This window comes from Takifugu rubripes, chromosome 6 (genome assembly GCF_901000725.2).
Source record: "Takifugu rubripes chromosome 6, fTakRub1.2, whole genome shotgun sequence".
In the NCBI taxonomy this organism is placed as follows: domain Eukaryota; kingdom Metazoa; phylum Chordata; class Actinopteri; order Tetraodontiformes; family Tetraodontidae; genus Takifugu; species Takifugu rubripes.
Genome location: NC_042290.1, coordinates 9,083,366 through 9,359,763, shown reverse-complemented (window position 1 = coordinate 9,359,763; position 276,398 = coordinate 9,083,366). Strand labels below are relative to the sequence as shown.

Here is a 276,398-nt window from a genome sequence, read left to right as displayed (position 1 = left end):
TAACCGAGGGATCACCTGTGTTTTGGGACGCAAACCTTTGTTGAACATTTCCATTCAGTTGCAGTTTACCTTGACATGTACTGTACAAAAAAACACTCGGTCCACTTAACTCCTAGAATTGAGCTAATAAATCTTTGCTGTGGATGTACCTAATTTGTCTCATTTACTTCTCCTTTAATGTTGTCACATTAGTCCTGCGTGAGGGTGAATAGTTGACTGGTGCGTTCAGGAGCTGCTGGCCATTAAACATATCTGCCACAAGGGGGCGCCATTTCACACGTTCGAGTCTTTCTCAGGAATCTAAAATGATTTTATTCACCACGCGGCTGTGAGCTCAGAAGTCTCGGGTTTAATATTCATACAAAATTGAATTTACTTTATTTGTTTAACAAGTTAATGTAAAAAAAAAAAAACTGCAGCGTGGGTGGGGCTTATTTTGAGGTATTCAGTCATAACAGGCTACTGGATGAGTCGAGATTTTCTGGCCATTCGCGAATTAATTGGTTTGTAATTTCATGAATCTGAGTGATCGTGTGAGGAGGTTTAAGATCTGGGACCTTTGCTGCTGTCAGACTGCAGTTGGAGCACAACCGCTCAGCGCTGAGCCCTTTGACCTTTACACGCTGCAGAAGATCCACCAGCAACAACCGTTCAGTGTCGCCGCCTCGGCACGCATCGCTTCACTGCTGTTTTCCTTCATCAGCAATTCAGAGTTTAAAACTTTGCATTTAATCTTCAGGCCTAAACTGGGTAACAAAAAGAGCAACTTTTGCCTTTTAATTCTCGACCAATCATGCGTGGAATCACGGATCTACATATATATTGTCTTTAGCTCCCTAATGACACGTAATTACACCTTGTCACTTGCTGAGCCCCCGGGGCTGAAAGAGTCTTTGTTTCCTCTTAAAATAACTTCTTTTATTGCTGTCAGTGAGTTTGAGTCTGATCTCTTGGCTTCACCAGTGTGGAGCACACCAGGGAAACGGAACAAACGGTCCCCTCAATCCTTCAGTGAAGACTGAGAATAACTCAGTCACTCAGGTGAAACAGAGATTTGGAAAACATTTTTCCGACCATCACTAGCGAGATGATCCAGAAGAAAAGGCAACATCTGAAGAGATCTTCTCAGGAGCAGTGGAGCAGCCAGAGCTGCAGTTCAAGGTTAAATGACAGAAGCAGGTGGGAAAAACCCAAACTTATTGTTTATTCACCTCCATTTCCACAATGAAAAGATGCATCCAGCTATAATTTGAACTCATATAGACAACGCGGGACAATAAAGCAAAACGGTAAGAAATAATAATCAGATGGAGGATATTAAAGGACCTGGAAGGACTGATTTCGGACTAATTTGGAGATGACAACGCCGATGTCTTCCGTTGCCCTGGTGACCATCTGATTGGTGGACAGCAGTTTCCTCAATTTCTGGCCACAGTCAAAATTTGGATATAGCCCTTTAAAAATAAATGAATAAAACCTGTGTGTTTTGTGGATCTGATTGAAATATTGCATCGAAATAAAGGAAAACGCAGCCCAACTGCAGTTTCCCTTCTGGCAAAGCCAGAGCTGCCAGAAGCAGGATTAGATCTTTAACAGGTCGACCCCTGTCGCTGCTTCTTCTCGTCTCATTTCCACCTCATCAGCACCATCAGTGTCTCCACTGTATTTTTCCTCACGCTTACCTCCTCATTAGAGACACTGGACTGTGGAAAACCTGACAGTCACTTTCTTCAGTGGGCGTCACGGCTGCCCTCCAGCTGCCGTTTTTGTCTTCTCCAGCACTTTGATCCCGGCTGTCACAGACGTGTCGCCGCCCCCCACCTCCCATTATGAGGGTGACAGCTATGATGAAGCTTTGGTGGCTTCACCTGAACTGGCTCACACGCTTCTCCTGCTCTTTTTCACCTGGTCAACTGCCATTTTTTGCTCTTCCAGGTCACGTTAAAGCCATTGAAATTCTCTCTCTCTAGTCCCTGTTTTCTGGGCGATCAGGGCTTTTTTCTGCCATCCTGAGTGAATACGTGGATTTAAAACCAGCCTCAGTGTTCAAATGGCATCAAAAACACGTCTGATGTGAGCCAGTAAATTACACGAAGCGCCTAATGAATTATTCAGAAGCAAAAGAATAGATTGACTTTGAAGAATTTGTGTAATTACAGTCCCAGTTCAGTATTTATTTATGCTTATTCTCCCATATATTACAGGCATTCTAAACCCTTTACATGACCTTCATAGAGTCACAACTATTTAATTACCGGTTTCTTTTCACAACCACCATAATCAGTTTTGAAAATATACATGTCCGTGTAGATAGATATGATAAATAGATCTCAGCAAGTATGCAATAGAATAACTTTGATTTATTAAATATTAAAACACTTAATTTTAGTTAAAGCTTCTTCATCACTTTTTTTTTTTTATTCTTTTTGTAGTTGTACTTCATTTCCTTTGAAGTGGAGCTCATTTTTGATCTTATTCCAGCAGCCCGAAGTGTGGGTCACACCGATCATTAGCTTTGGTTGTCATAGAAACCCCCATCTTATTGTTCGGAATCGTTCAGAAGTTCCAGCAGCTCGCTGGAATTGTTTTTTTTTACTCTACTATGATAAAAACAGTCACAGTGGATTTAATTCAGTTCATAAGTTCAGGTATCGGTCGTAAGCGTAGTCTGTTATTACAAATGGGAGATTTTAAGAGCAAAAAATGTTAAAGTGTCAAACTACTGCACGTGCTGACACACAAATGTCATCACATTTCTGGTGAAAGTACTCACACATTCTCGCATTTATTGAAGTTATCAGGTTTAAAAGTGCCTAAAAATAAATGCCAGGTTGTTTCATTCGGAGCAGATTCCTCACCAGGCTCACAAACTAAAGGAAAAATGGACCTTTAAAGACGAGACACCTGTCAACATCCGAGGTTTTATGTCGATTCTATGTGAGATCGTCTGTGTCAGTCTGCTCTGCGAACCCAGCAGCCCCCTGAGGAACCTCGCAGCATCACGTCGCTCCTGTCAGAGCGATTCATGAGCATTTATCACAGGCTTGGGCAGACATTACCTCACAGTTTATAGAACACAAATCAAATAACGCGTTTCATTTCATTTCTTCACGCAGACCTTTGAGTGGTGCCAGGGCCAATCGCCCCCGCTTTGCTCTCCTCGGTTGCAAATATGAGCGTTTGAAAGCGTTTCTAAAGTGCAAATATCCAGGCTGCGAGTCAGCAAACAACACTTCTGCTGAATTATGGCAGACAGGCTTCGCACGGCGTTCCGAATTGGCAGATGTGAAACAAGCCTTCGGATGGAGGGGATGCCAATGCACAAAGCATAGTCATGTGTGTAATGATCCCCTTTTATGTATGTCTGTGGATATTCAGTGCTCAGAGCTCCAACTCTGACTGCTTGATAAGTCTTTGAACAATTGCACGTCTCCCCCAGCAGAGCAGCTCAAAGATCTTCTCATGATGTCGCCGCTCATGTGGAACAGATCAGCCGCACACATGCGTCCCTGTTGAAGATAATTACACTAATCTAAATCCATTATTTCGAGTTGTGCAGTCAGACGAATCATATAAATTATAGCGATTGAACAGGGGAAAATCGAAAATTGTGAACAAAAAATGTCAATAAAATGGTGTGAAAGTGAGATTTCGGGACGGTGAGTTTTTGGTTTTCATGTGGAAATACACCCTCAGCTACTTTTGATTTCATTTAAATAGAGCTTTTAAAGTCCATGCATCCTTTAAATGTGTGTATATTCGGCTCCAGCCTCTCCTCCATCACGTCTGGTGCAGAAACCGTCTGGTGGGTGAAGATTGTCCGAGGCAAACGGGGCTCTTTCTTCACATGAAAGGTTGGAGGTGCTACTTCATCTTTACCAGGCTCAAATCCGTGACCGGCCCCAGCCTTGTCTCTGTCTCGTCTGCTTAATGGGGTGTGAGTCCTCATCCCTGTGGGCTGCAGCCGCTGACACGACCGTCTGGACATCCAGATCCGTTTCATTTGGATTCTCTTCTGGGTCAAAGCGCGGGAGCTGGACAGTTTGATGAATGTTGTCCCACCCTTATGTCCCCACAGAGACATAAGGACAGAGAGGATCCCGGGGCCGCGCACCTCTGTGTTGTTATTGTTTAAGCAAAGGAAATCTTTTGCATCTCTGTTGTCTCCTCCTGAGACGAGACGCGGGAAGGTCAAAGGTCGGTGGCCTTTCTCCATTGTCAAATTATCCTTGAATACAGGGAACGGAGTCACAACACTGAATATTGCCAAAAACACGAGTAAAAAGTACATTCGTGCGTCTTTGATGTCCCCAACTACACTTACAAGAACAAAAATGGCCAAAATAAGGACAACTCATTAGCAGCTATTCCACAGAGTCATTCTTAATTTAGAAGAGAGGTAATAAAAGTCAAACACGGCAGCATCGGCGCCACGTTTCATGTAAGACAGCAACAGTTTGAAAGAGTTGAAGGCTGCGTCTGAGTGAAGAGCTGATTATCTCCAAAGTGCAGATATTTGTGACTGACAGACACAAATAACTACAGAGAGCCAGAGATTAAAGTGTACAGTGTCTCACAGGAGTTCATGACTGGAAGGAAGAAGCCGGGTCTCCGCTCCTGTAATCTCCATACAAATCTTTTTTTTTTTGCGTGAGCAGAGATGGGGAGAACAGAGGGAGTCAGATATAATGACCCTCACAAGGGTGAACGCCATAACACGCTGCAGCTAATGTGACTTATTTGTAACTTTTTTTGTCCCCCCCCCTCCATGTTTGAGATGAACATGAAGGGCTGGAGATGAAAGGCTGAGGGGATTTTTGACTCCTAATCGGCTCTATCATTTCTAGTTATTACCGACTCCCATTCCGATGGAGTTGCTCCGCGAATGCCTTTCATAATTTTAAACTGTATACATCTTTCCTGCTCCTATTTGTTGACGCTGGAATTCTCTTCCCATTCCTGCTTGCACGTCTTTGTTAGTTCAACAGTTTGAAATTAGTCACGCAGCTTTACGATGAACTGTCTTGCTGGAGTAAGCTGGGGAAAGATGGCAGCATATGTTGCTCTAACACCTCTGTGTATCTTTGGGGCATCACCGGCGCCTTCACATGTGTGTACGGAACCACGTGTCCTTGGCTCTAACACACCCCTATAGCGTCAGAGCTGCTGGCTTTTGAACCTACTGCCAGTAACAATTCATATGAGGGACAGGACAGATGAAGATGGATGTCGGTGCTGAGCGAGTGTACATAAACAACACCTGTAGCAGGCCTTCCTGCATTAATGAAAGAAATCAGATGGGAGTAAACACTGTAGGGAGATGAATTACAGGGCATATGAGGGGGTGTTTATTGTCCCTGATTATGGGCAGTGAAGTAATTAATGACGTGCCCTGGTGATTAGAGGAGTGGTTGAAGCAGATTGATTGATTTTCCTATGAACAACAAGTATCTGATGTCTCACAACTTGACCATGCAGTTATAAGATGACCCAAGTTTAGCTAAACTAAGCTAAGCTGAGCTAGATGACCCTCTGCTAACACGTGCAGGCTTCAGTATGTAATAAGCCCCTCCCCCTTTGCTATTTTAAACCAAAGGTAGAAGTAATCTAAATAATTTGACGCATGCTTTGATTAGACAATAGTTTTGTTGCGATTGGCTATCTGAGACTTTCAAACTAGGCTGCCTTTAGCAGCTTAAGCCTGAGAGCTGGGCCAGCATCTGAGGGCTTGCTGGGCTTGAAGCATTATGAAAGGCAGAAGACAAAAAGAAATTAGGAGGACGGGAGCCAGGAAGTTAAAGCAAACTAGAAAGGCAGCAGATTTTAGCCATATGTTGCCACTGTGCACAGCAGACCACAGAATGGAGCTAAAATGCCCAGATGAGGACTAGGCTAGGCTAAGCAAGAAGGATAGAAAACACAAGGAAACACGCAAACACCAGCAAACCCTGTTAGCGTCACACCCTGCTGTGTCAAATCAGGTTATCTCCTGCTTTTTTTCTAGGGTAAATACATTCGTTAATAAAGTTTTTATTAAGAACTGACACGGCCAAAAAAATTCCCTTTCAAGCTGCTTTTGAAAGTTTTCGAGCTCTGAGTCGGGGGGCTGCTGCCAAGTGCTTCATGGATTTCATCTGCCGTCTCTGCCGCCCTCTCACAGGTGGAACGACAGCATATTACACTTTAATAGCGCTCATCCAGATGGTGGAGGGGCGACAAAGCTGCGACAGAAACCTCATGCATATCATTATTAGATGATTATTGTCGGTTTTCTTGAAAACGCAATTCATGTTCTTGTGCCGCGTCTGAAAACCTTTGATGGTAATAGAGCTTCAAACAGGTGGAAAATGGAAGCCTGGAAAACAGATCGATCGCCAAAACTGGCAACGCCTCTGGTTTCGGAGGACTTCTGACCAGATAATGGGTGGTTGAACGCTGCCAAATTACACCAGTGAATGATTTGTCGGGGTTTAGGTCACGTTTGAAAGCTTTTTGGTGTATTAGTAGTACCTTGAGAGGGGGAAAATACATTAGTGAGGTGTCGAGGTTAGCATGGCAGCCTCATAGCAAAATAAAATGCTTATGGGTTCAGTTCTCTGGGGTTTTGGAGAATTCTGCAAGTCTTTGTTGGTCCCGGCACTCTGCCTAAAATCCAAAATTAAGTGGCGGATGGAAGCGTCTTGTGATGGACTGGAGACGAGTCCAGGATGTCTTCCCGCCCCTCCCCCAGTGACTGCTGGGATCGACTCCAGCCCTGCCTGGGGTTTATCATGCACTGTATGTACGTGATGAGACGGACCTCCAGTTCCCCTTTCACCCAATAAAATCCATGACGTATTCTGTTGTATCCAAACCCACAACAAAGAACTCACACATACACACATTAGAGCTGTAGGGCCCCACAGGGAGCCTTAATCATTCATTCACTCTGAGTCATCAGAGGAACTTCAGCAAAGGCTGCAGTATTTCCAGGTCCCCGTGGATTCTTCTAAATGGTTTTTTATTTAGCATGGACCTTGTCTTGACAGTCTTCCTCTGGACGTCTGCCGCAGCGCTAATATTGTCCTGGGTGTTCCTGCAGTTCTTCCACAAATTTGATTTCACAGATTTAATTCTCCCCTGGAACTTTTCAGCACTAATATTGGGCCTAGAGTGTTGACTCTCCACCGAGCAGAGTTTATCGGAACCATTGGGCTTCAAAGTGTGACTGCTCTAATGTAGCCTGCGGGAAATCTGCAGCTTTTTCCCCTTTATGAAAGAACATTCTACCAACTATGGAATAAACCCCAGACCTTTCAATGAAATGTCGGATTCTAATGATTCTCTGTGTTTTAGGTATCCGACTAATCGATTTTCTATACATTTGGTCGACCTCGACGCTCAAGGTTCTGGTCTGCTAAGTTCATTTTTCATCTTCATGTGTCCTTTTATTTAACATTCTTATAACTAACGTCAGGCCAATTCTGAATGCTCCGGGTCTTTTAAATGTTCCTCTGTGCTATAAGGACTTTCTGATTAACTTTATTTTGGCAGCCATCCGCTCTAATAGGAGGAATCCTGAAAAGAAAGTCCCACCGAGGCAAACAAAAGTTTGTCTTGACAGCCTGTTATCCTGAAAATTAAAGCCCACACCCTCCACAAACGCACACTTCAGCTGTCAGCCTAATGAACGCCACTTCCATGGCGCTGGCCCCTCATGTGTAGTCATTCTCTGAATATTTAAGATCATTTCCAACATTGTTTTTAATAAAATGCTCCGACTAATTAGCTGAATCGCCACATATAAACTAAAATGGGTGTCTGATTTCAATCCGGGGTGTGAAATATGTTTTGGAATGTGCCGTAATGATAATGATGAATATATGAGGCCATTTCTTCTAAAATCACAATTCTAAAGCACAATAATCACAGTTTTTTACCACACACATGCGTCTCTTGAGGGTGATACCAGGTCAGACCCCAATTTCCATAAATATAATCAGTCTCCATGACAACAACTTTTTTTTTTCTGTTGGTTTTTGATTATTCATGCTGTGATCACGGAGCTCTGTCTGTGTGTGTGTGTGTGTGTGTGTGTGTGCGTGCGTGTGCGCGTGTGTGTGTGTAAATGCTTGTTCTCTTAGCATCGCTTTGTTCACTTGGGAGAGACTTTGGGATTGACTATGGGTGTGAATTTTTGTGTGTGTAACCAAGGAAACAGGGAGTGGAGGGCGTGCTTGTGTGAAGTGTCAGTAAGACTTGTGTGGAGCCTTTTTGGTTTTGTTCTTTTGTAGCGACAGAACAATTCTATCTTTCAGTTTATCAAATGTGTCTTTTTAAAAATCAAAGCGATGCTAATGTAGGCAAAGTGTGTCACTCTCATCAGTTCTGTATCCCCACACCCCCCCAACCCCACCTACCTACCCCTACCCATCCCCGACAGCCTGAGCACAACTGATTGGGTACATCTTACTCATCAAACTCATCACGTTAAATTATAGGGATTTTTAGAGCGTCCTCATGCAAGCCGTAACTATTACTGCCAAAAGACGGCACTCAGACATGGCCCTCCTCATCAGAGCACTTAAATGTGCACACACACACACACACACACACACACACACACACACACACACACACACACACACACACACACACACAAACAAAGTGCAAAAATCTGGTTCTGTGGGATTTCTTGGTGATCAGGCTGCTGCAGGACATCCTAAGCATCCTAAGCTTCTCTCAGTGAGGTTTAGAAAGACAAGGACCAGTGAGAATGAGTTTGGTCACTGCAGGACAAATCTGTCTTTACCCCCCCAAAGCCTCCACCTCTCACGGGAAATCAGACGGAAGCTGTGTTTCAGGTCTTTGTCCTTACAATCATCTGTGCATTCGAGAGTCTGAAACAAATGCTGCTGCCATCTGATTGGGTGCTGGGCGAGGCTGGAGCAGCGGTCAGAGGTGTTAGAGTACAAAACGAGCGAAAGCCAAAGGCATTAACGAAACACGAGTTCTGTGAGCCAGGCTGTCCCCGCTGAGGGTTACAGAACAAATTGGGAAACAGAAGACTGGAGGCAGGTGTGGATGATTGAGCAAAGATGAGCTGCAGGTGTGTAGAGAATCCGATGGTTGGTGAACCTCCGTCCAGCCTGGAAGGAGACAAACAAGACGGGGAAAGACTGACGAGACGCAGGAGGGAGGGGGACAAGGAAACACTGGGGAGAACTCTCAACACTGCACTGGAAAAGTGGAATGTTTGAACTGTAATTGGAGCACTCTACACTTCTGAGATCCTTTTGCATTCTGAATAGTGGCAACTTGCAAAGATCAACTTGCAAATTTACAATTATGTAAAATAAAATCAACAGACTAATTAAATGTTCTTTTTTTATTCCTAATTTTATTGACGGTTTAATGGAGAAAACGTTGGTTGGTATAACTACTAATTATTTGGTCTTTTCGCTACTGTTTCTAAGAAGACTTTAATACCACCTTTTCCAGATTATTTACCCCCCCCCCCCTTTTTTTTTTACAACTTTATATTTGTGTTCAGATAGATTTTATGTATTTCAATAATCTATACATTTTTGGGTGTTTTCCTGTTTTATATATAATTATTATAAATATTAGAATTTTGAATAAAAATGAATTTTTACTACAGTTAATAGTAAAAATTCAAACCACACTAAAAGGCATTGGTCCTTTTATCGGCCACAGCAGCAGGGATACAAAGTGTAATAAATCTCCCGTTGACCTCAGAGGGACCAAGGTCAGGTGGAGCTCTGTGCCCAGCAGAGAAGAAACCCAGCACGGACACCACCCCAGGATGGTTACATAACTGAGACACCTTCAAGTGTATCAAAACCCACGTTTAGGACGCGCACCGAGTTAATCAGATACCAGGACAGCTAATTTAATCATCTGGTGATGATGGAGGGGGAAGCAGGTTTGAACCCGGTGACTCCGTGACCAGGTCCCTTCACAATCAGTGTGAGGTTGATAATGACAGAGTGTCCACGGAGGACGTTTGGCACATACATCCATACTGACTGGATGGGGATTATGTACAACAGAGACCCATTGGGTTTTATCCTGCTTTAAATTGTAATCACAGGAGTTCCATTCAGTCCCAGCATGACTTCATGGAAGTGGGTGGTTCTAACATCGGGGATTTAATCTTCAGAGAAGCTCATGAGTTGGGAGAGCCTGATTTGAATTGCAAAATTCAAGAAGTTAACAAGCTTCCTCTCTGGCTGTCAAGCATTTTTATTGCTTGAGTGACAGAACTGGTGACTTCTCCACGCATTCAAAATCAGGCGTTCCCTGACACGCGAAAGGTTCGGCGTCCGTGCCGTGACGAGGTGGTTAAAGACAACAAAACCTCATAAGGAGGACGATTTCTGTGCAGATCCGTGTTGGGATGAAATGAGATTGACGGTGCAAACATTTCTCACACGACCCTGGGGAACTTTAACCAGCTTCCGGGCTGCAGGCCGCCGCCCCAGGACTGCAGAAGGTCACAGACGTTTGACAGTTGGTGGCGGCTGCGGCGCAGCGCCGCGGTGATCCAAAACAAAGGGCTCGCAGCTCATGACTCAGGATCAAACCCCAGCGTGATGCACAGCAATCCCTTTAGAAGGTATCGAGCGTGTCACAAAGCAGATGGTTCAGCACGTTGCAACAGCTGACACGCTGGCGGTTTGGTTACGTAAATGGTGACTGTGTTCTGCTGACGCACGAGGGCTGATTCCACCGAGCCGTAATGCGCTTTTAAGGAGCAGCTCCCAATCACACCGTAATTTAAACTCTTCAGTTGCTGGACCATGCTGATCAGGAGAGATAAACAGTGACGCACAAAAAAATATAGATGTGATTTTTTTTTCTTTGTTATTCATTTTTCTCCACTGAATTGTGCTCTGGGTTGACATTAACGCCGGGAAAGAAGGGTTTAGGATAACGCTAACATCTTCGACTTACCGTTGGATTCAGCGATTTACTACAAAACGTTTTTAATCTCTCAAGGAAAAAGGCTTATTTTGACACCGGGGAGACATTCGGTGCACGTCACCGTGCGTATTGTTGCCAGCGATAAGTAATTTGTCAGATGAGTTTGCAAACTCCCGGCTTGAAACAACTCCCTTAATAAATGAGACATATGAAAAAGCCACTTTTCCCCCCACACACACACAAGTTTAATTACACGGCTACAGTAAAGTCATAAATTCAGGGAAGGAAAAAAGTCAAAACTCATCAGCTCTTACAATAAATAGATACACTGGATGGTGGCCACTGTCTGGGGCTCATGCCTGGTCCCAGCACAGTCATAGCAACCAAAAGAAGAACACACCAAAGCCACCACGGATGTTTCAATCACGACGTGTGAGGCAAAGAGAAACAAAAGTAAAGTTACGATATAAACTTCATTTGGTGTGAAAACTGCTACAAAATATGCTCAGTATCTGCAACATTCTTGAGAATTTCATTCAGAAAAGTAAGGCTGAGCGGCGACAACTGTAACAGCATCTTTCACAGACTTAGCACGAATGCAGCTACGCATGAATAACTCAGCCACGGGGAACTAGAGAAACCCACTCAAGTTTCTTAATGCACATTATTCGACTTATCCATCACTGGTTCAGGGGACGTTAATGAAGCCTTCATGAGTTATATGCTAATATACGGAAATGAGGCAGCCTCGTCGTTCCACTGAAGTCAAGCACTTGTAATTTCTACCACACTTTTGGAATGCTTACTACGACATGCTCTTGTCAACAGTATTCACTAGTAATAATGGAATTTACACTTTACTTCACATAGAAAATGATCTGAGGTCGTCTGTGAAACCCACCAAAAACAGCAAACGACAATTTTGAGTAATACAATCTGTCATTTTGGTGGAAAACAAGCAAGAATGATCAAAGTTTTGGGAATCGACTGGTGGGTACTGATGTAAAACGCCAATTTGCCCATGATGCACTGCAGTGACCCTGTCACCTCCATGGCTACAAACATAATTACACGCTGCTGCGTGGACCCAGATCAGCAAACTTCATTTTCCCAACTCCTTTTGGAACATGCTCACATGATCAGCCTAAAGTCAGCTAAGAAATGATAATTTACAAGCACATTTTGTCTAATAACATTGATACCGTTCCTTTTTTGACCACAACCAATGAAATCAAATACATTAGATGAGGACTTTGCCAGTATGTGTCGCAGTTCTCGCCCATATTTGTCTCTGTTTAAATCTGACAGTCTGCGTGTCTGTATGGATAAAATATAGATTTCTTTTGCTTATATGGTCAAACACAACTTGTAAATACAGGCAGCAGACGTGTGAAGATGTCACGTGAGGCCCAACAGGTCGAAACACTGTACAGTCCCGGGGCAGGTGTGCTGCCTCGTACATCCATGTGATCGTTAAGGTTCGAGTTTTTGCAATCTGGATCTGATGTTGTCTCGACAACGATGCCCGAATGGGTTTGAAGAACAATCGGTGCATCCACGCCGACACACAGCTGTGGGAAGTTGATTTAAATCTGACCTTAATGCACCTCTGTGTAGTGTGATTGGCAGGAATCAGATACATTTTTATCTCAACTGAGAAAGAAAGAAATTCAAAATAATAAATCCAACGCAGATGTGCCGGAAATGTGGCAGATCCGCTGTGGGCTGGCTGTTGGAACATCATCATTTGGTATGTCTCACTTTTTGAATCTTAAAACAGGTGCTTGTTGAGATATCTCTGATTAAACATATGTCTAACTGTACATGTGCAGGCTGTTGTGCTGTTTTCCGGTGTAACAGGTTTGGGTCCATTTTAATATCCCAGTCCTTTGATACTTCTCGTCTCTACCGTCATTCTTTCCTGTCTCTGAACATTCCACTTAGGAGAAAAAGCTCTTCTGAAACTCTGGCAATAGAACTGCAGAACTGAAGTAAAGTGTTTTGGACATAAAAGAGCTTTTCTGATAAACACTGGCCCTACAGCCACCCACTCACGGGCCATTTACCTGCCAGTCGCTTGTTACAGAAGAATTTTTCACCGCTCCTCAGTGTTGCCTGGAATTGTTTTCACGGGTATTGCCGTGCTGACCTCAGGCCGGGCTGAGAGGACGCAGACTGATCCCATCCTGTTGATGGAAGTGGCTTTTGTCAGCCCCTCGCTGCCCACGGTGGAGAGAGGGAAGCTCTCGTAGCTCTCGGTGGTGCGGTTGCTGCACTGGCAGCGCTGCAGGGTGGCCTTCAGCTCCTTCTGGAAGTTGCTGTTGAGGAAGCCGTACACCACGGGGTTGATGCAGGTGGAGGCCATCGCTGTCAAGTGACAGGCGGAAAAGATGGCGTCGTGCTGGCAGTCGGGGAGCACCTGGTGGTGCCAGTCAAACAGCGTATTGAAGACATTCAGCGGCAGCCAGCACAGAGCGAAGGCTACGACAATGGCTAGCAGCATCACGTTAATCCTCTGGGCTCCCCGGGTTCGTCTGCTGCGCTCCAGCATGTCCCTGTGTGACACAGCATGAGGCCCATTGTCAGGCGATTCACTGTGAAATACCGCTGCAGACCTCAGGCAAAGAAACTTAATAAAGAGGACTGCGCCGCGGAACAAAAGGGAAAACAGGAGCTGCGACAAATTTGTTGTGATAGCAACTTGCGAGGAACAAAATATAGCTTTGTGACCTGCGTCGTTTCAGGCGAAGGAAGATCCTGAGGTAGCAGAGCAGCACTAGCACGAGCGGCAGGCAGTACTGGAAAACTAGCAGCGACGTCATGTAGGCAAGGCGATGCTTGTTCGAGGGCCACTTCTCCATACAGATCAAATGATCCCTGACACAAAACATAGTAGAGATTAAGGTGTTTATTAGGGATGCACGATACGATGTCTTCAGCCACCACCAACAGTTGGCTGTTGCCAGTGAGATAAGATATACTGCACTAAATGGTCTTTTTTAGTTCAGTTTCATCAAAAACTATCAATGCTCACAGGCTACAAATGTCTTCTTGTGTCTTCCTCGAATGTTACTGCGCCACTGTAGAAACTTGTTGAATAAATAGAAGCCATCGCTATTGTTTGCCTTTATGGGCTTAATATGGATTAGCTGATAATTAAAAATGACCAAAAAAAAATTTTTTGGAGGATAACTTGCCAGATGGAGAAATATCGTGCATCCTTAATACAGCTCCAGTGATTTCAAACTCATTTCTTTTATTGTTCTTTCTTAAAAAATATATTTTTTTTTTGATTTTGTTTCAAACTGTGCTGAGAGCCCATGGAGAAGAAAGAACATCTTGGTTGGACTTGTTTGTTAGCAGGTGGGAGGCATCTTTTTGAATGATGGAACAGTTTGATTCTAGTGCACAGCCAAGAGCTCCTGAAAGCATTTTGTCCTCAAGAACGAACAAAAGGACAGAACGGCGAAGAAGGTGCCACTGCACAGTTTAACCCTCAGAGATGGGCCTAAATGGAACCCAAGAATATGAAAGTTCACAGTCATAGATCGTGTAATTTGCATTAATTACACTAATATCAGTGCAGCTATGAGTCCTGTATTTATGAGCGATGACAGATTCTGATTTTTGTGAACCTCCTTTGATCCAATTTTAAACACATGACCCAATTTTGGAAACAGACAAACAAACTCTACAATAGGAAACTCCTCGGAGCTCCAAAAACGTTTGAAAGGCTTTATAATGCAGTTACAGGTCCCAAGATCAACTGTTCAAACGCTTATTTAAGAACACAGTGTTTGTGTCTGCTGCGGAAAACAGAACAGCTCAAAATGGTGAAGAGTCAACAGGAACCTCAGGCTTGACTAAACATTTACACAAATTCTGATTATTGCAAATAATCCGTTGTCGCTGATAGTTGCACCTTAATTAATGATAAAGAAAATGAAAAAAACCCAACATTTTCTCACTTTTAATCACATTGTGTTTTCAGGACTAAGTAACAAAAATGGAGCTGATGAGGCTAAAAACCCAACATGACGAAGCCAGGACTTCATTGGATATTTGCTTCGACCATCCTGGGAGAGCTTTTCATTTGACTCTCATACACCATCCCATAGTTAACAGTCAGGACTCGGGAGCTGCATTCCACTGAGTGCATTCTTTTATAAATGGCTTTTGACTCGATCTACTGTAGATTAAGATTAAGATTAAGATTTTTTTTTGCATCCCTCTGTTCTCTAATGTTACACTTCAGCTGTGCAGCTGAGGAGGGAGCAGTTCTACAGACAGAGAGAGCAGTTATATTTTATTCTCCATATCTGACGCGGTCCTCAGACTAATGGGGATTTTTCATCTTCCGTGTCAGCTTCAATCTCGTTAAGCCTCCTGTGGCTCCTTGCGTCACAGCAGCATGTGCCAGATGTCAAAGCAGTCAACATTTCTAGACAGAAAGCACTTAAAAATATGGCATTGCTACCTGGATCCTGCAGGACAAGAGTCACTAAAATTACTTTTTAGGGTACTGACGCGCAGCAAGCTTTGCTGCTTAGGTTTGGTGAAGCCACCCTGAATCCAACCTTTTGGTCCATTATCCACCGAAACCTGATGGCGAAGGGTGGACGAAGCTGATTAAAGGCAATTTCATGCCAAAATGAGTGCTCCGAATCAGCATAATGTAAATGGGATCCTCAGCCAGCAAAATAAACCAAACATTCCAGGCGGTCTGTATGGAAATTTGCAGAGGACGGCTCCGCTCTGCGGCTGCTGGCAGGCTGGAATCGGCCTCGGCAGGTCCGTTGACACAGGCGGAATCATTTAAATTTGATTTACAGTTCTGCCTGTTGACTCCGAATCCAAATGTCTCACCTACGAAATGGTGCACTTGCACAGGGAGCTCTGATTATGTCACAAACTGTGAAATCGCTTTTGAAATGACATCAATTGTTTATTATCCTTCCACAGTCCCAAAACACGCACATTAGGTTGACTGCAGAAATGTGAGTGTGTGAGAGAACAGTGTGTGTCCTGTGGTGGACTGGTGACCTGTCCGGGGTGTGTTCCTGCCTCTCGCTTGCTGACTGCTGGGCTCCAGCAACCCCCGTGACCCTGATTAGGAATAGGGAATAAGAGAAAATGGATGGATTTGATCTTTTCTGCTGATCCACCCAAGATTCCTTCTGTTTTTCAAGGCTGTTCTCTAAAGCACAGAGGAAATACTGTTCCTATTACAAACATTTGATCAATTAAGATGAAAAAGTGACATGGAACTGGCTCACGGTTGGAGCAGCTCCCACTACAACAACATCAGCGCACCTGAAAGGGTTGGCGGGAAGGCTGATGTTCTGGAAGGGGTCATTGGTCAGGACGTTGAAGGAAAGAAACGGCAAGGAGATGAAACAAGCCACCAGCCACGTCAGCCCCACCGCCAGGTAGGAGTGTCCCGCAGCGGGGGACCAGCCAGTGGGATGAAGGATCAGCTGGTGGCGCTCCAGAGCGATCAGCACCAAGGAGAAGATGGAGACGGTTACTGACATGCACTGGACGAAGGGGGTCACCTGGTTGAGGAAGAAAAGAGGTTTATGCATTGTTAGGAAGTGTGTGTGGGTGTTTAATTGTATGCGGGTGTCTAAGTGTGTGTGAGTTGGGGGGGTCCTGACCTTACACAGGGCCTCTCCCAGCACCCAGCGGTCCATCAGCGTGTATATGACGGTGACAGGGAGACACACCACGCACATGAGGATGTCCGAACACGACAGGTTGGCGATCAGGATGTTGGTGACGTTGCGCAGCTCCTGTTGCCGGGCAATGATGAATACCAGGCCTGCGTTCCCTAGCAACCCAATTGCTATGATAGCGCTGTATGCGACGATCCAAAAAGTGGCCCCGCCTATGGAAGGTGGGCACTGGGAAGTTTCTGCCCAGTCAGAGCCCTCCCACGTGCCGAGGAAGCTGCTGTCGTTGGCCATGGCAGAATGGGGGGTGAGGCAGCGTGTCAGGGGTCGGGGTTGGATAGGACGAAAGCCCTCCGGCTGTGAGTGAACTTCACTTTCCCTAAAAGGGCCAGGTAACAGCAGAGGTGACAGGTTGGGAGGGGAGGAGGGACTGTCAGGTTCACTATTGCCTCATATGATGCAGATATGGGATGGTGACCGTGGGGAGGAACGACTCAAATATAGATGTTGTCCTCCTTTTTCTTCATTGCCCGTGCTCCCCCCGGATTAGTAAAGCATCTGTGTTTCCCTGCGAAGAAGAAAAGCAAGATGAAGAACTCTCAGCAGAGGTTTGAGACTGAGGTGAAGAAGACAAAAGGAGCTCAAGTGCGGAGGGAGAACAAAAGTGGGCTGAGACAGAGGAAAACAGAGCACCGGCGCTTCCTTTTCCTTCTCTTTCACCTCTCTGAGTCTCAGTTTGCCACGCAGCCGCACACATTAACATAATCCATTGTTGCTTAATGTTATATTATGTAGTCCCGGATCAACAAGGACAGGCTGAACATTTGAGAATGTTGTGTTCATTTACAGTGTGTAATTTAGAGCGCTGCGTGTCAAATAGGAGTTCCAAGGTCAGAGCGGGACACAAAGATTATTCACATTTTCTGCTGTCTTGATCTGAAAGACTGAAGAATGTCGAGACTCAGCGTTTTGAAAAGTCCAAACCATTTTCTCAGGCTTGAGGTCCATATTTAAGAGCATTATAAAGAAACTTTGGTGCTAAAAATAACGGTATCGGCCTGTTAACCACGCAGCAGTGGGACTATAAATCAACCCAATTATAAAAACTGCATCTAAACAACTTGAAAATGATTTGACTACTGCTCACAAGGGACAAAACTATAAAACTATAATTATTACATTATGTTTGAAGTATATTCAGGATGGGTTTGCCCTAAATTTGGAAAATGTTTATTTCGTTAGTCCTCAGATATGAAATGAATATCCATGCAAGTGGATTTTAGTGTGCGGCCATAAATCACAAAGAAAATGACCTTTTTTGTTGTATAATCTGCAGCCTCTGATTAAATTTTACACTGCACCAGGAATTAACAAGAACACTATTAAATCAGAATACTTCCAAATTAGCTTATATGAATGTGGGGGAAAACGATAGTGAAAGCGGAAGATAAGCTCCATTATTAATCCAATCTCGAGAACACGCGGCATGTTGTTGTCGTTAGTGCAGCCACGCATCCCTTTTGAAACCTAATCTTTCTTTTAAAAGGCCGATAAAAGCTTCTGGACACACGGAGAGCATGCGCCCGGCTCGTTTCTGGCATTTATCCGAGAGGTCTTCGTTGATGAAGTCGCTGCTCATTAAAAATCTTTCATATGTGGCTGGCACACATCCACTGTACTGCTGTCATTAAATCCTCACTCTCATTAGCATACACGCAACACACATACACTTAATATGTGCATAGATTCAATCAGCGGATGGTCTCTCTGCCAGCCTCCCTCGGGCGAGCTCTGTCTGTTTCTCCCACTCACATTGCTGTTCTCCTTCTTCCATGGACACCTTTTTTATGGGACCTACTGCATGGAGCTGCCAACGAACGAGGCGCACTTGCAGGGGCTAAACTGATCCACGGTGAGTCACGTTCAGCCACCACCTCCCTGTAATAACGCGCTCGCTCTCATTGTGGCAGAAGCACACAAACACTCGGAAGCCTTATGAGGATGTTTGTCTCGAGCTGCACTTGAGCCGTGAAAGCCCAGCAAGACAAAACTAAATTACCACTTCTTTTTCTGCATGTTGCCGCCATGATCCCACCATAGCAAGGAGCCAATCATTGTCCGCTCCAGTGATATTCCTCGAGCTTATATATGTGAAAGTGAGGGAGGAACAGCAGTGTAATGGCGGTTATTATTATAGTATGTTTGTTTAAATCTCCATCAAGGGATCCTCAATGGGCAGGCGTGGACTCCAAAGGGTTTGAAGAATACAGTTAAAGAATTTAAAAGGTTTTTAATAGTCGACAACAGTGGGACAAACGAGGCTGCAGTGACCTTGGTGTCTGACCTCTGAAGCAAATTGCATCCCAGAGATGGAGCCGAGCGCACTTTGATGGAAACATCCCACAAATAGGTGGTATCTGACACATCTAATTCCGCTGCCTTCGTCCTGTCCAGATAATGCTACAAACTCATGTACAAGCCTTTAATGGATGGACATACACATTATTATCTATGAATAAATTACCAGAAAGTGTTTTATTTTCCCAGAACATCAGCAGCAAATCTAAATGTGACCACAGTCATTACATTCTGCTAAGTGCAGTGTTGTGATAACTTCTCTGTACAAAATGGTGCATTATTAATAAGCAGATTTACAGTACTATTTCTTGTCTTTAGCTTTAATTTATTATTAAATGGACTTCTGAAACTGTTCATGATGTTGTGTTATCTGCTTTTCTAGTATTCTAATACTAACAAATTAAATACACAACAGCACAAATGTAAAAACTGGCTGATTATACTGGTAAATTCCTTCCTTTCACTTGAATTATTTGGATTGGATCAGGTGTCCCCCAAAATACCTGTTCAAAAAGAAAGAGGAACAGAGAAACAGCCTTCACGGGTTCATCGCTAAAAGGTCATAGCCTGCAGAGCGGAGATAATTGCAAATTTATTTTCATAAATCTCCATTCAAAGCTTACGAAGAGGATGAACAAAAGGGTATTTCCGCTTCGTCCGTCTGCTCTGAAATTTATAACCCGTCATCGAGCCTTCTTCTTCTTGCTTTCGGAATTATTTAGCCAAATATAATTCTGTATCTCATGCCCCAGTTTTCTCAGCGGATCAGAGAGGATGTACAGTATATATGGGCTCTATTGCCATGTAATCTGTTTATATAATAACCTTTCTTAAAGGCCATGTATCATTTTCCTTTTTTTTGCTGTTGCTATGATCTAAACAGCCAAACCCCCCTCCCCCCGCCCCCAAGGACACATAACACAACAGGGTGATGATAGCAGCATCCTGGAGACAATGATAGTCGATTTGAGATACACTTGTGTTTATCTGGATACTTTGCTTGAAATATCTTCAAACACAAGGGGTCTTAAACGATACCGATGCAGTGTGGCGCCCCCTGTCGGCAAGATGCGGTATTAGCCATAAATTACATCCACAAAAAACTGTGGTGACAGTATTTATTTGTTTGATTCTGCATTGCTATTTTAAAAAGAATTGTATAAATGCGCCCAAGAAATTCCAATTTTTCTCCATTCACAGTGGAATAAATGGAAAAATAAACAGAGTGTACATTTTGATGAAGCTGAAGCCTTGACTCCAGCATGCCCGCTGAGATGGTGCTTCAAGCCTGTGGTGCTGATCTTAGGCAAGAAGCACTCCCTGCAGTCTGTGCAGATCACTACATGTTTATTACTGCTCCCCTCTTTGTTTTCTTCATAATCAGACCCACTAAGCTGGTCAGCAGGTTCTTCCTGTTGTTTTTATACTGCTCTGCCCATCTACGCTTCCCGGTGATTCCAATAATGATCCATCCTGCACTAACCTGTTAATTTTAAAAGCCTACAATAAGAAAAAACTAAAATAAAATATCCAACACAAACATGATGCTTTATTATGAACTTGCAGCCCAGCCCAACACACCCTTAATTACTATTTTTCTGAGCCTGTAATTTCGAAACCTCTTATAAATGGGATCAATATTTGTTGATTAGCCTGTGACTACAAAAGTGTTGGGTGTGTGAAGACTAAAGCAGAACCAGGGACACAATTCCGGTGTTGCAGCTTCACCACAGGATGTTCTACCAGTTCTGGTAAAGATGATTAAAAAAACAACAACTCTGAGAATCTTTCTATCGCCCTCTTCCACCTGCAGATCTGCTGGGCTCCACCAAAATAGGATCATCCTTTGGGGACGACTATCGAGCATCATCTCTGCCCGTAAAAAAATGCCCCGACAGATCTTAATGCTGCCTTGAGACTTTTATGGAGGTAAAGAGCATTTAAACGCTGTCATCACCTTGCAGATTACAGGCAGACTCGGATGAGGACGCCGCAATGATGTTTTCTGCTTGCTGTTGGTCTTCGGGCTGTGGAGATATAAATAACTACAATCTGACTGTAGAATTGGGGCAGCCAGAGTAGCTAGTTAATCCATTCGGTTTAAACTAAATCATGATTTGCTTCTTGCTGACGAACACAGATAAGTGTTTAGGACCATTGTCTGTTTAGATTCCAAGCATTTCCTTGAGGGAGGATAGCGAAGCACAGCGGCTCTCCGATGCGGCAGGGAGGGGAGGCAAGACTGGCAGGAGCGAAAGTGGAAAGAAAAAAAAACAACAAACAGAAGAAATTGGCAGCAGAGGATGAATTCAAGGACAAAATGGTTTAGAGGACAAACAGAAATGCACCTTCGGATATAACTGCAGCACATTTGGACACGTGCCATTCAGATTTGCTAAAAAAAGACCGAAAAAAAAAAAAAAAAACCCAACCAAACATGTACAAATTCTCAATCTCGGTTCCCACTTCCTCCCCCGACTTTGTCGTCATTATTTATCACACGCCGACCCACAGACTTGCACGTGCGCGGTTGCACACACGGACTTATGCAAGCCCACACAGCGACACGCTGCTGGAGATCAAACAAGATCCTCGTCAACAACCTCGTCCTCTCAAGTTGCAGTAATCCCCACCTCCTCTCGTGCCACTTCAAAGTTTCCTGAGTCACAGTCGGAATAACGCTGGCAGCCTCACACGGACCGTTAATTCCTCCAAAACACTGGACCAATTTGAAAGAATCACCACAATGAACTGCATTTCACCACTGATCGATCAAATGTGATAATCTTTTCAAATCCGGCTGGACAGTAAAGGGCTCTGGATCATCAACATCCTGGGAAATATCTGCAGAATTTCCCAAATCAGACTTTTAAAAATTCTCCTCACCCACTTCAGGCACTTCATTTCAAATTAAAGTGCGATGATGCCCTGATGAATGAGTGGCAATCACCTCCCGGTTGTGGGAGAGATGATGAATTACATCCCCATCAAACGCTGTGCCATGTTTCATCAACTTGTATTGTGCCGCCGACTCATCCAGCAGCCTTGTGGTGAACTAATTCCCCTGATCTTCCCATCAAATTTAACCCTGAAGGCGCAGCCCTGCCAATATATTTAACAGATCAGAGCCTGAGGGTGCAATGAACTGATGCCAGTGGGGCAGGGATTGGGCAAATCTATTAAATGATTCATCCAGAAGACATAAAGGTCAGCTCAGATGGGCCAGACAGCTGTCAGCCAGTCCTGCTGGGGGGGCAATACTAGCCTGTGCATACCCGCATGTTTACAGTTAACTCCACTTCAAACATCTGCATCAGCATATTGAGCGATGGGGAGATGAAACAGGGGAGAGAGGATGATGTTCATTAGCACAAAAAAGAGCGCAAGAGGTTTGAATCTATATAAACTGTGTGTTGTCTTTCATCTAAATGAGCATTCAGACTCGATAAAGCAACCAAACGACGACGAATAAAATGAAGCATTTAACACATCCGCTACTAAATTATTAGTTATCAATATTACCATGCAGCAAAAACAAATGACTTCAGCACGTTTGGCAGCATCGTTTGTGCATCTGCCACAAAAGCAAAGTGGAAATGAGCAGCTCAGCAATGATCTGAGATCTGAGAGATCCAAGATTCGCTCATTAAACAGGTCCAAGGAGTTCTCATGTGTTCCACTCTTTCCCTCTTTTGTCTTATTTTAAAAAGGTTTGGACATCTCGGTGACACGGGAAACTAAGAAGATGACACATTTTTATTTTGCCTTTTAATTGTGATAATTAAAAATCCAAAAAGCAAGGGGGGGGGGGGTGTCTCTAAAATGCAAATATGCTTACAGAACATGAACAGTTGGCTGTTCATGCACAGCTGGATGATTCCTTCCGGACACAACAGGCTTTTCTGACTGAATCGTGCTCTAATGGTGGACTCCTAACAAGCTCATTAGCAGCACAGACAGGGTTGTGAAATTTTTAGCTATTTTAACACTTGGGTTATGTAAATCTACCACTTGGAGCCTAAATGCATCTTCTCTGAACCTTCACCCAACCTGCTCCACCACTTCCGCACCTAATGGCCAATTTCACACTCCGGAGCAACTCCGTCTTGTTTTACACGGACTTGGACTTCAAAGAAGAAGAGCTCTATTTGAAAAAACAGGCTTCAGGAAGCTCAGAGACACTGTGTAGAACAACAACGTCACTGATTCCAAATGCAGTGGAAAGAAAGATGGATGTACCTTTTGAACCGGATTCATTAACCGCCCCGTATTTAGTGAATGGACCTCCTGCTGGATTCTCCAAACACTCACCCTGATATAGCTAAAAACTGTGGTTGCGCAGCCTTTAACTCCTGGAACGGAAGCTACCTGGAAACCCAACTCTGACATTTCCTATGCAGGGAGCTGTGGGAAAGCACTCGGCATATAGCGAGTGAGATTCAGAGGCAGAGAAATCTACTGATGTCAAGTCTGAGGGGAATTTCTCCTCTCCTCACCTGGCCTGCATGTCATTATGAATGAGGGAGAGGACGCCGTCGGATGCCTGGGAAATCCATCCAGACCCTCAGCCTGCCATCAAATAGTCACTGCAAACTTTTCTATATGTGCATTTCAGTGTGCCTGTGTTTAATGAGCAGCCATGAGCTGCAGCTATAATTACAGCCCGACGCACAGATTGGTGGAATGCAAAGTCAGACCAAGCAGAAATGAATGTTAGCTGACACAATTTATTTTCTTTTTCCGAGAGGGTTCACCACTGTTCCAGCGTGGCTTAAACCACGCTGTGATGAAGCCATTTGGAGGCTGCTTTAGTGAATACCTGCAGTAAATGACACAATGCAAATGCATCATTTGTGTCAAAGGAGGAATTTATTGGGTTTAAGCTACAGTTTCCTGAAATGATGGTGTGTAGAATTTGGATAAAACTCAGTTTTATTGTGTCACTCCCTTCAGGCACAATTAAACACAACCTCCCACTTGTCAACCCGCATCACAAACGTCCAGGCTTGATTCAAACCCATGTGATGCCGTTCTGGCTCCTGGTCATCGCCGAGCGCTGAGAAATGCAGGATAACATCTGCACGTTATTGGAATGAACGCAAGCAGGGATGGATGAACCTGCAGAACGGACGTCAGATTCATGGACAAAAGAAACATTGATGACGCAGAATATTCTATACACGGGTGATTATACTTGCTTTTTGTTTCCCAGGGACATCATTTGTTACACAAGCTACGCTAACGTCATTATATTTAGCCCTTAAAGAGATGTGCTGTGAAAGTTAATTACTCTTGTTGAAGATCCAAATACCACAAGAACTGACCTTTCTGCTTTATAGTCACCTGGTTTCATTGATATGACATCTACACTAATTATTTTTTTAATCGCCATGTCTGTGCCAAAGACAAAGAAGGGCTTTGATTAAGTGTACTACTTTAATAACTGCAATAACTTTTCCTTCCTTGAACACCTGCTTTAACATCCAACCACAAATAAACTTTGATTTGGCTACTTCAGGCTACCCCTTCAACCCCCCTACCCCCATGTGATTTTTAAGTTTGATTTTGCTTTGTTTTTCTCTTTTTCTCATTTTCGTGATAGAAAACAAATCCTTTCCAAAGCCGCGGTCCTCTTACATCATCCCCCAGTATTTCTGATTCACTGAGTTTGTCCTCTGCAAAGCTCCCGGATCCACCACACAGAACCATCCATGATTCCTGGTGATGTTCAAAAGGCTGTTGCGGACCCTCCCCCCAGACCCCCCAGACCAATGACTCTGTCTCATCACCCTCACTGGTGTTTTGATAACCTTCCTCGCTAATCTTGATTGGTCATCCATTTGAAAACACGCCAAACTTTCCTTTTTTTGTCAGAATATCTGTTGTTTTTTTTATGATTTCCCTCATAAATAAATAAAACAGACACAGGAACCATCAAACGGAGGGACTTTTGATCTTCCCTGTAAGAGCGCGCAACACGTGAGCCCGGCTTCTGTCCTCTCGCATTGTGCAGAGTTTATCAGTCAAAGACTGGCGTGTTCAGAGTCATACAACAGCTTGTAGCGAGCTTGATTTATTCCTCTCTGCTGGTTCCTGTGCACTCACCATCTGAATGTTATGTGAAGCAGAACACGGCCATCCAAGAGAATCAATTTACTCTGTGTTCTTTTGGGACCCCGGGGACTCTTATTAGCTCATTTTTTTCAACTTGGCTGCATGTACAGCACACCATGAAATTAGCTATTAAAACATTTTTAAATTTAAAAGCAATCTTGTCTCCAGCTGTGTTAGAAGGTTTGCTGGGGTCAGGCCAGGGCCTCGAAGTAAACGGACACGGCTGATAGGTAAACACTCATCATCAAGGCGGTGTAAATACCAATGGTTCCTGTCGGCGAACCAGCATGACAGCGCTCCAGTTATAGATGCATCCTCACCGGCATCATCAATCCTGCCATGTCTGTTCGTCAGCTTCCGTAATCTGCCTCACATTACGGCTGCCAGCTCCCTCGACATCATCTCCACTCCAGGTGCTGGGAGCAACAGCAGCTCCACCAGAAAAATAAATCTTTTTGAGGCAATTTGCTGCAGTGGGACTTCTGTTCCCCAGTCTACTTTCGACAGAACTTTGCTCGTGTTTCACTACATGTTTTTTGATGCTGCTAGCATCAAGGCTGTGAAGGAAAAGCTGGCTATATAAGGACGCACGCTGCTTTTAGACCCTAAAATGGCAAGTGGCCACGAAACCCAATGTGCCAATCAGGTCAATCGATGAATATTTAGCTGGCCGTTCATTTATTTATTTGCTGTTAAATGGCCCCGGGACTTATTGACCCAACTGTCCTTCAGCCCAACTCTCAGTGGATCTGACTGACATTCTTCCCTTTCGATGTTTGACTGATGTGCGGTTGCTCTTTTAAACAATCCGTTCTAATGATTTGCGCGGACGCATGCGAGCCTGAAGTATTTCCAGTGCAGCTGCCCCCCCCCCCAGGCCTCAGTAATCAACAAACAGGGCGAGATCTACTGGGCCCACCCTTTAAATGTGAGGACATCTAACTGTAATAGTGGCTTCAGTGGTTCCCAATAACAGAAGTGCCGAAATGGTGTCATTCTGGGCTGGCGTGAGCGGCGCGATCACCCGGCAGGTGGATGAGTCACGCCGCCCGTCTGGTTCTCACACAGAGCTGTTGGACACCATGAAATTAAATCTAAGTATCCAACTCGCCTGGTTCCCTTTCTGTCCTGGTGGCTTTTACCTCCGTCTCCTTCTCGGATCCTCGCGCACGCCGTCAGGCTTTCACGTTCACAGCGTGTTGATGTTTGAGTGGTCGTTTTGAAGAGAGTCAAAGACCTTTTTTATCGGTTAATATCCAATTGTAATACTGAGGGTTTGGGTCTGTTCCTGGATCTGGGTCCCACAAAGGCAATAAAAGACTGCCGGTATCATCCCACCTAAAACATTCCAAATATTCCTCTCTGTCAGGAAACCGGCTCAGAGCTGACGCAGAAGGAGGATCCTGGAAGTGCTTTTACATCAAATGAAGCGCTGGTTTTTGTTTTTGGGTGCTCCATACAGAGGCTTAATTCAGTGATGTGGATAAAAGGGGCCATCGAAATGTCACGTTTATTCTACTGTATACAAGGATCTATGCCCTAACGCAGTCTTGGGTTATATTGGAAACACTGAATTAGAGTGATTATATGTGTAGGAACAATCAGAATTATTCAAACACTGAATATTGCAGAAGATTGTTACAAGCTCAGCCGTAACAATCCAATGAATCATGATGCATATACATCAAAATTATTTGGCTGCTCTGTTCTCGCAAGTCTTGCCACGCAAACATTTTTAATCTCCCGTAGTGAACGTGCACAGACTCTGAGGCTCAATCGCAGATCTATATGAGCCGGAGCTCCTCACACGAGCGCAGCGATTGTTTGCCCCGGCTTGTAAAGAACTGGCTGCACCAGTTAGGCTCCACTTAATTCAGATTGTGAATGTCAGTAATGCAAAAACAGCTTTCTCGGCCTTGGGAAAATTCCGGAAAACCAGAACACCTGCAGATTACAAATGAAGTAGAGCGATTCCCAACTGGCCTTGTTTTGCTTTTGGAGGTTGTGTCCCTGAGCGAAGCGTCCGAAGAATGTCAGATCGCACCTTTAAAGCCTTCACCTTTTCGATGGAAGGAGGGGAAACATCATTTCACACACACCAGAAAAAGGGGTCGATACGCCGAAGGTCCGATCAATGATTGATATGGTGTCACCACTTCCTCCTATTGGAAAATGCAGATGATTAGCATATAATTATGGCTCGTGCCATTGGTCTGCATGGGAGATTACCGAAGGGAGCGATATGTCAGTAACAACGGTGACAATATAGCAACTTGTCAATGAAGAGAATGAAATAGGAAGCTTAAAAGAATGAGAAATAATCTTCCAAAGGATAAGACACTTTCCCAATGATCCAGGCGCGCAGTGCAGCCTTTGTTTATTTGCCAAATTAAGAGGCTCGCCATTATCGCTGTCAAGACGAATCATTATTCTTTGTGAACCTGCGGTTAGCAAAATGCCTGGAAAGAATTATAAAAATAATGTTTATTGCGTCAACAGTCGATGTTCGCCTGGGGAGTCCTCTCAAGGGGAAGGTGGAATGTAGTCATTATTGGCTCGTACTGTCAATAGATGTTAATGTTCGACAAAAAGAAATCAAATTACACATTTTATGAAGATGAAGGAGCATGTCCACAGGATGCACGCTTGGATCCCGCTGAGCTGAATCCTACCGCATTAGAGCGGAGAAATAGGACAATGTGCCTGACGGCGAAGCCTCATCCATCTTATCTGCCAAGCCTGAAGTCTCAGTTTTCTTCATGTGAACTTTTCAATATTTACGCAACACGTCTAAGGACAAAGACGTAGGCGTTGCCACAAACAAGCCCACAACCACCCCCGAGTAGTTCAGTTCAAGCCATTTTTGTTGAGCTGAAATGATCGTGACTGATCACATGACTTCCCAGGCTTATTTTGATATTTTGAAAGCAAAATCATTGCAACAAGCAAACACTCATTAGCATTCATTTAACACAGTGTTATCAGAGATAAACAGCAGCTTTTCTGTCAGCTGTAAAATGAATAATCTTTGAGAATACTTCAGTCCTAAAGGGAGCACTCTTCATGAAACTGCAATTTGATTCCCACTGCAAGTACAATACAAACAGAGGAATAATCATTTTTAGAAGTAAGATCACGCCATTAAAAGCCCTCCAAGCTTGTTCATGTGCACAAAGTGGACGCTGCTCCCACTCAGAGGGAGCTGCGTTGTCACGCCTCTCCCGTATGTTCTGCTATCATCGTCAAGCTGGTCGCCATCGTGTGGCTGAGACACGCTACAGAGGTCTCGTAGCATCTCCGAGTACCTCGCTGAAACAAATGTGCATCCCCCAAAAAGGAGGTGCCACAGGCTTCACAGACTTCCTTTAATGTAGCCAATTCATCTAGTGAGGGCATGAAAGTGAGGCACATTAAAATCCAGTTTAATGGACTGCTGCAAGCTGAAATTTGAGGACAGAAGAGCCAAATAAACAGGTACATGAATCTCTTTAACTCGAATGAAACAAAATAGAGCAGCTGCTGTGGACTTATTAATGGCTTGTGTCTTTACTGAGAAAGATCTGTTTACATTTAATTACCCTGCGCATTAGTGCAGCCGTAGAGATGCTATTCTTCTTGCCCCTGTGAGCACGGGTGTGTTAACTATCGTGTTTAATTAAGAGTAAAACCTTGCAGACTTGAGACTGTGCTCGAATGAAATGTCTAATGAGGCTGCAGAAGGTCCAAAAATTTAAAAAAAAAACACCCTTAAACTACAGCCATTCCATCTGATTAGAGGGGTCAACCGTCAGCTTCTACGAATCTCTGCTAATGTTCCGGGGCCCCTGCTGACTCCTATCATCTGGTGATTTAATGTTGGGAATCAACCATCATTACCCCCAATTTGAGTCTGAGATTCTTCAGAAACCTTACAGTTGATGATGACTTGATGGATTATTTCTTTTAATGCCACAGTGAAAGTCGGTTCGGCTTTGTCGATGTTTAATCAAACCTTAAAATGATGGTCTGTGCTGCTAGCGTGCCGCTCACTGGAAACCCCTTTAAGTGAAATTCAGACTGTTTGGCCACAGGCCCTTGAAACTTGTCAGATATCCCTGTCTGAGCTGACAGCACTGCACTGGTAAGAGAAGCTGGGCACACCACACCTCGTTTAGGACCCAGAGCAGGAGCTTAAATATAGTCGGACCCGAGGCTGCCGTCTCACTCGCTGCGCTCTTGTCACCTTTGATTTCTACTAAAGCTACAAAAAACATTTGTGACAACTGCGGACATCTGAGACGTCACTGTTTCAACCCCACAAGATGTCCTTCGTGTCTGTCACAGCAGAACATGCCCCGTGCTGACAACACCTCCGTTTCAGTGAAAAAACAAAACGAAGGGTGACAGTGTGTCCTGTGATCCCCAGATAAGGATTTTAGAATGTAACGGTCACCTTCTGCGTTGCAGCTGCTGGACTGTTTAGGAAATAGTGAAATATAAAAGAAAACATGCATTATGGATCTTGTTGCTGATGCTGAATTGAAAAAAAAACAACATTATTGCAAATCTTGACGTTTCACATTGCTGGAACTCACAACTGATGTATTTGCACTAAAATAAATGAATTGTTTTTGCCATTCCTTCAGGGCAGCCGATTCATTTTATGGTACAAACAACACAGATACGACCTATTTTGGTGGAGAAAGACAAAAGCAAAACGTGAGGACCAAGAATTTACGCGAGAGATGCAGAAAATAAGTTTCGGTCGCAGTCAATTAATCCACGATGGCCCAATTAGACTCGTTACGCCGCACACACGAAGTTATGGCCGTTTGATTTTCTTTTTAGTCTGACAGAAATCTAAGTTACTGCTCGGATCCAAATTTGAGCCTCTTTAAACAGCCTCTGTCAGCGGCAACCCTGCGTGCATGTGCCATTTTCTCCAACATCTGCACGCTGGCGCAGCAGAGAATTTAAAAAATAAAAATGCAAATGTGACCCGTTTTAACAATTGAATAACACAATGAAACACATGCGCGCGGAGGTGGAGGAAGAAAAGGAGGAGGAGGAGGAGGAGGAGGTGGAGGAGGAGGAAGCGGCAGATGCGCACTCACCTGTCCGGGCTGTCGGTGCCGCCGTCTGCATCCACAGACTGCTGCTGGAGTCCATCTGACGATGTCGTTCCCTCACAGTGAGGCGTGGGTGCGCGCAGGCGTACACGCGCCTGTGCGTGTGATTGGGCGCGTGCAAGAGCGGCGAACGCGGGTCAGTGTGGAGTTTGGAGTAGGATCAACTGCGGAGAGCGGATTTTCTCCGCTTCCAGGGATGTGCACAACCTTAATCGTTCAGGGGTTTGTCAAGTCTGCAGACGCACGCTTGAGTGAAGCTGCAGGGCAGGAGGAAAACCGTCTCTCATTAGGCTGAAAAACTGGCGTGATTTAACATGCAAATGGTGGAACTTTCACATTTAATCACCGTGAGCCCAATAAAACAGACAGTTACTTCAATATTGGGAAAAGTGTAGAGCATTATTATTAAAATGGGATGATAATCAGATCAGGCCTTCACCAATTTTATTCTGGTTAGTCATCGAATTGCTTTGCTTTAGTGACCTTTTCCGTGTTGTGCAGTTAATTAATTCTTGGTCAACACTGACAATTGCTTCTGTTATGGCCAGACAGCACCTTTGTTGACCTGGCAGACACAGTGACAGTCGCTATATATGTAGCGCAGACAGTTACTAAGAAGTATGTCAGCACAATGTCACAGTTAAATTGAAAACTTCACATCAGACGGTGCTTGTGTCACGCCTTGTCTATCAGCAGAGAGGCGTAATTACAACCTTTATTTAATTATTATTTCTCATTCTGACCTTCCTGACTGCAAAAGTTCAACCAATCTGGAAAACAATACAGACATCATGTGATAACCCAGTGTGTGGTTCCCTTCTCCCTCCCTTCTGTTCTAAGTTTGCTGTAGGATTTATCTCATTGTTGTTCTCTGGAGGTGTCAGTGTTTGGGTCCCGGCCCTGCATCCACTGTCAAACATGCAGATCAAATACAGCAATAATCTCCTAATTCTGTCAGACAAATACACTGTAGCACCTCCGGGGTTTATTTTGCGATTTAGCCCGCAATCACAACGTTATTAACACAAATACAATTCCTGCATGATGAGCCGCAGAGCCTCAAATCCTGTTTGCAGCGACCAAAACACCCAAGTTCCAAAGGCCATGATTAAAGAGAAGCGGCGGCATCGCACGTCTTGCATAACAGCTGCGACAAATACCTAAAATGACTCGCACATCGCCACAGCGTGCAGCGACTGCTCTCGCCTCTAGGTGCTGTGTCGCTTGCGTAATGATGTTCGCTCATAGCTACCGACTCGCCTGAGCAGATGGAGCTTCTGGGCCAGCGGAGGTCAGTTTGGTGATGGGAGACAACACTGTTGTTATTAAACAGTGTGTGCAGAAAAGGGTGCATGCAGACGCATCCCATGATGGGTTTATAAATAATAGACTGTGCAAACAGGATGCACATAGGCGCTCTTTTGGGCAAAAAAGAAGAGCTTGGATTCTGTCGCAGTGTTGCAGCCCTGTAAACCCAATAGTTACCTTTATTTTTCAGCCCGGTTTGCACATTACCACATTTAACCCAGCGAGAGCTCATATCCAAGCTGTTTTCCCCCATAGCTGTCAACATATATGCCCTCATTATCCTATGAAGAAATATATCGGACAGCTGCTGACTGTGTTTAAAAGTTACAGTTAAGACTGGCGTTGGGACTCATTTTTCTTTCATCCAGGGTGCTAAATCTTCATTTAGAATCCAGCAGAGCGTGTGTGACAGTGACGGGAAGACATCGTGCAGCACCTGCACAGACATTTAGCTGTCTTTTTCCTGAAACCGGAGGGAGAAAAATCCAGATGAGAGGCACCCCAGACCTCACGGATCTGGACTGTAGGTGTGAAGAGGTGTTTTCCTGTTGAGTTTCCTTTCCTGGAGCTGGATCTGCAGATGGCGAGATGATAGAGGAGGCGACGCTGGCCGCCGCTGTGCGGGGAGAATCACAATCATCTGACGAGGCGGGTGGGGGGGGGGCTAGACTGCCTCCACCATTGCTGCGACTTGAGCTGCAGCTTCACTTTGTCTCAGACACAAAGCCACAGCGTGGCCATTAGGAACCCTCCCACATACGCACGCGGGAATAGCGGCATCCATTACGAGGTGTCTCACGGGTCGGTTTCTGTCCAGACAAAATTAATTAGCTCTGCTGTTTCATTTCACATTCGTTTCAAATGAGTAGAATCCATTATGGACTCACATTTCTTCCCTTCCAAAGTTTCCCTTTTCATCCAACTGCTGGTACATGGGGAAATTTTGTCCCTGTGGTCATCAATAACTAATTTAATTCGTCATAAAAGCCTTAAATATAAATTAAAGGTTTGCGTTGTGACTTCACAACGTGACATTATTTTTAGGCAGATTTTCTTATGATATTTACAATCTCTGCATTTTCCTTCTCTTCTCCTTCACTCTCCACTTGTCTTTTCATCGAACCTTTTTTAATTGACATTTGTGAAGGAAAGACATCAGGCAAGATCGATGGAAACTTGAAAATGTGGTGTCAAAGGCATTTTAGCCAAACAAAGGTTCTGGTCCTAGTTCTGCTCAGTTTGATAAGAACATTCTGCTGTATGTGAAAGTGCAAATGTGCTTACTGAAGGAAGAAAAGCTTTTAAAAATTTCCTTAGCCTAAATAGTGTGTTATCTTTATTTTATTCTTTTTCAAGGCTACTTTACCTCTTCTAGGTCACATTTTCAAAAACAAAAGGAAATTGTTCATTTTTCCTACTAAACCTCATCAGTATTCTCAAAAGCCATGGTAATTATCTGTTTATGAACCAAGAATTCCGCATTCAGGAAGATATTGCTCCACCTCTGTTTTGTTTTGAGCAATTTTCTCAAAGAACGAGTCCTAAATTAGACCATGGAGAGAGAGAACTGGGTGGATTATGATTAAAAAAACAACCCTCCACCAAATCCGTCTCACCTACGCTCCCCCCACGCAGGAACTAAATGTTCCATCCTGACCTCTGGACCCCTGTGGATGCCTGAGCTTCCTTTTCATGAGTGCATTCCAAGGACAGTCTTTCCTGAAGAATTACCCATAACACTTTTAAACCCTCCACAGTTCTGTTAGCACAACAACAGCCCAGGTGAATATTCCCGGTAGTAAGAGCCCATTCACACGAAAACACAAAAGGATCGCTGGTTTCATCCTCCGTGAGGGAGATAGTGTCTCTTATCTCGACCTTCTGAAGAGAAGCAACTGCCCTGTTCTTTTTATTCAAGGCTGTGCAAGTTTGTAACACTGTGTGTCGGTTGCTTTTATAGAACTACTAAAAGGATTTGGAGTAATTGCTGTCAGGGCGTTATTTTATGTCATTAAGGTCAGGATCAAAGACGGGTTTTAAAGTAGCAGATCTGGGACCAACACAGTTCAGCTGCAGTTTTGCTTCACTTATTTCTGAACTGTAGCACGAGAAATATTTCCACGTTTTTTTCTTTCTTGGTCCTTTTCTTTATAATCTAACTCGAGTGTTATTTCTTGGGGTGAGGGTCCTTCTTTGTCATTTCTCCACCAACATTCATAGCTGTGAGGCAGAGCCACCGTCTAACAAATCTGTTTTCTTTTTTTTAAATTTTCACTGGTGTAGCCTACAGCTGTCATTACAGTGGGAATATTAAAATCACTGTTTAAACTGGAATATTGAAAATCCAAAAGTCATCAGTCCAAAGTATTTTTGTGGTGCCTTTTTTGTATTTCAGTCTGTGGGCAGAGGTTCAATGTGCTCCTGTCAGGTTGGACCTCGGCACAGTCGACTGACCACTCATCCGTGACATCTGAACTAAAGTGCTACGATCAAGCTCATCAGTCTCTTTGCTGCTACATTTATCTACATTTAGAACAGGTGGGAAGAGCACGAACATCGATCTACATCCATTTGGATCAACTGTTGGACCTACTTTATTGGAACCAAGCCAGTAGTGTTGCTTTTGTTTTTAAAATCTGTTGAAATTATGACCTTAAGTTGGCTCCTTGGAAGTACAGTCTTAACTAGGTTTCCAGTTATTGATTCTCAGTGCTTTTTCAGAAGAAAAATAACTCAAAATTCATTCGAATACTTCCATATTTTGAAGTGCAGAAGCGATGCAGCGCTTCGTGACCTGGCCCTGGATCCATAGCTGCCATCCAGCATTGTTAAAAGCTGGCGGCGAGCGCCGATCGCGACAACACACTCGCTAACCGCACTCCCACATCAATCTGCCTCAACCCCAGGGGCTGTTCCCAAAGACAGCTGTTTCTGGGTGGGAGCCAATTTTTCACACCACATTTTGGCTTCGGTGGTTGGCCGACATGCTCATCAGAGACGGTCAGTGATTTCAAAGTCCGGCGCTCGCGCTCAGATTTCAAATAACAACACCTGCATTTGTCTCCAGCTGCTTTCACTGGCAGTGCTGCTGGCGGCGTTTAAAACTAATTACACCTGGAGCGTTGTGGGGTTTTTTTCAAAGGATTACCAGAGACTTTGTGTGCAAGTAGTGAAAATGTCAAACTCAAATTTAGCAGACAATTGGTGTGATCAGAATACAGAGTGACAAGTCGAAGCCAAAAAGCAGAATAGAATCTGAGAATCCAAAAACAAATGTCCAAACACAAAAATCCACAGGCGAGATTGGGGAAATGCACGACACCAGAGCGCCTGGCGCCTGAGAGGCAGGAATAAATACACTGGGAAGGAGTGGGAGAATTGGGAGCAGGTGCAGCATATGAGGGCAATCAGGACCAAGGGACGGCGCGACTAGATTAAGGCTGCACAGGCGGCAGAAGGATCTTGATACAAAGACCACAGTCCCTGGCTGGGAAAGGGTGGAGTGTCCTCTCGGGTGGGGAATGAGATCGTGAGGAAGAGTTCAAATACCTCAGGGTGTTGTTCAGGAGTGAGGGACACCGTGCATTGGTGACCTTTGGTCACAAGCTGTGGGGAGTGACAGAACGAACGAGATCAGAGATACAAGCAGAAACCAGTTAGGCTGTCAGGGCTGTCCCTCAGAGACACAGTGAGAAGGCCAAGATGGGGGCTCTCCACATTGAGACGGGGTGGCTCAGGCAACTGGTCAAGATCCCTCCAGAAAGGCCTCCCTGGTGATGTTTTCGGGGCACGTCCCACTGAGAGGAGGCCCCACGGAGACCCACTGGCCTGGGAGCACCTCAGGAATGCCAGAGGGTTCTTGTGTCTCTGTGGCACCAGGGACCGAGACAGAATGCTGATATCGTATGATTGCGCAACACTGGCTGTCAAACATCCTTGTCTGAGAAAACTGTAGCATAATGCATACAATATTCATGAGAGGCATCAGCTGCTGTGTAATATTGACAAAGCAACTCAACAGAGGCCTGCTTTTGCAGGGGAACGACTCGTGTGTAGGCACAAAATAACAGAGATAATTTGATTGCAAATCAAAACAGAAACACTGGAGGCATTTCATGGTAATGTGTCAAAAGCTAACACTGAGGTGGGACATCTGGAAACCAGTGGGACGACAAGAGGAAGACAACTACCAGAGGTTGTTTTAGGAGTCCAATTTCTCCGGTCACAACAAACCTTTATTTTACAAGTCATTCCTGCCTTTCAACAGCCCTTCCAATCCCACTGGTGGTTAAATATGCTTTTATTTTGAGCTTTTACACTGTGGAGGACAAAATAAAGAGCTGTTTATTGAAGATCCGTCTGAGATCCTGAAGTCATTTGTAGAGTGGAAACGCTTTCCTGCAACAGCCCAAAAATCTTTTCTTTCTTCACCTCAGTGGAATGCCAAGTGAAGTGTATATTTAGACACATGTGCTACCTCTAGATGTGATAGCTTAAGGAATATACCTATGTATCAGGCATTATTAAGAAGTATGTTCTATATATTCTCTGTTATTTGTCACATTCCTCCCACCCTTTCACCTCTTTATCTAGCTCTCCTCAGCTCAGCTTACATCCTGATGGTGATGGAGTGGCACATTTCCAATGTTTTCACCTGTCTTCTGCACCTTCCGCCTCACCGAGGACATTATAGCCCTTTGAAGCTCTAATCTAACCACAAAGAGGGGCTGACACAGTGACACAGGGGTCCAGTTCAGCTGAAACAGAGGGCTGCAGTTCCCATGGTTTTATGTCGTGTTTAACAAGTTAGTTGTTGGAGAGGTGACATTCATCATGTCTGATCAACTGTTCTGGTTTGTTTACCATTGGTATTTCTGGATGCTTTGCTTCTGTGATATGCAGCTAATTTGCTCACAAAAGCTGTTTGTTACTCTGTAAAAAAAAAAAGAAAAAGATCTTGCAGAGTAAACTAATTAGGTTTTTATCCAGAAGAAATCATGTCAACATCACATTCAATCCCATCTGGAAAAACAGGCTCTAACGAGAGATTTACGATAGAATTCACCGACCTAGCCAGCCTGATCTCCTCAGGGGAGGTGATTCAAGTTGAGAGGTTCTGGCCGTCAAAGCTCGGTCACCATTAGTCATCATCCTCCACTGAGGAACAACCAGAAAGGCTCCACCCGAGGATCTTAGGCCGCCGGATGAGTCACATGGGGTCTACAATTCACTCAACTGAGGGATAGCTGGGGACCAGACCTCAACTTGCTTTAAAAGTGATCGGTGAAACAAAGAAATTGAGGCTGCACTTTGTCCTAAAAGGACTAAAATTGAACTTTGTCCCTATTTGCCAATAACAAAACATGTGGACTTTAGGAAGTGCTGTTTTAGTGTGTTTAGAATGTTCCGAAACCAGGCTGAAATCAGATTACATCTCATTTTAATCTGAGTCATTATCTCTGCTGTGCGTTCGTTTGTTCTACTCCTACAATGTGTCTGCCAGTCTGCTCGCAATAGTAAAGGTCTACAGAAGCTCACTGGCAGCACATGTCTGACCTTCAGCCCTCTAGAAAAAGGTCTGACGGCATCAGCGCAGCACCGCTGATCTCCCCCTGAAAAGGTCCCATCCTGATGTCACACGCCCTCAATAACCGGTCAGCCTCAACCCTCCAACATGGCTTACATTCAGAGCGTGCGCACACACACACACACACACACACACACACACACACACACACACACACACACACACACACACACAAACCATGAACCTGACAGTCATCACATGGGCTCTGACATTTACCTTTTCCCCTTCGGGTCTCTTTTATTTTATACAGTAACTAACATTTTTACATTTACCAGCTCACTCCTGCCGCTCTCTCAGCGCAGAAACCAAAATATACCACACAGAAACAACAATTCATATATCGATTCAACGCTTTATTTTTAGGTTTTGCAAATATCAGTTTTAAAAAAAACAACCCAAAAACAACTTTCTGTCTGGTTATATTCTTCTTCCTGATTGAACTCATTGACAAGCTCGACACGGTCACTGTTTTCTGATTGAGTACTGCTTGAAGTAGCTGTTTGTATCCTGCCCCCACCCCCACAGTGGAAACCAGTTTTAAACACCCTTTCTGCTTTGTCCTGAACTGCCCTGCTGAGCGGAGACACGGCTTCACTCTCACGTACGGGTGGCCTCTCGGGAGCTGTTTCTCTACATGCGTACTTGCGCTTGTACTTGTGTTCTTGTTTACTTGTGAAACACCATCACAGTTCTGTTATAATTCTAAGCACAGAAGAACTTCCAAGCATGGCCTAAGTGTATAGATGTGTCCTTGCTCCCCCGATCCTATCAAGTATGCATCGGGCATGACTTGTGTGGACGTGGGACCACTAGCATGATGCATTTCAGCTGGGCCAGCATCGGCAGACACATGTGTCACAGGACAGACAGACATGCAGCAAATGCATGTAATCCAGAAGTTCACAAGTCCGTGCTGGTGACCTCAGTATTGAGAAATGCAGCAGACTGCACCTGACAGGTTGCTGTCAGCAAGGGTTTAAATGGGCCAATCACAGTTTCAACTGGAATATGGCTGCAACAACATGATAATAAAATGTACCAAATGACCCTAAATGTGTGGCCATGCCTTTAAATGTTGTTTAGTCCAGAGTGCACCTGCATGGTGAAGCTTTTAAGATTCCTATGACGTTCAGGGACTTGCCTCCGAGGTATTAAACCTAGAGGTCAAAGCCTGGGATCCCAATCCATTTATTTGAAAAAGCCATTGAGACGACAGATAAAATGTCAGCTGCTGTTGAGTGGAGGACTTTAATTGTCGTCTGCTACCCCTCCCACTTTGACCGCCATTAGGCTGATGGCAGTCACAGCTTTGTGTTGTCCTGAGCTCAAATTACACCTACTAACAACAAATATCACAGTTCACAATGTCACTGATAATAATAACACCAGTGCAGGATGCTGGGATTTTACCTCCTCACCTTAGTCATTTCTGTCAACACTCAGGGAGAGCTGTGGGCATTATTATCATTTCATTCATCTGTGACTAAAATATTGGGGCCAACAGAGACAAAACAGGGATCAGCAGCCAGGATCGAGGGTACGGTGAAAGGCTACGGGTTTGAAGCTGTTTGACGACTGCAGATTCTCAGTGGGACTGCTGAGTATTGAAGTGGAATCAATCCTTGATTTGGGTCCAATTAAAAACCACCAGCAGTTTTGCACCAACAACGTGCAAAACGTTTATGTTTTGTAATAGAACCCAAATCAACTCATCTAACTCAAAATCATCCACACAAGCAAAACAGGAGCATCTTTTTATTGTCACAAAGACATCCAAAGAGCACTGTAACCATCCAATTACATAAGCCAATCAGAAGGGAATGAATATGGGGGGGGTCCTTCTGTAGTAATATCACCATGAACCAAGTTTGCATGGCCTGTGCTATAAAGTCCCCTGCAAACTCCCTGTGAATATATTTGATTCTGAGTTGTGTGTTCATATCGTGTGTTCATATTTTTGGAGTGTAGGTCTCCACCACTACACGGCCAATTTGATCACAGTGCTCGTTATGTAAAGATGATGATAAAGTATTAAAATGCAGGCAATTTCTTTCTTTTTTTTAATCTAAACGATTACTTGATCCAAAAAGCACTGGCAGAAAGCCAATACTGTTCTTATTATTCTCTTTTAACCAGGAGAAAATGCAGTCCAAACAGTGTACTTTGGAAAAAAGTCTTTGCAAACACTGAATACAAAGAACCTGATCAATAATGGCAGAGCTTTGTACCCAGACAGAAGAGAGCAGGCAGATTGGAGCCTTTAAAGTTTTTAGCCGATCGTTCAGTCAACACATGAGGTTCAGCTCAGACTTTCTTCTTTTCGTGACATTAGCTCAATTATTTTTCCTCAAGTTTGGGCTTGAAGATCAGAATGCCAGGCCTATCCATGTTTTTTATACTTTTCCAATACCAAGAACGTGCACCTTGGTTGGTTTGAGAACTTTAAATTGCTTCTTGGTAAATAAATAAATCTGGCACATGTTCTTATCCCAAAGAACATAATTTTCATATTCAGATAAGTAGCAAAAATGCTCCATTGTAATACATTATTGTCAGGTTTATAATTCACACCACTTAAAGCCTGATTAAGAACTTTATTAGTGCTGAAAATGTTGCATATCATGAATATGGAAATTATCGACAGCTGCATAAAGACCTGGGGTCCATCATGCATAATACATCAGGGTTGTGTTTGTTTGTGTGGTGTTGCTATGTTTTTGTACTACTTTGCTCTTATATATAATTCTTCTTCTGAGTTCTATCCACGTTGTGTTCTTGTGCTGTCATTACTTTGAATCTAATTAGTTGTATATTACAATAAGGGTAAAGGACTCTTCCAATAATTATATTCTCACATGCATAAAGCTGCGTGGGTGTCTCGGGAATAGTACATCCATGTCAGTCTTCCCTCTGTAGTCCATGAGGCTCCCACTTCTTATCAGGAGACTTAATAGGAGTAATCATGCCATATGCTCACTCCATGTAATTATGGTCTTCAACCTCTGGAGGACAAACTCTACATACATCAATATCTCCTTACTACAGAAACTATTCTGTGGATGCTGGGTTAGGGTTAGGCAGCAGTCGTTCTGATTCTGAAGTATTCTAATATTCTAACTAATCATCATTTCATCTGTTTCTTTGATGCTGGTTAATCGCCTGAGTTAGGCCACACCCATGTTTTGTGAGGGTGATCCCTGTGTGGTGAATGAGAGTTAAAAATACTTCCGCCAATGACCTTCTCCGGCTGTATTCTGATTATTCTTATAAAATGAGTGTCACTCTGAAGGGCTAATTCTAATTCCTCAAGGTTAAAAACATTAAATTGCATTTTACCCTATTTGCCCAGCCCAGAGCTTGTTAATCCTCCCGAATAACTCCTGCGGTGGTAGAAAAAAAAATCCAAACCATGCATTTTCATATATTTTATATACTTGATATAACTAAATGTGTATTTAATCCGTGTGCTGAAACCTTATACAGCTGACAGGAACAAATACATATTCTAAAATGTATAATATAGTCCATGTAATTGCACATTGTTGCTGCTGGCAGTAAAAATCTACTCAATTTTCTGATCAAGAGCTGTATACATGAAGGGCAATCTCCAATATGAGCACCAAAGATTGAGCCTGACTGAAACTCATAACGCCGTCATCCTGAAATGTCAATTTAAAACAGCCCCTATGGGTGCGGACTATGAGAGATTTACAAAAAACAAGCATGAATGACATTAGCATTAAAGCAATTTTCTTATTTTAGAAATCCTCATAAGTATTGTCCCGTTCCATTAGAGAGTTGAGTGACACCACAACAAATGAATGTCTATAATAAGGCTCACACTCGGCGCAGAAGGACCTTCAATTTATGCCAGAGGGGTGCAGCTATTATAAGCTGAGACAGACCTGAGAATTATTTTTCTAAAACCAATATGAGGCCTGGAGCGATGGACGCTCTTTACCTTCCCAGAACTGAAGCATCTTCCCAGGTTTTACACAGTTCACCTCTGTGGGATCAACCCTGTAAAGAGCCCAGTAGGTATTGAAAAGATTGAAAATAAGTTAATTAAGTTCAGTCCATCCATCCATCCGACCATCTGTTAACCACCACTGGTCCCAGTCGTCGACTGGCGCTGGAGGCTGTTCCAGCAGTCACTGGTTGAGAGGCACATGCATTATTCACTCACACACTCCCACCTTGGGACGATTAAGAGCCTCCAATCCACCCGATGAGCATGTTTAGGGACTGTGAGCGGAAACCAGGGAGCCATGAGAGAAAAGCCACGCTCGCTCGCCATGAGGCGACTGCACATCTTCCTTTGTGTGCACCCCACACACACTCCTACCACCGTGCCAACCGCTGCAAATCATATTATCCTGCGCTCTAATTAGTGCACAGAAAACCGCTGGCACCTTTTACAGCCATGCTAAAGCCAAGGTAGGGGGATTAAGGAATTAAGAGAGCTGGTTACTTGTGGGGAACAGCAGCGAAATGTCAGGAGTCTGATGTAACCAGTGGATAACTCAAATGTAATAAATTCATTTTAATTCATTCGTTAAGAGAAAAACCCCAAGACATTGCATGTAAGCTGTCATTGATCTTGGACTTTAAGACGACGTGAGCAGGAGCTCTCAGCTCTTTTTAGATTACCGGTAGTGCCTTTGAAAATGTCACAATTGTTTAATATAACGATGTAAGCATTTAGATGTTTCACAGCTTAGCAGAATGACAAAAACCATCAAGATTTCACGTGTTTTGGGCTTCTGCTCACATGTGAGTTTATTCTAAATGTAAAAATGCATTTTAAATTTACAGTTCAGGTTCATGCATGAGGCTTTTTTGGAAATGCTGAAAAATTGTGACGATTGTTACTTTAGTGGCAGCCAGACGGTACTAAATTATGGAAACTGATGGCCAGATGGATGGACAGACATCCTCTTTCCATCACAAGACCAACAACAGGCGGCAAGAATGCAAGGCCTTTGTTTTTTTTGTTTACGCCTCTCTGATGTGCCAGTAGCACATGTGTGCATTTATTGTCACAGACTGGTGAACTCCTGCTGCTCCCATCATTACACACGGTTTCAAAGTGGACGTTCATTAGAAATGGCAGCTGTTTGTGAGAGTGGGCACGGTGCTGCACACACACCAATTGGCAAATTTTGCATCCTGCACTCCAACTGGCGCCAATTACTGCAGACACAACCTGCAGCAGTTGGAACTGTCTCCAATTTATGGCTACAAAGTACCGTGAAGCACAGAGAAGAAAACACACAGAGAGAGAGAGAGTGACTGTTGCCATTTTGTCATGCACCAGCACCATAGTGCAACAGTTCAAGCTGTTAATTAGTGTTTGTTTGTGGAACAGGTCATAGGAAGATTGTCTGTCTTCACTTTATAATCACATAAGTTGGGTCCCAAATCAAGACCATGACCAACACTCCTGAAGCAGAGGGTCCTCCCCCTAAATCACTTTAGTCACCGTTACCGGCTTTGGAATGTTGATCTGATACTACATTATCTTTCTTTTTGTTAAATGTGGACACTCGTTAAGCTTGGTACAGCGGCACTTTACTGATGAAGATAAAAGATTTGGAAAATGACATTTAAGCCAGTGGGGATGGGAAATAAAAGTTCCAGTGGACTAAAGGACCTCTGAGTGTGTGACTGAAGAGAGACACGCGCCCACGGATGTGGTGATGAAAAGGTGGCAAAGTACAGTAGCACTTTGATGACAAGTCCCTGTCAGCAATGACTGAAAGTACTTTCAGTGTTGACAACATATGTGTGTGATTGGCTTCATACGCTGCGGCTGGATGAAAGGAAACCTGGAGAGATATGGCAGTCTGTCAGTTGGCTCTATCCTCCATCAAGGATTTGCTCCATCATCAGTGCTGCAATCGCCTGGGAACCAATGGACCTAAATCTGTCATGCACCTGGGAGTGCATGTAAATAACGTGTGATTTGGTGTGTATCATGAGACAACAGTGTGATGATGAGCTACTAAGAGTTTTAGTATTTTATTTCATTTGAATGGTAGCCATTAAAGACACACAATTGCAGGCGAACAGGTGAAAGGGCCAACTTATGTACCACAGTAAACATAAAAACAAGCTTGCACACTTGTAAATGCTTTATACACTCACAATTGCAGGTATGAATACATCTGCACCAGTGTCTGTGAAAAGATGCTTTGTTCCATTAGTCAACATGCACTTAACACTCCTCAGACCAGCTATCTCTCTGGTTGATTTTTACCCTCCAGACAAGCTCACAGTGACTGTTTAACCCCCTTTACACATCAATGTTTCACCAGAAAATGAAAAAGTGTTTCCTTTGCCTTGTTTGATTTTGTCAACAACAGAATACATCTGAATCCCGTAAGGACCAAAACCGTTGCAATTTCCACTCCGGACCACTAGTCGGCAGTGTGGTCTGTGTGTTGTGACAGTACTATTCACATCAGTACTATTACCTGATCAGAAAAAGTATTTCCTGAACAGAAGTTTGTCATTTCCAAGCAATAACTTCCTTTAAATGGGGTTCCATTCTAAACCATCTCTGTGCAAAGCCCCCAAACGGACACACCATATTTGTTTCGCTTCATATGTCATAATATTTATCTGCAAATATTTCATCTGCTGTCTGCTGCAGTTCTGAACAATATACCGGTACGAGAGATCATTTGTCTGAATGCACGCTTCTGTTTTCAGCACCGACTCCCAAGGAACGAGACCTTCAACCTGCTAAATGTTCCATGACTTTCAGCAGCTCCCCTGTGAAAGTGGTTCCACTAAAATACCGATGAGAAAGAACCAACCGATTGAAGCCGTAGCTGTGGAACAAAGTCCACTCTTAATGTCCATCAAAGGAAGCAGAGCTGCAGGCAACGAGTTGATGCGAGTTCCTGTGCTATCAAAGACATTTTTGATGCTAAATCTAAATCACTGCTGCTACAAACCGACCGAGTCGGTTTGTATGTAGAATCTAAATATCAAGGGAGTGAAAAAGGAAGTGATGTAATGTTTCCTTGTGTTTCCTGCTGTCAGACGTCTCCTCTCTTTCTGTCACACCCCACGGCTACACAAACACTGAGAGAAACAGAATGTCATCACCATTAAAGAAAATGTCATGGTCAATCAATGGCAGCCGCCGGTGTACCAGGGAGAGCAGAGTAGCATTAAACACTTCCACTTAGATCAGCGTGTGTCCGCGCTGATGAACCGACTCTTTCACGTAATGAAGCGATGGAGCCTGTAACACCACACTCAGGTGGCAAATTGAAATTGTGAGATCAAAAGGAGTAAAAGACAAAAGCCTGAATGATACCGAGAAAAAAGTAGACATTTTATTTGTTGCTGTTTTCTTGTGTTTTCGTCAGTTTTTTGTCTGCTTTTGTCTCTCATGTCTTCCCTCCAGCTTTCTGCTTATTGTCCTTCTGCTCTGTCAATGGGAGCACTGGGAATACTTTAGAAGGTGGAAACTTCGCCACGCCCTGAAGGCCGGCGTTATTCAGATTTGTGAGGGGCAGAAACAATGAGGCCCAGAGTTATCAGGCCATTCAGCCAGAAAATTGCATTCAGCTTCATTTATAAAGTGTCTGTTGCAGCTAGGAGTTTAGAGATGGTTTAAATAAACCCAGAGCCTGACTCCCTGAGCAACAGTGAGGAAGAAAGAAAAGTTCTGCCTTTAACAGGGAGAAACCTTGTACAGGACCATATGGTTCGTCCTGGTGATGCCCAACCAGATGAGAGGAGGTCTGATATTATGGAACCTAAACAAAGAAGCAACTAAACCAAAGTAATAAAACAAATACAATACCAAAGCGACTCCATATCAACCAAACTGAGCTTGGATCCTTCCGCCTTTTAGCTTCACAAACTAGTTCCTCACAGTTGCTTTCAAGTCCCATCATCTGCTAGCAGGTGCCTCTTTCCCTCTTAGACAGATTTTAATGCGACACTGGATGAGAATCCCCAGTCGGCCCCGGTAGGACCACAGGCACTGAACCGCTGAACACAAACCAAACAGGGTCTACACGGATGTTGTCAGGGGCTTACAGGGACAAGAAATCGCTGCAAGACAACTTGTTTTTCTCCTCTCAACAGTCTTTCCAAAATGAAAAGCATTCATGGCTGATACTTAGATGCAATGTTGAGGTTTTAATGAATTTGAACCCACTTCTTGCACCAACAATGTTTGTTTGAAGAGCAATCGCATCCTAGAGGTCAAAAAAAGCTGTTTCACCTCAGCATTTATTATTCCTCACATTCTCTTTCTATATCACATTAAAAAGCTCTCCATCTTTTTATTTATTTTTATTTTTTTGTGAAAATTGAGTTTCATTTTGACAGATAGGGCCGCTGACCGGGCTGATATTTTTGACACGCTGAAAATGAGTCGGTCACCACAACAACTATCTGATATATTTCTGTCAACAGAGCCATTACTCTGACAGCAACGCAGGCGCCTCTAATGAAGGACTGAGCACTCCAGCGGTAATGCAGTGCACAAAGCCTCTGAATGTCAGAGATCTCCCTCGTCCCTGTCGTGAGGATGTGCCTCTTCGCTGAGGTTCTTTGTTTGCCCATCTTCCACGGTTGAGGGAAGTGCACGCTGACATTAAAATGTAGCTCCTCTAATGCGCACCCCTTTTTTCCCTCTGGTTGAATAAAATATTTTCATTACTGAGCTGAAGACCGCCGTGCGCACACACATGTGTGCACAGAAAACACGGAGAGTCTTAGAAAGCCAATTTAGGATGGAGGAGCAGAAAGTAATGATGAGTGATAATCAGAAGCAGGTCCCAGAAGGCCGAATATCTCACCAGGAACTGAACCCTCTGAAGAGCCTCAAGAGATCCTTGTAGAACTCTATTCCTAATATATTTCAAGTAGAATTAATTCAATGTTGAATTATGATGATAATTAGAACAATTTTTATGCAATGTTATTTTCGATGGAAACAGGTTGTTCTCCTTTTAAGCAATGAAGCTCACAGCAGCACCCAGCACATCGTGTCCGTTAGCCTCCCACAGCTACAAGTCATTCTTTCCCCTTCGTAAAGTTGTATCTCTTGTTGAGTTTGCACCATTGAATGTTCCGGTACATCCTGAAACTGCACAATTTAATGAGGGGTTAGTTGTCTCACAAAGTGCAACAATGGGAATGATTTCTTTTTTGGTGTTTGACAGTGTGTTTTATTTTTCTTAAAGAACTTGAACTGGAGGTTAAATTTTGCAAATCCACTTAAACCAAAGGTTCTATTATCTTACGATAATCCCTGTTCTAGACTACAGATGGAGCCTGACAACGGTGGCCTTGAAGTACACAAACCACTTAAGCCTTTCAGAAGGAGACTGCTGTGGGGCATCTCACCTTTGGAATCCATCAAACCGAGCCTGGAAGCTGTTGAATACCTCATAAATGCACAAATGCAGGATAAATAAAAGCCAGCAAACTGAAAGCATGGCTCGAATTGATCATGTGTAATCTGCACATCATTTCCCTTTATTCTACTATTTCAAGCAGGATGAGGTATATAGTTCGAAGAGATCTGAGGGATAATGAGGAACAGGATCGCGACCTTTGTGGGAGGAGTTTGCAGGAGACGGGATTTGACTGGGAGCCAGCGAGTGATGATGATGGTCAGGGTTGATGTGCTGCAGGCTTTGGATGAGAACTCTCGCTTCAGAATTCTTGGCTTTGCTGGAACTGCCAGGCAGGATTCAGCTGCAGTGTTCGAGGTCAGAGGTGGAAGCCATCTGAGATGCACAACTGGAGTCTGGAGATGTTCTCGAGGTGAAAGAAGGCACTTGTTCTTGATGTGAGGCCAGCAAATGTGGGCGGAATCATCTTCAATCTTCAATCGACTTTAAGGGATGGGGTAATTGAACAGCCATTGACATCTAATGATGGCCGGCTCCATATTATTATCTTTTTTTATTCTACTTTCCTTTTAATTTTCAGTTTATGGTGCACTCAATCTTGCTCACTCTTATCACCCTCACATATCATCATGCACAAGGTCAATTTATGCCATTACATTTGTCCAGGAAAGGGGATTTTTCTTCAGAGAACGACATCTCAATTCCACAAAATGACAGAGCAAATTTGCTAAATGCATTAAAAAACACATATTGAGCTCCTTTATCCTGCAGTCGCAGCACCTTTGGCAGCACTTGCAGCCTCCAGTCTGCTGGGATGTGATGCCATGAGCTCAGATTGGGGAATATTTTCTTCTCTGCGGAGCCTGAGTCTGTCAGGTTGGACGGTTAGGGTTTGAGGCTGAAACTGTAGCAAACGGGGAAATGGTGAAGTTGTCTCTACTCTTTCTGCACTTATACACGCTGTAAAATCAATTCTCAGGGAGCATGAAGAAGCATCAGCTTAACCTTTAACCTTCACCTTTTATATGCTTTCAAAACAGCACTTTACAAATGACTTTGTCCTTCCTGAAAACATGCGTGATTATTCTGAAAAGGGTTTTTATCATGCGGCTTTGGTCCATTTCAGTCTTTTCTGACCTCAATTTGTGTCAATAAGCCACTCAGGCTGCTTAGAAAACCTTTGTCGTCCTCCTTTTCTCTCTTTTTTACCGCTCAGTCAGTGCCGTCTCTCTCTCTTTTCCACGAACTGAATGGCCCATGACGGAGACACTCTCAGTCCTCTTCATTCGGCTCAGGCTTAACAGAGCAACAGCGTTGTTTGCCTTCTATTGGAAACGAGACGCTCAGTTAATTGCTAATGCCACAACTGGGGATGAATGTGTACGTGCTGATGAGTGCACTCTCGTTTACGTTACAGACACACACACACACGCACACACAGCTATTACTTTAACCTCTGTGAGGAATTCCATTGGCATAATGCGTTAACCAGCTCTTTACCCTAACCCCAACCATCCCAACGACATCTTAACCCTAACTTGACCTTGACTTGGTGCTCATTTTTTAACAAAAACACACACACACACTCCTAATGCCTAATTTGGGTCCTCTGTAAGGGAGCATTCTAGTCACAGAGGATTTTAGTGAACACCATGACTGAGTGTTTTTAAAGCTCTGCAGAAGTATTTGCCTAGAAGCCCTTTGCTGCCTGCACTACCTGTGGCACAGCGAAGCATCCGTGGCTTGTGCCTGTGTGGTTCGTTTAGGGTTTTCAAGGCCGTAACGCATTGCATCTTTGCACTACTTTATCTTCAGTGGCTGCGTGGGACTTTGGGAATCCATTTGAGGATATATTTATCAGTTATCATTTATCTGCAGAGCTGCCAGGTTTCAAGGGCGCGCCTCCAGGTGTGATAAGACAGCCGCGTCATGGTCAACATGCCAACCCATATCCGATCAAGTCAACACACTGTATGATAAAATATTGACACAGTGGAACTTATTAAACATCTATCTCTGGGCATGTGTGTGCTGACCTGCTGACCTTCTGAGCTCACCTGTCTTTCTCACCAGCCCTCATGTGTTACCTGGAGCCTGTGGTTATTCCTTACAGATTCGACTATTCATCTCTGCACATATCCATAATTCATCTCATTGTTTTACCCTGTAAAATAGCAGCAGTAAATGTACTTAATATTCCACCAGAAAAACTAAGACAGAATCTGAAATCAGCCTGTGGTGACATTCTTTAATCAATGACCTCAGAATTTCTTTGTTGAATATAAGCAGTCGGTTCACTGATGCAGCATCGTCCTTAAATACACTCAGAGTTCAACTCTTGGGAGAAAATCATGCAGAAATATTTCTGAGGGATGAGGAAGAATCCCCACAGATTTGGAATTTCATGGAAGCTGTTGTCAGGTCACATAGGATAACACTGGTTTATTCCCTCACAAAATACAGAGATTAGACTGTAACATTTTGACAGCCATTTTTGTGTTTTTGTTTTGTATTTATGGGAAACATGTTCACGGCTCAATTAGCCTAATTTAGCACCCGTGAGGTGAAAAGCCAAACCAAAAAGGGCCGACGTGTCACCCAGTTTGCTTTATACGTAAAGGATGAGGGCATAAGTGTCAAATCAAAAGTGGAGGCAGAGCATTAGATGTACACATAGAAATCAGAGGATTAATGGAGTTACTGTCAAAGTGATTCTGGATTAACGCTGAGGAGCCTCGAACAAATGTGGGAGCTTATTCTCAGTTTTTGTTCTGTCATGACTTTTTTTTGGTCACACTTGACAGAGATCCCAATACACTGTAAGTTTTGATGTCAAATTAAGGTCAACTCGACAATAACAGCCAGTTAATATGGCCCGGCTTCTGTACTGGTCGGCTGCTCTTATACCCTTGGAGCGATGTCTCAGTTTAACAAGACTCACAACATCATACATTGAGTCTCAGTAAAGTCAGAGATTATACATGGCATGCTGTGTGTTTCTACTGAGTCATATGGTTGTAATCATAAATCTGATTATTAGAAGAGACACTGTGGGTTGGGCTGCCTAAAAACGTTGATTAGACTGACATCTAGCGGCCGACGTGCATATCGCAGCCTATTAAAGGATCTGTTTAACTGACTGCGGCCTGTTGGGATTTGCTATCACGCGCTATCACAAATAACATTAGAGATTGCTTTCAAATTATCTGCCTTCTGTATGTTTAAATTGTTTTCCCAAGCCATGGGTCAAAGGTTTTTTCTCACCACAGCTTCATTCCCACCCTTTGCTTATGAATGCAGTACCTCAGAAGCATTTATACATTTTAAAAAGTCCCCCCAACCCATGAACGTCACTCATTTCAGTGTACAAGCTTCCCAAAACAGCACCTTATGGAAACCATGAATACAATAGTTTCTATCATAGCTCTTCTTGAATTCACTCAAACTCAGCAGTGATCAATGATTCAAATGCCTTCAAGGGTTAGATAATTAAATTAAATAACAAAATTAAGGTTAACAATTGATAATAGATGTTTTTTTGTTTGTTTTTTTTTTTAAAAGGAGAGACCCCAGCACAGCAGCCATTAACTTATTTATTATACTGAATTTACGAAAAGTAAAAGCAAACACTTGATAAACAATATAGTACAGTTTTTTTTTAGTCTGTTATTCTGTTGTAACGTGGTGGTTGTTTCTTGAAAAGCATTCCACTGTACACAAGGCTGATGACATTTTACAACTTGTTTCCTTCAACAACAACAAAAAAAAGAGCAGACAGGGACGCCCCAGCGCTGACGCTCTGGAGTAAGGCTGCAACGAGTGTGGACACGACCCTTCACTGTCAGTGAGAAGCAGGAAAATTAGAAGATTTGCTATGAAAGAGAGGAGGAGGGGATGCAGAGAAGATCATCTGAAATCAGCCTCCGTGGAGGGTGGAGATCTCTGCAGGGAGCTGACTGACATGCGTCTGGGTCAGGAGTGGGGCTATTTTATTATGACGTGTGAATATATTCAATAAAAAAGTTCTATTTTCAAAGAATTTTATATTCGCATGACTGAATAGAGCATAACTCACAGATCTTTTTAAACTTTGTACAACTCTAAATCTCTAAATTTGACAGTGATCAACCACTTCCTTTTGGCTTTGTGTGCAATTTCATTACCTAACAGTAGAATTTAGAAGCACATTTCAGTATATCTGGAATAACAACATCTGGGAGTAGCTTTTTTTTATCCCCATTTAACTGTTTAAAAGCCAATGGAGAGAATTTCTTAGCTGATGTGGAAATGAGAAAGCAGTTATTGGAGCTTATTTTAAAACTGGCATCTTATTTTGAAAAGGTTTTGGAGCCGGTTTCCTGTGATGTATGCCGCTGTGGGTGATGCCAATCACACAATGGCAGAAATCACACATTTCCAATCAAATGCAGAAAAAGGGGTTCATAAAAACAGAAAGAAAAAAAAAATTCAAGGCATTTCTTCTTACTTTAATGAATGTCTACTGACACAGAGCTGATGGGCGTAAAAGCATTGGTGACAACAGGTCAATCAGCTGGAGGATAAATAAATTTACTCTTACAGTAAATGTGCAGTTTGGGCCAGATATATAACACAGTGGTTAAATTAACCTTTGCACCTGCTAAAAGATGCTAGCAGTGTGCGTTAACCCTCTGTCCTGTACGGGATGATTCCCGCCAGAAACAGCAAAGAAATCAACAAGTGGACATTAAATAAAAACTATTCGGTCTGGAATGGAAACGGTGACAGTATCAAAAGAAAAAAAAAACTTTTTACACCTTGCAGGGCTTTTGTAGGCAAGAGAGCAAAACCAATACTTCACTGTGGACTAATTAAAGACGCGTCGTTGTCCACGGTGCCAACCACTGCCCTCTCACACGTCCTGACGGCCCCCTGCATGTGTTTTTGGAGTCGGTTGGGTGGGTGATGTCCTACATCGGTGGGGGGAGGGGATAAAAAGGAGGCTATCATGGAAACTGACACACACGTTAAGTGTGAGTTTCTGAAGTGTGAGAAGAAAAGCAGAAGGCTGACAGGAAGTTGATGACGCAGAGGTACCCGGACATGACAGGGGCAGGAGTCTCCGACAACGGTGGGGGCGGGGGCGTTTGAGGACAGTCCTGGGGGAGTTCTGTCCCCGACTAGAAGGTCTTCCTGTGGATGGCACGTGCTCTGTCTTCTTCATATTCCCGCTTTGACACCCACATCTTCTTAAAGGTGTCCAGTGACGCCAGGATGGAGCCGCTGCAGAGAGGACAGTCGGGTCAATCACACCTTTCTTCACATATTCTGCTCAAACAAGCCAGGACAAATGAATTCTTACCCGATCCATGTGGAGTAGACCCTCTCTTGGGGAGCAGAAATCTAAGTGACAGAAGAAAAAAAAGGAACAAAATAAAGTAAAACCATTCTCCACATTTAAAATTTCAAGATTCACTGTGTTGTGTTTGGATCACATCTACAGTCTGTTGCCTGTTTCGAATGGAGTAAATAATTTTAGACATCGGCAGAGTGAACGATGGACGGACAGATCTCCTAACTCAACCTACCTTGATCTTCACGTCTTTGGGTGCCAGCTTCTTGACTTCTGTTAGTAGTCTTTCCCCAAAACCTAGAAGAAAGAGGGTAAATTGAGCAGATTGACACCAGAGATAAAGTCCCTAGAGGATAAAAAAAAAAACTCGTATCCGAAAAAACCTATAAAAAGATGCAGAGCCACCGACCTTTGATAAGGGTCGATCCCCCACATAATACAATGGTCGAGAAGAGTGTGCGGCGAAGGTCCATGTCTGACTTCTGGATGGCGTAAGCTAGAACCTCGTGGATGCCCGAGCTTTCGTCTCCTATCAGGTCAGGTCTGAACAGCAGCTCCGGAGCCCGGAATCTGGCTGGACCGATCTGAAAATGGAAAAAAAATCGGAATTTGTGCCAGGAGAACAACAGGAAAACACAGAGCATGTGTCCAATCCCTCCTTTGACCTTACATTTAAAGTGCTTCCATCTGGGAGGACATACTGAGCCTTCTCAGTTTCTAAAGTCTCATCCTTTTGTGGGTTGAGAGAGAGGTAACAGGCTCTCTGCAATGAGAGACAGACTTATTATTTATTAGGTAAAGGAACGACTGTTGTAACAAACAGTCCTTCAGCACTCTCACCTCTTTGATGGTACGAACGACCTCAAACTCAGCTGAGGTGTTGAAGTTGTAACCTTCCTTACGCAGCAGCAGACGCAGGTACCGCGAGACGTCTCGTCCCGCAATGTCCACGCGCATGATGGAGTGTGGGATGGCAAAACCTTCGTAGATGGGCACGATGTGGGTCACGCCGTCCCCGGAGTCCAACACCACGCCGGTGGTGCGACCTGTGGCGTACCTGCAGAAAACAGAGGCCGGGGAAATTTCATCTACAGGCCAGCATCCAGCTTTTCTGGATTTTGTCGCTAATCTTCTGTGTATAAAAATATATCAAAATAAATATGTCCCACTCCTAAGGGATGGCCGTAAAGCACATAAACTTCTATTAGGTTTTAAAAGCTAAAGGAGAACAGAAAGGCCTCTTAGATGGCTGCTGTGTCCAAGTTACAAGGATAATTCATTAGAATATTTGCACTTTTATGCTATGATGCTTTGTCATCTGTCTTTTTCGAACCTCACACACTTTGCCAACAACCACAGAACCTCCTGACATCTGATTGCAACTGTAAATAAGTGGATCACTGTGTCTGAACCGGGGATACAACATCTCTCCTTTATACTCGAGCACCAGAACAGACAGCAACAGAAACATACAAAACAAAGACATGGAATACAGTGCTAAGGAGGACCCCCGGGGAGGCCCCCGGGAAGACCCAGGACACGTTGAAGAGACTATGTCTCTCGACTGGTCTGGGAACGCCAGGGGATCCCTCCGGATGAGCTGGAAGAAGTAGCTGGGGAGAGGGAAGTCTGGGTTTCTCTCCTTAGGCTGCTGCCCCCGCGACCCAACCCCGGATAAGCGGTAGAGGAAGGAAGGAAGGAAGGAAGGAAGGAAGGAAGGAAGGAAGGAAGGAAGGAAGGAAGGAAGGAAGGAAGGAAGGAGGAAGGAAGGAATGGATGGATGGATGGATGGATGGATGGATGGATGGATGGATGGATGGAATCAGTGCTAAACTATATCTCCTCGCGGTAATAAACACCCAGATCTTAAAATCCAAAGCAGAAACTCTTGCTTTCTTCTTGGTGCATGTCCCACATTGCAGCTATTTCTGGCACTGTCACAATAATAACCAGCTAACAAGAAGAGGAATTTCACTATTTGGAGCAGAAAAAGCCACCAGCTGATATCAAAGAGGAGCAGGGAGAGAGGATCAATTACTCAACACAGATTGAGATGTACTTACAAGCTTAGGACAGCCTGCATGGAGATGAAGAGAGCAGGAACGTTGAAGGTCTCAAAGAAAATCTCAGCAGCCTTTTCCCTGTTCTTGCTGGGGTTCAGCGGCGCTTCAGTCAGCAGCACGGGATGCTACCAAAGGAGGAGCAGGGTTCATAGGAGTAGTGCTGATCAAAACGTCTAATGCCAACATCATGAGGGCGGATGAAAGGAGCTCACCTCCTCTGAGAACGTCTGCAGTTGCTCTTTGGAGTAAACGTACTGCCAAATTCTCTCCATGTCGTTCCAGTCGTTCACAATCCCGTGCTCCATCGGGTAGCGAACCGACAACAAGCCCCTGTGCTCCTAATCACCAGAGGTTGAGTTAGAGATGATAGGATTTCGATGTTTTAGCGTCTACATAAAGCTGAGATGGCTGCCAGTTTCTGCTTCATCGCTCAATAAGGTCACATGTTAACAAGACTGCTGTCTTAGTGTAAAAAAAACTGTAAAGCAAACCTCAATTGTCTGTGTGTAACAGCTGTCTATGCCAGAAAAAGTGGCAAAAACAGCTACTACTTAAAAAAAAAAACTTCACATGACACATCAGCTACTTATTTGCCTGTTTCAAAAGAGCAGTCTACACACGACACACTCTGAGACACCGTGAACACAGGTCAGAGCAGTGGCACATGGGGGAGCTGCATTTCTCTAACTTTATGTGTAATAAACCCCTGTATACCAACCTGGAATAAAGATCTCAAGAGCTTCCAGGAGACCAAGAAATGTGTCTCACCTCTGCCTTAGGTCCAATGAAGAGGTCTCCCTCTAGAGCACCAGCCATCACACGGACATGTTTGGGACGACCGACGCTGTAACGAAAGCAAAGGAATATCTTCATACAAGTGAAGGACCAAAAATGTAATAAAACCTGGATTTTTTTCTGCAAGTTTCAGAAGTCTCATTCAACTGATTCAGTCCTTGATCAAAATATTGAAAAAATACTTCCTAAGCTGCATTTTTAGTGAATAGATGTGCATACATGATTGTTCCAAATTCCTAATAGGTTATTCTTCTGTTCGTAAATGCAAGGTGAAAACAGCCTTAATAAGTGGTCAAGGATGACCAGAAAAGTATGCTATAAATCCAGTACATAAAAATCCCCTTTATTCAAACACTAGAGGATAAGGTTATGGGAATACTTACTAGTTAGGGAAGCAATATTTTGGGATCTGGTCACCTGCAAATCCAGCCTTGATAACCCCTGAACCCTGGAGAAAAGAGATAAAGTATTTAGACCCAACACTATGTTGTTGATGAATTACTGTCTGCAACCTTTAAGCAATGTGCGTTTAAAAGGGAAAGGGTGATCATGAGACACAGCCTGGAGCCACCAGCAGTCATCTGCTAATAAACCAGTCCATAAATGCCATAATCCAGTCCATTTTCTGCCTGAAAAACTACTGTCCAAAACTGAGACAGCTGGGAAGCCAATAAAAGTCCCCAAAGTACTTATTATTTCATATTTCCCCCGATGTGTGAAATATATATATTTATATATGCAGGCTTGTATATACTTTGTGAATGGATTACAATTCATCATTTGGATCTTACAAGATATGAATTAACTGCAACAGCGGAATGGCATACAATTGTAATACGTGTTTATAACGAATCAAAACCGTTATTATCCTAAAACTCAGTTATTCGAATTCGGCACTGACAAAGTCGGTGATGTCCTGTTTGTATGCAATGCTAAGGCTAAAGCACCGGCGCCGTTTGTGATATAAAGGAGGCAAATACTGCAGATATAATCGCTCCTTATCTTACTAAAGCCGACAGCTCAATCCACTGCGTTAGCTACTTAGCATTGCGACCTACATGCTGAAGTGAAATGATACAGCTACAGTCTCAAAGACAGTTCATGAATAAGATCGTGCAAGACACAGCTAGCCGGTTAGCTCCGTAGCTAGCTAGATGTAGCTAGCATTTGCCTGGGTTTTAATAAAAGAGAGAGTGTGGATATAGTAACTAGTACAATACAATTAAGCATATGCAGTAACCCGTGCCAATTTAATATCAGCGACCATGTTCTGAAAACATTATCTGTGACACAAGTGTTAACCAAGCTAGGAATTAGCAAACGTTCTCGACAGCGGCCTTGGTTTGGGTGTGGATGAATGACATCATCATACTCACATTATCAATCACAACGGGCTGATTAGCTAAAATGTCATAGGACTCCATGACGGACTGAGTATCTAAAGATTGCTTCTATAAAACCGTATATGTTTTCCTCACGGTGTAGTGTTTTAATCATGAAAAAGATAACGCCCTGTCACTGTGCACCCTGCCGACTCGACGCCGCCACCGCTCCGTCCGTGTTGCTGCCGCTGCAGACGGTTGGCCCGCCTCCCAGCAATAACAACAATGCGGAATTGGTTTGACAAGCAGAAGAATCAACCAATCACGATGGCTAATTTTAACAGACAGATCACCTGACCATTCACTGTCCACCGAGTAGCCACGCGTTTTAGGACACTGCTTCTGTCATGTGAAAAAGCAGCGGCTCATAAACCCATTGTAAGAGCAATGATTCGTTTATGGGTTTTCGTGTGCTTAAAAATAAACAAAATCAAAACATAAATAAAACACATGTGTAGGATGGTGTAAATGACCAAAATAACGAACGATCGACGTGAAATCGTCGTCTTTATATGTTTTCCAGCTGGTGCTCTGGTTTCCTGCAACTCCAAACACAGCAAATAGCGTCACACTTATTAACCAATCACGGTGCCGTTAGCCTCTTCTCCTAGCCATAATGACAACTACATAAGTGAAACGAAACATTTTAAGGCGAGTAGAGGAGTAAAAACAATCTTTTCATCGGTATATAACCATTCTAGGTAAGTTAACGTATTAAAGCGCCACTTTATGGTGTCTTTTGTCTGACTGACACTTAACCAAATGACATATTGTTCCTTATATTGTTGCCTTTGCTGCTGTTACTAGCTTGACGTGAGGTAGATTTCCAAGTGCATAGACGCTCAAATACACATGTGCACGAACGACCTCAGTATTGGCTCTTAATTATTAAATTAAGAGCCATTATTCTAATCCCAATTGTGACATTTCGTAGCCTTTACCAGTAGATATCAATACGAGGCAGGTGGATCTGTGGGAAATGTAAAGGCAGTAAACATTTTGGGGGTAAACTTATAACGTCCGTCTTCAAGGCCCAGATGGTGATACTCTTTAGTTACAGCTTTAGCCCATGACAAAATAAGTCAAAAGTTGTAGAACTATGAATGATACAGATGATATAGGGTATAATGTTTTTATTTAGTGTATAGGTGAAAGCACTCTGTTGTCAAGCTCATATGTTCGAATTTCTCTGTTGACTCAGTTGATCATTAAATGCTAATTTTAGGTCCCCCGCACGGTTCTGATGTCCACATGAGAGGTTTCAGCAGAAAATAGCCTTTTCATCACAATGGCACTTGTAGAAGAGCAGCCTGAGAAGTAAGAACACACCTGACTTCCTCCATGTCTTCTGTTATTATTAAAATTCTAAATCAGAGTTATTTGTATAACTACCTCCTGTTATATTTCAATTTTTTTAGCATCTATGTTGCCACAGAGTCTGGGTAAAGGAGTAAACTCCTTAATTACCCATCACACCGCACCTTCCTGCTGTCCCCAGGCACATACTTTTACATAGAATCAGAACTTCTCCTGTTCTCTTTGTGCCAACACACCGTTTTTCTAGTCAGGTGTCCAACAACCATGGTGTGATTGGTCACAAATTGGAAGTGGGTATGGTTATTGCAGAAAAGCTGAAATGTTAATATCAATCCGGCTTTGCACGGGTATGAACATTGTATGTCAGTGGATAGTTTAGGGAAACACCTGGCCAAGGTAGTAAGGAAGTACAATATTTCTGTACAGTACAGTGGAAGTCGACTGTTAATCCTTTGTACATATACACTCTTTAGACACTGTTGGGTATGCTTTGCTACTGAGAGAGATGACTACAGCGCAGAATGGGTGAGTCCATGCAGGTGTAAAGGTTGCACTAAATGGATCCACCAGTCCTGTCTACAGCGCTGGCTGGATGAGAAGCAGAAGGGAAACAGCGAAGGTGCAGTCAGTTGTCCACAGTGTGGCACTGAATATCAAATCACCTTCCCCAAGATGGGTAATAATTTTAGATTATTAATACAATGAGTGAAATCAGTCAAACGTAGATGTGAATGTAACCTTTAGTCTTTTTGTTCCTCAGGCCCATTGGTGCATTTTCTCCAGCAGGTAGACGGAGCCCTATCACGAGCCAGTCCCTTCGCTGCTGTGGGAGTGGTGGTTGGGACTGTCTACTGGTCCGCAGTCACATACGGAGCTGTAACTGTCATGCAGGTCTGGTTATCTACGGACAATAGTTGTTAAAATGGAGTCAGCAAGACCCAGACCTTTAGCTCTGTCTGTCTTCGTTTTTAGGTTGTAGGACATAAGAAGGGTCTGTATGTGATGGAGCGAGCGGACCCTCTGTTTCTGCTGATGGGTCTCCCTGCCATTCCTGTTGTTTTGGTCCTTGGAAAGATGATCCACTGGGAGGATTATATTGTGAGACTGTGGCAGAAACTCTACTACAGAGGAAAGTTCCCTCTCGTTGCCCATTGGTTTTCTCCCTCTCTGCATCTCTTATCCCTCCATCCACTTCTAAATGTATAGAACTTATTATATAATGTTGTGGCTGTATTGAACACACAAGTATCAGTGATAAACTTCTGTGTAAATAATATCAAATTGCCCACTGTTTGCAGAACATTTATGTATTTAAATGACTTATTTACATACACAAGTTTTATATAGGTTTATAGTAGTGAGAGCTACCTGATTTGTACATTTGATATAATCATATCTTTGTTTTACAGATTTTGATGGATATTATTAAATTATTTTTCCATTCTATACTTTCCTGCAGGTAGTGGTGGTTATCTGCCACGCGTAGCTGGAGATGGGCGTATCGCAAGGGATCACTTCCCTGTGTCCAGGACCCTGTGCGGCGCTCTCATCTTCCCCTCCATCGCCAGCCTGGTAGGGCGTCTGCTCTTTAGACAGATGCCCTCGAATCTTCAGCGCACTATACTGGTGAGTGTACGTTACAGCCCCATTTAAATGTAGAGTACCGGATTCTCATATTGGCTGATAACGGGACCAGGTTCATAAAAATAAGGAATTTCCTTGTTTGTTGTTATCATTACTGCCATTCTGTTGGTTAAAAACACGTATTTACAGTAGTTAGATGGCACACTTGTAACTCTTACGTCTGTGCAGCTCGAACTAGAGCTTATTTCATTTGATGATATCACAAATACATGAAATAGTTTGAGCTTCTTCTGCAGGATTTCTGATGTCAGGTTAAGAGGCCAGCGCACCTCTAACTGCATCTCGTTCCCTTCTGTCTCTACAGGGTGGCATCGCATTTGTTTTGATGAAAGGAGCACTGAAGGTGTATTTCAAACAGCAGCAGTACATCAGTCAGGTCAACCGGCAGATTCTAAACTACCCAGAGAGAAGGGGAGATGGCGAGAGTGATGATGGAGAGATGGATATGGAGGACAGTGGGAATGAATACGATAGATTTATTAACTTGAACTGAGGCAACAAAAAAGAGAATGTGAGCGGAGGTGCTGGTGTGACAAATGTTAACCTTACTCTGCTGCAGTGTGGGTGTTTGACATGAGATGAGTGCCTAACAGTGTTCAAATGTTGGAATGATCTGTCCTTAACATGAACAATATTAATTGAGGATTTCCAGAACACGGTATGTTTCATCTTGACTTAAACAATGCTGGGATGGTGAACCTCTGCAGTCACATTTTGTTGATAAAGTTCTCGGGGTATCCTGGAGTCAAAGAGCCTGTTAAAGCAAAGAGTCAATGAAATCTCTCCAGCACTCTTAAATATGAAGCCTTAACTTGGTGAAAATCACTGTCTTCCTCGTCATGTGCCTTATTTAAATCACCTCTGCAAAATCATTAACACGTTTTGGTTCATGCGCAGGTCAAATGTTTCCTCTTTCAATTCTCCAGTTATGATCCCTCCAAAATGATCAATTATGATTTGATACACAGACTGTTTCCCATTGCTTAAATTCACCTGCTGTCTTTTTCATGCAAATCATTTTCACATATTAATTCTAATGGATGGGGAACAGGTTTCTTATTTACGTTGTTGGCGGTTTCATTTTTGTTTTGTGTTTTATTCTGCCATTACTTCAACACTTTTGAGATGCAGCGTCCTCCAGATAACAATCAAGGCATTTCGATGATGGTTTTCACCTGTTGTACAGTAAAATTATATTTGTGAGTATATTTGAAAAAGATTATATGTTGAGATTATCTGTTTCTTTTAAAAAATGTAAAGGAGCTGAATAGATTGTTTAAATGTCGGCATTAAAATAGAGATTAGATTAAAATTTTGCTTTTGAAACCTGTTTCTTTGGAATTGTAATGTTTGTTAAGGATTGTTTTTAATTTTTGGTGAAAATTAGTAAAATAAATGTCTTTATGAAACAAGTACCGATTCTTTATTCTATTTATTTAAATATTTTTACAGTAGTAATTATTTGCTGTGCTCCGAGCATGCAGAAATTGGAAAATAAATTCAAATAAATTATTATTTGCATCATGCAGATACTTGTACAACAACAGACGACATAGGAATGACTGAAATTAACCAGAAAATTAACCTGAAATACCAAATAAACCAACATAAATCTATTTCTTTAAATTGTAAGTTGTAGTGTGACGTCGTAGCCCCGCCTTTCCTTGTCGTTGATTGGCCACTGTCTTTCTTCCGACCAGCTGATTGGCTGATTTCGCCTCCCCCGGGTTTCAGCGGTGTCAGGAAAAAGAAAGGAAATGGGTTGTAGCCAAAGACCTTAATGTCATTTTATGATATTAAACTCGACAAAAGACGTGACTGAGGGCGTTTTATCATGCGAAGAGTTACGCTGTTTGTCAACGGAACCACCACGAACGGAAGGGTAGGAGGAGATGCGACTGACTGTGTGTCTGGAAACATGTTGTGTTGGTGCTAAGATAAAGGGCTAATTAAGGTTGCTCACCTTCGCTATTGTTCCGAGGTCATGTCCTATTTATTATTTATGTATAGAAGTTAATCTCTTACACTGTGAGCTGGTGTGTTTTGATGTGTTATCATACAGGTGGTGGCTGTGTACGGTTCTCTAGACGATTTACTGTCTGTGGCCAGTTCCAAACTGGGAATAAGAGCCTCTAGTGTTTATAACGGGAATGGCGGCCTCATCGACGACATTTCATTAATCAGGTGAAAAACGAGAGATTTTTACTTTTTATCTGCGGAATTTTATGGGCTGATGTGCAATTGCATGTACTTAGAAGAGCAGGAGCTCCCCTTCGAGTTTAGCATCTTTACTGGTAAATTTCTCATGTGATTTACTTGAATTCTTAAAATATAGACTATCAGTAGTTCACTATCAGCTATTAAGGGGTCTGGAAATATTTTAAGCCCATTTAGCTTTATAAATAAAGTTATTCTTTTGCACCATCAGACATGAATCATGAAATCTGAATTTTTACCTGCAGGGATGATGATGTGCTGTTCATATCAGAAGGAGAGTTATGTGAGGGTAAGTTTGAGGCATTAGTGGAGATACAGTATTACGATTGTCAAAAAATAAAGCATTTATGGTCTGGTAGTCATGTGTGAATGTGGCTGGAACGAAACCTGTGGTGGGTGCTGTTTTTAGTCACAGCAGTAGAGGATTTATCTGTTGTACAGTCCGATTATTTTCCTCATTACCTAAAATCCATAAGTAGAGATGAACAATCAGTTGACAATCCAAATGTAAAGTCATTTTAAAACTGTATCATCTTTGTTCAGAGCCCCAGGAAGACCTCAGTGGCCCTGAGAAGAGCCAGACACACACTGATTGGCTGACGCTTAATGTTGGCGGCCGTTGCTTCACCACCACAAGGTACACCTGACACGTCGTAGCTCACAAAATTGCACAAATAAGCAGCCGAGGACTGAATTTGCAAGATTTTTATTTTTTTGTAGGAGCACGCTGGTCAGTCAAGAGCCTGAAAGTATGCTGGCTCACATGTTCAAAGAAAAAGGTGACAAAACTCCAAACCAAAATTCTCATGAATGCAGTAGGTTGTTCCTGACCGCTAATTCGTATCATATTTAACTCAGATGTTTGGGGGAACAAGCAGGACTCTCAGGGGGCTTATCTGATCGACCGGAGTCCAGATTACTTTGAACCCATTCTGAATTATCTGAGACACGGTCAGCTGATCATCAACGAAGGGATCAACCCTCTGGGTGAGATAAAAACCTTCAAGGGTGTGTACAGCAAAACCAGCCTCACACATTGTCCTGACAGTCGGTCTCCTCTGTAGGCGTGCTGGAAGAGGCTCGTTTCTTCGGTATAGAACAACTCGCCGAACAACTGGAGACTCTCATAAAGGTGTTTAATCAGTGCACAAGAAACAGACTGTATTGGTCTGGTCCCATCATGAGTTTTTTGTGTCTATCATATATATTGTCATATTTATTTGCATTGTTCAGTCCTCTCAGCCCCCCGATGATCATTCCCCTTTGACTCGAAAGGAGTTTATTCGATTTCTGTTGGCCACCACAACCAAGTCAGAGCTGCGTTGTCAGGTATGAAACACAAACTCATTAACCCACTAAATATGCTTTAGATTTAGTGGACAATGCAATAACAGTCAGCCATTATTATTTTGAAATAATTACTTATATACTGCAAAAGAAATGAGATTATGAAATAAAGACTTCATCTCAATATAGAAACTTCTTCTACCACATGCATAGAATATGACATAATAAATGTCTTTTACATGGAATTTGGTGTTTTTCAGGGTCTCAACTTTACTGGTGCAGATTTGTCTCGCCTGGATCTGCGCTACATCAACTTTAAGATGGCCAACCTGAGAGGAGCGAACCTGAGCCACGCTAACCTGAGTGGGGCCAACCTGGAGAGGGCAGACCTGTCCATGGCGTGTCTGGATGTCAGCTCGGTTTTTAGTCATCTCCAAATTTCTGAACGCATAGAAAGACGATTCAAGTAACCTTTTCCCGCTCGTCTCTCAGGCAGCTAACCTGCAGGGTGTGAAGATGCTGTGCACCAATGCAGAAGGAGCCTCCCTGAGAGGTTGTAATTTTGAAGATCCTGCTGGAATCAAAGCCAATTTGGAGGGTGAAAAGCTGATCTTATTACTTTAAACCAGCCTTTAATGGTGTGGTTATTGTAAAAACTCATATTAAAGTGTGTGTGTGTGTGTGTGTGTAGGAGCCAATCTTAAGGGTGTGGACATGGAGGGAAGTCAGATGACAGGAATCAACCTGAGAGTGGCCACGTTGAAAAACGCCAAACTGAAGAACTGCAACCTGAGAGGGGCCACGCTCGCTGGCACAGACCTGGAGGTGCGTCCACACCGAGTCGTGCAGACCTACCTTAGTCAGCCTGCAAACCTGTGATACATTCCCGTGTTGTTTGTTTTTCCCAGAACTGTGACCTTTCAGGATGCGACCTTCAGGAGGCCAACCTGAGGGGCTCCAATGTGAAGGGGGCCATATTTGAGGAGATGCTGACTCCCCTGCACATGTCTCAGAGCGTGCGGTAAAAAAACAAACTAGCATCCTCCATCTATTTTTTCCGCTGTATTGACCAGTGCAGCAGTGAAATAATCCACAGGACAAATCCCTCACTTGCTCTGCTGCTCTTGTGACTTGTGCATGACTGATGCCTCATAATGGCCCAGTTCTGTTCCGGGCTGGGTCGAGTGTTTCATTCCTGGCCTTCTCCGCATGCCTCCAGCTCTTTAATTATAATAGAACAAACACGTAACAGTAATTTTATAATGAACCTTTTGCAGAGTGATCATTTCAGTTGGTGAACAGTTTGTCTTTCTAAATATGTGTGATATTTATACGCCTTATCTTAAAACAGATTTTTCATCAGTATTGTGACCTAGTCTCTGTCATAATGACAAATGCCAAACTTTTTTTCAACCAAATGTAAGAACTACCTTTTTTCAAACCCGTGTCATTGGGAGTAAACAAGCAACAAATTGATTGTGCAGAAAGGGTTTTTTCTATTTAGGATGAACACTTTATTGACATTCATAAGTTATTTTTGGTTACTTTTCAAATAGACTGCAGGAAAATAATGAGCGCAAACTGCTGAGGAGAAGGGAAACTATATTATCAGAGATTGAAATGCACGCAGTTAGGAGGACATAGGAGGATATAATAACAGACCCCTAAAGTGTCCGTGGGCAAATAAAGGTTGGTTAGAAGCACTTTCAGCTTTTGTTTTGTTTGAGTTCAACATGGTTAAAAAATATATTTTTAAAATTTCAGTTGATTTCCTTCAACGAGATTAATCAAATGGATGTAAATACGTACTAAACCAATAACTTGAACATGTACATTTGTGGTCTTTGGCACAAGTTCCACCTCAGTCGTATTACCTCTGGTCAGAGTTTTACTGATGTTCTACCTGAGTAACGGTCTCAGATCCATCGCTCACAGACAAAAGGGAACTGCATCTTTACAGTATAGAAGTAAAAATGCCTGTACTCCTGTTTTACTGCTGTAATCTTTGGGCTTTGTAATGTATTAGCAGCAGGGAAATGTATTTTTCGTGAATGTGGTGAATATCATGTTGCATGCAAACTGATGTGACGTGAAGTCTCTGGTGCTGAATCTGATCTGTCTCTTCTGCTGTGTAGACCGATTTTATGATGTAAAATAAATGTCTTTTTAATATATATACATATATATATATATGAGTGTACGGTAGTATTTATTATGTAACAATTCATATTACTTCATTTTCTACTTTATTGCTTGAGTTTCAGGATTTTCACTCCACCGTGAAAACATTGTAGGTTAATACCCTGATATGGTAATTATCATTAATATCATAATATGATTTAGTGGTGTTTAGTAACAACTGAATGTGACGTTTTTGAAATTTTGAAAAGCGCTGTTCTGTTAATTATTCACTAGGGGGCGATGTTGGCTTAAATTGAGTTAATGTCCTGCCATGAGATTTCACTATTTAACGTGTCAATATTTAAACTCTATTTAAATTCTGATCACTGCAGCGATTTCCCCTGTAGCTGTATCCCTGGCAGCCAGCTCTGTGGTTGTGAGGAGCAGGCATAAACATACTGGTTTGGAGTCCACAAATGGTCCCACTCTTTTCCGCTCTAGTGTTGATAGAAAAGACCACAGTGGATTTACATCCAAACCTCCAGATCCAAAAGCTGATATCAAGACCATCATTTCATTTGTAACTTGGGAGATGGACATCCTCCTGCGGGCTGTACTTGCACACACACACCCTGGACTGTAAACACCAGAACATAAAATAGCCAACCCCCCCCCCCCCCCCAAAACACACCAACATATGTCAACAGTCAGCCTGAGCTCCTCAGTTAAAGGTCATGATGGATCTGTTTGCATTGTTCAGCCATATCTGTTATCTTTTAGGTGGCGACAATGCCATAATGGTGTGGTGTGTTTAACGAGGCTGTGGGTGGAGGGGCTTGATTGGTGGCTTGCGGTTAAGCAGCAACATTATTTTTGAAACAGTCATCATCCTGTTCCTCCTGTGGAAGTGGGCTCATCAGCACTGTCCCATGTGAACGACCCCTATTTTGGACTATCCCATCATGCTAATCGACTGTGAGCTGTGCTGTGACTTGGCCGATGTTCACGTCCCAGCAGCAGCCAATTACAACACTTCCGTGCTTTACTCACTAATAGGAAACCGGTGGGTGTATGTTCCAACACGCTTCACTTCTTCAGTGGTCAGGCTGAGGTCTGGTCTCCAAAGGAGGGAAAAAATACACGACTGTGGGCTGTAAGTGTTTATGCTGAAGCGGCCGGTCTCTGCACACCTTACGGCTGTGTGTTTCAACACTGCAGGGTTTTCAGGCGCTCTGGTGTTTGCAGAGACCAGTTTGTATTACCGGCAGAGACGAATTTGTGGCCCAGAAAAATACACATCCTGTTATAAAAAATAGTTTAGAGTTTCAAACCAGTATGCTTCCCACTTCTAACAAACGAGCTCTGAAAGCACGACATTATATACTGTATGTGTTGCCCACTTGAGAAGAGAGTCCACGACAGCTGTTATCATGAGGCATTAAAGATACGGAAAGACAATTCCCGCAAACTCCGAGTGAACCAAAACCACACTCAGGTGTCCATCTTGCCTGGTTCTGTAACTGATACAGCCTCCACACTGACTCAGTGTTCACATCTGCTCTCCTGACGTCACAGGAACTGATACTAAAACTGCGTCAACAAGAATAATCTGATCATATTTAACTCACAAGAGTAACACAGCTGAAGCCGTCTGCCCCCTGTATTACTGAACATTAAAATATTTAATAGTGACCCGAAGATTCGCCTTTTCTTTGTCTTTTCTTTGTCTTCACAGACACATGCATGACTCTACCACATGCATCCATGTGAGGAAGACCCCCATTAATGATCTCTGCAGATCTCCCAGAAAACTTTGCTTCATCCTGCACATCCACTGTAAAATAATACATCTTAATTACAGCCGGTTTTAATTTAGACGTATGATTTGTGAGTGGGTGTTTTACGAGTTGTACTCTTTAAGTGGGTGTGTGTCTGTGTGTGAGTGTGGGACGTGGCTTTCTGAAGTCAATGGGGAGGCGTTTTTCTTCATGCCGAATAAAACGGCCTATGTAAAGGCCGCATTCCTGAGTTTGTGGTGTTGCTGTCTCAGACTCGCTCTTTCTTTTATGGAGGGAGGAGACGGAGACAGTGGAGGACCAGGGATCGACAGTGAGGTTCACACACACGCACAAACACACACTCTGCTTACTTCTTCTTCTTCTGTTTTGAGCATCATTGACAGTCACGTGCACTAACCATGACACGCAACAAAACTGTCGGATTTGTGAAAATACAGCATTCCCCTGCTCTTTGTTCCGCCCAGGAACCCTGAAAACCGCTGACCGGCTCCACAAGTGTCCCTGTGGCTGCAACCTCTTTGACCCCGTCAGTGATGCGTTCATCACGCACACTATAAAGACACGGTGCGCGTGCATGCAGATGTGCAAGAGCAGGCATGTGTGCACCAAAAGGCTCCACAGGATGTTGTAGCCCTTTAGAGTATTGATTAGAAGCAGGTCTTTCGCACACATGCGGCATCAGACTGTATTATCGTATCACCCAGACTGGTGCATTAGAGAGCAGCTTAGGTCCCTAAATTACACACTTTCCTTGCTGAAAGCCTTCAGGATGTTCCTGTGCAGTGGGGTGTAACCCTGGTGAGGAAACAGAAAAGGACACAAAGGGAGGAGACGCAGAGGGTCATGGCCTTCAGGTCATGTCAGCTTCAGTTTGCTTCAAGGTTTTCTGCTGTTTAAGTAGCGTCAAAAGGCTACAAAAAGGCCAAAAGGGTCAGACTGACGGTTATTTATTCCGGTTGTTAAATGTATGTCGAATCCAGTCCGTGATGGATCTACTTGTTTGCCTGCTGCCAGGACCTTGATGAGAAGACAAAGAATGTGCTCTTCTCTGACTCCAGCTCTCTGTTTGTTCTGCTCTTCTCTACCATCTGTCCAGAATATGGGGTTTGGCTGTGGCTCCAGGTTTGGGTGGTTCCAGACTGGTCTGACTGTGCGGTTGAACTGGGTCAATAGTTAGTTGGGCTGGGGCTGGGGCCCTCTGTGGCTCACCAAGTCACAGAGACCTCTGCTTTTAAAAAGGAACCCTCAAAATGACAAACTAGGACTTGAAATCACGTCCGTATATGCTGTAAATTGGTAAATAAGCAGGCCAGGCTTTCATGTCAATAACATGTGTGTCAAAGATGTTTTTGAGATGTTTTCTATGTTATGCTTTCTGCTTTTCATCTAAAGTTGCACCACTTTTTTATGCACATACTTATACATGTAGTAACAATTTTTCGACCTTTCTTTTATAATTGGCATCTTAAGATCACTAGAGCAGGGCCGCTCTGTGCTGTTGATTGCTTTATATGGTTTCACTGAATGTGCTATATTTACTTTTGCGTTACATTTATTGTGGATTTTTGCTAATAACAGGACAAATACCAGCATAAAACATGTTATTTAAACATGCTATCAACCTTGTGTTGAAGAATAACTTACCGGTAAGTCATTTGCAGTCCTAATTAAAGGGCAGCCACTGCTGTCTAACTACAATGTCTTCACAAGTAGAAGAGAAGCATAAAACATGTCTCTGCCTTCTTATTGAGGAAAGTGGAGATGCCTTCAGCTGCACAAGACCGAAAGCTGTTGAAAAATAACACAGAGCAACGCCAGAAGCCAGAGTTAACAGGAAACGAGCCCACATCCTCGTGGACAACAGCATGTTTTTTATCATCCACTGATTCACCACAGTGATGAAATAATATTCCCAGTATTAAATACAGCCTTTACTTCAGAGTGACGGAACAATCGCTGACTTTGACCTTTTCGTGGCGTCTCTCAGTGCCCTTTCCGGCATGTAACATTTACAGATTCCTAAAAGTTCCTAAAACCTCGCTTACAGTTGTCGACAGCAGAATTATAATTTTGTATAAAACAGTGGGGGGGCGGCAATTAACGCTTCAATTTGTATTATTAGAGTTCCCCATAAGTTTGCTGTGTTTCAACATTTGGCTAAATGAAAGATTAACAAGACAAAAGCGTCTGTTTGATGCCACTAAAGCGAACAATAGGCGTCTTGTCTCAGCCCTCTGAGGACAACCACATACCCCAGATCCAGATAGGAACATTCAGATGCATTGTTCACACTATGCTAATGTCTCTCTCTACGTGCATGTTACGTATTGAGGGCCAGAATATGCGCTTCTTCTGTGAGGAAAAAGACATTTTTGGGAAGTGAGGACACTTTGGTCCTCACACTGTCGATGAGGCTTTTGAGGATTAAGACTTAATATTTTAGGATTGGAAGGTTTTAAGATTAATGTTGTGTTTGTGTTTTAGTTAAAGATAGGGTACGAGTCAGGGTGAGGGGTAGTTGTAAGACGAAGAAGTGGAGACTGATGAGGTTTTTGGTCAAAAAAGGACAAATAAGGGTGAGGACATCCAGATCAAACTCGGTACTCAGCTCTAATATAAGCTTTATATTTCAGGAAATGTAGTGGCTCTTTATTGTAACTATTGTATGTCTCATTAGACCATTGTGATATAATCTGAAGACCAAAATGTTAACTATTCCAAATGTTTATCCGCTCCATCTTTGCACTTAAGGACCTGCACATCCAATACTGATGTATGAATGTGTGAAGAACATTGGAGCAGAATTAAAAAGACTTTCTGGTGATCTTCACCAGGGTGAAAGTTCTGAAGATCGAAACTGCTGAAAAAGTACCAGAGTGTGGAGGAGAAGCAAGTGGAGGTGGTACATGCGGATCAGCTTCAGAGTGAGTATCACGCATCAATTGCGAGTTGGGGGTTTACTGAGTCCCACGGCCGGTTAGCTCAGTTGGTTAGAGCGTGGTGCTAATAACGCCAAGGTCGCGGGTTCGATCCCCGTACGGGCCAGGTCAAGTTTTTGGCAGCATTTTATCCAAATGACACCTTTATCTTTAAATATCTATCCAAGATAAAGGTTTCTCGCTCCTTCTCTCTAATCATTGAAGAGCTTTAACTGCCCATAAACTAACTTTTAATGTGCCTTGACGACAAGAATTTTAACCTGTTGAAGAAGCGTTTTTCGGATGCTTGACGTCGACAGAACGGAAAAAACCAAGTGGCCCGTACGGGGATCGAACCCGCGACCTTGGCGTTATTAGCACCACGCTCTAACCAACTGAGCTAACCGGCCACGAGTGCCCTGTCGCCGTACTTAGCCACTTCCGGTTTGTGGACCCATCGCTAATGGGTTATTTTGTATGATTCAGTACCAACTCTTTTAGAGATAATTAATGTTTTGACTGCAACGTGAAATGATGAACGCGATCCGACTGGACAAAATGTACCGTCATGAAACACAAAATCTTTCATTCTCAGTGTTGAGCTTTAATAATTCATGGTGTAAAAACCTGAGGGAACAGATCTTTATTTTGATCTTTGATTTTGAGTACATGTCCACTGTAGAGATTTAACGTAAATAGCTCAGCTGGTTAAAAAACCAAATCTATTTTTTGATGATTGTGGATCACATTGATGGAAAAGATAGTTTTCGAAAAACAATTTGGAACAGTTAAGTTCATCAGACCATGAAGATCCTGCACAGAGAGGAAATCGGTGAGATAAAGAGGGGGAGGTGAATACACACACACACACACACACACACACACACACACACACACACACACACACACACACACACACACACACACACACACACACACGCTCCTGGGGGAGGTCCTGGCATGCAGCTTGATTGCTCTAACTGGGGAAACTGGAGTGATTGTCGGCGCAGAGAGACGGGGGTATTAATGGAAAGGGGGGGCACTTTTCCCAAGTTTTTTCTGAGATTCTTGTTGGAGTCCTGCAGGAGTGCAGTAGTTTCGGGAACCCGAGCGAGTTTAAAAGGCTGACTCCTAAATGGTAAATGTCTGGGGGCTGGTGCAGTTGTTGAGACAGGAGGAGAGAAGAAAAGTTTCCCTCAGTCTGGGAGTCTGAACCCAGCCAGCAGCAGAACCGCTAACGCTGTTAGCCAACCTTAGATTCCTGGATAAAAGAGCCAGACTGAGGTATGGACACACTTACCTTCAGATTCACCTCCAATGTCATGTTTGTACTACAGTTGCATGACTTTTGCTGGTGTTTTAACCTGCAAGGATGTGCGTGTTTGCGGCAGGGACTGCTTTATGTCTTGGATTGCTGTGTCTTTTGTTGCCTACAATTTACAAGTATTCTTCCAGGCTAGGCTAACTTACTGAGAGCTAAGAGGCTAAGCGAGGAAATTAAACCATATATTTGATTACGAGTCAATACCGCAAGTTTATTTAATGTCAAAGTACAGAAAGCGACATGTTCTTCGGAATTTGGAAGGTAATTAACTTTAAAACATAAACAGGTTTTATTATTTTGTATTTAATGCACATTATCTAAGTTTCTACAATATATTATTGTATCAGTAAGATAAGTATATAATCTTTAATGTTTATATCATGTTACCAAAGCAGCATGTGTCCATCAAATGTACAGTTGGAAAAACTGCATTGAACGTTTGGTTAAAGCCCAAGAACTACTGAAGCGTTTTGATTTTATTTCTTGCTACAAAAAACAATGTAAAGCACATTTTAACAGTGTAGAACACCTGTCATATGGTCTAATGTAAACAGGTTTGGGCAGTTTAAAACCACACTCTTCAAAATCAGCACTGAGCAATTGAATAGTCAATTCAAAATACACAGTTTCATAATATCAACCCCCCATAATAACCACCCACTGATCATCGTTTGTCCCTCTTATTTGCTGCACCTTTTGCTTGCAGGATTCCTTAATAAGCAATAAAACAATAACCAGTAATAGATTGCTTTGGAGTTAATTAACAGTTTATGGCTGCTGTGACTGCAGGATGATTCTCTAAGTTCAGTTAATATGTGCTTACTCAGACATCACAGCACTGCAGTCCCTTTAGCCCTTACTTCACATTTATTTTCCTCGCGCTTACCTCCGAATCAGCACGGTACCTTCCTGTTTGGAACTGGCTGAATGTTGTTTTCCAGCTCAGATGGGAGACTGGTTGCTGAATCAGGCCTGTAGTTGCTGTGTCGGTATAACAGCTATTTGGAGTTTGCAGAATCTGGTGTGTAGGTAGCTCGGGATGTTCAAGAGCAGGAGGGGAATTAGATTTTCCAACGGCGGTGGTTGATCTTCAGAAATAATAGAAAATAATTTCCACAACGTTCCAACGCATCTCCCGAGTGGTCAGAGCGACGCTGTGAGCTGACATGATTCATGGAAATGGAAACACTGGATCATTGTTGCTCGAGTGATGGGTCCCTGTCAACCAGTCCGGGCTCACTGTGACATGCCAACAGTCCTGGTACACACAGAAGTGTGTGTGTTAAACTAAAACTGCTACTTAGTTAAAAATCTGAACACTTGACAGACTGCAGCGAGTACATTAGCATGCAAAATCTACTGTCTTCAAAGTACATGTTGATGAATTATGGGAGATTTTACATTCAAATCTCAGCAGAGTCCCAAAAAAGTATAAGAAAGTGCAAGTTAGTGTCGTCACCGCACCACAAATGTCAACATTGTGTGTTTGTGTGTTAATGTGTGGGAGGGAAGAGAATTTTCCACCTTTCCCTTTCAATGTGCTCTTCACTTTTGAGCCCGAGCGGAAAACGTTTTCAAGGTTTGGAGTGGAGCGTTTCACTGCAATCCATCGAGCCATCAAACGCTCGTATAAAAGCTAATAAAAAAGCTGCCTGAGTAATAAACACATATTAATCACGATATCATAAAAAGGTTTTACATGCATCATTTGTATGCAGTGGTGCCGCCTCCTGCGTCCTCCTCACGTGCTTAAATGTGCAGAGTGAAGCTGAAGGACAGACTGGTGTCGATGGTTGATGATTTCAGGGTTTTAGTGGCAGCTCACCGAGTCCTTGACTTAATGAAGCTGGTGTATATCTCCTTTATGAAGTTAGCATGATGAGGAGTGACCTGCTGGAATGAATGTCCTTACGGCTCCCCCGTGACTAAGTTAACCATCTATGAATGCGATCGTTATATTTATATGCATGGCAATTGCCAAAAATTCCTCATCCCCCCGACCAGAGATAATGCGTTTACCAGTCAGAGTAGTTTAACAGTGCTGTGGGGACACATGCAGCAAATGGTGTTTGGTTTAGGGTGTGTGTGCGTGTGTGTGAGACCGAGAGAGGGATTTAATAGATGTGCTGCTTTGTTTGGCACTTGACAGATATTTAGCAGGCACAGGTGAACTGGGGGGTGGAGGTCAGGAGGTGCTAAAAGCTGATGGATGGTTCTTCAGCCCCACATTCTCACCTACGCTGACAAACAGCTGCACGAGTGTGTGAGAGAGTGTTGGCCTCCAACTGCTGCTCTTCTTCATCCACACCGCATTTGAATATGCTGACGGAGGCGAATTCAGGGTGACAAAACTGGGAATATTTGTGTTGTGATTGTCACAAGAGGGAGAAATCTAAAAAGGATTGATGGAATCCCCCACGTCTGATTTTCTTCTTCATTTCCAGGGTGATCTAAGTCGAAGTTGCCGTGAATTTTCCAGCCAGGACGCCATGTTTCCCTTCCGCCGCTCCCAGCTGCTGCTGTCGTGCATCCTGCTGGTTGCGCTGGTCCAGCTTCCTCGGTCTGAGTCCAGGCCGGCCACAGAGAGGACAGACACTGGTGAGACACTTCACAGATGTCGGCCAATAAAACCGGCCGGCGAAAATATTAAAATGTGGTTTTTGGTCACCGCCACAGTCCTGATTTAAAAAAGAAAAGCCCTCTGAACAAAACCAGATGTCTACAGATTCTGGAGCATCTGATGGGGCTTAGTTCACTTCAGGATTTAATATATGTGAGCTCTGGGTTGCTGTTTAGATGAGTCAGGAATCCAAAGACGTCACCTGGGCTTGTGTGTGTACACAGATGTCACCACGCTTGCTCGAAGCCGTGTTTCCTGTGTACTCGTACAAATGGCAGACCAGGACTGTGGTCACAGCAGGACACCGTTGGAGGATGTCTTACTGAAACGGATCGATTTTCAGTCAAAAATGTGCATGTTTACGGAGTGAATCTCACCGGTGCATGGTTTTGAACCATTCCATCACGACCGTTTGGCTAACGGAAACACTGTATTTGCCTGAAATGAGTAAATCGGGTTATATTTATATTTGAATTTCTTCACCTAAACGGCGTTGAGGCAGAGATGGGGTCTCTAATCCAACTGTAGACATTTTAGATAATTGCGCTACACAATGGTTGATTAGGTGACTTCCCGCTAGAACCAAAAGAAAAAAATTTAGTAGCTTTCAGTTGAGTTTTCTTACAAAACCGTGAAAAATCAGTAGCTCAATATTTTCAAGCGAAAGCGTCTTTCTGTCCTTTCTGTTCCGTTTGTCCCTCTGCCTCTGTAGACAGTTAAATACAGTTCCAAGCGTTTTGGGCTCTTTTTTTTCAAATTGGCACGTCTGGGTCAGGCTTTTCTTCTGCTCTTTTGTTTCAGAACACTTTCATGTCTGTGGTTATGATGTTTCAGGCCCCTGAGCTATATAAAAACGCTTATAAAAGCGTCCAATTACTAAATGTCTTTAATAGGAAAGTGACTTTTTCGAGGCTTGATGCTTTTCAAACATCTGAAACTGGTTAAAGCGAGTTTCATGGCGTAACCAAAGCGTTGGCTCCGAGGGCGCTGGTTACAGTCTGTGTATCCTGTCCAGACGCTGCAACACAGTCTGCAGTGTTACAGCGGCAGCTCAAGAAAGCAACGCATTCACACTCATTCCTGTTTATCTTTACATGCACAGGTGTGTATATATTCCATAGCTGCTTGTGCCAGACACTCGTCTATACGCTGTGGTTATTTCCAGCCATCTGGACAGCAGCTGAGCATATGTGATACTGCTGTATTGGAGCCCATAAATTCTTCTTGTTTTTTTTTTCCCTCAACAAAGAGCACATTAAAATTAGCCTTTCTTTTCATAAACAAAGGCTGCTTTCAATTTCCCACCAGGCCGTTGTATTCTTTCAAGCGATGGTCTTTGGGAAGCAAACCGCTCCCTTCTTGTAGGCTCTCGCCGTCTGAGGAGAAAACCAGTTAAATACTCCTGTGAGTGCCAGTTCTTGTAAAAACCCTGCCCTGTCTAACGAGACAACATAGTCTGTCCACAAATGTAGAAGAATATTAAACTTTCATTTGTTACTTAAAACTTAGAGCTATATTTATGTAGAGAAATACTCAGAATTCCTCCGCCAGGCCTTGTAGATACCATTTAATAATGAATGGTGTTTTTTTTAGGATAGAAGATATTCTAATGATGAATTATTATGTAGCTTGTTACTCCGAGTCTATAATAAAAGGGATTATTTTGGTAGTAGCTGGGATTTTTCCTTTCACAATTGTTCAAAGGAAAAGCAGCCCGCTTGTCAGAAACTAAAGGGGGGGGGGGGGGGGGGGGGGGGTACGCGTGTGGTGTTTGCATGCTGTTAATAACTGCGGCAGAGAGGGAGGAGGTCTCTGAAGTTCAGGAAGTGGTTGCATGGCGCAGCGCTGTGGCGACGGCTCCTCTCTGCCTGGCAGCAGAGTCGGACTCAACGGCAGAGCCGGGGTCAGGCGTCAGAGGTTAATCCACTAACCGGTTAAATGTCTGCCAAAGGGGAAGCTGAGACTCCCATTAAGAAGATCTGACATCCTGTGTGCACACAACTGGGTTTGCGCCACAGCTTTAAAACATCTGACTTCTTTCGCAGCTGATGTAGTTAAATCCTCGGAAGATGAAGACGACGATGAGTCATCCTCGGAGGAAAATAAATTATCCAGCGAGCTGTCGACCAGCAATGAAAAGCTCAACTGTAAGCCTCCGTTGCCTTTTCGGCATGTTTATTTCTTTTGCTGCTGCCTTGATTAAAGGCCCTGCAGGAAGAACATACACTAACTCTGATCTTCGCCTCATTCACCAGCTCCGGCGCTGCAGTGGGTGATGCCGGAAAAGATGGAAAAGCAACTCCACGCCGTTCCTGTCGGTAAGACCGTAAAATTAAGATGCCAGGCCATCGGAAGCCCCGTCCCCTCTCTGCGCTGGTACAAGAATGGAAAAGAGTTCAGGAAGGACCAGAGAATTGGAGGTTTCAAGGTGCGATTTTATCTAAACCAAGAGACCCCCCCCATCAAACTAGATGTTTTAATTTAATTTTGTGCCTTTCAGGTCAGAGGCCAAACTTGGACTCTAATAATGGAGTCAGTGATTCCTTCTGATAAAGGGAACTACACCTGCGTGGTGGAGAATGAGTACGGGAGACTGCAGCACACCTACGTGCTGGACGTAGTCGGTAAGAAAACGACCTCGTTAATAAAAGCAAACACGGCTTCCACGCAGACGTGGACCTCAGGTGTTTATTCTTGGTCTTCCAGAGCGCTCTCCTCACAGGCCGTTCCTGCAGTTCGGTCTGCCCGCCAACCAAACCGCAGTCATTGGCAGCGATGTGGCGTTTGTGTGCCGCGTGTTCAGCGACGCGCAGCCGCACATCCAGTGGCTCAAACACATCACGGTCAACGGCAGCACAGTGGGACCAGACGGACTCCCACATATCCGTGTTCTCAAGGTTTGTGCACGTGAATCTTTGCACTAGTTATAACATAAGTTGGTCACTTTTACACTTAACAGCCGGCTGTGGATCAACAGCTGCTAGATTTTCTTCATTTATTAGCTTTCTTAGTCGCAGTTCCATGGACATGTTATTATTGGACCCCACAGAATTCTTAAATTGGCAAAGTGTGCGTACTTCATCCTTGTTCTCATTAGCATGCATCCATGTGTTTTAATGGCAACTCTGTGCCATATAAAATCTGTTTTTATTCAGCGAGCGCACTGATCTTCCTGTTTGAAGCAGTCCCTGTTTGTTCCCTGTCCGACAGAGGAAAAACACATCTGTGATGTATTATTGCACCATGATGAAAGACACGGGCTCTGCGCTCCGTCGTGTCTGGAGTGGCGCCACGAGCCATTCATCTATTACCTGAATACAGTTCAGTGTACTTGAATCTCAGTTATTCACCAACATAGATATTGGACGGTCTAGATATGAGTTTACGTGACATAGAACACAGTTGCCTACAGACATTAATGAATCTCTCTACAAATGGACTCCTGTATTTGGTTGGTCATTTTAACGTTTATGTCCTCGCTAGAAACCAAAGAACCAGACCACAGAAATGTGACCGGAAAGAGTGTTTCTGATTTCTCCTCCTCATTCTCTGTTCAGACGGCAGGCTTGAACACCACAGACAAAGACATGGAAGTATTGACGCTGAGGAACGTGTCTCTGAACGATTCCGGGGAGTACACCTGCCTGGCTGGGAACTCCATCGGAGTCTCTCATCATTCTGCCTGGCTCACCGTGGTCGACGGTGCGTTACATTTTCGTCCTCTCCAGTATGAGAGCGAGACCAAGAGCGTGACCCTGTCCTGGTCCTAACTGTGCTCTCATGTCTTGCCCCAGATGCTCCGCCCTCTGTGCTGCCCTCTCAGACATACTTGGAGATCTTCATCTACTGCCTTGGCTTTTTCCTTGTGATGATCCTCACAGCCACAGCTGTCCTCTGCAGACTCTGTTGTGCCCCAAAGAAGAGTGACTTTAGCAGTCAGATCGCTGTGCAGAAGCTAGCTAAGAGTATTCCTCTAAAGAGACAGGTAACCAGTTACTGATCAGATGATGCTCTATAATGACCCTATAAAGAAACACAGCTTATATGGTTGTTCTTCGTTTGTAGGTGTCAGTTGAGTCCTCTTCCTCTCTTCAGTCTGGGGCGTGTTTGATTCGCCAGTCTCGTCTTCCCAGTGCAGCCACCACCATCCTGATGGGAGTGTCTGAGTGCGAACTTCCCTACGATCCGATTTGGGAGCTGCCACGTGAAAGGTAGCCATTTTGAGACAGAGCTCTGTTGCTCAGCATACTTGTAGTGGTGTAGCTAAGAGTGCAAACGCTGTTGGTAATTGTGACCGTCTGCTGCTTGTGCAAACGTCAGGCTGACGCTGGGGAAGCCTCTCGGGGAAGGGTGCTTCGGCCAGGTGGTTCTGGCCGAGGCTGTTGGGCTCGACAAAAACAAACCCACACGTCTCACAAAGGTGGCTGTAAAAATGCTCAAAGGTGAGAAACAAAGAACCCCCCCCCCCTCCAACTTATTTTTCCTGCTAATGTACCACAATAAAACATTCGTATGAAGCTGATGTCATGTGACCTTGTTGTGCAGCGGATGCCACAGAGAAGGACCGGGCTGACCTCATCTCTGAAATGGAAATGATGAAGATGATCGGCAAACATAAGAACATCATTAACCTGCTGGGAGCGTGCACACAGGATGGTGAGCCGGTCACGTGCGTGTGCGGCAGCAGCCGTGCGGGATGAGCAGACGCTAACCCTCACCTGTGTTTCCAGGGCCCCTGTATGTGCTTGTGGAGTACGCCTCAAAGGGGAACCTGCGGGATTACCTCCGCGCTCGTAGACCAGCCGGGCTGGAGTACTGGAGCAGCTCCAGGCCAGTTTCTCTGGCCAGTTTGGAGATCATGGAGCTGGTTTCTGCTGCTTACCAGGTGGCCAGAGGAATGGCTTACCTAGCATCAAAGAAGGTCCGCTTCCATGTCTGATTCTGCCGCAGCCGGTCGTTCAGCATCACTGATGCATGTTGCAAGTTGACGTGCACCTTCTTTGTTGTGCAGTGCATCCACAGAGACCTGGCAGCCAGGAACGTGCTGGTCACAGAAGATAATGTGATGAAGATCGCCGACTTCGGTCTGGCCCGGGATGTCCACCACATCGACTACTACAAGAAGACCACAAATGTGAAATATGGGCTTATACAAAAAAGATTATAAATTCCAAACATGGACTCGGGCATGTTGTTGGTCTGACTGACATTTCCATGCTGCCGCAGGGTCGTCTGCCTGTGAAGTGGATGGCACCAGAAGCTTTATTCGACCGCATCTACACCCACCAGAGTGATGTGTGAGTGTTCAGCATTGGTGTACAGCCATTTTGTGATTTATCACTAATCTGAGAATGCTGATCATGTTGCAGATGGTCATTTGGGGTTTTGCTGTGGGAGATCTTTACCCTTGGGGGGTCCCCATACCCCGGAGTCCCTGTGGAGGAACTGTTCAAGCTGCTAAAAGAGGGACATCGCATGGAAAAACCTGCCACCTCCACTCAGGAATTGTGAGTAAATCAACACACTCCAATTTAATCTACCGGTAATCTCCCATCCAATCAGAATCTTGATGATGATGTTCTGTACTGAATAACTTATCTTGCTTAACCTCTAACGTTGTGTCTGATCAGGTACCTGATGATGAGGGACTGCTGGCATGCTGTTCCATCCCGCAGACCAACGTTCCAGCAGCTGGTTGAAGATTTAGACCGCATGCTTTCTCTCATGGCTAACCAGGTAAAGGCATTTTAGAATTTAGATTCAATTGTTTGTTATATTTGAATGGCTTCTCTGAGCCTCTGTCGTCCTTTTCAGGAGTACCTGGACCTGGCCGTTCCCATGGTTCAGTACTCGGAGGTCAACCCCTCTGCTTCGGTTGGTTTTTTCAACACCACATAGACGGGCCCAGGACCTGTTCTGTCACTTTCTTCCTCTTTCCTCTCCCGATGGCGGTCGCAGATGCAGCCGGGCTCTCGGAGACGAGCAGCTTTACCCTCGTCTGTCAGCAACGGCCTGATGTTAGAAACAGCTGGACTGGGCTGGACTCCGCAGCAAGGCTTCGTTCAGCAAGCTGCTTATCTAGCGTTGCGCCCATTTAGGGCGTGAAGATTGAGTTCACCCACTGACAGAGACTGTGAGAGGGATTCACTTCTTTTGGAATGTTAATATGTGAATATTGTAAATAAGATACATACTGAATACAAAGCTGGACTTAAGAGGGAAATATGGAACGAACAACAAAGGAAAAATCGACAACAATCTCTAAATACAACGATAAACGTGCGAAAGACACCACATTCGTGTTAATGTTACCCGCAGTCTTTTATTGCTCCGAGGGAAACATATTTATAGATATTTTTTTTTGCATTTTATTCATGTATTTATTTTCATTACCCATCCTTGATTTGTATATTTGTATATTTCTCAGTCCACTTATGTCCTTAGTCCTTTAGTAATGTTTTGCTGCCAAAAACTCTACCAGTGTACAGTTTTAACATTGCACTTATTCTGCTGCTTACAGCCAACCGGTTGCAAAAAAAGCTTTCAGTTGAATGTGTAAAACAACTGTTTAACAGTATTAAATCTCTTTTTTCATACTTTTAATCTAGTATTTGACGTTTTGTGAGGTTTAATTATTGTTTACCATCACTTTTACTAACTCCTGGCAGCGCCCTCTAGCGGCGATTTGAAATAATCGGAGGTGGAATTTGGGCCATAAAGTCCACTGAGAGAAAAAGTTGAGTCAACAAAACATGAGGCCGAAGTATGTCTTGTATTTCCAACCACATCAGCCTTCACAGCATATAAAACTAAGAAAAAAGAGTGGTTAAAGAGGTATAAATAGAGAAGTCTCCAAACTAAACAGAAATCACATGTTCACGATCCTGTGTATTAATTATGTGGATTAATGTCACAGTTTATTCATGCGCCACAGGTTTCGCTCAAATGCATCATCCTGAACCAAAGATGGAGAAATAAGCCTTAGAAACATGTCAACTTTTAATATTGCTCCTCGATGGTGGCATGTCTCCAGCAGGAAACATCCGCTTGTTGCATCGTCCTGAATGAAAAATGGTGGGAAGAGAAATCCCAATGCACCATTTATAACACACACACACAGACACACACAGGCTGGTGTTTTTCTACAACACTTTCTTCCCACAGAGAGGAAATGTTGCATTAAGTCTGATGTTCCATACCCCATGTGTTTCTGTCCTGGACATTTTATTCCCCGTGTAGCCGCTGGCTGACTTTACATCACCGGGGCTTTGGTGTATTTCGTTGCTCAGTAATACCATCTGTTTCCCCCAGAGAGATCTCTGACATTCCGTGAGCTCTTTTTTTTTTCTTTCCAGGAAATCTTCCTCCTGCAGATACACTCTGAACAGGCTGGGTAAAAGTCCCCAGAAACTTTTCCGACAGCAGCAATAATGATGTGAGCTCGCTGGTCTGTTGACATTTGCTCTAAAACTGCTCGTTGAGCTTTTTCTGTGAGCTGCAGAGTCAGAACACCTCGTTGTTTTTTGCAGATTCGGATGCGCTCACAGAAAACAGCTGTAATTCATTGGGGATGGGGGTCTTTCACACCTGCCCACTCAGCTGTCAGCAGGGACACCCCCGGTGCCTGCTGGAGATAAACAACCCTGAAGCGGGGGAAGCTGAGCATCCCTCTGTCAGTGCCTGATGGGAGTTAATGGGTCATAACGCAGAGGTGAGGAGCCGTTGTGGGTCAGTCTACGTGGTGACAGATGGCCGGGTGAGGAGTTATTGTGGTGTCACCTATCACCTCCACCTCAGAGCCAACAAGCCCGGACAAACACAGGACAAACACAGGACAAACACAGGACAGTGATGAAGTGTTCTGCTTTTCTTTCCAGCTCTGCACAGTGAGGGAGAAGTTCCCCAGCAGAAATATGTGATGTACCGTGGCCACACTGTGCTCTCCTTGTTGCCTAAACATGTGATTTCTTTTCCTAAATCTAAGCAATTTGTTAGTGTCGTATCATTAATATTTATGATAGATGGATGAATGATGGATGACGTAAACAAAAAGAAAATGTGAAGCAGTTATGACTGTAGCAATACAGTAATAAATGAGAAAATTAGTATTTAACATATTCAAAGAGGAAAACTTAAGTAGAATCAAACTTCTTGATGCGATCTGCACAAAAGCTCCATTGATGTTTCCCATACTGGCATTTTTAAGGAGGGGCTCCTCAGTGATGTCAATAAAACAAACAGTATGTGCAGCTCCGTGCACACACTGAATTTGCACGATAAACCATAAGTGCACAGATATGCAAACTCTGTACCAGTGTTAATAACATATGAATGACTGAAATGTAATAACGAGGATACAATCTGGACTTTGTGTGTGCCAAACCCTCAGATTTTAACTTTAGTTGGTTCTTTATCGCCACCTGGTGGCATTTTATATTTTATTGCGTGTAAGTATTATTTACTGCACTATTTACTATTAATTTTAGTGGAAGAGAGTAATATTACATTACATCAGTGCTATATGATCTAAGGCTACCAAAGGGTTATTTCAATGTTATATCATTAACAGAATTGTTTCATTTGCAGTTTATTTTTAACATTTCAGTTCCATCGATTAAACTTTAGCCATTTTACTTGAACGATTCTCATTGCGGACTTTATTGAAAAAAGAAATACACCAAACCCCAAATCAGCCATGTAACATTTATTCTTTACAGCATATTTAAATTTAAGACTCCCTCTAATAAAGTGATTTCAAACCAGCAACATGGCCCTGAACAGGAGTCACAAAATGCTCCATGACCAGCATAGAAGCACCTTGGGTCCTCCACAATCTGCTCTTCATACACTATATTAAATATAGCAGCATGTCTGCTGCATAAATTAACTAATTTCTTTCATCACTAAATAAATATATCATATTGTTTTTAACAGGTTTCTACATAAATATTGTTGGAGTTTCAGGCTGATCAAATGATTATTATAACAAGCCTAAATTTCAGAACTTAAAATCATCTAAAGCTTTTGCTGCCAGTGTTCATTTGTGGAAAAGTGATAAAAGGTTGCGTGTCTCCATCTATACGTGTCTAGTTCTCAGATTTGAACCCTTTCTCCACGTCATCCACGGACCTCCTGGCAAACAGGTGGGTGGGGTCTCGGCCTCTGAAGCCGGGCTGGATGTTAAACACGGGCATGTTTCTCCAGCTGGCTGGGTTGTCGTACGCGTTGGAGCCGGAGTCGGCATTGCAGGGTTTGTTCTGGACGAGCTGGAGGAAGGTCTCCATGTCAGGCCCCAGCCTGGCGACCAGGCCAGCCCTCACAGCCGCCACCGTCTGCTCATCGCAGCCCTGAAGGGTCTGCAGCAGGGTGCTGTAATACCTTCAGAGACAGGATACAGGTGTTTTAAAAGGCTGCGTCTGTTTCCCTTCGGTCTGAGCTAAGATTATGCTTGTGCTAATTAGCAACGGTTAGCACAGCATCAATACAGTGGTATCATGATGCTCAGGATGTTCCTGACCTGTTGGGGAAGTGTGTGGGCACCTGCACCACATCTCCGATGGTGTCGGGGTTGGTCCGTGCCACGTTGCAGATGTCGAGGCTGGTGTAACACTCTTCCTGCACCTTTAAACGGGGCAGAGAGCCGTGAGTACGAGAACGTCAACGGAGCAACCTGCTGCGGGTCGGTCTCCGATACTGACCTCCGCGATCATCCTCTGGAAGATGTTGCAGCGGCGGATGGTCTGGAAAACCTTCGAGGAGATTCCCTGCGAGATGCACTGCAGGCTTCTCTTCACAAAGGTCTTTCCCTGCAGAGGAACAGCACAGTGGGACGCCGAAGGGGGGAAAGAGATGGGCCGTTTGGGCCGATGGACAGAACGCGGCACTCACCTCAGTGTTGAAAGTAGCAGCCGTGTGCAGGAAGAGTTCGCAGATTTCGTGCATTCCGTCGGTGTCGCAGGTTGAGTTTTCCAGGCAGGAGAAAAATCCGCAGCCCACGGCCACGGCGCCATTCAAACATCTGGCCACATCAGCTGCACACAAACACAAAACATTTGCAAATGTGGAGCCAGGAAGTGCGTTTATTAGCTCCTCCATCCCTGCAATAATTGATTAAGTGATAAATCTTTTTAACCCGGAGCAAAATTCAATATTTGTGGGTTTTAGGGGAGGCCCAAGAGGGAACAAATGTACAGTTCTACAGAGTAACTCCTCAAGAACAGATGTGTTGGTCTGGAGTCAAAAATCTAATCCTGCACAACTCGTGTCAGATTGATTTCACAGTAGGGGATATTACTTGCAGAACTCATTCTACATTTTACTTAACGGACTCAGAATGTTCCTTGTATCCAGCGACATCTGTTGCATTGAATAGTAAAAAACAAAAAAACCAATCGTTTTTATACATGAATATAAATCCTGGCTGGTATTTTGAAAATGATAGTATGAGTTTGCTAAGCAGCATTTTATTTTTTTTAAAGAATAAAAAAAAATCTCAGAGTCAGTTGAATACAGAAGCTTGCTGTAAATTAATAATACTAGTGCACAGTGTGAAATATAACATATCTTCAAATTAATTGTAAACAACTATTTGATACAATTCATTACTTTTCACAGTGAACAGTAAAAGAAAGCAAGTAAAGTTTAAAATACTAAGAGATTTTGATGACCTGGAACCAGAACTCACTCGGGCTGTTGGCAGAGAATCGTGCCCGGCGGGGGGCGCCTTCCTCCGGCGGCAGCTCGAAGCAGGCGGCGGTGCTGAGGCCGAGGAGCAGGAGGAGCGGAGCGGAGCCTGGCAGCATGACGTCTCTCTGGGCTGGAGGTGGATGGATGGATGAGGTGGCTCTGGTTCGGGAGGTCACGGCTCGGGTCTGTCCTTCCGCCCAGTCCTCACCTGCTATTTCAATCAATCCTGGCCAATCAGAGGGCGCCTCGCGCTCATGGGTTATTCATGATGTCATTAAGGTGCGCGGCTAATTAAATGTTTCCACGCGCACTTGCACGCGTGGAATTTCCGACTTTTCATCAGACCGTATCTTTTTGGTTGTTAAGTCACGAAGATTCCAGAATACCGTAACCTAAAGTTGTATTTAATATGCGGTGAGTCACGAAGAACATATGTTACTTTTATTTTGTTTCCTTTCTTTTCTTGCCTTGATAATGCTGTTTTCTTGTTACCATGACCAGTTTTCTAAAAATAGTCAAACAATGAAAACGAGATGAACTCATTTACAATTCTAGTCACGACTGATGTTTGAAGTGGTTCAGTAGATGACAAAGAAGGTGGTGAGAAACACACACGCGCACACACAGGAAATAAAGGTAGCATGTTTTCTTCGCGATTCACTGGATATTAATTAGTTCTTATTTTCTCTGAGAAGAAAAATCTGAAGCAACTGTTTAATTAAACATGAATCTATATTTAAAGAACAGTCTTCAGAGATTTATCTGGCAGAAATTGCAGAATTATAACTGATAAGAAGCACTTTGGAGCCAGTTTTCATTGATTTATTCACATTATTTACAGCAGTAATCAGGTTTACACAGGAAGAGTGATGACCTTGCAAATAAAATGCTGTTAACGTACAAATCACTACAACTACTAACACATCATCAATATCCTATTAATTAACCAATAAAGCATTTAACACAGCAAGATTGATTCAATAATAAATATCATTAGTAATTATTGTACATGAACCAGATAAGCATTCCCATCAACCCACTGAATAATTAGGCTAATGTTAGCTCAGATCCTTCCGCCCTCTGGTATTTTTGCAGGAAGTGTGGGAAGAATCTGTGTTTCTTATCTGGACGTCAGTCAGCAGAGGCAATGGACAGCGGAGGCAGCCGTGTTTCCATCACGGACTGGTTTACCGTAGGAACCAGTGCAGCCCACACCACTCTGCTGACTTTAATAGCCTGCAGGTCACCAGTGGCTGATAAACATCTGTGAGCTTTAGCTCGTGTTAACTTCACCCTCCAGCACCCACTCAAGTCTCCGAAACCAGTAATAGTGGGGTGGGAACCAGTTCACAGTGGGAGGAAAAGTGTTTAAGTCTGTCCCTGATAAACCAATAAATAAATAAATACATACACACACACACACAAAAAGCGCATCGGTTATTACACTTAAGACGTTGCAAATTACACAATCACTGGTGTGATTTTACACCTTTTTTACCCTGGGATTATATATTTTAACGGTAATGTGAAGATTTATATATATTTTCTTAAATCTAAAAGTTTGATTTTAGTTGTAGATTAGATGTTTAGTCACTAATTTCATGATCATCCACATTATGGTGGTTGGACTACTGGACCTGCTGAAACTTTTACTCAAGATTTAGGGAATGCAAGAGAAGTTTTTCTGAAACTGTAAATGTCTAAAAGCATCACAGCACTGTTTTATTCAGTGTTGATCTCATAATTTCATTACAAATACACTGTAAACAATTCTTTTAAAGATTTATAAAGACTGCTGTGAAATAAATCTGCTTTCTTTTTGGAATTGAGGCAAAAATCCCACATAAAATGACACTTTTCCTTCTTGAGATGTGAATATTATTTGTTTTTTTTCCCTTTTTTCCAGCTTTGAGGTCCACAGTCCTACCCGCTAAAACTCAAGGTCCCAGCCAGACTCTTCGTCAGGAGGAGGGCCGTCTGTGTCCAACGGGAAGTAGTCAAAGTTGCTGTTGTCCTGTGGTCCGTCCACCTGACAGAACAGAGGGCGTAAACACGCTGATGCGGCAGACAGACGGACACTGAGGAATACTCACGGTCGGCGTGTACGGAGGGTCTATGTTCCCCTGACGGAGGCCTTCCCAGTTGAAGCCCTCGAACCACCTGCGGGACAAATAGACGGTTGCCATGACTACCATGTAAGCTCTCAGAATGAGCGTGAAGCGCCGCTCTTACTTGTGCTTTTGAATATCCTTCACTCCGTTTTTCTGATTTCCAATCCTCTCCGAAGGATTGTCCCTGAGAATCGCCCACAAGGAAAGGGTTGTGAAAAGAGCCACAATTTCAATTGAGATGTCGAATATGGACGATGGACAACCTGCAGAGTCTTTTGATGAGGGTCGCGGCGCTCTTGGTGATCTTCTTGGGGAACTCGATCATGTCGATGCCTCTGAGGATGATGTTGTAGGTCATCATGGGATCGGAGCCGGAAAATGGAGGGCTGCAGACAGGAAGTGGAAAAGTTGTTTCACACAGAGTCCTAAAGCAGACTGATCTGGCACAATAGTCCTGCTGTACCTGCCACTGAGCAGCTCAAAGATCAATATTCCCAGAGACCAGCAGTCAGCTGAACTGTCGTGACCTTTGTTCAGGATGATCTCGGGAGCAACGTACTCAGGGGTTCCACAAAAGGTCCACGTCTTCTTACCCAGACCCACCTTTTTGGCAAATCCAAAGTCCACCTGCAGGAACACACATGCCATATGTTCAGATTTTCTCCCTGAAACCCCCGAGTCTTTAGGATTAATATGTCTACCAGCTTGGCGTAGCCTCGGTTGTCCAGTATGATGTTCTCAGGTTTGAGGTCTCTGTAGATGATTCCTCTGGTGTGCAGGAAGGCCAGAGCTTCGATGACGCAGCCGGTGTAGAAGCGAGTGGTGCTGTCATCAAACGACCCCCTGAAAATAAGAATAACAGCGACAGTGGCTATTTTCATACTTTTATTCATAAACATGCTTTGACTCACTTGTCCCGCAGCAGCGTCCATAATTCTCCTCCCAGGCAGGCCTCCAGTAGCATGTAGAGAAATTTGGAGTCTTTGAAGGTCCGATACAACCTGCAGAAACACAGGATCCAATACATCATCTAAGTCCTGATCCTGGTGCAACCTGGGGTCACAGGGAAAGCATTTTCTGTCTGGTAGGACAGAAAACCCGGATGGACGGACCGGTTCTCTCGTCGCTTTTTATCTGCTGTTTGTACAAAGCTTGGTTAAACGCCACATGTCACCATTTGGGGCACAATTTATTGCCCTCCGCCACCTGTCCGCCTGACCTGACGATGAACGGGCTGTGAGCCTCCATCATGATGTGGCGCTCCGACAGGATGTGACCCTGCTGGCTGGTGTCCACAATGTGGCGCTTCTTCAGCACTTTGAGGGCGAAGGATCGATTGGTCTCGTTCTTCAGCTGCACCTGAACGCAACGCATGTAAAACCCCTCAGTAGTGGAGGCTTCAGCGCCGTCACGCCTAAAGTCCACTCACCAGCTCCACTCGACTGAAGCCCCCCATCCCCAGGGTGCAGATGGTGTTGAAATCGTTCAGGGACACACTGGAGAAGAAATCTGCCTCTGCCTGCAGCCTGGATGAGGTCAGAGCAATATTAATAATCGAGTTTTATCTCAATTGATAGGGAAATGTGATTCGGTTCAAAGCAACCAATTGACTCACTTTTCCTTGACCTCGTTGTTTTCGCACTGCTTTTTTTTTACCTCATCCAGTCCCCCAATCAGCTGTTTGAAAGATCTGGGTCGACATGAATGCACGTAAGACAACAGACAGGGAGCACAAAAGTGCCTTCATAGAGCAAAGCTAAGACTTTCACCACCATGTTAAACCTGATATTTATGGTTAACGAAGCTAACAAAGATTCCCTTCTCACTCTCTGTCGATGACCAGGCATGTGACGTCTCCCACGGCCGTGTAACTGGCTGTGCGCACGTCCTCCCTGCCAGAGATACAAAAGCTAAGTGGAGGTGCCAAAAGCGTGAGAGAAACCCCTGAATTGGTGCTCAAGCGTCACCCTTTTAGAGCCTGTTCGCCAAACCAGTCGCCCTTGGACAGAGTGGTCACGGTCACCTGCTCGTCACTGGGAGAGTTCTGCTGTGAGACTTTTACCTGCGGACATCACAGGAAACAGCTTTTCAGATTTTCCATTTATGAAGTGGATGTACCGGTAAGGAAGCACCCTCGCCCTGTCATTTTGGGATTATCTTCCATCACGCTCATTTTTCCCCACCGTAGTTAGCCACCCCCTTCCAATATGACTGAAAGTAACACTTGCCGGTAAAATGAACCTGAGTATTTGTTTACACTGATTACATCACGAGGACAGTTAAAAACAAGATCTTTTGGTTAGCCACGTCGAAGCTAAAGCTAACGGTCGCCTCAAGAAAAAAAACACATCGCGGAGGAGGCTGAAAGTGAAATGATGATCCATTTATGGTGCATTTATAACTCGTCTATTCTCTTTATTAAGCAGCTGCGAGGCAAAAGGGATCTGTTCAAGGCTGTTGCAGGCCGAGACAAGCCACGTGTCCGCCGGGTTTTGCAAACCATTGTGCCCAAAGAAATTGTTTCAGCAAGTGCATTTGAGCAGAGGTTCGTGCCGGAGTATTAACTAACACGTTTGTGAATCCTGCTGCTGAAGATGTAGCAACATGAGGCCTATTTTCATCCCTACGTGGCATTTAAATTATGCGCTTGTCTCTGGGAGACATGCAGCCCCCGTTTGAGGACTTCGGCACATTAACAAAGAAGAAAACATTCAGAATCAAACTGAAAAAATGTACCATTGAAAACATTTCCACAAAATTGATGTTTTCTTTTCTTTTTGACAGTTACAAGCTGAGCATGTTTTCCTATTATTGCTGGCCTTCAGTTTCTGTGAAGGGAGCTTTGATTGAGTTCTGGCGGAGCACACGCGTTATTGTTCAGCCCTGAACTCAGTCCTCCAATGAGACCACTTTATTTTTTTATGAAACCGAAAAACATATTTGAGCTCAAGTTTGTTGGGTCAATAAGTAACGGTCAAAGCACTGAAAACAGGCGAATATTATCTCTGAAAAATACTCAAACTCATAAAATACACAAGAAATGACTCATAAACTCAAGGGAACCAGTGAAAATGAGGAGCTTCATATGGATTTAAGGGCTGCTGCAGATTTCAGTCCAATTATCACCCCCCTCTTCTCTGCTAATTCTGATCTTTACACCTCTTGCTAAGCCTTTCACTCCTACGTCATCCTTCTTCCTCACCTGCCCTTCGCTGATGATGAAGAATGTGTCTCCGGTGGCGCCCTGACGAATAATGTAATCAGAGTCACCATAATGAGTCTGAAGGGGAGAGAGAGCAGAGGCGAGATGTGAACCATCTGATAGGATGCGTCACATCACTGAGCAGAATGTTTCTCGCCGTTCACATGGATGAACAGATGGGAGGGTCCGATATAGCGCGACAGCCAGGGTTCATAATGGAAGAGGTGTGAAGGAAAACGTCACCTCCTCCAAAACATCTGCTAGTTTGCTGAGGCCGTCCTCAGGTAGCGACTGGAAGGAGGGAATGCTGGGAGGAGAGAGGTCACAGTGAGCGGGACGAGTCGGGGGTCAGAGCTCGAGGCGGCGAGCCAAGCTGTACCTGCGGAGGAAGTCCATGTACTGGGAATGCTTGATCACGCCGCTTCTCATCATGATGGTCTGGAAATTCTGCCGGTCAATGGCCCACAGCTTGATGTCAGTCAGCGCTGGAAGACACATGAGAACTGAACAAAACAGCCCAAACAACACAACAAATGGGGCAACTCATTGGAACGATGTCAGTTAAGGCTATTTGGGGTAATTGGAACTCATGGGGAGAGAGCACTGCGGTAGCTTAGGGTCCAGATTTTATATATATGTTCCTTATTTTACTTTTTCTAAAGGATACCTCTGCTGCTGAAAACTGCCATCGTTCATTCCGATCCGTGCTCCCATTCAGATGGTGTCAGAAACGGCATGAAAAGCTGCCAATAAAAGGCCGCCGATAAAGAAGCAGAAGGAGAAGCAGCAGCCTTTGGCTGAATAACGTATCGAAGGGCTGACCTCGACCGCCTGGGCCCCGGCAGAGGGCGAAAACAGAAATGATGGAAGCTGACCTCGACCAGCTCAAATGTGGACTGCGCTTTCAGACTTTGCTAAAGCTGAAGAAACAAACAGTGACCTCCAGACCATCAGCAAGCCTGGGCTGGATCCAGTCCAGAGGGAGTTTTAGTACGTAACAGCAATTAGTACATAGTTCTCAGGAGAGGGTCCTTGGGGGGCTGTGGAGGCGAGATATAGATTAGTTTTAGATGCACATCCATCCTAACAAACCGGAATTAAAAGACCGCGATTAAATGTCTTTGTAATTGTGATAATTCAAATATACAATCTTAAATGAAATAGTTTAGCCTTCTGACATTGAACTGAAGCTCGGAAGGGGTCATTTTATTGTCCATATAGAGGCAAATTCAAACTAATAGCAATACGTTTGTATAACTGTCCGATATAGCGGACCAGCAAATAGGTGTGGGCAGAAATGATCAATAAAATGGCCAAAACTGAAACACACTCACACTTACACACGTGCACTCACTCCTAACTGTTATCTCCTTTACTTTCCAGCCTTTTCTCATCCATCTGCTTTGTTTCCTGGTGGAAACCAGGACACGCTGTTACATAACACTCATCTGAAGTGTTTAGAACTGCAGCAGCAAAATGATTTGCTCTGACTCTCAAATTGTGTCTCCCTAGCAAATATTTATTGTATCGCCCCCCCACCGCCACTTCGTGCACTTTCATTATCATCTGTACGGTCAAGCGTACAGATGATGTCAAGGGTACAGCATGGAGCTTTTCATCTGCGGCGAATCTCGAATCTGGAGTGTTTTTCAAGCTGCGCGTTCGAAAATAAGCGGTTGGTCAAGACCTCTCTGGCGTTTTTGCAGTCGGAAACTCGCAGAGCGCCGATGCCCATGTGAACCTTTGGATGGATTCACACTCGGAGTGATTATTTTTGAAAAACAGCTTAGCACGACTCATTTTGTATTCATGATTTAGGTCGTCCTCGGGTCTGTTATGACAACGATGCTTGTTCAAGCAAGTTCAGGTGAAGTTTTAAATATGTGCATTAAATTTGCTCAAGGTGGCACCGGAATTGACGGAACAGCGACGGAAAGAAGAGCCAAAATGACAAATGGAAGGAACTTGCTGCGGGTTCGAGGCTGATTCTCAGACCTCTTACGGAGGAGCGTTGGTGTGCCGGGAAGAAAACAAAACACGTTTTGTCAGTCATGAGCGGCAGAACGGTTCGCCGTTACGTTTAAAACCCACTCCATCATCTGGCGTCAGGCCAGCAGAAGATGAAGGATTGATGGAGGCTTTGTTCTTCTCCTGCCAGCACACTGGCACAGCTGGTTTGACATGCAGGGAATCATGAGGGAATCAGAACTTGCTTGTCAGTGTCCTTGAACATTATGTTCTGTGCAGATCCAGGCCCGTCGATGCCGCAAATGAAAACACGCCAGGTTTAAGCTGTAACCTCTGTTTTTAAATAAGCATGAAAATGAAAAAACAACCCAAATCAAACAACCCAGTAATAATTCCCGGAATCAGAGCAGAAACATTTATCCCACCGCAGCTGATGCAAGCAGACCCCCTTATTCCCCCCCCCCCCCCCCCCCCCCCCCCCCCCCCCCCCCCGCCCCCTGACAGATGTCAGCCTTTTAAGGGGAAGGTCAAACATCTGTCGCCCAGCAACGAAATTGCCTTTTCTCCGAACCCTGCATTGCGAGATAATCACGGCTCGTTCCTGGAAGTGCTCTCGCTTCCATCATTTCCAAACTCCCCGAGCGGGTTTGTTTACCTGTGACGGATGCCGTGCGAGTGCAGTTGTACAGGATCGCCAGCTCTCCAAAGACCTTTCCCGGACCGATGGTGCATAATGTCTTGCCCTGTTTGGTGACCTCGACCATCCCCTCTGTGGACAAACACCAGAAACATTCAACCGAGTCGCCTAAATTATGGCTGGAGGAAGAAGCCGTAAAATAGGATGAGACAGAGGTTTGTGTTTGGGAAGGGAAGGGAAGCGGACGATCATCAGGGGCTCTTTTAACGCTTCTTCTGCAGACAGTTTGCAGGCAGCAGCGTGACGACGCAGTGCAGACTTTCAGTCAAAGCGTGTGAAAGACTGACTGTCCTTGAGACCGAGCAACAGGCAGACGGACGAGAGAGGAGCGAAGGTGTCGGGAGCATATGAGCTGAACTCACACAGGTTTCTGTCTCTAAATCTACGCTTCCAGACAATGACTTCACCATGATGTCACTTTAGAACCCAGCAGCACCATGTTTCATCTTAATGTCTCTTCCAATTATTTCCCCCTCAACACACACCCGTCTCTAATGGAGCCTCTCTTTACTTTGGCATGTGTTGGTACAAGAGTCCAAAGGACAAAAAAAATGTTGTTCATTCATGTTTATGGAAATTTCTGCATGTTCTCAGAAATAATCTACATAAACTCTGTCTGCAACCACCCCAGCTGCCAGCTTTCCCCACTGTGTGTGACAGGCGGAAGCCTATATTCAGGCTTGACCCAGTTACTTCTTGAAGACATGACCCAACTTACTTATTCCACTTGCAACCTAGAAAAAATATAGCGTTTAGTATTCTAGTGGTGGCTGCTGAGTTACCATGTCGACCAAACTACACTATATATACAGACGTGTAAACTACACATGTAGTGTAATTAATGGGACACTACCACCTGTTTGGTTACCAACCTGTTTGCGTGATAACTTCCCACCTTTACCCCTAGTCTAGGCCAGCCTTACCCTCAAGGACGTAGACGGTGGAGCCATCGTCTCCCTCCTGGATGACGCAGCAGCCTTTAGACAGGGTGGTGGGATACATGCAGTCCATGATGGTGAGAATCTGCAAGCAGGAGCGGATCAATGAGCAGCTTCGAAGCGTGAGCAGGACGAGCGTCGCGGTTGTGTCATCACCTGCCCGTGTTCCAGATGTTTCATGAAGTCGTTGTTCATTAAAGCCTTCTGGATCAGCTCACCAGACCTGCAAATACACTCCAATGTCACCACCTTCCCTGTGTGTGTGTGTGTGTGTGTGTGAATGTCTGTGTGTTTTGTTTTCTTACTCCTTTGTCTTGAGATAGCTGGTCAGCGTGACGTCAGTGAGCTTGGCGGGGTCCAGACCTGACGGTTCGGCCGAGATGGCCTGTCTCTTGATGCGCAGGGGTTCGTCGGAGGCGAACGCCGTCTGGACGGCCGCTCCTTCAAGACACACCCAGAGAGATGTGTCATGTGATGTGTGAGATGTGTTGAACTCTATCCCTTAGCTATCTCGCAGCCATGTTCCTCACATCCTGGCTGGATCTCAACCAACATCCGGATAGACGTTTGAGTAAAAAAGTAGAAATCATGATCATCTAGTTGTCACAAATAGAGTAAAATTCTCATGTTTGCACCAAAATAGTGAAGTAATGGTCTTTCCAGCCAGAACACAAAGCTGCTCCTTAACTCAAAGTTGCCCAGAGGGGAGGGAATAGAGAATGTTCTCCATTATCTTTGCAGCCAGTGACTGTTAAATAAGCTCATTTAAGTCAGCGTCCCAATAGTTAATGTGGAAAATGGAGCCTCTTAAAGAGCACTGTGGACCTTGGAGGTGATGCTAGTGCAACTAGTGGATGCAAGGTGTAACTTCACTGACATACCTGTGTTTGCTGTCTCCTGGGAGCTGAGAGCTTGCTGGGACGAGCTGCGGTACCGGTCCAGCTCTATCTGCAGCTGCCTGATTAGATCATCCTTGGTGTCGAGCTCCAGTTCCAGCTCATCGATAAGCGCGTCTCTCTGTCGCAGCTCCTCGATCTTCAACTGCAGGGCCAGCTGAAGGTCTCTGAGGGTGCCGGTGCACTTAGACACCGTCGCCATGGAACAAAACTGGAGGAGGAAGAAACAAACTCAGTAGACTGAGATACAGTCGACAGTGGAATGTTGCTTCTACACATGTACGATCCTTTACAGCGATTGCTCAGCTGGTTTTGGATGCTTGGTTATGCCTTCAAAATACACAGGAATCAAGGAGCCTGATTCAACAATAAAGCTTATTAATCCGAAACTAAATAGTAGTACGGGTTACAAAATATGTCTCCTTCTGTTCTTCCTGCAGCTTCCAGGAAAACGTAAGTATTTCTGCTTTTATGTTGGAATAGTTATCCCGTCTCCGATATGTCCCACTTCAACGTGCACTCACTTGAGTGAAAGCCGCAGCAATGAAAAGAGAAGTCAGTCGTCGCTCCCCGAAAACCCGAACTGGCTACATAAAAGACAGTCTTCACTCGATTCTTAACACAGGCGCTTTCATGGTCCTTGATGCAACGACATCGACGGAGACAGCGATGAAGCGGTTGGACAGGCAGACAGACAGACAGATAGACAGAGACCTTTTCGGTGAAGCGACGCACAGCTGAGTTTGACAGCGCTACTACAAAATAAAAGTCTAGCGGTGCGGGGCGGAGATTAAAGTACAAAGTCTGACATTAAATTGTTCTTTAGAAATATTCAAGAGTTCGAAAAAAATTCGCGTATCCGTGAATGTTTGCTTTTGATGCTGAAATGACACTTTTAAAATAAATATGTAATTTAAATAGTGATTTGTTAGGATTTAAGAAGAATGTTGTTCAAAAACCTGCATTTTTTTCAGTACGGTGGAAAACGAGAGAATCGTCAACTCATAATATAAAGATTTATTTAAGAATAATCCTAAATAACACTTTGTTATTTGACATTGTTAGCTATTGTGTATTACCCTTTATCAATGTCAAAAAAGATATCAAGACATTGTAATAGTTTTAATTAATTTCCTTAAAAAAAAAGATTGACAGTTAACGTTATGTTGTCGATAACAATTGCTTTACTACTTCCCTCCACAGGGGGGCAGGAGCGCAACCTCACAGTGGCACAGACAACCGGAAGCTCTTCTTCTTCTTCTCCGGAAACATCATATTCTTTAAACATCAATTGCGATGGCGGCGATAGAGGGAGAAGTAAAGAATGAATCCGGAAAACTGGAATTGTATCCTTAAATAAGAGCTCAGGCGATGTATCATTGAGAGTTATTTGCGTTTTTATGAACTTGTAGTTTAGTTCTCATGTATGACAAACACCATAAAAGGAAAAAAGCGTTGTCAAATCTGAGGCTTCTCACTTCTCATATTCAACTGAAAGATAAAGATTTGTGGACTTATTGCAGTTGTTAGTCTAGTCTTCAGTGGCAATCTTACACACAGACGCATATCTACATACATACACATATGCTCTCAGTTGAGCTTCATGCAATTTAAAGATAGACACAGAATAGACAAAATAAAAATAATAAAAACCCCACACAACAACCACTCTATGGGTGGGTAAGCCACACAAAAAGCTACTGTTTTGAAATGGAAGATTTGTCCTTGACCCTTTTTACAGCTCTCTGGACGTTCCCTTCCCATCCTCCCGTGAGGCCGTCATCGCCCTGCGTTCGCTGTCACCAGACAGGGAGCCAAGGAAAGGTGGCATAGAAAAGGAGCTGACACTGTCTGGCAGCACCCTTTCTGTGTAAGGAACCCATTTTTGTTCCTCCTTGAACTATAAACACGCCAGTGACCTTTGCTACGCTGCTGCTCTGTGCGTTTCAGGAGGTGGCGAGCAGATGAAGCGCGGATCCTCCGAGTGTCAGTCAACTCATTCCTGGATCATCTTTCTCTAGTTCTGGAAACCATGGAGATGTTTGGACCCCCTGTTTCTCAGTGAAACTTGACATGGCTCAGGACGTGTTTGAAAGTCGGCTTGGTTGATTCAAACTTTCCCATAAGCGTAACATCAAATCCAGATGAGTTGATCTGAGATGAAAATGTCAGCATATTTTATGTGGTGTTTATGTGTTGTTTATGTTACTTTTCCTCATGAAGGTAAAAAAAAATCAAAACAGAAAAGTTATTGATTTTTACTTCAAGGTGTTAAACACCTAATTTCAAAATTCTATGTATAGGTATATGCAATATCTGCATTTTCTATTATTTTTTTCTATATATTTCAAGGATTGTTATTACTAAAACTGAAAAAAACAGTGCTGGAAGTATTTTCTTTATTTACGACTGAGTACAGACATTCAATAAATACTGAATTCACCGTTAAAACAAATTTGTAGAGACAAAAAGTAAAAGTCGACAGATTAAGGCATAGTCTCCTTTAAAGAAATTCAGAGTACAGAGTTAGAAAAAGAAATGTAAAACAACAAAAAAACCTTTCTGTAAAAAAAATTCATATATTATAATATCAACAGGAAACTTGACAGAAAAGTAAAACCACAGAAACAAAACATAAATCCAAAAATGCTGTGTTGTTTTAACTAGTGAAGATTAGCAAAAGGAATCAGAAGAGTTCTGATCAGTTGAGACTTTACAGGACGTTAAAGTGTGACTAAACAGTTTCACCAAAACATAAAGTCAATATTATTTTGGAATGTTGCGGAGAATGTCTCTGTTATCTCTGACGCTCTGACTCAGAGCGGTTTTCTGAATGACTGCTTGGTCCCAAAGCCAGCTTAAATGCAACAGTTAAAGCACAATAGTAACAGTTAAGAGTTATAAATCATACGATGGGTGTTGACTGTGCACAACACCACAGACGGTATAAAAGAAATCGAGGGGACATAGTTGCTTTCACTCTCTTCAGTCAATGTTCAGGACAGACTGCTGCTATTTTTGTTTACCCAGAATCCATTGCTGTGTTTACATTTCGACGGTTTCCGGTTTTGGCCCCCATCTAGCGGCAGAGGTGAGAAATGCAGCTCGTTTTCAATCCAATCCTTTAATAATTCCCATTACGTAAGTGACACCTTCTTGAAATTGTCTGCTATTATTACAAAATAGGATAATCCAAAATTTTCAAAACCTGCTTAAATTAATCTTTTGGCTGCCAAATAGCTAAAATAAAGTGTCCTTGTTAAATGTCATAGTTTGACATGAGACTGCAACAATACAATGACTCCTGAAAATCCCTGAAAGTGACAGAGCAAACCTTAGCTTTTAATTTACGTTCTTTTTAATATAAGTTATAAGTTCAGGTCTCACCCTATTCACAAGTATATCACGGTGGCGGCATTAAAACTGCACAGACACAGAACACAAAAAATACACAATACTTGAGGTAATCATCGATACACAGGATTTTTTTGTTGTTTTTTTTAAGGAAAAAAATGGTTTTAAATCTCAGCATCTGATCCTGTATCATTTGTCACTTGAGAAAAATAGCACAGACTGTAAGATCCGTGCACAGCACTGCTCATGCTCTCCTGAAACCCAGGCAGTTTGTAGCTTTTGCAACGGCACATTTGTGGTATTTTCTCCCACTGCTGAACTGAACTGAAGAGCTCTGGTGCTGGTATACTGGATTATTAGAGTTCTACTCTAAATAGCTAACAGTCACTGCAACATTGACATGATATACCAGACTGGAAGTTGTTTAAATGCCTTAAAGGACGACTCTAAAGAACCTCTGAATATAAAATGCATAACTTATACAGTTATGTTTTGACATTTGCTAAGATATAACTCGGAGGAGTGTAGCTCCAGCTCAGATCTACCTCAGTTTTTGCATCTGGAACAAAGACACAGGGAGTCTTTTAGCCTCCCTTTGTTATGCTAATCCCGTCCAAATGGTCTTCAGAACAGCTGCATCTACAGGCTGAATTTCACATGATCACAAACGATACCTATTACAAAAAAAAGGTTTAAAAAAATCCAATACTCAATATATTTGATCACGAAGCATCCAGTTCAGGCGCCGCAGAACTGAGGAAACAGTAGTTGGGATTTTACTGGTAGTCGTCTAGGGCAGTGGGAAAACTGTAGGAAGACCCGTCCAGCCTGTTGGTCCTTAAACCCAGTTTTAGAAAAGACATTTTACACAAATCATCCACTTAAAAAACTGGAGTGTTGTGAGTGCACCGAGTGTGCACGCACGCTTGCAGGGGGCCTGAGGAGCCAAATGTGGAGAGAGTCAATCCTTCGCTGTTTGGGAAGCTTGAATGTAAATGAGGAGACGTTTGTTTTAAAGGGGATCGGGAGATCAAACCGATGACCCGAAGACAAAAACCTCGTTCAAGTGACGACAAGAGGAAGAGTTTTGCTTCTAAAAGAGAAGAGAGTCCTGAAGAAGATCCACAACATCTTCTGAGGATCTTGAAGTTAATCTGACTCCAGTTTTAAAATGGCATACTTTCAGGTATCAAATATAACATCGATATTCCTTTGGTTATGTGCAATAACCGTAATAATGACTGTTTTCATTCATCTGGGAGGTGAGATTTATATAACACTACCAATGCAGACGCCCCCATATTTGTGCTATATTGATGCTCTTCCAGAAAAAAGATGATATTCTCAATAAACACTAATAATCTCCCATGAATGTCTGCATGGATAATAATGCATTCATCAGCTAACAAGTTCACTGGTGAAGTGGTTATTAGATACCTTGTGGCTGCTGAGCTAGCCTGCAGTGGCTAACTCGATTAGCTCAGAATCACAGGAAATACTTCTGTTGTCGGACGCTGAGGAGGATAAAAGGCTTGATAAGCTGTCCAAGCTTGCTACAAAGTATTTGATCACCATTTGTATCATAATAAAAAACCACCTGAATACTGGATCTGCTAACTTGTGTCTAATAAACTCTTCTTTTACTGGCAGTTTAGGCTCTGACACTAAAAAAATGTTGCAATAAAGCGAAACAACCATAAATATGCATGTTGTCAAGTTGGATTTAGGGTCATTTAAATGAGCAAACCCATCGACCGCGGTGCCTCAACTGATGTAAATAGGTTTTTTGCAACATTCTGTAATTTAGCTCCACCTACAGTGTTAAAAACAGACCCCTAAACTGACCCCAGAATGTTACAAGGTACCACCGGGGGGGGGGGGGGGGGTTGTGTTGTTTTTTTTGTTTTTTTCTTAGCTCTGCTGTGACATCTTACGGCTCTCTCTCAGGATGCCGTCCAGGCCGTTGAGCTGGCGGAGGAAACCCCGGTTGGGGATGACGCCTCTGTGGTCCTTCACAGTTTTGATGGCCTCCACCAGGGTCAGGTTTTGCCTGATCATCAGGTAGGCCAGCACCAGCGTTGCTGAACGGCTCACTCCGACTGTGCAGTGGACCAACACTTTCCCTGGACACACACACCAAATATGCTGCTTCAGTCTTTACATAATATTTATTATGCTTCTGCTAACTAGCTTTCATTCTATGAAATGAGGCTGGTTTCACGAGATCCAGCTCCCAGTGGTGTCGTTTAAGGTCTAACCTCCGCTAGTGAGAGCTTTGTGGATGAACTCAGCGGCAGGATAGAAGTTGACACTCATGTCAAAGGTGGGGGAGTCGTGGGCCTCGATGCCGTGATAGGTGATGTTCATCCCCGCGTAATGCTCCGCTCCGCCGCGCCATTTGCTCTGGGCGCAGTTGAGGATATGCGTGATGCCGAGTTTGGTCAGCTCACGTCGGTCTGAGGCGATGTCTCTGCAGAGATTTTAATCGGATCACACACAAGCAGACGCTCAATCTTTCAAATTAGGCTTAAACTTTGGAATCTGCACTGTCGTCTCAGGCCAAACACGTAAAATGACAGTAGCAACTTTACGCACGCGTAAAAGATGCCTGCCAGGGGAAAGAATTGGGTTTTGTTTTCAATCAATATCTGAGGAAAGTCATTAGCTAATAGGTTTGGGGCGTTGGCTCCTTTATTGCAAGACGAATCTGAGATAAAGTTCTGCTTTCTGTTAAAACTTTCATAGTTTTTTCTACGTCTATAATCGATGTTAATGCACACTCACTGATCTCCGATATAGAGCCTCGGCCACACTTCATCTGCGTGGTTACAGGCGGTTTTTCCCGTGCACAGCAGCCGCTCCAGTTCGGACACGGTCAGGGTCGGCGAGGCGCGCTCGTTGTCCTTTCGGTTCGGAGACCTGGAGCTGCTCCGGGACCGAGAGAACCGGGACATAAACGCCATTTCTACTGAAAACAGAGACCCAAATAAAACGCCAATGAACAAAACGGGAGAAAAATATGTAGTATCACTAGTAAAAATTTACCTGTGGCTTTGTTTTGGTTAACAGTATAACATGTTTTTTGTTTTTTTTAATACAGGCAAATATAGGCAATAATATTAAAATCGCAGACGTGCAGAATTGTATCCGAATGTGTTTTTTTATTTACCTGTGATTTTTTAATTTTTTTCTGTGTCTCGGTGATGTTACAAGGCGAGTAGCTCCGCGGCCATGTTGATTCTTTTATTCGCTATAGGAGGATGGATGAGAGGGTGAGGAGCATCCACCGTGCAGACGCGTTCATCTCCACCCGCCGCTCAACAAGTCCTCAACGAGACGCATGGTTCCGCAAACTGGGCTTTATATATAGAAAAAATAATAAAGTTTAACTCGTGTGGCTTTTGTCTAGGCAGCACCAAGAGGTCGATCGCCTACAATAACCCCCTTGATTATTTTTATATTTAATCACGGTTTGTGTGACGTTGGGGTTTGAACATTTGAGCGCTTTGTCGCCATCTCGTGGAAGACTTTGGTTAGTACCATATGCGATCTAAACTCATTATCATTATTGTTATTTTTATTGTCGCTTCTAGTGGACAGTTTATTATTTTGTTCGGTAAATTAAGTAATGTTCTAAACTACTATTTTAAACCCCAGTTATGCTGTAATATAGCCGAGCTAGAATCATGAGAATTAGTTTAAATGCTTTAAATACATGCAAATCTTTGAACGGTAAATACTTTTAAAAATATGGATTAATGTCAGTCATCAAAATGTCTGAAATTATTTAAAATTATTTCTGTTAATGTTGCAAACACTCGAATGGAACTGTGAAGTAAAATAACAGAGCGCCTCATTCGTGGTCCGTGAACTCACCATGACGCAAAAATTGTGCGACACACGTGTGCGTGTGGACTGAGAGATGGCTTCCGAGAGGCTACAGTTTCACGAAATGGGCATAGATGACCGTCTTTTAAAGGTAACCGACTGTTATACGTTGACAATTGATCTTAAATAAACCTGTGGGGGCATGATAAAACAGCATCCGAAGACTGAACAGCAAAGATAAATGAGAAGAGTTCGACAGAATTATAGACTACGTCAGTGCGTGTTTACAGTGTGACAAAAGTCTCGGAATATTATAAACGTTGTTTATCAAACGAGTCCATGTTTTTCTCTAACTTTTAATTGCCATTGGAAATGGAATTCAGATTTATTGGAAGTAATGGAAATTATCATTATTATGCAGAAACTAATAATAACAATTACAAAGTAACCGCTGTCAAATGTCATTTCACCCATTGACTCTCAAATAACATAAAATTTGGAAATGCTGGATGCTTTTGAATTAAAAGACTTTGTGATACTGAAGAAAGGTTTAAGAAATCGGCTTCTTGACCTTGTTCCCACTGAAGGCGGTTGCGGATCTTGGTTGGTCCCAGCCCACTCTGATCCAGGAGAAAGCCATCCCTTTAGCCCTGGAAGGGAAAGACCTGTTGGCCCGTGCCAGGACCGGATCTGGAAAGACAGCGGCTTATGCTGTACCTGTCATACAGCGCATCCTGGCCTCCAAACAGGTGAGCAAACCAACAACACTGATTAGAAAAGTGAATTTCTATTCTTCAGGTATCAGAATATGAATCAGAGGGTTGGGGTCTGTCTGGTGTGCATACTGCAGCCAGCTGATTATTTTCTTTACCACTTTCTTTGTGTTTGGGGTCTTCAGAGTGTCCGTGAGCAGGATGTTAAAGCACTGATCCTGGTACCAACCAAAGAACTGGGTCAGCAGGTTCAGACCATGATCAGACAGTTAACGGCATTCTGCTCCAGGGATGTCCGAGTGGCCGACGTCTCTGGAAAAGCTGATGTTTCAACACAGAGGTAATTTAAAAAAAAACAACTAGTTAATGCAATTACAGTTTTTGCATGCTTTTTTTTTGTTGATTCTCTCTATTGTATCAAACCAGGCCAATCTTAATGGAGAAGCCTGACATCGTGGTGGGGACCCCATCCCGGATCCTGGCCCACCTGAATGCTCAGAACCTCCTCCTACATTCATCCCTGGAGATGCTGGTAGTGGATGAGGCTGACCTTCTCTTTTCTTTTGGCTTTGAGGCAGATTTGAAGAACCTGCTGTGGTGAGAACGTAACCACCGATTTAGAACACTTTTATTTACGTCCAAGCTGCACCATTGAACACCACATAAATTCTTTTGTCCTAATATTTTTGTGCCGTTCATTGCTGACGTCATGACATCACCATTTTGATACACAGACTGAGTTTGATTGAAGGACTCTTGTTTTTATTTCTTTCTCTTTAACGTCCATCTGTTGTCTTTAAACAGCCATTTGCCAAAGATCTACCAGTCCTTCCTGATGTCGGCTACTCTGTCTGAGGACGTTCAATCCTTAAAGGAGCTGCTGCTACACAATCCTGTAATTTAATTTTCCACATTTATAGCCTTCCAGACCTTCACGTCTTTAATTTTAACTGGTTTCGCTATTCTTTAAGTAACCATAAATGGGCCTTTCTAAATATAAATGCATCAGGTTGAACATCAGTGAGTGCAAAACTGTTTTTATGCTTCAGCCTTCTTGTTGAAAATTCTTGGGTCTGGCTCCATTTTCACTCAGATAATCCTCAAGCTGCAGGGCTCTCAGCTGCCTGACAGCAGCCAGCTGCAGCAGTACAGCATCAACTGCGAGGAGGAGGACAAGTTCCTGCTCATCTACACGCTGCTGAAGCTGCGGCTGGTTCAGGGTAAGACCCTGCTGTTTGTGGGAGCCGTGGACAGGAGCTACCGGCTCAAGCTCTTCCTGGAGCAGTTCGGCATTCCCACCTGCGTTTTAAACTCTGAGCTGCCAGTGGGGTCCAGGTGAGGCCAACCTCTAGGTATATATGTGAGGTATTTCCATTGTGTACGTGTGTTTCATGAGCGAACAGGTTAGTTGAGCTTTTTCACGCCTGTCTGCAGGTGTCACATCATCTCGCAGTTCAATCAGGGATTTTACGATTACATCATCGCGGCAGACGAGGAGAGTTTGGCCGTTCCGGCTGAGGGCGCTGCTTCTGCTGAGGCGGCTGCAGGCAAAGGGAAGAAAAAGAAGAATTCGGCAGGAAAGTGAGTGGACTGGGATCTGGAAAATGGGGTCATTTTCAGAACAGTATAAAATTGTTCAGTCAGTAGCATAGAAAAGGTGCATTTTAACACATAATGTAGCCTAGTTGAACCCTTTAGGTATGAAAAACAATAATAGTTAATGTGTCAACTAAGTCAACTCACAATGTTGTTATTTAAGGAGCAAGGACAAAGAGTTTGGAGTCTCCAGAGGCGTCGATTTCCAAAACGTCTCCAATGTCATCAACTTTGATTTCCCCACAACTGTAGAATCGTACATTCATCGAGTTGGAAGGTAAGTTATTCAGCCCTGTCCTCGGCCCGTCTGCTCTTGGCTGTGTTGCTGCCTCAGTCTGGCTCTGATCCTCCGGGTGGTTTGTCTGTGGGGTTCTGCAGAACGGCGCGAGCGGACAACCCCGGCACGGCTCTGTCCTTCATATCTCACAAAGAGGTCGCTTTGCTGTCAGACGTGGAGGAAGCTCTCACTGGAGGTAAGGCTGAAAGTTGAGCATGTGTTTTTTAGTGAGGAAACTGGGTTTTGTGTTTTGTTTTTAAATCAAAGCATGTCTTTCATCACTCTGGGTTCTTTGTAGATCACTCTGGCAGCGTGCTGAAACCTTATAAGTTCAAGATGGAAGAGATTGAAGGCTTCAGGTACAGGTGCAGGGTGAGTGTTCCCCATCAGGAGCTGTCTGTCCTCAGTCAGAATGTGGTCAAATGAGCATTGATTTCCTGGCACTGGTTTTGTTAAGCTGACAGGGCTGTGAAGCTGAACGTGTGCTCTGTCTGTGTCCAGGACGCCATGCGCTCGGTGACCAAGCAGGCAGTGAGGGAGGCCAGGCTGAAGGAGATCAAGCAGGAGCTGCTAAACTCCGAAAAACTCAAAGTAAGTGACGGCTGCTCGTCTGCCGAGACCTTCCGGGAGACGCAAACCTTTCCTGATCGAATGTCGCTGCTGTCACTCAGACGTATTTTGAGGACAATCCCAGAGATCTGCAGCTACTCCGACATGACAAAGACCTCCATCCCGCTGTGGTCAAACCGCACCTGAGGAACCTGCCTGATTACCTGAGTGAGACGGGCTCACAAACGCACCACTTATACACCAAATCTGAGTCACCAAGCAATAACTCTGACATCCATTTGCTGCAGTTCCAGACACGCTGAGGAATGTGATAAACCCACTATCATGCAAAAATAGAAGGAAAAGGAAAGAAAAACCAAAACTAGGAGTCGTGAAGACAAGTTTCAAGGTGAGACTTTGATGGTGTGTTCACTAAAATGTGAAGAAATAAAAGACCTGCTAGCCTACATATTGTTTGGAGTGACTGATTATTTATTTTGATGCCTAAAGTAATTAAAATTTCAGTTGAACGATCAGCGATCGGACTGTTTGAGTGTTGTCTTGATCTTCCAGAACACCCGGGGGAAGGACCCACTCAAGAGTTTCCGTTACACCAGAGGAAAGAACAGAAAAGGCAAAGCAGCCCAGTCGTAGCTGCTGCCGCTGCTGCGGCGTGCACGGCGCGTGCCTCAGCCCTCGCTGGTCTCACCCTGCCAAGGACTTCGAGCAGGACTTCATCTTTGGTGCCGACCTGCACCAGCGAATATGTATGGACTCTATGGGATGGATGGAATGGAATGAGAATGTATACTGAAGGATTCAGTTGACTTTCCCTCAGAGTTGTCTTATTTTTAATAAATCTGTTTTGACAAATGTACATATTTGTTGCAGTTCTGTTTTTTTTAATATCTCTGTTAAGTGCAACACAATGTTCCACATTCAGCCACAAAATAACAGTCTAATGGACATTCAGAAAATAATCTTTTATTCAGATGCATCGTGAACATTCACTGACAGCAGTAACTATTGTAAAGCCATTAAAATCATCCATACATAATTAAGGATGTATCTCGTTTGCATTGTGGCCTAAAGGATCAGTACAGGTATCGATGTATCTGCTCAGCAGATCAGTCCTCTGCAAATTTATCAAAAACAACACACACTTTCCTTTATAACTGCATTTGTGGTCAGAATTTACCCAACAAGTTGCAACTATGTGTCTAATAACCTTTGTGTTATGAAGTTTAATCACTGTTGTAACTATTTGTTATAATGTACATGTGTTTGTAATAATCAGTCAATAGTGTATTCAAAAGGATAATCCTGTGTGGGCTCCGAGTTCAGGTCGATGCTGTCAAATGGGTTTTCGGTGAACCAGCTGTCTACTGGGAACCAGGAGTCGTACCAGGAAGTTGTCCTCTCTGTTTCCGGTGGTGTTGTTGGGGCCATCGTGGTGGTGGTGGTGGTGGTTGTCGTGGTAGTGGGAGTGGTGCTCTGTCTGGCTCGGAGCCGCTGCTGACGCACCCTCCGTAGGCGGAGGATCCGGAGCCGCCTGAGCCGCTCGGCCCGCTGCATGCTGGCGTGGCTCTCCGTGGTGGTGGCGACCGCGCTGCTGGCAGGGGTTGTTCTTACCACGTTCGCCTTCGTGACGATTCGGATCGGCCTCTTACCATTGAGAGCCATGATCTGCTTGATGCGGTCCCAGTTGGACTTCGCTAAGGTGAAGCTGCACGACGTGGCCCCTGAGTCGTAGCCCACCATGCAGAGTCGGGTCTGCGAGGTGTGGCCATCGGCCTTCGCTGTCACCTTGTACTCTCCGGGATTCAACAGCCGCCAGTAATCTCCCCCAGCGGCTAGATTGAATTAAACAGTTTGGGAGAATGCAAAGTTTCAATGGATCAGCCATTCATAAAGAAGTGATGATACATTATTAGCTTATCTAAAACACACGCGATGAGCCTTTATACGCTGTACCCAACATACCAGTTTTGACATCGTGCCATATTCCCTCCACAGATATGGTGGCATTAGCCAGCGGGTTTCCCTCCACGTCCCTCACTACTCCCTTGATCCCTCGATGTACCTCGGTTTCAAAAAGACAACGTGGATGCTTTAGGATGACACTCTCAGTCCCGAAGTCAGTTCAGCACAAAAAGAAGCTCCCAGAATGATTCAAACCACCAAACCGCCTGATTGGCAAGGATCATTTATATGTTTGCCCAGTATCCACGATGCAGGAGCGAATAAGCCGTCCTGTCTAACTCTAAATGGGGTTCTGTGCCTCAGTTCTCCTACTTGGAGCTCAGTTCGTACTTGCTCAATGAAAGCCAGCAGGGACTCCTTGTTGTTCTCCCACTCGAGAGGAAGTTCACTTTCATGGGGAAACTTGTCACAGCCCAGGAAGATGGACAGCTCGAAGCAGTTGGTGTGCAGGTAGCTGAAATCGTTCATACCTGTGGAGAGCTTTTCACTGATCAGTTGTTCCTGGTTTAATAGTTTCATACTGACAGATCTGTGTCACTCCTTGTTGAGCTCTTTAACGTGGATTGTTTCTGACACTTACTGCCCACTACTGGTTTCCAGCTGGCTCTGTTGACGATACCCTGGCCCGTCGTCACATCGTCGCCGTGGCAGGAGCCTCGGTAGGTCTCCGTCATGGTCAGGTGGCTGTGGGCGTATGCCATGGCCAACCACCGGAACATGGCGTCATCGGGCGTCTCCCGGAGGGCTCCCTCGTTCTGGCGCTGAATGCGAGCCCAAGTCTCCTCGTTCATGTCATTATTGCCTCTCCAACGCCGGGTATCAGCGAACTTAAACATCACGGGTTGAGAGGATAGTTGGTTAATGGTGCTATTATTGATGGGCAGTTTATCTTTGTAACACACACCCACCGATTGTGGTTGGCGCTGCATGTCAAAAGGGTACGCAACCAGTTTTTCTCCCCCTTGTAAATTGGCTCCCAGCACAAATGGGGTGCGCTCCATCCAGGAAATGATAGCTTTTGTCTCCACAGCGAGCTGTGTGAGCGAGAAGCACACAAATGCTTTTGTGCCACGGTGGAGGGATGACCACACGGTAAATGTGCAACACACTCACGGAGGTGTTGAAGATGTTTTCCGGCAGGGGGATGTGGTGATTGGGCACGATGCGTGGGACCCATCCTCTGTCCTGAGCTCCCCACAAGACGCTGTTGAGGTCTGGAAAGTTCAGGAAGATGTCATAACCTTCCTCTGTCCAGTGGCCCAGTTCCCAGTTTCCCATCTCTGAGCCCTGTGGGCAAAATGGGACAGCTATCTCCTCTGAATCCAATAATTTCAAACTGCTGATATAATGAAGGCCGAAGTGTCTTGAGTTCTTTTATCTCACAAATCTCTTCTCCATCTCCTGTTTGTAATATTAGTTGTTAAAATTTTGATTTGGTCTGATTGGAAACACCTCATAGCTTTATGACAAAGGCCTTTCATACCATCTCAAACGCCATCTCGTAGGCATCAGGATTCAGAGACGGCACCAGGTGTATTCTCACTCCGTCCACCAGGCGGCGCACTCTGGGATTTCCATCATTGTACTCCTTGCACAGAAATTGCATCAGCAGCAGAAGAAGCTCTCGGCCCAGTGCTTCATTACCATGGAGACCGGCGGTGTAACGGAATTCCGGCTCACCTGTTGACAGGTAAACACAGGTAGCATCAGAAACGTGGTAAAAACCAGATTTCTGCTCTGTGGTGAACTGTTTGGGAACCAGGTTGAGGAAGAGGAGCTTGGAGCTCATTGACCATAAAAATGTTGTTATTATATGGTCCATCTCTGTTGTCATGGTAACACACAGGCCACCGTGTACCTGTCTCATGCTCTCCAGGGTTGTCAGAGATTTCCATGGCATACATCTTCAGGCCTTGGTAGCTTTTTCCAATGTTGTAGATCCTGGTGATGTTGGGGCACTCTTCATTTATCACCTTCATCATCTGGACGGCAGAAAGGAGGAAAACACTTGGATGATGGATAACATTTATTTTTCATCTTGCTGCAGATGAAATGCAGACCTGTCTCATGTCTTTATAGTTGTGGTGTCTGAAGTCCAATTCATCTGTTGGAGTCACTTCATTCTCACTGTGGTAGGTGCCTGGAAGATGGGAAAAAAATAGTTAATTAAATAATTACAAGCCATAAATTGGTGTAACATAATGTTAACTGTATAACTGACTGGGGAGTTGGCAGGCCAGGACTTCAGCTCTCAGGCACAAGCTGCCGTTCCAGCTCTGGGGAAGGATGCGGAGGTAACGCGCCACCATGGGCGTGAAAAACTGGTTCATTACTGGGGTGTTCCTGTCCACGTTGCCGTAGAACAACTGGAAGGGACGATTGCACGGAGTTAAACTAAAATGTTTGGCAGACTGACGTGCGCTGCATTTTAAACACCACTCACCCATTCGGCATAACCATCGTGCAGCGTCGTCCAGTCACGACTGTCGTTACTGAAGGCCACAAAGTAGGAGGACATGAAGTCATCCCTGGGAAGAAAGTCATTTTCACTTTTTTGGATTAAAACTTTACGAGATAATGCCAATGACCCTCTTTTTAAACGAACTGGTCCAAGTCTGAACAGAATAGCTGGTAGAAAAAACCCACCAGTTTTCCAAAAAAACAGACACTGACATTACTGCCATAAAGGATTAAGGGTTAAGGATGGACTCACTGCGTCTCTGAGTTTCTTCCTTGAGTTATGACCCCGGTAAACTCCACCTCTCTGCGGGCGTCCACCTGGAACCAGTGGTTAGTCTCCTCTGGCTCTGCGCACCACGCACCACCGTACAGGTCATCGTCGTTTTCAGAACCCTGCAGTTGACCACAGCTCTTTTTAGAACCAGTTTGTCATCCTGACTTGAGAACAAATTTGGACCACAACCCCGCCATTATCCCAATTTTCCAAACCAGTGCTGGGCGAGGTGGAAGGTTATGTTTACCTGCATGTTGAGTCGCCCCCGCTGAGCTGAAAATCCATGACGGGACTGAGAGGAAGCCAGCAGCTGGTCCTCCTCCAACCGATGGGACTCCAGGCCAAGCGGAGGACAGTCTTGGAAGAACAAAATGTGCTTTGACCTTAATATACTAAACAAATATTTTGACTACTGTTGATGTCATTCTTTTACCTTTCGGTTTAGCAGGCACAGATGTCTGCTTCAGCCTCTCCTCTTCCTCCTCCTCCCACTGCTTCTTCAACCGCTCGGCTTCCCGGCATAATGAGAAAACAACATGGGTAAAAGTCTATGTTTCAGACAGGCAGTAAATATTTCCATATGGAGCCTTCACACTCACTCGTGTGTGTTTTGTGTTTGCTCAAACATCCGTCAGTGTTAAATCATGTGACACACAGACCGTTTCAGTAACAACCCTCACTGCCAGCTGACGTCATCATTACTGAATCAGCCAGAAGTCTTTTAGGCAGCTCTCAGTCTTGGTCAGATCCAAGCGATTCAATAAAAAACAGCAATAAAAACCCCTAAAAATTCAAACACCTTTTTCTGCCTTTTCTTTGCGAGCTCTCTCCTCCTCTTCCTCCTTTTTCTTTGCAGCCACTGGGAATAAATCAGACAGAAAACACTCAGATGGGATAGTCAGCATCTGTAGCACAGGTGCCACATGAGGCTCCTCTGATGGGAAAAGATCTAATGGTGACGTACGGTCGGAGTAATCGTATTCTTCATACCAGGGGACGAGAAATGGGACGGGTGTGGTTTCCTCTGAAACACAAGTAGATATAACATATTATAATCATGATTTACAATCTATATCAAGCAATAAACCTTAGAAACCTATAGGTTTGACCGAAATACCTGGTATATACATGACCTCAGGGGTCGTGACCTCTTTCTTATCAGCCCAGACATCTGTCAAAAACACAGACCAGAAGGCTCAATGAAACAGCCAAGATGATTTTATACCGATTCAGTTGTTCTTTTCATGAAAGTCGCAACATTTATTGCTTTGTTCCTCATTGCTTTGTTCAGTTCCAGTCTCAGGGTTCACTGACCTATGGAAGGCTCGGGCAGGCCGGGCTCAACAGGTTCCTCAAACGGCTTTAGAGTCACTGGTTGAACTGATAAAAAGATCAGAGTAAGGATCGAGTTTCTGGATAAAAATGGCAACTTTTGCCAATACTTCTGCAGACGTAATGATTGCATTTGATTAAATCTGCAATATTCAACAATGCAAATGCCTGTTTGTGGCATCACTGCGCCAACTGAAGACCTACATGTATCCAGTTCTGTCAAAATCTTCTCCTCTTCCTTAATTACAGTGGGGGGCTGGGTGTGCGGCAGCGAGGTGGTCGTTGCCTTTGGTTTCTTGGTGGGTTTGGGTGCCTTCGGCTTCTTTGTTGGTTTGGGTGGTTTGGGTTTTTTGGTGGGTTTCGGGGGCTTTGGCTTCTTTGTGGGCTTCGGGGCGCTCTGTTTTTTTGCTTTGGCCTCTTTCTCTGCTGCTTTCTTAGCTTTAGCTTCAGAGAGAGATAGAGAGAGAGAGAAAGAAAGAGAGAGAAAAGTATTAGAGACAGGATAACAAATTGGAACAGTTTTCTCAGGTTGTTTTCATTTTGTGATCTATAGAATCTGTTTCGATGAAGCAATCAGAAGCTCCAGGTGAAGTCCTCCCAACCAATGTTAACATCCAGAAAATTATTTTTCATTTACTGATTTGCTTTACTGTGGACCCAGAGGAGGAAAAAGACCGTATTATTATTGTATTTAACTGGTGTCGAGGCAACATTAGAGTGAAATTTATCAGGAAGGATGCTTAAAAACTCTCTGAAGTGTATTAACGAACTGGTTATTTCTTCTTGCCACCAAATAAAGGCAGCTTTATTTAAATTTTGTGAAACAAAAATGTCCTGCATGTCCAGTAACACCGACGGATGGACGGTTCCGTGGTGAACTGCGTGGAATATTACAGAGAGAAGCAGCTTCATTATGTCAGCGTTTTAAAAAAAATAATAAAATCTACCATTATGTAACCATCATCAAACTCCTCTGTAGAAACACGGCGGCTTGTTTTTGTTAGCTGGACGCGTTCCACCCTGACTAAACATAACATTTCCTCACATCCAGCCAGTCCGTAACTCAGCTTCGATGCTCCAGGGAGCCACTTTTCACCGTCTCTCACCTCTGCTGTGACCATGCAAAGGCGATCCGAGCCGTGGAACGCTCTGGAATTCTCTTGCTTCAGATCTGGTGTTGGGAATTGTTGTGCTTTTTATTCAGATGCAATTGTGGTTTCATGAAATGCGATTTCTCCTGAGGATGAGTGCCTGCACTCTCACAGCTCTTTCAGAAGCAGAATTTCACAGGCTGATTTTTCTAGTGTGTTATTGGCTGGAGAACATGAAAATAGTTATGTGTCAATGACCTAATTAGTGCATACTTGGTTATCAGTGCAAATATTTGAGCCTCTCACAGGCAAAGTACTTCAGACATTTCAAAAAGTTATTTTTTCTTTTAAAAAGTACATGAATGAATGCAGAAATAATATATTATTTTGTATTGAGGTTGTTCAGTACTGAGTTCCCAGGAACACACATCTCATGGACAATTTGTGGGAGAAATGAGTCCATCATGACAACAATAACTGAAAGAGGATTCTATGGATAAACACTGCTTGAAAGTATTTGAAAAGAATTTGGTTTCTTAATCATGGCCTCCTTTTGTAACCTAAATCCAAACCTTTGGCCGCCATCTCTGTGGTTTTCCCTTACACAGCGGAAAGTTACCGTTCCAAACATCAGTGAAATGGCAGTGGCGCTACTGAAAATGGGTCTCCATAAAAATCTGTCTCCCCACTTCATGGAAATAGTAGTGGAAACATTTCTGCTGGTGCCCAGACTGTGTTTTTTATCTGTGTATCACCTGAGGCGCCTCCGTCATGGTAAAGCCTTGTTCTATCTGCAAAACAACAGCTTTTACAGTCTCAAACCAGACCCTGATTCCTGGCAGCGAGAGCGGGTCATGTAAGCAGTGGTGCGGACACGCTGCCAAGAAACCGTCAACCACCAGCTGAACCAGTGCGAGCGTGTGCTCCGCCATCTCTGAATCACTGAGAGGTTTTAATCAAAACAAAATTCCCAGGCTCCTCTGCTGCGCTGATTAGAAAAACACACTTGGTTTGGGTAACACGCGGGGGCTTGTGCGAGCACATGAATGCAGACGCAAGGAATTCTCTGGATGGCATTAGAGGCAGGACTAGATAACAGCTGAAACCCGCTAATCTCCTGCAGCCTGGCTGACATCTCCAGTGGCCGCGCTTTCCGATTGAAAGTTGAGATGAGAAAAGGTTTTAAATGTGTTCCCATGAAAAGTTCAAATCCACGCGGAGCATCTACATACCTGCTTCTATTTCTTCAGGTGTTTTCTTCTTCTTTGGTTTTGGCTTGTCAATTTCCACATCTCTAGCAGGATCATCAGACATTTCAACATCCCGTTGGTCCACCTGTCTCCCGTCCTCTAGTCCTTGCCTTCGCCCCACCTGAACTTCCCCCTCTGCATCTTCTCGTGCGCAGACCACGACCCAACACAGGGTCAAACCCAGCCAAATGACCAGCACCTCTGCCCTCATGCCTCCTGAAGGGAACACTGACAAAGATGAAGCAGAGTAGGTGTGAGTCTCAAGCTAGCAGCAGAAGTAGCAATTATCCAACATCTGACCTGCAGATGCAAAGATTCAGCTGTCTGGAGTCGCTCTGACACCCTTGTGGGGTCTCAGTAGAACATGAAAGGACTCTGGAGAGAAAAAAGGATGGGCTTGTGGAGGTCTGGAGTTCTTCCTCTTCTGTGAAAGCGAGACAGTCTGGAGAGAGGAAAAGCAACAAAAAAGAGAAAAAAAAACCTGAGCTGGAAGATTTAAAGCAGCCTCCCAGTCATGCTGGAGTGGAGGAAGTGCATCTGTCTGGAGTGGATTTTCTCCAGCAGGAGCAGCAGAGCAGCACGCCTCCTCCTCTTCCTGCTATCCCACATTCTCCTCAGTCACATCTCTCCCTTATGGCCCTTCACCCCCTTTACCCCTCACCCATCTCTGTGCAGAGGGGAGGAGCATCTCCACATGTGACATTCCTACTCAGGAGAGAGGGAGAGCGAGAGAGAGAGAGAGAGGAAGAAAGAAAGAAAGAGAAAAAGAGACAGATTGAAAGTTCACACAGACGAAACAAAATGCAGAAACTTCTGCAGCGTTGCTCAGTTTGGACAGAACATCAGTTCACATATGTTTTTCGTTTGTGGAGGTGATAAGGTCGCGATGGGAAATGCGTTTTGAGAAGTCTGGCGGGAATTCTTGTTCTAAGTCAAATTGTGTTTTGTTTTTTGTGAAGGTCACAATAAAATGTTGGGTCATTTACAACAGATCTGATTCAAATGCTTTGCTCCTTAAAATGCATAAATGATCTGAGTTCTGCTGATGTAATTTACAGCTAACCTGATTCCCCCGATGCCATCAAACTTGTTTACATCTGTATATCTACGTATATTGCAATTATCCTGGTAAAATCTCTATAATTAGGATTCTCATGTGTGGGTAATAACTGTGTGTATCTGGACAAGACCAAGAATTATTAACCATCCAGTCAACCTCATTGTGCTTTCTTTGGATTAAAATAAAGAAAAAAGACCAGGGTCTCTGGGAGCACCAGACGGTCGACCTTCTGGAAATAGTTATCTTCCTGGAACGGTCGGTATTCTCGGTCCTATTGAAGTCACATCCCATTGAATAAACCCTCACTCTGACCTTCTTGTTTCATCAACCTTTTTGAAAAAAAAAAAAAAAAAAATCTGGTTTCAATAAGTTTTAAATATCCCATAATTCCCCCTTATTTACTGGAAGCAATTCATAATTTTCCCGCTCTCTCCTTCCTCTCAGCATCATTAATTCTCACGTTTGAGCCACATGGGCATCCTTGACCTTGACCCTTATTAATGGAGTTAAAAAAAATAGAATAGAACTTACCGAGCATGGCTTTGGTGACTTTTAATGTCAAAGAGTTGCCTAAGATGTGACAGAAAGTTAATGTTTGTGCTTAATCATTGCATTAGAATAAGCTTTATTGATATAAAGTCTTTATGTAAGTACAACTATGACCTGAAACTCTTTTGACCCACAATAAGCAAATCAAAGGTTTTGTGTTTGGCTGATGAGAAATAACAACCCGTTAGGATGGGTCTCAAACCTCTGACCTCACTGGGAGGCCATGGTGCGAACCAACCTGCTTTGCAGTGATCCGTGCTTGAACGTAGTTTGGTTGTGTTCTGCAGACCGAGACAGGGACAGAGAGCGTGGAAGGAGGATGTTCCTGTCAGCAGTACCAGAACAGTCCAAAAGAACTGTTCCTTTTAAAAAATCTCCAGCCACTAAATGAGTAATACAGTGATGCATAGAGGAGGAATTTCTTTCTTATTCTGTTCTGAGTCTTAACAGATGCAGGCTTGTGTGTGCGTGTGTGTGGGTGTAATTACCTTCTTTATTTAAATTTGGATGCTGCAGGCTTTACTTTTTAAGATTATACGGTAAATGTATTTTTGAGTAAATGCCTTATTATTTAACCGAAACTATTGGATGAACTATTGGAAATAGTTATTTAAAAAACAACTAACGGCAGGTCATTAATCACAGGAGACATCTGTGTATTTACACTATTTTGTAGTTTGATTTTTGCTTACATTTTAATGAGACAGCAATGTCACATCAACTAGGTTATTTCAGCACTATCATATTATTTTATTAACATGTGTCTTGAGCTTCAGTTTGTTTTTAGAAATGTGATAAAAGTGATCAAATCCCAGCTGAGTTGTGTCTGTGCAGCAGATCGACAGCATCCGCTCCCTAAACTCTGCTCAGATTAGTTGTGAGTTTCATCCTTCCACTCATCAATCTCAGCCTGTTATTGTTGATGAACAAACCTTCCACAGTGAAATTTCAATATTGGCCAGGCTTCAGGGGTCTAACAACAGCCTCCATTAACTCCACTAGCTTTGTTTTGCTGCCATCTGTTCCTAATATACTTCAGTGGATTCAGCTGGGTTTTGCTACAAGCAGTCAGCAAACAATAGCTGATGACTACATGTCAGCTCTTTTTCATCATTATCATAATTCAACTTATACGTGTTGCAAAAAGAATAATAATTCAATGATTAAAGTGTTTTAAAGTGTACACAACACTGTATTTTGCACTGACTTTGTGGTCTCCTTAACTATAACAGATGGAGTTCAGAGTTGTGAAGGCTGAGGATAAGATATGCTCTTTATTACATACAGCTGTGCTCAAGGGGGGAGGGGGTGTACGAAGCTGAGAGAGGTTCTTATGTTATCTGTCCAGCTCTGAGGTCATTACATGATGCTTCCTTTCTCTCTCTCTCTTTTTTAGGCAATGAAACCCTTGATTCAGGGGATAACTATGCAGGCTCGTGCCATTATATAATATTTCGTCACAGAATCCAGAGAAGTGTGGAAAAAGTCTGAAGAAGCTGGTAAATTCTCTGGCCAGCCACAACTTTCCTTTTCAAATTCTTCAAATCAAGCAGCGTCACCTCAGTGATAAAATCGCAGTTGAACAAATATATTGCTTAAATGTAATCTTTTGTTTGTCGCCGTGTTAAAATGTTTTAAGCACTAAGTTTCCTTTTTTAAAATCTATTTTTTTTAGCTTTCTAAAAAATGTTTGAGAAATGCATTTAGTACTCCACCACCAATCTTTATGCTTTGTTTTACTAAGATGCGTTTAAGAGGTAAATTTAGTAATATGTCTTGTTTTAGCTCGATTTCTTGCTTAATATAATTTGGAAAGTAGACTGAAGATAAACTTGAAGATAGTGAATAACTCGAAGCGCCTTTCTATAAAGTGTTTTAATTCAAAATAAGTTATAATATAATTACATTACAAACAATTAAAAACGCTTTGTCCCTTGAAAGAGGGTCATATTCCACACAAAAACAGCGCATCTTTCTCCATTTGTGCGTAGTCACTCTGTGCGCTTTTACGCATTACGTAATGGTGATAAGGCGCCACCAGCTGGAGCGTCGTGCGCTGCTGACAGTAGAGGGGACTGGAGGTCAGAGGGTAGCAGACATGAGTGTGCGATGACAAGTGTGATGTGAAAAAGCTCTGCTCCTCCTCGACCTCCTTTCCCTGCGACTGGCGCTCCTTCTTCCACTTGGTGCGCCTGTTCTGGAACCAGATCTTCACCTGAGTCTCGGAGAGGCACAGGGCCGAAGCGATGCTGTGCCGCTCCAGCACTGACAGGTAGTGGCACCTCTGGAAGCTGTGCTCCAGCATCTGCAGCTGCTCCAGAGTAAAGGCGGTGCGGATCCGACGCCTCTTGGCCTTGGTGGCACCCTGCTTCCCTCGGCATGGAGCCTTCTTCTGCGGCCTGCAGCTTCCACCTGCTGCTGGAGGGTGCGCCACCGATTCGTCTCCGGAGGAATCTCCTGAAAACGCAATTCATAGACAATTGACCGTTTTGCTCCATAAGACATCAACCACACCTCTCTCTATCGGTCCTCTGCGAGTCTGACCTGTCCTACCTGTCGGGCTGATTCTCTTTGTGAATTTTGTGGGATCCAAAATATCCTCCACGGAAAACGGTGTTCTGTGGACGCGCGGTAATTTGACTGCAAGCGGCTGCATGTCACCTCTCTGGGCCGACCACGACGCAACTGTCTGCGTCTGTCCTCCCCTCAGCTTTATATGCACACCCCGTGCACACGCCGCCGCACGCGTGAATTTGCATCTCATTGAAATTTGTTGCCTGAAAAGTTGCGGGGACAAACGCAGGCTCAGTGTTTCCTGCGCTGACACGCAGACACGCTCCGGTCCCGTGGGGCCCCCCTGCCTGGCTACTTCCAAATGTAAATGTCCGCTCTCAGCTGGGGGCTACAGAGCCTGCTATTTATTGCAGGGCATCTGGTTAAAATGTGCCCCCTTTCATTCACTCGTGTTTCTTTTTGTGCTTTCACTTGTTATTATTTGCAAATGGGAGATGTTACGCTGGTAGGACACGTGAACCACCTCCTCTGCGTCCTTGTGATGCTAATTTATGGAGTCGTTAAAAGCTAAGTTTGCCACTTTTCTCTTCCTTGACCCCCCACCACCCTTTCCCCAGGGTTCACCACAAAGCTTTGAAGCCCACCAACAATTTTATGAAGCAGAATGCAGAGCTGAGGTAAGACAAGAAAATCCATGCAGCAAAGTTTTTATATCAAGAAATGAATTAAAAAGGCTGATACATCATTATAATTGATTTAGGTTAAAAGGATAAAAGAGACCACTGTGGAATAGTTATTTACCCAAGGTTATTAATCATGAATAATTTGTTACATTATAGTAATTTAAATTATGACTATGGTACTCTGTTTAAATTGTATATTAGCACAGCTAAATATGCATCTTCTGGGATTATTATAGGCGTTGAGAGGATGTGACACTTCTTTTATACAGGGTGTCATAAGTAAAAATGCTTAATATCATTGGTTGTTCGATTATTTGATTCCTAAAAAGCAGTAAAAGGAAATAATCAGTGAAAATTATTCCTAACTGAAACTATAAAATCACGTTCTTAAATGCCCCTTTAAGGATCTTGTGTTTGAATTGTTCCATTAATGTGTCTGCCTCCAACGGCTTCATTAACTTCACAATTCTGGTAAGTGTCCCATTTTTAAACCCACATTATCACTTGCAGTTTTCCAACCCCCAGAGTGGTCATTCGTCCTAATATGAAGAAGCGTCCAGGGGAGGATGGTTAATGATCCTGTGCAGGTTCAGCGTGACGCCAGCATCTGCCTGTGTAGTTCTATACAGACACCTACAGAGCTGCTGGTATTGAAGGAGCAAGAGGGGCCGGCTCATCAGGACAATTAGCAGATGTCACAAGTGAGCCTGACCCCTCCTGACCCTGGGCTTTGTTTGCAGTATGTTAAGGCCAAAAAAACAAAAATTACCTGGAAACCAATAATGAAGATCAGTCAAAATTAGATCCTTTTTAGACGGTGAACCTCAAGGAAATTTGACAAGCGTGCCTAAACAATAAAAAAAGTCACTGACAATAAAGTCTGAACTGCCTATGATTTTAAAGCATATTCTGTTAATAAATGCTCTTAAGTATGGAGAGATAAGGAACTAAATACGACACAACTTTAGATGGCTTAATATGTCTTTAAATAGCAATAATTAATGTATTTTAATTGCCCTCTTGGGTCACGTGTAGCATGCAAATGTGACTAATATATACTAGTGATACGAATACTGATCATTGGAAAAATTAATGACAAAGAGTACAAATCAGTTTAAGACTCATATTAAAATGGGAAAAGCTCCCAAAAATATACACATAGTGATACAGTAGGACTGTGAGGGACAATCATTTTTCTAAAAATGTAACAAAATCAGCTGAGATTTAAACTGAAGCATCACTGGTGTGTTTTCATCCCTCCCTGTGATCTCAACACCACAGATGTGTCTTCAGTGCAGGAGGAACAGGGAGGAGAAAACACAACTATTATTGTCTTTACAATGCCTTGAAAGCATTTATTGCAACACTCAGGGGTCCTCTCAGCATTCTTCGCCTCTTTTGAGGGCTGTTTGCTGGCACACTTGTCTTTGTGCTTGACGTATCGTTACCGGTGCATGAACAACCCACGCAAATTCTTTAGGCGAAGGAAGACTTTCAAAATATACGTGGGGTGGTCTCTCCTTAAAACAAAAGCCTTTTTACAACGTTCTTCCACTGTGTAAACATGGAGAGGACACGTTCAAGACATTAGCATATCCAAACACATGAGAAATCATTTGATATAAATTTTGGGGCTGTTATATCGTGGAAATGTATTCACATTAACACAGATTTTGTGACTTTGTTTTCCACTTAAATTTCTGTTCAATTTGAGCATTTTTCTGTAAATTTCAGGTGAAATTATTAGACAACTTGTCAGTGACGACTATTCTCTTAACGAAAAATAAACTCATCAGCTCTTCAAATGAATAATTTCATTGATGCAAAAAATTCTTATTCTGCTAAATACATTGAAAATTCAGATTAATGTTAAGATATTTTAAGACATTGCTTTCTACTTTTTTTCGATGCATGATTGTGTGAATAACGAGACGACATAATTTCCATGCAACTTAAAGCATTTTTTTATTGTATATTCAGCAGTATCAGATTTTAGCCCAAACCGCTGGCTGCTCTTTCTGTCTCACCACACATAAATCATTGGGGAAAATTCCAGTAGCCAAATCCAAACATCATAATCTCCATAAGTAAGTGTCCACTGTTACATATAAACATTAAATGTCAATAACACTAAAGGTCACAGTTGGTTTTTCAGTCACATTTTCCAAATGCGTATCATTCTGACATATAATTTAAATGGTATGAATAGTCAATTCCATATTTCTCTCTTGGTTTTCTCCCATCTTAAATAGGACTGACATCCTTTTTTCAGATTTTCTGCAGTAGTCATCTAAATTCGTCGTCAGTTCTTGAAGTCTCATGTTGACCGGGACAATTGCTTAAAAGGTGCAACGCATCATTTAAACGCGGGGTGTCGCTGCTGCGCGGAATCAGAAACAGTAACCCGGAAGTTGTTTCTCAACTACGCTCTCGCGATGCCTTTTTGTTTTCATTGATTCGAAAGATGGCGTCTGAAGGAGAGGCGGGCAGTGCAGCTGCAACCGAAGCGGAGCCCGGAGAAGGGTATGGCTCCTTTGTAGCTCGATCTTATTTTTACATTCCTATATGGGACTTTATTGAATATTATGTTCATGTGTCGGAAGAAAAATCTCATGGCAGTACGAAATGCTATGAGCCAGCTGGCATGCTAACGTTAGCGCTCAGCAGACAAACCAAGCGAACCACATGAAGTTGTAACTTAAGATTCAGTTCAACTGAGAAAAATAAACGTATCGTTAAACATGTCTAGGATAGTGTTATTCTGTCCCCCTACGACTTAGGAAGTAAGCATAGACTCATTTAGACGTCATGGCTTTCTTTACTTCTTTATTGCCCTATCACCTAAGTGTTTAGTCTGACATTTTCAGAAAGCTCTGTCATGAAATGCTACCTTGAGTAAATGGCAGTCGGAATTGTGAATACTTTCCATTGACAATAACTATGAAATACATGTAGATTTTTATTTCATTTAATGTCATTTCAGAGATGCTGCATTTGGGGAACTACCCACCAGCATGGACACCGAATCATCAAATGGCAAAGAAGGAGTGGTAACAGTGCTGATTTGTTGCTTGCATGCTTTTCACAAACTTGCTATGAATTGTGATTTTATGAGTGGATCTCCTCATGTGTTAGGAGACGACTGCTGAAGGCTCCGAGGCTGCTGACACTCTGACTGGATCTGGTGATGAAGACAATGGGAGACAGCTTGGAGAGGTGGAGTTGCAATGTGCTCTGTGCATGAAGTGGTTCACTGCAGACACGTTTGGCATTGACACTGCGTATGTATCCTCATGTTTTTTAAGACACAGATGTCTAGGATTTTTGCCAGCACACTGGATTATTTTATTTTTACCCTCAATATTTACCCTTCTGCTCTACAGGACTTGTCTGCCCTTCATGACTAATTATGTGTTTCACTGCAACATCTGCCACCACAGTGGCAACACATACTTCCTTAGAAAACAAGCAAGTAAGTGTTCCATGCTATGAAAAACTAGAATATGCAATAAAGCATTTTTTTTTAGCAGACGTTCCTTTTGTTTTAAGACTTGAAGGAGATGTGCCTCACAGCCCTGGCAAACCTCACATGGAGGTCAAGAACTCATGATGAACACCCAAAGACGATGTTCTCTAAAGATAAGGTTATAAACGCTTGTTCTCAAACACTTAAATGTTCTGGTGCTTTATCTTTAAAACCTCTCATTATCATCTCAGTATTACCTGACTTGAAATAAGGCTGCAATCTGTGGTAGTAGTATTTTAAAAATTCTCATAATTTCTGCAATAGTTGCTGCAATAGCAATATGTTTTAACATATTTTATATTTATTGTCGTTTAACTCCGCACATTCAAAGTAAAAACACGATAATAAACATTTACTGCCGCTTGTCCTCTCAGCACGACTGTCTTTAATTTGTCGATTGTTTCCATTTCTCTCTGCAGGATATCATACCATTCATCGACAAGTACTGGGAGTGTATGACAACTCGTCAGAGGCCAGGAAAGGTCACTTGGCCCAACAACATTGTAAAAACAATGGTAATATTCTGGGGCAGACGAGTAATGTTATGGTTCTCTTGAAGTGTGATTTTAATGAATGAATTTCATTTTTATCTGTTTTTTCTGGCTCCAGAGTAAAGAGCGTGATGTTTTTCTGGTGAAAGAACGACCTGATCCTGGAAGTAAAGACCCAGAGGAGGAATACCCCAAGTTTGGCCTTTTGGATCAGGTATTGACCATTTATGGGCTGTATGTCACTTATTCCTGTTATATTTGTGTGATTTTAATTCATCTGTAGGACCTGGGAACCATTGGACCCTCATATGACACACAGAAACAAACAACTGCTGCACCCACTGCTGGGGGACTGAATGGTAAGGACATAAAACACTAAAATCTAAATTAAATGAAACACCCATATAAAGTTGCATGGATAAAACATTAAGCTCCACTAGTTGACCCTGTAACCACAACGACCAGGAGGAGAGACATCGCAGGCTCCTCCAAAGAGTAATGTAAAATATAATGACCATCATGGCAATTTTGTGCACTGTGTTCCAGGTGGATCTCTTTTCTCAGGTGAATATGTAAATGTGGTATTTGGAGCCTTTTTTTTATGTCTGTATGCCTTTGGATAGAAGTTGGCCCTCAGGTTAAAATTTAGTTTGTCCTCATCACAAACCAAAATCAATCAAGAAGACAACAAAACCATCTTGTGGGCAACTTCATCCACGTAATTGCAACCTCCCTGTCTGCTCTCTGCATCTGTCTGGTGCCCCGTTCCTTTGAAAAGCTTTGCCCGCTTTGGTCAATGAACACACCTTCCTTGTCTCTGGCTTGCTGCTTATAAGCTATGAAATCCAAAACCTCTCCTCACTAAAATGACACTCTGCCCTTCACATCAAAGTATGAAGGTAAAGTGTCATTTTTTTAAATAAAGTTTGAAGTTGGGTTTCATCCAATGCTGATTAGCCTCACGTTCATTTGTTTAAAAAAAACAGCACGCTGGACACAATGGAAATAATCCAGCACATTAAGCATATATTTCAACTCTGCTCCCACAGTATTGTGAAGTTAAAATTCAACTTCAGTTTGATATAAATAAACAAAATTTAGACTGTGAAGTTTTTGCTAAAACATTGAGCATTGAGTGTGTGTAATGAGATAACTCAAAGACAAACTATTTGATTAAGAAATTGGCAACACGTCATTTAACGTAGTCAATTTAAACCAATTAACACCTAAAAGATGGTTTTAAGTAACAGTATTGGGCTTTTTTTAGCAACTTAATTTTTTGAATTTGTAATGAAATATTAGATGGAGACCTAGAGCTTCAGAAAGAAGAATTTAGTTTTACATTATGAAGAAAGTAAAGGGGATGGAATAAATCATCTTACAAGAGGCTGATAGTGTATGGAAAATGCAGTGTGAACTAATTCCTACCTTTTTTGCCCGCTGGCTCCCTATGTACACCAAATGCCTAATAACCTCACTTTTTGTGTAAATGTATGTTTGTGTGTCCAGTGGCATTGCTGGTTTAGCTGCAAAAGTAGTTGCCTTTTTTACCCAGTTAAACCAGTGCTTGGGTTTATCTGCACTGACCAATGACCCATTTTTAACAGCGGTCCTGTTATACAGCCCATTTGATGAAGGTGGGAGTCAAACTTGGATTAACAATCTGAAACCACTTTGGCTGTCGTCCTCATTACTTCTGTGTGAAACATTTAAAAGCAACACAGGCTCGCTCCTTTTGACCTTTGCCACTGGTGCGCCTATGTTGGCATCTATGTGTTTCTCTGCTGGTATACTTCATCTAACTAGTCTTGTACTTCATAAGGTGCGTTGGCTCCTGGTCCAGGAAAGGGAAGAGGGGCCAAACGTAAACAGCAGCAGCAGCAAGAGGGTAGTGCTGCAGGAGCCACTAAAAGAACCAGAAGGTATAAGAACTGTCGACCAACGCAGTCTGGTTGTGGCGTGGAGTTATATTAGGATTGTCTGGAATATCTGCAGACTTTAAAACCTTGTGCTTGTTGCCTCTTTTATCACAGTGACCCGCTGTTTTCTGCCCAGCGCTTGCCTCCTCATGGTTATCCTCTAGAGCATCCCTTCAATAAAGACGGCTACCGTTACATCCTGGCGGAACCAGATCCTCATGCTCCAGACCCCGAGAAGCTGGAACTAGACTGCTGGGCTGGGAAACCCATCCCTGGGGACCTGTACAGGGCCTGCTTGTACGAGAGAGTACTGCTGGCCTTACATGACAGAGGTAAATGAAAACAGATTTCAGGAGACCAACGGCTCTTTTTAAAATTGTTTTACAACTAATGAATTATTGTTTCAGCACCTCAGCTGAAGATCTCTGACGACCGTCTGACAGTGACTGGTGAGAAGGGTTATTCCATGGTGCGGGCGTCCCACGGTGTACGGAAGGGGGCTTGGTTCTTTGAAGTTACTGTTGATGACATGCCTCCAGACACTGCAGCCAGGCTTGGCTGGTCTCAACCACTGGGTAGGCAGCGCTTCCCTATTTGTGACTCAAGAACTTATATTCTCATTATCTTTGGTCACTACTGCTGGCCCCTGATAGGGCAAGCATCATTTCCTCTATGCGTATCATATGGTTGGAACATTTGACTGTAGATTAAAGGCATATTTTTTAGTGGTTTGCGGAGCTTTTAAAAAAAACGTCTAATGTGTGATACAGAATGTTATCACTAGATGGTGCCAGTGAACCAGGAGCACCCGCAACATGAGAACTAGTGTAATGTCACAATATGTTTTACAAGTATAATATTCAGCTTAGTGGAGATTGGAACTGTCAATATTCTGTTTATTATAAACTAAAGTAACATTTAAAGCTGCCTGCAGCTAACCCCCCCCCCCTTTTTTTATTTTTTTTTAATAAAAATGTAAGTTATGTCAATTTCTTGATAATCTTTTAGGTAACCTGCAGGCACCGCTTGGCTATGACAAATTCAGCTACTCATGGCGTAGCAAGAAAGGCACCAAGTTCCATCAGTCAATGGGGAAACATTACTCCTCAGGCTACAGTCAAGGAGACACTCTGGGCTTTTTCATAGAGCTACCTGACGCTACAGAAACGGCCCGGTCGCTTCCTGATACATACAAGGATAAGGTAACGTGGCATGATGTGGAACTACACTGACCTTGCAGGTGTGCTTAGTCTGATGCTGTAAATCTGATCCCTTTTAGGCTCTAATTAAGTTCAAAAGCTACTTGTACTTTGAAGAAAAGGACTATGTAGACAAAGCAGAGAAAAATCTGAAGGCGGTGAGCCCCAGCAAGGTGAGAAAAGCTCTACAAAATTACAGAGGGACCAAAACTTTACCCTTGACTGTTGCTAACTTGTATATCTTTTTTATTTAGATGATATTCTTTAAAAATGGAATAAGTCAAGGCATTGCCTTTGAGAACCTGTTTGAAGGCCTCTACTTTCCTGCAATCTCCCTTTACAAGAGCTGCACAGTGAGTAGAACATATTTTAAGATTTCTTTATTTTCCTCCTTCGATAATCATCTCTCTTTTTAGGTATCTGTCAATTTTGGGCCACATTTTAAGCATCCCCCGAAGGACCTAAAGTACCAGCCGGTGAGTTGGTGCAGAGAAGATTCTGATTCCCAAATGTCTCCTGACTTAGTGTTTAATCCGTGTGTGTGTTTTCCCTGTCAGATGAGTGACATGGGCTGGGGAGCCGTCATCGAGCACACACTGGCCGACATGCTGTACCACGTGGAGACAGACGTGGACGGAAGACGAAGCCCTCCGTGGGAAGGGTAAAGTCAGGACACACCCCTGCTGCGAGACGCAACATCAGATCCACGGTGAACGAAACAGGTTCTGTTAAATATCTGGTAGGATCAGAGCTGGAACAGCAGGAAGTTGAAACGGAATCAAAGTAACCTAAAAAAGTACAGACGAGTTTATAAATGGCTCCGTGGCAGCGTTGGTTAGCAGACCATTAGCTGGCACCGGTCTCCAAAACATTTGGAAACAAAGCAATTTTTGGTGCTCTGTTGTAAAGACAATATTTCTTTTTTTTTTCTTGTGACATTAATGACCTCCGTGTTGTTACAGGTAACAGACTCAATTTCACTCATTTTTTAGTTAATTCTGCAGACTTTAGGTGTGAAAATTATTTTGCTCGTTGTCTTTTATAATGTCAGTTATTTGCTGTTTTATACTCTGGGTTAAATAAAAATGTGACTAAATAATTCTCAAATCTCTTCATTACCCCTGGATAAGGAACATTTTCTCTCTTTTTTGCTTTTCAAACCTTGCTGAAAATGGCCTCGGCTGCACTTCCTGTGCCTTATCTTGTCAACAACACTCACAAATCACCTTTGAGAATAACAAGACGTTCAAGAATCTTAAGACTTTCGCTTCCGAACAGAACACAGTTTCTCTGCCCGTTCCAGTCCTCTAATCCTTCATCTTTGGTTTTCAACCAGAGCAGCTCTACAAAAACAACCTTGCGCTTCACATAAGGAAGGAAGGAAGCTTTATTTTACTGACTTTTTTCACTCGATTGTCAAGTTCAAATAAATGACAAGTACTCGAGATCAACAAGATCACAAAACAACAATGGCTCTTTAAAGGAAATAAAAAAGTGAATACATAAGCATCACACACTTATTATAAAACATTTCATTCATTTCAAATACATCGCTTTTTACAAATCTTAAAAACATGCTCACCTTCAGTGTTGAGCTGCTAACAAAACAACTATAAAACAGGTCCAGATTTTTTTTGCCTCCAAGGTTAATAAAGCAGTTCTTTAATTGTTAGCATCAGGGTCCATAAAGCTGACCACCAAACGATTCACCTGCACAAATGTGAAAATCTCACATGGTTTTGAAGGAACATCAACACCCGAGCAATGATGCGGTTCTTTTGAAGACCCTCTTGAGCTTGGGTGCACTGTCGGTTGTCCTCACATGTCTTTGCTGCAGGTATTGTGTGCTGGGATGTTCCTCAGAGAAGAGTTTTTATTTATGTGTTGGCTTCGTCAGTCACCAGCTCCTGTCGGCTTTCATCTGCAGCATCTGGATGATGCTGAAGAAAAGGAGAAGCCCTCAGCCTCTACATGAACTACACAGCCCCCCCCTCACAATACAGAAAGCTGCATTTACGTGTCTGCGGAAGATTCGGCGGAGCAGGTTACGTCTGGGGCTGTCGGGGGACTGACACCTGTCCAGGTCAGGTGAGCGAGACCCGTTGGCGCCAAAGACATTCAGCTCCTCGAAGCATCCGGTGTCTATTATCTACAGAAGAGGACAACTGAGGTTCTGTTGAGGCTAGAGGAGCAAATCTTTATGGAAGTACCTCATTTTGCCAGGTGATGGGAACGCTGCCTGTGTTGAATTTGGCGTAGAAGTATTTGTCCATCTGGTCCAGAGTGACGCCTCTCAGCGTGGAAAACTCATCGATGTCCAGCACGTCGCTGCAGTACACGTGCCTGGGCTTCACAAGCAAAAATCTCAACACACGGTGCAAAAGGATGGAGCCAAAGTTCACTTTAACATCATTTGAAAAAACAAAAACAATCAAGTCAAAGAGAGGAGCCGACTGTCAGGCGGGCTGGTACTCACGTCAGGTTTGAATGGAGGCTCCACCAGTCCCGCCTCCAGCATCCTGAAATTGATTTTCTTGAAAAAAGGATGCGCCTGTACGTCTTTCCCTCCTGAACTCTGGCAGCCCAGCCTGTGATTTGGCTTTTTGGTCAGTAGCTGCAGTAGTAAAAAGCCATGTCCCTGTCATGTCCTCACAGGTTTCCTTCTCTATCACATCCGACTTGAACTCACCAGTGAACAGATTTGTTTCACGTCGAGGCTGAACTTTTCTCCATACTCCTCCTGGTCCGACAGGATCCTCCGCTCCATCTCTGACGTGCTGTGATGCTCTCCGTGGGCTCGGAACGGAGGCTTTCCTGCCGTCATTTCATAAATCAGGCAGCCGAGGCCCCACCAGTCAGCGCTCACCCCATAATGCTTGCGGCCGATCACCTCAGGAGCTGAAATCACAGTAGTGTGATGGCGCACTTCTGGAATCAGCGCAGTGGCACCACATCTGTGTTCCATACACACCCATGTATCCCAGCGTGCCCACCCTGCCATGCACCAGCTTCCCATCCGTCAGTCTGACAGCCAGGCCCAGATCAGAGATGCGGATGTGTCCTTTCCGGAAAAAAATAGGCCCAAAAACAAACCTTAGACCAGTTGGGTAGTGTGACAGCTACGTTGCAACAGGAACCTCAAGACAAACTATGAGTGATGGCACGAATTTGCCCTTGTCACTGTGTGCAAATGATTGCGTCATTCCTTCAGCGGTGTGAGACGGGAAGGAGCAGCTGGAGAGATTAAATAGTTACCAAACTCCCAGGCGCAAGTGTTTTGTCAGTTATTTGCCACGCCTTTGTCTCTAGTATTTCCAAAACATCCTCGGCACCATTTCCTCCTCAGCATTCTAATTACCTGAAGCTCTTGTCTGGTTAACAATTTATGTTGTTTTCTGAGCTAAAGATTGACCAGCAGTGAGATTTTATTCCACCCTCTATAGAACTTTTTCTCCAGCTTTTACTTAAACTACCTACCGTTGTCATCCAACAAAATGTTTTCTGGTTTTAGATCCCTGAAAGGGAAAAAAAGATGATTTAATAACTTATAAAACCCACAAACCGTAAGATAATCTTTAAAAGAAAAATAGAATACAGGTAGAGGAAGACTGACCTGTATAATATCGACTCATTGTGGAGGTGCATGAGGCCACAGCAGACCTGCGCAGCGTAGAACTGGACTCGGTCTTCGCTCAGTCCAGGCTCGCCGATGTTATAAATGTGGAAATTCAAGTCGCCGCCGCTCATCATGGTCAGAACCATACAGAGGGCATGTTTTGTCTCGTAGGCATACGCCAGGTTCACCTAGGAGGATGTAGGAGCACGGCAGTGAACAAAAAGACCAAATACACAAGGGCATGGAACTCACTTCCTGCTGCTCAAACAGCATGAAATGTAATATTTGGAAGGGAACTATTGTCTCTATCGCCCTCTTCTACATTAGCTTATTGCTAGCGGGGCTTTATGTATTAATGTGTTAGTGCCAAAAATGAGGAGACATCTTTGGAATTCAGTCAAAACAAGCGACGTGCGTTTGTGGTTGGAATTTGTTCCGTGGTCGTTGGTATGTTCCTCACCACAAACCGGCTGCTCAGCCCTTCCAGTATCTGTTTCTCATTGAGAGCCATGGCTTCTCCTCTCCTCTTCTTTATGTGAGTCTTCTCCAGCTTTTTGCAGGCGTACATCATCCCGGTGGCTCGGACCTGACAAGCCCACACCTGTTGAAAAAAACATTTAAAAAAAATAAACACGGAGCACTGATATTTATAATAGAATCCAATCTGTTACCTCGCCAAATCCTCCTTTCCCCAGGACCCTGTACTGTCTGAATCCATGCTTGGTGATGGGCTGCCTTGAGGAGAAAGATGATGCACAGTTGCAAATACAACATCTGTGAGCTGGACTGTGACCGACGGTAAACGTAGAGGCCAAAATGCTCGCTGACCTCTCCACCATCTTCCATTGTAGAAACCGGTCAAAATACATGCTGTTCTGGTACTGACTGAAGGGCTCTCCTCTGAGGTACTTGTGAAGCGCTCTTGTTCAAGATAAGGGAAGCCATTGGTTATTGACACACACACACACACACACTCACAAACACACGTGGAGAGAACAGGCTGACGTACTCCCTGCAGGCCTGAAAGGCATCTGAGCAGGGATCAGCCTCCAGACTGTGGCTGCAACTCTGCTCATGGCTCAGCAGGGTGGACACACACTGATTGGACTGAGAGAGCACAGATTAAAGCAGGGACATCCAGACCCAGTGCTCAGTGGCCACAATCCGGCCAGTGTTTCTGTCCGACCAGGCAGAAAATGCTTTCACCGAGGAAAGTGGGATCCCAGGTGAGGGCTTCGTCTACCTGGTCGGACAGAAACCCGGTAGGATTGCAGCCCTCAATGTCTGGGTGTGGACCACCCTGGATTAAAGCATTCTGAGGGAGACTCATGGTGTGTTTGGATGATGTGTATGTGTAGGTCATTTGTGATTATGGAAAAATTGAGTTTTGATGTGTTCTGTGTAAATTCCAAACCTCGCTGTTGAGAAACCGTTTAATTATTCGAATGCCAAACTCTCTCCTCTCCTCATCTGATTTTCTTTCAAAGTCTTCCTAAAGAAAGAGGACCGGGGGGAAATTATCATCACATGTTTGTTTAAATGCATTCAGTATGTGCAGCTAAAGGACAGTTTATCTTAAAATTAAATGTGCACAGTTCTGGAACGTGAATTGCACTGTTTTGGCACTGCAACGTCTGACTAAAGGGCACGTGTTGCATCGCTATTCAAGTCTGAGTCGGTCTGGAGTCTGTGGTGATTGAGTCATCATTAAAGTAGTTCATTCTAAGTCACATATCAAGTTTTACTATAACTGTTTTGTTTTTTTCTAAAGATAACAATCTTTAACTGATGAAGTATCTAAAATGACCTTTGTTATAAAACAAGCTGCCTGAAATCAGGACACTCTGGAGAAGTCACTTCCTGTCTTGGTCACATGACTGTCACCTGCTCACCACACCTGGGGGTTTAGCACATGTTGCTCAGGGAGTTAAGTCAAACTTAAAGCTGGATAAGGTGGAGTTGAGGGTATTTAAAGTGTTTGTGAACCCTGTTTTTAGTTATTTGGCATGTAAAACACTCATTTATTATTTTGTGTTAGTTTAACATGCTGTACCAATGCATCCAGGAGGGATATGTGGTTCTGCAGATCGGGTCGAGTCTGGCAGAAGAGCTTAAAGAGTTTCTTTCCAATTGGCTGTTTCACACACAGGCTCTGGTATTCCCTCTCTGGAGGTGAAACATACAAAGAAACATTAAACTTGCGTCTTGAGGCTGCATCGCCGTATGAAACACTCATATGCACCTATGCTGGCAGCTAGCTCTGCACACTGACTGATGGAAGGAAACCGGAGCATCTCCTTCCACCTCCCGCTTCGGCCTTTGTTGCCTCTGCCTGTGGAGAACGTGAAAAGGAGAAGAACACGGTAAGTTGCCTGCAGCAGCAAACAAATTAATCTGTTTCCTAATGCCTGGAAACACAATTGCTTGTGTGCTTAATTTAGCACTAAACTTACTGTCACACCTCCCGTGACGCCACGGTTCGCGAACATGCACGAGTAACCTGTCAGGTTTCAGACAAAGGTACGCTCTGCATACAGCGAAGGAGCTATTAATAGCTCTGAGGTAAGCAGAGCCTGTGGGACCACATTGCTCTGCAATGTACGTTCAAGCAGAAATGTCTCAATTTTCTTAATGGGCATTTATTTGCCAAACAGAAAGTGTGATTCCGCGATTTTGTGAGGGTGGAGGAGCAGAAATGTGAGGCGGAAAAAGCACCAATCATGCAGCCAATATTTAACTCTCTCATCTGTCTCACAAAGCTCCTTAAATGGCTCAATCAAGACATGATGGGAACAACACACACATTTCAGTCATGTAATCTTGTAAGGAAACACTGCTAGGAAACACTGGTATTATGGGATTCCACCAGTGATACTCCAGCATTGACCTGTTGGGACACAAGAGCCTGCAAAGAGCAGGATTCCTTTAACTTTCTCCTCTTACTGCAGATTCTCTACTAATTTTCTGAAATTCATCCTCAGGAGAGGACATCATGATACACACATTGACATGTATTGCCTTTAATTTGATTTTATTCATTTAGATATGATGAATTAAATGAGAATAAATAATGCATCCTACTAAATATCCTAATTTCCCACTCGTTTAAGGCTTCTTGGATCTTCGCTGACGTCCCTAAACATGTCAGTATAAGAGAAATTAATCCATACAAAAGTGCTTACCTTCTCTGGCTCGAATCAGAGCGCTGTTTGCTGCAATGCTTTCAATCTCCATGGAGGAGTGTGTGTGTTTGGCCTAAAGGCTGTGTGTGTCCAATTGTCCAACACTGAGTTACATCCAGATTTTATGCACCCACTGTATTAAAATAAGGCCTCATTGTCAACGACGAGCTTCCAGCCGTTGGAGCTTTGGTGGAACCTGCTGCACCGTTTGCTTCACAGATGAATGAAGGTGCAGATCCTTGACACATTTATGACGATGGTGCAGCCCCAAGGCAGGACACTCCCTCCTGACTGAGGCAGGGCCACGCAGATCAGATATTCAGCCAGAGCCTGACGGCAGCTCAGTCAGCTCCAGTTTCATCATCAGCTCTGTGCACTAAACTTTGGTTCACCTACCACTGTGGAGAATTAGAGATTTACAAGCCACTAATACAATCAAACCTCCACAGTGTACAGAAATTCTGTATTTGTTACATTATATGTATAAAAAAATCTTGTGATCTTATTTGATTGGAATATTTAATTTAAACTAGATTTGCAAGGCTCATACATTGATAATGATTTCAACTGTGATTTAACCCTCATTTACAATCAATTTTTACATATTTGGCCGCTGAGGAGCAAAATAAAGTATCAGCAAAGTTCCAAATAACACTAGTGTAGAGTGAGAGATCTGACCCAACCTCTGCCTCCTGCTTTTTCAGTGTGTCCTCTTTCTACCTGTGTAATGTGGAAGGAGAATATGGGAATGACCTTATCTGCTGTACCTGAAGACATTCAAGTCTATTTGTGTCAAAAATAGATATTTTTATTGCTTTTTTTCTTCGATTTCTTCCATGCTATTCTAAGTTGGTTATGTATTTTTCTGCCGCCTCAACATTTTAAATGATCTGAACATTTATTAAGTTGAATACTCAAAAAGAGTAGTAATACCGACATCTAGTGGACAAGTGACACTACTGCAGCCTATGTAGCGCTTTATTGGTACAGTGTTGTGCCAGGAGGCTCCTCGATTCAATATACGTGTTTGTTTTTTTTAATTTATGGACTCTGTGATTCCATTCGGTGTCATTAAAAGGCTACGTGTGGTGAGCTAAATCTCAGTAAAATCATAGAGGCTCAGCAAATGAGTTTTCAATGTTCTCATTCACTTTGAGGATTTCAGGAGAGATTCAAGGATCTCACAGTTTATATGAGGTAAATAAGCAATAAAATGATTTCAATACTTGACCGAAGGTTTATTCAGTGCCCTACAGACAGTGGCAGGAGGAAGTTTGGGTGCATGCAACAAAGCACATGTCTTCGTGCTGATTAAGACAAAACTGTAGAGGTAAGGTCAACTCTGTATCACCAACTCTGTATCAGACTTTTGATTGTTTTAATGTGAAATCACTGCACAGTCAGATATTTTGCCCTTTTTATTTTCAATCAAAATAAAGTTATTATGGAGATATTTTTACACAGAGCCTGAATTCTGGTGGTACAAGGACACATTTGAGAGTTTATATCAGCAGAAGCATGGATGGATGGATGGATGGATGGATGGATGGATGAATGGAGAGAACATAAAGTACATAAAAATACCTCATACACAATATAACATTGTCAAAGATTGAATTTTGTTCGGAAAACTCACCTCTGCTGCTCTGAACATTATGAAAACATCTTACAAAATATTTACATAAAAAATGAGAAATTTATTGATGTTTATTTTAACATGCTTACTTTTGCAATTTCCATCTAAAAGAATGTGTTGCCTGTTTTCCTCCTGAATATGAACTAATGAATGCCACAGAGATCAACAGTTCACTATAAAAAGATGGTTTCTCACAAATGATTTTGTTACCAATGCAAAAATAAAATTCTATTTTGTAACGTTTTGTGCATCTCAACAACAAAACTACTGGCACAGTCCTGTGAATCAAGTTAATGACTTAACTTTCTTAGTTTCATTTCAGGGCCCAAACTGCAGTAAACTTTAGTTTTACCACTCACCAGGGGCCCCTGGATTGGAATTCCAAGGCCAACGCCAGGCTCAGTTCCACAGTTCTGGGGTAAGATGGTGATTTTTCTCTTTGCTGAAGTCTTCTTGCACCACATCATTAAATGAAACCTGACATCGTGGCTCTCAGGGCCCCTGGTCCACTAAAAGATCTATTTTTTTCACTTCCACTTGCTCTGATAATAGTAATAATATAAATGTTCTTGTTGTGTTTCTGATGTCCTGTTTAAAGACACTTTTGTTGCTCTGGACATCTAAGAAAAACAAATAGACAAGGAATCTATGACAATAGTCTATGGTTGATGCTAAGCAAGTCAGCCTCCAAAGTCAATAAAAGTTACGAAATCTGTTTGACAAGTATGATTTCTCGTCCATCGTGGACAGAAATGGTGTCATAAACACATGACCACTATGTTGAAAACAGGCTGTACAATAGAGCTCAAGGCTGCTCCAAAAGAGTTCCTCTTTCTGAAATGCCAGCATCAGCATCGAGGAAGGAAGACATGCAAATAAACTCTCCCACTGTTCCAATTCAGGAACACAAATATTCCGTTTGATGCCGGAGGCGATGCTGTGGATTACAGATTTCTCACAGCAGTCAGATGAGGGGCTGTGGTGGCTGCTGCTCTGAGCCTCTATGTCCCTCTAATAGCTATGAAGCCATCATGTGTACATCCAGAAAGAGAGCACCTCTTCATTGCCCAAATCCACCAAATCTGTGAATAAAGACATAAGACATTAATGAATAGACTTCACCATTATCCCTTGGAGTTACGTTTTAACTGTAAAACAACTATAAATTCACACGGACACGCTTGGTGGTGCCAGCGGAAAAAGGGTTGTACTCCTAAAAAATGCAGGATGCATGATTACATACCATAGGTTTGCTCCATGGCAGGTCATGAATCGTCTCGGTGGGACGCATGGGTCCGTAACATGTAACGTTTGACCTGGGCTGCAAAATCTGGTCACATCCTTGGCACCCGGTTATTTGCTCACAAGGATGTTCTGTAAAATAACAAAAGACAACCAGTTCGTCATTGTGGCATCCACGGCCTTCATCAGGTGCCAGCATGAGAGCCTTTGTACAACGGCCATGAGGAAGACAATTGGTGGAAATATAATGCAATGAAACAAAAATTTCACGAGCAGGCACTTCTGAAGCCTTTGAGACTTTTGGCGGAATTGTAATTTACGAGCCGATGTCATGTTCTCACAAACATCCCGGCCGTACAGTGGCGGCAGACAACTGAATGGCGGAGCTATTGCTTGATCTCCTCACTCCTGGGAGGTTGGTTCAGACTCAAACATACATAATCTTGTGTATTATCAGATTTCATTGCAAGCTGCTGAGAATTGTTTCACATCTGAGATTTACCACCAGATAAGAGGTTTCAATGTTGTGCCTGCCAGGTTTTGTGAGATCGTTTTTCCCCTCGTCCTAAAGGTGTAGCAGATCTAGTGGGAACTCATTCTGATGATCCACTTTTGTCTCCACTTCATTCAGGCCCACCACAGTCCTGCCACCCTCAGGCAGCAGAGGTGACTCAATACTGGAGGACTCCAGTATCAAACCTGTGCTGGAAGACATAAGATACATAATCTTTTTTTTTTTTTTTCTTTTTAAACAAAGTGGGTCAGATTAGTCTGAAGCTCAAAGGTGTACTGCTGCTGCAATAAAAATGGACAAGGGTGTAATTGTATCCTTGTCTGGCTGTCAGACTTCCACAAACAGTCATCGCATGGAGCGCTCTACTTTCCTGCCCCGGAGCCTCGTACGAAGGCGGATGCTTTGCTCACATCTTCGGTTCATAGTCACCATGCTACTCGTTATTCTGCCTGCTGTCAGTCAAGCATGCTACAATTTATAGCTTACCCTGGCTGTGTGAGGGCAACCAGAAAGAAGGGTCATGGGGGTGTTCTCAAGGGAGCCTCCACAGTGGGACATTCTGTGCAGATGTGGTTGTTGGTGCTATAGGAAGGTCTTGGTATGGCATCCTAAAGAAGAACTCAATTTGATTAGCACCTAATGCCCAAATTTACAACAACTTATACCAGCTCACAACAAAAATCTAAACAATAATTTGCAGTGATGAGTATCTGGCTGCATGTGATTTTACAGCTTGAAAATTCAGCCCCACCCTTGGGGGGGAAAATGAAGGAAAAAAGTTGCCCCTGAAGCTGACGAGAGGTGGGGTCTGCACAAAATATAAAAAGTGCCAACGACTTGCTGCAGCCTCTTTCAAACCTCCCTGACAAATATCCCCACATCATATTCGGAGTTGCAGACTCAGGGGAATTTTCCAATCCAAAAAGTTACCGATAATCATGACTATTGATAAAGCCAAAGTTGCGCTTGGATTTATAGTGGCGGGGGCGTTAACGTTGGTTTTTGGTGGGATTAGTGTGCTTATGGGGCCGACTGTGATGACCGACCAGGTAATAAAGGTAAGCTGGGCGCTGTTCTTGTTTTCGGTCTATGAAATGTAAATATGCATGGTCATCTATGAAAATGTTTTGTATAAAAAAATCACTATTGTAATTGGACTTGCATTTAATCATTGAATAATTGTCATTAAAATGGACTGATGTATGACTTATGTCTATTATTTTGTTCATTCTAAAATATTCGAGAAAGTCTATATCAATATATATATACACACATATATACATATATAAATATTATATATGAGAACACGTTCCGTATCAATAGGTCCCAAGGTCATGTGTTCACTGCTTCTGACAATTTTCCATTGTCAAATTAAGAAAACTTAAAATTTCATCTCGTAAATTTATAAAACTTTTCCTCTTTTATACTACTTTATTTTATTTCCTATTACTCGCACGTTCATTCAATCTGTCGCGGGTCTGCGAGCGCTTCAGCAAAAACTACATTTCCCAGAGTGCTCTCGCCAGCGACGGCGTGACGACTGCATTTAAACATGGGGACTGCACAAGCGGGTCAAAAACATCGAGCAGCGGCTTTAAAAGCCGGCTGGACCGCGGTCCTTGTCATTTAAACACCGGCGTTAATGGGGAGAGGTCATTGTTATCACTAGCAGTGATTCAGCCGTGTTTATCTGCTGGTCTGTCGACACAAACAACACAGGAACACAAAGTACCATCTGTCAGTAAGAAACTATGGCAATAAATAAATCTAAGGTCGCTGTCGGCTTTATAGTCGTCGGTGTCCTCACGGTTTTCTTTGGAACTCTTCTTACTTTTGTGGGACCACTAATTATCGACGACCAGGTGGTAAAGGTAGGATACCGTGCACATTTATTATGTTCAGTCATTACTTTGAAGAATTTATAGCATTTATTTGCAGCCCAAGTTTCAATCTGTGCGGTGAAAACGTAGATATCCTGTTGGTTTGTCTTCAGGTTAACTCATTTACAGGATAATGTTGTGTTCACAACGCGCAGAGGTCACCTTTTGTATCTTTATTTTGTAATAAATGTTGCCCTTTATGTGTCGGCCTATCTAATCTTTTGATAGAGACCTGTTACTTTCTGAAAAGCTGTGAAAACTAAGTTATATGTAGAAGCTTTGGCACATTTTCCCAAAATACATGTAAAACATTTGATAAGTAAGGATTATGATAATTCATTTATCATGTTTTAAAGGAACAAATTAAAGCAGAGCTAGTTTAACACTTGAGGTAATTAAATTAATTTGCTCTCAAATATCCTTACTTTGGGTTATCCTAATTAAATTATACACAAAGTCTTCAGTGATATATACTACGCTACATTAGAGTATAAAATATTTTGATTTTATAAATGGTGCAACATTTTATAGGTTGCTTTACAGGCTAAATGTGCTGTGTAAAAGAGGATCTAAAGTGTGGGTTTATGCGTTGATATATGGTATAGATTCTATACTATAAAACAGAAGTGATTTTTTTTTTTTTTTTAGCGCTCTTTGCGCACACTGACAATTTTGATATTTTGTAATTGGACCTGGTTTAATTTCTAATAAAAAATGATCCATCCATAATCTCAACATCTCTATATTAATATTTGTATATTGACTGAATTAAACAAAACTTTCTATCTCCTAGAACACAGTCATTGACCCCAAAAATGAGATGTCCTACACCATGTGGAGGGATGTGCCCGTACCATTCTTCATGTCTGTTTACTTCTTCCACGTCTTAAATCCGAAGGAGATTCTGGCTGGAGAGAAGCCCATGGTGGAGCAGAGGGGACCTTATGTGTACAGGTATGTTCGACTTCACCTGGAACAAGCTGGACCACTTGAACTGCACTTACAGGACATTATTTTGTCATTTTTGATTGAAACTGTTCAAGTTTAGATGTTGGGTGATCTAGTATGGATGTATCAAAATTATTTCTGATTTTAAACTCTAGTTATTGTTTTTGTTGTCTCATTTACCTGAAATAAAAACCTATTAACTCATCAATTAAAATATTAGAACAAAAACCACCTCACTATTACCACCCCATGCTGATAGAAAAGTGACTGAAATTTCTACATTATTCTCAGTTCAGGAAATTCAGGTATCTGTGTGTTTTGTATATTAAAAAAAACAAAACAAGGTCTGCACCTTGTTTTTTTAGAGAAGATTTAAGACGATTCCTTTTAAAAAAAAAAAAGTTAACAATGTGATTGTTTTAATAATTAGAGAATGTGTTCAAATAAAGGAACCTCGAATGCATCATGATGATAGTCCATATATCGCCATTCTTTACTCCGTTTATGGGGTGCTATTTGGCATCAAAGTATGTTCAAAAAAGTGTTTTATTTTTTTAAATGTGCATATTCGCTAAATGCTTAGTTTCACATGAGACATTTAGATTTAACATTTAGATTTAAAAGTAAGGTTTAGATTTAGCATTTAGATCTAATAATTTAAGATTTAAATTCAACACTTGAATTTAGATTTAACATTGAAATTTAACATTTGCATCTATCATTTAATATTTACACTGAACTATTTCATATTTACATTTAACTATTTCATATATATCTATGATAGTAAATCATACAAAATATCCTAAAGTGATTTTTTAAAAATTCTCACCCAGTTAAATGTGAAAAAAGGGTTGCTGTGTTTGAGTTGCTTTACAATCGGCACCCCATGTGCAGTCTTACATGTTGGCATGTGCTTTCCGCTGAGCGTGCAAGCCTGAGCCTACATGCGGTCAGACACTGCATGAAAACAACAAAAAAACCAAACGGAAGTGAACAACCTGGTTTTAATCATCAAAGCAGTCAGGTTTTAAGCAGTTTGCATATTTGTGCTTTATAAACTAAGATTTTTCCCTCTTGAAATGTTCTTCAGAAAACGCATCCAGAAAGACAACATCACATTTCATCCCAACTCCACGGTGTCTTACAAAGAATACCGAAGCTACTACTTTGAACCGAGCATGTCTGTGGGGAACGAGTCCGATGTTCTCACCATTCCAAACATGCTGGTGCTGGTGAGCCAATATTTTCTCCTTCTAAACTTTGCGATTAATTCAGTGACGGTCCTTCAGTGCTGAGTCCCATCGGTGCCTCCAGGGCGCAGCAGTCATGTTGGAAAGCCTGTCCGTTCCTGTGCGCATGATCATCAGCATGGCATTCAAGACCTTCGATGAGGGGCCGTTCTTGACAAAGACAGTGGGGGAGCTGATGTGGGGTTATGACAGCAAGCTGGTGAATTTCCTCAATAAATACCTGCCCGGCATGCTGCCCTCGTCTGGGAAGTTTGGCCTCTTCTCTGAAGTGAGTTATTAAAATGACTTCTAGCGCTTTACGTTCACCTTCAATTGCTGCTACTAAAGCAAATAAATATTCACCTCGCTAGCATGCTATCTGTTAGATGCGTTGTTTAACCTTTGCTTTTAACGCTGAGGCCATGAACTGAATCGGAGAGAAGACGACATTAATCTGTCTTTTAGTTCAATAACTCCGACACTGGCCTGTTCACCATCCACACTGGGAAGGACGACATCAGGAACGTCCACAAAGTTGTCTCCTGGAATGGCCTGACAGAGGTTACTGAACACATCTTAACCACCACACAGGATTTTTTTTTCCTTCCTCGCTCCTGTTTTTGACTTGTTGCTTCGTCTGCAGCTCTCTTACTGGCGGACCCCTCAGTGTAACATGATTAACGGCACAGCTGGACAGATGTGGCCTCCCTTCATGACCGAAGAGAGCACATTGCCCTTTTACAGCCCAGATGCCTGCAGGTAAAAAATCTTTTACTTTTCTCTCTGGTCCTAATTTCAGCAGATTTACAGATGTTTTACCCCCCCTCCCCCTCCACAGATCTCTGGAGCTGGTTTACCAGCGCTCTGGCAAGATGAAGGGTATCCCTCTTTACCGCTTTGTTGCTCCTAAAACCCTGTTTGCCAACGGAACAGATTACTCCCCCAATGAAGGCTTCTGTCCCTGCAGACAGTCCGGCCTCCTGAATGTCAGCAGTTGCCGCCAAAGTGAGTCAAGACCCCCGTTTATCTGTGTAAACGTATTTCCATTGTCGTGCTTCACGCTGTTTTTGTTTGAATATCTCCAGACTCTCCGGTCTTCATCTCCCACCCTCACTTTTTCAACGCTGACCCTGTGCTGCTGGACTACGTGCATGGGCTCTCTCCAAATGAGGAAGACCACGGCCTCTTCATAGATATTCACCCAGTGAGCACAAACGCACACTCACACGCGCGCGCGCATGCATATAACTGACCTTCTAAACAGATTATAGCCTCAGTATAGTCCCATAAATTGTTGTGCTTCCATGCAGCTACGGTCATAATACATGCGCTCTTTGCTTTTGCTGATACTGACCTTCAGTTGATTAGTGATGTGTTATGTGACGGTGAGTCAGTGTTATGAGCATTTTAATTGCCAGCTGATGGAGAGAGGCAATAACCGTTCCAAATTATGAATCATGTCACACAGCTTGGGACAACTTCTAGAATACAGATGTCTTTGTTGGCCCGATCAGTGTCCGTACAACAGTCATGTTGAAGAACGTTATGAATGGATGTGTATTCGGTTTTACTATAATGTTGGACTTTATTTTTTCCACTGAATGGTACTTGAGATAAATAAGAGTATGATTTTTATTTTAGGCTACCAGATTCACTTAAAAAGCATTATTATATTCCTTCAGTAGGATTGTTGTCACTGTCCTTGAGGTGATCTTACAGTGGACTGATTAGATATGGACAACAGATAACGTTATAATGAGTCATTTCTTTATACTTGTTCACAAATGTTACTTTATTTTCAGTAAAAAAAAAATCAGGCTGTCATGCTAGTTATAGACCTGTTTTATGCAGAACTGGATAATCCTGATATTTAAAGGAAATTTACATATTTTTATCATTTCAGAGTCAAGCTTGGTTGCATTAAAAGAATCAACACAGCTTTATATTTAATACAGATGAGCAGATCATTTGAGCAGCTTGTTGATGCCGTGTGCATCACAGTCTTTTTCTTATCACTGTGTTTTATTATACTTTAACCTCTGCTGATAATAACCATAATTTTTGTGAGGAGGCCTGAACTCCTTTTTCTTTCTTTCTGGTAAAGCTGAATAAAATTTACTAAGAATGACTAAGAACAAGGTAATGACCAAAGGTGAGAATCGAATCGTTTCTTTTTAAATCCAAGCGATAAACACAGATCCATATTTAGTGCTGCGTTGCCACGTATCGTCACGTTCCAAAGCCGTTATGCAACTCTTCGGTGCGATTTGCTGAGCCCTAAGCTGTGATAAGGTGTTGTGATAAAGTGTAATTTGCTGTGTCCTTAGTTGTGATAAGGTAATTGGAAACTATCTCGGTGATTGCAGCTCTTTATTGAGAGTTAAGGTTTGTCAGACGTTGTCGCAGTAAAAACGCTTCTGCTAGCGACTCTCGCTGTTCTGATAGAAGCGCGTGTTCGCTGCAGGCTAGCAGAGCTTTCTGTGTCATTCAGATCTAGATTCATATCACAGGACATCTCAGTGCAGCGCTTGGTGAAGATGAAATGCAAATCAGCCTTTGATTTTTGTGGATAATAGCTTTTTGTTGTTTGAGAATGGGAGGCAGAATTTCCCCCAGTTGTTTCCTCTTAAACAGCTGCAGAAAAACAGTTGTCAAATTCAGAAATAATAAAATACAACCTTTAATTAGATTAGAAAGCATTTTAGAAAGTTCATCTTTGCAGCTTGTTGGTGTAAGCACAGCCCCTGAAACCATTAGCTGTAAAAAGAATTCTTAAAAACAACAATCTTTTTAGTAAGTTATACATCTACTGCAGAACATTACTAGTGCTTTTTAGACTTTATCACATTACATATTATTTTCTTGATAATGTGAACAACTTGAGTTTGGTTAAACTCTTAAATGAACACTTGCATTAATCCTGAAAGATAATGTCTTGGATGGATGGAAAAGAAAGTAGAGCCGCTGGATATGGGTCCGTCTGTTGCAACATCGCCGTGTTCCAAAACCGTTGGGCAACTTGTGTAAACTTTGGCAGCAGAAAGGTTTTCTGAGGAGTGATAAGGTAATTGAGATGTGGGACTATCTCGGTAATGGCAGTTTTTTGTAAGTTAAGGGTTGTTTAAAACCATAAAAACACGTTGTTCCTTTTTTTTTTTTTTTTTTTTTTTTTTTTTTTGTAAAACAACCAAACTGTGCTGACTAAGGCTACAGTGTATCTGGGGAAGGCCGCCAAAGCTTTTTCCAAATGCATATGAACTTCATGGAACTACCGCTAACATAAATCCTTCTAATATCAGATAGAATTCTCTCTAGTCACTGTTAGGCGGGAAGAGTCGTACTTTGAGCGTACTGACTAAAAGCTACATGAAGAATTATTTTTTGTATTGAAGTCTTGGGTTCCCTGAAACCGTTTTGCTCTTAGAACAATGACATTTTTGTTTATATTCTTCATATATTTACCTGCAAACTTTACAGCTAAAATCAGTCGTGCGCGGTATTTCCTCGCGTGAGCGCTGTTGATTTTCTTCCTTTCAGCTAACTGGTGTCCCGCTGAATGTGTCCATCCGCCTGCAGCTTAACCTCTACATGAAGAGAGTGAGAGGAATTACGTAAGGGAATTATTCTTTCAACTTTGTTGCCTCACAGACTTTCAGCTCATTAAACGAAGATCTTTTTGACCCATTAGAGAAACTGGGAAGATCTCTGAGGTGGTGATGCCGATGCTCTGGTTTGAAGAGGTAATTAACGTTTTTAGAACGCAATAGTGCAATTTACGACATTTTATCCTGCAGCGGCTCAATTACTGTCACTGTGCTGTCACATTATATTAAGTATGTTTTAAAAATCTCATACAAAAATAGCTGTAGCACAAAACGGGATGCACAGTTAATGGCTGTCTTCTTCCCCCTCTTCAGAGGGGATACATCGACGGCCCTATCCTCAACACATTCCACACCAACCTCGTTGTCCTTCCTGCTGTGATGGAGTACATGCAGTATGGAATGATCGCTCTCGGCCTGGCAACAATAATAATCGCCGCTTTTGTGCGTTACAGATTCAAGGTAAGACTGCCCCCTACGCTTACAGGCGGCTGGGGTTTTAATGTATTTTAACTGCATGCTGCATTGTTCTGCATCTTGTCTGCTAACAGTTAAGGGTCTGGAGCAGGAGGTTCTGAAAAACTGTGATTTACATCTACCATAGGCCGTAAGAAGCCAGAGTCTAGTAGATAAAGCCTCTTTTGTGTGATTAATTAGCTGTGAGTATTGGAAATATGACCAGAACATTTATTTGAATAGTCTCCATGCAGACACTCTTGCTCCATTGTAGACGTGTCTGCATTCCAAAGCCAGACTTGATTTATCCACAAACTTTAACTCTGCCCCTTGTGACTGACTGCATGAAGCCAGCAAGTGTTAATACCTGTAGTGTATTATATATCAGTACTGTCAGATACTCTGATCAGATGCACATCACAATGGTCCTGCAGCTAGGAATCAGACTATTTCTTACAATCTGCTGTTTCAAAGGAAAGAAAGTTCTTCTTTTATATTTCACCCCATTGTCACGTGCAAAAATTGACAAGTGGTTGAGTGTCTTTGATCTTTTGTGTTTGCAGAGGCAGGTCGAAATTGATACATTTAGTTCTACGGTATTTGAAAACGGGGTTCGTAAATCTCTAAATATCTAAACGATCTGTCTTCAATCATCTCGTTTCCAAATTTTGTTTTGTTTGTTTGATTTTGGATATGAAGACTTCAGCCTCAATCACCAATTCCTTCCAATCAGTGTTCAGATGACACCTTAAAGATCTCCCCAGAGTCTTTGAGGCATGTTGATCTCAATCTGTTCTGAACAGGAAGTCATTTTTATAATCACTCTTAATCATTTTGTGGCCTTGGAAATAATACTACTTCAAATATTATGAAGGAAATCTACTGCTTTTTACCATATCAAAACCATTCCAGTGTTACTTTCTGTACAAGGACCGATCACTGGAGTAGTAATCAGTAAGATCTACCGTGTAGAGTTGAGATGTTATGGATCAGGAAGTTAATGAAAGTCGGGTACACAGAAGCTAGTCAGGAGGAGACCGGTAGAACTATTTAACAACTGACTGCACGGTTTCTGTGACAATTATCCTATTATTTACATCCGAGTTTTCATGGCAAATTGAATGACTTGATGAGACTCAAAGTCTGCTGCAAAAGCTGTTTGTAATAATTTGTTGTTTATTAAAAAAAAAAAAAAAAAAAGACATCAAAAACCACTGGCTGATTTCAACCCTACTCCAGGATGATCCTTACATATAATAATATTGATTTCTGATGGTTAAAATGCAGGGCCAGCTCTTAGCATGGGCGCCATCTGCTGGACGGGGGCGCCGCCTCAAGCCCTCCCCAAAAAATACACAAATAGCATGAAAATAAAAACAGAAATGAGATTAAACAAACTCAGTGGTGCCATTTCCCCATGCTCGGTCTTCAAAATCTAAAAAAATCTAAAAAAAATAGAGGTGGGGTGGGGGGCTTGATCCGGCTCTGCTCAGACGTGCTGTTGGTGTAACAATATGAATGCCTCCCCCTGTGGCTGTGAATAATTGTAGGGAAGACTGTTAATTAACCAATCATGGCCCTTATAATTAACTGCATGACTGACTGGATCAACACCATTAAAAGCGACTCCCTGCATGAATCCCGCTGTCTCTAACGTTTCCACAATTTTAAAAATAAAATCCAGCGCTGCTCGCTCCACAACCCGAATCAAAGCAGCAGCCGATTTCCTTTTTTCGAAATTCTGATTGGATGACGCTGTGAACCTATTTGGTTGCCTTTTAGGTCTCAAACAAAGAACAGATAAAAGGTTCACGCGACCATGAAACACAGGAGAAATATATCATGACTAATTCAGGTGGGTGCGTGCATAAGAGCAGACACACGTTTCAATGTTTCTGTGCTATAATGCTGCATCGTTAAACCCAATATTTGACATATTTATACCTGAAAAATGGACGACTCCTTCCTGCCTGCGTGCGATGTTTAAAACGGGAATGGCGATCCGTGTCAGGGACGCTTGGATTAATGCAATTTTGTTTCCTCTGTTACATCCTCAGCAGTATCCAGGTAGCACATGCATGCTTTTGAAAGTAGTTGTGCAATCTTTACAAGCATTAGGCATGAATAGTGTAACCAGGATACTAACCCCCGTGTCAGCATCCTCCATGGGGATTGGATCTGAAAAGACGGGTAACTGTGATGTGTGAAGAGGAAAAGCACACCGCTTTTGTCTGAGGGTGTTTTTGTTGCACGCTGCGTCCAACCTTGTTCCCCGCACCTCCTTTGTCTCCCGAACACGTTTTAATGTTGAGCTCTTTGTTCTGCAGAGACATAAATGTGGAGGAGGCGCCACATCCAAGGGAGAGGCGAGCGCCTCGGCCGGGGAGAAAGACCCTCTACTGCAGGACGATGTGGACTGACACACATATTAACACGCACATCAACACAAATAATTGGTGTTGGGGATTTTACACTTTTACTAACATCACTCCAACTTATTCAATGGGGAGAAACACTGGCACTCTCTGTACAGCTTAGTGGCTGTGAATGATGCATCGTTCAAACAGTGACTCTTGATGGGCATGAACGTGTTTGAATTACCCAACTTCAGTCTCAAAATTTAGAGAGATGCATTTTTGTATTCAATTCTGTAAAATTTGCATTGCAGCACTTTCAGATGATGATCGACGACCTGTTCCACGTGTGTGCGGAGCATGCAGCAGGTTTTCTGTTGACTATTTATTGGCTTTCGTCAAAGGCTTAAACATTTTGCCCCATTAATGCACGAGTGCTGACCTGAGAGGGCGTCGGCCTTGAGCGGGAGCCGTTAACGCAGACGGTGACACGGTGGTTTGCACCAGTCCTGGGTTTGTTTCCTCATCTGTCACTGTTGAATATGGATGTTTTCCCAGGTCCCAGTGGGATGCTGGCTGTTTGGCCTCCGCTTTAGATCGGCGTTACTCTGCAGGGGAACTAAAGCAGGGGCCGAGCAGCTATCTGAGGACCAGTGGGCCTTAATTAACTGTGATAGACTGGAAATATGTCGAGGCTCAAATGCAGAAAAAGTCAAACATTTCATCGTTGGATCCCCTTTACATTGTCCTTCATAAAAATGTGGATATATACTTGACGGTTCAGGCAGGTTTCTTTTAATGAATTGTGACGTGGCACCATGAAGAAATAAACAAGCCATCAATTGACGCTCATCTGGTCTTTTTTTACATTTTCTTTTGCTGGTTTCCTGTCACACAGCAGCACCAACAAGAGAAAATGAATGAAAACTAACACATGAAACGGCAAATGAGATTTATTTGTCTTTATTTCTATATTTTCCTACAAATATTTCTTCGATATTTATTTGACAGCTGTTTGCTGAAATATTAACAAAAGGCACTCGTCACCAACGTCTACCCCTTAACTCACACTATAGCACTCTCATCTAATTGATTCATTTAGTTATTGTAATTGCACCAATACACCAGTGAGCAATCACTCCTGCACTTGGAGGAAGTGTCACTTACGCGCGTTGAGGTGATCGTCCTCCGATGAGGACACAGAGGAGTTTGACCTTTTTATCATCAGCCTTTATCGTGGGTGATAGCGGTGATAGTCAGAAGTCGTTCCTGTTTGAGGGTTTATGTATAAGCTTGTTATATCAGCTTGTCTGATTTATCAGTTACATAAGCCGGTGCACACCTGGACAGCAGGTATGTGTCCACCTCTGTCATCGCCCGTCCACTAACGAAAACCATAAACATTCATCTCTGCACAACGTGGTGCCTTTGCACTTTACTCTCTGATGTCAATTTATGCTCTTTCATTGTTTGTTTGTTATGCACTTAACCCATCCATACATTCTTTATTACTGTGAATCATAAAAAAAGTATTATAAAGTCTTCTGTATTTGCTTATATAGTATATTCCATATGTAACTTAATATTTTACAATATTAATATGGAAATTAGTAAGTAGTCAAAGACATTAGAATCATAAATATTGCACCGACACGACTGATGCTTCCATTATATGATCTGATATACATTTTAAATTCAGTATTATTTTATTATCTTTAAGCAGTGGTTTAGTTACGTGATCCTCCAGCTCGCCTCAAACAGAATCGTGACTTGAGTCATGTGACCCAACGCTTCCACTGAAGAGATGACATCATCTGATGTGGAGAGATGAAGAATCGGTGATAAATCAGCACTTGTGAAACCAAATCAATTGGTGTACATATGAATAACAACCAAAAACAAATGAGAAAAAAAACCAAGTGAGCTCTGCTGTTTGTTTTCTAATGACACCTGACTTTACGTATGATGGATATAAGGCACCACACTTGAGACACATTATTCATTGTATAATAATAATATTCAGTACTTAGATTTGGTCATGTTCAGGTAAAGGGTCCCAGTAAACTGTACACTGACATTGTCTGACTGGATTTGCACAGCTGTTGTCTTTCATCCTTTACCGATGACATAGCAACTGACCCCCCCACCCCAGCCCACAGGTACCCCTTCCTCATGTTTTCCCATTCTTGTCCCTCCACTTTATTAGTTGCCACGCAGAGGTCGCTGTTCCACTGCTCCATTTTCTATCTATAGCCGACCTTTGACCTAAGTGCTGCATACTGAACCCACCCAACACTCACTCACTCACACACTCATTCACACACTCACTCACACACAAATACAAAGTGTCAAAACAAGGCCCAAAGCCTGTGCAACAGGTGCGAGAAGTACACACACACACACATACTGAACTTGTCCTCTTGTTTTCTGTGCTGCTCAAACGCAACATGACACCGCTGCCACGGGAAACCGTGCGTGTCCCATTGTGTCCCCAAATGTGCACATATATATCGAACCTTAAACACACGGATACACTGAGAGAAGTGGAACCTTTAGTTCCAGCTTGATTACCTACAAAACCAAAAATGCTTGTGTACAACTTTACCATTAGGCATTTAGGTCCCCTTCATTGAGACAAAGCTGCAAATACTGAAAAATATTCATACTTCAAATATTAACTCCTAGTTGTCATAACATTTGAAATATGTGGGAAAAAATCATTCCACATAAATTTTGCAAAAAAAAAAACTATTATGCAGCACGAATTGGAATTACCTCCAATCCCACTGAAGGATGGAAGTGGTAGAAGATGGGTGACTGAATTGGAATTATTCAAGTCTCGAATGTGTCACTGAAGGTTACTTAACTTTTGTTATTTTCCAGACTGGGCTCCAGTTAGGCAGGTAAGGCTAACGCACTAATGCACTTAAACAGAACACGGTAGCATCTGAGCATCAACCATGAGATGATGGAGGTTTTCAGCGCTCCCCCCATGTCCATGTCTGCTTGTTCTACTTTGGGGAGCTGCTCGGACTCTTCGTAAAGGTCTCTGAGATGCTCAAAGCGACTTCCTCAGGATGCTGGCTGTGAGGGCTACGAGGGGGCGATTCTGGACACTTTGGCTCCGATTCTGCAGGATGGACAACGGTGGACACGGCAGTCTCCATCCGACTAGCTCGGTAAAGGCTCATCTGAAAAAAAAAAACACAATAAAGTAAATACTGGATCATCAGCTAAATGATGGTGACTTGTTTTCACCATTAATTTCATAGCAACCACATTTTCTAAATGTTTGTATTCGATATTTCTGCTTTGGCGTGCAAGATTATATGTATTTAGCAACCTGTCCTGTACATTCGGTTCAATTTAACCTTATTTATGTTTCATATGTTCCCATTCAGATTGTTTCCAGGCACTTTACAGAGACCCATAACCCAAGAATGGCAGAAAAATCTCATAACAGGAAGAAACCTTGAGCAGCACCAGGCTTATATGGAGGGAAGGACCCTTGTTTTAATTCTATCCCTAAAGGTTAACCTTTAGAATCACATCCCTCGTGACCTCCCGGAGGTTTGGTGGAGCAGGTTAACGCTGACTGGTTGGGGTCTGTCCTGTTGAGACAATACATCTCTGCTTCCATGAGTTCCCACTGCACTTTTAACGACCACGCCGCGTCGGACACACACCTGGGTTTGCAGGTAACGCGGTGACTTGAGCTCTAGCTCCTCCTGGGCGACAGTGGGGGTGCAACAGACGAACACTTGCTGAAATCCTGCTCGGAACCTGCCGGATGGAGGATAAGTGATCATAAGGGGGCGGATTAAACAGGAATTACACTGCATGCAGCCGACTGGATTATAAACACAAATACAGATTACCAACACAAACACAAAGCAAAACAAAGGGAGGCGTAGACGATGGGGGAGGAGATCTCACCTGCTGTTGAGGCAGTAGTAGATGATTGGGTTGTACATGGTGGAGCTCATGGCCAGCCACATGACGGCCAGGTAGACCTGCTGGATGTAGCGCTCCTCGAAGAGCTCGGGGAAGAACTGGTGCAGTAAGAAGTAGATGTGATAGGGCAGCCAGCAGATGGCGAACGTACACACCACCACGATCATCATCTTCACCACCTGCCCCAGATAGAAAACACAGCCATTTTATCGAATCATCTCTTTTTAATTTTTGTTGTTGTGAGGGATTAAAAAGGCATTTAAGGAAAGTTTAATCCCTTGGAAAACTCTCGTCTATGTGTGTGTGTGTGTGTGTGTGTGTGTGTGTGTATCACCTTGCGTTTGGCAGTAAGCTGCTGTTTGTAATGTTCGGAGGAATCTCCAGGAATTGCACTTGCCCAGAGGGTGACGCCCACAGTTGTATAGGCCAATCCCATAATGCAAAGGGGCAGGAAGTAGATCAGCAGTGTCACACAGACGTAGTATCTGACACCAAAATATCCACAAAAAAAAAGGCATTTAAATTTATTACAGGTATGTCATGTGCAAGCATTTTTGAAATCATAATGTTGAATTTGCAGTTATTCTAAACAGATGCATTTAATTATTATTTTTCCTCTCTTTCAGCAGCTGGAGATTTCCAACACAACCCAGGCAGAAGTGAAGATGATCCACGCAGACAGACGCTTCACCTGAACTCCCCCTCAGCAGCACCTGGCTCCATTGTTGATAAACCCAAATATTCCCTCAGGAAAGACCTTTGAAGTAGCAAACACCAGCCTCTTTTCTAACAAAAGAAGTCCTAACCAGGAGCTTCTGCGGATCGAATCAACCTGCTTTCCCCCGCAGGAACAGGAAAGTACTGAGAGAACACTCCTAACGAACTCTCCTTTGGTCGGAAACCAGCTGCTGACGTTGCCGAACTGCTTGACGTGACTCACATCTTCTTGAAGTCCACAGTGGTGTACTCGGGCCAGTCTATGTAGCAGACTGTGCGTCCAGGCAGCAGGGCCGTGGCGGAGTAGTAGTACTGGGGAAAGGCCAGGAGCAGAGCCAGCACCCAGACCACAGCGATCACCACCCGAGTCTCGGTGGAAGTCAGCCTCTGCTGCAGGGGGTGGATGATCGCCATGTATCTAAACACACAAGGGAGGACACGGGAGTGTGTGGGGATGTTTGCTCTTTTTGCTCTTGATGCGTTCGTGTGCTTTCAGTGCACCGTCGTTCCAGTACCTGCCGACTCACGCACCTGTCGAGAGCGATGGCCGTCATGGAGTAAATGCTGGCAAATATGGCTGCGATGGGGAAGAAGTTGTGGAAGCGGCAGTACCCTGAACCAAAGTACCACTCGTTGTGAACGGCGTAGGCGAAGTTGATCACGGTGTTGAACGCCGACATGCTGGCTTCGGCAAAGGCAAGGTTCACCTGCAGGAGGGGTAATATGATGCTAATCAACCGCAACGCTTGATTCCATGACAAGTAGAATGGTTCTCATCTGTCTTGTTCTCATCGGGAACAATAGAGCTGTTGCACTCTTTCCTTTTGTTTCAGGCCACATTCTTCTGCTAATTTGCATCATTGTGGAGATGAAGTCTGACAGCTGTAAACACCAAACATTTCCTTTCCTTGAATATCCTTTCCCATCCCCTCCCCTCCCCCCCCCTTCTCGTTTCCTCTCCTCCCCACTCCTCTTCCTCCCCTCCCCTCCCCTCCCTCCTCTCCTCTCTTCTCTTCTCTTCTCTTCTCTTCTCTTCTCTTCTCTTCTCTTCTCTTCTCTTCTCTTCTCTTCTCTTCTCTTTTCCTCTCCTCTCCTCTGCTCTCCTCTCCTCTCCTCTCCCTCCTCTCCTCTCCTCTCCTCTCCCCTCCCCTCCCCTCCTCTCCTCTCCTCTCCTCTCCTCTCCTCTCCTCTCCTCTCCTCTCCTCTCCTCTCCTCTCCTCTCTTCTCGTTTCCTCTCCTCTCCTCCCCACTCCGCTTCCTCCTCTCCTCTCCTCTCCTCTCCTCTCCTCTCCTCTCCTCTCCTCTCCTCTCCTCTCCTCCCCTCCTCTCTTCTCGTTTCCTCTCTCCTCCCCTCCTCTCTTCTCGTTTCCTCTCCTCCCCACTCCGCTTCCTCTCCTCTCCTCTCCTCTCCTCTCCTCTCCTCTCCTCTCCTCTCCTCTCCTCTCCTCTCCTCTCCTCTCCTCTCCCCTCCTCCTCTCCTCTCCTCTCCTCTCCTCTCCTCTCCTCTCCTCTCCTCTCCTCTCCTCTCCTCTCCTCCTCTCTTCTCGTTTCCTCTCCTCCCCACTCTGTTTCCTTTCCTCTCCTCCCTGAATGAGAGGTTAGATTTCAAATAAACTGTAAAAAAAACAACAACTGGAAAGCAAAAGAAGATTAAGCCTCTTAAACCTTACTCGAACGTAAGCCGCAAACAAACCACATGTCCGAGCGCCGAACCGCCGATGGGGTTTTAACTGTTATAATGAGCGCTTGGAAGGTCTGATAATTAATGGCTCCACTCATCTGATGACTGTCTGATCTTTGCGACACTAGGTTTTTTGGCAGGTAGTTCGATATCGGTCACGTACTTAAACGAAGCACCAAGTTATCCCAGAGTTCGAACCCCCCTACCCCCACCCCCACCCCCGCCCTCTCAAAAAAAAAAAAAAACCCCAAAAAACCCGAAACACACCCAACTGGAGTAAATCCAGAATGCAAACAGTTACTGTAAAGATCATTTACCAGAAAGTAGTTGGTGACGGTCCTCATGCGTTTATGCGCCAGGATAATCCAGATGACCACCAAGTTTCCAACCACAGACACCGCAACGATGCTGCAGTAGGCAGCAGCCCAGAGTGTGATCTGCCACACGGGCTGGACGAACTGGTTGAATTCTTCGCTGTAGTTTACGGGCATGTTTCTGTCGTTGGTGCCGTTCAGATCCGCGGTCTTGTAGAGAGGGTCCATTTTCCGTGCCTCGGTTTGTTTGGCGAGCCGGGGGTTAAAAATAGATGAGTGTAATGTTACTGCAGCGGATTCCAATGTAGGAAGAGGTGAGGTGGGGGCAAAACGTGGATAAAAGCGCAGTTTGGGCTTTGCGTCTTTACGCACCGCGTGAGTGGCGATAACTGCATCCAAACGCACACAGCCTTGGAGGTTTCACAGACGGTGAGGTTCTTCGGGATTTTACCCCCCCATCCCCACGAACACCCACACCCCCACACACAACTCCTCCCTTCCCAAAAATGACCAAATGATCTGTTTTGTCTTGTCTGATTATTGCGAGTGGCGACATAACTCGGCGGGATAAATCCCTCGTCACAATTTGATGATATTGGTTTATATAATCCCCAATGTCAAAAACAGGTGTGTGTGTCCTATTAATACACAGTTTATAACACTAATGCTGCACCGAGCAGCGACCATGACAGTTTACAGGTGACTGAGGAGTGGAAAAACGCCAACAATTATGTCATTACTTTAATTACGTTTAACATATATTTACTTCACTATTATAATACCTTTATATTTAAAACCCTTGCACTGCCTTTTATAGTTACCTAACATTATGCACATCATCATTATGCATATCTAACCCCTCCAGTGTGAATGAAGACAAGATGGGGTTGGATTGCATATCAGAGCATATCTTTGTCTGCAGACTGGAAGCTTTATGTGTTTGTTTTTTGGTCCCATCAGATCACAGCTTTTAAAAACCACTGAAGAAAAAGAGGAAATCCGTTTTGTTCCTCACCTGCTCCCTCCACAGTGGCTGCTTGTAATGCCCCATTGCAGATAGTGAAAGCTCGTGTCTGAACTGGAGATAAGTGAATCTGATGGGAACAAGACAGGATGAACCCACCTGAGGACCACAAGCCATGTTCTTCATCGTGTAAAGCTGCCATCTGGTTTGATACTGAGACTTCAGTTTAATTGTCTGAGAAAGGATCTGACTTCTATTTCGCAGGAAAAGACAACAAACTGTCAGAGGGAATTACAGGACGGGGGAAGAATGTGCCAATGCGGGCAAAGATCTTGTAGACTCTAAGCACTGTGAAGTGGGGCTCACATTTTACTGCTGGATGTGTTGGACATTTAGATTATTATAAATCCTTCATACACATGTTTGCATCTGTGATTTAGGATGACAAAAGGACAAGGATCACATCTCTGGTTAGATTCTGTAAAGCCCTCCTCTGATTATGCGATTTTTTTCCACCACCTGGCACGAAATCTCCCTGGAAAACAAAGCTTAACTGATCATGTCAGGCTGCCGGCATGGAACAATTTCCATCTAATTCAATATCTCATTACAGAATAACCGGACGAATAATCTCGAGCCTGTGTCTTGTGTTGCTGGCAGCTGATACGCTCAGACAATCAGAAAGTGAAATGAGCAAGAACACCACAAACACAACAAAACAGGCTGGCATTTATTACAGGAGGTGCAGATTATTTTCTCTAAAAAAAATATCACCCGGAGTGTCAATCCATCAAACTTGTGATTTTTGTCTTGTGGGGAAGTAAGATCATAGATCAGATGATGCTGAATGCAGGCCAATGCAATCACTCTCACACAAACTTCCATGTGCTTGTTTGCCAAAAAAAGGAGAATATTTTGCTTTTGTTTTGGTCATTAGGCCTCATATGACTAAAAAAAGATGCACATTTGCATAGTATGATTTTAAACTACTGATTTCAGTACTTTAGTAATATGATTTATCAATGTCATTTCTCCAAACCCTGTCTTGCCGAAACGCCCCATATTACGCACGCTGCCTCCCCCTTCTGGTAAAGTTAGAAAGTGCGTGTATGTTAAACCGAGGAGCACGAACTGTAAAGTTCTGAAAGTTTATATTTATCCTGTTTTGTGTGAATCAACCAGCCACTGTTATTTAATGGACACTGGCGATAAATATGGAAAACAGCAGCATTTACTATGTAGAAATGGATTAAGGCTTAAATTATCTAAATAAAATTACAATTTACCCCAAACAGGAAGAGGCCTAAATTACGCTTCATTCATGTGTGACAGTTCCAGAAGTCATTCAGTTCTAAAGTACCTCCGATGTTCCTGAGAATCCGAGCTCAAGCTTACACAGTCAGAACATAAATGTCAACACATTCAGGAAATTGGAGACAAATATTTAGGCTCTGTGTTTATCAAGCATTAACATTAACACTGTGAATTCAACGCAGTGAATTCAATCATTTGCTTCGGTTAAAGTAAAAGGTGTTTTTCCACGTTGGTATGTTTTTATTGTTAACATTACAGATTCTATGTAAACTTCTCACCTAGTAATCTGCATTGTGTTTGCTTTTGTAGCTCAACTGGGACATCTAGTGGTGATGCTGTAGTAATTCAAACCGAGGCGAGGTGAGAATCTGATCATGACCCAATGTTCAGCATCATGAAATGCACACACGCACGCACACGCACTCACACACGGTAGAGATGATGAGTTGAAGCTCCTCTTCACAGTTTGTCTGTTGACTGAAGCAGTCGACTAGTGTTTAGTTGTCATATAACTGATTTGGTTCGTTTACGTTGGTCTAGTTTACATTGACTTGATTGTTTCTGCCTCAACTTTCGCATCAGGTAAATATCCACATCATTCTTTCTTTCAATGCAAAATCGACTTGATCCTGCTCTTTTTAGTACTCTATTCACTCTTGTCTTTGAACTTATTTTATGTGTGCATTGAGGTTTGGTTAATATAGCGAGTTTGACTTGTGCTGATTAGACTTAAAGTTTAGAAATTAATGGTATTTTCCCGGGATTAAAATGAAAAACCACTACAATGCTGAGTAATTGAGTTGATCAACTCAATTACTCATTGCTGTCGTGGTTAAAATTCTGTTAAAATTTGGTGTTTGTTTAGGTTCATGTAACACATTTAAAAAATTATGCAGTTTACTGTGTAATCGTAAAGTTCATCCTGAAATCACCCGATGGACACCTTTGATGGACACCTTTCCTCAGCATCAACGTCTCCTTGGCAACACTTAGATTTACAATGTCTCGTAGAATCTACGGTTGACAGGCTCCATTCAAATAGCAGAGAATTTCGTGTGTGTGTGTGTGTGTGTGTGTGTGTGTGTGTGTGTGTGTGTGTGTGTGTGTGCGTGTGTGTGTGTGTGTGTGAGTGACTGTGCTCATGTGACTGTCCTTCACAGTCAATGATCAGGCTTCAGAGCCTAAAACACAAATGACAGATGTCATGTATTGATTAGCCTACCAACCTCCCTAATTCACTGGTGTCGTGAGCGCGCAGGAAACAACAAATGACACTTTTAACCCTGAAAACTGACATTAGACTGACATTTGACAGGACGTTGTGTCTTTAAGTAGAAAACATCTTCCTGCTTCGTCTGAACTTCTCATGTTTCCTAGGCCGGTAACATGTGTTGCAAACTTTTCCATCCGTATGTGGGAATTCCTCGTGTAGCAGCTTGCTTTTTTTTTTCCATGCTTTGAGCTGCAGTCCAGTCCTGAAGGGCTGCTGGCTTCCATTGAGTTTTCCTCTTGTCATCCATCGATCCGTTGGGGTTGCCGGGGCACGTGTGTTGCCATGTAGCTCCACGTCGTCTCCTCACACCTCTGAGCCTGGAAATCACCGCAGAGCTCCTTCACCTTTGCATGAATGTCTTCTTTATTCTGTTGTCTCCCCATCAGAGTCCATTTTGGTTCAGAAAAGCGTGTCTCTGTGTGACTGTTTTCGGGATGGATCATCACGACTGGCAGCGAGGAAAGAGTAGAGGCCACAGGCGCTATGATGACGATGATGACGGTGAGGAAACCTTTCAGGTAGACAAAAATGCAGATATTCTATAGCTGATGAACATTTATTATATACAGAGCAGGGATCATTTGTTATTATTCATAGCGGGACTGATTATAAGAGAACTTTTGGTCCAATATCCAGAATTTTTCTCCCTCTCATAGAGACAAAACCCCTCCGTGTGTTGAATCTAAATATTTATTGTGACCGTATTCCTGCATGATGGTATATAAAGTCCAGAATAATGCTGTCACAAGACTGGTACCGTATTAGTAGGACCTCTGTGTCAGGAGCCGTGACCTTCACTGACCTTGGCACATTACCATCTATAGTCTTTGATGCAATCTGTGAAGCTTTTTAATATTATCCAACAAAAACAGGAGCACGAGTCTGTTAAGTGCATTAAAGCCTCCTCGTTCTGTCTCAGAGGCGCAGCCCGTCTACATCGGCGTCCCGGCTGCACACAGACGGAAACGGCGCAGACACCATTCCTGTGCCGGTGACGCAGACAGGGAGTCCCGACACGCGCACTACGATCACCAAGTACACCGTGAACACTCGCACAGAGGATATTACCACGACAGAGAGGAGCACTATGACGATGAGGATGGTGGCGCGGCGCATCACGACTACATCGACCCCGCAGGTGAGATGCTTCCTGTTTCAGGAGTCTGACGCAAACATTTCATGAACATTTATGTAAACAAAACAAAAAAAGGTAATTTCCTTTCTCGTTATCTTGAGACCAGAAATCTACTTTCACATTTTTCCTTGCTGATTTAATTAGCATTTAATTGATCAGAGAAACACGACGTGTTTCCTCTGCAGCTTTGCTGGACACGTGCACGCAGATGCTCAAGGGACGATGATGTTGATTGCTGTGAAATTCTGCTTAAATGTTTATTATTAGTTCCAGGCAATGAGTATCTCTAACTTTTACTCCAGGTTCCAAGAACATCTCTACTATTATAGCAATAGGTTCTAAAATACAGATTCCTTAATCAACCAACAAAATCTTATTTTTTTCCCGAGTGATTCTACATGCAAATGTAGTTATTTCCAACAAGACGGCACGACAGTACTGATGCACAAGCTGAGCTCCAGCTACACGCAGCCCAGTTCACGCCACACTGCTGGTGAATGAATAAATGAAGGAACCGCCATCTTTCTTACTGGAGCAGCTCCTTTACCACCTGAGGCTTTAATCTGGGATTGGGGTCTGACTTTAATGAACTCAAGGAACGACAGCGAGTCTTGTTGTTGCTATGAATATCAGATTATGCTCGCGTTAAAGCGGAAAATAGAACAGCTACTCGTTTTCTGTTCTACACAATAGGGGCGCAGAAATGGATCACACAGCCTCAAGCACCAATTCACCCTTTCACACCCAGATCCCCACACTGCTCGTAGAATCACCCAACAGGATTTAACTATTGTGACTATCCAAACACTGAATTTGCAGCTTTGGGAGCTATTTTAAGAGTTTAGCTGCAGGGGTCAGGGATGGCACCAACAGCCTTCATATCGCTGGAGAAGCTGACAGAGAGTCTGAGGAGGTGGAAGATGGTAGTGTGAGTACTGTATGTGATTAATGTTTGGAGCCTGAGAGGCCATTAAATCTGAGGCCTTTAAGCTGATTAGAGCCGAGCAACTCCCAGCTATGTGTGTGTGTGTGTGTGTTATTTGGGGTCAATGTGAGTGTTTGGTATGTAGTAAGTTCTGCAGCTTTTACTGGTCTGTTCTGGGTTTCTCCTGAATTTTTGACCTTCATATTGTCACTTTGTCATCAGTACAACGAAGTAAAAGTGTGTTGATTCTGCAACGACGTCCTCACTTTGCTGCGTGCGTGCAAGTATGTAAGTATGGGGAGTATGCGTGCGTGGACTTCTGGGAGGAGAGTACTCGAGGGCCCTGTGGTGTGTGTCAACCCTCTTAAAGCCGCTGGCGTTTGCTGCTTTGGAGATTTCTGTGGATTTCGGCCGCAGCTTAGAGAAAACCTTTTTGTGGCGATAGATCGAACGGGCAGGTTTGACTCCGACCCAGGAGAGAGTAAACGGGATACTTGAAATAGTCAACTCGGCCATGGACTAAAACTGGAACGAGTGTCCCCCAGATCAAGGGACGGTGAGCTCAGGACTGTCGACAGAAGCTTCTTTTCTCTCATTTTTGAAGCAAACTTGAGAAGATTCGGCAGCTATGCAGGAACCTGAGGGTTCCTTCTCCTCCAGTACAGGCTGGACCCTTCCTGGCATCAAAATAGGTAAAAACTAAATCTGGCAAATCTGGAAACCATTGGTAAAAATCTATGAATGTCAAATTTTTGTTTCTTTGCAAGCCGACTAAATGCAGAATGAGCCAATCCAGTTAAATGGTTTGATTCAATTGGTTGAAACCAACTTGAAGGACGTCAGTGTGGTTTTCTGGGGCCAACAAACAATCTGAAAGAGTGCAACCTTTCCAATCTGCTGTGGAATGACCCCGGCTGGTTGGCGCTCAGACACACAAGTACTCCAAACACGGAAATGAGCCAGTCATGGAAAGAACAGCCAGGTCCCCTCCTGTCTTAGACACGTTGTGGAACATTCTATCGTATTGTAATTACATAATTGCTGATTGAGATCGCAAACGTCACGTAAAGCATGTGAGACTCGGAGCTTCACGAGTTCATGACAGTGCCTCAGTGATAATTGACTTTTTTGTGTGTTGGATTACAGACTGATAGAGGACACACACACACACACACACACACACACACACAAATGAGAGTGCCTTCAGGCATGGATGTTAATGGGGATTGATTTTCTCTGGGTGAAATTAGAAAAAATGGTTGCAGCTGATCAGCTAATCATTAGCGGACCTGAAAGTGTTGCTGTTCAATTAAAAGAAAGATAATGGACTTTTTTGGTCACTGTTTCAGATGTGTGGAAGAATAAAACATTAGTCAAGCAAAGGTTTGGGGGGGGTAAATGTACCTGAGAAAACATCAAAAGGGTTCAAGAAATGATTGACCACCAGGACGAAGGTGTGTAGTTTAGCTGCAGCATTAAATATTCCTCCAGACCCTGAAGTATCTGGCTATAAGTTCTGAACCAACAGGTGCATCACAGAGCCAGCTGTCACAGTTATTGAGTCAGTCTGTGTTGGACTGCCCCTCTTTTCATAAATGTCTTCATTTTCACCAACAGTATTTCTTTTTATTGGTCTAATAAATGGAACCTGAGCGGTTTAAGGTGTGTGTATCATGTGTGATGTCGATTAATAAAGCGTGACTGTGTTGTGGTGTAGTGTCGCCTGCAGCAGAACGACTGCGCCACATTTTGGGAGACGATGATAACATGCCGACCCCCACAATCTTCACTGAAATGGACACGCTTCAGCACGAGGGGGGTGAATTGGAGTGGAAAGAGTCTGCCAGGTAAACACACAACCTTTCATCGTTCTAGGGCCAGTTTTCACGTGAATAACAACACTTGGGTGACGGGATTCCAGAGCTAATTAATTTTAAAAAAATTCATAGGTGGGTGAAGTTCGAAGAGAAAGTCGAGGAGGGAGGAGAACGGTGGAGCAAGCCTCACGTCTCCACGCTGACCCTCCACAGCTTGTTTGAGCTCAGGACCTGCCTGCAGACAGGGAGCATTCTGCTGGACCTGGAGGGTTACTCCCTGCCCCAGATCGTGGGTGAGCCCCCACTAGCTCTGCAGCCGAGCGGACGAAAGCTTCCCGTTTCAGAATGTTGAAATGTCTCCTGACAAATCTCCCACCCCGCTTTTCCTTCCAGACGATATTGTGGATCGGCAGATTGCCGACGGCCTCATTCCTCCAGAGCTGAAAGAGAAGATCAGCTTTGTGCTGTTGAGGAAGCACCGGCACCAGACCAAGAAGCCCATCCACCGCTCACTGGCTGATCTGGGAAAGTCCTCCAATGCTGCTTCAAGTACGTTTATGTGCCGTTTTCCTGCTTTTTCAAGTACCAATCAGTAGTCATCTTGGTAGTCCAACCTGCTATTGTCATGATGCTTCCTTGTTCTTTTGCCTGTCCTTATGAAATCACCTCTGCTCTGTTTGATCATTTCTCTTCTGCTGGGCCTTGTCAGACCGTAGCTCTCAGGCTAACCTGAATCGTATTACTAGTTCGCCTAGCGGGGTCCATCGCTCCACAGAAGATCTACGCTCCTGGCAGTCAAGCAGCCTTGGCCGACTGCGTGAGTCTGCACCCACAAACACATCTAAGATTTCACAGAAGTACCAGACAAGGCTTTCCATCGACCCAATGATATAATTCAAATGAGATGAAAATGTAATTAGGGTCCAGATCCAGGGAGCAGTAAGGTCACTAGCAGTTACCTCCAGCAGGTTCACATAAAGGGGACTAAAACCCCTCCATCCTGGCCTTGGTCTGAGTCTCCTCCCAGCCAGACACGGCCAGAACGCGCGGAGTTCTGTGGACGTATCTCCCAATCAATACTGATATTGAATATAACTGTAATTCTCAATATTTTGTGTACACACTAGAATCTGATTACCGTACACATATTTCCTGCTGTCGAGCTGAGATGAAAGATAATATAGATAGACTTTATTTGAACCCTGGAGCGTTCTTTAAATTACACATCATATGGCATCATATCATCACACACACTTGGGGGTTCAGTTTAAATTTGTTTTTTTATGGATTTCTGCAATTCCTCTTTGGGTTTTTATGCATGACTGAATGTTTGGTCTGTTTGTAGATTAGGATTTCTGCAAGCAAACCATATAATGAGATTATTAAAATGCCTGAATGAAGGTTGAAGCAGTAGGTCCCATTGTGTTTGACTTGTGACTTCTTGCAAAACAAAAATTGGTGCATTCGTGGAGTTGGCTCTGCACATAATTCATCACTTCCACCGCAGTGGATAACTGGATTTCTTCCCCAGAATTCCAATTAAAAAGACATTTTCTGTTGACAAATGCCCGACTCTAGTGTTGATCTGATGACTTCAGAGCGATGCGCCCCTCAGCTCAATCACAGGAGTAATTTAAACACACGAATCGTTCACGGGTGTGTGAAGTTGATGATCACTTCCTGTATTTTCTTTGTAAAAGAGAGTCCACACGTGATCACAACTGTTGCATGAGTGCAATAAGGCTCACATATTTTCTTCTAGAGCTTCTATTTCCTTTTCTCTGTTTCATTCCAGCTCACGTTGCTGCTACTAAAATCTTTCAATTAATATGAAAAGTTGTGTAATACGTGTTTTCTTTTCCTTCTGTGTGCTCCTTTGCTGATTTATTTTTTGTGAGTAGGATTATGAAAATATGCTTGATGCTTTGTCTGGAATGCTGTGAGCATGGAATTAAATGGAGTTATTCATTAAAAATAATAATGATACCAATAATCCACAGCAGAGAGTTGAGCAACATACAGCACCCGCTGCCCTAACTCTCTCAAATACATTTAATTTCCTTAAAAAAGAACAAAAACAAACACCGAAATATCTTAAATATAATCAAACTCTGTGAAATTCATCTTTATAGAAATGTTTGGTTCATCTGCAGATCATTCCCAGAGCCGAAGCTTGAACGATATTTCAGACACCCCGAGCACAGACCAGGTAACTTTAATAATGTTAAAGAAATAATACTAATGTGTGTGTGTGTGTGTGTGTGCGTGTGTGTGTGGGTGTGTGTGTGTGTGTGTTAGTGTATCTGCGGTGACCCTAATATTTTAGTTGCTCTCACATCAATTTCAGCAATATTAAAATCACAACAAATCAAAAGTCATGATGCGTTTGAGTACATGGAAGATGTGCAGACATCTGGCATATTCATTTGTGGCTGCACATGCTTTCACGCACTCTCGACCCCCATGCCGCCACCATGACAAATGCTTCCTGTGCTGGGGAGCAACAGGTTAGAGTTAGTTAGAGACTGAAACTGCTGGTTGGGAGACCAACTGCTGAATTGACTCCGAAAGCTGCATTAACAGATTACGAGGAGGTTTTAAATCAAGCACCCACCAGCGCTCTCCTGCCACGTGCTTCCCTGGTAAGGTGAAGGGAGGGTTGCCCGTGCACGTGGCAAGAGTGATGCTTTCCTACCATCTACCAACGGGCCTCCACTCCTACTCACGCTGCCCTTCTTGCTGTCCCACCTCCTCCCCCACAGCTGAAAAACAAATTCATGAAGAAGATCCCTCGTGACGCAGAAGCCTCCAACGTTCTGATCGGTGAGGTGGATTTCCTGGAAAAGCCTTTCGTCTCTTTTGTGCGCCTGGCTCAGGCCACGACGCTGGGAGGCCTGACCGAGGTCCCGGTGCCGACGAGGTGCGTCCGTCCTTCGATCCCTCGTTAGTTCTGTGGTCTCTTTCATCTGCTGCAAGTGTCCTGTTACTCTGACAGGTTTCTCTTCATCCTGCTGGGTCCTCACGGCAAAACCAAGTCCTATAATGAGATTGGCAGGGCTATCGCTACCCTCATGGTGGATGACGTAAGCAGCCTGGCAGACTGCACCCATTTTATACTTTTTATGTGTTTGATTCCATTTCTTCATTTCCTCACAGCTGTTCAGTGACGTCGCCTATAAAGCCAGGGACCGGGATGACCTGATCGCAGGTGTCGATGAGTTCCTGGATGAGGTCATTGTTCTGCCCCCAGGCGAATGGGACCCAAAAATACGCATCGAACCTCCAAAGAAAGTCCCATCGGCAGAAATGAGGTATGTGAAATGATGACACTTCCTTACCCCCATTTGAGTATTACCTGAACCACTGTTTTTAGCATCATATCATAAATATTTCGATTTGATTCGGGCTCTCATTCTCTCATGTATCATTTTTGAACAGTACAAAGATTGTTAGTACAGTATGAGGGGGTGATTGTGTTGGATATTTACCCTTTTTTTTTGGTTCTCACTAGAAAATAGGGATCTTAGTGGCCAATAAATGTAGTATTATGTTCACAGTACATCAATAGCTGTATCTGTAGATTTTATCTATAATTGTCTCTAAAATATGCACTATGAGTCCAGAAAGGGTGATGAGAAAGAGACTAAAGCAGCTGAAAGCCATTTTCACATCCAGCATAGCCTTCAGGCTTCCTGTTTAACTGATAAATGTTGATTCTGTCAATTCTGTGCAGGAAGTCGGTCATGAACCTGAACGAACTGGGTCAGATGAACGGCTCAGCCAGCGGGGCAGCCGGAGGGGAAGATGACGAACTTCCGGCTCCACACGAACTGGGGGAGGAGCTAAAATTCACCGGGAGGTGAGGTATTTGAGCCCGTCATGCACCGGACGGGTCTTTATGGCACACTCCTCAAGTAATACATTAAATCCTTTGCAGGGTTGGGGGTGGTTTGTGGCTGGACATCAAACGGAAGGTCCCTTGGTACTGTAGCGACATATATGATGGTTTCCATATCCAGTCCATCTCTGCTGTGGTCTTCATCTATCTGGGCTGCATCACCAATGCCATCACATTTGGAGGTCTGCTTGGGGATGCAACTGACAATTACCAGGTCTCCAGAACAGCAAAAACAGCCCAACCAGCGCTTGAATCTAACAAAATGAGCTCTAATCCACTGTCTGTTCCCTTCTCCTTCCCAAGGGAGTGATGGAGAGCTTCCTCGGCACTGCTTTGGCAGGAACCGTGTTCTGCGTTTTTGGTGGGCAGCCCCTCATCATCCTCAGCTCTACCGGTCCCATTCTCATATTTGAGAAACTGCTATATGAGTTCAGCAAGTAAGACCCAAATTAAAAAACGCACACAAAATGTGGGTGAAAGGCGTGAGCAGGCTCGCTCTCCTCACAGGTCCAACAGTATCGACTACATGGAGCTGCGTCTTTGGATCGGCCTTCACTCCTGTCTGCAGTGTTTTATCCTGGTCATCTCAGACGCCAGCTACATTATAAAATACATCACCCGCTTCACAGAGGAGGGGTTCTCCAGCCTCATCTCCTTCATCTTCATCTCCGACGCCATCAAGAAAATGGTTGGTAGTGCTCGACAATCATCGCACATTCAGACAGGCAGCGCGATATCATGGCCTGCAGGGTCAAAAACATGCATTTTGCTTGTATCACAAAGGAACCCACAATACTTTGGTGGGTTTTTAAAAGAAAAGATGAGCGAAGCTGATTTGTTTCTCACAGGTTGGAGCACTGAAGTATTATCCAATCAACCGTGGATTCAAACCCGACTACATCACCTCCTACAAGTGTGACTGTGTTCCTCCAGATCAAGGTGAGTCTTTCAATTCTCTCTAATTCTGTCTCTCTAATGTAATGCCAAGTAAACAATCTTAGAGTTGATGTTAACTGAGTTTAGTTTAGAAAGAACCAAAATGGATGTAAATATTGTGCTCTCAACACTGTTAATAACTGTGTTATCTGACCACGCCTCCGCTTGGATGCATTCTAAGTAAGTACATATCTGTAGTATCAAAATAAGATTTTGTATACAAGAAAAGAATGGATTTTATTTACCTGTAGTCTTAAAATGAAATGTCTAAATAATGTGTAAGCGCCATACAGAATAAAAGTAATGTGGATCTCGTGGACAGTTGGGGAGAGCAGGTGCACCCTACACACTTTAACTTTCTTCTTCTGTGGTGTTTTTACCTACGCAGCATCTTTCCTGGCCTTGAATGTTTCAGCTCCTCTTTCAGATGATAACATGACTCTGCTGGTGAGTAACAGAACATAAGACATATAGATGCTAATAATTGCATCTATATTATTCTTTTTATTCTTTTTTTGTTTACTGGCTGGAGAATAATAAATGAGTATTCCCGTCACAGATGCTACATAATTCCGCTTTATATATCCATCTTCATAACATGAGCTGTTCGGGGCTAACCCTGTCCTCTATTCCCTTTATTTTGTCTTTTCTTTCTTTTTTCCCTCCCTCTTCTCCCTCCGTGTCCACTCCATCATCTTGTGTCCCTCCCTGTGTAGTTCAACCTGACAGACTGGAGTCAGATGAGTAAGAAAGAGTGTGTAAAGAACGGCGGTTTGCTGGTGGGGAACGCCTGTAAGTATGTTCCCGACCTGGCCCTCATGTCCTTCATCCTCTTCTTTGGTACCTACTCCATGACTGTCTCCCTCAAGAAGTTCAAGTTCAGCCGCTACTTCCCAACAAAGGTAAGAGAACAGGAAAGATCAGCATCAGTTCTTTCACTGGATTGATTTTTCCCTATTTGAAACATTGGGGGAGGTTTTAAGGAACTTAGGGACACTACAGATAGGTTAAAGGCACTGACATCCCTTTATTTGTTTTAAAATTAGTTCTATCTATATTAATTAGGCTGCCCATCATTACCTCCTGTATACTTACTGAAGTTAATAAATACCTCTGTGATGATTACTGCTCATGTGTTCTACTAAATTTACTACAAGATCCTAGTGAAAGTTTTGTGTTGTTATCACATTACAATGTATGAAAGTTACTAATTCCAGAGGTTTTGCTACATTTAGTACATTAGATATTTTTTCAAATAAACAATAGAAAGATAATCCTCTCCTCTCCTCTCCTCTCCTCTCCTCTCCTCTCCTCTCCTCTCCTCTCCTCTCCTCTCCTCTCCTCTCCTCCCCTCCCCTCTCCTCTCCTTTCCTCTCCTCCCCTCCCCTCCCCTCCTCCCCTCCCCTCCCCTCCCCTCCTCCCCTCTCCTCTCCTCTCCTCTCCTCTCCTCTCCTCTCCTCTCCTTTCCTCTCCTCCCCTCCCCTCCCCTCCTCTCCTCCTCTCCTCTCCTCTCCTCTCCTCTCCTCTCCTCTCCTCTCCTCTCCTCTCCTCTCCTCTCCTCTCCTCTCCTCTCCTCTCCTCCCCTCTCCTCCCCTCCCCTCTCCTCAAGCTCCGCTCCCTTATCAGTGATTTTGCCATCATCATTTCCATCCTCCTCTTCTGTGGACTGGATTGCCTGTTGCAGCTGGACACCCCCAAACTGCATGTCCCCACTGAGCTCAAGGTCCACTTTTGCCCCAAACACACCTTTAGTCCCTCCACTCTTTTATGTTCCTTGATTGATAAATTTCTGTCCTACAGGAATCTGTTTTCATTTTGATTTGTGGATCAATGATTGTAATAATTCTTTAATCTGTTTTTACTTCCTCCTGTTGGTACCTTTCTTTTTTCTTCTGAACGTACGTCTCCTCTTCTTCACCATCTCACACATCATGTTTTTACCCTCTATGTTTTGTGTGTTTGTTCGTGTGGCTTGGTTAGCTGAGGAAGCTAATCAGTGATTTTTCCATCTTCCTGTCAATCATGTGCTTTGTGGGTCTGGATATGTTGATGGGGTTAGACACGCCCAAACTAATCGTGCCAACTGAGTTCAAGGTATTTAATTTCCTTCTATAACATCTGTTGAAACGCTCTGAGTTTTAGAGTTTCATTTTTATATAATTACTTTGCTATCTTTAATAAGCTGAACATGTCCTCCACCACTGCATGTTGGTCTGTCTCACTTTCACAATCAGCACTGATCGTGTTCAGTCTCTTTCTCGCCACATCTGCAATATTTATCATAATGATCAATTTATTGCATCCTAACATTAACATTCTGTGTGTGTGTGTGTGTGTGTGTGTTTGTGTGTGTGTGTGTGTGTGTGTGCGTGTGTGCGTGATCAGCCTACACGTCTCGATCGTGGGTGGCTAGTGATGCCGTTTGGTAAAAACCCCTGGTGGTGGTATCTCGCCAGCTTTGTTCCAGCTCTCCTGGTCACCATCCTCATCTTCATGGACCAACAAATTAGTGCCGTCATTGTCAACCGCAAGGAAAACAAACTAAAGGTCTGGAAACAACAAACAATTATTTCTGTATTACATTAAGTTCTAGAACTACAGCATCACAACTTTTTCCATGCTGGGGTGTTGCAGAAAGGTTGCGGCTACCACTTGGACCTGTTGTGGGTGGGCGTCTTGATGGCTGTGTGCTCCTTCATGGGCCTGCCCTGGTACGTGGCAGCTACGGTCATCTCCATCGCGCACATCGACTCCCTAAAGATGGAGAGCGAGAGCAGCGCCCCTGGGGAGCAGCCGCAGTTCCTTGGTGTCAGGTAAGGCCGCACCGTTTCGGCAACTGCACCCAAGGTTTGATTAAGCCTTGAATGAGCACCGCCCTGCGTTTTTACAGGGAACAGAGGCTGACAGGGATCCTGGTGTTTGTTCTGACTGGGCTGTCAGTCTTCCTCGCTCCTGTTCTTCAGGTACTTTCTGTTATTCTGCATGAAGACCTCTGGTGAGATCTACACTTTATATTACACATTTTAAGATAGCAAACCACAGCAGTTGCTTTTGAATATTGCAGACAGAAACATTTAATAGTGTAATGTTTACTATAACTGGCCTCGAGCACGTTTCTAATGTGGTTTCTTTTACATTTAGTTCATCCCTATGCCCGTCCTGTATGGAGTGTTTCTCTACATGGGTGTGGCCTCATTGAGTGGCATCCAGGTAGCTTTAGCATGATGCTAAACAGCTTCCCCTTCTTTTGTTTGTTATTTATCCCTTTCTGTGCTGAAGAACCATAAAATCAATGCGATATTCAATTACTTTATATACAAAGTCAATACCTAATTTCTATCTATTGATCTTTCATGGTCTAGTTTTGGGAGCGCATCAAGCTCTACCTGATGCCAGCCAAGCACCAGCCAGACTTCTCCTTCCTGCGGCACGTGCCTCTGCGACGGGTGCATCTGTTCACCCTCGTCCAGTTGGTCTGTTTGGCCGTCCTCTGGATCCTCAAATCCACCTTTCTCGCCATCATCTTCCCTGTAATGGTGAGTGTAAAATCAAAATAGGAAAATAACTGCACAGCCACGCCTGAAGCTAGCTACTAATTAGTCAAATCAAGTCTGTAGTGTAATTCATAAGGCCCTGGTAAATAAAAGTATACCCAAGCTTTTCAACATTTGTTTTGTAATCCCATTTCATTAGAGAGGCGGTCTGAATCAGATATTATGTGATGGCAACAAAGCTTGAATTTAAACAACAGGTTGGCGATAGGCAACATCAATGCAGTGACTGTATGCTATGTTGTTCATGATGGGTCACAGTGATGGTTTATTGGATTATTGATTAGCTGCCTTTTCATTTCCTGTAGATCCTGGGTCTGATGGTGGTGCGGAAGATGCTGGATATGATGTTTTCTCAGCACGACCTGGCCTGGCTGGATGACATCCTACCAGACAAAGATAAAAAGAAGGAGGACGACAAGCGGAGGAAGAAGATGAAGAAGGTGGTGGAGGCCGAGAGTGACGAGGAGGTGAGGGAACCGACTCTAGACATGCATGCACGTGCAGCCACTCGTTAGTAATCAGTCTACATTTATGTGTGTCACTCCATCTGGTCTAGGTCTGTCAAACTGTTTTCTTGTTTTCTAATACTGTATGTTTCTCCTCTCTGTCCCACAGTGTTGCTGAAAAGGCACTGTTCAACACTTACGACTGTCTTTTTATGTCTGCCTCTCACTCGCTTCAAGTCTTTCGCATTAACCCTGTAGTGTGACGACAGCAGTACGAGAGGAAGGATAAGCTAACACTGTTCTATACTTTAGCCAGTAGATTCCTCATGAACAGAAAGTAAAACTCTCCAATAATTACTGTCAGGATCAGTAACTCCCCACCTTTCACAGCAAAGTGTCAAAGGTTATGACACTTCAGTTCATAAGCTGAAGAAGCCTGATGCAATATTAAAATTATACAGATCATCTATTTTTATTGTAAAATAAAATCAATTTCCTGAATCCCAGTTTCACATTAGAGCCTGTCATTCTGTCAGCACAGAGTACTGGAGAACAGGCCTGCATGCACAGCTAAGCTTCATTTTTGCTATTTTTCTTTGCTAATCCATCATAAAAATCTAAACTGTAGTCAAATCACAAGATGCCGACTTGGGCAGTTATTTAATCTTCTTGCAATTAAGACTATAAATTCACTGGAAACACAGTGAATCCACAGGTTCGGTGCCGAGTTTGCAAATTAAAAAGTGTATAGAACATGTGTGGCTATATCCTTAAAAAACTCCTGCCTTCTCCCGCATGTTGCCCACTTCCTGTTTGCTGCTCAGCCCAAGCCTTCCACCCACTCCCCAGTGAAGATTCCCATGGAGGCACTAAAGGGTGAAACCGAGCCTCTCCCTTACTCACATGAACACTCCAGCCCCTGAGTGTGAGTACACTGACCCTTCCTTTCACCTCTTGTTGCGTCTGATTTGTTGGAGTTATTTCATTTTCTGATGCCATTTGCTGAATGTGACAGATGGAGTGTTTATAGGATTTTCATTAGACGTTGCATATGGGAACCATTTTCACATTCATTTCACATGCATGTATAAAATAAAATGTATTTATTGAAATGACACAGTCTGTTCCAATCTTCCCTTCTGAACATAAGTCGTGTAATAAATATCAACATGTAGATCATTATGAAATCTATCATGTTGCAGCAAATTCTCCTTTTTTCTACTGGATTTCTTCATCCTCATGATCTCTGTGTCTGTGTGTGTGTTTGTGAACTGTGCATCTGTTTACACACTTGTGAATGCCTGTTCTGTTGTGGGCACATGTTCTCTTCGTGCGTCTTTGTGTGTTTCTTTCCAGGAGGCCAACCTGTACTCAACAGTTGCATCTGATCCCACCGAGTTAGACCGCAGGTACTGTGTGCTGCAGCTGAACGTGCCTTACAGCGCTCTGAAGTACTCACCTGACAAAAACACTGGCTGGGACAGCAGCACCTTCAGAAACACGCACTACGCTCATTTATAGCAGCTCATTTATAGCATTACTTGTATTTGTATGCAGGTTGAATGATTGTATTGTGTTATTTTAAGGGTTGCTTTTAATCTGCAGGTTCGTACGTTGATTGGAAATAATTCAGAACACTTCCATAGACAGTAATTTGTGGTACATGTGAGCATCTTGAGTTTAGATAAGAGGTTTTCAAAGTTGATGCTGCCCCCTTTGGAGAAACTGGGAACTACAACACAATGATGCCATGGATTCCTCCCATGCTAAATATACTGTAAGATGCGCTGGATTTTCCTCCCATGCTAAATATAACTAGAAGAAAAAGCCCTTGGTGATTGCAGACCTGCCCCAAGCATGTTATTCCCCACATATTCTGACCTGTAGTATAGTAAACAGTATATATTGGCACTAGTCATATAAGGTTACAAAATAGTATGTTGCTTTGAAGATAAAAGGGCAACCTTCCACTGGACATTCCTGAAAACTTCATTAAAATCCATTTATAACTTTTTCAGTTATTCTGCTAACAAATGCCAGCTGTCACGTGTCCTCTACGTGGAGGCAATAATGTTAGTCTGGTTTGTAAAAGCTAAAATTAGTTTTCAATGTGAAATTCCCAGTCAGGTTAAAACCTTTTGGACCTCCATGAGCTGCTTGTGCCTTTACCTTTAACTTCCTTTGCTTAATATGCGCCCTTCTTGGAAGACCTCTGCTCTCTGCTTCCTGTGGTCACCTGAATGATCAAACTATAAACCAGACATTTGTGTTACTGTAGCAGTGTCTCATCACGAGTAAACCAGGAGTTGTTTTATTTTCTACATTTTCTATTCAGTGTCTTAAAAATTACACTAGTAATTATACTACTTTTACTGTAATGTCATTGTTTTAAACAACCTAAATTTTTCTTTTGTTCCAGCTCTCATTTCTTTTTTCAGTGTTCCTGCATGGATATTAGCTTTGACGCCTTCATTTTGTTTCAATTTCCCTTAACATGCTTCCTGTCCCACCCCACCCCCGCTTCTGAACATCACTGCAATCAAAACCTGTCAGTACAAGTTCACATCTTTATATTTTGTATCCAGCTGTATGAGTTTATATTAACATAAATGCATTTTTAGGCTTAGGAAGATTCATTGCAGGTCTCTAGGGTAGCATATGAGGTCAGTCTTTGCACCTAAAACTGGATGAATGGGGGTTGATGGAGGAGTAAAGAGTTCCACCACTGTTTCTCAGCATCACTCTGCACCTGAAGATCTCCTGCCCCCCCTCGCCTGCCCACTCCCAGATGAGCCTCGACACCGGAGACCCTTCGCCACACCCGTCTCCGTGCCAGCCGGTTCCCGCCGTCAGCATCCAGGTGCAGTCAGTCAGTGAGGAGTCCAGCTCCTGCTCCACCCAACACTTCCTCTGCCCTCCTCCTCACAACACGCCTTCATGCAGAGTTCACAGAGACCTTGAGAGAAAACTGCACGCTCACTTTGGTGACTCCTGTGCTGAGACTGTTCTCTAGGAAAGCAGGAAAATATCCCTGTTGCCCTGAAACCACCCAAAATTTGACTGTCTCTTAATATAATATGGACATTATGGTGAAACGGTTTGTACAGGAGGCCATTCATGTGTCCCATTAGTTAATCCCTTGAAACACAATAAAATTTGACCTTAAATCTTCCGTATTGTTACCATCGGGAAAATTAGGTGATTCCGATTAAACTTAAGGTAACATTGTATTGAAGGCGGTTGCAGACCAATAACACTATATTGAGGAAATGAATTCCAGTTTAATGGTTTGCTGTGGTGGTGCGAGTCCTAATCAGAGAGCGTTTGATCTACACACCAGTCCAAGGACTGGAGTCCCTTCTGCTCCCACCAAAACCAACTCTTTGCTTTCTTAACTGCATGGAGGGAAATAATTATAAATTTTGTGTGCTTTTGAATGTGTGCTTTATGACTACTGTAATATTGGAGGCTTACATGTAAATGACGTTACATTAACTTCCCTAATCCTGATTGCTCATCTGCAGACTCACTTATGGACTATAATGGAAAAGAATAGAATAGAATGAACCTTTATTGACATAATACAATTAATTGTGCAGTAAAATATAATGGCCAGATGAAGGGTTCATCCTGAGCCCCTGCAGCTTCAGCCACGCTGCCATTGTGAATCAACCTCTCCTGGACTCTTTTTTGTGATGCAGCTAACAGCAACACTCAGATGGAACACAAGGTGGATGGTGAGCTCCTTAAAGAGAGGGTGCCACCATCCTCCAGTGGTTCATCAGCGAAGATCAGACATTGCGAGTGAGGGATGATCCCATTGGTCCCCTGGATCTTGACCTTGGCACTAATTGGTTTCATTTGATTCCACATCCAGAGTGCTGAGCCTGGTAGCCATAGGCATCACAACAATTTGCATACCACCGGACAAACGGAGCACAAGGTGGAGGGTGAACTCCTTCTGGATGTTGTAGTCAGAGAGGGTGTGGCCGTCCTGCAGCTGCTTGCCAGCAAAGATGAGACGCTGCTGATCAGGAGGGATCCCCTCCTTATCATGGATCTTGGCCTTGATATTCACAATGCTGTCATTGGGTTCCACATTCAGACTGATGGTCTTGTCAGTCAGGGTCTTCACAAATATCTGCATACCACCTGTCAAACGGAGCACAAGGTGGAGGGTGGATTCCTTCTGGATGTTGTAGTCAGAGAGGGAGCGGCCGTCCTCGAGCTGCTTACCAGCATAGATCAGACACTGCTGGTGAGGAGGGATCCCCTCCTTATCATGGATCTTGGCCTTGACATTCACAATGCTGTCATTGGGTTCCACATTCAGACTGATGGTCTTGCCAGTCAGGGTCTCCACAAATATCTGCATACCACCTGTCAAACGGAGCACAAGGTGGAGGGTGGACTTCATCTGGCTGTTGTAGGTGGAGAGGTCGCACCCATCCTCAAGCTGCTTGCCAGCATAGATCAGACACTGCTGATCAGGAGGGATCCCCTCCTTATCCCAGATCATGGATTTGACATTCTCAACGCTGTCATTTGGTCTCACTCTCAGAGTGATGGTCTTGCCAGTCTGGGTCCTCACAAGGATTTTCAACGTAGGGTACATATGGATCAGAAGGTGGATGGTGGACTCCTTCTGGATGTTGTAGGTGGAGAGGTTGCCTCCATCCTCCAGCTGCTTAGTAGCAAAGATCAGACGCTGAAGGAAAGGAGGGATTCCCTCCTTATCGCAGATCTTGGCCTTGACATTCTCAATGCTTTCATTTGGTTCCACCTCCACGGTGATGGTCTTGCCAATGTAGGTCTTCACAAAGATCTGCATCGCCACACTTTTTAAAAAAAGTGCATTAATTTAAAACAATGATTTGTTTTTAGCATAATCATTAACAATTTTCTGGAGTTCCAAAGTTACAAACATCTTGTAGCCATTTAAATAACAAATGCAACATACCTTTTTGCGTGATTTTCCTGTCTTCCATTCATTTTACAGTGTTTGCTGGGGTTCACTTGGATTGTTGGGTAAGCTTAAAGGACCAAAGGATTTTAGATGGAGTGTGTCAGGACAGATCAATCTTGAATAATTCAATTTCAAATAGTCTTGAGGTTGGTATGTCGATAGCCCACTGGTGGTTCATTAATAGCAGGCTGATGGGCTGTTGTAATTCAACATAACGCAGATGTTATATCGTGCACTATAGCTCAAAGCTCTGTTGTGCTTTGAACTTTGAAAGAGGAATTTTCAAAGCTGTGTAATATATCATCATGCCTATCATCCATACATGTGTAGGGCCACATTTGTTCCAACTGAATGGAGAGACAGATAGATTTTAATTTTAGTAGCCCTAACGCACCATCATCACCTGGATAAATTGGGACATGTTTGATTGGCCACATGGCCAAAGGTAATTGTTGGTACATTATTGTACATGACGTATGTTATTGGGCATCAATGCTGATGTAAAGGACTTTTGCTACTAAACAAAAGGTTTAAAGACAGAAAGTCTGGTTGCATAAATACGCTAATCAAGCGACAAGTGTACTGCCATTTAGGCACTTCTTATTTTATCAGACTTATTTTTGTTGCCAACTGTGAAAATAAAGGGATACATTACTTTTCAGGGATGGCCAACCGGATTATAAATTCGTCTTGAACCCGTTTCCATAGAAAATAAGTTATTCAACAATTGATGTTTTAATGCTAAGTAATAAAATTAATGGAATAAAACAGAAATCTGTTTGCTCAACGTAAAAGGGTTTAAAATAATAGAAAGCAGAACATTCCTGTAATGGTGCACATTTAGCCCAAATAAATAAGTGCAAACAGAAAGTCTGTGGAAAAGTAAATATAAATACTTTGTGCCTGCAGGCTGTGACTGCATGAATAATTGAACTTAAAACTAAAGCGTATACTGCAAAGTAAGTTTAGGATTATGCAGGTATTTTGCATATTTTATCCCTCAGCTATGTTATTTTGTTCATAACCATCAGAAATACTGAAACATGGTATATCAATACACCAATAATTGTTTGCATATTACCTGGCAACCAGGTGAAGCCGCGTCGTGACCTTGGAGATGGGGGCTGGTTACATCCCAAATTGTCATGTGTGTTCCATGAGTCCATTAATCAAAATGTTTTCTTGTTTAGTGTGAGTTTTGGTAATCAGCTGGTCAACACGCTCAATGTGAATTAATGCTGTGTGCTGAGAATACTAAAGATTTATTTGTGGCGGTTGTGGAGGTTAAAATCATCAAGCATCTGGTAAAGGCTTCCTTAACGACTGAATTAACCACAGCAGGAAAGCCGGAGCATTATGTTCTTATTAGCATTCGGAATGGCAACAAAAAGAATAATTTAAACATTAAAACGTGTTGGCAGCAGGAAAACACGAAGAGGCAGGATTTGTTCCCCACCCACAGGGTGGAACTGCTCGACTGAAACACTCATCCAAGAAAAAAGGCTAAATTGAAGCCAGCTCCGCATGATTTGCTGGAAGAACTTGATGTTTCAAAGAAGCTGTTTATAATCCAGGCAATTCCCCCCTCTTGTTTCTGTGTTGATTGATTTTGGTTTGATTTATTGCACTGTTAAGACCCTAAAACCAAAGGAGAGACACAAGTGAAAATAAAATAACGAGATCTTAATATTCAAATCGCAGAAAATCTTTTCTAAACTTAACTATATAAGATTTAAGAGCGTCAGCCAGCTACTCGTCTTTGTTGACTTCAGAAGTTTTACTTTGTGTGCTGGAATTTATCAAAAACTTAAATCTGAAAAATGATTTGGTTCATTTTTTTGATCAGTACTATTAACACGTAGAACACGTGTTATGCTAAGGCCCCGCGATCCCCACGGCCGGAAACAACCAGATTCTGACCAATCAGAGGTCAGATGTGCCGTGTCATGACCACTTGGCTCCGAATGACCACAACATAAACGGGGAGACCAAGCACTTTTAACAAAAAGGGATTTATTGAAAAGTAAAGTGAACAGTCAATGGTAACGGTGAAAGCAGTAGGGTGCAACAGGGTATAATCAGAATCCAACGAGGGTAATCCCAACGAGGCTTTAACAACGGGACTGGCACTCTCCAGTGGACGCGTTCGGCAAGGTTTCCAATTTCATTCGGCAGCAGCTGACCCTCGGCCCAATCAGCCCCATCTCCGTCCTGAACACGGGTTTTTAAGCCATCACTGGTTCATCAGGTTAATGAGCCCCACCTGGAGTGGTGGCCTCCCAAACAGGTCCAGACAGCTCCATCTGCAGGCCAAGCACAACACCAGACCAGGCGCAGCCAAAGACACCATATCCCAAATATTAAACCCAGACGTGAGGCCACCTAGTGGGCCGTCACAGCCGTCAGGTGAGTTACAGATGGCAAAATCGACCGTCAATGCTGCGGGATTCAGTATCGCGTTATAACAAGAAACAATCATGTTATGGTGAGATAAGATGTTTTCACATCACGTGATTTTCAAATTAACCAAGATTAATGTGAGCTGATAGAAACAAGAGGCATGAGGCAAGAACTGTGTCTGGTTCCTTACCTCCGTTTATTCGCCTCACACTCATAGTACCGTTAATTATAATCCACTGTGCTCAATAACTGTAGTATGTCACAAAGTTTAAACCAGGCCCAGAGTGGAATTGACTTAAATGAATTTTTCAAACGTATTTCTAATTGCCAAGGTATGATGTTGCCTTACTGTGAATTTAATTAAAAATTATTTGAACTGTATGTTTTACTATTTGTGGATCAGTTTATTCCTGCTAATAAAGGTTGTCAAGATAACTGGTACCGTAATACTGAAGGGAGTATGGACTCAAACCAATAAACCCAATAAAGCATTGATATGTTGGAGCTCTTGACACCATATGACACTTTGATTTATTATATATTGTAGTTGAACACTTGGCATACCCAGATATAAACATGTTTAGAATAAACATTAGACACATTTTAAGAACACTGAAGAATCTCCAAGACTCTCAAAAGTTATAATTCTAAACACAGGATGAATTGGCGACACCTGGTGGATAATTGTGGTGCATACCTTTTTTTAAAAACTCAGGGCATCAGAATCCAATCCTGAAGATTCAAAATCCAGCCAGGTTTTCTGTCCTCCCAGGTGGAAATCGGCTCACAGAGGCAAAATGAGAGCGTTTTCCACCTGGCAGGACAGAAAACCCGGTTGGATTTCACCCCTTGAGGGCTGGGTTTTCACGTCCTTGGTTTACAGTGTTTAGTAGCTCAATTCCTGTCCTAGTCACATGATTGCCACCTGATCACGACACCTGGATGTATAGTGCTTAGTGACGTAAGGTGAAATATAAAAGCAAGGGTATTAAAACCCAGTACTCCAGGGCCAAAATCCAGCCGGGTTTTCTGTCCTCCCAGGTGCTTTTAAGAAGGCAATTTTCAGGCGATTTTCACCTGGTTGGACAGAAAACACGGTTGGATTTCGGTTCTTGAAGACTGGGTTGCAATGCATGGTGTATGGTTGTCAAGTTATTTTTGGGGGTAAAGGTTTTCCTTTTCTCTTTTATTTGCCCTTATTTTCCAACTTGAAAGGAATTGCAAGATTGAAGGTTTAGTAGGGTTTCACTCAGAGGCAACAGTCTGGGTTTCCGTTTTCTTTTTCCCTTTATTATAACATTTTCATCAGGGTGACTTTTAGTTTACAGACAGCCCAAGATCACAGCAGGTAGCCCAGTGGCCACTAGGTGAAAAACCTTGAAATAGAAAAGAAAAATATAAACATATGAAATTGCTTAACAATAAAGAAATGAACATATTTAAGAAATTCAGACATATTACACATAATACCCAATAGTTATAAATATAAATGTGCAAAGTCGCAATAACGTAACCAAGGAAGTAGGCTACACCATAATTTCACTAAGACAACCAGGGTTAATTGTGTTTTAGTCGCTACAAACTACAACAATATACCTGTTTGGGCCTGCACCTCTCACTGAACACCAACATCCTAATTGTAAACAGTGCTGTTTGTGAAAGTGAACGTTCTAACACAACGATCAGCGCAGTCACAATACAGTATTACGTCTTTTTTCCGACACACTGAAATTTAAGGCTTAAAACAAATTAAAATGGTGCTTACCAACTGTCCCTCCAGATCTTGCGAGCAAACACCTCGAGAATTGTCTCATTGCTTTTCTAACTTGGGAATGAGGACAATTGGAAACACCTTGCAGGTGAGGAAGGCACGCCTCTGCGTGGTGACGTCACAAACCTTTCCCTATTATACTTGCAATTACACTTACCCACCACCAGGAACCACTAAAGTGCCAAGCAAGTAACAAGGGGTTTGGCTTTACAATGGTGCTCAGTGACTCAACTTAAGGTGAACGTTATGTACGGTAGAATTAGTGCAAGGGTGTTGGAACCCAGTCAATAATGCATGAATATTTAGAAAAAAGCAAATTATTTTAAGATCAAAACTAAACAATCTCCAAATCTCTTAAAGTTATGACCTTAAAACTCTGGATGAAGTGGCGACACCCGGTGGATAATTGTGGTGCCGCATAACAATTGTATTTTAGACCAAGGGCATCAGAATCCAATCCTGGAGGGCAGAAGTCCAACCAGGTTTTCTGTCCTCCCAGGTGGAAATCGGCTCTTACAAGAGGCAAATTTAGAGACTTTTCCACCTGGTTAGACAGAAAACCCGGTTGGATTTCGGCCCTTGAGGACTGGATCTCGAATTTCGTCTTATAGACTGTTAACATCTAATTATCATGAAAATATTTTTGGGTTTGGAGGATTTTCATTGAAGTGAGTGTTTACCATCCTCTTATAATGTATTTTGAGCTCTGATAGAGTGGTTGTAAAAGCAAAATTTTATGAGCACATACATACATACATACATACATACATACATACATACATACATACATACATACATACATACATACAAGAACTCAACTAAATATCCTAAAATGTAGTTTTATCTTTTTTATTGATTTTTTGCCTTTTATTTAGGGAAAATGTTAACATTTGTCTTCTTATTTAAAGAAAATGTACATTTATCAGTTTGCATAAAACATCACATATACAGTACATCAAAATAAATACATCATCTTTTGGGGTGATTGACCTTGCAATCAAAGATCGGTCATTGAAATCAAATCTGAATCAATACATGGTCCTTTTCCAACAACTGGTACCAGACTGGGAGGAACTCCGAGGCCACAATAAGACAGTCATCGAACTAACTACATGTGAGAAGTAAGACATCAGTACAGTGCTGGCCCATGAGCCAGAGATTTAAATACCACTTTAAACTATTACTATATCCAGAACAGAACCAGCTGAAGTAAGAAGCCTTAAAGGTGACTGCGGGCAGATGGGACATGTAGGACAGGGGACAATTCTTCAGCCTGAGGAAGAAAATGAAGCCACTTACAATTATTCTGTTTTTGGTATGTTATCATTTTGTCACAGGAAACACTGAGTCATTAACATGGATGGTTAGAAAAAAAAGCAAAACATTTTAAGGTCAACACTGAAGAATCTCCAAGACTCCTAAAGTTATAATCCTTAAATTTTGGCTGAAGCGGCGCCACCTGGTGGATAATTGCGGAGCCGCATCAGAAGTTTCTTATACACTATTAAGCTCGCTTTCTGTCCCAGACACATGATTGTCACCTGATCACCACACTCGATGCATAGTGTATGGTGCTCAGTGACTTAAATTAAGGTGAAAAATAAAGCTACATAAAGTAGAATTACAGCAAGGATGTTGGAACCCAATCCTCCAGGGCTGAAATCCCACCGGGCTTTCTGTCCTCACAGATGGAAAATTGTGGCTTTTACAAAGCTAAGTGGAAACAAGTTTTCCCACCTGAGAGGACAGAAAACCCAATTGGATTTCGGCCCTTGAGGCCTGGGTTTTGGTGTCTCCATTTTAGACTGTTTAAGTCTCATTAGCATGAAAAGATATTTGGGTTTGGAGGATTCTCATTGAAGAGCGTGATCATCATCCTCCTATAATGTATTCTCAGCTCTGAGTGATGTGAAAATCATAAAAGCAATTTCTTTTAGTCACACATAAGTAGAGATATTAAAAAAAAAATACAAGAAGCAAACATCTGTGGTGGCGAGAGCTGAAAAATTGGTCAAATAACCACTACAAAGAACTATCTAACTGGAGAAAATGACAAGTGGCTGTATGCAAGATGATAATTTAGGTCTTTTGAAGGCTCATTGGAATGATGAATTGTTACAGCATGATTGAGTGACATTGGATTGAAAGCACCAGCAAGCTGTAAAAATCGCCGAGTTTTAAAAGAAAAAAAGACGTCTTGTACTGAACACGAGAGACAAACATTGTTTCCTGTTATCACTTGAAGAAACTTGTTCGACAACACAAATAAAGCTCTGCTCTTGGAAATCTCTAAACAATATAACACTGTTGTGCTCATCGTCCCATATGAACTGAGGTTTCAGTTGCAGTTTGCAGGCTAAAACACAAGGGGGGGGGGGGCAGATTATTGAGGCCCATGTTGAAACTAAATGGTCAGAATGGGCCATTTTGTGAGTCCACTCGATATAAAACTGCAACCAGCAATGAAATATATGGCAACATAACTGCATGGAGGGCTGTAACATCAGGCATACAACCACAGATATTAGTAAAACTAGGATTTGTTTAAGGACTATAACTTTAACCATTCTGAAAAAGTCCAGGTTATTTGAAATCTGTTGAACCACAAAAATAGAAAAAAAGGAATTCAAGCTCTTCAGTCCACCTTCCTCATTCTGCATCCTGTCCCCTGCTCTGTTCCCTTCTCCCCTCCTTTACGTCCTCTGGTGCTGTTGGACCTTCGCCTCTGTCCCCCAGCGGCGACACCAGCGGCCCAGTTTCAGTGTTTGCTGACTCGTCTCCCTCCCGTCCTCGCGCGTTCTGAAGCGGACTCGTCAAAGGAGGAGAGAACAGGATCCATCGATGCGTTTCATGGCCGAAGGGGGCTGGACATCATCTATTTGTATTTACATCTTCTCCTTCGGTACAGAAAGAGGATGAGGAGTCGGGATGGGTCAAACAGAAATGTCTCTTGTGAGCTTTCTCATATCGAAACTTCGTATTCGCGACTTTCCTGGTGACAGTGAAAGAAACGCTGTTAGCGCAGAGAACAATGGGATGAAAAATGGCCAGTTTTAAAGGTTTCAAATATTCTGGACACTCACGCCTGCTGTCTCGTAGAGCGGGTTGTCAAACTCGGTCTCCACAGTGATCTGTCGGTAAGGGTGGGGGTAGATGAGAGGAAGCCTTAGGTTGGAGTGATATCGACATCTAAAGGAGAGAATCAAAAATCAGCCATGCACAACAGAAACAGGAAAAAGCCATCATTACTGCTAAATTAAAATCATTTATTCTAGCGTGGAAAAATGCTTCGTCTGTTGTTCGTTTGCATTATAATTACAGAAATCATGAAGCGTTGTGGCCACCCGGACAACTGTTAGATAAATCTGCAAACAGTTGGGAAACAGACGTGCAGCGTCTTGTTGTTTAATCTCCACAGCAGCAGGAGTTGATTTCATAACCAGGAGGGGGAAAAAAAGTCCGACGACCATCTTTCAATTTCCTTGGAGGGGGAAGCTAATGCACGGCTCTGAAGCCGTCTCAAAGCTGTTAACAAAAGACAGCTCTTCAGACTCAGTCCCGGAGATCGGGCTGGTAATCCCAGCTCACCGCGTGACGTAGACGTAAGCTCCGCCGAGCAGCACAGACAGCAGAAGAACCAGGATAAAGACGGCGAGTGCTATGTTCCCTCCATCCAGAGTGGAACCTGCCGTGGCCTCTGCAACTGAGAGACAGCAGAGAGGGTTTTTAGCACCGTCGGAGGAAAACGAGCTGCGTCAGACGTATCAAAGACCGGCGAGCGCTACTGGAGAAGCACCAAGCACAGAAGAGTGTTGGATGAGCAAACACATTCAGTGGGAATGAAGGATGCAAGCAGAGCAGACACAAAGAGATGGAAACGTTTTGTTTTCTGGGTTCATTTCACTTGAAACAAGCGTTTGTTGTCTTTTTTTGAACCCAGCGAGAACACCGACTCACACAGAGGACTCACCTTCCAAAGCATGGTTGCCAAAGCACTCGGGGTTGGCTGCAAGACATCATTCTGTCAGTCAGTACGTACGAACATTTACACACTTCCTGTGGAGTTTCAACAAGGCTGCAGTGAACTGGCCATCAGCTGAATTTACAAGTGCTCTGTTGACTTTAGTGGACGCCTCCCAAATTCAATAGGAGGACGCAGAGCCGATGGACACAGAGCAGTAGAGACAGCCTCGGCCTCTCTGCAGGCGTTTACTACAGCAGCTTTCAGTCGGGATATTCAAAACCACGGAAATAAATATAAAGCTGATCCGAAAAACAAAAACAGCCTCAGGCTCTAGCCGATTTTGGGCACTCATTGTTTCCCATAATGCATTGTGAAAGGGTGGGGCAAACCAAATCAAACTTTTTATGTGTTGTTCTTCAAGCAAATGTGAAGCAAACTTTATTTGTTAAAACATCTGTACGTGCATGAGTGACACCATGCACTGAACTCTGCCTGACAGTCTGAATGGAATGCTCCTGCAGTTCAAATGAACTGCACCTGGGGGTCAAAGGTGACGGGCAGGGTACAGGCTGCCTGGCCTGAGTGCATCCTTAAGGGACTTAACGGAAGCAAATGCAAAGGTGGCAAGAACGAGGGGGTGTTTTATTTTACTATGCATACAATTTTAGAAAAATCAGTGAGTCTTACCCCTGCAGAGTGGCAACGGGCCGCTCCAGAACGACGGGTTTCCCAAAATGCACTTAATAGCAGCCTCTCCGATGAGCTCGTATCCTTGGTAGCAGACAAAGGTGAGCGATTCACCGGGCAGGTAGAGCCTCTTGGACAAGATCTGGTAGCCGTTGTCAGGGAGACCAGGGTTTTCACAGGAAACAGAATCCTCAGCTGAAAGAAAAAGAAGAAAGGAAACACTGGATCCTGCTGAGTCTCTCAAAACAAGTCAGAGCTTTTGCGTCAGAGCCCGGCTGACATGTTTGACGGGCTCTGACTGAAGTGACATGACTCATGGATAATCTCCTCCCCCTCCTCCAGGTGGCTGAGGGCTGATTGGTACGGTGCATTAGCATAGAATTTACATATCAAACACATTGCCGAAACACACCAGTGCACGCACCAGTGCACGCACGAGTGCACGTAAATCATCTGTCATCAGATGGAAATGCAGCACAGCACACTCTGGCATTCTGGGGCAATATCGGCAAAGAAAAGAGAACTTCAAAAAGACATCACTCATGCTAAGTGCACGGGGAAAAGGACCTCTGTGTCATTCCGACACTTACAGGCGCAGTGAGGTAGTCCAGACGTCCACACGGGGGTCCCTGGCTCCCGGCCGTAACAGGTGATGGTGGCGCCTCCCTGCAGGACGAAGCCAGGGTTGCAGCTATACTGAATGGTCGTCCCCACCAGGAGCTTGGGGTCGGATAAAGACCTGGTGGAGTGCTCCACGTGACCAGGGTCCGAACAGTACATGACTGAGAAGGAAATGATAGACATCAAAACAAAAGTCTGTGACCCATATTTGTAGATTAGCTTTATGGTGTATTGTAAATTGGAACCATATATGCATGAGCTCCATAAAACTGTAATGGTGTCCCTATGACACGCCTGTTTCCTCCCACACCAGATCGAGTGAATGTGTGTGTCCTGTGATGCACTGGTGATCTGTCCAGGTCTGGGATGGACTCTATGCAGCTTCCATCCAACACAGACAGACTCGGTGCACGTGCTCCACGCGCTGAGCTGCATCTCGCACGACATTCCTGCCGGTGGAACGTTGGGACTTACTCTTTTCACAGAACGGGGGCTGTGAGCTCCACGAGAGGTCCAACTGACATGTGAGCGTGTCCTGTCCCACCAGGTCATAACCAGGGTCGCACTGATAGGTGATGCGCGCTCCCCGCACCAGCGCGATGTGGGAGGTCGTCTTCCAGCCGTTCTGGATCTCGGGCAGGTCTGGGCAGGAGTCGTTCCTGGACACTTCTGCAAAAGGGAAAGAAAAAAAATATAAAGGGTGATTAATGACTCCGTCCCCTTGCTGTTATTGCCTGTCGGCCCGGTTCAGCAGACTGACACCTTTCCTTTATCGCAGTAGTCATGAGAGTCAAGGAGAGAACAAGATAAACAGCACCGCAACTGATTCAGACATTAGACACCTCCAAATATTCACCGTGAGGAGGAGTCCACAGCAGGAGATTGATGGACTTATTGCGCGCTCACTTGACCGTGTGACAGAATGATGGATCTGTTCTGCACCGGGCAGCATTCAAATATCGTCTGAGAGACCAGTCAGGTTTCATTCAGGCCCCGGACGAAACGGACCGCGCTGGAATTACAACTAGCTGCCAGCCGTCGGTTCCAGTTGGGTTCAGTTCACAGCAGCTACTGTCAGAATTTTCATTTCTGTCTGCTCCCCAGCTTTCCCAAATTGGACTGCATTTATTTAACCGGCGGTGAATGCGGAAGAGTAAAAGAGTAACTGCTAGCATAAGATCCAAATAAAATCCACTTAAATGTAATCTGGCGCAACCATCACAGCTACATTTAAAACACAAAATAGGCATTAGGATTTCTGTAAGGGGTTAATTCAACAGGTAAATCTACTCATCTGCTAAAATCAGAAGAAATAATTGCTCACTAATTCCCCCTCCTGGTGAGAACAAACGTCTACAGTTGCAGAAGAAGACAACTTAGCAGAGACTCAAGGAGAGAAGTGCAAGTTTTAGAGTTTAAAGAGTTATTTATATCTGGCATGACCTCAAATGATGAGAGAAAAATGTTGAAGCCCCCCGGTGGAGCGGCACTGGGGCTCAAAGTTCAGGAAGTGACACACACACACACACACACACACACACACACACACACACACACACACACACAGGGTCGTTGATTCTTCATGTTTGCAGATTAAAATGAGGGGAAGGAGTTTTGTGCAGAGATCTGCCCATGTACGGAATATTAAATCAGCCACCTACAGGCGCCTTCAGACCTTTTAATAAGAGGTGTGAAAGGAATTTTATGTTAAAGTGAAACTCTATGAAATCTAAAACAACCGAATCATTAAATCATTTCTTAGCAATAACCAAGCAGGTGCAGCCTATTCCAGCAGATACGCGCTCCAAAACAGGAACATCCGTGTCTTAGACTCAGTTTGGGACGTTTTTATTGAAGGAAATTAATTGGGCCATGTTGACACGCAAAGGATGAGCGGAGTAAATGGAGGAATTCAGCTGTTATGATGAGTCTGAAGACTCAAAGCAAAAGGCTGAGACCGACACCGAGCGGAACAACCTGAATCAAGAACCCCTCTGATCACACATCAAACGCATCACACTTGAAAACCTATTGCAAATTAAACCAAATCTCCCTTTGGATCCATCCCACCAAATCAAAAATCGATGATGCTTCATAACAAACGCAAGTCGATGAAAAATAATAAACAGTGTCTTAAATAAACAGCAGGAAAACTAATAACCAAAAAAGCTTTGGGACGTCTGCAGAAGTCCTGGAAGGCACGGCCTATTTCACTGGAATCTTGGAATATTAGTGTAGTGTAGACGTCTTAAAAGACAAACAAACAAATAAAAACAGCTCCTGCTGTGAAGAAGAAAGAACATTAATAAAACCTACACTGGTTTAAGGCCAAAATGATAACAGCCTGGAGGAATGGAAAGAAAAGCAGCCTTTAAAGATTCTGTGTGTGTGTGTGTGCGTGTGTGTGTGTGATGATTGATCCTGCAGTCTGGAGGATTGCATTACACTGTACATTAAAACGGGCCTACGGGGATTTGTAAGTTGCAGGATCAATTATTCATCCTGTATTGAGTGAATTCTCCTCATCGGCGCAGCCTCGGAGCGCACGGCGGGTAATTTATTCGGAACCCACACGTCCACGCGCTCTCACACACGGAATCAAAAGTGAGCAGCCCACATATTCACGCTGCATCTACTCGATACGCTCTTCTGGGAAATGTCTGAATTTGGGATGTCTTGCAGGGGGACAAGCAAATTGGACAGCGGGTGCGTCCCAGCGCAATCCCAAATTGGCACCAGTTGTTTGGATACGGGAAGCAGCGGCAGCTTACGGTGTGTAAAATGAGGAAGGGGGTATATTTGGTCGCTCGTTAAATTCCGAGCTCGGCTCTGTAGGATGCAGAGACAAATGGGACGCGATTGAATAAGGGCAAAGGGAAATGAGCAGGAAGACAAACAGGAAAATGAGAGGGGAGAAATGGGGAAGAGAGGAAGAGGAGACGGCAGCTTGAGGCAAAAATGGCTAAATTAAAACAAATTGCAGAGCTGAATGGAATCTGACGTTTCCAGCTCAGCGGGGAAGGTTTTAAATATTCAGGTCGCTCACAGGAAAGCGCTCAAGAACTTGAAAAGAATGAAACGGCGATGTGTGTTAAGGATTTTTTCCAAAAAGAATAAATACAGTGTTAATGGCGCAGTGGTTAAAAGATAAGATCTATAACCCAGTGCTGTTGGATTTTCTTCTGAGAAAAGTCTATTCTGATGCAGGTAGCAGGTGGGATGTACTGGGAATATCACACATTTCCTCCTCACTGTTGGTGATTTTCTTGCGCTGACGGGTGGTTAAATGATTTAACCTTACCTTGAATGAAACGATAGAATTTCTGGACACATTTCAGCAGATTTATGCCCATGTGACATCCTGCGCCTGCCTAAAAGCTGTCGAGATCACCATGGCAACTTCTGATGAACTCGTGGCTGGGAGCAGGTGCCGTTCAGAGGTTTGGAATAAAAGCGGTCTTTAGCAGCACATTCGTGCATGAATCATTTTTCTGCCTCTAATCGCCGTCAGTTAAAGCCATCGGAAGGCGATTGGTCACATCACTTAAGAGTTACACGGGTAAATATCACAGCAGGACTCAACATCCCCTCCAGCTTCTGTTCCAGGTAAAACTGATGAATTTTTATCATTTCATGAAGGCTAAACATTTGAAAGGTACTTTTGCTTCGGAATGGCTGCTGGATTATTTAACAAGATTAAATAGATTCATCAGATTCCATTGGTATACAAATAAATCAATGGCAACATTTATGTGTATCAGGAATATCTATATTCCGAGAATGATATGTATCTGGTTGTAGTTTTGTTCAAATGATGTATAATGAACAGACTTGAACTCTTCCAGTTCTCACCCATGTAGTTGATGATGAAGCCTTCGCCCTTGCCGAAAACGAGCCCGGCCGGGTCGGAGTGGAAGGTGACAGTCAGATCGGGCGTGGTGGAGAAGAGCTTGAACGGGCTGCTGCCGCCAACGTACCGCCCCAGTATGCGAGTGGCGAGCTCTTCGCCATCTGTGATGGTCACCATGTCGCTGTTGCTGATGTTCAGTCTGGAAATGGGGACACAGAAAGAGTCGGGAAGTGCAAAAAGTGCAATGTATGGCATTCTATGATGAATGTATCCATGGGTGATGAGTCAAAATGGAACCCTTAAAATTAAAATCGAAAATAACTGCTTGAGTGTTGCCAAATATCCCTTTTGTCATATTCTCAGACATGCCACTGACTTATCAGGCAGCTACTAACAACAATCATTCAACACTCTGAATATCTGAATATGTAATAACACACACGCAGCGTTGCATGCTTTATTCAAATTACAGCTGGAACTTCATAAAAACATTATGTGTAAGAATAGTTTGCGTTTGAGAAAAAAAAGGGGGAAAAAACAACAAAGTGGAATGAAATGTTTCACCACACGGCTCTTCTACACTCGGTGTTATTAAATGAATCGGTCAAAAGCAAAGAAGCATCTGTGGGTGCTTGTGGAGTCGAGAACATTCGACTCCGCTGCCCCTTTTCTAGCGATTACACAGCGGAGAGAGAGGGGGGGGGGGGGGGGATGCTCATCAACATGAGCCGCGTGAGGTTTCTAGCAACGCCGAGTGTGTTCCAGGACAAGGCAGAACCGATTTCAAAATCCTCTTCTTGTTAAGCCGGACTCAGACTACAGGCATTTTCCAAATCCTTCCAGGATTTGAAATTGGGCTGCAATGCGCGCGCACACGGACAAACTTCACACCGTTACAAAATGCCCAATAAAAAACTGGAAACTTCAGGCAAACTGACTTTCAATTTGTCAGTCAAATAATAAATAAAAAGTCAATGCAGCAAGTAAAGCCTTTGAAAAAGCTGTAATTTCACATAAAGGGGAAGAAGAGCTGCTAGATTTGGATTTAATGGTTCAGCACGAGCGGGAAATAGGCCCATGCAGATGGGGTGCCAGCCCCCACGCTGGGTCTCCATGCTCAGTAGAATGCTTTAATGATTCCCGCTAAGAGCAGAACTTTGGAACGCTTTTGGTGTTTGTGAGTCTGAGTGTTGGTGTCGTGCTCACAGTTGTACGTCGAGCAGCACCCGCTTGTCCTCGTCCACGTGTATCCTCCAGCTGCAGTCCTCCCCCTCGCCATACCACTCGGGCCAGTTTGGGGAGAGAATGACACCACCGGGGCCAGAGAGGTCGCCTCCACACTGTGCTGTGGTGAACGGACAGCAGTAATGTTAGGAAGAAGTCCAGTTATATCAGCTCCAAATGGCTTTAATAGTGGGTTTGTTATTGGTTTATAAAAAAGAAGGAATTCACTACCACTTTTTTGCTCTGGGTCATAAAGTCATGGGATCTTTTGGGGTTTAATTCAGCCCCAACAGTCCCTCCACACCCCAAAGTCCAGCTATCTGGGTCGACATGGTGGAAGGGCCTTACGGCTTGAGATAAACATTGGTCTGTGCATCTTAAGAAGTCTCTTTTTCCCATTAAGACTAATCTTCCAAAAGCGTGCGTGTCTAGAAATTTGGAGGGATATTAAAAGAAGATGATTAAGGAGTGCCTCAGGGTGCAAAAGTGCCACACAAACTCATTCTGAGAAATGTAAAACTGTAGTGGAATGTTGACAAATAGGCTGGGAAATGATGAGAATAGGCTGGGAAATTCAGGCTATTAAAACAGGTTGAGCCCACTTTCAGCTCTGCACAGGTCCCTCTGACCGTGCAAGTGCAACCAGAAAAAGAGGACTGTGGGAGTATGGTTCTTGCCTTGAGCCCCCAACCTGACCAAAGGCTCAACTCAATTTTTCTGTCGAGCACCAACAGAGCGTCGACGGCTGCGGATGGATCTTTGGACTCCGATTAAATCGTTCCCTCAAAGGTGATACCTTTGCAAACAGGCTCCGTGTCATTCCAGTACGGATCCCTCGCGCTGATGCACTCGATGACAGGGGGGCCTTGCTCCAGAGAGTGGCCGGGGTCGCAGGTGAACTGAACCACAGCTCCAACACCGTAGAGCGGGTCGGTGGTGGAGAAGTTGCCGTTCTGGAGGTAAGGCTCGTAGCAGTGGCCGCGCTCAAAAGCTGGAGAAGCAAAAGGAGCAAAAGACAGTAAGGTTAGTTTATTTCCAGGACACAATAATGACAACGTTGGTTATGATTCTCTTTGTGATACCTCCGTGTAATTTTAGCAGAGACATTTCGGAGCTTTTGTCTCAAAAACAAACATAAAAGCACATAAATCCGGGTAAAATTTGTCGCCTTCAAAGCTGATCTCCCAGTTTCTCAATACTGATCAGGATAAACCCTCTTTTTGTAAAGGATATTTCCATCCCTCCACAATTTGACACTGCCAGAATCTCCCCAAGCTTTATCTGAGCTTCCGTTGGACGACTACTTTCAGTGAGGCGAGCCAGAATCATCTTGGCAGTGCGTGATGTGCGCAGAAACAGCCTCACAAGCCTCTGAGTTCTTTACAGTGCGATGTAAAACATGTACCGATACATTAAAACCCTCAGTGTTGTTTTAATTTGAAAAAATCATCGGTACCTTCATAGCGGATGTTGAATCCTGTGTTGTGATTGGGCTGATCGGTGATGAACTGGATTCTGACAGCCGGGCCTTCGCTGATCACCCCCTCGAACGGTATCTGACCACCGTGACCCGAGTCAAAGAGCACAACAGAGCCAGCGTCCAGTCCACTCCACAACACCAGCCTGCAAGGCCGGAATTAATGGATCGTGAGAGGATGTGAAATGGAAAACACTAGAGGGAGGTTGGCTGAAAAGCTCAAGCCCACGTGGAGCCTTTTCCAGTTAATAGTATGGAAATATATTAAATAACAATGTTGGTCTTGTACACAGGGGAAGGCAACAGCGTATTGATCGAATGCAAGTCCAATATTCTTGCTCTTTCAGCTCTCATTTTGATGTGTGTTAATTCCTCTGGGAAATATGAGGCTCTTCCGAAGATAAATGCTTCACATTGTTCACTAGTCTCTCTTCTGCTGTTTGCTGCAGGTTAAAGCTTTCTCGCTTGCTACATGCCAACAGGCTTAATTAAAATCATAAAGTTGGAGGCTGCAGTGCTAAAATAATGGGGTGAAGATGACTAAAACACACTCTGAAGGGAGCCAATGCTTTCGTTGTGCTCGTCAATCAGAGCCTTTCACAATGCATTGCCGCTTGCTTTCAAATATATCGTATATATCGATAAACGCTGTTTCACCCTGACAGAAACCAGACAGAGGCTGGATAAAGTGGGTGATTTGAAGAAAGCATTTGCCAAACATGTCCCCTGGGACGCCACGGAGACAACAGGAGTGATAATCTCACCTGTCAGTGGGTCCTAAAACCAATCTCTCCAGGTGCAGATGCAGTCTCTGGTCTTTAGGTGCTTCAAGGGACCATGAGCAAGAACGGTCCTGGGTGGCATTGAGCCCATGGTGGGGAGAAGGGGACAGCACCCTCCCCACTGTTGCGTTCTTCACTGTGCCCCCACAAAGAGCTGCAGTAGACAGAACTCTCTTACCAAAGCTGTACCGGCTCACTTTCCAATTTGTCAACAGCAATCAGGAAGTGACTCCCAACCCAGTCCCCTATAGCATGAGTCCCAAAATGCTCCGCAGGGGCTCAAACTCCTACAGCCTAGACATTATTAGCCCCACCAACATCAACCGACCAAGTTAACCTGAGCTGAGCTTCCCCTTTACTCAATGTCAGTTCATTGAAATGCCAGCGCCGCTCACCTCGGCAGATGGGCAGCTTGCCACTCCACACAGGCAGGGAGGCGTTCAGGCACGTCAGCTGCGGCTCCCCCTGCAGGTGGTACCCCATATGGCAGTGAAAGCGGGCGACACCTCCAGGGAGCAGGTCCAGCACAGACACCTCGCCGAAGTGTGGCCGCTTCGGCAGCGAGCAGCTCAACCTGAAGACTGCGTGGAGGTGAAAAAAAAGTTTGGACACAACTTTCAGGCGGCATCTTCCTATTATTTATCATCCTGTCCTGATTTGTCCTTAAGGCTCCTTCCATTCAGTGGTCAGGTGCATTAAAACCGAAGTCAAATGAAGTGTAAACTGGTTGTATGCAGCCTGATCTCCAGCACTATATCAACGGTGACAGAGGGCTAATCTAAAGGCGCATCAGATCACATTTCTGCAGGCAAAAACTTTATAAGAAAAGATGATCCAGTGAGGAGGTACCATAAAATCTTCCATTCGATACGGAGAAGACTTCTTGTAAAGTGATTTATTACCCAACGTTATTTGGAAAAAGCCATTTTACGTAGTTTATTAAATACGTTGGGCGCCACACTTTGCAATGTCAGTTCACAAGTCATTACTTGTGGATTTTTATCTACAGGCTGTTTTTTTCGCCGCAGTTTATGCAGCCTCACAACGTGTGTCTTTGACACACAGAATTCTCTGAGAGGATTACTCTTAGTAGCTCAACTAAAAGGTTTTAGTTTCCACGCATGCATTTTCAGGCAGCGCTGCTGAGTTGTGTCTCACGGACTTATTTTTTAGACCCTATAAGAGCTTGAAAATGTCTCTCCCTGGAATGTCTTCATCAGCGCTTCCTTACTGGGCGCTGATGTAAAATAGACTGGATGCTTGTGGTTAATATCACAGGTGGCTCTTAACCCTCCGCTGCTTCCTGCTTTCCACTGCTCATCGTATTCATTACTGGCCAATTGCAAATATACAGAACCACACACACATATACACACTTTCCCAACGTGCAGATTCACAGCTACCTAATGACTTGATGGCCAATTAATCAAAGTGCTAATTAGCTAATTCACACGACAGCTTCAATCACCACGCTAAGTGTTTGCATGAGAACATTTTCTGATTATGCAATTAGTGTGAACAGAGAGCGCAAACATTCCCTTAGAAGCAAAAATTAACATGCACAGAATGTTAGCGTAGTGAATGTTAGCATAGCGTATAGATACATGAATGTTCACATTTGAGTTCATAGACTCACTCTGGTAGTGGAGCTGGAAGATGCCTATGTTGCCCTCTGGTGTGGAGCGGTAGTAGACGGACAGAGTGTTGGTGGGACTGCGGATCACCTGACCTTCGACCAGCAGCGTGTGATTGGCCAGGACCATCAGGGCTCCTTGTTCGTCTGCACCCCTGATAGACAACAGCTCACCCTCCGACAAGTTTACGCTCTTAACCTAAACATGTAGGGATGGATGGATGGATGGATGGATGGATGGATGGATGGATGGATGGATGGATGGATGGATGGATGGATGGAAAAAGGCACAATAATATTGGTTTAAATATCATCCAGACAGACGTTGCAGTATCTCTGGCTGCCACTAGGAGGCAGATTAGTTTAACAGGGACTGCTCGTTGCATGCTGACATGCTGCTGCTGCATACCTGCAGCTCCACTCCGTAGCCGGTGTAAACAGTCACCGTGTAGGTGCAGTGCAAAGAGGCGCCGTCAGACAGAGGGGGGTCGTCAGAGGAGTCTATGTACCCCTCTGGTTCGGAAAAATTCACCATGCAGCTCGACACAGCTAAGGAAGAAGCAGGAGAGTTTATTTTATTACTTTGCTTTTTACTTCCCAGCGTTGTAATCCCTTTAATTTGGCCCGGAGTGTAAAAGTCCCTGCTGTATATGATTAATAATGGAAATTACAGGGATAAAGACAGCTAAGAGCCAACAGGGGGAAAGGTGAAGCATCGTGGCTGGTGATAAATTCGAAATACTGTAAATAATTGCTTTCCTCTGAGGACTTTAATGACATCAGTGGACAATTAGTTCACAAAGCTGCAAGTATAATGTTCAAATTTATATGCTAATATACAGATTTATACAATAGCCAAGCACAATGATCTGAGTGTTCTCTTAAAGTCATTTAGTCCCGATACATTATTCAACTGCCTGAAGAGAAAAGTATGCTCCACTTGTCCATTCAAACTAAGGGATGACTGATACCTGATGCCATGGTTTCTGTCTCCGTGTCCGTGCCCGGCAGCGCGCTCGCAGCGGTGCTTTCCCCCTCCTGCTCCAGCATGTGTGTCTGTGTGTGAGGCAGTTGGGAGTGTGTGTCCATGGGCAGAGGCTCAGTTGGATCGCTGCCTTGAACTGACACTGCAGCTGATGCTGGGGGTTTTACCCTCCTTTGTAATCCCCCGCTTTGTTGCTCCGGGGATTGACTTTCAGGGACGTTGCTGACCGTTAGTCCCCGGGCCAGAAGAGGGAGCAGATTCTGGGGCAGAACAGAGTGGCCGTTCCCCCTTTTCTGGGTAAGAACGCGTCCTTTCTGAGAGCCGGTTGACTGGAGCAGACCTCCAGGTGATGTGCTGGAGCTTTTATCTTTGGGGCTGCTTTCCTTTGTGCTTGCTTGTGCCAGAGGTGGCGACTGGGCGGACGGATCGCCTGTGGGGAATTCTCGATCTGAAAAGAATTACAATCAAGAAAGAAAATATTAATAAATGCCCCGGAAGAATGTTCAACCCTTCACGTCTAACAGTGACACACACACACACAAACGCACGTGCGTGCACGTTTGACATGACAGGAGCTGAGCCAAGAAAAAAAAGAGCAAAAGAATTGCACAGAGAGGAAAACCATTCTGCCGTGCACGCTGAAATGCCTTCTCCAGCAGCTTAGTTTTAAAAAAACAGCACGGACAAGCACTTACCGACCCCCTCCCACCCCCACCCCCACAAACTTGACAGACCTTCCTGCACCAGCAGAACGTAAACCGCGTACATCCCGGCTGAGAAGGCGCTCATGGTGCATAAAATAGTTAACGAAATATGAAATAAATCGGGATTGAACATATTCACCATGAAAGGAGCCGGCAGCTGGTCTGACTATCGAAAGCTTGGCGAGATCCACTGAAATGTTTGATTGAATTTCAAACCTGTACGTTTTTATTTGGCTGAGGCAAAATTTTGTTCATGTAAAGGTTCGGTTTGGGCCTGGCTCACGTAGTGATCGAAAGGCGATGCTCCAGGATTTACACAAAAGACCCAAAACTGAAGACAAAAGTTGGCTACCAGAGTTATAACATGAGTCCATTCTGACCTTTCACCTCAAATTTTGCCTCTTTTTCAATACAGTCAAACTCTCAACCAGCAATCCGTCCTCCTGAAAATGGAGGTCTTTGGTTGGTTTTTAAGTGAACCCTGGTTCAACCCTGGTGAGGACGCCAAAACTGTCTGAGCAAGCCAAAGGGAGGAAGAGAACTTTTTAATGACTCCATATGGATCATCTGTATACATCACATGTCAACTCAGAACTATAATTCACAGATTCTTTCTTTCAAAAGTAGGTTTTGGGCTCAAACTGGAGTTACTCTGTTGCAATTATGTAAATGATGCACAGGGTAACGAGCTTGTCAGCCCACAATCGAAGCCTCAGAGCCTTTATTTTCTAATAAAAAGCACATTTGCGCCTGACGCTTGCGGCATAATGAAAAGAGATTCAATTTTTTTTAATTTTGCTGGAAGTAGGTGGTGGAATTATGCGATCAACCATTCTGCGGCGTCAAAGTTGGCGTGCGAGACACATTGCTGCGATGCTAATTAGAATCAGTGGGAACAGGAAGACATTGTCCCTGTAAGAAACATTCTCTGATTAACAGCTTCAGCGGGCGTTTAGTCGAGATGATTAGTCACAATCACAAAAGATTGGGAAAGACCCACTTTAGGCACCTGACACACTGAGAAAAATCTTTTTTTTAAAAAAACAAAAAACCCAGATGACCGCGGAACGTTGTTCTTCATCAGTAAAATCCTTTTCACTGAGTCTGGCCACAATATGAAGGGTAGGTCCACTTTTCTTATCAGTATTTGCTTCAAAATATTCAAAATCTATCTTTAATCCTGATTGCTTTTTCAGTAAAGGGGGTCAGAAGCCATTCATTATTTATTTTAGGCTTTTTTTCCCCATTTAATATATTGGTGCTGTGATACCCACAAGGGAAGCTTTGCTTCCATCAGATTAACTAGAGCAGTAACAGTGTGGATAAATGTAACTGTGGGTGAGTGTTTTCGAACCCTGCAGGGCCTGCAGGTAGAGATCCGGTTCATTTCCACGGATACCGTCAGATGACTCACAGCTGGGGCTCTTGCAGCTCGGATGAGGGCGGCGCACGTCTGCATTTTTCGCTGCCTTGGTTACGGGCGTTCATCATTGCAACTCCGAATCTGCCGCTGCCCTAAATTTAACAAGGAGGCTCGTGAGCCGAAGCTCCTGGGGTTTCGTTACTGTTCAGAACTTCTTGAACGGGAAACCTTGTCGCCTCAGCTGCACATCTGGGGTTTTGTTATCTTTATGAGGTTGACAGGTGGCTGACGGTCCTTTGTCCTAACTGGTCTCCAGCGTCCGAACACATTTGCATTCCCAGTGCTTTTGTTTCCTTCTCTCCATCATCTGAATGAGTTTATTTATAGATGGAGGTCATTATAAGAGTCTGAAGTTCCCTCAACAAAGACAACACACATGAATATCCATAAACTGGGGGTGAGGTCTGTCTAAACAACACAAATACATCGTGACTGTTTGGCTCCTTTGAGAAATATTGAGATACTAAATAAATATAATGAACCTTCGCCTCATGCTTCCCAATACTGAGCAGAATTCAACCTCCACTATTAAATCTGCCTCAGAAAACTGAGCTTGTCTGTGTTTTTGAAATCCTTATTTGGGTTGCTCCCCATGAATAATTCAAGCTCAGGTATCAGATCCATTTAAACACAGTTTGTGCCTATTAAAAAGTTCCCCCTCCTGCCCCCCTTTTGTTTTGCTTTCAGATGAATGTACAACTTTTTTTTATCAAGCGGAGAGAAAGACTTGACGGACTCGCCGCATTTTCAAGGCTTGCTTGATAGACGTTGGCTGTTGTGACAGCTTCCCCTTGATGGAGAATTCAGCGCGCTGCAAAGACAGCCAGCCAGCCGACCGACTTGTTACGCAGTGCACAGAGATGACAAGAAAATTCATGAAAACATATCAGAGAGGTTGTAGCAGAGATGAAGGGAATAATAAAAATGCTCGTCTTGGAGGGACGGCAGAACGGCGTCCTGTGTCTCTCAAGAGACGAAATCTGGCGCCAAGTGAGAAATTAAAATCAGGCTTGTGTATCTTCACTGCCCCCTGATTAATCAGGACGTTTGATTTCTAAAACCCGACTTTAAATCGGGAGGGGGGCAATAGTCAGTGACATGCGAGCCTGATTTCCCCCCAAACTGCAGGATTACAAACAAAAATACGAAACCTCTCTGCAAGATAACGGGCTGCCGCTGATGCATGATGATGTGAAAGGAGTCATGCATCAAGTGGGTATCACGTATGAGTAGGTCTGGTCTCTATTTATAGTCTAGGATCCCACCATGGTGTGATACATTAGACTGTTCTCACTCCCTGCTTGTCACATAATGAAGCACGCTGAGACCCGAACACATCAAACTAGTGATGGCGTGGAGAGCGGCATTAATATTTATCAAAGGGTGCATCCATCTGAAAGCGATGCGAGAGGGCTTCACAGCAGTTAGCGGCACCTGAGCGGGCGTCGTTATTTCCGGCGTTGGGCGCATATTGCGATCACGCCGCTGTCGTTACACGCGTTTTTCTGCTGGGAAGTGACTCCACAACAGCGAGGCCATGAAAGGTATTTTGGAAAAAAAGGGCGACGGGGACAACAAAGACGTTCTGAGGATTTGCCTCTCCGCGTGCAAAAGCCTTGATGTCTGCCGGTTCAAAGGCCTGCGGAGTGGAGTCGAGCGGGACCCCCTGCTGTGCGCTGATGCCTGGGCGACCTCCCGTTCACAAAGACAAAGTTGAAAAGTGACCCCTCACTGGTCTTCGACGGGGCTTTTGGGGAAAATGGGCTCAGAAAGCTGACAGCAGTCTGGATGGCTGCTGCACTCAGGAAGAAAGTGGAGTATCTAAACGGGTGTATTGATTGAGAGGCTCTAGGCAGGCAGGTATCTGACAACAGCGCTGTTCTGCTCTCTTTACAGGAGGCCAAGCTGCAAACTAATCCGTTAAGTCTGTTGCTGTGTTTTGCTGCATTGCAACAGAGATGCCCCGAGTGTAACGTTGGGCTTTCAGTTGAATATCCACATCAGCGTGAACAACGTTCGCAGCGCCGCAGCAAAAACAACCAGTGGACTTTTCTATTTGTTCAGAAAAAACAACTTCTTTTTTAAAATATAGATCACTGCTCTGGGTCCTGAGGTTTTTTTTTCATTCTTAAAATCCACTAATGCCAAGATTTGGAAACAGACGTGAGGATTTTACGCTGTAGAGACGTGGAACAGTTTACGCAGACTTGGATTTTGGGAAGAGGCTGATCCCATTTTTTTGGTTTAAAAGCCTTTTAGTCATCTCTGAGCGGTGAGAACGGTTCCTTAAGAAGCTTTAAGACCCTCCAAACGTGGCTTTATTTGATTCCACCAATTCTGGAGTTTGAAAACTCAAGGTAGAGCGATAAAAGTTAGCACATTCAGTGTATCTAAATGTGATCTAATGTGCCGCTCTGGGACCATTTTCTTGAAATCCTCGACCGTGTAGAAAATCAACAGCAGCAGAAGTGAATGTGAAACGCATTCACAACATCGGTTTGTTATGAGATGGATGACTGAAGCTGTGAATATTAGACCCCAGAAATTTCATTAAACTCTTCATCGCCTCTCCCCGTCCTGCTTCCATTTGTAGGTGATTTAATAGTGCTCAGGGAGAGCAGCCTTGATTGCCCTTTCACCACCATCAGGTCTGTGGTATTAAAGCAAAAGAAGGGAAAAAATGGCACTGAAAGGAAGCGCATGGCAACAGTGGAGATAGGTTCCTTTTATCAGTGAGTGTCTGGGCGCGCGTGTGTGTGTGTGTGTGTGGGTGTGTGTGTGTGAGTGTGTGTGTGTGTGTGTCCAGAGCCTCGATCTGTTAAAGTCAAGGAGAGAGCTGATCCTTTCTGCTTTCATTGTTGCTCATTTTAATTGAGATTCTTTGAGTCAGTGGCAGGTTAAAGCATCCAGGAGAAATGCCTGACAACCACATCCATCCCATAATGGCTCACTGTCATAAATAAAGCGAGAGAGGGAGGGAGAGACGGAATCATTATTATGATAAGATCATATCTCATCTAACCTTGTCATTAACCCCCATGGGCTCAATACCATTTAAATGATCTAATTAAGCTGAGAATATTTAATATAATCTCTGTGGTTATTATCATTTTTTTAAATATTTAATGCGATAATGTTGGTATTAAATACAAATTAATCTCCGCCAGGCAACAGCGGAATCAGTTTAGGACTCACAACTTGCTTAAAGGCACTGGGTCACGTTTCAAACCCCCCCCCCCCCCCCCCCCCCCCCCAAAAAAAAACACAAATAAATCAAAAATGAATCATTAATATTACATCCATAGTTCACAACCCAGTAGGATCTGATCCTTCCTGGCAGCCTGGTCAGGACAGAGGAAGAGCAGCAGCTCTTCATCCCGAGGTCACAGCCTGTGTTCAATGTCATTGGCTCAGCTCAGCTCAGGGCTTCAGCCAACAGCACGCACAATAAAGATGTTTAATGGCTGATTGCATGACTGGAATCCAGGAATTGATGCATCGTAATGTTGCATAAATATGCATAAATCAGAACTATGTTCCAAGGCTCAGTTTACTTTAGCGCTCGCTGCTAATAAGCCGGAGAAACTGGACTTCAGTGAACTGCAGCTTTACTGACCTCAGCTGTGTTTGCCTCTTAAATTCAGGCACCCAGTAATCATACCGCACTGATATAATGATTTCCTGCACCAACACACACACACACACACAAACACACACCGATCGATGTTATCTTAGGGATTTGTGTCTGAACAACACTCCGGGTCAGAGGCTGGGATGACCTCATGCTGGAACCGGGGCAGCGATCGAGCTGACCAATCAACTATGGAGGCAAGCAATCTCCATGTCTCCCCTTACACACACACACACACACACACGCACGCACACACTCACTGGCAAATGTGTCTTCATCAGCCATACAATTCATGCCTTCATGTTGACAGTAATTAGCACAGAGGTTAACAGCAGCCTCTTTAAACTGGCGATCTCGTCTATAAATTTGAGGAATGTGCTTCTGAAGCGTGGATCAAAGTCATAACTCAGATGTTTGCTCACTGAATTGTTAAATGAATGATGAATCACTTTAAAAGAGATCGATGATTCCCTAAGTCTCCCCAACTAATCAAAGCAAGCGAGTGTGGCTCAGCGTACTCGGCTGTATTTAATTCTGCTCCGGGGTTACACATTAGCAAGCATCTGGAGGGATTTGGGTCTCGAGATCCCGCCGTGTCTCACCCTCTGCGGGTCAAATACTGTCATCCTGTTACGTCCCGGATGACCTCCTTTGTAAGAAAATGAGACGATCGGAAAATGTGCATAGACAGCATAATTCAGAGGTTGGGATTTGAGGCTGATTAGCAGCTCACACACACACACACGCACGCACACACGCCACCCAGCAGACCAGACATGGTGTCCTCCATGGTGCAATAGTCTTGGACCACGTAGCACTGACCCTGGAAATGTCAACGTCACGCTAGCAGACGAGTTAACGAAGCAAATCGAAAGTCAGGTTTGCTCAAGAGATTAAGGATTGGTTTTAAACCTTGGGATTTTTTCCTGCACTGGTCTGGACAGAGACCACATTTTCGGACATTTCGTCTATAAGATGGACGTCCTCGTCGCCTAAACTAAGCCCGGTCGCATAATTCTCCAGCTCCAGATCAGATAAAAATGTCTGCAGATGAGAGCAGACGTGAGGTGAGTAAATCTGCATGTCAGGCTCTTAAATTGGTTTGCTAAAATCCTGGTTTCCAGCCACAACCTTCACCTGCGTGTGTGTGTGTGTGTGTGTGTGTGTGTGTGTGTGTGTGTGTGTGTGTGTGTGTGCGTGTGTGTGTGTGTGTGTGTGTCAGAAGCAGGTGTTACTGCAGTTAGGCATGACCAGTTGAGCAGATGGGATTGTCTGCAGGCTCCCTTTCCTTCGCACTTCTTTCCCTCCCTCCCTCCCTCCCTCCCTCCCTCCCTCCCTCCCTCCCTCCCTTCCTTCCTCCCTCCCTCCCTCCCTTCCTTCCTCCCTCCCTCCCTCCTCTCATCCCCTTGTCTCTTCTCTCCATCACATGCAGTTTGGAGGTGCAGCTGTGCTTCCACCCCCACCGCCGCCTGGTCTCCAACCTTCATCTGTCCAGATTCCTGGAATCACACCTTCCGTCTTGTCTTCCTTTCATCTGTTAGTTTTTCCTCTCGCCACGTGCAGAAGGTGGCGTGTACCTGCCTGTGTTCCTCCCCCGAGAGCACGTATGATTAATGAGTGCTAAATCTTGTTGCTCAAGCATATAAGCTGCTTCCCACTAGAATTGTAGAACAACAGCAACACAAGTCTTTTTTCTTCTTTTTCCCTCCCCAATAGAATCTACAGGAAATACAGATTTCTATGGGATCGTCGGTATTGACTGATTTTTTTTTTGCTTCCTGTTGAAATTAGACACCATTGGATTTCCTAAAGTTCATGAAATATGCAGATGGTTGCGACACAGCTACCAGATGACGCCAGTCCGTCTGTTTTGATCCTCTTTTAACTTGAATATTTGGTTCATCCGCCCTCTGCAGCAGTCACAGCAGCACGTCGTCGGTACAGTTCTTTAACATCAATCTTCTCCCATCAATTCTGCAACTCAAGCCAAAGTTTCTCCTTTTGACGGATGACAGATTTGTCCTGTTTATTTTCCAACTTTCCCCAAATTTGCTCCGTGAGGTTGTGGTCCAGGCTTCGAGGGGAGCCAGTCCGTCATTCTTCCAGCAGATTCCTTCTGTCACAGGGAGTTCCAGCAATAGTTAGAAGACTGTTCATTCTCATAAACTTCTCCTTTTATGTCCCTCTTTCCTGGATTTCTCATCCTTCTTTACCCAGACACCAAGGCAAATGGGAACCCGGGTGAAATAGTTGTCTGCCCATTAGGTCAGAAAACCCAGTTGGATCCCTTGGACTGGGTTTTTGACCCCCCTGGTGAGTTGAATTGAATTGATTTTGAACCTCATTTTTAAATCATTATTTCAAAAGGAAAACCGGAGCTTGTGTAGTCCAGCAGTTCATGTCCCATATGTAAAGCCTTAAACTGATTCTGTGAGTGGCAGAAAAGCATATAGTCGATTTTACATCTCCTATATTGAATTATTTAAAGGTTAGCTATAATACATAGTGTATGTATGCATATATACAGGATGGATGGGATGATGGCTGTCAACACCTGCTGTGCTTCCTGAATATTTTACATTTGAAAAATGCCGAAGCATCAGCATAATCTCAGCACACGAGGCTTTTGTGCTCCATGTTGCAGCGCCTCCACAAAGCCGACGAGGCCCGGAGACGGCGGGAGAGTGACTAAAATGATGAAGCAGTAACGGCTGCAGCAAGAGCCAACGCGCAAAGTGAAGAGGACTTAAAGTCGTGCGGTACTTTGCTGCCACTGGGCCGGGACTCTGCGTCTTCTTATGTGACAGCATTTAATCCCCGCGAGGATTAAACGTCCTCAAAACGAAAGATGGAAGAGGAAAACATTCCTGAATCAGGACTTCCCCCCCCCCTCCGATTTTTCAGGCCTGCTTCAGAGAGATGTGCGTTTGGGGCACAGATTAGGGTGGGATTAAGTGGAAATGTCAGAGTTAGTAATGGTAAAGGTTGGGATTAAGGGGATGTTTTGGGATTGAATACAGTTTCTATTATGTATGCAGCAGTCATTTAAATGTGTGTGAGCGTGCGGGCCGACGTGCACGCGTTTAAAGTCGTTGAAAGTCTCAACAGTTCACAGCAGGAAGGAGGGGGAAGAGGAGATGGAGGAGAGAAACCAAAGGAAGTATAATAGGATGTCTTCTATGATATCACCTGTTATTTCAGTCCAAAGTGGCCGCGTTTTATTTTGAAAGAGCTGCAGGTTTATCACACACGCGTCTGGGGACTTCCCGTCTGGTCCGATCTGCTTTGTGCAATCCAACGCTGCTTCGGTCCAAAATAGACTGATGGCATATTCTCCAGAGCTTTGAGCCACTTCTGGGACATACATGAAACATGCTGGTGGGGGCGGAGCCACAAGCAGCCGCTCCGCCTGTTGCGGAACAGTCACAGTCTGGTGGAATCTGGAGGCAAATCAGTGAGGGACTTTATATATATATATATATATATATATAAATTCTCAGTTGCTGTGATCAACCCCTGCTTGTTCCACTTAGTTCTTTTTGAAGAGAATAGAATTTTAAAATGGGGCAGTGAAGTTAAAAATATTTGATTCCTACCCAGACAGCTGCCTGCTGTGGTGAGCAGACCGCATAACCTTTGACCCATTTGTCAGAGAGCCTCTTAAATCATTAAAATCTTCATCAAAATCATAAAAAAATGGAAATTATACAGATCAGCTCGATATTACTGAATGGCGAGCCCAGAGTCCGACATAAAATGAAGGAAGAAGAAAGGTTTATGGTCTATATCACCAGAGGAGTTAAATTATTTAGATATCTTGGCACAACAGAACCAAGAAGCCAGTAAGTAAACAGAGGAAACTTCACAGCGGCGTCCATCTGAATATGTAAGCGTCGTAAAAGGATGTTAAAAGTGAAATATTCTCTGAATGTGTGTATTTTAAGACCTGTATGAATAAAATAAAAGGTGGATGTATCCCCTCACAGCCCCAGGAATCGTAAAAGCAGGTCGAGCGCCGAGAGGAGTCAAAGATGAAATGCTTTTAGTCTGAACGTCGGGTTGGCCCTGACCTTCGCGTCCACTGAGAAAACGGCCGGAAATAAATCACAGGTGAGGACAGAAATAAAGGTGAACGGTGACAGGAAATCGCACCACCGCGTGCAAACATCAGACAGGTTTCAGCAATGTCGAGCAGCAATTAGCTTGAAAATATGGTCCCGAGTGTTTGTTTCTGGCTATAAGATTCGATTTGGAGCAACAAACCTGCGCACGTGGCTGATGCTTGTACAGTATAGAATAGTAAATGTGGTCTAAAAGCAGCGGTTCGCAGATTTCTTGAGAGCATTCCACTGTTTCACTGCCATCACTTGTCTTTATAGTCGATTTTCTAGTGGTGAACTAAAAAAAAAAAAAAAAGAAGGAGTTCACTGTGAGGCTCCGATCAATCAAAACTGAACTTGCTGATCAGCAACTTTTTCTGTACAGCACCGCACAAATGAACCACAGATTAGCGCCCTAATAAAGTCAGTTAATATCTCAAATTAAAATATACGGGGCTATAGCAGCTAAAGATTATTATCACTTCATAGAAAGACTCGCTCCAGGTCAAGCCTTTTTAAGTGAAGTTTGTGATAACAGATCGACTGGAGATTTTAATATCAGTATTAGCATTAGCTTTAGCATTAGCTGCTGCAGCGATCATCGGGACCAGCGCGCGCGTTGACAGTTACAATAAAAGCTGTGTTCTTACCATGGCATGATACTGTGTGGAATACGGACAGATAGTGTTAGCTGTCTGTAGCAATAGCTACAATTTTGACCCATCCTTCATCTGGTTTCAGTGGCCACTGACAGAGAAGAAACTGAGAAGCAGAACTGTTTATAAAAATACTTCTTCCCGGTCAGCCTGGATGGCCACATAGCCGACTAGCTCTAGCCAACGTGATGCACATAACATCCTCTCATGATTTCAATAAAATGAGCACCATGATACAAATGAAAATGACCTCAAATAACAAAACAATCCAAATATCACTTCCAACACGCAACATAAATGGCACTGAAAAGGTGATGAGTCATGACTGGCTTGTCGGCCTTAGCTTGCTGCTATCATCTAGAAAAATCTGTCAACAAAGTGTGCTGCTCATTGGAAAAACAGGTTGCATTACAAACACGAGCCGTCATTTTCTGTGAAACAGTCTGTCACAGACTTCAGAGCACGCCTGACTGGCAGCCAACATCCCGCAGGAAGCTGGAGATTTTTCATCATTTTAGTCCTCAAATTTATCTGACATAAGCTCAGAAACTGTTGGACCAGAAATTTCCGCGGGGCTCAGAGGGGGCTGTGCTTTGAAGAACTGTGAACGACTGTGACAGGAATCGATCAATCAATCCCCCCCTACAATGGCAGCTCGGAGGTGCGGCTCTGAAACACTGAACGTCACAGTCGTAACTGGGGCCAATCATCACGGGGAAAAAAAAGAAAACAACAAGACACCATCTAACCATCCTCCCTATCCCATAATGCCTGGCTTGTCTGCTAGCGAACGAGGGCGGCAAACTGACTCGACAGCATGACAGGCGCCGCTATCAGCGTCGCTGTGAGCTCGGAGCAGCGCGGATTATCACACTCCCAGACACTTGTTTGTGGAACGCGCCAACAGAACGAGTTCAGAGAGATTCCCGTATCAAAGGCGGGAAGATGACTGAGGAGAACGTGGCTTAGAGTAAGCTCTGAGGCAAATGGGAACTGAAATATTAACCTTTTAAAAGGCCTGACTGCAGACACACTCGGTGCCAATCTGCTTCTGAATTAGTTAGACTGTGTGAGTGTCCGTGTCCGTGTGTGTGTGTCTGTGTGTGTGTGTGTGTTTTGGCTCATTCAAATTGAAAAATCTACACTGACACTTAATTCTCAGACACCCATCACAAACGTCGCTTCTCCTCTCTGGATCACAGTTCGACACTCGCCCGTGATCTCCGGCGAACGCCTCGTCTGCGCATTTAATCGAGAAATTTCGTTTAGTCTAATTTCACTGAGGTACTGGGAGGACAACAGCGAATCACGGGCCGCTTTAATCAACCTCAGATTTGCTCCTCTCACGCAGCTTCAAAAAGCGTGGCAACGACGTCGGTTTAATCAATTTAGGATCTTGGGGAAAAGCAAAGGAGAATTCCTCATTTTCAGGAGCAGCCGACCACAGGTTGACGTGTTTTAGATGATCAGATACACACCAACACAACCTTCCTGGTTGCATTTTTGTCTGCAGAGGGCGAGTATATCCCTGTAGCTGCTTCAGCCGCCCCCTACGTGTCGCAGGCACAGGTGTGACCTCAGGTGATTTACAGAAATATGATATATTTGCTATAAATAACCTGATAAATGACCCAGAAAGGGACACCATGGCAGGGCAAACACAAGTCAATGTTCATGTGATTAGATGCCAAACAACCTGATAATGAATATTTATCTATCATAATAAATATGGACCTACACACACAGACACAGACACAGACACACACACACACACACACACACACACACGTTTCCTTGGTTTAAAACAGACAAACGCAAAGTTAAGCTTCAGTTAATTGCTTCTTTTCAAGAGAAGTGTCAGCAGCATCCGTGCAATCCTGCAGCCATCCTAGAGAGGATAATCCCGGATATTGTGGCAGCCCTGAGCAAATCATACCAAACAAGACACACACACGCATGCACGCGCACACACGTACACACACACAGAACCACAGATGCACTAGGTCACAAGGGTCTACGCAGACCTACTGAGGTGGAGACGTCAGATGCAGTGGCGAGACGTGGCCCCAGTTAAGGCACCATTCTTTGATGCCAACACACGTACGCACACACACACACACACACACACACACACGCAGAAGTCGGGAACTGAATAATTCAGGGGGATGTTGTCGTCTCTGGTAGGATTGGTGCAGAGACCCGGACCATATGTCAGGGTGTCGGAGGGAAAGCGAAGCTGCGGCTCTCACTTCTGGTCCTAATCAGCGCAGCGACTAATTGAGATGGCAGCTCCGGCTTTCTCTCAACTTCTGCAGCCGCGGCCAACACAAACAAGAATAAACACTCTGGCAAATACGCTTTTTATGTATTTTCTGTTCCTGTCCAGACGCATCTTTGGTTTTTGACTTAAGCGGCGAGACGGAATCTCAAGCCCTACATCAAACTTTAGCACAAAATTAGGCTGTTAGCTTCGCATATACACGTCCTGACGGGACGTGATCCACAGTGATGTGCTGGAGACTTCCATTAATGTAGCCATGACCTGTTTTTGAACTAAGCTAATTACTGATGGGGATTGGACTTAATGAAAGTAGTTTGAGGAAAAGATTGGAGCATTTCTCTTACAAGAATGTTCTGAGAAAAATACATGCTGGATGAAATAATAATTCCAACGTGTCCTCTGCCCCAGAATCACAGTGAAAACCGACTAAATGCCACTTTTCCTCCCCTCAAATGATTAACTGACGAGAGAAAATTGGGAAGAAGTATAATTTTTCCCTTTAATTAGGGCGATTTTAGAGCTTTCAGAGACTCAGGAGATGCTCTGAAAAATCAACCATGTGTTGTTGTATCATTTCAAGCTCAGAAAATATCACATAATAGCACAAGATGCAATAAGAGAGGCTCCCTGCTCAGAGTAACTTCCCGTTCTGCTTAAATGCCACATCAAGGAAATCGATCAAATCCCCATTCCTTCAAACTGGAGCCATGTTGGACCACGGGGTACTGGTCCTTCATTATGAGAACAAAGGTATGTGTGGCCATGATAATCAGATGCTCATATTCTGACAAGCTCTTGTGGAAATCAAAGGTTAAACCCCCACTAAGCCCACCTGTTCTGTGGCCTAAGAGAGCTGCTGATTAAAATGGGGTCACCTCCAACTTTCTGCCTCCAATCTGCCGTCTGCTCTTGTCTCACAAGCACCGGCTTTTCCTATAACTGTTGTTGTTCCTGTATTTCATCTTGTCGTTATTTCTCCGCGAGGACAAAGGGATCGCGCTTTGGTTGGATAGTTGGTTTCTGCGAGATGAAACGCGATGATATTCCAGTAGATTTGACATTAGCCGAGTTCCCTTCCCCTGCTTTTAATTAAAATTAATTCAGTGGGATGAGAGCGTCCACAAGGACGGAGATCTGTCTCAAATTTTAAGACGTTCCTGTGACCTAGGGGTCACAAATAATGGAGAGGGTGGGAGCGTCTGCTCAGCATCCTTCAGAACCACTCCACACTGGATACAAGGTCCTTTCACAAGGCAGCCGTGGGCTTGTTTGCTAACCAGTCCAAACAGGCAGAAGAAAGTCGACGGAGTTAGCGTGGGATGAAGCAAACATAATAATCTCTGCCGATGGAGTGTGTGTGAAAGTGAGAGCAAATGTCAGCGGTCAGTTGTTTTCAGCTCTGTTTTCTCTGTTTGCGATATGCCGTGACAGCATAAAAGGTGGGAACAATGCGTGAAAGGAGAACAAAACCTGGACCTCTATGGCGATTCACAACACAAAGCTAGCATGTTTGGAGTGACCTTTCAGTTTCTTGGAAATGGAGTTTTATTACGACCCAGTAACCAACGCAAACTTCTTTCCCGCTTGCATCCCGCCCTTTCCCTCGGTTTTCCTTCCCGCTCAGTTACTTTGCCTCAAAAGTTTGCAGCCGGAGGACGCGGTTGTATAATAAGGCCAGAGCTGCTCAACTACAAGGAGCAACCTCCTCTGTCTTCCCCTCAGTTCTATTTTTCACTCCACTCAATCAGAAATAATGGGGATGCAAAAAAAAAAAGGCAGGAGGAGGGCGCTGGCTGGGCAAAAGGACAGGAGGAAGAAAGTTGAAGAGCAGAACGGCAGGGGCGGCGTGATGAGAGGAGAAAGGCCATTTTAAAGGAGAGGAGGATCCGTATGTACTTTTAAACCGTAAACATGCGCGTACGACAGGAGCGGGCCTGGTGTGGGTCGATGAAAGAGCGTCGCTCCCTGGTTAGAAGCTGAAGCTGGAGCTCCTGAGTCTGCACTGGGCTGTCAAGCTGTCTTCCTGGCAGCCTATCACTCTCACCCCGAGAAATTAGACCACGCATTGATCCAGCCTATCTTCATACGCAGGCACAGTTTAAAAAAAAGGCAACACCAAAGTGCCACCAAACACACACACACACACACACACACACACACACACACACACACACACACACACACACACACACACACACACACACACACACACCACCACCACCACCGGATTCATCACACTGTCTTTGCTTAATGAGATCACCCAGCAGAGCTGTAATGTCACAGAACAGGCTTGACATCGTGATTGTGTGTGAGTGTGAGTGTGTGTGTGTGTGTGTGTGTGTGAGTGTGTGTGTGTGTGTGTGTGCGTGTGCGTGTGGTGTGCATGTGTGTGTGCGTGTGCGTGTGGTGTGCATGTGTGTGTGAGTCAACAGTTCTATGAGTCTAACCGTTACCAAACCACTCACTAATGTGTTGACATGAAGACTGAGGCATGCAGATGTTCAGGGTTGCGAGCTTGACTCCAGGTTTGTCTCCTCAGTTTGGACCAATATCAGCCAGTATTTCATCATTTACTGGAAAATCCTGCAGATCGACAACCTGAGCAAATGTTTCGGCTCTTTCGCTTGATTCTAACAAGTGTGGAAAATGTGCTCAATTAGGAGAATAAGGCTGTGCAGAGGGGCGTGCTGGTGAAAAAGCTCCTTCAGAGCTGGCCAACTCGGCTGCATTAAAAGCTGAGGACTCTCAAGTGGCAGATCAGCAGAGGGGTGGTTAAAGTGAAGCAGATATGTGCCTTTTAATCCTCTGTCGGACCTAAAACACAGGACTCTTCGCTCTGAAGCCAGCCAGTAAACTGTGTGTTTTCAGCTGACAAACGCTGAAGAAACCAGTGACCCCAAACAGAACCAACAAAATAAATCCATCATACGGCTGTTGGGTCCTGATGTCCTCTATTCCAAGGCAGGAGCTTCACGGGCTGATTCTGATTGGCTGAATGCAGCTCGAAGCTGAGGCTTGTTCCTCTTTTGAAAAAGGGGCTGCGGAAATACAGGCGGACGGAAGCGCGCACGAGACAATAGATGGCGTCGTGGCTATCAGCGTGGCGCTCTGAGCCCAATGTAAACAAGTTGTGTACGGAAGCTGAGGAAGGGAGCAGGACTATAAATAAAAAGAAAGCCCATAATATCCGCAGCAGCTCTGGCTGTTTCCGTGTTCCAGGCTGCAGCTAAAAAAAAGCAGCACAGCAGGACGCGGAAACCTTTTATTCCCGGTCAGAGAACATCAAAAACGGCTGCCAAAAAATACTCACTATACAAGTATTTACGCGTCTTGAGAAAACGCTGCACATCGTGCGAGAAATAAGGTTAAAGGTGTATCATATCTGAAAAATAATCGAATATTAACAAATACTACAGTTCATACTGTAGTCTGGCCTAGTTTGGAAAATGGCGGAGTGACATTCCAGCACCCAGGGAGGGGGCCATGTCAATATTTCTGCACACAGCTGAATAAAAGCGCAGTGCTGTTTGTCATATGTGATAAAAGAGTGGCTTCATTGGCGCTCTGACATACTGGAACTGTGCTGGTTCCCGTTTTCTGCTGGCTGAGACGACTGGGAAAGTGCTGATAGGAGCAACTCACGCAATGAAACAACCCGAGGAGAGCCTCGTTTTTAACTGCTACACTTTTTCATTGGGAGGTACTTTTCTAAAAATGGCTCCTCCTCCCGCATGGTTCAACTTTCTGCGTTTGGATTCTTGCACCGCGGTGCGCACTGGAAGACCCCCCCCCCCCCCCCCCTCCCCCTCCGTGCGTGACCATCATTCTAACTGGGGGTATTGACAGGTTGACAGGTGATCTCTCTCTCTCTCTCTCTCTCTCTCTGTCTGTCTGTCTGTCTGTCTGATGGAGGATCCCACGCACACGCGTGGGCTCCCGTCCACATGGAGCAGCCTGATCTTTTTTCTTGTGCCAAATGGATTGGAAGCTGACACGATGAATAACCCACTAAAAGCGTTTATTTCAAGAGTCACCCCCCCCCCCCCCCCCAATAAAACACGCACGGACACGCACACACGCATACCACCACCCCCGACCGCACTCTCTCTGTCTTTCTCCTCCCACGACTCCCCAAACAAGACAGGGATGCCCAGAAAGATGAGTTGTTTATGCGGGGACTGAAAGCTGAACTGGAGCAGCCGCCGCTGCGCACGAGCCGGGCAGCGGAGACACCACAACACTGCACCAAAACACACCCGGAGCCAGAGCTCACCTCCCGCTGAGACGGTGTTCCACAGCAGCCCGATCCACAGCACCGCCGGGAAGGTGACGCGGAGCAGATACCCGACCGAGCGGACGGCCGGCGGCATGGCGAACAGAGCCGGTCCGAAGGAGAGTCTGGGGTGGGGGGGGAAGTGTCTCTGGATGTTCCGATCCGTCGGGGAGGACGCAGATGGATCAGAGAGAGCCGCCGCCGATCCGCGTGTCAGCGCAGCATCCTCCAGACTGCATGGAGCTCCTCCTGTTTCTACCTTCAGTCTGTCCTCTTTTTCTCCTCCGCGGACTCTCCTGCACCCCCCCTCTCTCTCTTTCTCTGAGAGCAGTAAACGTGGGCCCCCGTCGCCCACCCACCCCGCCGCACGCGCCAAGTTGACCTTAATGATAATGAAACTTTTACGCGCCGTGTGTGCGCGTGTGTTTTGCTGGCTGCAGCGAGATACATTTACATAAATGAGAGAGAGAGAGTTGGGGGGGTCCCATGCTGCTCACAGATATGGGGCCACTGGATAAATGAGGGGACGTGTTTATCTGGCTGGGAGCAGCGGCGCCGGTCTCCATGAGCCTTCTCACCCTGAGCTGGGGATGTGCTTAAAGAGCTGCTTCACTGCAGTCTGCTGCAACAGAGCTGCAAAGAGTGTGCTGATTAATGACAGCATCAAAAGGAGGGTTCCCCAGCATGGGGGCCACCGAAAGAAAAATGAGAGGAAAATAAAGCCTCTTACTGAAGATCTTTAATATCAACAACGTATTTGCACATAAAAAGAGTCTGGAATGGAAAAAACATCTAAAGAAATCAACTACATGAAGGAGTGGAAGAACAAAGGGTAGTTAACTGTCCTGACATCAAGCCAAAGGGTCAAGGGGCTTCAAGACATTTAGGTTAGACGCAAACCAAGCTTTTTAATTCATTAAAGTTTTCTTTTGTACCAATTCAAGACGTGAAGTTGACTAAAACATTCATCTCTATCTCATAAACTTTGAAGCAAGAGCAAATTCAACAGGGTTGTCAATGAGGTGGATCGTCAGCTTAATTTAGCTTAATATCAATCAGAAGCCCCGCCCACAATTATGCGTCCCACCACATCTTGTCAGAGTTCACGATAATATACAGATGCATCTTTTAGACTTTTCTGCAGAAACTGAATAAATTTATTGAGTTGAATTCTAATTATGTCATTAGAATCAGCTAATAAGCCAACTTGCTGTCAGCCCGGCAACAGCTCACTCAACAGAAGGAAAAAGTCAAAAGAAGTTAGTAAAATTCAGCTGTTTGGGGCCACTGAGAATATAAATGATGGTGTTGGCAAGTATATTTCCCATATTAGCTCTTATTTAAAACTCGGATTATTGGATGGATGGATGGATGGATGGATGGATGGATGGATGGATGGATGGATGGATGGATGGATGGATGGATGGATGGATGGATGGAAGCCCAATTTTCTTTCTGTTTGTTCTGGCTTTTATTAACCAATCAGAAGGAAAAAAAATGACTGTTAATTTAACTAATTGATCAAATTATTAGTTTTTTACATATGCTATTACGACAAAAGGTTGAGGAACTATAGCAACTATATTAAGCAACGCATTTATAGATGTGATGGTAAAAAATTTACACTAGAGTCCCATTCATAAACCATTTAAGGGCTTATAAGAAAGCTAAATAGCAAATCAGAATCCTAAGTACTGTAGTACCACAAAAAATGGCATTTACTGGTCATTAAAATGTAAGTCAGAGTAAATTCATGAAATCAGGCAGCTGAATCACTTAAACAGAGAGCTGAGGGTTATATAGTGTATAAGGTATCAGTGACTGCAAGTGGGATCAAGTGAGAGGGTGGGTGGGAAGGTCAGGTGACGGGGAACAGTGGGAAAGTGGTTTCTGCAGCGACTGCGTGTGAATCACATCAGGAAGGAGAGCAGAAATCAGTGGAATCACATCCGGATTTAACAGCATATGGGGTTAAAACAGGCTGTACCTGCAGCACAGAACTGGGAGGAGTGGGAGAAGGATCATAAATAAAACAGTGAAGTAAACAGCCGTACAAACCTGCAGTAGCACCCGTGTGTGATCGCGCAGACTAGAATATGCTGAAAATATTCTCCTATTCGGGTCAGACACACTTTTTTTAATCCGTGGCAGAAACAGCGGGAAAAAGAATTTACACATTTGTAAAACAGACTTCAAACTTTGCTCTCAGACAATCTCTCCATCGACTCTCCGAGTGTGTCTATAATGCATGACAAGACGTCATCAATCATTCATCCTATCATTTTATAAAAGAGCTCTTAAGACAGGCGGGGGACCACACGACGGCTGTCCGCCTGCTGGTCTATCTGTCTGTCTGTGGTTTTAATGGTTAATACACACACACAAAAAGTCATTTCACAAACAAAAGGCACTAAGATGGCCAGTACATCAGGGAATCAACCAGTTTACGGTAATATGTTGCTACAGCAGCGCACACCTGTAGCTTATTTACACTACAAAGTTTTAAATGAGCAGAATCTTATGATGCATTAATGATATAACAGTATCGGGCAGGCTGATGCTAAAATCGACCCACACCAGAAGGTGTACGAGTTGTGCAGAGATTTAGCTCCGCCCACGTCCCACCTGACCCTCAAAGCAACCATCAGAAGTTGCTGAGATCCTCTGGACTAGAGATGTGAGCACAACTGTACAGTTGTTGAGATTTGATTGAATTATGTGACAGCTGGTTAGAAGTCTGCAGTTTACTGACATCTTTACACCCCGACAATAACAATAGCGCGTCATCTGCGTAGCGTCGTTCTTCAGCCTTATCGCCCTGAGAGCCTAACAACCAGGATCACTGTCCACTTTCATACACGTCTCCATTTCATTCTTTTTTTCCTGCACTGCATCAAGGCGCCGCACTGACGTCCCCTCGCCACCGATAACCAAAGAGAGTGACAACAGCCACTGAAGAATAGATATCATTATTTCTGTGAGAGATCAGTGCTCCCCCTCCTGCCCCTCCTCCTCCCCCAGCTCCCTCCCTGTGTCATCCATCCTCATCCCCTGCTCATTCTCCCTCTCTTTCTAATCCCCCCCCAACTCAATCTCATCTCTTTTATCGCCCTCCTTCCCTCACATTGCTTCAGGTTCCTCCCGCCGTTGTTGTGTGTGCTCACCTTAGACGCATGTGATCGGGGCGGGTCGGGGGGGAAGGGGGGGTGGATAAGCCGCCGCAGTGAGCCGGGGCGCCGCGACAGCACGCTTCCTGCTTCTGTGTCTCTCTTTCACGCAGCATGACACGGGTGCAGAGGTCACATTGAGCTTAGACACACAAATAAGTGATTTTATGTCCCAGAATTCAAAGAAGCTTTAAAGATGCAGAGTAATAAGCGAAGAAGTCGTTCAGAATCCTCGCCACAAACAGGCTGGCAGCGGAGGAAGGAAAGCAGACATCAGTCTGAACTGCCTGTTATGTATCATCAGGCACGACTCGCTCTTACACATTGGATTGCAACTGGGCTTTAATACTCTCAGGGACATGTGACTTGCATATTTTTTTCAAAATCAATCAGGAGGATCAAATTTAACAATGACACTGATTTCTTGATAGAAGGATGCAGAAGTAGAAGCCAGAATTCCCATTCACAGCAGTAATAATCAATAATGGGTTCTATTGTGTACATTTACTCACACGCTGCTTATTCAGGCCGCACATCTCTGGCACAACAGCATGTACACAAAAGGCATCGGGAAAAGGTTTTAGGTCACCCGAGCAGGTCAGAGCGGATGTCTGACACCAACAAAGCCCCGTGTATCATCTTCTGAACAAAGATTTTTAAAAAACCCACAAAGGTCCCCCAAAACCCACAATGTGGCCCTTCACCCTGAGGTCAGGATCCTCTGTAGCATAAAACATGTGACGAGACACATTTAGAATCACCAGCCAACAGCAATGATGCTGTTGAACTGAGTGTATTAGGCTGCACATGCAGGTTATTGTTAATCACACATTTAATATCTGCTTTGAAACTTTCATCTGCTCATCTGGGACGCGATGTTTGCATTCATCTGCCCAATCACAGAATCCGCTGTAGCAGCTCCAACTCCTGCTGCTGCTGGGAATCCCACAGCGCTGACATGTAAATTTAATCAGGCGCCATGTGCAACATTTCTGCGTGTGCGCGTGCTCGGGTGGCTGCGCGTCAGACGTGTAATCACAGGAGGGTCTGCTTACTTAATGTGCTGCTGCTCCAGCTCCTAATGAGAGCTAACTGTTCTCAGGTTACACGTCGATAAAGTCATCGTGAGACACGTCCATGCACAAGGGCATAAACCCGGTATGGGAGGGGAGACGAGCAACACATTTTAAAAACATAATTCCGTAAAAACAGTGCTTTTATAAGCTGCGTTAAGCTATTCTGACAACACAGACGGACCGATTTTTGTTTAAACACCAACATCTGCAGATTTTTTTTGACTTAGATGATTATTTATTGTCTATGTTTCCAGACCTCATGATCATTGAATATGTAGTTTTAGGGAAATAAAATGTTCTCATGGGTTTTTTTTTTGTCAGGCAATTTCAGGTCACCTAACTGGAAATGATCTTCAGGAAGCTGAAGATCCAACTCCAATCATATTAGAGAATTTGTTGCATGCTATAAGATCAACAGTATTTTAATATATGTGGCAATGTTGGCAAATACTGTAACTTTACTCTGAGTGAAAATCCTGGCCTGTGATTAAACGCAGCAGTCACACGAGGCAGCTGAGGGATCTGCACTTTGACAGCTCCACTCAGAGTAATTAGGTCAAGACTGAAGCCTCTCGGTCAGTGAACGCTAATGCGCGACACCCTTCACCAGGCAGAGGTGCTGGAGTGGACCACAATTCTGTTATGACGTGCAGAAACGGTGCTCATCCATTCATGAGGGCTCTTTATAAGAAGAGTCCAAATTAAGATTTTATGCAGAGGACAAGTGGTCTGTAGGTCCGCTACTGCGAAGGAACAGACGGAAGCTCCAAAATAGCTTTTAGCCTCCTAAAATCATTTATATTTGAAGAAAAAAAATGAAGGCCCACCACATTAAACAATGTTTTCTGCTCCTGTGTGTTGTAATTATGATTGATAGCAGCTCGTGCATCATCACTCCCATGATGCAAACCCAGTAAAGCTTTACAAAACCTGTCTGCAGCTGGAGTTTACCTAGCTCTACAACAGGTTTGCAACACAGATTTCTGAGAGGGACGGCAAACTCCTCAAGGTCACCTCCAGCTGAATGCATCAGATCGGCTTTATTAAGTCTCACACCTTAAGCTGCCAGAGACTTGTGCCGTAATTTCACTTTACACGCCAGCATGACATGAAACATCTCAGGGAGGCCACCTGCCGCGTCGGCCCCGGCCTTTTTAAACCCAACAATGCAAACGACTCTGAAAACCAACAGCTGAGCAGCTCGCAGACAATACCATTCTGTTGCTAACCAGAGAAACAGCTAACAGCGTCGTTCTCCTGTATTGTTGGGCCGATTCGGCCTCCTTTGAATCACGCTGATCGGTAGATTTTCTAGGATCTTCCCCCGAGACATATCAGCTAAAAACAGCAGGCTTTTCCTTTTTATTGTTTCACTTCTCATGCTAATTCTCTGGAGCTAAACAGCCAATCACGGCGATCATCTTCATCATCATCAGCGGCAGGTTATCAATGACGCACGCGAGCAGAATTTACTGTCACGGCCTTCAGATGAGGCTTAAACACTACAAGGGGACATGGACAAATTCAGGATTCTGAGACTGTGATTAATGTGGAACTGTTACAAAACATTATCAAATATAACAAAAATACTTGACCTTTCTTTGGGATGTCGGAAGAGCCAACGCAATCCCAAAAACTTTCAGTTGCAAGACGCCAGGGTGACAGTTAGCTGCGTATGATGATGGATGAATCAGTGAGTCAAACCGTTCCAGTGGATGAAAAATAAGAGTTTGAAGAGGAGTTTAGGCTGGAGGATAGTTTTCTTCTGGGTTTCTGTGCTGATGTTTTCTTCGCAATCATCTCTTCTTTGGGGAAACAACATCAATGCTTTCTGAATTACTAAATCAATCACACACTTGCAGACAGTCATAATTATTTTCTTTAAATGTGATCCATGACAGCTGCATAGACGAACACTTACGGATGATTTGAAGCCGCAAGAATCCCTATTAGCTCTCTACTCTCTAGCTCTCTAAAATAAATGTGGAGACTTAAACATAGAATCCATCAACTGTTCATCACAAATAATCACCAGTTTATCACATGAAACTGCACAAACAGGATGAAATGCAATACCACTGTGTGAGGGCACCCGGGAAACACACAAGAAACACAATAAATTGGCAAAGATTTTTACCTAAAGGCGATAAAAAAGTAAGAATAAATGTTGTTACTTACCACCACATGCAAACATATTTCCATAAAAAACATATGCAAATATGTCAGAGATGATGTCTGAAGCTCAGAGATGAGGAAGAGCTTAGCAGCTTTGTGGGTTTGCCTATAACGCAGAGGTTAGGGAGACGCTTCCTTTTAGACGTTTCATTTGCATTCAGACAGGTTATCGTCTTCAGATAATTTTATTGGGAATTACTGAATCTGTAAATGTTACCTGTAGCTGAGTCTGACTGCTGGTGCGGCATTGACATTTTGACCTTAACCTCCAGTCATAAAAGAAAGAAAAACACAATCAATAATATTTCTGCTTTGTTCAGATGCCAAGAACAGACCTGATCATCAGAAGCTGGCTGTTTATTAATGGGAGACTCGGGGGACTTTTACACCGGATTCAGTTATTGCTATGGCTGCAAGATAGGAAATCCATCTGTGCCGAGTCCGAGTCCTTGTGGGCTGGAGGTCAATGAAGCTGAATCCATTTAAACCAAACCTGGGTGAAGAGCACACATGTAAGGCCAACAAGATAGGACAGCTGGCTGAGGGGCCCGTGTCTCTACCTGAGTGTTGGCCTCACATCACGAGTATACTCCTACTGGAAATAAAAACAAATCAGACACAAAGCATAAATATGTCCACAAATGGCATAAAAAATGCTGCTTTTTCCCTTAACGGGGTCACAGGGGGGTGCTGGAACATCTCCCGGCTACCTTCAGGCGAGAGGCAGGATGCGCCCAGGACAAGTCAAGCATCGCAGGGTTAATAGACGATCAATCATTCACACTCCCATTCAAGGACAGTCGCCCATTCAGACACAGGGAGAACATGCAAACTCCACTCTGGCCCCCAGGGGATTCCTAAACGAGACGTTCTTGCAGTGAGGCGATAGTAAACTAGCAGGCAGCCCTAACGACATAAGCATCAGGAATCCTAATTATAATAAAGACTAATCTAATATTCAATAAATAGGATTTAGGAACCTGTCTTATATGTGTAACTCTTTTCATGGTTTGTGTGCAAATGGGTGTTCTATTCCATATAACCTGCACAAGATGTCCTCAAGACTGGAGCCAAACTGCTTCTGCTTCTATCAGGGCCTGATGAGAAACTCAGGGTTTATCTTAATTGAATAGGGGTAAAACAGGCCTGCACTGACACTCAGAGAACATAAATAAAAGCGTGGCTGTGCCGCTGAGAGCAATATACTGTGGACACCAAGTGAAGCCAATTAGATTTAAAGAAATCAAAGTTTAAATGGTGAAATCTTGATTTGAAAAGCAAACGTGCTTAAAAATCCAGTTTGTAAAACTACCAGTGATAATGACATCAATCTGTTTGTATCGATGCGTGGAAAAGAAAATGTAAAGAAATGAAAAATATGCAGTGACTCTGCATTATATCTGATACCAAATGAGCTTTGATTTAATGTTTTTGTTGTTAAGCTAATCTAATACAGAGAAACACACTCAGGAATCTGAAATAGACTTTTTTATTCATGTACAAACAGTTTCTGAAAATACAGAGTGCTGAGGGGTTGAACAAATGTATTTTCAAGGCTTTAATGGGGGGAAGCATCCCTGTTGACTTCTGAAGTCTCCAATCAGCTCCTGCGGGCTTCGGTCTGTCTGTGGAGCTCGCCCGGAGACGAACAATGAGGCTGATGAGAGAGAGCGCGCAGACACGCAGCCGTCATAAAGGAAAATATGGTGGGGAAACACGTAGCTACAGCCTACACATCCAGGCACGTCTTCATCACACACACAATCACTGGGGGGATCATCGCATTGGCGGTTGCACTAAAAATACCGAAATCTCGGCATCATCTGTCGGCGTATTCAGCTCCAACCCCATCAAAAAATCCCCATCGTGACAGAATTAAGCAACAAATTCAAGCTGATTGTGGTGGCCTGAGGACGATAGCTCTTCGGTCACTCAGAAGGTTGTTGGTTCGGGATGAGATCTAACCAACCTGACTCGCTCACCTCTCCAGGATCAGTCCAGCTCTTTTTTCAGGTACTTTTTCATGACTGACGCCACGTCTCCCGCCTCGCTGCCCTCCGCCTCCAGCCTCTCTCCCTGAGGCCCCTCCAACTTACGCCGTGGTCCCCTGCCTTGGGAACTTCCTCCAGACCCACCCGAGCTGGATGACTCCGTTTCAGAGCTTCTCCGGCTGCGGGTCGAAGGAGGCAGCTCGCCGAAGTGGACGCTCAGTGCCCTCCTGCCTCCGCGCACCGAGCTCGCCAAACTGCTGGTCGACTGAGCTCTTCGGATGGCGGGCAGGATGTCCGAGGCTGTGTCATCCAGCCCGTTGTCTCCAACCAGGCGACGGCTTTGGAAAACCAAGGGTTCTGGTCCCAGAGTGGCTTCCTCCCCGTCTTCTGTAATAAGACTACCCAAAATGCATTTCCTTGGCACTTGAGGGGAGCGTTGGATAAATGTTCGAGAGAGAACAGACTGCTCTGGTTCCTCCTCTGGAATGACCTGATGGCGCGTAGTGACCGAGGACGCCAAGGTGGAGAGGCGAGGCAGCGAGGGAAGCGAGGACAGGGAGTCACTCGAACTGAAGCGGGACAGTTTGGCTCCGGGTGCACAGGAGGCGGCGGATGTTTGAGCGTTGCCAACGGAGCGAACGCTGGAGGCGCGAGGCAGGAGCGGCGAGGACGGTTTGAGGATGCTGGGGCCCGGCCGAGGCTCCTGGAGGTTCTCTGGAGCGAGAGAGAGGGCGGAGGCCCTTCTCCTGAGAGTCGTGGCTGCGGTTGTTGGATAAACTGGCAGGGAGATGGTGCTCCCGGCGTCTTCTCTGGCATCTCCTCCAGCCCTGCGTTTTCTGAGTCCATCCAGTAATTCAGAGAGGGCTGAGGAGGAGGGTGCCCGACCGAGACCCCTGGTGCCTCCCACCTCAGATCCATCATCATCCACGCAAGAGCTGTTTGGAGACGGATGTTTGTTCCATTAAAACAGCCTCTTGTTTTGCATTTTTCCGTGCCTATAAAAAGGCATCACACCTACCGGAAGCTGTAAGTGCTCATCGTATCGGTGACTGACTGGCGCCCCCCTTGGCTGCTGATGGTACTGCTGCCATAGGGAGAGCCGCTACCACGAGACGCTCCTCTCGGCACTCCTAACCAATTACGAATCCCTTCTCCAACATCCTCTGTCCCAACACTGGACACTGAGTCACTGCAGAACAAAACTCACGTCGTTGTAACAAATCAGGGTGGATGACATGAATTTAAACAATATGTTACACAAGGTAACAGTCATGTCTAATGATATCTGCAAACCAGACTGCAACGCATGCACGTGTATGTGACCCAGAGGACCCGACGACATTCGTATCACATGCTCTATTGAAAAATAACACGACTCATAACATATTATGCAGGAACGGTAATTTATGAGACCTTACGGGTGTGTTCATGTCGAAAAAATGCAAATCTTAAAGTCACAATGAAACCATGCTGTTCCTCTTTGATTTAAAGATGAGGTTTCAACGATTTAACAGAGAAAAATGCGGCAGCCCACAGGCTGTTAGCAGTCATGCATGCAGCCATTATCATTTCATAACTAATTATCTCCTCAATGATAATAAGATCATCGCAGGTTGACATTTCGGGCAATAGCAAATGAGTAGCTGTAGAAGGACAAGATGGATGGAGATGAAGAAGGAAGCTACACATGGGGGAAATAATTAATTGCATTAGCCCCGGAAAGGTAAAAAGGTAACTGCTGATTAGGAGACTCCTGAAATGCTTCTGCAGCCTCAGCCCTGATGCGTCCTGATGTCCAGCAGAGCAATCAAACCAGATCTAAAGTTAAAGTTTGCCTCTAGAGAGCTCAGCAGAAAACAAATAAATCACGGCAAGTGTAACCGTGCTGAACGCTGCCTAATGTTCATATTCTCATAAGCTCCAGGAGGCAGTCTCCCAAATTCAAAAGCATTTAGTCAGTCAAATCGATCAAATGTCACAGATTCACTCATTCATTCAAGTCAGCGTTATGGGATTGCTTAAAGGACCCAGTGTGGCAAACCTGGCAGCTTTTGGCATCAATAACGTTTAAGAGATTCCAACACCAAAAACGTTGCTTTCAAGAACGTCAGAGAGCCTAAACTAACTGTTGGAAGACAAAATGGATTAGTCCACTATTGGACCCACAAGTATTTTTAATCCAGAGGTTTGTGGTAGGTTCGTTTCCAATGTGAAATATAGTTATTTATATTTGTAGCTAACAGTAATAGTAGTTAGTTGGTATTCAAGTCTGTTTGTTCAGCTACATTGTGGAAGCCTGGTTGGGCAGTGTTAATATCTTACTGCTAGATGAGAAATAAATATGCTTATTATGCACTCAAACATGTAAATCTGTGTGTTACTTCTCTGTACATTACATATTTTAAAATCTTCCACACTGGATCTTCTCTGAAGCCTTGTGCAATGCTCTCAGGTCATAGGTCACATGCTTCTCTCGCCTTATCTCTCTCTCACACACACGCACACACACGATTCTTACAGGTCTTTCTTTCGCGTTAAGGACTCCACAGCAGTCTGAGCGCTGGAGTGAAGGGCAGAGTGGTGAAAGCTGAGTTGACCCAAACACACTGGATCTTGTGGACAGAGGGGGACCTCCCCACGCCGGACTGGCTTACCTTTCCGCGTCGCTTTCGTCGCTCGACTCCACCTCCTCCAGTGCGGCCTGCAGATCCACAATGCGGCGGATGGACGTCTCCAGGTCAGCCTGCAGGGTCTGCCTGACGGCGCTGAGCTCCTCCACCTGCATTTCCTGTGAAGAAATACGAGCGTGACACACTGATGTGCAGGCCTACCACACTCTCACCTTCAGGCCTGGGTGTGCAACCCTTCCCCCCCGCCCCGAGCTCGAGCCCACCCCACCACAGCAATTACCGTCATTCCTGCTCATATTATCTCATTAGTCGAAGAATAGAAGGGCACTGGTGTGTCCTCTCATATGACCTGCAGCCTCTAGTCCTGATCCGTGTACTGTAGCTCGTATTTAGACAGAATATTCTCATTCACACACGCTGACACTAGAACAATGTGGTGATTTATTAATCATTCTAGCTTTCTGTCACTAACACACACACACACACACACGGACACACGCGCAGGCTTCTAGGCTTTCAAAGTTATTGGCTTTGTTAGCTTTGAGGAGAGGGGCGCCAGTGCAGTGGTTGTCATAGCGACACATAACTATGTACGAACGGGTGCGTGTCAGTGTCTCTGAGCGCACGCCCATAACCTTGAAGAGACAATGAGGATTAATCAGAGAGAGAAAGCGGGATGAGCGAGAGATGACACTAAGAAGGTTGGTGGAGGAGCATGTGTGTGTGTGTGTGTGCGCGCGTGTGCGTGTGTGTGCGTGTGTGTAAGTTGCTGTCTTGGTACTAATAAATTAATAATAAGTGAAACCGTGTCTTTCTTTTCCTCAGCTCAGAGGTCACACTAACTGTTGTGAGGTGCAGCCAGACAGGGGAGGTCATTTTGAGCTGAACAATGTTCCTCCAACAAGACTAGAATGAGTCTGTTATGTCCTGATGCATCTGCAGACAGCAACACAACCAGGCATTTTTTTCAAACATTACACTTTGCCATGGATTGTAACACAGCAACAGCCTATGTGTGCTGCTGTGTCGTGTCGCTCGCTATTGATTTCAGTTAGCATGCTAATGGGCTAGCCCTGGCCCAGTCCAATAGACCCAAAGTCAATCATCTTCTGCTGCTGTAAACTGGCTGCCCTCTGTTTCAGAGCTGTACCCGTTCCCAGTTTTACATCTATTCACGTTGTGCCTGCGGTGACTCCGTCTGTGGAGCCTGGTTGCAAACTTGGCAGATTTTATTTAGCTGTTGGATCAATACCCTTTTAACTAAGTTCACTCCAGGATAATCGAAGCCAACAGGAAAGAGGGATGAATTTGGTGGTTGTTCCTTGGATGTTTGAGCCAGCCTCCCAGCTGCCTGCTAGAAAACTTTTTGTCAAAACAGCCATCAACGGGAAAGTTTAGCAAAATCTGTTCACAGGTGCAGAAAACTCCTCCCTTCCTCTGTCGGCGCCGCGATCAAACCGACACGCTAATGAAGGAGATGTTTTATAATGATCCAGATAATGCAGCAGCTGGCGTCTTTGGTAATGAGAACAGAGAAGCGGAGGCAGGGAGGATCGTTTTCAGTCACCTCGGAGTTTCTTAAATACCAGCGCATGTGAGCAAACGCCCTTCAGGGTTTAAATTTAGCCACCAGATGGGGGAGGGCATCAGATGGAGCGGCAGTGATCTATCTACAGGTGGTAAGAAGAAAGAATCTCCTCTCTGTTACATCCCTTCCAGGAAAATGCTGTTTGAATGAAACGAAGGTGTCAGTCTGCTGTTTCATTACCTTTTGCTTGAGTAAACCAAGGAGAGTAAACCAAGGAGAGGCTGGGCTGGGATTGCGTTAAGACAAATATCGTCTGAGTTCTTGCCTCCTCCACATGCAGCCAGGTTGGCCATTTATTCTATTCCTGGGCCTCTGGCTGTGGCGTCTCCTTTAGAACGCTAACATGACTTGATCTCGGCCGAAGCGCTACTGATACAGCTGCTAATATTACTGCTTGTTCTGCTGCTCCTGCTATTCAGATCCCTGCATGCGTGCATGCGTGCGTGCATGTGTGTGTGTGTGTGTGTGTGTGTGTTTCTACCCACAGGAGATGGAAATGTCCTGAATTACTGCCAAACTGCTCAAAAAGAGAGGTGCTCTCTGTGACGCTGATCCTGGATTTAGCCCAGCGGTTACACTGGGAGCTTTTTTCTCTCCTGCCCACACCAGTTTGACAGCTGCCCACCAGCAGGAACATCCCTCCAATAATTGATCATGTCGATTAGTTACTTCCCGTCTTTAGGGCCAAATATACACTCATGGATTTTGTATCCTAATTCCAAAGGGTTGACTGGTGTTTGGGAGCCTTCGGCCTCTCTCACCAGTTTGCTTCAGTTGTGTTTATATTGTCGGGACCTTCAGGTGTCCGCTGTGCTGCTGTTGTGTTCTGTTACCAGCTCCATGCGTCTACGGCCGCTCTCCTGCTCTCTCTGTGTCAGGTCCTCCATCTCCAGCCTCATGTCCTGCAGACGCTGCTGGTAGTAGCGGGCGTTCTCTCTCTCCCGAGCCTCAGCCTGGGCGCTCTGCTCCAGCTCCTCTCCCAGCCGGACCACGCTGTCCCTCAAACGCAGCACCAGCACCTGCCGTCAGAGATGTGGATCAGAAAGGTGAAGCTAATCCGCTGCACACGGATGTTCGTTAAAAGTGGGAAGGAATCATACCCATACCTCAAACCTCTTGACCTGCCCCCGCTGAAACTCCAGCTTATTTTCCAGATCACATACTCGTGCCTCCTGTTTACTGACGATACTGCGCCCCACAGTGGAGGACTCCAGAAACTGCACCCTGGACACACACTGCTGGAGCTGCACGACAGAGGTGAAGAAACTGAGCCTAGATCTAACACCACCAACTGTTTAAGACCCTCTCGAGCTCTGGGTACCTGTTCTTGCAGCGAGTGTCTCTGTTTTGTCACCTCCTCCAGTTCAGCTTGAAGCTCTCTGATCTGGGAAATATCACTGGAGGACTAATCCAGTGATCCAGAGGGACTTTTAAACTCAGGACAAAAGTGTGAAGAAGACCAACGGGCTGAGATGATACCTGGGCAATGAGTGCCTTGTGCTTCTTCATCAGCTCATTCAGGTCCTCCTGGTCCTCCTCCACCCTCTTCAGGAGGTCCATCTTCTCATGATGCAGCAGAGCAAGCTGCTCATCTACCTAGAGGGTGAAGTCAGTTACAGACGGTTGTGTGGGTCCAGTATGTTCTGTTGAGTTTGAACCAGCGACCTTTATGACACTAGTGCCTATTCTACAACACACTCACCAAACTCTTCTGTCGGCAGATGTTTTCCAGTTCAATCTGAGTGTTCTCCAGCTCCTGAGCGAGCGTCTTCTGAATGCTCTCGGTCTCCAGGAGCCTCGCCTCTCTGTCTTCCAGCTAAGCGGCGAAACAGACTGTTAGCAGACATTGTTTCAAGCAACGCCGCTGCGAGACGTGTCTACCTGGCAGTGCAGGCGCTCGATCTGCTCTCTGCTGCCGTTGGGCAGGTTTGGGGCCTGGCTGTCCACGGTGGAGAGAAGGAGCTGGGCGTCGGCCAGCAGGGCGTGAGTCCTCTTCAGGTCTCTCCTCAGCTTCTTCTCCACGTCAAAGTCTCTGTGGCCCACCTGGAAGACCGGACGAGTCTTATCAAATTCATTACAGGCTGCTATTCGATAATATTTCATCATTTCGATGCAATTCGATTATCTTCAGGAAAATACAATGAGGATCGCGTACCTGGTCACACAGGGTGGCAATCAGGCCTTCCAAGTCATGCTTCTCATGAATCACCATCTGTTTTTCTTCATATTCCTGCTCCAGCTGCATCTCTAACTGTCTCAGCTGGACACACACACACACACACAAACACACACACAGAGCAAACAAAGACAGGACGATCTGTTATTGTCCTTTCTCCTGCAGCAGGATCTGTGCCGATAAACCTCCATCATCCAGTATGAAGGAAATAACCCGAAGAAAATCCTCCAAGTGTTTCTTTTTCTGAAAGATTGCGTCAGTTTAGGGTTTTGTCTCTGCTGTAGGAGAGTCCAGTTATGAAAAGAAATTCATCCTACGAATGAAACTAGTAGCTGTTATATCAGTCGTGAGTATTTGGAATAATTAGGTTTCAACTTTACATTTAACCTTATTTTAATTTAAATGGAAAATGCCATATTTCTACCAGTTTGCTAATGTAGCTAACATGTTTGCTTGGTTCCTCTACAGACCCCATATTCATTCTTTGTTTGAAATGTATGCATTTGATTTTTTTTTAAAAACTAGAGCCTGTTGTGAGAATACTTGTTTATTTGGACAACCTACTCGTCTCTGTGAGGACTTGTGCACATCCTCCAACTCCTCCTCTTTGTCTTCCAGCTCTTTTTGATGCATCTGCTTCATCCTCTCCAGTTCCATCTCGAAGCGCATGTGGACCTATCACAGAGAAGAAGACGGTGAGAACACAGCAGCAGGGGAACACCTGCGCGTTGGGCAACACCTGTTGCTGCTGCTGTATTTTGGCGGAGAGCGTGGTGACTTCCTGCGCCCTCTCGCTGGCCTGGCTCTCCAGGAGTCGGAGCTGCTTCTTGAGGTCGGGGAGCGACTCGGAGGCGAGATGGATGGGCAGGCTGAGGTCACGGATCTGGGCGCACAGCTCCTCCTTCTGCTGCTGCAGATGTTCCGTCTCTGTCTGGCTGTCCTGCACGCAGCCACGCAAACAGGTCAGCAGTCAGAGCATGTCCACGGATAATGAATGTTTAAAGGTGACGCTTGTGTGGCAACGTCAATAAAACAGCAGAAGAAATTGATTCAACTAGGAAATTGGTACGTTTTGAATATTTTATAACACTCTGGAACAGCATCTCCAAATCAGTGTGTCCATATTTACACAACTATCCATTAGATTCCTTTCTGCCATACATATTAGAATAGACTGTAGGTTTAGATTATATGTGTCAGCTATAATTGTATGTATGCTCACTCTCAATCTAAACCAGCTGACCCAGTCTTTGTCTCTGTGCTGTGCCTCCGAGCGATCTGCTGCCCATCTCCAGGCTTTATTTCCCTTTTGGCACATGCAAGACCCCAAAATAGAACCATCCCACCAAATATATGCTCAATATTACTTATTATTTTTATTCAAATCGGCTCTCTGAAGGCACGCCGAGACCATTAGGACTAATGTGATGGAGGCTGGTGGTGGAGGTTTTGCTACAGAAACGTCTGAGTAAAGAAGTCAGCCCTAAAAACAGATTTCTGATCCAGGAAGCTGAGTCACTGCTCTCCCTGCTGGATTCCTTCAAGGTTCTGAACACGCACCTGGAGGTTCCGGCGCAGGGTGTAGATTTCAGTCCCCAGAGCTGTGGTTTCCTGTAAAGCTTTGTCCTTTTGATCCCTCTCATTTTCAGCTTCCTCCAGAGCCTGAGCCAGCTCACTATCAAACCTGACAACAGGGACAACAACAACAACAGCTCATCCATCCCTCCATCTTTTCCCCTACGGGGTCGGGAGGGATTGGCTGGAGCCTTTCCCAGCTCGTTAGTCATCACGTGAATTCAACTAAAATGCTCAACAAATGAAGCAGGGAAGCACACACTTGTATTTAAAGAAAGGTTATTGCAACAAAAACCGCCTCTGAGCAATAAGGAACCGACCTTTAGCCAGAAATCTGATTTGAATTAAGGACTCTTTCATCCAGAACCTTTTTCCAGGTCCAGCTTTCATTGTCAATGATGCAGCACAAACGCAAGAGGGGAACATTAAAAACTGACCTCAACATCGTTTGGTTTTATGAGAGAAAAGCTGCTTTTATATTTTCTCAGCTGTGCCGTTTCGACTCTATTTAATGAACCCCGGCTGCCAAAGTAATATTAAAAATGTGTTAGATTGGGAACATTTATCATAAAAATGTACAAAGGAAAACCTCGAACTAAGAGGGCTTTTGTTTCAGGCCGTTTCTTCTCTAACATCACCGCTACAGACCCCCCAATTACTCACAAATACCACTATCTGAGAGGGAAACATCGCAACACTTGGACACAAACCTCCTCTGTTTGCGCTCCAGCTCATGCACGCGGCCCTGCAGGCTGTCAGTGAGGACCCGGGCGTCCTGGAGGTCAGAGGTCACGCGCCGACAGTGACGTTTCAGTTCGTTCGCACTCCGTCTGGACTGCTCCAGCTGGGCCTGGAGCGCAGCCACCTGCTCGCACACACACACACACACGCCCACACTCACCATCTTTGTATGTATCTTCAGATGTTTAATCTTTCGCCGGCGTTCCGCTGCACACCCCAGCGTCCTGCCTCACCTTGGCATCGAGCTGTTGCCGACTTTGTCGCTCGTTTTCCAGTTTTTCCTCGGTCTGCTTGAGTCGTCTACGGACGAATTCCACCTCCGTCTGGCAGCACTCCAGCTGCATGGCCAGCTCGCCGTCTGCGTGGGGCGAGGCAGAGTAATGGGCAGAGACACCGGAGGCTATTTGTACTCGCTGTCTCCAAGTTTGGGACATCGAGGTGGAGCATAAATCTGCCTCTTTTAAAGACAATGTTGGGATTATTGCACTGAGTTTGGGATGTTTAGTGGAACAGATTTGATTATTTTTCAAACAAATGGGTTGATGAGTCACTTCTAGAATCTTTGTTTCTTTAATGATGAGAAACATCAGACCTGAAAAAAATAATTAGACTGTAAATCTTAACCTCTGCAGTGTGTTGTCAGCACACTGTATGCAGTACACTCGTAACCCCTGGCAACAGAGGAGGAACTACGGCCTCCACGGCTACAGAGAGAGGCTTCCCCTGGCAGACTGACATTTACCTGTTCCTGCTCCTCTCTGACTCTCAGCAGCCTGGACTCTCTGTTTCTCCTCCTCCAGCTGCTTCTCCAGTGTTCCCATGGTAACTTTACACTGGTCCAGACGAGCCTGGTGGAGACAACAGACATTCAGCTATCAGGGAGAAGCAAGAATAAACCACAACTCTTCCATTAAGTAATAGATTACTTTTACAAACATCTGTGAGGCTCTACCTGCAGTTCTTTGTTCTCCCGGCTGAGTCGGAGTCTCTCAGCCCTTTCCACATCCAGAGCCTGGCCTACCGCATCGCCACGGAAACGCTCATCACTGAGCTCAGATGTCACAGCTGTAACCTGCATAAATATAAAAGCATAGGCAGAGTGTGTGTGTGTGTGTGTGTGTGTGTGTGTGTGTGTGTGTGTGTGTGTGTGTGTGTGTGTGTGTGTGTGCTGCAGACCTTGGTCTCCAGGCTGTCTGCAGTCTGCCTCAGCTCATTCCTCTCTTTCTCTGATTTCTCCAGGCGCCGTCTCAGAGCCGTTATCTCATCCTGACAAAACCAAGGAGAGCATCTCGCGGCAAATGAAACATCCTAAACGATCAGTTTCAACACCGCTTTGTTAGCAGATCCGTCACAAAGGGTCCAGCAGAGCGGCAGCATTGACGTGACGCTGCTGTTTTTGCCGGTCCCGAGGGTCACACGTTGCACCAAATACTCGGAATAATCGAAAATATCAGCGATCTATGTGAGCTCACTCTTCTCTCTGTGTGTAATTGTGAAGCTGGCACCCGCGCGGGCGTGTGAGCATGTGTGCGTGCGCGCGCGTGTGTGTGTATGTACCTCTTTGGCTCGTAACCTTTCATTGTCCATGTTGACATCGAGCAGAGGACGCACGCGGCAAAAAAGTTTCCACCAACTCCACTTGGACACGACCCTCAGAGCCCGCAGGTTCCTCTGCAGACAGCTGACTGCCATCTGCTGCACCTGTACACACACACACACACACACACACACACACACACACACACACACATACACACACACACACACATAAACACACACACATTAAGGTGTGAATGACAGTTGAATAATTCCAAATTCAGATGTTAGGACACAAACTAACCTTGAGTTTTCGGTATTTCTGACGGGCCACGTGTCCCCTGCAGGACGCCTGCAGGTAGACCAGCCAGCCGGTGACCTGCTGATCCCTCTGTTGCTCCAGGTACTGCAAAACTCCGCGCTTCATGAACACCTGAGACAACCACAGGAGGACCGGTGACGCTTTACGTCCACTGGATTCATATGGTTCAATTAGAGGAGGTCTTACTCTGCTGTCGCCAATGACGACGCTCTTTTTGTCCAGATCCAAGTCAGCCAGCAACTCCTCCACGGCCTGAAAAGCAAAGCTGGAGGTCAGTTCCTTCACGGTGAACTGAGGCTCGGTCAGCTTGCAGGGGCGTCCGCCTGACCTTTCTCTCATCGTGGCTGACGAACATGGACGCGTATCTCTTCATGATGGGCGGAGACAAGGCCTGGAAATGACACCTGAAGTCGCTCAGAGTCATGTGCTCAGGATAGCCTGGGAGAAACCAGAGGGGGAAACAAGAAGGGCTCCTCAGTGCAACCTCCAGGAAAAATCCAGGAGCTTATACAATTTCAAGAACTTGTTGTACGCCATCTTAGTGGCAACTTTCTTAAATCCAATGATCCTGTATATTGCTCTTTATAGCTGTTAACTGTGGCTCTTTAAACTCATCAGAACATCAATTAAAGGAAAGCACCGTTTTATTGTGCTTTGATATTTGGCTCCTCAATAAATTCCCTGCAGTAAAAATTGCACTTTTCCCGCTGCATCAACAATTAAAGTAGCAATTACGCGCCTTCTGCGTGAACTTTACATAAATGCTGAGCTGCGTCTTGTGGAACGTTAAACTCCAGTGTTATTTCTGCCCAGTGAGCAGTCCACATGTTTATGACAGTGCCAAATCAAGCGTTGCCTCCAGAGCGACATAACATCTGTAATCTGATCTTCAGGTGACTTTAATGCAGGCTCTTTGACTTAACTCTTCTGGCATTTTGGCACCTGGAAGTTTTCATTTTTGCACTCAGCAAGGAGATTGGGTCCACGGCAATGTTTTATCAGACATGCTGACCTGTTCTGTGGAACTGCAGGGCCGACAGGATCTGTGTGGACTGCAGCTGCGCCCTGAGTGCTGGAACATCAAAACTTCCAGCATCGCTCTTTGCGTGGACACACTGCAGGAACATGGGCCTGGCTCGACGGATCAGGTTCACCAGAGCGTCCTTCGGGACGATGGCGGCGGCGGAGAAACAGCAGAAAATCCATGAAAGGCTTTAATAAAAGGGAATAATGGGTGTAGGGGAATGCCGACCGTCTGTAGTTTGACAGCAATGCACTGTGAGTGTCTGCGCATGGCGGACATCCCCCCGCTGAACGTTTTCCTGATGGTGCCGTTCCGCTGCAGAGAGCGCTGGCTGTTGCCCTCCAGACCTCCCAGACCTCGACACAGGGGGGGCAGCGAGATTCTGGGGGTGAACATGGCCTTCACCACCCCTCTGAAGAAGAGGAGGAGAGCTGAACATCATGACCGAGCGCTAAAGCAACCAGAAGAGACAGTTAAACTGCTCTGTTCTGTGCAAATATGATTAAAAATACATTGAATGCATTACTTTGATGTATTAAGTTGCATTTGCTCCTGCAGTGCTGTCACAATATTGTTTGGGCATCTGTCATTTAAAATGTCTAGTTTGACTCATAGATGTCCGATTTGTATGATTTGCGAACGCGGAGATGAAGTAAGTAGATCCTTTTGCAGAAGCTTCCCATGAATGCAGGCGTACTGCTCAGCAACAGCACCAGGACGTCTCCGGGGTGCACCGTTTTCAGAGGTACCGATGAAACTGTGCCTTCAGAACCTGCTTTTCTTCTTCTCCTTCCACATTTTCAGACCAGATGAAGTTGCGTTCAAATGCAAATGGGACATTCTGCCGCCCGTTGGCGTTGGGCCTTCTGCGAAAATACTCACATGGTGGAGTTCTGGAGCAGACAGGTGGCGTTCAGCGATGATGGGTTGTTCTGAATGAGACCGAACCATCCGGTCAGGTCGTAGCGGACCGGGTCGCAGCCCATCAGGTGGTTCACCTCGCACTGCAGCGGCTGCTCACACTGACGCACTGCGGGGACGCACGCGGCATTCAGGGCACACATGGCTGGGACAACATTAACATTGTTCGTGTGCACGTGCACAAGTGTTCGTGTGCACGTGCGCATCTGCGTGTGCTTTACCGGTGCCGCTGAAATACTGGCAGACTCGCTCCAGAGCGCTGTTCTCATTGGAGCCCGGTGTCACCATCTCCTCATCCAGAACCCATAAAAGACCTCTGGGGTCTCCATCTGCTGCACGGACCTTGGAGATTCCCGCACATGAAATATTAAACAGCTCATCTCCAGCAACGCGGCGCTGTAATTGCATTTTTATCTTCCACATTTCAGCCAAAGAAGCAGCAAACCAAACACTTAAAAAGATCTTTCATCTCAATGGTAACATATTGTCGGGAACGAAAAACAAATATGAGAAAATTGTAGACATTTTGAGCCTGTTTTTCCCACTCCCGGAGTTACCGGCTGCATTAGACAGGACTAACGACAACTTCCATGATTATGACCTCATTTTGCAGGTGTTCCCAGGTGATTAATGTGATGCAGGTACCTGTGGGGGCGGCTGGTCGATCGCTGAAACCACCTCAGCAGGACTGTTCTCGGGGTTCTCCAACTCCACCGGGATCCTCTCCTGTCGTCCAAATGTCACTTTAAGTCATCTGAAACTGAGCCCGCGGCAGGTTGGAATATGTCGGCACGGTTACCTGCGCGTATCTCTCCAGCGTGTGTGTGAAAGTGTGTGTGTGGTAGTGCTCCAGGAGCCTCTCCTGCAGGTAGTTGTGGCAGAGCTCAGACCAGCTGGCTCCACGTTCTTCAGCGGAGTGTCTCGGGTTCCTCAGTCCAGGCGTGTCAACGACCATGACCGAAGCTAACGTCAGCTGCTGACTGCTCAGAGCCCTGAGCAAGTATTATTCAGACAGCAGATGGCCAAGAAGTTCTTTTGCTCATGCTTGTTAATATATCATCACTGGAAAATACCTGTTAATTAGAGAGACAATAGCAGTGAAGAGTTCTTCGTAGAGCCCAGCAGCCATTCCTTCCAGACACTGAACCGCTGTCAATCTGGGACCTGCATTTTGAAGCCACAGATCACTTTTTTTATGGAGTAAAAGCTTAAAAGAGATTGAGATGAAACTGAAAGTACGCGTGTCTCTCACCTTCCTCCGCCTCTGCAGCAGTACTTCTCTCTCTGCTGCCCCCGGTGGTGGCTCTCTGCAGCAGCTGCCGGAGATGGTGTTTGAAGACGGCCGTGTGAAGCTCATCCCCTTCACAGCCCAGCACGCTGCTGGCCTTCTGAGCACTGTCAAAGCTCACAAACTGTCTCCTGCCCACTGACAACACGGGGGCAACACGACACTTACAGAGATGGAGGAGGCAAAAGTTCTTGCAGCAGTTAATACAAGAATTGTTAACTGCTGCAGTTGAATTTTAACCCAATTAAACCCATCTCAATCAACTTTGTTTTGTCTGTATGACATTTTTATCTCTTGGTGTTAACACACGGCACTTTTTCATGTGTTTACGGACACAGTGTGAGCGGCGATGCTCTCGACCACGTGTGATGAATCAGTGTTACCTCTGCAGGCCCCGGCAGCTCCCAGATGGTAAATGGCAGCAAGAACATGCCATATAGCCTTCTGCTCAGTGGCTGAGAAGCCAAGGGTTTCCATGGCAGCCAGCAACTTGGTGAAGGCGACGGACGCTCGCTGCTTCTCCTCCACCTAAGAACAGCCCAACAGACAGTTTCAGCATGGCTGAGGAAGATCAAATCCTCCACCAAATTCTACACATGCAAAGCTAGTTTTAACATTTTAGCTAGTATGATGACATCATCAGGCCGAATGGTGATCCTCTTCTGATTGGCTAAAGGTGGATGTGAGCAGGCGTGAATACGATGATTTAATTCTGTATTTGTCGCCTTTTCTCACCTTGGCGGGGTGAATGATGCCGAAGGTGTTGGTCTCAGGAAGCTGATGCAGTTGCAGTTCTGTCCTGATGGAGATATTATATTCAGAAACACACACAGTCACATCGCTCTAGCGGATTGATGGTCAATCTCAATAAAAGCAACACTGTGACAGATATTAGTTACGACAACACAAACCCAGCAAACAGTATAAATATGTCATTATGAACCATTATGCAGCAATAAAACTCAGCTTAGGGAGATGTATTACTGTAATGCTCATAGTCATCAAATAGCTGGAACAGAAGTATCCATTTTGCTGCCGCATGTCTCTTGTGGCTAATATTTTTTCACGCTCCAGGTCAAAATGCTATGTAATGTTTCCATTTGTCCTGTGAATATTATATAGAGACACTAAAGTATGAGGTTGAGAAGGAAGACATTGTACATTGGAAGTTACAGATACATTTTCCACATAAAATATCCTTTACAGAGAAAGAACGGATGTAAAAATGGTGATTTAATGCTGTAATGGTGAGTTGGGGCGGTGCGGTGGTTTTGTGTTCGAATCTCCATCTGGGGTCCAGAGGCTTTTCTATCTTGAGACTAACTCTTCTCCAAAGACACAAATTTGGGGGATAGGCCCAGCCGTGAGCTGGCGAGGGACCTTCGTCTCGGAAGATTACCTCATCGCTGTGCTGAGTCCCCCCAGCATTTGAGAGAAGACCAGGAAGTTACTCTCTCCCGCAGTCGTCTGACAAACCCTCCATTTGTCCAACATCATCGTCTAGAGGGGATGGAGCCATGTCAGAAGGAAAGGCATAAAAAGATGTTGTGTGTGTGTGTGTGTGTGTGGGTGCCTGCCTGTAGGTGCCCAGCAGCAGCCTGTCCAGCGTGGTTGAAGTCCAGGGAGAAGACCATGGCGAATCGAGATGAGGCGTCGCTGTGCTGCGAGCTGACGCAGCCAAAGGACCTGAGGACGGTGAACATGGCGTGCACGCGCTCCGCTGGCGAGAGAAGCTGGATTAACCATCTGTAGATGGCGAATTCAAACCTGCCGGCCCGTTCGAAAGTGCCACTCACCGCTCATCTTCTCTCCGGCCGTGCCCGCTTGCTTGAGCAGCGCATGTGTGAAGGCCTGGCACGCCGCTGTTTTCCCTGTTCCACTGCGTCCCACCGCGCACACGCTGTGGTCTCTCCTGCTGCCCACCATGGACACGTGCACACGTTTGACCAGAGCAGCCAGCGCAGGAGGCGCGTCCCACACGTAGTCTCCCCGTCGAGACTTTGGCGTCTGACAGGTAAGAAGACACGATTACGTTCTGTCATGGTTGGCATTAAGACTTGCTGGATAATGTTCCCACGGCAACCATCTAGCTCTGGTTTCTAAAAGTAGTGATTTCAGGACGTGCTAAATTAGCATCAGGCTACATGTTTGTCAGGAGAACAGGGAGTTAAGGAGCTCATATGTGTAACGTGATGTGAAGATATGACAATCCTGTCTTATCAGCTGAGCCTTTCAGGCGCCTTTGTCCAACCACGTGAGCGTGTCCTTGCCCCGCGTCTCTTCTCCGTTCCCACCCAAAGGTTCCTATCAGCCTACGGCGCCCTGCCTTTGGGCCTTGAACGCGTTGGGGTGGCAATACCCTCCGCCCGATGTGTTAGATGTTTTGATGGACAGCTGTCTTCACACCTCATACCATCAGCACACTCTGTGACGCCATTCGCTCAAAAGTGTGTTGGAATCTGCAGACGTGCACCCTCCTTCATCGCACGATGGCGCTCCGACCTGTGCAGGATGCACCGCCGTTAGGCGGCAGCTGGCTCTAAACAGCCTGTAGGCCTGAATGTGTGTGTGCGTTCATCGTTCCGCGTCTGCCTCAGATGATCTGGCAAACCCGTCCAGGTCGTGCTGCCCGACTCGCTCTGGGATTACTGGGATCCCGGTATTTCGGATATGTGGAACAAAGAGCAGCAATTAACGCCGGTTAATTACCGACCGCTCCTCTCGGCGTGTCGGGGAGATTTAAATCATCAATTAATTCGCGCCTGTCTGAGAGTGGCTACAGGTGATAGCAGTAATATTTTCCTCCTCCGCCACGTGTTAGTTTATGCATCAGCATCCATCTGCTGTCAATTAAAATGATCATTATCTCCATAAGCCCACACTTTTGATACTCGGCAGCAACGGTGCAACCGAAGCCGATTAGTCTGAAGGAGGAGACGGCGAGCCAGCGAAACATCAGAGTCTGATCCTGAGAGGAAGCTGTCACACATCCCATCATCATTCTGGGTCAATTCTGTGCTGGGTCCTTTTTTTAAAGGAAGATTTACAATTAAAAAAGCCTCAAAAATGTGTTTAATACAAGCACACATGGTATCCTTTATGCTTTAAATACCGTGTGAATGTTTAGACATCACAGTTTTCTGTGGCCTTAAATCATAGTCGATGTAGTAAACTCATTATTCTGATCGCCTGCAGGTTGTTTCTGGACATTTTCACTCTCCCAACCCCTTGAACTCAACATTTAGCATTTCAAAACAGGTTGTGTTGCTGAGCTCACCTTGCTGTGGGTCTGAATCGGAGGCCAGAAGCTGACCAAGTTGGGTCCGGCGTGTGTGAGCGGCATGTCGGCTCTGGCGCGACTGCTCAGAGTGTTCAGGACTCCGCATTCGTTCATGTGCTGCAGGTTGCTCAGGTCCTCGCACAGGTTCTGCTCCGGGGGATTACACTGCAGAGGGGAAGTGGGTTTCAGGCTTTAAAGGACAGACGGGAGAGCAAATATAGGAAGGGACGCTCGACCTGCTCCGTCTCGTACTCCGTAACGTCATGCAGGGAGCCGTCCGTGTCCAGGCGCACCCTCACCATACCGTCCGGGAGTTCGGGGGTTCCCTCATCCGGCTTCAGTTGGGTGGCTGCAATCGTTACAGCAACCAGTCAGAGACGAGGAAAAGTCACAGACGCACTTTGATTGTTTCATACTTTTTCAGAAGGAAATTGTTATTTTAGTCAAGAAAACCACATCGTTAACAGTTTGCAGCCCCCGAAGAGTCATTACCATGAAATTAGCTGATTTAGATGAAATGATCATTTTATATTCCTTGTGCAAAAAGGAGAATAATGAGCTATAAAACGCAAAAATGCACTTGCTTAAGTAGTTTCCTGAACTGTTTTATGTCTATATAAGATTGGGGGGGGGGGGCTAATTCCCCAGTCCCATGTAAAACAGCAGGAAGTGGATTTCATATGAAGCAGCAGTGAGATTAGAGCAACGCTGCTGGATGTGGATGGATGATAAATTGAGCAGATGGATGTGGAGTGGATCCATCCCGGTGTCATCAGAGCTACGGCGTGTCGGTAGCTTGCGCAGCTTGCTCATGATGTGTTTAATTGGCAGATGAGAAGACTAATCCCTGCAGATTATAGACCAACGAGGGAGACTGTGTCGATATTAATGGGAGAATTTACCAAATGTGGCCTTTCACCCTGAATATAATCGCAACTGTGACACACGGAACGTGCGCTCTATTACACGTGCCCACATCTTTTGACAGCAGGGGAGTCAGTCTGCAGATATCCCATCAAGATGGACACAGAAAAGGTTATTCAATTATCCAGCAGGGAGATTAAAGATAACAATAAATGAATCTCTGCCCTCAAAGAGACCTGCGGCGGCAGCAGGGGGAGAAAAGGCATTTTTGATTTATTTTATTTACATTAGAATGTGCAACGCAAAAAAAAGCCTTAGTTGATGATAAATATGAACCAGAATTGAGTTAAGTATTCCAGAAATACTCCAGGAACTTAAAACCTCTGTGTCTTGATTCTGTCTGTGTGCTTTTAATCAGATATAAACATCACTGGTGATTTATCCGAGGCAGTTTTATATTGATCTAAGCAGCAGAGCAGCATTGTTTAGCTCTTTAATAATCAATTATTCAGGCAGCAGGACAGACTGACGGACTCACCCGGGGTAAAACCGTCCTTGTGAACGTACCACACGCGTCCAGCTTCATACCACACGTCTCTCACCTGAGACAGGAAACAGGAAATGAAACCATTCGAGGGGAAACGTGCCATAAATCCAGATAAACCTTCCAAATCATCAACAGGCGAACCTGTCTCCTGTCGTTCTCGGTTACATTTGCCTCGGCCTGTCTGCCCTCTGGCTGCAGCCTCTCCTCCGTCTGCTCCGCCGGCTTCGCCTCTTCCACCTTCTCCTCTTCCGGTTCTGCCCGTATCGTCGATCTCCTCTCCTCTGACCTCCTGGACGGCTGCGTTCGCACTTCCTGTCTGGCTTCTTGTTTATTTTGTCCGTCGGGGGTCAGCGTGCACCTGCCGCTGCCGTTGATCTGCTCAGCCCGGAGGGACATCTCGGCCTCCAGGATCGGCGGAGTCTGATCCGGGACCAGGAACTGCTGCACAAGGTCGTTGCTCAGTTTGCTCGGCTGCAGGAGGAATCAGAAGAAGGAAATGGTTTTTGAAGTGCGGGTGTTTGGGGGCGCTGATGGGATGATACCGACCGGCCTCTCCTCTTTGACCTCTGGCTCCTTCTGTTTGGTCTCCTTTTCCGATTCTCTGACCAGCTGCTTCAGGAACCCGCCCGGTATGACCGACACAGCCGGCGGCGGCGTGGCAGTGACCAGGGGTGTCTTCTCCTCCTTTATCTGTGGGTATCAACCAGAAAACAATTACAATCTGAATCCCCGTCAGGGAAAAGTGCCAATTCAAGCTTTGTTGAAAAGAATCACCGCTGTTATTGTTGCCTCCCTTCAGGGTGGATGCAGAGGTGAATTCAGAGATCAAGAGTTCTACAGGGAAGTTTGTGGGGGGTTTACACCTTCCTCGCCTTTGGGTGCCACGTTTCAACAGAGAACATTTCCTTTAATGGTTACGACCCACTTTTTCCTTGCATATTTAGCCTCTTTGTCATAATTTGAAGATGAGTTTTCCTGATTGACTTTGCAGAGTGAATGTGATTTTAGCTGAGCTGTTTTAAGAACTCTGGATCTCTGATCCACGTGCACTCAAATTTAAGCTACCAGCAGAGCGGCGCACTCGTTATTCACGGCATCAGAGACGCAAACTTGTTTTCTTTTTCGATTTTCCCACAAGAGTTACGATTTGACCGTCCTGCCAGAACTAATTCATTTTAAAAACCTATTTAAAGCTTTAGCATCACTCACATTCACTTACCTGTTAAGCTGGGAAACAAGTGAAATGTGACTGAACATGAATCCACAAGACATTCAGAGATTATGGAGACTTAGAAATATAAGAGATCATTTTATACTTTAACAAAACACAAAAGCAACGTCACAGTGATGCAGAACTATCAAATATCAAAGCATCAGCTTCCAACCCCCCCAGAAAGAGAAATAGCCTCTCAGTGCAGAAGTCATGTGTGAGTGTGAGTTAAAAGGTGTTCTGTTACACACACAAACACCATTACATGCGCGTGCAGCATTAGAGTTCAAATTAGAGCACACAGATCATTCTGAACCTCCCTTCTGCTCCCACAGTTTTAAGCGTGAAGACAGAGCCATGTTTTAGCTGAGGGAATCGGGTTCAGGGGCGTGGAGAGGAGGTCCCGGGGACGGCAGCCAGCGGTGATGTCAGAGTGGCAGTGTGTGTGTGCGCGTGTGTGTGAGAAACAAAGACAGGCCACCTAATAAAAAAAAGTAAGAGCAGAACACGGTGATGCTTCATTGTGTTGAAGACAAGAAAGGAAAAATGGTGGTTATTCGGTGGTTCCACACACTTAATATCTGTAGAATAAACAGTTAATTGACAGATGGTTCTGTGACAGGGGCCAAAGTTTGCCATCTAGTCCCACAGAGCTCTGTTCTTGACCCACTGTCGTTTTAATGGCACATGTTAGTTGAGGGATTAAGCAACTCCTCTGTGCTCTCAATAAAATAAATCAAAATAAGCACAGAACTTTGAATACAGCCAGAATTTAAAAATGATAAAAGTGTCACAAATGATTCTTAATACTGTGTAATAACCAACAAATGTCGACTGTTCTTTTCTAAAACTGAAGCAGGAACTGTCCCCACACCTCAGTTCCTCCTTACATCTGATCTTCTGTGATGCTTCTTGTATGTCAACACTATTGAGTCGGCATTTAGTATGTGACTCGACTGACATTTAGCATATAAATAATCTCAATCGCAATCCAACTTCTTAAAGTTGGGATTAGAGAGTAAATCATGACCCAACCTCAGGCTGTGAATCACCACATCGGACCACTGCTTGAATCAGAGCCTGTAAACAGCTCAGCAGCAACCAGTTTGGATAAACAACATATTTAGACTAAAATCTGAGGATACACTTAAAATTCTTCCTAAAGTCAAACTCCTGGAATGTTACCATGTGAGGAAACCCTTCTGGATGAGCCTCCAGGGTCAGGAACAAGATCAATCTGTAGTTTGTTGTTCCAAACCAATGTCACAATCCCAGCCCGGCCACACAGGGTCCGACGGGCCCGTTCGCTCGGTCAAATCCGCTCCAAATAAAGCCTGCGAGGTGTCAAATGGTCCCTGTGCACATCAGAGCGCTACAAACCCACACACATACCTAAAAAGGCAATTGCATACCTGGAAAACATAAAAAAATAAATAAATATTTTAAGGGTCCAAAGGAGAGTCCTGCTTCCACGCGAGCGCCAGCACGGACACACGGGCCAGGACAGCCGGAATGAGGCCTCCAGTCAGAAATAGAGCGACCCGGCGATAAGCAACACAGCAGGTCTGACAGACGAGTCCTCTATAAATATCTGCAGGCACGTCTGGGGGTGGGGGTGGGGGTGGGGGGGGGACCCTGTTTGTACAACTGTTTGATATCATATCACAGAAATAAAAGGCACGACAGGGAAGAACACGACCCACCAAAGTTGGGCACTGGACATTTCTGACTGGATTCAAGGCCCTTGAAAATGTGTTTAATGACTACGGGATTTGGGTGGGTGGGGGGGACACAAGCGCACGTGTTCGGATCTGCTGTGACGGACAGCTCCAGCTGAGGGTTCGGGGGGTGAGGAGGAGGAGCCTCCTGGTTTCTAGGAGGAAGAATCTGCACAGTAATGCCAGAAGCTGCAGCTGTTCACGGTAATAACAATGTGTAATTATCCATCAAGATGTAAACAATTGCCCCGGTGGATAAACATGAGCTTCAACATCAGCCTGTCGCTAATATCGAACTTCGGGAATCTTTTCTTTTCCCATACATCATCAGTCGTTAAGCTGGCCTACAAAACCCTGTGGGTTCAATTACACATTTGGACCCCTAAAACACACAAACTACTGTATGACTGATAAAAGGCTTCAAATGTTTACCTAATGACCTCCGTTCACAAAGCGAGTCACCTTCACAAATGCACCATTTTAGATTTAGATTGAGAAAACTGGCAACGCCCGACATTTTGAAACCAAAAATGGAGTTTTCTTGATCTGGCCCAGTTTGTATGTGATTCCACGCGTTGGTCCAGAACAATCCTTTACTTTCACATATCTTGCCGTCGGCATGGCGATGCTTTACTGCTCAACTCCAACTTTAAGATGTCTGACCTCCGTCCGTGCCAGGATCAGCCTGAGCCACGGGCCTGTTGTTTTCGGGTTGTCAGTCCGATTCTCTGGGACGCGATAACCTGAAACCGCTTTGAGGCAGTTTTTGCATGAGTGACCAATTTGACAGGACGAACCGCAACAATCTTAGAGGTCAAAGGTCACTGACACAGACACCTCCTGAGCAGGAGACCTTAAAATTGCTTTCAGGGATTTTCAGTGATTATTGCTACTAAAATTTAATGCAAACAAGTAAAACGCCGAAAAGAACCACGTCACATAATCAACACGGAAAAAGGATTTTTATTCATGAACTGTTTTACAAGCAGTCCAACAAGCAACTTTCTACCTGTTTCAAAGAAAAAAAAAATCATTGAAATAAAATAATTTTAATAATCATTGAATAATATTATCAATTGTATATCAGTATTATCATAACCTTAATGGCAACAATAACCCAAAAGCCAGTAGTATCTGTATTTGTCTGCGGCATATGAAAGAAAAAAAAAATCCAATGGGTGTAAACTGAAGGATTTTCAACAGCAAGCTCTCCACCGAGGGCTCGTCCACGTGGTGGGGAGACGCGGCGAGCCGCGCCTCACGCGCAATAAATATGAAAGAGCAAAGAGTCCTGTATTCAAACAAAAATAATCATCTGGAACTCGCAGGTACAATATCTAAAGTCTTTATGTGCAAGATTTGAGCTGAAGTCTTCACCACAAACAATTATACTCACATCAAAATCCCCGACCTGCCCCCGAACAGTTTCATTTTGTTTTCTACATTAAACTTTTAAATAAACCTAGAGCATTTTTGTCATTTCATATACACATATATTTATATAGAATTTGAGTTATTTCCTATATGCCTTCCTTTTTCAACTGTGTCGACCGTGTTTGAGCAGATAAATCTGTGCGTGGAGGAGGGAGGGGGGAAAAAAGCCTGCTGCATGAACATACGGGGCAAACGTGGAATGTAAGCTTGCACATTGGACATTTTAGAGAGAAGAGCCGGGTGGTGTCGCTGAGTCTCTATGGCAACGTGGCGGATAAAGCGGATGCGCTCTGCATCCACACGCCTTCTCTGGAGATAATGAAAGTTTGGTCACAGTTTTGTACCCACAGAACGCCGCCGCAACCGCCGCGGAGCGCGTTTGGGCCGGGTCCGGGTGCCACGCGCGCTCGTGATTCTGGTTTGGCTGTTTCTGCAGCGACGTGGGTACACAGATCTGAAAAGTCGGCTTCCCGTCGGTGCCACTTGATCAGCAACAGTTATTTGGCACATTTAACATGGATTAAGTAACACATTGGGCTAAAAAGGTGCAACGACGTACATCTCAACGAAAACAATAAAAACCATTTTGGTTTACAAAAATAAAAGACACCTTTAAAGGTGACGACGTTTCTCTATAAGATCTCTCCCCCTGACTGTTAAAGGCTACAAAGGAAAAAAAAAAAGAAAGCAAGAAAGTGATCACACAGCACCACCCCCCCAAATCAACCCTTTTTCTACTTTAGGTCTCACATCACAGCTCTGGAAATGCTCGGACGTCACAGATGAGGACACTAATGCATAAACAAGAAAAACCCTGAAATTAATGAATGGATTTAACCGTGCTCCTCCGCTCTAAGGTGTGATTTTAATTAGAAACAAAAGACAAATCAGAACGTAAACCTGAAAGGAAATTCCACCCTGAAACACTTTTATGGGCGATAAACTGGTCTCGTGCTGTGCAGTCGGTGCATCGGAGCCGGGAGAGTGCAGCTATGAGGTTTCTTATTTTCCCCTCCGCTGCGACGCTACTTAGATGAGGCATTTTCATTAAACGCAAAGAAAACATGCGGGCAGAAATAAACTGAAATGCTTTCGCAAAGCCCTTTTAGCGTCTCTGTACTGTAACCAAGCCTCTCTCTGCAGCGTCTCCTTTGAATCCAGGCAGAGCAACACCGGGATGTCCCATCATCACCCTGCAGCGGCTGTTGAGATAGCCGTGAAGCTAGGGAGGGAAAATGCAGCGTCAGAGCGCACATCGCATAACAGTTCACATGTGCCACGAACAACATTTGTAAATGATGGAATAACACGGTAATAAATGTGATCATTCCCCGTTCTGGGTGAACGTTGAACAGCTTGATTGGTGTTGCTGCTCAAGGTTCTCAGCCTCGGTAGTCCTCCTACAGACAGAGGGTCAGTTCGCGGGCTAACGCCGGCACCGGCAGCGCACTCGCTGTTGCCTTCATCCTAGATAATCCCGTTCCACCGTTAATTCCACACCCCCTTCTGGTAACCCAAGCGAACCATTTAATGTGGACGTGCAGCTTGATTAACAGCTTACGACGTTAAACAGTTTTGTAACCGATGGTTCCGTCCATGGCATTTCAGGGTGGATTTTTTTTCCCGTCTTAATTAGCTTTAGCTCTTCATGTCTCCTCCAAAAATTCCAAAAGCTGTGACCCCAAGGTGTGTTTTTCTTACACAGGCACCCACCCCAAGTTTATGTACAACATCGGAGCCCAACATTTTGGCCCGTTGGGAGGGTCTTGTCCCTCGCAAACGGACACGGCCCAGCTGAGGTAACGCAGCGCCGTGAAAATGGTCAGACCCCGGACCGACCTGCCCTCCGATCCCCACCCCTCTCTTCTCCTTCCCTACAAAGCCAGGACAGATTTACAGACAGAGAAGTTCCTGATGATGCAGACACTAAAACACCGGGGATGCACAGCCAAAGAGGCGCTCATATATACACTCACTTCTTCAGCCCCTCCCTTGTCGCATGCTATAGTTACACTGTTGTCCCCGGTTACCGATCATTAGGTAAACCAGCCTTTATGGTTTCCGTAGCGACCAACTGCTGTTTTTCAGCCAATGGAATCTCAGTCTCTATGGTAACTGGGCGTACAAGAGCCAGTCTGTAAAAGTCAGTGGTTCCTGCACTTCCTGTTTTCTGCATTGGAATGATCAGCCTCCCCCCCTCCATCACCGCCACTCACAGTCACCCTCATCTTCCGTGTCCAGGGAGCAGCATGTGCCGTCGAGCAGGTCCTTCTGGGTCTCGTGTGAGTCAAGTCAATGTTAATGTTGGCACTTGATGCACTTCAGGAGAACGGGGAGGAATGGTTGAGGAGAGTGATGAGGAGATCTCCAAAATACGAGCACGCTCTCTTCTGCATCTTCTCAGGTAGGTGGAGACAGACATTAAGTCCTTTGGCTGACTGTCTCTCAGCTAGCCGGAGCATTTGGTCCCATGCTGGGGCTGAAAGTGGGCCCAATAAACAACAAAACAAACAAGGGAGAGGACCCTTCAGATTCACCTGATTTCAAAAATAGAGTGAGGCAGCAGGAGGAAAAATAAGAGAGAGAAAGAAGAGGAAGAGTACAGACAAAATTAAAAGGACAAGACGGGACAGGAGAGGACCGGGCGTCAGTCCTCGTCACATTCATGCAGAGGTTCTTCACATGCCAAGTCCTCCTGAATGTTTCTCTTCCTGTCCCTCCCTGTTAACTGGCAAGGTCCCATGGCAGACAAAACTAGATCGTGCTTATGACTGGTCATAGGGTCAAATGAGTGTGTGTGTGTGTGTGTGTGTGTGTGTGTGTGTTGAGTTGGTAAGAAGCTGGTGGGCATTGTCCGTGTACACACTTTGAGGCGCTGTGGGGGGCAGTAAGAAGGTGTCAGGGGCCAATAGTCCTGAAGCTGATGAGAAAGGGTAAAGTGAGATGCAGAGTGTGTGTATTTGTGTATAATGGCGTGTTAAGTGTGTACTGATACATATGTGTGTATTCACAGGCCATTGCTATTGCGGTGTGTGAGGGGAGGTTTGGAGAGCTCCACCACTCCGGCACGACCTTTCCCGATGACTTTTGGGGCGCGGCGCAACAGTTTCTGGGCTTCTGTGAACGCCTCAGTCAGCTCTTTTTTCCACTGCACAAACTCCGGGTCACTCTGCCGAAAGAAAACACAACCTTTAAGAGATGAGCTGTAGTCCGGAGGGGAAATGGGGGCCACGTTACGGTTCTACCTCACACTGCAGCACGAACTGCTTCCCGCCTTTGATACGCAGCAGGATGCATTTCTTGTCTTTAATCTGCGTCTCTTCCACAGTAACGATTTGCTCCATCGTCAGCAGGTTTTGCTGTGAATGACATCGATCAAAAATAAGTCAAAAGCAAACTCAATCCTCAGACTGCTGCGTCACAGTTGACCTCTGGATTCCAGCAGATTAGATTGCGGATCAAACTAACACTGTCTTTTGGTCCAGAGCAGCAGCAGTTATGACACTGTACCTAAGTGAACTTGAGGTTTAATCTAGGTTGGAGTTTCACATCTCTTTACCCAATACTGTGGGTGGTTTTTTCTTGTCACGCTACATGATTATAGTTTTTCCTAAGGGGATTTCAAAGCCAGAGAATAAATACAACTTGATATCCAGGCCAGTCAATATTGGACAATTTAGTTTAAAGCAAATGAATAAAAATCTAACTCAACAACAGAAGTTGACGACTGGCTGCTATTAAACCTGTATTTTGCCAGTCAGGAGATAAAACTGTTGCAGTCGTGGGCTATGTTTCTCAAATTTCACTGTGTTTTTTTTATAAAATCATGAATAACTTGGTGACCTTGGGGAACTCGTGTAACAAAAAATGATAGAGTTCATTAACTATGAGCGCAGTTGCTCATGAAGAGGAACGTGTAGATGGAATAGGCAACACTAAAGTCCAAAGCGGGGAGGTACTCTATAGCTCTAAACACTTGAGCAAAGCGAGGGCTCTGAGGATGCAGCGGGGACCTGGAGTTCACACTCACCCCTTCTTTGTGCTTTTTAAAATGATTTAGCCACTTTTCCATCAGTGAGTTGTCAGGACAGACAGACAGACAGACACCCACTCTTTATCATGGACAGACGTGAGCGGAAAACGTGCAGAGGTGTGTGTGTGCAGGGAGGTCGGCTCACCCGTGACTCGCCCTCCCCCCTCCATTCCACACGATTGGGGAAGAGATAGAAGTAGCGACGCTGCCACTGAGTCAAAAAGGGGTTCCCGAGCTTCAGCATGTAGCCGTGCATTATACAGTCCTTCCCCAGGGCGTAGTCTGCACCCGGACACACACACAGGTTTGACAGAACATCAGTGGATGAGCGAACCATTCTCCCTCACAGCCCAACTCTCTTTACCCTCCTCGTGGCCGAGCTGTTTGTTCTTCGCCCTCTTGCGAGCCTCGTTCTTGTCCGTGTCCAAGTTTACGGCCTCGTAGACGGTCTCTGCCACCTCCTGCTGCCAGCGCTCCGATATGACCAGAGGAAAGTTCTTGTACAGCTCCTGGTCGCTGTCTAACAACTAGACAGAGAAATGGTGCTGGTGTTACCACCTCTGACAACAAAATACCAAATGAATGTGACAAGGTCGACGTACAGGTTTCTATTTTAACATCCATTAGTCAGTACATTTACATGCACGGTTTAATCTAGCTATGCTCACAATTTGACCTTGGAATCTAGTCGAAAATTGGTCCTTGTCCCAGTTCACATGCAAGGGAGAAAAGCAAAAAACTGCCGAGAGCACGTCCTCCTCAACACTAGGTGGCGATGTGCATCTTTACAGCAGGTTGGAACAACTGACTTTCTAATTGAACTAACACATGTAGACTTTTTTCTATACAGACAACATGCACACTATCTCTCATTGCCTTCACCTTCAGGATTGGGCATGAAAGTAATAGAAAATGATTACCGGTATCTATTACGATTATTATCTATTACTGCGTCTGTTTTGGTGAGGATATCTGCAGAATCCTGCGCCCATAATGACAAAATAACAGAGTGAATAGTCATGGGGGGCGGCTGCAGCCACACGCTCTCCTTGTGCAGCTCCAATCTCACGGAACGGTGCAACACTTCTCCATTTTGATAAATGCTCCTGTGATAATGAGGAGCACCATCTGGGGGAAGTAATCCAAAGCTTTTTTCTCAGCACCGAGTGTCAAAGGGCCGTTGCTGCAGCCACATTAATGTTAATGAAGGAAGAATCTAATGTTCCAAGAGAACAATGAAAACAGTGTAGCTTTAAATGCCTTCATTATCCCACCTCTGTTTCCTATTCTTCAGTTAGAGAAGCAACTTTCCTGCACTTCAAACACAAATTACAAAGCTGCCCTCAAAGAGCTCCAATATCAGTAATAAGCCATAAAATGTTTTTACATAGGCCATTGTCTCTGATTTATCCTGTATTGGTTACATTTTACAGAAGAACCTTAGAAATAAACCAACAGATGTGAATGAATTTTTGGAGACTATGCAGCCATCATTCATGGTGTAAAGTGCTGGTTGTTATCAACCTTACCTTGATGCCTTTGGTGTCCTCTTCATCAAAAGAGCCTATGTCAAACGCATCGGCAGCGTTCACTTCACCTCTGGGAGGTATTAAAGGAGGAGAGTACTGCAGATGTGGGGGAGGAAGAACACATGTGGTTTTCAGAAGGAGGCAGTGACAGGGTAGAAGAATGGGAGGCTTGGAGCAACAGGAACTCTGCTGGATTTGTGCAGTTCTGTGTTTAAAATTAATCAATTAAACACTCGCTATACATCCCAGCTTCACGTCAATGCGCTTTAGTTCCATTGCTGTGGTTTATTTCAACTTTAAGTTCTGTATTAAAACTCAACATTTGTTTCATGTTAATCATAACAAGACTTCTGATCTATAAATAAAGAGTACATATGGGCCTATAACAATCATAAACACTGTAAAGCAAAAGAGGAACAATGAACACTTACCTTCTGGAGGTAAACCTGCTGCCAGTCTATCCCTTTGAAGAACTGATGTTCCTTTACCTCTGAGGCTCTGCAACAGACACAAGTGAAGAATTTCCAATGGTGTTGTTTCTACGTGCGTCCGCTAGATGGCAGTGTTTGATGCATTACATCCATTTGACAAGCGGTCGCAGCTTTAGTGACACAAATGACGTGCACGCAGGGATCCAGCCCGAATCATAAACTAATGAGGACAACTGCAAAAACGCACCTGATAATTTTTTGTGCAAATGTGATTATTAAATATGTGAGAGATAGAACTTGTGGGGTGTGTACTGTACCCTTGGCCCTGGCAGCCAAGCCTCTTGGAAACATCTCTCTGCAGCAGCCCCTCCAGCAGATCTTTCAGCTCTGCAGTGAAGGAGTCTGGCAGCTCCACGTTCTGCAGGGGTTGAAGAGGGGGCAGGCAAAAGGAGGAGGGCAGAGAAAGGACTGTTTAAGAACATGACAGCCTTGACATCTTCAATGAAACGTCTTTAAACAAGTTTCACACCATATTCTACCTTTTACCTCCAACACCTCTCCTAATAATCCTTGGCAGTCTTCTCAGGGGTTGTTTCAAAAAGAAAGTAAAGTGATGAACATTAAGGCTTTTTTCTTTTATGTGTTCTGTATATGTTTGATACTGTGCAGCCCAAACAGAAACCCCACTCTTATCACGAGACCTCAGATATTACATCATTGTTTATAATACAAGTGTGTCTACCTTTAAACCCCTTTTAACCCCTTTACATTTAAGCCAGAAAATACATTCTGCACAGCAAAGTCAAGGAAAACTACACTTCACACTGTTTCCTTCACTTGCATCACATTCTGGCACAAAGTAAATAAAATATTCATTTATCTGTCTCTGATAATGTAGCTCTGTTGCAAAGTTCTTTAAGGCAACAGCAGCGATCTGAGATGTTTATGACGGAGCCCAAAGACTGAAGTCAGGGAATAAATTCTCTGTTCAACAAGAGTAAAGCTACTTAAAAGTGCTTGATTTAAATTAAGGTTGATCTTTGCCTGACCATTAAACTGACTGTTTAATGAGCTATATAAAGTGTCCCGAAGAACCGACCAGCGTGTCCTGTTTGTGTTCGGGGTGTGTGGTTAAGAGTAAATATCGTTGGACTGCCAGTTACGTGTCCCAGAAAATTTATGAAACGGGCAAAAAAACTGAACAGCCACGAGCCACTGGTTGGGAGAGGGTTACGAGGTTAAAGGCCCGGCGTTTGGTTGAGTAAGATGTGAAGGGTGCAGCAGAAGGACTTTGGTATGGAGCGTAGAACAGGTTGCAGTGGTGAGTAAATAAAAGCTGCAGCTTCTCAAGTTTGCTGTTCCCAGAGGGCCCCAGAATTAATGTCTCTCTGACATGCAAAAATTCCACCTCTGAATCCTGTCTGGAAACTTAAGCTAGTAGAACATTTGTTTACAACATCTTTGAAATGAATCCCATAGGTTCACCTTTTTTTCCCCTCACAGAATTTTTTTTTTTTTTTTACAGCGCTAGAATTTTTCCAACTGCTTCTCTTTTTCTTTTTCTTTTTTACATGGAATATAGACTTTTGATAAGAGTTACTGGAAATATTTGGACCAGCAGCTATGACTGGAACCTGCAAATATCCTGATGCCTGGTAGAGGTAGATTTCAGGGTTTTAACACACAAAGATGTTGCAAAACTCCTCACAAACTATGAGCTAAAAATCAATAAGGCCTAAAAAAAAATACTGTTACTTAAGTGTGTCAATATTTTCAGAGCAACGGTGCTTTTTTTGACCTCAGAGAGCCTCCAAACGGCGCTGGATTGATGCAAGCCCTTGCGTGGCATGACAATGAACTTTTCTTTTTGTTGATGGTGCTACGTTCTGGCAGCAGCTCCATGGAGATGCTGCCGAAGGCAGACAGAGGGCTGTCTACTGGGATCGGCTCCATTCCTCCTCTCAACCTCTTCCCGTCTTCCCAACCTTCCCTCCACTGTCTGCTCTCATCGTATTTATGTAATGAGATCATTCATCATGTTTAATAAACAGAAAGACATATAGAGCTGTATTTTTAGCCTGTTCTGGGCGGAATCTGCAGCCCCCCCCCCTTTTATCTGTCTTTCACTCTCATACATATACACGCCCCCCAGACATGGATTAAAGGGATAAACCAGATTAAGTGGCTGGATTAAAATCCTAATCTGGATTTGCTGTGATATAAAAGATCAGACTTTCTCTGTTCTGAGGTCCTGCTTGGCCAAATACCACCCACACCCCCCACACCCCATTTCTAATGGAACACAGACGTCTGGACGAGTTCGGTCATGACGGACAACCGCTTCTGCACGGTGATGAGCAGCACGGCCGTGGTGAACCCCCCCCCCCCCCCCCCCCCCCCCACCCCCCTGACTTGTAAATTTGTCCGTGCCGAGGTCAGCGCATGAATATGAGGGGAAAATAGGTGGGAGAGTGCAGTTATGTCACTGGGTGGGCTCAATAGGCACTATTCATAATGTGTTTGCTGAATGTGACCTATGACATTCGGAGGTCCAGCCGTGTATCCTTCTAACACACAATTACAGACAACACACCACATTCATAACCCTCACTGATCCTTCAGATGGTACTGAGGCCGAAACATGGCCAGACAGTCAGAACAAAAACTCACAAAAAAACCTGATTAATCCAAGTTTGAACTATAGGAACGGTCGAAATATATACATATTTTCATACTCAATTTAAATTACGTTTGAAAGGCCAGTCTCCAAAGGCCTGCTGCTCTGCTGTTAAATCTTTTAAGTGAAACGCCCAGTGAAAGAATCCAGAATGAGGGATTTTAAAGAAATAGTTACCCTGTTTTACTGTAATGTTAACTAATTAGCGCTTTTTACACTGCAGGATCCAAGAATTCTCCTGCTCTAAGTTCTGAACTTCTTTATGTGACAGTAGGAATCATATATTAGTGATGCATCCAGCCTTTTCCATCAGGGAAAGAGATGTGAACTGGTGCAAGTCATCTGTTTTTACTTGTGATTTACATACCAGGAACATTTATGAGGGAAACCGGTTCTTGTGAGGGGCACCCAGGTGGTCAGATCCAGTAAATGTTATGGTAACATTACAGTTTAATGACATATGTGTTAAACTGAGGTTTCAGATGTGCTGAGGAAAAAGTCTGTGTCTGAGCAGAAAAAAAACAAATGTTGAAGCAAGTAGTACCAAGACCCAAAACCCATTTTAAAGGTGGATTCAGAATTTAATTAAAAATACACAGGCTTTAATGCCTTGTTAACTTCTGCTTGTGTGTGTTTTGCCTGGACCAAAGAGCCCCCGACTCCTTGGGTAAACCTGTACTTGATTACGCCGAAGAGGTGGCTCTGCTGTAATTTCAGTGAACCGTCACTAAACTGCTGTCATGCCATCCCATAAAATGAGTCAATCCAATTCCTTGTAGTGTTCACACACATTTTAATATGCAAAGGGATATAAACATCTGTGTGCATTTGGTATTACTGTAATGTAAACACAGACCAAACCCATGTGTTCAGGCTTATGCAAAGATTCATATAACCTGTGTAGTTTATAGTGTGTGTACAAAGCCTGCTTGTAAGATGTGTACGACGCGTGTGTGTGTGTGTGTGTGTGTGTGGGTGTGTGTGTGCGCGCCTCGTCAGTACAATGGCGCCTTCTAGGAAATGTGCCGTGTGTGTGGACGTGTCTTACCATGGTAAGCGTCATGCGGTCAATCTCATGTTTGTCTTTGGTCTTGTGCTGTCTGAAAGGGCTGTGCCTAAACAGAGAGGGGGGGTGAGAGATTACTGAGAGAAAAAGACGGGGGGGTGAGATAGATGAGGTGAGCTGAGGGAGGCTGGGGGGTGAGCGGAGAGGAATAAATCAGATGCTCCCAGGCGGCTCACACCTTCCAAACCCACACACGCTTTAAAGTGTAAGATTAGACTTGACGCGAGTCCATAAATATTACAGCACCATAAATTAAGAAATATTAATTTAAATTGACCTAGATCACGCTCCGTCTGCTGAGCCCACCAGTATGTTTAAGTGCTTAGAGTTGGAATTACAATAAAAACATGATATATTATGAAGACTTTTACTTTTTTAACTCATCAAAGGAGAAATATGTGATTATAAGTTAAGTATGCAGTTCAAAAGCACCAGCGGTCCAAAAGGTGATCTAATAGTAATAAACACTTGATAATACAGTCAGGTAGATTTAACCACTTTCCTTTCCTGAGTTTATCTGAAATAATGAGGATTTAGGCCACTTATATCTCAACATGGGGTGTGGTTAGCACAGTTACCTCATCGTAGGAATGTTCTGAGCTCGATCTAGAGAGCCTAAACTGCCCCTGATGTGAGTGTGTGTTCATGGATGGACTGGTGACCCGTCTGGGGTGTATTCTTGCCTTCCACCCTTTGACTGCTGAGATGTACTTCAGTGACCATTTATACATCAGCTAGAACACATCAAAACCATTCCTTAATATGGAAAAGGAGTGTATATACACAGGAGAGTTTTTTTCCACATAAAAGAACATTTTTGGCCTGTACAACTTACAAATTAGACCCCCAGTTGTGATGCAATAGTTTTCTAAAAGATGGACTATGAGAAACCAGTAGGAATGCTACTTTACTCTTATACAGATGCTCTGGAAACATTTATCGAGTCTATTTGAGTTTTGCAATTTTCACAGTTACTTAGAAAATTTTAAGACTGAACAGTTTGATAAGTAATGGAAAACACTTCAAATTCACATGTGGGCTTGAGGTAGTATTTCCATTATGGAAAGCTGAAAATGTTCCCTTAAGGACATGTCAGTGTGGGAACAAGTGCAGCTTTGTGAAGCAACATGGCAACAGAAAGCGGATTCTAGGAAAGAAAACTGAAAAGGCTGGTTGAAAGGCTCTCCCACCCTGAAACAAATGAAGAAGCGACACATCCTTCAATTTCTGCAAACGTATGAGTGTTTTCTGACGGTTCTTTTTATCCCGTCTAGTGGCCGGAGGGTTCAACTGGTGCAAAATGCCAAACAAATGTCAGATTTAACAAAACTTTTAATTGGGGATCAAGAAGAAATTAATTTAAAGGGTCTTTCTGCTATGTGACATTTTGGAATTTCAAATGTAACCTATGCAGCAACGCGTGTTGTGAAAGTGACCTCAGGGTGATGAAATCACCTAAATATTGTGCCATAGCATCGAGATGGAAATGAATTATTGCTATAAATTCCTCTTGCTAAACATCAAACATGTGTCCGACTCAAATTCCACTTTGTAACTCAGTTTCACTCCTCACATCAGACTTCAAATAAGAAACTAGAAAATAATTTCAACTCAATAAAGCCATTTTTTGGAAACTCTGGATCTTATTCTTTTACATCTACGACTTTTCTTAAATGTTTAAGGTTATTGATAAAAAGTGCAACTCCTTCTGTGGGGCAAAAAGCTTTAGAATTTATCCATCTCTAAAGGCACTTTTTTAACAACCCAACAGTCTTCATCTTCAGAGGAAGGAAGCATCACAGGCATCCTGATCTACTTTAGCTGATTTCTGACCGACTGGCTCCAGACCTCTGGCATTTACACACTGCACATCAAAACACACGCAGCCACGCAGGTGAGATCAAACATGCACCACAGATGGTGAGAGGAACGACTCAAGGGGGGGGGGGGGGGTACTTTGAGAGGCTGGAGAGCTATGAAAGCAGACAGGAAGCTGGGACATGGCAGGAATGGAGAGCGATGATAAGGAGAGAGAGGATGGTATAGTTACCCCCGCAGGAGTTTGAAGAGCATGCAGCCTAAGGAGAACCAGTCGGCGCTGCTGTCATACGCGGTGCCCTTCTGGAGGACTTCTGGAGCCATGTAACCATGAGTGCCCCTGCAACACACAACATGCACATTAAACACAACTCCTGTCTAACAGCAGTCATATTTAGAGTGCAGGATGAGAGAAGGTACACCATCCGTGGCTCCACACCACCTAAACAGTCACAAAGCTGCTTTTGAAATAGTTCTTCCCATAATACCTCGCACTGCCCCAACATACTAAGATTACAGTTTCACACGGCTATAAATCTTTCTATGAAACCATCTACAAGGGGAAAATAAGCCTTGACCCAAGCACTTACACACTGGCGTGAGGTTTCTTCTTGGAAAAATCACAGGCGAGGCCAAGGTCTGAGATACGAACGTGGCCGTGCTCATCCAACAGGATATTAGCTGGCTGTGGAGCAGAGAGGAGGATTGAGAGGGTGATGCCGATGACGGGGAAATCAGAAGAGATAACATCACAAGTGTAGGAAACACTGTTGGAGTCCTCACTAATTCACTACTTAAGCTACAATTTCCGCACGCCTGGAGAAAGATCTGAGTAGCTACAGAAAATAAAAAGGAAGCTCCGTGTCCTGGTTATCCTTTTTCGGCTGTCTGGCAAAACGAGTTGCTCACCGACACACAGCCCGTAAGTATCTGCATTGTCCTTCGCTGTTTATTGAGGTCTTAAAACTGTCCCCTGTCGTCCAACAAAATAGGTCTATTATTATGGCAACCAGTCCAAACAGGGGAATTGGAGGAAAACCAGGACAGTGGAACACAAATGGCTGATTATAGCCCATCAATGAAATCTATAGAGGTGTGCAGGTGCTTCACTGAACAGGAGAAATCAATGCTCTGTTTCAGATCTGTGTCACATCCTGTTTCCTACAGGTGAATTTCCTAACCTCCTAACCAACTCCTAACCAACTTTCACATTCAAATTTTAAATACAGCCTGCAGATCATGAACAATAATAAATTTGGTTGTTTTTTTTGTTTTTTTTAAATTGGACTTCCCAAAAGAATTGAAATCCCACCGATTCGTAAAGAAGACTAAATAGTTATACACATCACACAAAAGGGGGCATTTCTGTAAAATCCCAATGAATTAGCTCAAGCCACAGCATCGCAATAACAATATATGTAACTAGACCAGTTTATTGTATGGAAATCATTTAACCAATAACAATGTCCGACGGCTCTTTATTCCATATTGTGTTGTTTCCACTGATTAAGCTATTGTGTATCTAAACAGAAAAATACTTTTTAAATCCCACATGAACCTCATGTTTTTCCTGAACTCTGATATTTAAAAACCTGACTTGGCAATTTCATTTAGCACTGAAGTCACTATTTTACATACACATACAGTATCTATTGTTTTTACATGACAGTTTTTATACATGAAATCTTTGATGTTCCAACACAGCTACATATGGGTTTCATGTCAGAAATAAAATCAAAATGCTAAAGCTGACAACGTAGGCTACAATAAATAACAACGTAGACACAAGTAGGTCAACTTCTCAAGATACAATTCAGCACTGTGGGTTTCATTTCATTAAGTTGATGCAAAACATAGTTAAATGCATGCTAATGTTGCAGAATATGTAAATATCTTTCTGGTTGCTAACAATTTTCATTTTTAAAGAAGAGCTTCCGGATAAGGGTTGAGTCTGAGCAAACCATGGAGACTTAGTTCAAGATAATGAAGGAAGACATGGGCTGAACCAACATTGTGGCCCATCGGTGTGCACCGGTATGTACCAGAACAGCAGAAAATAACACATGGCATCCATTAAGTTGCTATCGATCGCTGAACTTGTCAAATTCAATCTACTGTACCTTGAGGTCCCTATAAACAACGAAGCGGTTGTGCATATGCTCCAGACCCAGGATGATTTCAGCAGCATAGAAGCGCATTTCTTTCTCACTGAAGACTCCATGTTGAGAGAGATGGTAGTGCAGGTCACCCCCTGAACACACAGGCACATACAACATTTTAATCATCAGTCATGGGAATAAAAAGTGATGCGGCCGACAGGCTATCTGTCGGCACATTTATTGAGTGGCTGTGAAACAACAGCTTGAAAGGGCACGCTGTATAATAACTGTATTGAGTATTGCTAAATGGTGACTCAAGAGTGTGAGGGACTGGGAGCACTAAGTATAGCCTTAGATGACACTCAGACAACTGCTGCTTGAGGCCGATCTTGAAGGAGGGATAATGCTGAGAGACATTAAGAGAGTTAAAAAAAAGGGATGACTGTCATCCTAAAGCGTCACTGCTGAGGTCAAAATCCCATCTCCTCTTGATTCTGTTAGGCATGACCCAACCAGTCGGCAACAAGCTGCCTAATCCAATCGGTGTTCCTCACGATGACTGACTGGGACTCCAGGTTAATCTGAGCAGGTGGGGCACAGGTCGCCTCACCGTTCATGAGGTCCAGGATGAAGCAGAGCTTGTCAGGAGTGTGGAAGGCATAGGTCATACACACGATGAAGGGGCAGTCCTGCAGAGAGGAAGAGAAGAGGTTAGAGCAGCGTGGCTTCTCTTTTCTCCTCCTTAGTGGAGGTCTACTATTTTGCTCTCCACATGAATCCAACGTATTTCATTGATCCTGCTTAAACATTACGTAGAAATGTTATAGTATGTCTAAGAAATATGCAGATTATCTCCAGGGTTTTATGTTAATCTCACATTTCCTGACAATTACTGCATCAATGCTCATTATCAACTTGGCTTGTTAATGAATAACAGCCTACTTAAAAATTATCTTAAGTCAATTTTAATTTGGTACCGCTTCCTCCCGTCGTATTTGCAATTTGGCTGAGTCGAAGCTCAGCAATGGCTGATCAAAGACGCTGCTGCTGTGTGCAACTCACCCCGGTGCTGACTAATGACAGCATGATTCTTTCATTGAGCGCTAGAGTCTCTCCCTGCTTCATCTTGATCCTCTTCTTGTCCAAACACTTCATGGCATACCTGACATTCACACAGCAGAGATTAGGCACTGAAGGTCGCAGCATGACTGTGGCCTTTACAGCTGTCCTTCTCTCCTCCTTACATCTTTCCTGTGTCAGCCTTCCTGCAACCGTACACTTCGCCAAAGCCGCCCCTGCCGATGATCCGGTGCACACTGAAGTCATTCATAGTCAGCTGGGGGACGACAAAGGCGCGAGAGGACATTAATAAAACTCAATAAAAGTGACTTCACATCCCAACCAAAACTCTTGTGGTTAGAAACTGTTAAAGGGATTCAGAACCAAATCTATTTGAAGCACAGCCAAGTGAGTTATTTTCACTGTGATACCAGTGGCAAGCTAACCTTATTAGCGACCTCTGGGGGAGTACGAAAAGATGCAACGCTGAAGAAGATGTGCGTGTGAAATGTGTTTCATTGTAAACTAAACTAGCTGGACTTTAATATTTTTATCAAGGCTGACTCGCTGAAAGTCTGGTTGTATTGCTGAGGGGGGCTAGAAAGTGAGAGATGTGAAACAAAGGCCCTGAAATGAGAGGCAGGAGTGCCTCCAGCTGCTCCTAAAATGATAGACTTCTTTAATATCCCTGTTTTGTGCTGCACATCATCCAATGCTCTGCCGCAGTGTTCCCTGAGCACTCTCAGTGGAAACACACATTTGCCTGTGGACAATAAAAACATGTACTCACATGGATGTTGAGCTCCACATTCTTCCATTGGCAGAAACGAGTAAATTTGTCACTGGGGGGGAAAAGATTGGGATTTAGTAATACGTTTGCAAACTGTTCAACTCGGTCCTCCCACCCTCCGACTCCCCTGTCTCACCTCTCGATGAACTTCTGGAAGATCTTCCCTCTCAAGCTGTCACAGATCTCCACTATGTATGGCTGCAAAGGGACAGACACATAAACAGCAGATCAAGCCAAGGATTTTTATTCTCAAAAACAATGTGATTTGGGAGCTGATGTGAATATGTCCTTTGTGCATGAATTGGATGATTGAATTAGAGGCTATTACAGGCACTAAGTTTTCCTAGGGTTCAGCCTTGTTAAAGCGTCTGCTGCTGTTTAATTCTCTGCTGATGGAGCAAAATCACCTCAGAGTTGCACATTTGTGTCCTTACATGTGGACGGGCAAGCTGTGCCACTATTTTCCAGCTGGATAGTAAAGTTGAGCAACACCGGGCGCTCACAAAGTGGAAAAACTGACAGGTTGATGTAATGTGTGTAAGTCACTGGGGACTAACTTCACATCTAGAATAAGTGCCGTGCTGTAGTCTAAAAGAGGAAATTGTTAATTAGATTTACTGAGCTGAAAGAAAACAACTGTTGTTCCTCCTTTCGCTGCAGTTTTATTTTTATGAGCGCTCTGCGTTGAGCACAAAGATAGGAACTATGTGACGAAATCTAATGTTGATAGAGCTGCATACATAAAAAGACAAGATAAGTCCACTATTTTTGCGCCGTCAGAAAATTTAAGACTTTTAAGTGCGCTTTATTGCAAAAATATGGTAGACGTGTTCCTAAAATGAGACCAAACTGATAATTCAAGTTTGTCATGACCAAAAATATTGTGATTTTTTGCCTACAACTGGCAAGATTAAAAGAAAATACATAAACATGTGCCTTTTAAACGGCCTCTTACCTGGAAAAGAGTTGGGGGAACTTGTTTCTTCGCTAGGTGACTCTGCACATGGTCCACTGCCTTTTTAGAAAAAGACTGTAACAAAGAGAAGGAAATACACAGGAGAGTCATAAAAGAAAATGCAGGGCTACCAGTCGTTTCAGTTTTCTGTACAGAGGTATGTCCCCCAGTGGAACATGAGCGGGACCATTTCGCTGCTTTGAGACCACTGCAGGTGAGAATACCAGTTTGATAACTTCCTGCCTTCGGACGGCAGCGAGCATCAACTTTGTTCGACATCTTAAATTGCTGCCTAGCATGGGGACAAAAGCTGCACTGTGACGTGTTGTTTGTCGAGACCCATTCCAGGCAGTCATGACCAGTAAAAGCCAGACTGCTATTTTAGTTTGGCCGATGTTTGCCTAATTCTTTAACAAATACATCAGTTTTAATCCAAGTAGAACGTCTTATACCTATGCAGTATAATTAATGACAAGAGTAAAGCAGCAATCATGGTCAATAATACAGAGGGTAAAACATTCCTTATTTCTCTGTGAAGTCCCTTGAGATAAAATCGAGTGATTGGCAGGGACTCAAACAAGATGGGTAATATTTGATGGTTAAAATAGTCAGATGTGGCTCTACTTCTCTCACTGAGTCATGTTAGATACCCGTGAAGGCTGTGGATTAATGAGATTACACTCAATCTTAAATTTGAAGCGGCGTCCTCACATGTGAACAGGACAGCAGCTCCTTCATGATGTACACGTCGTAAATCTGTCGGCTGCGGCTCAACCTCTCCTCTTCTGAGTCCAGCTTCTCGTAGTCCTTAATCTGAAACAGAAAAACAGTCCGAGGGGTCAGGTTAAAGCTGCGGGAAGACGTTGCAAAGTGCTTCCCCTTCAGGGCTAAATCTGAATAAGCGGGATTATGCCCCTAATCTCTCATCCTTTCCAATGATAACATCTAATCCCACTCAACTCACACAGGACATCCAAGACTTACTTCTTCGTAGAACTTGAGCTGTGGTACGGCCTCGTCAATCTCATTCATACAATAGTCTTTGAAAAGCAGGAAACCTAAAGAACAGAGACCCCACAAGGACATATTGGTAAAGTAATTTGTTGCCATTCATATGTTAATAAGCAAAACGTATTAAATATGAAGGTTAGCATGATATCAAATGTATTTTTCTTGATCTCATGATATCAAAACTACACATAATGGAATATTACACGAGGAAAGGCTGGAGATAAAAATCCACATCTCCTTGCAGAGAGACAATACTCGGCTGTTGCCATGGTTATTGCCTCCACAGCTACGGGCTGTGTTGCCCACCAGGAGGCCAGCCCGATGCGCTGAGGTGGCCCCCTGGTGTCTGCAGTATTATCACAGGGCAGGACGGTGTCAGGTGGTGTGGTTAAAACAAAGAACCAGGAAGGGGTGTGTGGCGTGTGTTGGTGAAGCCGTGTGCTCGGTGTACTACTCTGGGTGGCTTTACCTGCTTAACATCAGGTATTAGCAAATATAGCTAACGAGATCTCAGCTCTGGTCACAGTAACCTTCACGGCAGTGAAAGAAGCAGGGAGGGAGGTGATGGATGATGCGTTTCAACACCTACTTTATCAGAACTACATAATAGCAGACTGTATCACAATACAAGAGAGTCGTGGTTATCCAAAACAGACCAGTGATTTTGCTGCAACTACCGTATTTCACTGTGAAGAAAGGCATTCAACAGAAACCTGTTACGCAAATAAAAACACAAATAAGCTTGTGTGCACGGTGGTTTGTGAATTTAGATTGTTGCTGTTGTTATTGAAATGAAAAGCAGCACCGCCAGAATGTCTTTATGTTCGGAATTCAGGATTGTGGAATGAATGGCAAGAAAAGAAGGCGCAGATGATATAAAACACCAATATAAGGTTTAAAATGTAAGGCTTTGGCAGATGTGCCCTTGATTCAGTTTATGGCAAACTGGCAGCGGTTTTAGACCTCCCACCTATCATCTATTCTCACTTCTTCCCCCGGGTTTATCTCTCCTCCAGACATGATGCATCATTTCCCCTCCGCTCCATCGCTGACACTGAGGCGCAGACAAATAAATGTGCTCACATGGATCCACACATGCTGTATGTACACAGGCGGGCGTACAGGGCATCCTTGTTTGCAGAGAGGGTGCTGCTGACAACCACCCCGACCAAAGGCACACACGGGTTTTCAACAGCAGCGCCTCAGCATGCGAGGGGAGGTCTTGGGAGCAGTGAGCAGGCAGGAAGGACGATGGCGCTTACATCACCAACGCTCCAGGATTAACCTTAATCGTTGAACACTTCAACGCCGCCCGGCTAATTCGACAAATGGCCTCTTCCAGAAAAGACGAGACGTGCGTGTGTACGCAAAGGCACGCACGCACACACATGCACACACCGAAATCAAACCAGAGTTGAGTTCTTTTTGAGCGTTGTCTCATTAGCAAGATGACGTGATCGGTCCAAAAATAGTAAACACACTTGTTCCATCAGCTGTATCTGCCATCTTCCGCTCACACACACACCCGTCGTCATTGCTTGTGTGGGGGGGCTGGAGGGGCAACATTAAACAGAAATAAATATGGTTGATCCAACCAAGTGGAAAAAATGTCAGCTTCAATCCAGGTAAATCCTTCAAAAGGTGGATGTTGATATAAAGGAAAGCATCAAGCCGAAATTACAATAACACCCATTTCCTGTGAAATCTGACTGTTTCAATCAAGCATGAGGTGACTGTCTGAGCCAGCTCCTTCAAAATGGAGAGGAATTATAAATATTCACATTTGTGGATGATTTTGTCATTTTACTGGCACATTTACTCCATTTCAAGTAGGATACATGTAAGCGAGGACAACGGGACAATAGGTGTCTGGTGTTTTTGCTTTACCAAGATTTGAAGGGCTGTATTTCATCAGGTCATCATGGCAACAAACACATGCCAAAGTAAACACCTTGCATAGCCGACATCATTTAATCTCTTAAATGCCAACCAAAATGAATTTCAAACTCTCCTCATCCAATTATACTATATGCCACACGGCCAAACCAAAAATGAGAATTCTCAAGGAAAATACAAGAGGATAAAGAGAGTTTTCACCTTTTCTCAGGTGTTTGCACGGACTCCTGTTTGCTTCCATCAATGTTATCTTTCAGGAAGTTCACGTTTTTGTTGTTGTTCCATTCACTCACGTCATTTTCTTGTATCAATATGCTTAGTCAATATTAAGCCGAGAAAAAAAAAAAAAACTTTACCAAATAAGCACGCGGGGCTTGAGACATTTGTGCTAGCTTTGGCTTTAATGGAGACATTCTGAGGAACAATAGGGCACTGGGAGAGTGGAGTTCTACTGTCGGGCTTGCATTGTTGCGCCAACGGTGAGGAAAAGGTTTGACCGAGGAGCAAATCCATTTTAAAGACAAGAAACAAAGTTTTTTCTCCTCTTCTTTCCTGCTAAAGGGTCATGTGAGACTGGGGATGACTGTTGCATTATACATATACTGACCTTTACTGGGGAAAGGGAGGAAAGCCAACACTGAGCCAGGTGTGTGTGTGTGTGTGTGCGTGTGCGTGCGTGCGTGTGCGTGTGTGTGTATATGGCAAATATTCAAGTACACCAGGATTAGCAAACAATGCTAAGTATTCTCCCAGTTTTGCTGTTGGCTTCATCGCTGCTGTTGAGTGAACAGCCATGACAATTAGCCCCAACAATAATAATGACATCCGTTACCCAAAATGTTTCCAACTCCTACAAAATGCAATATTAGCATGACATCATTTACTGTTAGAGGATAGGGTGCAATTATAGCTCTCCTCATTTGATTGATCAAACAAGATTACAGAAGATTTGTAAGACTCACTGAACAACTTCCAAGTTTTGGGCGAATTTGTGGTACCTTCTTGCAATTCTGTGCCAACAGGTATTAATTACTAAGGTGTGTTCTGGTAAAAAAAGCAGGATAACATTTTGATAACAGGTAATGAAACATGTCAGGTGGATTTATTACACGCATCTAGTCTCTAGTGCATGACTGAGATAATATTAGCTGACCCAGCGGAGAACTATCTTTAAAATGGCTGTTTTTGAGAATAATGGACCCTCCCAGCTTCTTGAAATGTGATGTTATTTACGAAGAATAACTGACAAAAGCCTTTTCTATCCAAGCTGGAGTGAGACTTTCATGCTTTTGGCTGTCATCACCACAGGACTGTTTGCAAAGCATAAAACAAATTACAGAGCGGATGTCTTGTCCTGGAACAACTCACTGTTTGGAAAGCCAGCTGCCTTGGATATGCTAACCAAGAGTGCAGTCCTTGACCTTTAAATACACTTACATTCACGATCGTAATACAAGCATCCGACATCAAACCGTGGACATTTCTACACTTCCTACGAGCTTTGAAAGATGATCATTCCCCCAAAGATGTACATTATAATTTATACCATTGAGGACTATGAACACAGGAACATGAGAGCTCAAAGGCCTGCAGACAAACCTTATATGTATATATACTGCATATATGTGTGTGAATAAAAATATATAATTACTGACTGATCAATATGAACATTGAAATTAGGACAAGATTTTTTATGTTTGCAGACAGGAGAAACTGCACGATAATGCCATACCCTGTTTTATATAGAACGAGTATCAGTTTTTCCTGGTGGTGGAATTCTGGGTAATGTAGTCATACAGCATGATGCTAATTTTGGAAAAGAAGAAAGAAGAAACAAAGGAGAATTTCATGGAGGAAATGAGGGCCATTGGTCAGTTCTGACATGTTTATAAAAACAGGGGACATGTGTATATGGTAGAGTGGTGAAGGCACCTCTAACTCCCTCCCTTCTCCTTTTTCTATATACGGGAATGTACATTTAGTTGTGTGATGCTTTCGTTTCTTAGAAACGATTTGAACATCACACATATTCTAATCTCCTGATGTGGTTTCACCACCAGACTTGACACACTACAAAAGTGAGATCAACATCATCGGGCCGGGGTTTTTGCCCATTGGACTCCATCTACTGCCGCTCTTGGAATTTTCCTCCGCCGTACACATTTTAGTCCCTAGTATATGCTACCGTGTACTATTTTTAGTACCAGCTGGGCTGAGGTTCCTAGCAAGTAGTAGCAATGCGTTGCCAGACAACCAAACAGAAGGCCTGTGACACAGACTTAAAGGTTTAGTGTGTGTTTCACGCCGCTCAATACATGTCCTCAACTCACTCCTTTCGGAGAGTTTTGGGAATCCTCTTGTGGCTGCTGCGGCCTAAAATTGTATCACCCCACCCCCCAAACTGCAGTCATCCAAGTATTTCTCATCCCCATGTTCAGTTATGATGACAATGATGATAATTATAATATTGCATTATGTAATAACTCAAGGAATTTACTATGATAAACACACTAGCAGCAAGTTTTAAACGCTACAATTCGTTGCTAGGTCCCTGAAGCGAATACTACAATCTCCATATTCAAAGTTTTATTACCTCGCTACCTTCAGCTTCTTAATGCGGCATTGCCACTAAAATGTTTTATAGACTTGAATTGCAAATACAAGGCTGAGGAAAACAGAACCTCTAAGAGATTATGGTGTTCGTGGTCCCGGGCTTTTCAAAGCACCTGAGTTCCTGTCCAAAATGATCAATCCAATCAATGGTTTTCCTTTTAGCATGCCAGCTAAATGTTCAGAATGAATCAATATGAGCACAGTTTCAAAGGAATTCACAATGGCCGCATGTCGCCGCTACTGAAGGCGCTGTTGATGTTGTCGACTTGTATATTTAAGACAAAATGTCCTTTATGCTATAGTGGCTGAATGGTGCCGCTTTGTTCGTTCTTCTTGATAACAGAACAACAGGAAGGAAGTCTCAAGTCTAATTCAATTGATGGAAAGGGTATTTTATAGGTATAAAGTGGATTTTTTCTTCACTTTTTAACTCCAACTGACAGAGGTCAGAGCTGAAACAAAGACAGTGTGAATCATGTGAATGAATAAAGAATAAAGGCGCTGTGAGGAGGGCTGGAGGCATGGAGGGTCTGTTGACATATGTGTCTTGGCCTCTAGGAGTAATGTTGCATTCTGGGAAAATAAGATGAGACCTGGCCATTTTCTTTTATTGTCACCATCGTCTCTGTTTCCTCTCTGCCGGTTCTCGACACCCATTTTATTCCTCCTTTAATCAATTTCATTTCTCCCCATTGACAAGCAAATGCTGCAGTTCTTGCCAGGTTGCCAGGGAAACCACAGTTGCTAGGCAACACACAACTCTCCATCATCCATTCCAGAAGTCTGACAGATGAAGAACGGGAATGCCAAGGCAAGAGTGAGAAAAAAAAATGAGAACGGGGAGGGGGAGCACCAGAGACAAAGGGAGAGTAAAAAATGGCTGAACAGAAAGCCCAGGGGTGGAGGTGACCCAGGGGAGGCGAGACCCGAATCATCCTCAGGACATTTGGATCTCACTCCAAGATGAACCCCTGTGATCTGCTCCAGCACCTCTTGCCGTGCTCACAAACGGTGACTTCATATGTTAAGCGATTCCCCTTGGGCCAGTTTTATATGCTGCTTCAGCGGAGCCCCACCATAAAGTTCTGACCTGTCTGTTCGCTGGTATTTTTACTGGCTGGTTCATATTTTGTCGGTACAGAAAATTGTACATCTGATTTCAGATCGCTTTAGCAAATTACGTGGAGTATCGGTTTCTACACCGTTCCTCAGTTCCTGCATTATTTGTGTCTAATGGGGGATTAATCATAATCCAATGACACGCTGTAGCATGAAGCATGAATTCCATACATACTGTTCAGGTGACTGAATTACTGACAGGCTCCCAGCGCACAAAAGTGCACACAAAAGTACTCCAGGTGAAGTAGCGTCCACTGTGTTTGGCTATATTTATACAGAATGTCCATTACATAATGGTCCTGCCGACCCCGATTTCGGGTGGCTCCATCCAGTCAGAATGAGACACCCACAGAGGAGAGACTATCTCACCGGTGCAAATACTGGGATGTTCGACGGCGTTAAGAGGGGTTCACCTGCTCTCACTTTTACAGGACTCTGGTAACGTAACTGTGGGAAAAGGTCGGGAGATTCTGCACCGAGGCTTTGGAGAGAACCAAAGAACCAAACCGGTTCCTAAATGTTAAAATGTCACATCTCTATTTGGCAGAAACTTAACATCATGTTAATGTATGTGAAACTGCTGTAAATGTTACACTTTGGCGAGTTAACACTGCCCGTCTAACCTTGAGCGCAAACATCCCAGAAGCGCCAGAGCATCCTCATGACCTTGGTTGTCATGGCAGTGGAATGGAAAAAAAAGAGCTTGTTGAGATCAAGGACAAAACGGGTTTTGCGGAACTAGAATCAAAAGCAAAAGCAGCGTCCTGCTTTTGCAATCAAGTAGATAAAATAACTTTCTCCCATAATGTGCAAAAGGGAACTTAACCAGCTTAAAGCTAAAATCATAATACAATCTCAAAGGGGAGCTCAGGTGACCTTTAGGCGCCCCATAAGGGATCACGTCCTTGGCTGCACATGGTTATTTGGTTATTTTCAATGAGCATCGAAGGAATTCACTATGTTGGGCTGTAAAGGGGGAAAAATAGGAAAATGTTGCTGGTAAATATGTGGAGAACTAGTGCAGTATGGGTGGCGACACACGTAATCAACAGGGAGCTGCTCCATTTGGTCTCATGGGCAGAACCCACACCGACTGGACTGGCAACGAGTGTTTACTGGGAAACTAATGAGCGCTGAGAGCTAATGGCCAGTAGCGACGGGCTTGCACGTAGAAACAACAGTCTGACAGATGAGAAGTGGGACCAGCTGCAGAGTTTGAACAAAAATAGCGTGTGTAAAGTTGTGAGTGTTACAATATTTAAGTTCTAGTTCTGCTGCTTCGTAAGGCCCATTTACAGTTTGCAAGTCTTTGATTGGCCAGTCTGACTGGTTGGTTTGAAACATGCAGAAAAACCAAAGAGGTCAATCCTGTGTGATCAAGATGGTTCGCAAGAGGCTGACATTTTTAGCAACAACCCAAAAGATATTTTGGTTTACCACAAGATAAAACAACAACCTTCCCATTTTGGAGCGAGCCAATACTTTCCCTTTAGAAAACCATGGCTTCCAACGCGCTAATCTTTTCACATCAAAATGAAACCTGGGTGAAAAGAAACACATCATAACATGACGCCTGGCTGAATATTATTGGATGGATGGATGCCATGGCTTTAAAACAGAGAGGAAGTCATGATACTGAGCAGAGATCGCGGAAAAGGCAGACAGAAGAGGATCTGAAAACAAAGAAAAGGAGGCAGGGAGAATTAACACAGTCACTTTTCACGAGGGAGCAGAGACCTAGAACAGTAAGTAAACCTAGCTGAAGCCTGCAGGGCAGCTGTGGTCCCCTGGTGCACCACAACTACTGGCACACTGCCTGTCAGCTCAGAAAGGAAACACTCAGTGGAGCCAGTACAGAGACACTGCTACCGGCTGAAGGGCAGGAGGAAGCAGAAAACACAAGCCTCTGCAGTGAGCTATCGCCCTGACAACAGTGATGTTGTCCTTCATGATGGGGGCCAATACCGCCACTGGGTTTTTTGGAATTATTTGCAAAAAAAAAAACAAAACCATGAGATATGCATATGCGTTGGTGGTATGGCTACACGTCAATATCTGTATCTCTGTAAGATCTGTGGGGGCAACGATTAGGGAGAGGCAGCCACAACAGGATCAATACTGACACTGAGACCCTGCCAAAAGATGTGATGGGTTTGCCTTTCATTTACAATGGAAGGCCACTGCAGCGCCATTCAGAAATCATGTTCAACTGGCAGCACGTGCACGCCAAGGCCCTTTTCTATAGGACGAAAAGCAACGTGCTCTCTAACTAATTCTAATATTCCGTTATTGTGGCCTGTTCACCAGGCAGGCAGCTATAAGGATGCACATCAGTAGATGTTAAAAGTCATCATTTAAATTATGTATATGACCGATGTTGATATTATGATAACGCAAACAGTTTCAATACAGATCATTAAAAAATAATAAGTAACGCAATTAGATCAGGTTTCACAAGAAACGATTAGAAAATGAAGACAACAGCGTTGCTTTTAGTGCCTTAAATAGAGCGGGCATGCAAAAGAGTCTTTAAATATTTAAAGTAAATGTACTACTGGCTTTTTTTTCCCCCTTTGTTTTTATAAAATTTCTGTTTGGATGGAGAGCAAAGGAGAAACGTCTTATCATCGGTTTCATTCTGCCAGCAGATGAGTGTTTTTTCCTGTCACCCAGAGAAATGCAACGCATGACTGGTAATTGTACTGCTGAGTGGAAATGGCTTTCTTGGAGGTATAATGTTCAAACTTACCAATTTTCTGGTTGAAGATTTTGTCAAATGTCAGTTCGTCTCTCTCTTCCAAGTATTTCTGCATCACACTGCGAATGCTGCGAACATGAAGGGAGGGGAGGGTGAGAAAAAGAGAATTGGATTAATTCGCACCGTCGTTATCAGATCACTGAGGCAGATACGGCGTGAACCAACGCTCAAAGATTATGTTTCAATCCTCCCTCGGCTCCTGTTTGTTATCCCGGCCTTGGTTTGGGCCTCTCCTTGCCACCTGTCCCCAAGCAGTCAAACTGCAGGGAGGGCAAAGCTGGAGGAGGCTGCAGTGGAGCCAGGAGAGAAACATGCCTCCCTGGGAACAGGTGCTAATGAGAATGAGACTGGGGAGAATAAATCAATTAGCACACCCCACACAGGCCTATTAACACCACACCAGCATCATCCGTACACCAGAGGCCAAGAGGCTTCACCTGCAATTGTTCATGCATAAACTAGCCTGTGCAAGAAGTGTCTGGACTATACATTTTGTGTAGTCTTGTATGAGAATAAGAGCATTTCGATACTATATAAATGGCATTGGACGCGGATGCATCTAGGACATAGGTGCCTATATGCTGTAAATGCACAATCAACAGGGCTACAGTGAGTCATCTAGAATGATAAGTGTTGATAATTATGCAAATGAAGCTAGCTGTCATGTTGGCCGCCAACAAGTTGGGTGTTTTCAGTTCAATGTTCAATACATAAAAGCTTTATTGAACAAACTTCTAATGTAATTTAGGCACCGCGGCTGCTCGGGCCTGGTTTGCTTGAAGAACTCTACCAAAACAGGAATGTGATTTCTTACAAACAGAAATGCGATTGATCGCCGATTGAGGCTATAATAATAGTCATGTTGCAAGGCGGTGGAGTTGCCCAAGCAGAAGTATATGCACGTTTTCACACATGAGCATGCCTAACTTCCCGCCACCTCAGCAAACACTGACGGCAAAGAACGCAGTTTCAGAAGCCGAATTTTTAGTATGTGACTGTCTGCCGTTAAAACCTGGTTAATGCTAGCAGCAAAAGAGCAGCTTCAAAGTGTCCCTACCTGAGATGATGCTGAGAATTCAACAGCTTTGAAAACATTCAGGGTTATATCAGAAAAGTGGGAATCTTTTCCTAAATCCAATTTATCCACATGGTACACCAACAGATGTGTATGGGGAAATTATTGGAAAAGCATAGGAATTTAATGTATGGCTCTCAGACTGCAACTTGTAAAATGTCCAGAAGGACAAGAACAGAAAATGGAATGTGTAGTCGGCACACTTGTAAACTCTCCTTGGAAAGAAGCAGCCAGACGCCGTGGCTGTCCAATGTAAACCAACCAGCATGTTTCTACCAGAGCTCCTGTCATCACGGACAGCTTTGCCTCTTCCAAATTACAAATCTAGGCCTGGAAAACAACTCTAGAAATGATTGCTTCTCACATTTGTGCAAGAATCTGTTTATACGAGCACAAGCTGGGTGTCTATTGCGTTACTTTTTTCCTCCGTTCCAACTGTCACACACAGGCACTTTACTGAAACGCCTCCATGTGGAGAATACATGGCCAGTGAGCCACATGCTAACTCACTGATCATCAGTTAGAATGTACAGCCAAATATACTTAAACAGGTAAATTATTCTTACTACAAAATAAAATACCACGTTAAATTTAAACAATCGAGACCCAAATGGGGTGATAGTGCAAGTTGCTAATGTGTCAAGCTGCATTCAAATGTACCTAGGAAGTAAACACTTCCTCTTTCGGTTGGGGGGGCTTATTTATGGGCCAACTGAATCACAACTGAGTGAGCCTAGATTACTAGTATGGAATGTGTTTACACCCTAAAGAGAGTAAAAGGATTCTGTACACCTGATGTTTATCATGAAAACTCTGAACAATCTCACCACTTATTTAAGGCCACAAATGGGGAACTTTAAAGTGAATCAAGATTGTAAAGATACAGTTCTTATAATTGTAAAGACACCTTTCTGTAGTGCTGATCTGCGCTGTAGCTGCTCTTATTAGTGCTTGTGCTTTTAGCCCGTAGCTTGTACCTTGTACAGCGTATGCTCAGTCACTGCATGGGTGGATACAGACAAGGTCCATAAGAACACAGGCTGCACCTTCCTTTCGGCTGTACTTACATAATCTGAGCCCCCTGTCACATCTGCAGCTGCAGAAAAATGAGCATGTGTGGATCACAAGTGAAATCAGAAAGCAAATTATGAACCAAAAGCTACCAACCCTCGGCGCCGCTGCCTCCGAGGTAATGTCCCACATTTGAAAAGTAGAAAATGCCGACAGCTGTGACCACGAGGGCACGGCAGTACCCTATGCTTGAAGACCCCGACCTTGGGTGATGACCCCTTAGATAACGGCGCATCTCTTAATCGCGCCATGAACTGAAAAAAGAAAACACTGGGGGAGAAAAAAAAAAGTATGTGTGGACTTAATTTTAGACATGATGTTTGGCTGCTGGGTGACTTGTACCACGGTATGTTGACAAGTTTCAAACACGCGGAGTAGGCGTAAAGGCAGCCCTTCCGTTATCCGCCGATCTCCAGAGACAGTCGCCGCATTGTGTTGGTGACTATTTAACACGCCAGAGCGTACATGTGTAAATATTTAACAGATTAACAGGATGCCACTGACATTTCCATAGCTGGGTCTTTGGGCATGTAATTGAACTGTGATGATAACATACCACCTGTTCAAATTTATTTTAGGCTCAACTAGATCTCTAATGGACGCTATAATATTAGCTTAGGAGATTTACCAATTATGTGGGTTCTCACATGGCAGTGGAACAACGAAAGTTCAGCCCAAAGATGATACAGGCAGACCAGCGTGACAGACCAAAACATATGAGCCAGAGATGTTTATTCATGTTTAATCAATCAATATTCATAGATGTTCTCCTCGTGTACATTAGCCTCGCTTTGCCGGAATCAGACAGCCCAATTATTCTTGTTGGTAACTGCACACTAACGTGACAGGTTTTTTTTAGACGGGTAAGTACCTAAAGGTAAGTCACAAATCTCGCTCCGATGTGCACATATCTCACAATTACACTCCGGGAGGCTGTTTGCCTGACATCGGCGGCCAACCGTGTTCCAGGCACGTCAATACGAACTCTGAACACGCAACCAAAGCAAAAAAAAAAAAACATCGGCTAAAATGCTTATTGGTAACTGCAGGCCAAATGGCAGCGCTTCTTTAACGCCACGCAGCCTCTACAGCCGCGCTACTCACACGTGAACATCCGCATCTTCGCGCCAGACGGCCGTGCCAAGCACTTTGGCTTGTCTTGCCCTGCATGTGCGCGCCGCCTTTACTTTCTCATGTGCGTGGTTTCCTTTTGTGCTTTGTCTCGCAGCGAAACAGTGAGTCAACCGACGGAGACGGTTCATCGAGAGCCAGCAACCGTCGCGGCCTTTAGACAAGTTCTGACAGCCAAACATCGGCAAAGTGTAATGGGTCTATTTTAACTTGTGCACGTTGCGTGTGACTTTGTTTCTCCTTAGGCAATCGTTCTCTTTATCTGGTAAAATATATAGACTTTAAAACCCGTTCTTCTAGCTTCTGCTTAGCCTCCAACATTTCCAAAAAGTGTTTCAAATGGAAGGAAAGGGTTTGTGTGCCATTTTTCAATATGGGGGAACACTTAAAGGAACATGTCATTTCCAGAAAAATGACCAATTTATGCGCTTAAAATGGAGGAAAATTCAATTTAAAAAGAAAGCTAAAGGTGTTCGGTACCGTATTGAACACCTATCAGGCCGTGACATGGCCGCTTCCTCCCGTATCACTTCTTATTTGGATTTCTCCCAGTCGAACGCTCGTCCTCCCCCACCCTAGAAATCTCCGCTGCCTTCAATGTTGCTGACCAAATCTCACCCCACTGCCAGAGAGCATAGCATTGCTGAGAATGTGGCAGCCCGCCGCTACCTCCAAAGAGCCGCTGAAAGCTTTAAATATGCACAACAGGCCTGAACAATGCACACAAAGAACCCAAAGCAATACAAACTACACTTTAAATAAGAGCAAAAAGGCAACTCACGGCTGCAGGGGAGAACCTCATCATTCTGACACAAAGAAAAACCTTTCAAAGACAGGAACTGACTCTTTTTGTGAGTTTCTCATGCGTGGCAGCTCCACGTCAGCTGCCGGGCTTTGTCAAGTAAGGCTGCCACAAAGCCATCAGAGATCCTCACGTGTTTCACGGCAATCCTCGTCTACCGCACCCCGATGGATGGACCTGTGCTTGTGTTCTTATTGAAGGGTTTCAGAGGGGTTTTTATGACTGAGTGTACGAAAAGGTCTTCACTCCTCCTTCCCAGATATTAGAAGTGGTGAGACACCGCAGTAGCATGGGCCTGGATGAGAAATGTTAATAGAAAATGACCTCTCGCTGCGGGCAGGAGGTCCAGGCTGGACCTCTGCGAGCATTATTCCCAGATCCCTTGCAGTCCATTTAAAATTAAAGCAATACCTCTGTGGATCACCTCGAGATGTTTGGAGGCGCTAAACACGTTAGCTCATGCACAGAAGCAATGTGCAGTGTTTGGATGCTTCCGTTTGCACCGATCTTCACCTAAACGCCGATGGGGAACTTTCTGATTACCGTCAACTCATCGATCAGCCGCTCTGGTGTTTACGCTCTGCAGTCGGAGCCTCGTGTCTGCGGATTAGCTTCTCATCATTGTCTCGCAAACTGCATTCTTCACTGGACGTCAGACGAGGAGCCGTGAACTCGTTGAGATAATCCCTATGAGGTGGGATTATCAAAGGCTAAATCACAACACTCAAAATAAAACCTGGCACCGTCGCTTCCTCGGGAAACGCAGGGGGAATCTTCGCTATTTATCTCAGCCCATCGCTGTAACTCTATTAGCGTTGAATCGTATTGTTGCAAATCTGCCGTTAAGCTCGATGGCGTTTAAGCAATTACCGGCTCACCCGATGCTGGTTTTTCTAGATAGGGGACGTGGTGATAAAATTTGGAACGTGACCAATGATAAAAATCTAATATTTTGCCACCAGCCCTTGCAAGTAACCCCTCCGCCTTATTTTCCCCCTCAACCTGATATAAGAAAAGGTATTTGTAGGCTGAGGGGCCCCTTTGGTAGATGTTTTAAAGCTCTGTTTTGGGTGCAGTGCAAAGTTAGTTTGATTTAATATCTCCTTCAGAAAAGGCTGCACGATGCACAGAATTATCCTGCTCCGTCTTTTCAATATCGCTAAGCTAACTGTTGGGTAGCAGTTGGCAAGACATGGGTATTTAGTGTTATTACAGGCTGAAAATTACCTTTGCTTATTAAATTTATGATTAAAATTCCAAATTCCTCGCCTCTTTAGATGGCTGTTGATCCCTAAACATCCTGACAACCTGCCTCTTCATCCTTCCCTCATTAAAAATCTTAATTTGGATCACAAAGTGCAATGTTGCTCCACATTTTCTGCAGAGCAGAAACTACAGAGCAGTTTATGTCCAAAAGCCTTCCACGCTGCCTGGCAGCATTTTAGCTGCCGACCCTACGAGTGGGAGAGATCCTGTTTACTTGTTGATATTGCCTTTATTTTTGCATCTCTACCATCCAAAAACACCACTGTCACTGCTAGACACTGGCTGTCTGATGACGTCCAAATAATAAGCTCGTAAATATTTAAAAAGTGCATCAGCAGGTGGCATTGGTGGAAGTTTCTATTAGAACTTTTTTCCGGCAGCTCTGCTCGACCTAACCAACCAAGTCGCTCCCCCCCCCCTTCCCCAACACTTGATACATCAGGTATATTTACCGTACATCTATGTAGAAGTAAAAGAAAAGTAAATTACTGGCATGTGTGATGTAACATCCATATGCAAACCCTGTTAATTATCATGCATATGCAAAGTAAGCCAACAATGACAACGTCAGACTACTTATGTAATGTATAGATTACAATTTAAAAATATTTCCTGGTAATTTAATCTTCTTCCTTGTTGATGGCGACTGTTCACTAGAGCATTTAATTAGTCTTTACAGAATACGCTTTAATGAAATCACGTTAGCTGCTACAATCAGCAACCTTCAGAATCATCACCGTGTGGATGGCCGCTGCTTTCTGCTGACCCGCCAAGACAAAGCAGGAAGTGAATCAGTAACCAGCCTCCTCCAAATTACCTTGGTTTAAATATAATGGTTGTCAACTTGTGTAAAACACCTCAAATCATTATGTAGGGACTGTGGGTTTTAAGCGCGCACGTGGGCGTTTCGATTGCAGGTTTAATAAATGTGAAGTTTGTCCCACATGGCCCAAGGCGTGCGTTCAACCAAATCCGACAATTGTGCTGTATAATCGGCTCCGGTTCACACGAGTTCTGCCGCTCGACTCCACCAAATATGCAAAAACTTAAATTCAATCCAGAGTAACAGAGACCTACCACAACCAAATTCAAACCACATCCTCTCCCATCGAACATTAAACATGGTCGTACATGTCGAGCGCAGCCCGAGCAGGATACCAAACCCAGACATAAATGCTGTTAAACGCAAATGATGGGGGTTCGAGCTCATTTCCTGGCCTTGTGCTGGTGTTTGCAAAGGGAACAGCGTGGCTCCGGCTGCATCGGCCTGCTCATACGGTGTCAAACGCACGCAGGCGAGACAGAGCTGCACGGATAAAACATGTGACACGGCATAACATGTTTGACTGCATTTAAAAACAAACCTGCCAACAAAAGCACCCGACGTTCTGCATGAACCACAAGCAGCCGCCTGTAAGGTGAAGGCAAGTTAACTTCTATGGAAGTTATAAGCGTAAGCTAACATACATGATGCCAGGGAGGGGAAGTCATCTGAGCTGAGAAGCTCTATAAGCATCTTTAAGGTGGTATTTACAGCAAAGACCTGGGTTTGGGAGGAAGCACGCCTGCATTTAGCTCCCTATATGGCTGCATAGCGTGCACAAAAGAGGCATCTGCTTGACAGGCAAACAAACACAAGCTTGAGGAGGGCTGCAGTGCAACATGAAAGCTCTTAGCAAATGTGGTTACCTGGGCTCGGGTAGGATGATTTTCTTACTCGCCCGGGCCGCTGGAGTAGACTTGCTCTTCTCCATCGCCATCAAATAACTGACATCGGCGAGCACTGCTTCGAGGTCCGCCATCTTCCGACCCTGGGACAATCAAATCAATAAAATAGCCGAAATTATGAGGGGGGGGGGGGGGTGCAGTTCTGTTGCTTCGGGGAAGGGGGGAGGATCAGAAAGCGCAATGTCCTCCGCCAGATATGAGCAACATCAAGCGCCAAAGTGCGCGACAAGGCCGGCAGATCGGACGGCGGTTCCGACCATGGAACGGAATGGTGTCGTTGTCTCCGGCGGCGGCGCGTTCACTTCGCCTCAAACTACCATCGTGGTGACTGGAGAAGCAAATTCAGGGGGAAGACATGGGTTGACAGGTTCCTGGAGAATTAGACCGTCACTGGGGCCGCTGGATCACTGTTCTTTTAATCCCATGAAGTGCAAAAAAAAACCGCAGGCGTGCGTGGGGGAAAATCACGCAAAAAAAAAATAACAACGTGCACTCGTTTTCAGGCCCCCTGTCTTAAAGTATCGTGATATATCTCGCTGAATGCTAGATGCACCAGATGCTGACAGCTGTCAAATCCTACAGGTCTCTGGGGACTTTACTGGTCCTCTTGCTGGAGATGCTTCCAAACGAATGGTCGGTCTCCAGTGCGGCATGTGTCTCGGGCTTTTCCCCTCATGTGGAAACACCGAAAAAATGCTCCGATTTCAGTCGGGTGGCTGCACAGCGAAATGGGACTGGGTCCTTCTGTGCCCCGACAGCGAAAAAAGGGGAAGCGTTTCCGGAATAAACCAGACACACGTGTGGTTCTGGTTCTTCTTCTCACCCAGCGAGGCGGAAAAAATGGAAATTCAAGAGGGAGGACAGTCGGTGACAGGTTGAAATGTCTTATCGGGGTGCTCGTCCGCCGTCCTATTATCGCAGCTGGTGCGCTAAAATTCTAATCTCTCAGCCGCGCACTGTTGCGGATTGGAGCCGACTGGATCAGGTTAGCGACGGGCCAGGAGTCATTATTATTGGGGCGTCATTAAAGCATACATGCCGCTGTTGTTGTTGCCGTCGTCGCTGGTTGACTTCCTGTGTTCCGACGGCTTGAACGTTCCCTAAAGGCTCATCAATCAGAAGAAATATCCATAAAGACGGGGGTTCAAACGTCCTTAAATGCTCGGCACCGAAATCAGTCCAGAGTGCAAGCGCCAAATTGAGCCGAATCCACACGCTGAAATGTAATTTACCGTAGCCTGCTGGCAACTGTCGATATTTGGGTTCGTCAGCTAGTTAGCCTCCACGCTAGCTAGCGAAATGAAACCTGTTAGCAAGCAGGCTAACTACCAGATATAGAGGAGTGATTAACCAATTAATACACCCAAGAGCAGCGATCTTCCTTCACCGCCTGCACGAAAATATCCTCGTTGTCAGCATTAAACGCGGCCAACACCAGGCAGCCCAAGAGCAACTCTGCCTGGGTGGTTTAGTTATGGTTGAGCTAACGACGAATAAACCGACTCCTATTGGGGGGAATCCTTGCAATGATTTGGGAGGAATAGCAGTCTTCGACGGTCCGGTGGCTTTAAAAACAAAGGCCAATTCGCAAAAGATAATCCATAGCTGATTGCTGGGTTAACGCGACCCCAAGCGTCGGGGGGACCCTCCTTGCCTGGAGACCCGATGCAGAGCTACTGACTGTGGGCTGACGATGACGCCGATGGTGAAGAAGGGGAGAGCGTCGGGACATTAAAATCGGCTGCCCGGCGATGGCTCGAACGGCAACTTTTCCTGGTCGCCGTCAACTGTGATTAACTACCAAGACAACGGGGCGGACAGCACATTTGTTTCCCCCGGGCAATGTCAGCCAGCCACCGAGCTGCAGCGTTAGAGGGATTCTCCGATAAATCGACCCCGCAGATCTCGACAGCCAAAAACACTGCGAAGGGGAACCGAGCGGGTCGTCACACTGCTGCCGCCAGCGACTCTCGCCTCGCGGGCAATCCGTGCCGGTGGCGCCCGGAGAGCGCAGCTAAGAGGCTAAACTAAGTGCCGTTTCGCTGCGTTCCGCTCCGACGTTGACTCAGAGTGCCCGGTCCGGACGGTGAAACAGTCTGCTCGGAAGCTTCTCTGAAGTCTCTCTGCTGTGTATTTTCTTGGTATTTTGCTAGCACAGCGGCACTACTTCTCGCTTCGTGCTTCACTTCCTCCCACTGCGGCGGAGAGACGCGCGCAAAACCCGGAGCTGGCGTCCGCGGAGCGGAGCGGAGCGGCTGGGCTGAGGCAGCAGTGGTGGACGGGAGGTCGCTTGGACGTGTGATCGGCCTCACAAACCTCGTTACTTTTCTTATTTTACGATCAGGTGTCGGCCTATATGCTAATATGGACCTGCGTGTTAAGCAAACGTTCCTCCATCCCAGTGTCACGTGATGGTTATGCTTCTTTTAAATACAGAAATACAGGAAACATGCTTACTGCGTAAATATTAATTTAGATTAGTCAGGAAATTGTAGACGTGGACTGACTAATGCCAGTTCAAAACCTTGAAAGTCGAATTACATCTTAAGACGTGTCGCTATTATTTGCTTTCCCCCTATACTGAATCGACCCAGTCACGATTTAATGACATTTTTTATCAAAAGCAGCAGCGTGAATGTGGCGTTTTGATGGAGACGCAGCGCCGCTCTCTGGTTCATGGCGGTACTGCAACTATCAAAACCGTTTAGGTTATTTACAAAATAAACATGACAAAAATATCCAAAAGAAGGGGTGTAAGTATTCATA

General features: G+C 44.2%; 22 protein-coding genes, 3 long non-coding RNA genes and 2 other non-coding genes across 53 annotated transcripts in view; 13 read left to right on the top strand and 14 right to left on the bottom strand.

Annotated features, from left to right (window-relative positions):
- The window catches only part of cox5ba (cytochrome c oxidase subunit 5Ba), a 2,612-nt gene extending 2,459 nt beyond the window's left edge, over window positions 1–153 (top strand). The window contains exon 4 of the mRNA XM_003965371.3: window positions 1–153. This exon is cut by the window's left edge and continues 360 nt beyond it. The gene's annotated coding sequence lies outside the window, so the exon portion shown is untranslated.
- A 10,991-nt stretch (window positions 154–11,144) lies between these two features.
- npy8ar (neuropeptide Y receptor Y8a) lies at window positions 11,145–30,333 on the bottom strand. Of its 5 annotated transcripts, XM_029837042.1 has the most exons (7): window positions 30,164–30,333; window positions 27,170–27,232; window positions 16,584–17,166; window positions 16,240–16,481; window positions 15,970–16,032; window positions 13,657–13,803; window positions 11,145–13,481 (listed from the first exon to the last, which is right to left on the bottom strand). In XM_029837042.1, the coding sequence occupies exons 3-7, from the start codon at window positions 16,890–16,892 to the stop codon at window positions 13,022–13,024; spliced, it is 1,221 nt and encodes a 406-aa protein (XP_029692902.1). In that variant the 5' UTR covers window positions 16,893–17,166; window positions 27,170–27,232; window positions 30,164–30,333; the 3' UTR covers window positions 11,145–13,021.
- A 19,702-nt stretch (window positions 30,334–50,035) lies between these two features.
- On the bottom strand, window positions 50,036–56,236 carry actr1b (actin related protein 1B). The gene is made up of 11 exons (XM_003965370.3): window positions 56,029–56,236; window positions 55,036–55,100; window positions 54,626–54,701; window positions 54,070–54,195; window positions 53,858–53,982; window positions 52,635–52,851; window positions 52,465–52,557; window positions 52,204–52,378; window positions 52,030–52,091; window positions 51,804–51,844; window positions 50,036–51,724 (listed from the first exon to the last, which is right to left on the bottom strand). Exons 1-11 carry the CDS (start codon window positions 56,074–56,076, stop codon window positions 51,622–51,624), a joined length of 1,131 nt encoding a protein of 376 aa, XP_003965419.1. The 5' UTR covers window positions 56,077–56,236; the 3' UTR covers window positions 50,036–51,621.
- Window positions 56,237–56,620: 384 nt separating this feature from the next.
- On the top strand, window positions 56,621–60,407 carry marchf5l (membrane-associated ring finger (C3HC4) 5, like). The gene is made up of 7 exons (XM_011604796.2): window positions 56,621–56,735; window positions 57,260–57,351; window positions 57,825–58,027; window positions 58,112–58,242; window positions 58,324–58,480; window positions 58,811–58,977; window positions 59,300–60,407. Exons 2-7 carry the CDS (start codon window positions 57,323–57,325, stop codon window positions 59,486–59,488), a joined length of 876 nt encoding a protein of 291 aa, XP_011603098.1. The 5' UTR covers window positions 56,621–56,735; window positions 57,260–57,322; the 3' UTR covers window positions 59,489–60,407.
- Window positions 60,408–60,708: 301 nt separating this feature from the next.
- On the top strand, window positions 60,709–64,649 carry kctd9b (potassium channel tetramerization domain containing 9b). The gene is made up of 12 exons (XM_003965368.3): window positions 60,709–60,877; window positions 61,058–61,179; window positions 61,458–61,501; window positions 61,756–61,849; window positions 61,933–61,991; window positions 62,071–62,199; window positions 62,277–62,344; window positions 62,446–62,541; window positions 62,760–62,909; window positions 62,992–63,097; window positions 63,191–63,324; window positions 63,408–64,649. The coding sequence occupies exons 1-12, from the start codon at window positions 60,830–60,832 to the stop codon at window positions 63,522–63,524; spliced, it is 1,167 nt and encodes a 388-aa protein (XP_003965417.1). The 5' UTR covers window positions 60,709–60,829; the 3' UTR covers window positions 63,525–64,649.
- A 4,186-nt stretch (window positions 64,650–68,835) lies between these two features.
- fgfr1b (fibroblast growth factor receptor 1b) lies at window positions 68,836–79,884 on the top strand. Of its 3 annotated transcripts, none has more exons than XM_029837929.1 (18): window positions 68,836–68,995; window positions 69,254–69,343; window positions 73,106–73,259; window positions 75,327–75,428; window positions 75,537–75,709; window positions 75,782–75,905; window positions 75,988–76,178; window positions 76,839–76,983; window positions 77,076–77,266; window positions 77,347–77,492; window positions 77,602–77,723; window positions 77,827–77,937; window positions 78,012–78,202; window positions 78,293–78,415; window positions 78,508–78,578; window positions 78,651–78,788; window positions 78,912–79,017; window positions 79,096–79,236. In XM_029837929.1, exons 2-18 carry the CDS (start codon window positions 69,326–69,328, stop codon window positions 79,177–79,179), a joined length of 2,190 nt encoding a protein of 729 aa, XP_029693789.1. In that variant the 5' UTR covers window positions 68,836–68,995; window positions 69,254–69,325; the 3' UTR covers window positions 79,180–79,236. The 3 variants fall into 3 exon arrangements, with proteins under 3 accessions (XP_029693789.1, XP_029693790.1, XP_003965496.1); XM_029837930.1 differs by having other exon boundaries at window positions 68,837–68,995; window positions 69,171–69,343; window positions 79,096–79,884; XM_003965447.3 differs by lacking the exons at window positions 68,836–68,995; window positions 69,254–69,343 and adding an exon at window positions 70,284–70,621.
- On the top strand, window positions 69,391–69,464 carry trnai-aau (transfer RNA isoleucine (anticodon AAU)). Its single transcript has one exon. It is a non-coding gene; the product is annotated as a tRNA-Ile (tRNA).
- Window positions 69,674–69,747, bottom strand: trnai-aau (transfer RNA isoleucine (anticodon AAU)). The gene has a single exon. It is a non-coding gene; the product is annotated as a tRNA-Ile (tRNA).
- A 2,483-nt stretch (window positions 79,885–82,367) lies between the features above and the next one.
- Window positions 82,368–84,083, bottom strand: stc1l (stanniocalcin 1, like). The gene is given in 5 exon segments (NM_001078588.1): window positions 82,368–82,659; window positions 82,799–82,902; window positions 82,980–83,087; window positions 83,170–83,312; window positions 83,966–84,083. Coding segments are annotated over 5 exon segments (765 nt in total).
- A 1,777-nt stretch (window positions 84,084–85,860) lies between these two features.
- On the bottom strand, window positions 85,861–94,540 carry LOC101073739 (cGMP-dependent protein kinase 1-like). The gene is made up of 21 exons (XM_029837297.1): window positions 94,304–94,540; window positions 93,765–93,990; window positions 93,189–93,324; window positions 93,040–93,106; window positions 92,869–92,968; window positions 91,904–92,017; window positions 89,660–89,765; window positions 89,524–89,587; window positions 89,281–89,358; window positions 88,046–88,140; window positions 87,905–87,970; window positions 87,694–87,768; window positions 87,508–87,604; window positions 87,298–87,437; window positions 86,990–87,079; window positions 86,780–86,921; window positions 86,542–86,705; window positions 86,342–86,464; window positions 86,200–86,262; window positions 86,061–86,127; window positions 85,861–85,996 (listed from the first exon to the last, which is right to left on the bottom strand). The coding sequence occupies exons 2-21, from the start codon at window positions 93,979–93,981 to the stop codon at window positions 85,898–85,900; spliced, it is 2,103 nt and encodes a 700-aa protein (XP_029693157.1). The 5' UTR covers window positions 93,982–93,990; window positions 94,304–94,540; the 3' UTR covers window positions 85,861–85,897.
- LOC105416557 (uncharacterized) lies at window positions 87,500–88,836 on the top strand. 2 transcript variants are annotated; one of them, XR_003888698.1, is made up of 4 exons: window positions 87,500–87,613; window positions 87,744–87,788; window positions 87,922–88,198; window positions 88,505–88,836. It is a non-coding gene; the product is annotated as an uncharacterized lncRNA (long non-coding RNA). The 2 variants fall into 2 exon arrangements; XR_964608.2 differs by having other exon boundaries at window positions 88,502–88,836.
- Window positions 94,541–94,982: 442 nt separating the features above from the next.
- On the top strand, window positions 94,983–96,160 carry lage3 (L antigen family member 3). The gene is made up of 3 exons (XM_003965445.3): window positions 94,983–95,125; window positions 95,521–95,649; window positions 95,730–96,160. The coding sequence occupies exons 1-3, from the start codon at window positions 95,076–95,078 to the stop codon at window positions 95,842–95,844; spliced, it is 294 nt and encodes a 97-aa protein (XP_003965494.1). The 5' UTR covers window positions 94,983–95,075; the 3' UTR covers window positions 95,845–96,160.
- A 904-nt stretch (window positions 96,161–97,064) lies between these two features.
- Window positions 97,065–100,650, bottom strand: dusp26 (dual specificity phosphatase 26). 2 transcript variants are annotated; one of them, XM_003965444.2, is made up of 5 exons: window positions 100,303–100,650; window positions 99,918–100,098; window positions 99,392–99,603; window positions 99,068–99,256; window positions 97,065–98,647 (listed from the first exon to the last, which is right to left on the bottom strand). In XM_003965444.2, exons 2-5 carry the CDS (start codon window positions 100,094–100,096, stop codon window positions 98,586–98,588), a joined length of 642 nt encoding a protein of 213 aa, XP_003965493.2. In that variant the 5' UTR covers window positions 100,097–100,098; window positions 100,303–100,650; the 3' UTR covers window positions 97,065–98,585. The 2 variants fall into 2 exon arrangements, with proteins under 2 accessions (XP_003965493.2, XP_029693158.1); XM_029837298.1 differs by having other exon boundaries at window positions 99,918–100,101; window positions 100,303–100,648.
- Window positions 100,651–100,986: 336 nt separating this feature from the next.
- On the top strand, window positions 100,987–104,973 carry ddx56 (DEAD (Asp-Glu-Ala-Asp) box helicase 56). The gene is made up of 14 exons (XM_003965367.3): window positions 100,987–101,112; window positions 101,549–101,710; window positions 101,860–102,014; window positions 102,101–102,271; window positions 102,479–102,569; window positions 102,768–103,009; window positions 103,109–103,255; window positions 103,434–103,547; window positions 103,649–103,743; window positions 103,846–103,919; window positions 104,049–104,138; window positions 104,219–104,324; window positions 104,405–104,505; window positions 104,670–104,973. Exons 1-14 carry the CDS (start codon window positions 101,056–101,058, stop codon window positions 104,748–104,750), a joined length of 1,686 nt encoding a protein of 561 aa, XP_003965416.2. The 5' UTR covers window positions 100,987–101,055; the 3' UTR covers window positions 104,751–104,973.
- Window positions 104,974–105,058: 85 nt separating this feature from the next.
- aebp1a (AE binding protein 1a) lies at window positions 105,059–113,128 on the bottom strand. The gene is made up of 21 exons (XM_011604795.2): window positions 112,787–113,128; window positions 112,469–112,714; window positions 110,350–110,589; window positions 110,128–110,193; window positions 109,931–109,984; window positions 109,778–109,837; window positions 109,613–109,672; window positions 109,247–109,324; window positions 109,061–109,170; window positions 108,793–108,932; window positions 108,523–108,607; window positions 108,301–108,445; window positions 108,140–108,219; window positions 107,938–108,061; window positions 107,563–107,759; window positions 107,193–107,366; window positions 106,988–107,113; window positions 106,660–106,906; window positions 106,410–106,549; window positions 106,080–106,179; window positions 105,059–105,949 (listed from the first exon to the last, which is right to left on the bottom strand). The coding sequence occupies exons 2-21, from the start codon at window positions 112,695–112,697 to the stop codon at window positions 105,390–105,392; spliced, it is 3,015 nt and encodes a 1,004-aa protein (XP_011603097.2). The 5' UTR covers window positions 112,698–112,714; window positions 112,787–113,128; the 3' UTR covers window positions 105,059–105,389.
- A 2,824-nt stretch (window positions 113,129–115,952) lies between these two features.
- pnx (posterior neuron-specific homeobox) lies at window positions 115,953–116,847 on the bottom strand. 2 transcript variants are annotated; one of them, XM_029837423.1, is made up of 2 exons: window positions 116,640–116,847; window positions 115,953–116,552 (listed from the first exon to the last, which is right to left on the bottom strand). In XM_029837423.1, exons 1-2 carry the CDS (start codon window positions 116,749–116,751, stop codon window positions 116,041–116,043), a joined length of 624 nt encoding a protein of 207 aa, XP_029693283.1. In that variant the 5' UTR covers window positions 116,752–116,847; the 3' UTR covers window positions 115,953–116,040. The 2 variants fall into 2 exon arrangements, with proteins under 2 accessions (XP_029693283.1, XP_029693284.1); XM_029837424.1 differs by having other exon boundaries at window positions 116,649–116,847.
- Window positions 116,830–125,526, top strand: ash2l (ash2 like, histone lysine methyltransferase complex subunit). Of its 4 annotated transcripts, XM_029837416.1 has the most exons (20): window positions 116,830–116,972; window positions 117,227–117,286; window positions 117,803–117,993; window positions 119,757–119,815; window positions 120,276–120,342; window positions 120,428–120,573; window positions 120,676–120,764; window positions 120,842–120,936; window positions 121,238–121,333; window positions 121,428–121,523; window positions 121,593–121,668; window positions 121,856–121,873; window positions 123,132–123,231; window positions 123,343–123,560; window positions 123,636–123,803; window positions 124,237–124,430; window positions 124,508–124,600; window positions 124,682–124,780; window positions 124,844–124,903; window positions 124,985–125,526. In XM_029837416.1, the coding sequence occupies exons 3-20, from the start codon at window positions 117,985–117,987 to the stop codon at window positions 125,090–125,092; spliced, it is 1,791 nt and encodes a 596-aa protein (XP_029693276.1). In that variant the 5' UTR covers window positions 116,830–116,972; window positions 117,227–117,286; window positions 117,803–117,984; the 3' UTR covers window positions 125,093–125,526. The 4 variants fall into 4 exon arrangements, with proteins under 4 accessions (XP_029693276.1, XP_003965415.2, XP_029693274.1 ...); XM_029837414.1 differs by lacking the exons at window positions 116,830–116,972; window positions 117,803–117,993 and adding an exon at window positions 117,082–117,114; XM_003965366.3 differs by lacking the exons at window positions 116,830–116,972; window positions 117,803–117,993 and having other exon boundaries at window positions 117,049–117,286.
- A 270-nt stretch (window positions 125,527–125,796) lies between these two features.
- grk5 (G protein-coupled receptor kinase 5) lies at window positions 125,797–131,459 on the bottom strand. 2 transcript variants are annotated; one of them, XM_011604793.2, is made up of 16 exons: window positions 131,226–131,459; window positions 130,286–130,375; window positions 130,097–130,209; window positions 129,458–129,535; window positions 129,053–129,150; window positions 128,872–128,964; window positions 128,715–128,778; window positions 128,504–128,644; window positions 128,041–128,231; window positions 127,905–127,942; window positions 127,399–127,488; window positions 127,117–127,325; window positions 126,904–127,041; window positions 126,638–126,775; window positions 126,445–126,576; window positions 125,797–126,367 (listed from the first exon to the last, which is right to left on the bottom strand). In XM_011604793.2, the coding sequence occupies exons 1-16, from the start codon at window positions 131,275–131,277 to the stop codon at window positions 126,305–126,307; spliced, it is 1,728 nt and encodes a 575-aa protein (XP_011603095.2). In that variant the 5' UTR covers window positions 131,278–131,459; the 3' UTR covers window positions 125,797–126,304. The 2 variants fall into 2 exon arrangements, 1 of the variants encoding a protein (XP_011603095.2); XR_003888715.1 differs by lacking the exon at window positions 125,797–126,367 and having other exon boundaries at window positions 126,638–126,770.
- On the top strand, window positions 130,111–133,932 carry LOC105416555 (uncharacterized). 2 transcript variants are annotated; one of them, XR_003888717.1, is made up of 4 exons: window positions 130,111–130,215; window positions 130,298–130,406; window positions 133,173–133,279; window positions 133,764–133,932. It is a non-coding gene; the product is annotated as an uncharacterized lncRNA (long non-coding RNA). The 2 variants fall into 2 exon arrangements; XR_003888716.1 differs by lacking the exon at window positions 133,764–133,932 and having other exon boundaries at window positions 133,173–133,742.
- A 1,539-nt stretch (window positions 133,933–135,471) lies between these two features.
- On the top strand, window positions 135,472–145,933 carry scarb1 (scavenger receptor class B, member 1). Of its 3 annotated transcripts, XM_029837419.1 has the most exons (13): window positions 136,160–136,488; window positions 137,291–137,451; window positions 138,536–138,677; window positions 138,760–138,963; window positions 139,140–139,235; window positions 139,318–139,433; window positions 139,513–139,679; window positions 139,760–139,878; window positions 142,212–142,285; window positions 142,363–142,414; window positions 142,592–142,738; window positions 144,515–144,587; window positions 145,060–145,933. In XM_029837419.1, exons 1-13 carry the CDS (start codon window positions 136,369–136,371, stop codon window positions 145,065–145,067), a joined length of 1,479 nt encoding a protein of 492 aa, XP_029693279.1. In that variant the 5' UTR covers window positions 136,160–136,368; the 3' UTR covers window positions 145,068–145,933. The 3 variants fall into 3 exon arrangements, with proteins under 3 accessions (XP_029693278.1, XP_029693279.1, XP_003965490.1); XM_029837418.1 differs by lacking the exons at window positions 136,160–136,488; window positions 144,515–144,587 and adding an exon at window positions 135,472–135,675; XM_003965441.3 differs by lacking the exon at window positions 144,515–144,587 and having other exon boundaries at window positions 136,162–136,488.
- Window positions 145,934–146,064: 131 nt separating this feature from the next.
- LOC101072387 (substance-P receptor) lies at window positions 146,065–152,189 on the bottom strand. Of its 3 annotated transcripts, none has more exons than XM_029837421.1 (8): window positions 151,756–152,189; window positions 150,289–150,464; window positions 149,981–150,175; window positions 149,375–149,525; window positions 149,023–149,219; window positions 148,773–148,869; window positions 148,624–148,697; window positions 148,141–148,277 (listed from the first exon to the last, which is right to left on the bottom strand). In XM_029837421.1, the coding sequence occupies exons 1-7, from the start codon at window positions 151,978–151,980 to the stop codon at window positions 148,632–148,634; spliced, it is 1,107 nt and encodes a 368-aa protein (XP_029693281.1). In that variant the 5' UTR covers window positions 151,981–152,189; the 3' UTR covers window positions 148,141–148,277; window positions 148,624–148,631. The 3 variants fall into 3 exon arrangements, with proteins under 3 accessions (XP_029693280.1, XP_029693281.1, XP_029693282.1); XM_029837422.1 differs by having other exon boundaries at window positions 148,624–148,692; window positions 151,756–152,188; XM_029837420.1 differs by lacking the exon at window positions 148,624–148,697 and having other exon boundaries at window positions 146,065–148,277.
- A 2,148-nt stretch (window positions 152,190–154,337) lies between these two features.
- slc4a5b (solute carrier family 4 member 5b) lies at window positions 154,338–170,268 on the top strand. Its single transcript, XM_029837944.1, has 27 exons — window positions 154,338–154,390; window positions 155,690–155,804; window positions 156,223–156,441; window positions 159,081–159,210; window positions 159,313–159,473; window positions 159,574–159,729; window positions 159,890–159,997; window positions 161,334–161,389; window positions 161,943–162,100; window positions 162,176–162,263; window positions 162,337–162,491; window positions 162,914–163,039; window positions 163,118–163,292; window positions 163,382–163,515; window positions 163,586–163,766; window positions 163,927–164,017; window positions 164,403–164,461; window positions 164,731–164,916; window positions 165,995–166,108; window positions 166,400–166,561; window positions 166,649–166,827; window positions 166,905–166,977; window positions 167,156–167,224; window positions 167,377–167,550; window positions 167,874–168,035; window positions 168,839–168,939; window positions 169,371–170,268. The coding sequence occupies exons 2-26, from the start codon at window positions 155,738–155,740 to the stop codon at window positions 168,935–168,937; spliced, it is 3,282 nt and encodes a 1,093-aa protein (XP_029693804.1). The 5' UTR covers window positions 154,338–154,390; window positions 155,690–155,737; the 3' UTR covers window positions 168,938–168,939; window positions 169,371–170,268.
- A 1,299-nt stretch (window positions 170,269–171,567) lies between these two features.
- On the bottom strand, window positions 171,568–173,053 carry ubc (ubiquitin C). The gene is made up of 2 exons (XM_029837945.1): window positions 172,975–173,053; window positions 171,568–172,852 (listed from the first exon to the last, which is right to left on the bottom strand). The coding sequence occupies exons 1-2, from the start codon at window positions 173,004–173,006 to the stop codon at window positions 171,862–171,864; spliced, it is 1,023 nt and encodes a 340-aa protein (XP_029693805.1). The 5' UTR covers window positions 173,007–173,053; the 3' UTR covers window positions 171,568–171,861.
- Window positions 173,054–177,962: 4,909 nt separating this feature from the next.
- On the bottom strand, window positions 177,963–209,747 carry sez6l (seizure related 6 homolog (mouse)-like). 2 transcript variants are annotated; one of them, XM_029837951.1, is made up of 17 exons: window positions 209,443–209,746; window positions 192,361–192,822; window positions 191,799–191,938; window positions 191,393–191,588; window positions 190,152–190,337; window positions 189,739–189,910; window positions 188,954–189,120; window positions 188,294–188,488; window positions 187,480–187,618; window positions 186,276–186,472; window positions 182,898–183,092; window positions 182,393–182,584; window positions 181,803–181,997; window positions 181,122–181,157; window positions 180,740–180,854; window positions 180,235–180,340; window positions 177,963–180,143 (listed from the first exon to the last, which is right to left on the bottom strand). In XM_029837951.1, exons 1-17 carry the CDS (start codon window positions 209,537–209,539, stop codon window positions 180,114–180,116), a joined length of 2,820 nt encoding a protein of 939 aa, XP_029693811.1. In that variant the 5' UTR covers window positions 209,540–209,746; the 3' UTR covers window positions 177,963–180,113. The 2 variants fall into 2 exon arrangements, with proteins under 2 accessions (XP_029693811.1, XP_029693812.1); XM_029837952.1 differs by lacking the exon at window positions 181,122–181,157 and having other exon boundaries at window positions 209,443–209,747.
- Window positions 184,833–186,401, top strand: LOC115250218 (uncharacterized). 4 transcript variants are annotated; one of them, XR_003888816.1, is made up of 4 exons: window positions 184,833–185,027; window positions 185,106–185,195; window positions 185,765–186,029; window positions 186,269–186,401. It is a non-coding gene; the product is annotated as an uncharacterized lncRNA (long non-coding RNA). The 4 variants fall into 4 exon arrangements; XR_003888815.1 differs by having other exon boundaries at window positions 185,762–186,029; XR_003888814.1 differs by having other exon boundaries at window positions 184,833–185,195.
- A 7,649-nt stretch (window positions 209,748–217,396) lies between the features above and the next one.
- On the bottom strand, window positions 217,397–239,115 carry LOC101071504 (unconventional myosin-XVIIIb-like). 5 transcript variants are annotated; one of them, XM_029837900.1, is made up of 43 exons: window positions 238,966–239,115; window positions 237,874–238,034; window positions 236,890–237,033; window positions 236,485–236,814; window positions 236,335–236,398; window positions 235,169–235,281; window positions 234,930–235,097; window positions 233,449–233,659; window positions 233,230–233,372; window positions 233,052–233,152; window positions 232,388–232,451; window positions 232,036–232,180; window positions 231,617–231,790; window positions 231,438–231,528; window positions 231,164–231,356; window positions 231,010–231,090; window positions 230,586–230,706; window positions 230,326–230,473; window positions 229,672–229,855; window positions 229,432–229,582; window positions 228,748–228,857; window positions 228,606–228,671; window positions 228,402–228,530; window positions 228,119–228,262; window positions 227,738–227,827; window positions 227,514–227,633; window positions 227,304–227,409; window positions 226,795–226,919; window positions 226,531–226,685; window positions 225,806–225,929; window positions 224,985–225,185; window positions 224,810–224,920; window positions 224,225–224,329; window positions 223,951–224,112; window positions 223,772–223,885; window positions 223,549–223,665; window positions 223,391–223,474; window positions 223,176–223,313; window positions 222,903–223,088; window positions 220,506–220,639; window positions 220,370–220,411; window positions 218,870–219,040; window positions 217,397–218,786 (listed from the first exon to the last, which is right to left on the bottom strand). In XM_029837900.1, the coding sequence occupies exons 2-43, from the start codon at window positions 237,910–237,912 to the stop codon at window positions 217,853–217,855; spliced, it is 6,333 nt and encodes a 2,110-aa protein (XP_029693760.1). In that variant the 5' UTR covers window positions 237,913–238,034; window positions 238,966–239,115; the 3' UTR covers window positions 217,397–217,852. The 5 variants fall into 5 exon arrangements, with proteins under 5 accessions (XP_029693760.1, XP_029693762.1, XP_029693761.1 ...); XM_029837901.1 differs by lacking the exon at window positions 238,966–239,115 and adding an exon at window positions 238,739–238,875 and having other exon boundaries at window positions 217,853–218,786; XM_029837902.1 differs by lacking the exon at window positions 220,370–220,411.
- A 1,098-nt stretch (window positions 239,116–240,213) lies between these two features.
- On the bottom strand, window positions 240,214–275,829 carry grk3 (G protein-coupled receptor kinase 3). The gene is made up of 21 exons (XM_003965365.3): window positions 273,594–275,829; window positions 266,551–266,627; window positions 258,147–258,220; window positions 257,874–257,975; window positions 257,163–257,237; window positions 256,344–256,405; window positions 256,208–256,259; window positions 255,603–255,694; window positions 255,421–255,520; window positions 254,969–255,047; window positions 254,380–254,510; window positions 252,850–252,944; window positions 252,492–252,599; window positions 250,424–250,490; window positions 247,016–247,116; window positions 246,699–246,765; window positions 246,268–246,363; window positions 245,103–245,265; window positions 244,884–245,020; window positions 243,951–244,064; window positions 240,214–243,874 (listed from the first exon to the last, which is right to left on the bottom strand). The coding sequence occupies exons 1-21, from the start codon at window positions 273,704–273,706 to the stop codon at window positions 243,713–243,715; spliced, it is 2,067 nt and encodes a 688-aa protein (XP_003965414.1). The 5' UTR covers window positions 273,707–275,829; the 3' UTR covers window positions 240,214–243,712.
- Between the last annotated feature and the right edge of the window lie 569 nt (window positions 275,830–276,398).

What these genes read in the sequence shown, in the direction of transcription:
- pnx (XM_029837423.1), bottom strand. Translation starts at nt 116,751, where the DNA reads ATGCAGCCGCTTGCAGTCAAATTACCGCGCGTCCACAGAACACCGTTT. An exon ending in CAGCCCGACAGGTAGGACAG is followed by an intron (nt 116,553 to 116,639) that starts GTCAGACTCGCA and finishes TTGCGTTTTCAG; the next exon opens with GAGATTCCTCCGGAGACGAA.
- ddx56 (XM_003965367.3), top strand. Translation starts at nt 101,056, where the DNA reads ATGGCTTCCGAGAGGCTACAGTTTCACGAAATGGGCATAGATGACCGT. An exon ending in GCTGATGTTTCAACACAGAG is followed by an intron (nt 102,015 to 102,100) that starts GTAATTTAAAAA and finishes GTATCAAACCAG; the next exon opens with GCCAATCTTAATGGAGAAGC. An exon ending in TCGTGAAGACAAGTTTCAAG is followed by an intron (nt 104,506 to 104,669) that starts GTGAGACTTTGA and finishes TTGATCTTCCAG; the next exon opens with AACACCCGGGGGAAGGACCC.
- actr1b (XM_003965370.3), bottom strand. Translation starts at nt 56,076, where the DNA reads ATGGAGTCCTATGACATTTTAGCTAATCAGCCCGTTGTGATTGATAAT. An exon ending in TCGTTCGTACCATCAAAGAG is followed by an intron (nt 52,558 to 52,634) that starts GTGAGAGTGCTG and finishes CTCTCATTGCAG; the next exon opens with AGAGCCTGTTACCTCTCTCT. An exon ending in CAGATGGAAGCACTTTAAAT is followed by an intron (nt 52,379 to 52,464) that starts GTAAGGTCAAAG and finishes TTCCATTTTCAG; the next exon opens with ATCGGTCCAGCCAGATTCCG.
- npy8ar (XM_029837042.1), bottom strand. Translation starts at nt 16,892, where the DNA reads ATGGCCAACGACAGCAGCTTCCTCGGCACGTGGGAGGGCTCTGACTGG. An exon ending in TGGGAGAGGCCCTGTGTAAG is followed by an intron (nt 16,482 to 16,583) that starts GTCAGGACCCCC and finishes TTCCTCAACCAG; the next exon opens with GTGACCCCCTTCGTCCAGTG. An exon ending in CAGGAACACACCCCGGACAG is followed by an intron (nt 13,804 to 15,969) that starts GTCACCAGTCCA and finishes GTTTTGTGTCAG; the next exon opens with GGATCATTTGATCTGTATGG.
- slc4a5b (XM_029837944.1), top strand. Translation starts at nt 155,738, where the DNA reads ATGGATCATCACGACTGGCAGCGAGGAAAGAGTAGAGGCCACAGGCGC. An exon ending in CTGCTATATGAGTTCAGCAA is followed by an intron (nt 163,516 to 163,585) that starts GTAAGACCCAAA and finishes CTCTCCTCACAG; the next exon opens with GTCCAACAGTATCGACTACA. An exon ending in GCCGCTACTTCCCAACAAAG is followed by an intron (nt 164,917 to 165,994) that starts GTAAGAGAACAG and finishes TGGCTTGGTTAG; the next exon opens with CTGAGGAAGCTAATCAGTGA.
- LOC101071504 (XM_029837900.1), bottom strand. Translation starts at nt 237,912, where the DNA reads ATGGCTCTGTCTTCACGCTTAAAACTGTGGGAGCAGAAG. An exon ending in GGACTCAGCACAGCGATGAG is followed by an intron (nt 232,452 to 233,051) that starts GTAATCTTCCGA and finishes TATCTCCATCAG; the next exon opens with GACAGAACTGCAACTGCATC. An exon ending in ACAAGGCACTCATTGCCCAG is followed by an intron (nt 223,475 to 223,548) that starts GTATCATCTCAG and finishes TCACTGGATTAG; the next exon opens with TCCTCCAGTGATATTTCCCA.
- ubc (XM_029837945.1), bottom strand. Translation starts at nt 173,006, where the DNA reads ATGAATGGAAGACAGGAAAATCACGCAAAAAG. An exon ending in CAGGAAAATCACGCAAAAAG is followed by an intron (nt 172,853 to 172,974) that starts GTATGTTGCATT and finishes TTTTTTAAAAAG; the next exon opens with TGTGGCGATGCAGATCTTTG.
- ash2l (XM_003965366.3), top strand. Translation starts at nt 117,161, where the DNA reads ATGGAGTCGTTAAAAGCTAAGTTTGCCACTTTTCTCTTCCTTGACCCC. An exon ending in TGGCTGGTCTCAACCACTGG is followed by an intron (nt 123,804 to 124,236) that starts GTAGGCAGCGCT and finishes ATAATCTTTTAG; the next exon opens with GTAACCTGCAGGCACCGCTT. An exon ending in CCCTTTACAAGAGCTGCACA is followed by an intron (nt 124,781 to 124,843) that starts GTGAGTAGAACA and finishes CTCTCTTTTTAG; the next exon opens with GTATCTGTCAATTTTGGGCC.
- dusp26 (XM_003965444.2), bottom strand. Translation starts at nt 100,096, where the DNA reads ATGGCGTTTATGTCCCGGTTCTCTCGGTCCCGGAGCAGCTCCAGGTCT. An exon ending in AGGCTCTATATCGGAGATCA is followed by an intron (nt 99,604 to 99,917) that starts GTGAGTGTGCAT and finishes AAATCTCTGCAG; the next exon opens with AGACATCGCCTCAGACCGAC. An exon ending in CGGCATCCTGAGAGAGAGCC is followed by an intron (nt 98,648 to 99,067) that starts GTAAGATGTCAC and finishes TATCCTCCTCAG; the next exon opens with CGTCCGACAACAGAAGTATT.
- marchf5l (XM_011604796.2), top strand. Translation starts at nt 57,323, where the DNA reads ATGGCACTTGTAGAAGAGCAGCCTGAGAA. An exon ending in GTAGAAGAGCAGCCTGAGAA is followed by an intron (nt 57,352 to 57,824) that starts GTAAGAACACAC and finishes TACACTCTTTAG; the next exon opens with ACACTGTTGGGTATGCTTTG. An exon ending in ATCTTCAGCGCACTATACTG is followed by an intron (nt 58,978 to 59,299) that starts GTGAGTGTACGT and finishes CTGTCTCTACAG; the next exon opens with GGTGGCATCGCATTTGTTTT.
- aebp1a (XM_011604795.2), bottom strand. Translation starts at nt 112,697, where the DNA reads ATGAGGGCAGAGGTGCTGGTCATTTGGCTGGGTTTGACCCTGTGTTGG. An exon ending in AGAATACGATTACTCCGACC is followed by an intron (nt 109,673 to 109,777) that starts GTACGTCACCAT and finishes ATTTATTCCCAG; the next exon opens with TGGCTGCAAAGAAAAAGGAG. An exon ending in ATGGCACGATGTCAAAACTG is followed by an intron (nt 105,950 to 106,079) that starts GTATGTTGGGTA and finishes AATTCAATCTAG; the next exon opens with CCGCTGGGGGAGATTACTGG.
- scarb1 (XM_029837418.1), top strand. Translation starts at nt 135,556, where the DNA reads ATGACTATTGATAAAGCCAAAGTTGCGCTTGGATTTATAGTGGCGGGG. An exon ending in AGGGGACCTTATGTGTACAG is followed by an intron (nt 137,452 to 138,535) that starts GTATGTTCGACT and finishes AATGTTCTTCAG; the next exon opens with AAAACGCATCCAGAAAGACA. An exon ending in TCTTCATAGATATTCACCCA is followed by an intron (nt 139,879 to 142,211) that starts GTGAGCACAAAC and finishes TCTTCCTTTCAG; the next exon opens with CTAACTGGTGTCCCGCTGAA.
- grk5 (XM_011604793.2), bottom strand. Translation starts at nt 131,277, where the DNA reads ATGGAGATTGAAAGCATTGCAGCAAACAGCGCTCTGATTCGAGCCAGA. An exon ending in CATTTTGTTGGATGACAACG is followed by an intron (nt 127,489 to 127,904) that starts GTAGGTAGTTTA and finishes TTTTCCGGAAAG; the next exon opens with GACACATCCGCATCTCTGAT. An exon ending in TGAAACAAATCTGTTCACTG is followed by an intron (nt 127,042 to 127,116) that starts GTGAGTTCAAGT and finishes TTACTACTGCAG; the next exon opens with CTACTGACCAAAAAGCCAAA.
- LOC101073739 (XM_029837297.1), bottom strand. Translation starts at nt 93,981, where the DNA reads ATGGCGACGGTGTCTAAGTGCACCGGCACCCTCAGAGACCTTCAGCTG. An exon ending in GGCGAACAGGCTCTAAAAGG is followed by an intron (nt 87,971 to 88,045) that starts GTGACGCTTGAG and finishes TATCTCTGGCAG; the next exon opens with GGAGGACGTGCGCACAGCCA. An exon ending in TGGACGCTGCTGCGGGACAA is followed by an intron (nt 86,922 to 86,989) that starts GTGAGTCAAAGC and finishes TCTTATTTTCAG; the next exon opens with GGGGTCGTTTGATGACAGCA.
- sez6l (XM_029837951.1), bottom strand. Translation starts at nt 209,539, where the DNA reads ATGCCGCCGGCCGTCCGCTCGGTCGGGTATCTGCTCCGCGTCACCTTC. An exon ending in GCTACGGAGTGGAGCTGCAG is followed by an intron (nt 191,589 to 191,798) that starts GTATGCAGCAGC and finishes CTACATGTTTAG; the next exon opens with GTTAAGAGCGTAAACTTGTC. An exon ending in CTTCATCATCAACTACATGG is followed by an intron (nt 183,093 to 186,275) that starts GTGAGAACTGGA and finishes TCCCTTTTGCAG; the next exon opens with AAGTGTCCAGGAACGACTCC.
- kctd9b (XM_003965368.3), top strand. Translation starts at nt 60,830, where the DNA reads ATGCGAAGAGTTACGCTGTTTGTCAACGGAACCACCACGAACGGAAGG. An exon ending in AGAAGGAGAGTTATGTGAGG is followed by an intron (nt 61,502 to 61,755) that starts GTAAGTTTGAGG and finishes ATCTTTGTTCAG; the next exon opens with AGCCCCAGGAAGACCTCAGT. An exon ending in TCGCTGGCACAGACCTGGAG is followed by an intron (nt 63,325 to 63,407) that starts GTGCGTCCACAC and finishes TGTTTTTCCCAG; the next exon opens with AACTGTGACCTTTCAGGATG.
- lage3 (XM_003965445.3), top strand. Translation starts at nt 95,076, where the DNA reads ATGGCGGCGATAGAGGGAGAAGTAAAGAATGAATCCGGAAAACTGGAA. An exon ending in GAATCCGGAAAACTGGAATT is followed by an intron (nt 95,126 to 95,520) that starts GTATCCTTAAAT and finishes CCCTTTTTACAG; the next exon opens with CTCTCTGGACGTTCCCTTCC. An exon ending in TCTGGCAGCACCCTTTCTGT is followed by an intron (nt 95,650 to 95,729) that starts GTAAGGAACCCA and finishes TGTGCGTTTCAG; the next exon opens with GAGGTGGCGAGCAGATGAAG.
- LOC101072387 (XM_029837420.1), bottom strand. Translation starts at nt 151,980, where the DNA reads ATGGACCCTCTCTACAAGACCGCGGATCTGAACGGCACCAACGACAGA. An exon ending in ACTGTGGACTTCAAGAAGAT is followed by an intron (nt 149,526 to 149,980) that starts GTGAGTCACGTC and finishes TTTTGGTGTCAG; the next exon opens with ATACTACGTCTGTGTGACAC. An exon ending in AGCTTACTGCCAAACGCAAG is followed by an intron (nt 149,220 to 149,374) that starts GTGATACACACA and finishes TATCTGGGGCAG; the next exon opens with GTGGTGAAGATGATGATCGT.
- grk3 (XM_003965365.3), bottom strand. Translation starts at nt 273,706, where the DNA reads ATGGCGGACCTCGAAGCAGTGCTCGCCGATGTCAGTTATTTGATGGCG. An exon ending in AGCTGCTGTCCTGTTCACAT is followed by an intron (nt 257,238 to 257,873) that starts GTGAGGACGCCG and finishes TCTTTGTTACAG; the next exon opens with TCTTTTTCTAAAAAGGCAGT. An exon ending in TTCCAGAAGTTCATCGAGAG is followed by an intron (nt 256,260 to 256,343) that starts GTGAGACAGGGG and finishes TTTCCCCCCCAG; the next exon opens with TGACAAATTTACTCGTTTCT.
- fgfr1b (XM_029837930.1), top strand. An exon ending in CTGGCTCACCGTGGTCGACG is followed by an intron (nt 76,984 to 77,075) that starts GTGCGTTACATT and finishes GTCTTGCCCCAG; the next exon opens with ATGCTCCGCCCTCTGTGCTG. An exon ending in TGGGAGCTGCCACGTGAAAG is followed by an intron (nt 77,493 to 77,601) that starts GTAGCCATTTTG and finishes TGCAAACGTCAG; the next exon opens with GCTGACGCTGGGGAAGCCTC.